A 288358-nucleotide genomic window follows, 5' to 3' on the forward strand; every position below is an offset into this window, starting at 1 on the left:
AATGAGCTTCAAGATCAAGGTGACAGCTAGAAATCTCCCTGACCCTATTTCTGAGCAACTGAATTAACCATTGAGTGGCTTGCTATTGCCCAATTGAAAGACCCTCTCCATATGGATAAGAAATGGTTGTATTTAATCCTCTTTGCATTTATTCTGTTCTTCATAGCCCAAAGCATCTTAAACTGTCTATCTAGATCTCTATCTTAAGCTGTCTATCTATATCTCTTTCTTCTAATAAATTAATTTTTTCTAAACCCCAAATCCTAACATATGTAATATTTCAGACTTCATCAATCCAAAAGTGAATCAGGGACAGATTTCTGCATGAATAAGTTTGTTCTTACCCATTATTTAAATGGTTGTGTAATATTCCATTTACCTTAATCTGTATAATCAATCCCCTAACTTTGAATATGTCACATTATTATTATATTTTTAACTAATATAAACAGCATATAAAACGTAAATTCAGGTTGCTAGCTCTTTGCATGCATACATGCTTATTTACTTTGCATCTGTTTCAAGAAGTAGAAATGCTAAGGCATATAATTATGACCTTAGAGCAATGATTCTTGATTTCCTGTATTCACTGCTTATACTTTACATCCTTTTTATTTCTTGGACCACTGAATTTTGATCTCTGAGTTTACTTCACTGCATCATTTCTAAGACTTAATGATTATGTCCTCATTTTTATCTTACTTGAACTCACTGCAGCATTTGGAATTAAATTGCTGACTGCTATTTTTCTATTTTAAATGTTTTTTTCTTTTTATTTAACTGCAGTCACCATCCTGTCACTACATTCCAAGACTATTTTAAAACTGAAAGTTGGCAACTTTTCCCTCCAACTCCCTTTGCCTCTGATAGCCACCTGCTTGTATCTATGAGTTCATTTTTGCTTCAGTCTTGATTTTTAGATTCCACATGTAAATGAGGTTATGAAGTATTTGTCTTTTTCTGTCTGACATTTCATTTAGCACTCAACGGTCATTCATGTTGTCATCAGCAGGTTTCACTCTTTTTCTGCGGCTGGATCATCTCTGTGTATACGCAAGTATATCTCCCATCTTCATTCTCTCATGTATCTATAGGCACTTGGGTTGCTTCCATATCTTGGCTACTGTGACTACTGCTGCAATGAACATGGGGTTGCATAAATCTTTTAGTGTTTTGTTTTCTCTGGAGAAATGTCCAGAAATGGAATTACTGGATCATATTGTAGTTCTGTTTTTGATGAAACTCCACAGTTTTCCACAGTGGCTGCTGCAGAGACTTCTTTCATTCTGGGCCCCCATCAAACCTAGCAGCCTAAGTGTTATTTGGCAAAAGGGCCAGAGCAGCACACCCAAATGTGGGCTTGGTTCCTCCAACCACAGCAGAGCTGAGTCGCTTTCCAGGGCTTATAATTTCTGCCCCCACCGGCAGTTTATGAGAACCCCCATTCCTCACATCCTTACCCATGCTTTTTAACTGCATTTTAAAAAGCATTTTATTTTATACTGGAGTGCAGGTGATGAATGATGCCGTGATAGTTTCCAGTGGACAGCACATATGCATGTATTCATTTGCCCCTAGACTCTCTCCCACCCAGGCTGCCGCAAAACAGTGAGCAGAGTTCCCCGTGCTCTACAGGAGGATCTTATTGGTTTTCCATTTCAAATGTAACAGTGTGTACGTATCCTGATCCCAAACTCCCTACCTACCCCTTCACTCCCCAGCAGCCATCAACTCCATCTTTTAATCTGTGCGTCTATTTCTGTTTTATAAATAAACTCATTTGTATCTCTTCTTTTTAGGTTCTGCATATGCCACAGGTTTTAGTGTTTACCAGTTTGTTGGGTGCAAAATAAATTTTCACTATGGTGTTTAATAAACTGAAATAAAATAAGCCCAACTCACCTGAAGGCTTATGAGGTACTCTGCATTACTTTGTTTTATGTTGTTAACTCATACGTGCCATGCTAAGTCACTTCAGTCCTATCTAATTCTTTGCAACTCTATGGACTGTATCTCTCCAGGTCCTCTGTCTGTGGAATTTTCCAGGCAAGAATACTGGAGTGGGTTGCCATGCCCTTCTCCAGGGCATCTTCCCAACCCAGGGATCGAACCCAGGTCCCCTGCATTGCAGGCGGATTCTTTATCACATGGTGTTAATGCATTTTACTGGTTACTAATGAAGTTTAGCATCTTTTATGTAGTTATAATTTTTGTTTCCTCTCTTTTGAGACATTTGTTTGTATCACCCATTTTCCTATTGGATTATTTATCTTCTTAAAAGCTTTTTTGATGCCATTTATATATTTTGAGTAGAATCCTCATTTGCTTGCTCTCTTTTGGCTAGAAAGAGGAAAACGGTGAACTTATGGTGAGGAAGATTCTCCTATCAATGGGTCCTCTGGGTATTGCGCTGGCTGATGTCTCACCCTGTCTGTTCACCGCTTGCCTCTTTGCAGACACTAGTGAGCTTTGCCCAGGACTCTCTCCTCTCACTGCTGTCCCACTGGCTCCTGGAGGTGCGGGGTGAGGAACCGGGGGGTGGGGCGGGCGTGAGAGAGCACGTGGCAGACGCATACCGCAGCTCCTAGAACCTTCTGTTTCTCTCTGCCCTGTCACTGTTTCCAACATGGCCTTGAAGCTGTGTTCCCTCCTTTGAGTTACGCTGGTCCTAACACCAGTCTGCTGTTCATTTTGTTAGGTTTGAAGCGGGCAAGGGGCTGGGTTCTGGCTTCGTTCTGCCATTTTACCTTGGGAGTCTCTGGGGCAACTTTTAAAGGCTGCCCTTGATGTTCATTTTATATTTTATTGATGCTTATTGGGCTATAGTTGCTGAGATACGATATCAGTTTCTGCTGCAGCAAAGCGAACCAGGTACACACATACATATATCCCCTCTGTTTTGGATTTCATTCCCACTTGGGTCGCACAGGGCGCTGCGTAGAGCCCCCGTGCTGTGCGGTAGGCGCCCGCTAGCTATCTAGCAGCGTGTGCACGCCGATCCCACCGCCCCGGTTCATTCCACCCTCCCCTTTCCCCCTTTGGTGCCTGAAGTTTGTTCTTTACATCTGCGACTCCCGTTCTGCTTTGCGAATAAGTCCATCCGTACCATTTTTCTAGGTTCTACATGTAAGTGATATTAATGGTTTGTCTTTCTCTTTCTGAGTTATTTCAGTCTAACAATCTGTAGGTCTATGCACATCTCTGCAAATGGCACTGTTTCATTCCCTTTTACAGCTGAGTAATATTCCATTGTGTGTGTGGACCACTTCCTGTTTATCCATTCCTGTGTCGGTGGGCATTTAGGTTGCTTCCACGTCCTAGCTATTGTAAATAGTGCTGCCATGAACACTGAGGTGCATGCATCCTTTCGAATTCCACTTTTCTCAGGATATATACCTGGAGTGGCATTGCTGGGTCATATGGCAGCTCTATTTTCAGCTTTTAAAGGAACCTCTATACTGTTCTCTATACCTCTATGTAGTGGCTGTACCAATTTACGTTTTCACCAATAGTGTAGGAGGGTTCCACTTTCTCCATGCCCTCTCCAGCCTTCATCATTTGTAGATTTTTTGATAATGGCCATTATGAGCAGTGTGAGATGAGGCCTAATTGTGGCTTTTGTCTAATAACTGGTGATGTTGAGCATTCTTTCACGTGTCTGTTGGCTATCTGGCTACTACTTAGTTATTTCTTTTGCTTTCTGTAAACCTCTTTGCCCTTTCACTTTCTATTCTTTGGATCGTTCTCAGATTTCTTCATTGGCTTTCATGCTACTACCCACATTTTACAATGTAGAGAGCACCGCATTTTCATCCTTGGCCTTCCCCGTTTTTTCTCTCTTCATGCTATACTTTGGGATGGACAGGTGTGGGGCTCCTGTGGCCTTTCGGACTTCAAGTCTCCTCCTCGCTTGGGGACGTCCCCATGCCATGAGTGATGAGGGACACCTGGGTAAAGAGGATATCCCTTCATTACACACTGATGGACAGGACATAGGTGAACAACAGACTCTTAGCAAACTTGGTGTTTAACTCTGGTCTATGACTAAGTGGTATAAAGGTGGAGGAATGGTGACAAGTTTTGGAGTCCTTGCTAGAAGCAAAGTCCTTTTCTTATTAAGGTAACTGATTGTTTTTTTGCTTACACTCAAGAACTCTTCCTGGAATAACACACGCTCTTGTGAGTGATCTTTTCTATGTGTGCGTGTGTGGTCAGTCATGTCCAACTGTTTGCAGCTCCATGGACTGCAGCCCACCAGGCTCCTCTGTCCACAGGATAATTTTGGCAAGAATACTGGAGTGGGTTGCCGTTTCCTCCTCCAGGGGATCTTCCTGACTCAGGGATCTAACCCACATTTCCTGCATTGGCAGGCAGATTCTTTAGCCCTGAGCCACCTGGGAAGTCCTGAGCTTATCTATACCCGTGACTTAAACTACTGTGTGTACATCAAGGACTTTTAACTCGTAGCTCCATAAATCTCTACCGAGCTGCATTCCAGATCGGAATACCCACCTGCATACTGAATATTTCTATCTAAATGCCTATGGACACCACAGTTTGATTTAAAAATGAATTGTTTATCTTCTCTTCCAAATCTCTGCTTTTCTATTCTCAGTCTCAGAAAGACAATGGAAACTAAGTATAATATAGAAGAGTAAATGAAATACTGTTGGAAAATTCGGGCTATGAAAAAATAAAGCAGGGACAGGGTGATTGAAAATGTTGGGGGAGGGGACAGTTATTAATACCATTTATAAAGAGCAGTGAATATAGGCCGTCCTGAGGAGTTAACATGTTACTAGAGGCCTGGAGGAGGGAAGGGAGCTAGGCAACCAGGTATTAGAGGAAGGTCCATCCCAGGCAAGGAGAACGGCCAGTGTCAAACCCCCAGGGGTGTTTGGAGTGTGTTAGGAATAGCAAGCAGGCTTGTTTGTGCAGAGTGAGTGCCGAGGGCGGTGTTAGGAGATGGTGTCAGAACTGAGGGACAGCAGTGTGGTACTAAAGAAAGAAAGGGATGGGATCTGACTTGAAGTTTAAGTGAGTTCTCTTTGGCTCTCACCCAGATGGAATTCTTCTGGAAATGGCCTTTGGCTCTTCCTTCTCCCTTAACTGGCTTTTTCCAAACGACCACGCTACCCATCGCAGTTCCGTCTTCACGACTCTGCTCAGCCGTCCTCTGCATATCACTGCCCATCTTGTTAACACCCTGGTTCCTCCGTCCTAGCTCAGCGCAACTGACGAACAGGGCAAGGTATTCTTTCTGTTGTTTCAGCCAGGCCTTTTGATCGAACACATTTTATGATTTGTTTCTGTTTCAATATTACTTTCTAATTTATGCCATTGGAATTATCTTGTACTTTCCAAAACACGAAAAGAAAGAAGGTTATCAACTGCCGCACTTTTATTGGATGTCATCCTTTTCAGAGTGTTGAGGTGATCCATGAACACTTAATGACTGCTGGGAAAAAGAACTCTCCAATTCCTGATCTTTATTGCGCATTAAAACAGACAAAAACAAATAAATATGATCTACTTCCTAGAGGAAAGTCTGTCTCTATGTGCCATGGGTTTTCAAATGATAAAGTAACTAATAATATCAAGTTCTGGTTTATCTCGTAGCACTTCTAAGGGAGGTATTCTAATGGGATTTCTTATTTTCAGGAGTTTGCAAAAGGCAACAGTGGCACAGTCTCAGATTTAAAATTGTGGCATTGGTACTAACCCTATATTGTATGAATAAATTATAAATGTCATTAATTTGTCTTTCCTATTTAATTAGAAGTCTTGGTGTGTTATTTCTTCCCTATCTTCTCAAATTTGTATTTTCTCTTTTTGCAACTGAACTAGTCTGGTTAAAGGCTTTGGGTTTTTAGCAAAACTGTTCACCATTGTCTCAGCAAACCTTAACCAAATCTTGTTTTTGAATCTTCTAACTAGAGAAATCTGTATGCAGATTTCTAACTGAGAAATCTGTATGCAGGTCAAGAAGCGACAGTTAGAACTGCACATGGAACCACAGACTGGTTCTAAGTTGGGGAAGGAGTACATCAAGGCTGTCTATTGTCACACTGCTTATTTAACTTATATGCAGAGTACATCATGAGAAACGCTGGACTGGATGAAGCACAAGCTGGAATCAAGATTGCCGGGAGAAATATCAAGAACCTCAGATATGCAGATGACACCACCCTTATGGCAGAAAGCGAAGAGAAACTAAAAAGCCTCTTGATGAAAGTGAAAGAGGAGAGTGAAAAAGTTGCCTTAAAGCTCAACATTCAGCAAACATTCGTGGCATCTGGTCCCATCACTTCATGGGAAATAGATGGGGAAACAGAAACTTTATTTTTTGGGCTCCAAAATCACTTCAGATAGTGACTGCAGCCATGAAATTAAAAGACACTTGCTCCTTGGAAGAAAAGTTATGACCCTAGACAGCTTATTAGAAAGCAGAGACATTACTTTGCCAACAAAGGTCTGTCTAGTCAAAGCTATGTTTTTTCCAATAGTCATGTATGGATGTGAGAGTTGGACTGTAAAGAAAGCTGAGTGCCGAAGAATTGACGCTTTTGAACTGCAGTATTGGAGAAGACTCTTGAGAGTTCCCTAGACTGCAAGGAGATCCAACCAGTCCATCCTAAAGGAGATCAGTCCTGAATTCATTGGAAGGACTGATGCTGAAGCTGAAACTCCAACACTTTGGCCACCTGATGCAAAGAACTAACTCATTTGAAAAGACCCTGATGCTGGGACAGATTGAAGGCGGGAGGAGAAGGGGATGACAGAGGATGAGATGGTGGGATGGCATCACCGACTCAATGGATATGAGTTTGAATAAACTCTGGGAGTTGGTGATGGACAGGGAGGCCTGGCGTGCTGCAGTCCATGGGATTGCAGAGTCAGACACGACTGAGCAACTGAACTGAACTGGAGTAAGGACAATCTGGGGTAGATAACCCGTCAATGAAGAGCCATTCTTCCAAGGGTTCCACTAGTTAGTGCTTGCGAAGCGTGTTCTCGCGCCCTCTCCTTCTCTGCCTACCGCATGCCCATGTTTCTCTGCCTCTGTCTCGGTGTCTCTCTTCCCTTCCTCCCTCGAGCCCACTCCCTTTGCACTCGTCTTCCATCTTGCAGCTACTTTAGGTGATATTCCTTGTGTGTGGTCTTCTCTTTCCTCAGAATGTCTTAGCTTTTCAAGACCAAGCTATTTATCCTTTAAGAATACAGATCATCAACTTATGATGGGGTTATGTTCCAATAGACCCACTGTAAAACTCTAAATATCATAAGTTGATATTTACGCACTGAATACACCAAGCCCACTGAGCATCATTGCTTAGCCTTGCTTCTCTCAAATGTGCTCGGAACACTTCCATCAGCCTCCAGCCAGGCGAGATCATTGAGCACAAAGCCTGTTTTATAATAAAGCATGGACTGTCTCATGCAGCTTCTTAAACTTCGTACAGAAAGTAAAAATCAGAATGGCTGTGTGAGTGTAGGATGGTTGTAAATGTACCAGCTGCCTACCCTCATGACTGCGTGGCTGGCTAGGAGCTTCACGAGGGAGCCCAGGAAGAGGTCAAAATTTGAAGTAAGACTCCTGGATGCACATTGCTTTCGCGCACCATTGTAAAATCGAAAAATAAGTTGAAATATTGTATGTCCCAGACTGTAAGATTGAACAACAACAACAACAAATTATTCCCCCATGAAGGCTTCCCCGCCTGGCCTACCCACTGCCACGCTTTTGCCACATCCGGGCGTCTTTCTCGGTAAATCCTTAGTCATGCCAAATTCAGATCTGCTTCAGGAGAACCTCTCATTTCTGAAACCTCACTCTGTATCATGGTTCAGTGTCTGTTAGTTAAACAAATGAAGGCTTAGTGAAGAAATTTCACGAATGGTTGATTATCCAAATTTGAGTATTGTCAACAACTAGGACAATTTTTGACTTCCAGAATGTTTTTTTTTCAGCTACTTTCACTTTATTTTAGATGTCTTATCTATTTCTGTGGTGTTGTGGAACAGAGTAATTTCGAATACAGAAACCTAATGTGCTTTACTAGAGGCATACTAAAGGCAAAATTAAGGGATAAACGATGGCCTAGCTTCTAAATCATGGACTCATCTGTCTTCTGTGTGTCCTCTCACAGCTGTGGTCTGGTTTTATTCTCAATAAACGGCAGCTCTGGGACTCCCAATCCAATATCCTAGATGAAGACCAAGCTGATTTGGGTAGATATTTTGCTGTTACCGTTTTTAATTTCTGTTTCACTTAATTGAGAAAAGTCCATTTTTAAGATTAATTGTAGACTTTATTGATTGTTGACTCAGACATTTCTGATTGAAATAAATTGAGAATTTTTTGTCTTTAATTCCTTGGAATTCGGTGGTTTAGATGGAGGCCTGTGTGCCCGTCCTAATGGCCCTGGTTTGTATTCCAGGGTGCCTGTGCGCCAGAGCAGCTTTTTTTTGTGAAGCTCCCATGTCAAGCAGGGAGACAAGGAACAGAGCCCTGAAGATAAAATCCCAGAACTAAGTCTTATAGACAGGGCTGTGACTTGGATCTCCTTATTTAACATTTTTGTTTTCACAACTCAGGCCAGTTTTCAGAAGAACCAAGTGTGTGTTCCTTGCCATATTACAACAAATGTCTATTGCTTTAAAGTACATACTTTGAGTAGCGGAAAAGATTTAAAGCAGCATGTTGTTGTTACAGGTTCTCCAGCAGTTCATCTTGCTTTAAAATTAATTTTTATTGGCGTATAGCTGTTTCTGCTGTGCAGCAAAGTGAATCAGCTCTACATACACGTAGCGCACCTCCTCCTTTTTGGATTTCCTTCCCAGGTAGGTCACCACAGGCGCTGGACAGAGTTCCCCGTGCTACACAGGAGGTTCTGTCAGTCACCCACTTCACACGGCGGATATATGTCAGTGCCAGCCTCCCAGTTCACGCCACCCATCCTTGCCCCCTTGGCATCCATGTATTTGTTTGCCTGTATCTATTTCTCCAGCAGTCCATCTTAATTCCCAAATGAAGTGGCCTTTCATTTAAAACAACAAATCAAATTATTTGGTTTTATAGCCACACATGAACTTTGCCTGGTGGCTAAGACAGTAAAGAATCTGCCTGCAATGTGAGATACCCAGGTTTGATCCCTGGGTTGGGAAGATCCCCTGGAAAAGGGAATGGCTACCCACTCTCTTGCCTGGGGAATTCCATCGACAGAGGAGCCTGGCGGGCTACTGTCCCTAGGGTTACAGAGTCTGACATGACTGGGTGGCTAACACACGAACATTGCCAGTTAGATATCTGGTGGTCTGCGTAGTGTATATGGATTTATTCCTAATCAGTAGCTGCTGCTGCTGCTGCTAAGTCGCATCAGTCGTGTCCGACCCTGTGTGACCCCACAGATGGCAGCCCACCAGGCTCCGCCATCACTGGGATTCTCCAGGCAAGAGCACTGGAGTGGGTTGCCATTTCCTTCTCCAATGCATGAAAGTGGAAAGTGAAGATGAAGTCGCTCAGTCGTGTCTGACTCCTTGCGACCCCATGGACTGCAGCCTACCAGGCTCCTCCATCCATGGGATTTTCCAGGCAAGAATACTGGAGTGGGGTGCCATCGCCTTCTCTGGTAGTGCTGACAGGTAAAATACCAACCTTTAAACTCTTTCAGGTACCTTTTTCCCCCCCCCTCTCAAATCAAGCATATCTCCTAGCTTCGCAGCTTAAAGTCACCATTGAATCATTTATTTTTTTATTTTTTTATTTTTTTTATTATTAAAATTTTAATATCTTTAATTCTTACATGCGTTCCCAAACATGAACCCCCCTCCCACCTCCCTCCCCATAACATCTTTCTGGGTCATCCCCATGCACCAGCCCCAAGCATGCTGCATCCTGCGTCAGACATAGACTGGCGATTCAATTCTTACATGATAGTATACATGTTAGAATGCCATTCTCCCAAATCATCCCACCCTCTCCCTCTCCCTCTGAGTCCAAAGGTCTGTTATACACATCTGTGTCTCTTTCCCTGTCTTGCATACAGGGTCGTCATTGCCATCTTCCTAAATTCCATATATATGTGTTAGTATACTGTATTGGTGTTTTTCTTTCTGGCTTACTTCACTCTGTATAATCGGCTCCAGTTTCATCCATCTCATCAGAACTGATTCAAATGAATTCTTTTTTACGGCTGAGTAATACTCCATTGTGTATATGTACCACAGCTTTCTTATCCATTCATCTGCTGATGGACATCTAGGTTGTTTCCATGTCCTGGCTATTATAAACAGTGCTGCGATGAACATTGGGGTACATGTGTCTCTTTCCATTCTGGTTTCCTCGGTGTGTATGCCCAGCAGTGGGATTGCTGGGTCATAAGGTAGTTCTATTTGCAATTTTTTAAGGAATCTCCACATACTGCTGGGCATACACACCGAGGAAACCAGAAATGAATCATTTCTTGACTGTTGCATGTGGGCTGATCTCCCCCGGTGGTGGTTCTTCTCTAAGTGGTACGTTGTCTGGAACGGGGTCCTCTCAGGGGTGTCCTGGGCTGGAATCCTAAGATGGGTCCCTCACATGACAGCAAGCTGCTCCTCCCGTAGCTTCTCCTTGCGGCACGGTTACATTCCAAAGGATGTTAAGTGGGATGCCACCCATCTGCTTAGGGCTGGGGCTAAGAAGGTCTCTGGAGAAGGCAATGGCACCCCAATCCAGTACTCTTGCCTGGAAAATCCCATGGACGGAGGAGCCTGGTAGGCTGCAGTCCATGGGGTTGCTAGAGTCGGACACGACTGAGCGACTTCACTTTCATGCGTTGGAGAAGGAAATGGCAACCCACTCCAGTGCTCTTGCGGGAAAATCCCATGGACGGAAGAGCCCGGTAGGCTGCAGTCCACGGGGTCGCTAAGAGTCGGATACAACTGAGCGACTTCACTTTCACTTTCATGCATTGGAGAATGAAATGGCAACCCACTCCAGTGTTTTTGCCTGGAGAGTCCCAGGGACGAGGGAGCCTGGGGGGCTTCCATCTATGGGGTCACACAGAGTCGGCCATGACTGAAGCGACTCAGCAGCAGCAGCAGCAGTTTCTGACTTAGTCCACTTGGTATGATAACGTCTGGGTCCATCCCTGTTGCTGCTAAGAGCATATCTCATTCTTTCTTATGGCTGAGTGGTATTCCACTGTATATACGTGCCACATAGTTCTTCATCCACTCCCGCTGATGGACGCTTGCTTTTAAGTCTTGGCTGCTGGGCACACAGGGCTGCACGCGTCTCTCTGAATTTTGCGTTGTTCAGACATGCGCCGGGGTGGGATTGCTGCGTCAGACGCCACTAGATGTGTCATCTGCATGGATCATGTAACTCCATCAGGCCTCAGTTTTTTAAATTTATGGAATGAGCATAGTGATATTTGCTTTCCATAGGGTGCTGTGAGGCTTAACTGCAATGTTACATGTAAAGCTCTTAGCACAGGGCATGGCACAGAGTAAGAATCCCTACATACTTGATTATTGTCATCAATATCATTCTAAATGGGTCAGTGTGCTCCAAAAGGAGCATACCCAGGAACTTGGATTTTCTGAGCTCAAACTCAATATTAAATTAGATCACCAGGAATCAACATCTTTGGACTAAATTACTGACGTCTCTGAAATAATCGAACTATGATAAAGTAGGATGCTTTCAGGTTGAATCAAGTGTTTATATGACAGGTGTATGTTTCAAGCTGACTTGCAGCAGCATTCAACGCAGGTCCAGCATGCGTTGGAGCTGTGTCTGTGGTCCACTGGTTTCCCACTTGCCCTTAAAAATTGCTTCTCTCCCACACGGCCAGTCTCTGTTGCTTGTTCTTTCTTGTCTCCTTGTTTCTCCATTCACTAGGAGTTCCTTCTCTGCTTCTTACATACCTGAATACTCAGCCAGTATACTGGAACTTACTGGGACGTATGCTTAGGATTGCTAACTCTGCCCAGGCCAGTGTATCTGTCAGTTAGGGAAACAGAATCATTACAAAGTTTATAGATTAAGGGACTTCTAGGAGTAGGTGGGGAAACAATGGAAACAGTGAGAAACTTTATTTTGGGGGGCTCCAAAATCACTGCAGATGGTGACTGCAGCTATGAAATTAAAAGATGCTTGCTCCTTGGAAGAAAAGTTATGACCAACCTAGACAGCATATTCAAAAGCAGAGACATTACGTTGTCAACAAAGGTCTGTCTAGTCAAGGCTATGATTTTTCCAGTGGTCATGTATGGATGTGAGAGTTAAACTGTGAAGAAAGCTGAACACAGAAGAATTGATGTTTTTGAACTGTGGTGTTGGAGACATCTCTTGAGAGTCCCTTGGACTGCAGGGAGATCCAACCAGTCCATCCTAAAGGAAATCAGTTCTGAATATTCATTAGAAGGAGTGATGTTGAAGCTGAAACTCCAATACTTTGGCTACCTAATACGAAGAGCTGACTCATAGGAAAAGACCCTGATTCTGGGAAAGATTGAGGGCAGGAGAAGGGGATGACAGAGGATGAGATGGTTGGATGGCATCGCCGACTCAATAGACATGAGTTTGAGTGAACTCTGGGAGTTGGTGATGGACAGGGAAGCCTGGTGTGATGCACTCCTTGGGGTCTCAAAGAGTCAGACATGACTGAGCGACTGAACTGAACTGAATGAGCGGACGTTGGCAACTTGATCTCTGTTTCCTCTGCCTTTTCCGAATCCAACTGGTATATCTGGAAGGTCTATGTATATCTGTCAATGGACATTTAGGTTGCTTCCATGTCTTGGCTTTTGTAAGAAGCGCTGCTGTGAATACTGGCATGACGTATCTTAGAATTCTGTCTAGACGGACGCCCAGGAGTGGGAATGCTGGGTTGTGTGGGCTGCCCAGGTGGCTCAGCGGTAAAGAATTCACCTGCCAGTGCAGGAGATGCAAGAGACACTGGTTTGCTCCCTGGGTGGGGAAGATCCCCTGGAGGAGGAAAGGGCAACCCACTCCAGCATTCTTCCTGGGAAAATTCCGTGGAGAGAGGAGCCAGGTGGGGCAGGGGGCGGGGTGGGTACCTGGGGTCGCAAAGAGTCAGACACGACAGAGCGTGCACGCATGGCAACTCCATGTTTTATGAGGAACCTCCTTGCTGTTTTTCTTAGTGGCTGTACCAACTTACATTCCGACCAACAGTGTAGCTGGGTCCCTGTCCTCCACACCCTCTCCAGCATTTACTATCTGTAGACTTTTTAGTAATGGCCTTTCTGGCTGGTAAAGATGGCAGCTCATTATAGTTTTGATTTGCATTTCTCTAATAATCAGTGATGCTGAGCGTCTTTTCATGTGTCTTTGGGCCATCTTTGGAGAAATGTCTGTTTCAGACTTCTGAACATTTTTGATTGGGATTTTGTTATTGAGTTGTATGGGCTGTTTGTATATATTGGAAATCGTCCTTGTTGGTCACCTCACTGCACATGCTTTCAGGCTGCCTGTTGCCTTTTCATTTGGTTTATGGTTTCCTCTGCTGTGCAAGATCTTATGTCTGATTAGGTCCATTAGGTGTATTTTTGCTTTAATTTTTATTGCCTTGAGAGACTGGCCTAAGACAGCATTGGTAAGACAGCTGCCAGAGAATGTTTTGCTTCTGTTGTGCTCCAGGAGTTTCATGGTGTCATGTCTTATATTTAAGCCTTTGAGCCATCTTGAGTTTATTTTTGTTTATGGCATGAGGGTGTGTTCTATCTTTGTTGATTTACATGCTGCCATCCAGCTTTCCTAGGGGACTTCTTTATGTATGTCAACGGTTCATTGCACAAGAACAACCCTAATTGGTAATTTATGTAGGACAGTCATGAAAACAGTGAACGTGTTAGTCACTCAGTCGTATCCGACTCTTTACAACTCCATGGACTGCAATCCACCAGGCTCCTCTGTCCATGGGATCCTCCAGGCAAGAATATTGGGAGAGCCACAAGATCTCCTGGGGATCTTCCCAACCCAGGGATCAAACCTGAGTACAGTCACAGGTGATACTAAGTGGAGATCTATTGCAGATGTAATTTGAACAACAGACCCTCAAATCAAGGACAGTACGAGCTGAAGATTTCAGTTGAAATAAAAACAGGTGACTTCATGCTCCTTTTCCAAAATATCCTGTCAATTGTATTTGTACTTGGAAGTCAATGTGTACTTTTTCCAGGCAAATTTGCCTTTCTTATGACTTCCCCTGAATGTTTGCTTAATTATAAGCAATAGGCCTTTTATGTGCCACCTATAGCAAACCTTTCCCTTCAATTATTCCTTCTTTATGTTCATTCAATAGAAAGATGGAAGTGATCTTTCTTTAAAAAAACAGAATTTGTAAAGCTGTTACTCAGTGCTCTAAAAGGAAGCACTTTTATTTTTTTTTTTGCATTCATGGCATAAAATCAGAATTCAGTGAGGAAAATCAGATACAATGATCCCAGAGTAGAAGAAGTACCTTCCTTGATGTTCCAAATCCTTAGATTTTTGTTAGCACTCTCATAATTGCTGTTAAAAAAAGCAATGTAGCTCTTCCAAGCACTGTGAGCTAATGCCGTTGTTAGGTGAAAGGCATGGATCTGGAGTCAATGGTAGCTGTAAATTAGTTTAGGCAGGTCTGTACTAGCAATCTGGCCTGTATTCAAGGCTCAGCGCATCTCAGCTGGCCTATTCATTCACAGGGAAGTCAGGTGTCCGAGGCGGCTGTGTGGGCAGCCTAGGAGATACAGCTGACGTGCTCAGGGTTTTCTCTCCTGCGTGTTGACTGAGTGCAAAGTCATAGGCTTGGACCATCAAGATGCTGGTCCTCCCAGCAACCTTTCACATTTTCTGGGTCTTCAGTTCAGTTCAGTTCAGTCACTCAGTCGTGTCCGACTCTTTGCGACCCCATGAATTGCAGCACGCCAGGCCTCCCTGTTCATCACCATCTCCTGGAGTTCACTCAGACTCATGTCCATCGAGTCAGTGATGCCATCCAGCCAGCTCATCCTCTGTCGTCCCCTTCTCCTCCTGCCCCCAATCCCTCCCAGCATCAGAGTCTTTTCCGATGAGCCAACTCTTCACATGAGGTGGCCAAAGCACTGGAGTTTCAGCTTTAGCATCATTCCTTCCAAAGAAATCCCAGGGCTGATCTCCTTCAGAATGGACTGGGTGGATCTCCTTGCAGTCCAAGGGACTCTCAAGAGTCTTCTCCAACACCACAGTTCAAAAGCATCAATTCTTCGGCACTCAGCCTTCTTCACAGTCCAACTCTCACATCCATACATGACCACAGGAAAAACCATAGCCTTGACTAGACAGACCTTAGTCGGCAAAGTAATGTCCCTGCTTTTGAATATGCTATCTAGGTTGGTCATAACTTTTCTTCCAAGGAGTAAGCGTCTTTTAATTTCATGGCTGCAGTCACCATTTTGCAGTGATTTTGGAGCCCCAAAAAATAAAGTCTGACACTGTTTCCACTGTTTCCCTGTCTATTTCCCATGAAGTGATGGGACCAGATGCCATGATCTTAGTTTTCTGAATGTTGAGCTTTAAGCCAACTTTTTCACTCTCCTCTTTCATTTTCATCAAGAGGCTTTTTAGTTCCTCTTCACTTTCTGCCATAAGGGTGGTGTCATCTGCATATCTGAGGTTATTGATATTTCTCCCAGCAATCCTGATTCCAGCTTGTGTTTCTTCCAGCCCAGCGTTTCTCATGATGTACTCTGCATGTAAGTTAAATAAGCAGGGTGACAATATACAGCCTTGACTTAGTCCTTTCCCAATTTGGAACCAGTCTGTTGTTCCATGTCCAGTTCTAACTGTTGCTTCCTGACCTGCATACAGATTTCTGGGTCTAGCTTCCATATAAAGCCTCAAGGTGTGTGAGGAAAATCCTCCTGGGGGAGAGAAGCGTCAGAGGAAGGAGTGATGGAGCTGTCCACCAAGGATTGCTGGAACCCATCGCAGTGAGGAGACCAGCGAGGCTCCTTCTCCAGAGCCGCAGAGAGAACACGGGTTTGCCAGGACCGTGACCTCACATGTCTACCTCCAAGACTGAGAGAGAAGAAGCTTCTGTTGCTTCAAGCTGCACATTTGTGGTAATTTGTTATGGTAGCTGTAGGAAAGGAATACATATGCATTTGAGAACAGTCAAGAGTTTTCTGCATTTTTTTTCCTCTAGCACCTGCTTATTTTTATCACCAGGATTCCTTTTTGGTGGCTCTCACACAACGATCACTTTATATACCATTGATGAGGTCAGGAAGAATCAAAACAGTAGACTTTAAGGAATGATAGTTTCTCTCTGCAGTAGGCAATCATTAAAATCAGGTAGAGAGATGTATTCAATATTTCATGTTATGGTATTGATATATCTTTGAGTGTGAAGGGCAAGTTATCAAAGAGTATATAATGTTTCTTTTAAAATGTACATGTATACAAGTGAAGTGAAAGTTGCTCAGTCGTGTCTGACTCTTTCTGATCCCATGGACTATACAGTCCATGGAATTCTCCAGGCCAGAATACTGAAGTCGGTAGCTATTCCCTTCTCCAGGGGATCATCCTAACCCAGGGACCGAACACAGGTCTCCCACATTGCAAGTGGATTCTTTACCAGCTGAGCCACCAGGGAAGCCCCTATGTATACAAAGATACTTAAAAATAAGTATAGAAAGGAATATGTCAAAAGGCAGATAGCAGTTACCTTTGAGTCACAGGATTATGGATAATTTCTATATTCTTATTTACTAATAATTACTTTTCTATTTCTCCAAAGAACATTTATTGTATGATCCAAAGTTAAATGTTGCTTCACAGAAGATTAATGCAGTTTACACTCAACTTCAGGATTTCCCAGGTGGTGTACTCGTGGAAAAATACCCACCTGCCAACGCAGGAGATGGAAGAGGTTCTGGTTTATCTGTGGGTCAGGAAGGTCCTCTGGGGGAGGGTCTGGCAACCCACTCCAGCATTCTTGTCTGGAGAATCCCATGGATGGAGGAGCCTGGTGGGCTAGCAACAGTCCATAGGGCAGCAAAGAATCAGACACGACTGAAGTGACTCAGCACACACATACACACTCAGCTGCATCTCCTACACGCTGAGCTCTTCTCTTTGGCTTTGTTTTAAACAGAGAGCTGTGCAGTTCATCGGGTCACAAACAGTTGGACACGACTGAGCGACTGAACTGATGCTTTGAATTGGATTATTCTTTACTTGCTTTAGCCAAAAAATCAAGAACGTTTGCTCTACTTGTAAAACAAGATTGTTCCAATGACCAAATGAGAAGTATCTAACAGAAAGGTAAACACGCAGGTCATTTGTTGTTGCTGTTTGAACTCGGAACATTTGAAACACTCACACACAATTACGCTTGGAGACTTCCCACTAAAGCAGATTATGAAGCTCATTCTCTCTCCTTTTCTTGGAAATCACTAGAAAGTGAATTGTTCCTGAGCACAGATCTCATGAAATGAATGTCCTCAAAAACCTGGCCCAAGTCTCATTTCCAAAGTCCTTGATCCGGAATGTGGGTTCTGCTAAGACTGAGTGACTTCACTTTCACTTTTCACTTTCATGCATTGGAGAAGGAGATGGCAACCCACTCCAGTATTCTTGCCTGGAGAATCCCAGGGATGGAGGAGCCTAGTGGGCTGCCGTCTCTGGGGTCGCACAGAGTCGAACACTACTGAATCGACTTAGCAGCAGCTAAGACTTGGGCTCCATCTACCTTCGTTTATTTCTCTGCAGGTGGGACCACCCCCCACCCTCCTCCGCCAGTCCTGGCCAGGCCTGTGGGCTGACTTTCAGTAACACAGCTTTTGCTTTCACCTTGGCACAGCCAGAAGTCTCTCTCCCATGCTTCCCTTCTTACCACAGGTGTTTTCTTCCTCTTTTTAAAACCTGAAGTTTAGTTACTTTCCAAGGCTGTGTTAGTTTCAAGTGTACAGCAAAGTGTTATCTATCTGTCTACTTTTCAGACTCTTTTCCATTATAGCTTATTACAGGATACTGAGCACAGTTCCCTGTGCCATCCAGTAGGTCCTTGTTGCCACCTGTTTCATACATTGTGGTGTGCATATGTTAACTTCAAACTCCTCATCTGCCGCTCCCGTCCGTTACCCGTGGGGCTCCCCTGGGGGCTCAGGTGGTAAAGATCTGCCCGCAGTGCAGGAGACCCGCGTTCTATCACTGGGGCTGGAAGATCCCCTGGAGCAAGGAAGGGCAATCCACTCCAGCATTCTTGCCTGGAGGGTCCCATGGACAGAGGAGCCTGGTGGGCTACAGTCTACGGGGTCACAGGAGTCAGACAGGACTGAGAGACTGTCACTTTCACTTCACTTTCCCACCCCTCTATTTCCTTTCTACCACAGTGATTCTTACCCCCTTCTGAGTCATGGACAGAGTTGAAAATCTGTTGAAGACCTCAGGTTCCTGCCTAGAAAGACGTTGCTGCTGCTGCTGCTGCTAAGTTGTTTCAGTCGTGTCCGACTCTGTGCGACCCCAGAGATGGCAGCCCACCAGGCTCCGCTGTCCCTGGGATTCTCCAGGCAAGAACACTGGAGTGGGTTGCCATCTCCTTCTCCAGTGCCTGAAAGTGAAAAGTGAAGGTAAAGTTGCTCAGTCGTGTCCGACTCTTAGCGACCCCATGGACTGTAGCCCACCAGGCTCCGCCGTCCCTGGGATTCTCCAGGCAAGAGCACTGGAGTGGGTTGCCATCTCCTTCTCCAGTGCAGGAAAGTGAAAAGTTCAGACGCACCAAATACTCATCTACACTCTCAGGGTCTTTCTATGCTCCTTCAAGTTTGCCTGGTCCCCACGGCCACTTGGTTAAGACTCTCTGGATTTGACTTCCATCCACTGTATGACTCAAGTCGCATACAAGTTCCCCTTCTGCTCTATGTCTCAGTCCATTTAGACCATATGAATTCTTCTTCATGCACTTTTGCCACTTTATGTTTGATAGGACTTATTACTAATTTTGCCTTCTCCCATTCATAATAAATCCAGTGTTTGCCTTAATTCTTTCCTTGAATATTGGGACCCATTTTTAAAGTTTTTACGTCGAGGGTGGTTGTCTTACAATGTTGTGCTGGTTCCTGTTGCACAGCAGTGTGAATCAGCTGTGTGTATACCGATATCCCCTCCCTCTCAAGCCTCTGTCCCACCCCCTCATTCCAGCCTCCAGGTCATCACAGATCACCTGCGAGTTGAGGACTCTTACAACTCTTTATATTTCCTACAGGGTCTAGAGAAGATGTCCTTACCCATGATAGGTTCTTTTCAAATACTTGTTAATGCAAAGTTCCCTTCATATTGAATTTTCTATATTTGCAATTTTATTTTTGAGGTTTTAGATGTGATTTTAGAATGAAGCCTAAAGTACTGATAAATGTGTAACAAATATTCATGTAGCAGGGTGATGTAAACACCAAGTTTGGATGCGAACGGATCAGGGTTTAAACCTTAGCTTTGCCACTTACTAGCTTTATGAGCTAAAAGTCTCAATTTCTCTTCCTTTCGATGTGTAGAGATAGTAAAACATGCACTTCGCACAGTGAAGATTAAATGACTATTTAAAGAAATGGCACCGCACCTCATGTGAAGGGGGCTCTGACAGACAATGGCTATTATGATCCTTTACAAAACCCGCTGTTTCATTTTGCATCAGGCCGTTGCTCTTTCTGACTGGTAAGGGAAGGAGAAGTTCATTTTTTGGTTATATTCCCAAGAATGCAAGCTAAATGAATTTTCTTGGCTGTCTGCTATCATTTTGGTTATTAAAAAATCTCCAATTTTCTGGGTATTCATATTTCTTTATTGAAAGGAAATGATTTTCTTCCCATCACCTGGCAAGAACTGAAAGTCATATTCACTTCTTTAATAAGAGACAGTAGGACAAGAGAAAGTAGGAGATGAAAGCAAAAGCTGACATATACACCTAACTGGCTTATCTCTATGCATCATATACTTTCAGTTTTAGCTCTACAATTTTTAATGTGTTTTAGCGGGAGGATAATTACAGTGTTGTTAGTTTTGCTGCACAGCGTGAAACAGCTGTGAGTGTACATGTATCCTCTGCTCTTGAGCCTCCCTCCGGTCTCCCGCTCCATCCCACGCTCGAAGTCATCACACACCACGGGGCTGAGATCCCTGGTTTAGGGCACTTCCCACTAGCGATCTGTGTTACACACGGCGGTGCACGCACGTCCCTGCTGCGCTCCCAGCTCGTCCCACCCTCTCCTCCTCTGCTGTGTCCACAGGTCAATTCTCCACATCTGAGCCTCTCTCTTCCTGCCCTGCAACTCGGCTCATCAGCGCCATCTTTCTATTAAAAAAAAAGCGAAAGATCTACACTGACGTGAACAGGGTATACAAGAAAGTTGAGACGCCGAGAAAGAACCTCAGGGAACCTTGACTGCCGCACTTTGTCGTCGTTGTTTGCTTACCGGAATACATTTTACTTTTCGGAAGCGATCTGTTCCCATTACATAAACTAAACTCGGAAGGATGCACAGAGAAATAGGTTTGCTTATTTGTTGTTGTTTTGGCGCTGATGCTGCTCAGTGTGAGTGCCTTTTGCTTTGCATAAAGAAATTTCCTAGGCAAAGATGCCAGCCTAAGCTGGTCCGACACCACTTGAGCTGGAGTACTTGCCCCCCAGGGCATGAAGTCCGTGCATGAGTCCAAGAACCCTGCGGTGCTGCTGTGGGATTCAAATAAGGGACACCGTCCCGGCAGTCTACTGATGCCCTCATTGCTGCTACCGGATCCAAGCTTTGAAACTTGCAGTGCTTTTTAGTGTTAAAATCAGGAAAGAACTGTATGAAAATTGACAAGCTACAGCATCTCTGTTCTTCAGTACAAAAAACCCCTCGTATTTTGATAAAGCTAACAGGGCCCAGCTTTGATCCTCTAGGTAGGGCCTCTGCTGTCAGATCAGGGTCATTGTGTCAATTTCACTTTGAGCCCTTCTGATTAATTTTTTTCAAAACTGTACTATACTTATTTTCTAATTTTTTAAAATTATAGTTTACACTATCGCATTAGTTTCTGCTCCACAGCAAAGTATCCGTTATACATACACCCACTCTTTATTTTCCCAGGTAGGTCATTAGAGTATGGAGATTTCCATGCGCTGTGAAACGCAGTGGGCCCTTATCAGTTACATGCGGTGGTGTGTGCATGTCGACCCCAGTCTCCAAACTCACCCCTGCGCCCACCCCACTTTCCCCCTGGTAAGCATGATTTTGGTTTCCACATCTGTGACTGTTTCTATCTTGTAAATAAGTTCATTTTACCAGTTTTTAGATTCCATATATATCTAAGTGATATCATATGATGTCTGACTTCACGCATTATGAGAACCTCTGGGTCCGTCCATGTTGCTGCGAATGGCCCTATTCTGTTCTTTCATATGGATAAAACTCCGTGTGTCTATGTGCTCTGTCTTCCTAGGCTGCTCTCAGCGGATAGTAGACTGCTTCCGTGTCCTGTTACAAGTAACGCGGCAGTGAGCACTGAGGCGCAAGCGTCATTTCTCTGGAGATATACATATACATGCCCAGGCGTGGCACTGCAGGGTCATATGGTAGGTCTGTTTTTAATTTTTAAAGAAACGTCTATACTGTTCTCCATAGTGGCTGTACCACTTTACGTTCCCACCACCTGTACAAGAGGGCTCCGTTTTCCCCACATGCTCTCCAGCCTTTATTGTTTGTAGACTTTTGGACAATGGCCATTTTGACTACTGTAAGGTGAAACTCACTGTAGTTTTGATTTGCATTGATCTAATAATTAGTGATGTTGAGCATCGTTTCATGTGTTGTTTGGCCATCTGTATGTCTTCTTCGGAGAAATGTCTGTTTAGCTCTACTTGTTTTTTGATTGGGTTGTTTTTCTGATATTGAACTGCATGAGCTGTTTGTATATTTTGCAGATTAATCCCATGTCAGTTGCTTCTTCTGCAGATATTTCTCCCATTGTCTTTTTTTTTCTTTGCTATGCAAAAGCTTCTAAGTTTAATTAAAATCTCATTTATTTTTGGGTTTTATTATTCTAGGAGGTAGATGGAGAAGGAAATAGCAATCCATTTCAGTATTCTTGCCTGGAGAATCCCATGGACAGAGGAGCCTGGTGGGCTACAGTCCATGGGGTCACAAAGAGTCAGACACAACTGAGTGGCTAACACCCAGGAAGTAGATTAAAAAAGATATTGCTGCATTTGTTTTCCTCTGAGATTTATAGTGTCTGGCCTACATTTAGGCCTGTAGCCCATTTTGAGTTTATTTTTCTGCATGATGTTAGGGAGGGTTCTCGTTTCTTTTACACGTCCGGCTTCCCCAGCACCACTTATTGAAGAGGCTGTCTTTTCTGCATCATATATTCTTGCTTCTTTATCATAGCTTAGGTGACCAGAGGTGCAAGGGGTTTATCTCTGAGCTTGCTTTCTAGTTCTATTGGCCGATATTTCTGGTATTTAATGACTGTAGGTTTGTAGTATAATCTGAGTTGGGGAGCCTGATTCCTCCAGCTCTGCTTTTCTTTCTCATGATTGCTTTGACTCTTCATGGTCTTTTGTATTTCCGAACAGATTATAAAATTTCGTGTTCTAATTCTGTGAAAAATGCCATTGGTAGTTTGAGTGGGGATTGAATTGAATCTGTAGACTGCTTTTGGTAGCATAGTTATTTTAACAACATTTATTTTTCCAATCCAAGAACATGGTATATATCATCTCTCCATCTGTTTGTGTTGTCTTTGATTTCTTTCATCAGTATAATCTTCTGAGTATAGGTCTTTTTGCTTCCTTGTTGAGGACTTTTGTGTCTATGTTCATCAGTGATATTGGACTGTAATTTTCTCTTTGGTTTTGTAATATCTTTGTGTGGTTTTGGTATCAGGGTGTTGATTGGGTCATAGAATGAGCTTGAGAGTTTCGTGTCTTCTGCAATTTTTTGGAAGAGTTTCAGCAGGATAGGTATTAACTCTTCTCTAAATGTTTGATAGAATTTGCCTGTGAAGCTGTCTGGTCCTGGACTTCTGTTTATTGGAAATTTTTAAATCACAGTTTCAATTTTAGAACTTGTGATTGATCTGTTCATATTTTCTGTTTATTTTATTTGGTTCAGTCTTGCAAATTTCTTCTAAGAATTTCTCCATTTACTTCTAGGCTGACTATTTTATTGGTGTAGAGCTGAAGTAGTCTCTTATGATCCTTTGTATTTCTGTGGTGTCTGTTGTAATATTTTTAAATTCTAATTTTATTGAGTCCTATCCCTTGTGATTCAGTTCAGTTCAGCGGCTCAGTCGTGTCCAGCTCTTTGAGACCCCTTGGACTGCAGCACACCAGGCCTCCCTGTCCATCACCAACTCCCAGAATCTACCCAAACTCATGTTCATTGAGTCGGTGATGCCATCCAACCATCTGATCCTCTGTCGTCCCCTTCTTCTCCTGCCTTCAAACTTTCCCAGCATGAAGGTCTTTTCTGATAGGTCAGTTCTTCGCATGAGGTGGCCAAAGTATTGGAGTTTTGGCTTCAGCATCAGTCCTTCTAATGAACACCCAGAGATCTAATGAACACTGATCTCCTTTAGGATGGACTGGTTGGATCTCCTTGCAGTCCAAGAGACTCTCAAGAGTCTTCTCCAACACCAAAGTTCAGTTAAAACATTTTTTACAATCATTTTTATTGAAGTATAGATTGACAGTGCTGTGCTAATTTCTGCTGCACAGCAAACTGATTCAGATGTTACAGAAATATGCATTCTTTTGAATATTCTCTTCCATTACGGCTTCTCACAGGATATTGAATGTAGGTCTGCGCTGTACAGTAGGACCCTGCCGTTTATCCGTTCTCCATGCAGTAGTCTGCACCTGCTCACCCCAAACTTCTACTCCCCTCCACCTTGGCAACCACGTGTCCGTTCTTCACGTCTGTGAGTCCGTTTGGCAGCTGAATTCATTTGTGTCATAGTTTATATTCCATATAAGTGATGTCATATGGCGTTTGTCTTTCTAGAGATTAGTATGGTAATCTCTAGGTCCACCCACATCGCTACAAGTGGCGTCATTTCATCATTTCACAGCTGAGTGGTGTCCATGGTGTAGGTAGGCCCCATGTTTTTTACCCATTCATCTGCTGATGGACACTTAGGCTGTCTCTGTGTCTCTACTCTTGTTGCTATGAACAGCAGATGGTTAATTTTATGTGCTGATTTGACTAGGTCGTGGGATGCCCAGACACTTAATCCAATACAAACACTATGAGGGTGTTTCTAGTGAAGTTAGCATTTGAAAGGGTAGATTGAATGATAGTCAGGTTTCAGCTCTTCACAAACTGAGAATATGTTCTGTCACTGATGAGAAGCCAGGAGAACATTCCTTTCCAAGCTTCCTTACTATGGAGAGTGTTCCGTACCTGTTGGCTCGATTTTTTGAAGTTAATAACACATTAGTGAAGATCATTCAGGTTTCAAACTCATTGTACCATTGTGACTTGAGATCTCTTGATTCTTCTTTCCCTGTCTTTGGACTTGATGCTCCCTTGACCTATTTCACAGTGGTGATAAGAGCCTTTGAGCCTTGTTTTTTTTAAATTTATTTTTTAAAATTATTTATTATTATTTTTTTTTTTTAGCCCCGTTTCTATGTGAGGCCGTATCGCATGGTAATTGGGAGGGCAGGCTTAGCTTGCCTGTGTTTAAATTCCAGTTTTATAATTTACCAGGTGTGTGATTTGGGCAATTTACTTGACTCTTCTGATTCCATTTCCTTATTATTCCTTTCTATCCGAGAAATAAAAGGGATCCACCTTACAAGGTTGATTCTTATAAAGAACTTAAAGCAATGTCTGTCACACTCCATAAAAATGAGCAAGTATCACTCTTCCGGAAAAAGTCTCCTATTTTCTAGACTGGTAATATCCTTCAGACATCTCTTTACCAAGCCAAAATTTGATCACTTCCCCTCCAGCCCCATCATCCCTGCCATGTTGCCACTGAAGCCCTCAAGTGACATTTATTCTATGATGGCCTAATCTTTTTTTAATGATTTTTTATGGCCTAAACTTGATGGGCCGAAAAATAAGGAATATATTTACTATAATGCTAACTCTTATTTATAAGGTAGTCTCTGCTTTTCCGTAATGGGAAACAAGAGAGTCAGGGATCAGGCTTACCACATGCATATAATGAAGAAAATAGAGTCCACGTTTCAGGACCCCTGGGCTGGCACTTTATCTAAATTATTCTGCTTCTCAGAAGCTTTACTAGCGTTTGTTCTTTATTGGCAGACACTGTGCCCTGCTTTTATATTTCCAGACAGGGACGAGAAACACAGGTCTACGCTGTTCTTGCTGAGCATCTGTACAGATGAACAGAACGGTTCTGATGAGAACTCAGAGAAAGCAGTAAAGCTGAGAGAGGTGAGATTCTTTCGGAGGCAAACGTCAGTGGCTCTGACTTCATTTCAAACCTTTAATTACTGTTCTGCTGTCTCATTTATAAGGGAATGCCTGACAAAATTACCCCTGGATAATCCAACGGTAGGCTTTTCCACTCTCTGTATCGGCTCAGGAATGCCCCTCTGACCCTGGAGTCTGTGCCCTTGACCCCCTCGGTAGTCATCCACGTCTTCCATTCTGTGACTACCCCTCTTCCAACTTCCATTCTTCCCGGCTATAGGACCCCAAAATGCTTCTCAACTCTCTTGATCATTTACCCTCCCTAGCTGCTTGTTGTGAATGTAATTGCCTCCCCCTCCCCAAAGTTCTTATGGTGAAGCCATAACCACCAGTACCCCAGAAAGGGACGATCTTTGGAGATAAGACCTTTAACGAGGCGATTAAGTTGAGATGAGGCCATGAGGGTGGGCCCAAGTCCATTCTGATCCGTGTCCTTGTAAGTTGAGGGAATTTAGACATACAGAGAGATGCCAGGGGCCCACGGGCACAGAAGGAAGACTGTGAGAACAGGCAGGAAGAGGTCGTCCATCTGTGAGTCGAGAGACCCCTCAGGGGGAACCAATCCTGACGGTACCTTCATCTCGAACTTCCTGTCTCCTTGATTGCCTCCTTCTATTTGTGAGGAAAATAGATTTCTGTTGTCTTAGCCATTCTGACTGTGGTATTTTTTCCTATAGCAGCCCTGGGGAACTAATTCAGTACCCCATTTAGGAAGCTGCCAGCTCTTGCACCACATTCAACCGACTGTCCAAACCCCACTTCGGTCCCTTCTAGAACTGCTCAGCCTTGACAGTGTCCCTGGCTGAGTCTCCAAGTCTGCATTCTCCTACAGCAAGATACAAATGGCCACATTCTGCCAGACCAAGTCAACCCTCTGGAGTCCACCTCCCACAGTCAACAAACTGAAGAACAGGTGAGAGCCCCGATTTATTTGATTTCCAATCTGGGGGGGTCAGCAATCTAAAATGGCCATATGAATGGGAGCAGACTGTGATTACGCTCTCCTTCAGCTCGAACCCCACCCTTCCCAATTCTGTTTTCACGTCTCTCTTGAATGTCTAAAGACGTCTGCAATGGATCAAGGAGCTTTTAGTTCCAAACTGTCTGAAGAAGGCAAGGGCATCTGTAGTTTTCTAGAGCTGCTGTAACAGAGTGTACCACAAACTGGGTGGCTTAACACAACAGAAATTCTTGTGCAGTTTTCTGGCTGGAAGTTTGAAATCGAGGTGCCAAGAGGGCTGTGCATTCTGAAGGCTCTGGGGAGAACCCGTCTCTGCCTTCTCCTTGCTTCCAGCACCGCTGGCACTCTTTGGCATGCCCTTGGTTGTAGACACACAGCTCTCTCTGCCTCCTCTCCCCTTCTCATAAGAACACCAGTCATATTGCACCAAGGGTCCTCACTACTCTAGCATGGTCTCATCTTAACTAGTTACACTTCAGTAACCTTATTTCCAAATGTTCTGAGATTCCAATGAGAACAAAAACCTAGTACAGTATCTGAAAACAGTGATCCCAGATACTGACAGATGATTGAGAAAATCTGAGACAGTTTTTTTTTTTTTTTTGCAGTATTTGAACAGTTGTAAAATCTTGTATATCTAACTCTAGTTTGGGAAGGGGCCACAAAAAGTTAATCAACACTGTCTGGACAGAGAAGGAGACTGTGTTTATAGTTAAGAAAAGTATTGGTTCAGGAAATGACTGTAGAAAGTTTTCTGCAGTCTCTTTATTAAAAAAATTCTTTACATAATAATTATAAAAGTTAACCCTAGTGTAACTGTTAAAACTAATCATTAAGGTCAATTCTGGGGCATTTACTTGCTAAGTCTTAGGTAAGTGTCAAAGCAAATCTTCAGTGACCTGTGGATGACTGTTCTTCCCCAGTGTAAGACCGCTGGAGCAACTAATTGGAATTTTTTGAACCCTAGGTCTTCCTGTGAGACCTGCTAACTCATGCTTCCCAAACTGAGTTAAATTCAGAAGATGCTACTGGAAGATTTTTTTTCTTTGAGAAAACTTATACACTAGTTCTAACTGGTGCATTTTAATCTTTGCCAAAATCATTCATCATGGACAGTCATTATGCCTGAATGTCTTCTAACTCAGAAACAGCTTTCCTCTGACCTAGCATCTATCTTAAGCAAACAGAGTTGGGGGTTTATAGAAGAGGTCCTTTAAGCATGGGCTTAGAAGTTCTGTAGAGGCCCCTTAAAACACCATGCATCTGTTAGTGAAGTGTTCACTAGAACTTTCCTCATTACACACACAAACAGCTGTCTGCAGTTTCTGTACAGAGAAGCCTTCCCCAGCAAAGTGTTCCCTAGAACTTTCCTCATCACACACACAAACAGCTGTCTCCAGTTTCGGTACAGAGATGCCCTCTCCAGGCCAGCTCATGGAATGCTCCTCAGATTTTCACTGCTTGGTTTCCTGCTTTGTCAGTACCCAGCTCCCTCCCATTCCCTGATGGCTCAGAAGGTAAGGAATCTGCCCACATTCCGGGTGGACCTGAGTTCTATCCCTGGGTCAGGGAAGATCCCCTGGAGAAGGAATGGCTACTCACTCCAGTATGCTTACCTGGAGAATCCCATGGACAGAGGAGCCTGGCTCTAGTCCATGTGGGTCCCAGAGAGCTGGACATGACTGAGGGGCTAACACACACACGCCCCTCCCATTGCATCAGTATCTTTTCAGGCGCTCTCTAATTCATTCTTTTGGACAATGTTTCTATGTAGCAATTACTCTTTTTAATGAAAAGATTGCAGGTGGGAGGAGAAGGGGAGGACAGAGGGTGAGATGGTTGGATGGCATCACTGACTCAATGGACATGGGTTTGGGTAAACTCCAGGAGTTGGTGATGGACAGGGTGGCTTGGCGTGCTGCAGTTCATGGGGTTGCAGAGTCAGACACGATTGAACGGCTGAACTGAACCCTGGCAGAGCTGAACTAACACCCAAGTCTGCCCTCACTGACGGCACCTGGTGCCCCAGCCTTCCTCCTGTGTCACCACGTCCCCTAAACTCTCTGCAGTGTCTGCTTCCTCACCCTATTGCTCTTCAGCGCGCTGATGTTCAACGTCGGCTCCACCTGGGAAACGGAAGCCACTCCCACTGGGCCACTTAATGCTGTTGAAGGTTCTCTTCATTCTTGTCTCCACACCCTTTTCTCCTGACTTGTGAGTTTGTTCCTTGGCTGCCTACTCTCTATTTCTCATGCTCTTAAACAATGGCCCAAAGGTTTGTTCCTTGGCTGCCTACTCTCTATTTCTCATGCTCTTAAACAATGGCCCAAAGTACCCATTAGTTGAACACATATTTATTAAGCACCTACAATGTATCCTGGATATTGGCAACAAGATCATTGTCCAATTCTTGTGGAAATGAGACCTTCTAAGACTCTGAACCCTTCCTAAGTGATTTCCCATAGCTTTAGTTATTTTCTATGAGTTAATAATTCCTAGATTAACATATCAAGTCTTGCACAAACCACTACTGAGAGCTAGACCCATACTTTTATGTGCTTGGAAAACACTCTAATTCAACGGTCTCAAAATTGACATATTTTTACTATCTACTCTAATAGTGCCTACAGTTAATGGCACGACTAATGAAGGGAGCGGTCCCCTACTTTCTGTTCTCACATTCATCCCGACAAACTGACACTCATAGCTGTCAATTCTACCCCCAAAATAATACTCAAGCTTGATTCCTCCCATTAGTATAGTCTATTGCAACTGTTTACTTTTAAGCCTTCATAATCTGCATTTTTTCCAACTGCTTTTTAACTGGTGTCCCATCTCTAGGTTCAGTCTCTCTGTATGGTTCCACATCTAGCATCACAATAAAGGTGAGATGGTAAAAAGGACCTTAGGTTTTAAAACATCACCATGTAGCAGGTGAAACAAGTAAACTACAATGTCAGAAAATGTTTGAGACGCATAAAGAACTGCACATCCACAAGAAAACAGTTACTTCAGAGGAAAACATAGGAAGAATGGGCCAGGGATTTCCGAGAAGACCATCAGTGACCGATAACCGTATGCAAGACATTCAATCTCACGGGCAGTCAGGGAGACAAACCAGAGGTTCCATTTCACGCTTACCATATTAGCAAACAATTTATGTTCATTAGCGTCAAGTACCATGTACAGAAGAAACAACAAAAGTCCTCACTGCTGCTGGTGGGAGTGTAAATGGACTGGTGGGAGTGTAAGCACTTAGAAAAAACATTTCCTAGCAAACTGAAGGTGTGTATAACCTCCCCCTCCAGCCGCTCCACAGATGCTCTATACTCCTGCACAGACGTGAGAAGACCATGCACAGAAGCATTATCCATAAAAGTGGAAATAAGCCAAATGTAATCAACTGTAAAATCGTGAAACTAAGAACAGTATATCCTCACAGGAGAATTCTACTCAGAGTATATCCTTACAAGGGAATTTTAAAAACATTATCAATTAAGGTAAGTCACAAAATACTCCACATAGAATAATTTCATTTATAGAACTTCATAAATGGGCAAAAGCAACACAGTTTAGGGGTATGCACTTGGGAGATGAACACAGTATTTAGCATTCTGGTCAACTCTGGGCTAGAGGAAGGGAAATGCAGTCAGCGGAGCCAGGTAGGGGACTTCAAGGTGTAATGTCCATTCTGATGTAAACTCTGTGCATGTGATTCCATTTAATTTGCTGTAATGCCAATTTTTTATGGGGAAAAAAGTAGATCATCAACTTCTGTTTGCTGTATTTCCTGTCCATTTAACATCATCAGCCATGAGCTGTATGCTGGTTCCATCACTCACACACACCCACACACAGCCACACACGATACCATCGTTTATTCCCTTTAGCATACTTCTTCATTATGCAAAAAACTATTTACTTTCAGCCTGCTCTGATTTTGCAACTGCTTCTTCTGTTTCTTAAAATGTCTCTTTCTCCCCCATTTCCTCACTGTTGGGGAAGTCACTTTAAATGACATCATCCCAATGACTCTTCCCAACCCTGGGAGGCAGGGAGGGTCCCTCCCTCTTTTGACTCCACTGCACTCTTCAGTTCTCTTTCACCGCTTCCCCTGAATCGTATTAAAGCTCTTCGTGTGACTTCATATCATGAGTACAGAGATATTAACTCTTGTCTATCTCTCTATAAAATTCTCATTTTTACTCTGGCACTTGGTAAGTGTGCCTCAAATTATTTTATTTGAAGAAAAATGAAAATTATTGCAACATTTGAGGCATAATATTATCAAGCTTTTTTTTTGTATAGTGATGCAAAATCTGCTATTATTTACAGGAGAAAACTTGCAAGATACACAAGCAGCGAATTTAGAATAATAGAAATAAGATTACAGAAAATCAAATAATGTCAGGGACCAGAGTGTTTGGCCAAAAAAGAGTAGATACATGATCACAATCTTGCCCAGAAGACAGAGGGAAAACTTGAAAAGGTCAGAGATTTGGTACTTTCAAATCCATAATCATCTGTTTAAAATGATGGCGCAAGACAAACTCTTTAAGATAACAAACTAGAACATTGTTCATAAAGACTGGGACTTTAATTTCTGATTGCTGTAAACTAAAAAAGACAAAAAATCATAAAAGAGTAAATTCTTAAGGACGGCAGTGAGTAGTGCTGAGATAGGGATATGAGTCTCCACCATCAGTAGGAATTACAATTTTTCCCAGACCAAGAGAGCAATATTTTTATCACCTGATGCGAAGAGCTGACACATTGGAAAAGACCTGGATGCTGGGAAGGTTGAGGGCAGGAGGAGAAGGGGGCGACAGAGGATGAGATGGTTAGATGGTGTCACCGACTCAACAGACACTAGTTTGAGCAACCCTGGGAGATAGTGAAGGACGAGGAAGCCAGGAGAGCTGCAGTCTATGGGGTCGCAGAGAGTCAGACATGATGTAGCGACTGAACAAGACAGCAAGTGATTCCAAGAAAATAAGAGAAGGGATTCTAGAGGGCATTCTGCACACCTGAGGTGGAAGGGTTGATCCTTAACTCATCATACAAAAAATCCATCAATTCCCTCATGTAGAAAATTGAATAACTTTTACGTAATGCAACACAGTGTCCAGGTAGGACACTGGTTGGTTTCCATGATAAGACAGTATTCCAGCTACCCTGATAGAAGAGTACTCCAGCTCCTAGAGTAATTTAAACTGTTTGATTTCCAATTATTGTATCTACTTAATTCAAAAAGACCTTGTTTCTGGTGACCTAGTAACTTACATTCAAAACCTGAAGATTTGCAACAGATGATGTTTATTTTAGAAACAAGAAAGTCCCCAAGTATTTCTGTAATGGCAGCATCTTCAAGCATTCTTTTCATAGGAAACAATACCAATTTGATACATTTGTTTTGAAGCAGAGTTATTCCTAAAGGAGTACATCTTAACAGATCTTATCCCAAGAAAAAACAATTTGTTACTTACTGTATGGTGGCAGGCTACATACAGTCAATGGGGTTGCAAAGGGTTGGACATGACTGAGTGACTGAGTATGCATCAGTTCAGTTCAGTTCATTTCAGTCACTCAGTCGTGTCCAACTCTTTGCAACCCCATGAATCGTAGCACACTAGGCCTCCCTGTCCATCACCAACTCCTGGAGTTCACCCAAACTCACATCCATCGAGTCAGTGATGCCATCCAGCCATCTCATCCTCTGTCGTCCCCTTCTCCTCCTGCCCCCAATCCCTCCCAGCATCACAGTCTTTTCCAATGAGTCAACTCTTTGCATGAGGTGGCCATAGTACTGGAGTTTCAGCTTTAGCATCATTCCTTCCAAAGAAATCCCAGGGTTGATCTCCTTCAGAATGGACTGATTGGATCTCCTTGCAGTCCAAGGGACTCTCAAGAGTCTTCTCCAACACCACAGTTCAAAAGCATCAATTCTTTGGTGCTCAGCCTTCTTCACAGTCCAACTCTCACATCCATACATGACCACAGGAAAAACCATAGCCTTGACTAGATGGACCTTTGTTGGCAAAGTCATGTCTCTGCTTTTGAATATGCATGCACAGACACAAATGAAACTTATTTTGCAATGATGATCATTTTGCAACATATATTTACATCAAATCATTAAGGTGTACACCTTAAATGAATACAATGTTATATGTCAATTATATCTCAAAAATAACAAAAAAGCCTGAAAAAAGCAATCTGTTTCCTGAAATCATATGACTTTAAAAAGATACTCTGCCAATGATAAAATAGGAGACCTATATAAATGTCTTTTAATTCGTTCCCTTTACCAGCCGACTCTTCTATGACATGAACAATATGCATCAGTATGCTGAACAGTGCTGAAAAGAGAAGCGATAAATATGTTTATATTATTCTCAGCTGGCCTCCTCAATGCGTTTTCAAACGGTATCTTTTTATTCCCCCCAGTACAGATTTGCAGTGAATCTACACCAAGCACAGGTGCCTGTTCATTTGCAGGGACACAGAGCATCAGTGAGAACCCCGTAAAGTGTGTGCTCGCTGTTCCTGGGGGTTTCAGTCGGTGCACATTAAAAAAGTGTCGGTAGTTGCCTGTGCTTTTACAGCCTCTCAGTGGAAGTTAACAGTGGCCAAAGGGACTACCTTTATTTTGCTTTTAGAAGAAGACATGAAAACATCTCTTCTGAAACTCATGGACCTCGTCTATAGAGCTGATGAGGGATGAATTAAAAAAAAAAATTCAACACCTTGTTGACAAGGCTCTGAGGGAATTTACCCAGGAAGGTATTCTCTTTCTTTTTCTTTCACATTCTGAGACTCATAAACAGCAATTCAGTTTGACCAGTGAATTAATTTCTAACATTCTCACTGGAGTACCCAAGAGAGCTGTGGTCATGGGCAGTCTGGGGTAACTACTCATATCATCAACACCTCCCAGGGGCATGCTTGCGTGAGTCCTTAAGACCTGCTCTAGGAAATAGTCTGCTTTAGTTTCAGACAATGATGTTTTGACACTGCACCCAAATGGGAGATTGGGTCATTTAGCACTCTCAGGATTATTCCACAGCTACAGACAGCATCCCAAACCCTGACACACCAATAGAAGGCATAACACAAGACCCCATAAAGGAAGACACAAAGGCTGGATAGAATAGACATGGCAAATGCTTACCTGATAGCGGACAAGTTCCAGCAGAGTTGCAGGCAATTTGTGATTGCTTGGTAAATGTTCAGCAGCTTGTGGTGCCTATGTCTGAATTTAAGATAAAAAGATACTATGATGTGAAATATGCAGGAAGCCTGTCTCGCCCAGTCTTCACTCTAGTTTATAGGGTGTGTTTTGCTCATTCATTTTTATGGAAGTTTTGTCTGGGTTTATTCTTGAGCTATGGTGGAAGGACAAAAGAGGCCTGGTTATTTTCTCCTTTGGTATTACAAAATGTAGGCACCGAAATTTAAATTCACTTTTAGTATAGCTGAGTCAGCCCCACTGATAGATAGACTGTCTCCAAGGTATACTTTATATCCAGCTGGGAAATAAAACATTGAAAGTGTTTTATAAGATGTGATGATAGAATAAGAAAAATTATTCTTGAGATAGTGTCAATTCTCTAGATGAGAAATTTGGGAGATATTTTCTTACCTCTGTCGTATAATGGATGTTTATCACAGGTTAGAAGAACAAGAGTTCTACTAAATTTATTTGAGCGATTTGGTCTGTCTTTCTGGAAATGTGTGCAGCCTCAAAGGTTGAGAAGTGTTTCACGTTAGTTAGAAATCTGAGATGCCAGACTTCTACTTTTGGAAAGATGTAACAGAAGTGCCTTCTCCTATTGTTCCACATAAGGACAACTAGAAACTCTAGACTTTTTGTTTAACAAGCACAAGAAGACTTTGAGAGGTGGAGGGAAGTCAGATCACCTAGGAGTCTTGGGTCCCAAGAAATGACACAATGGTGAGCTTCTTGGCGTTTGGTCTTGTGTAACCTAGATCAACATGAACTGAGAACTTCTGCATGTTCAAGCTGGTTTTAGAAAAGGCAGAGGACCAGAGACAAATTGCCAACATCTGCTGGATCATGGAAAAAGCAAGGGAGTTCCAGAAAAACATCTACTTCTGCTTTATTGACTATGCCAAAGCCTTTGACTGTGTAGATCACAATAAACTGGAAAATTCTGAAAGAGATGAGAATACCAGACCACCTGACCTGCCTCTTGAGAAACCTATATGTAGGTCAGGAAGCAGTAGTTAGAACTGGACATGGAACAACAGACTGGTTCCAAATAGGAAAAGGAGTACGTCAAGGCTATGTATTGTCACCCTGCTTATTTAACTTCTATGCAGAGTACATCATGAGAAATGCTGGGCTGGAGGAAGCACAAGCTAGAATCAAGATTGCTGGGAGAAATATCAATAACCTCAGATGTGCAGATGACATCACCATTATGGCAGAAAGTAAAGAGGAACTAAAAAGCCTCTTGATGAAAGTGAAAGAGGAGAGTGAAAAAGTTGGCTTAAAACTCAACATTCAGAAAACGAAGATCATGGCATCTGGTCCCATCACTTCATGGGAAATAGATGGGGAAACAGTAGAAGCAGTGTCAGACTTTATTTTGCGGGGCTCCAAAATCACTGCAGATGGTGATTGCAGCCATGAAATTAAAAGATGCTTACTCCTTGGAAGGAGAGTTATGACTGACCTAGATAGCGTAATCAAAAGCAGAGACATTACTTTGCCGACTAAGGTCCGTCTAGTCAAGGCTATGGTTTTTCCTGTGGTTATGTATGGATGTGAGAATTGGACTGTGAAGAAAGCTGAGCGTCGAAGAATTGATGCTTTTGAACTGTGGTGTTGGAGAAGACTCTTGAGAGTCCCTTGGACTGCAAGGAGATCCAACCAGTCCATCCTAAAGGAGATCAGCCCTGGGTGTTCATTGCAAGGACTGATGCTGAGGCTAAAACTCCAGTACTTTGGCCACCTCACGCGAAGAGTTGACTCACTGGAAAAGACTGTGATGCTGGGAGGGATTGGGGGCAGGAGGAGAAGGGGACGACAGAGGATGAGATGGCTGGATGGCATCATGGACTCGATGGACATGAGTTTGAGTGAACTCTGGGAGTTGGTGATGGACAGGGAGGCCTGGCGTGCTACAGTCCATGGGGTTTGCAAAGAATCGGATCCGACTGAGCGACCGAACTGAACTGAACATAGATCTGGAGCTGGAGAAGCAACTCAGAAACATGGAGTAGATGAGCTATTTGAAAAGCTCCAACAAAAGCCTGCTCTCTCAAGCCAACACACCACAAAAGGGACAGCCCAGCAAGAGAGAGATCTTGTAAGCAATCACCCTTCCTACCTCCATAGCACCCAGCGGTGATGAGCAACAGAGAGCCCGCCTCCTCCTCACCACTGGATGTGGTCAAGAAAGCCTCATGGAGAAGCAGGAATTTCACCACTGCCCAATGCTAACAAAACCAGGCCCTTTTCACTACGCCACCACCTCAACCCTAGGTTAAAAAAAAAAAAAAAAGAAAGAAAGAAAGAAAGAAAGAAAAACTACTCCTGGCCAGGTATCGGCTGAGGTCTAGTGAGGAGCTGGAACTGCCAGCCCTCTTCCCACCCCACTCCAAACCCCCTTGGGCCGTAGTTCTGGACCTCCACCCTCACTGGTAGTGAACCCTCCCCTTCCTCCTCCAATCCCCTGGTGGAGGGGTATCACAGGAAGCCAGACCAAAGAGAAGATAAAATAAGACTTGGAGTTCCATACTTCACACCCTTACAGAGAATCAGGAAAATCGCAACTTAGATGAGCACGAGATAGTCAGCAAGCAACAATGCCAAGGTGAAGGAGAGCTCAGGGTTCTGTGATGAAATCTGCAAAGCAAATGCTATGAAAGGGTTTCAAAGAGCGATTACAAACACACTGGAAACGTGGGAAAACCAGCAGAGAATTTGGAAACATAAAGAACCCCACGGGATATTTGAGAAGTGGAAAGTATGACTGAAAATTTACAAGCACATTGGATGGGCTCAAGAGTAGAATAAGACAAGAGAAAGAATTAAAGGTCACGAAGGACAGAAGGGTATAGCCCATCCGAAAAACAGAGAGAAAACAGACAGGAAAAGTGAACGAGCGGAACTCTGGGGACTTGATGGACTCTAGGAAACATCTAACATTCACGTCACTGGAGATGCAGAAAGTGGGGAGAAAGATTTGGCTGAAAAATGTTCAAAGAAATGATATCTAAAAACTTCCACAGTTTGGTTCCACAGTGACCTTAAATTTAGGTGCCTACACTTTTTATACCAAAGGAGAAAATAACCAGATGAAAAGAACTCTTCTCTTTTCCCTTACATGACAAATAGCTGATTTAAACAGGTTATTCCAATTGCATTCGTTTCTTTTGAAGTTAGCCTCAGCCTGTTTCAGTCATAACATTTTCTTTTTTATTTTTATTTTTTTTTAAATTTTTATTTTTACTTTATTTTACTTTACAATACTGTATTGGTCTGTATTGGTTTTGCCATACATTGACATGAATCCACCACGGGTGTACGTGCGTTCCCAAACATGAACCCCCCCCTCCCACCTCCCTCCCCATAACATCTCTCTGGGTCATCACCGTCAGTCATAACATTTTCATGGTGTTCTTTCTGCTGCCTAAGCCCCATTAATTCAAGATGAGCTATGCTTATGGGATACATGCAAATAAAGTGTAAGTCTGTTGATAGGCAATACTGTAGAAATTTAAATGGATTTGGAAATATAAGAAGAAAAAAATTTAAACAGAAAACCCAAGGCAGAAGTCACGGTCTGGAAATAAACATGACCTATGGCTCAGAAAAGCAAGCTGAAAATTTAGAAGAGCAACAAAACAAATATGAGATTTTTATTTCTACAGTATCAAATAAATGTCTTTACATACCTTTTACACTTTTGACCAGTTGGTTGGATGTTCTGTATAGCAACTTACTGAAAAAGCTTGCTAAGGAGAAGATAATAAGCACAAATAAATAACAATCATCATCATCTGAGTTTTTCCTATTATTAGGTACTGTTTTAAGTACTTTTATTTACTTAGTCCTTGCAATAACCCTATGACATACTATTATTATCCTCTTTTATGGGTGAATAAAACGAGGCAGAAAAAGGTTAGGAAAGTCAGCCATGATCATAAAGCTGGTAAGTGCCAGAGCTGGTAACCCAGGCAGTCTGACTCCAGAGACCGCAAATATAACTAGTCAGATTATAGTATCTTGAAAGAATCAAGGAATATGGATGCATAAAGATGCACCAAAGAGCATTTTTAGGAACTCCTGAGTTCACTGAGTCATGCAGCAAATTCCCATCGGCTATATAGGAATACAGATCCACTTGCTTAACAGAGACTTATTGGACACTTTCCTAAGAAGATCATGACCTGAATATCTGTGTGTGTGTGTGTGTGTGTGTGTGTGTGTATACATATCTATATACACACATAACTGAATCCCTTGGCTGTATACTTAAAACCAACAACAGTGTAAACCAACTATACCCCAATAAAGTTAAAAAAATCAAATCACCCTTAAAAAAACAAAAGGGAAATTTAAGGTGAAAAAAACTTAAAAAAAAATGACTCTAATGAGTATGATGAATAAAGCTAAGTAATTTTTAAAAAAAGAAACTTTAACCATATGATAATCTCTATGGAAAAAATATATGTATGAAGTACATTGGGAATACAAATGAAAGAGAAATGAATTCTGCTGAATTACAGATTCAGAGAAAATGACAATAAAGCCATGACATCTGATGTGTTGTGATATCTGCTGATTAGATGGAGTTTTTCTAACAGAATAACACATCAAAGGGCACAAAGGCTTTAAAATCCTTGACGTATTTTTAGAATCATAAATGACAGTGTCGTAATAGTAAGACAGAAATACAGGGAGCATCTGAGTCAGGGGAAAAGGTTGGAGACGAGAGTGGGAGTACAGGTTGCAGGCACTTATTCAGTGAAGGGGCCAGTGTCTCTGATGAGCAATTCGATCTTGATTCTTTCAGCAGTGGTTGGAAAGGTCATTTGTGACAGTACAAAATAGAATACCGCAGTCTGCAGGTCCAATCTGGCTCACCACCTGTTTCTCTGCAACCTGTGAGCTAAGAATAGCTTATATGCATTTAAAGGGGTTTTTCAAATGGGAAGAAGAGTAATATTTTATGTCACGTGAGATTTAATTCCAGTGCCTGTAGTGAAAGTCTTACTGGAAAACAGCCATGCCTGTGTGTTCACACACTGTCTGTATCTGTGCTCACGTCACACTGCAGGATTGAGTAGTTATGACAGGGACTGTATAGCCACAAAGCCTAAGAGATTTATCATCTGGCCTTGTGTAAAAGGATAAAGGCTGACACGAGGCAGAGAAGAAACCGAACTCAGGACGAGTGTTGTAAGAAAGTTATTGAGATGCTTATGGTAATTGGAGCTTGTAACAGGGCAAGTGGCAAGGTGGGCTGGGGGAACCATGTACTTGAGAAGCTTCTAAGTAGCACAGTCATCAAGCTCTCTTGATGGATTGATCAAAAAGATGAGGGATAGCGCTGACTCTATGGTGACAAAGGACGCATAGATAGACATCGCACGGATCACAGATGCATATTTCCCTTGTGGCCCGCTGGTAAAGAATCTGCCTGCAGGGCGGGAGACCTGGGTTTAATTGCTGGGTTGGGAAGATCCCCTGGAGGAGGGAAAGGCTACCCACTCCAGTATTCTGGCCTGGAGAATTCCACGGACTGTATAGTCCATGAGGTCGCAAAGAGTCGGACATGACTGAGCAACTTCCACATCACAAACGTATAGATAGACAAAGCCAAATTAAAGACGGCAGGAAGAAGGGCAGATTAAGGAAAAGGAAGAAGATGAATTTAATTCTGTACATGGTAAATGCAGAGTCTTTGGGGAGGCATCTTTCTTTACCTTTTACTCTTTGCATACCAGCTGAATCAGGAATTACTGGCCAAAGGTGCCTATCTTTGTTGTCCCTCTCTCAGTTATAAAATCTTGTCACCTGCAGGCTGGGGTCTGCCAGGGCTTGTCCATTGATAGCTTTTCTTTGTATCAGGAGTCTGTCCATCCCCTGAATCGAGGTGACCAGGTGCACAGAAAGCCGGGGTCTCCACACTGAGCCCTGTCCACTGCGGGCTGGCATCAAGCAACTGGTTTTCAGTCCCCTCTCCATGGAGCTGGGGTGGGTGCAGCCACGAATGAACATGCTGAGTACGGATTCTGACCAAACCTGACTGAGTACCTCACTCACCTCAGGTGCCCCCTCTGGGCTGTGCCACACCTGGGGTTCTGCATCTCCCTGGAACCCCAAGTTTTTGGCCAAATGATACAAAACACCAAGAATGCTCTGTATAATTAGTACCTTAATTTTGATTCAGTTTCAGCATTTTTTTCCCTGCTTTGCTCGGTTATTCATACCAAATAAGTACTTTTCCACTGATTACTATAGGTAGCTACACTTTAGCTTCGACGTGACTGTGCAACTCAGGAGTCAGAGAAGCCTTTCTGGCCCAGCCTCGTCTCCCCAGCCTGGGTGGAAGCCTCCCTGCCCTGTGCTCGTCACTCTCAGTTCTTTATTCGGCCGCACTGTCTGTCTCTCCCATCAGACAGTGCACCGCTTTAGGCGAAAGATGAAACCTTTCCTGCCCTCAACACCCAACAGGTCCTGACAAATAGATGCTTTCCTTTTTTCCCCTGGAATTAGTAGCAACGACAAATCATATCTAAAGTTCTCTTTGGGTTGACTGCAGATCCAGCTCTGAGCTAAGCATGTTGCATGCACCCACTCATTCAGCTCTGAACAAGAACCTTATGATACAGGTATGTTTATTATTTTCAGTTTATCTATGGGGGAAGCGATGTTCCAGTGCTGGCATCCTTAAGCAACATGCCAGAATGTCTCACTTGTTATGCTACTCTAAGAAATGGATGGATGCAAAGGAGGATGGACAGACAGGTCTCCCTGGGAACATAATTGCTGAAACATATAGGATATGTACAAACTTATAAAATATATGATAATGAAAATATATGCTTCATCTTTCTAATGCACTTTCTAATTCCCTGGTGGCTCAGACGGTAAAGCATCTGCCTACAATGCGGAAGGCCAGGGTTCGATTCCTAGGTCGGGAAGATCCCCTGGAGAAGGAAATGGCAAACCACTCCAGTACTGTTGCCTGGAAAATGCCATGGATGGAGGAGCCTGGTAGGCTACAGTCCATGGGGTCGCAAAGAGTCGGACGCGACTGAGTGACTTCACTTTCACTTTCTAATGCACTTGGAGTAGGGAAAGTGAAATGGACACACAGAATCATTACAGAAGTTAGAAAGTGATAAAAATAAATTAGAAAGGTATGTGTAAAATGCTAACAGTCAGATTGAAGCTACTTACAACACTGGCAATTAAGAAAGGCTTGATGCCACTTACTACTTCTTCAATTATTCATCAACAAAAATGTATCCACTACACAGTATCAACTGGGTATATGCTGGAGATACAGTGTAGTGAGTTTCTGAACCCTTGATTGTTAAAAACAAGACAAAATTACTATTTCTAAGTGGCTAGAAAGCAATTTATTTCTTGTGACTTCCAAGGTCGGAAAAGTCAATTTTAAAATAAAGCTGAATGACGAGGGGCGGGGGGGGGGGGGGGGGTGGGGAGCCAATTTCCTCTTTGCTCTCAGGAACCACTTTAGTGAGCGCTTGCAGCTTTGGAGCTATGAGTCCTCTTTTTCTGCAGTTTAAGGCAGCCCTAAACACTGGTAAAATAAGCCACAGCTTCTGATGTGCAGGGTAACCATATTCTGCAAAGGTCCCCTTCCTGGTGTTAATCAGTGGGGGCGGAGATGGCAGACTTCTGGCAGATTATGTCAACTGATTGTCTTTTTCCTGTTGGTTTATTTATCAGTGTGCTCCAAAAAGGACAAAGGGGGAATAACGGACTTGTGCTTTGAGAACCGAGGGGAGGATTGATGGGGATTCCTGATGGGAAAAGAAAAGTGGTCACAGAGAGGAGAAGGGAATACAGACGGGCCCGCAGAGCTCGGGCCGAGCACCTCCCCACAGGCGTGGCGCCGCGCCTCTAGGACACGCTCTCCAACCCGTTTCCGCATTGCTCTTCTGCACTGTTAGGCGTGCCCAGTCGTGTCCGGCTCTTTGCCACACTTTGGACTGTGGCCCGCCAGGCTTCTCTGTCCATGGGATTCTCCAGGCAAGAATACTGGAGTGGGCTGCTATTTCCTCCGCAGGGGGATCTTCCTGACCCAGGGATCCAACCCGCACCTCTTCCGTCTCCTGCACTGGCTGGCGGGTTCTTCACCACAAGCGTGATGCAGTCTTAGAGTCTCTGGCACTTGCTGAGGCTCTGCAGCCTCTTGCTGGATAACTGGGAGCGCTGGGCCAGTGCTGAGGGGAAACTTGCACAGTGATCTGGAGTGGCAGACCAGAGAAGGACAAGCGGCAGCCTGGACCAAGGGCGCTTCCCTGGGATGCTGAGTGACATAGCTTCCCTGACCTCGTGGTCTTGAGGGAGGCAGCGGGGGAGTCTTGCCATTATATTTGCACATTAAAGGAAAGGATGGGCCAGCGCTTCAGTTCCCATAAATGAAGGTGATATATTCTCTCCTCTCAAAGAACTCACAGTTCTGGGGTTTTGATGAATGAGTAGAATTCAAGCTTGTTCAGGCAGATAGGAAAGAACGAGGAAAGGCAAGAAGGTGGAAAATCCCCAAGCATGAAATGTTTCTTCTTTTTTAACTGGAAAAAGAAAAGGTTTTTCTCTGTTCCAAAAAACTTACTTAAAATGTACTTTTGGAAACTAATCCATTTATAAACGGGACTTCGTGAATAGATCAGAAGAACAAAGTACACCAAGGCCTCACAGATGTACGGCAAGAGAGATTTCTGCTTGAGAATGAAAACGGGAACAGTTATTTTCAGTTCCTAGTTAGCAATCATAAAGGAGCTACCACATTTTAATCCCATAAAAATTCATCATTAGTAAGCATCATTTATAGACTGTTTGGGGCTTCCTGGATGCCTCAGGAGTAAAGAATCGGCCTGCAATGCAGGAGGTGCAGGCTTGATTCCTGTGTTGGGAAGATCCTCTAGAGGCTGAAGTAGCAACCACTCCAGTATTCTTGCCCGAAGAATCCCAAGGATGGAGGAGCCTGGTGGGCTACAGTCCAAAGGGTGACAAAGAGTCAGAGATGACAGCATGTACCCAAAGACTGTTTAACTACAAACATCTTGTTTATTTGACTCATGATTATAGCAGATATTGCCTTTTTATTAATCTACAAAATTTTAAAGGCCCTTCTAATGTTAAAAGTAACAAAAACATAAATAGAATGAGAAATGTCTTCAGTTCAGTTGCTCAGTCATGTCCAACTCTTTGTGACCTCATGGACTGCAGCACGCCAGGCCTCCCTGTCCATCACCAACTCTTGGAGCTTGCTCAAACTCATGTCCATTGAATCGGTGATGCCATCCAACCATCTCATCCTCTGTCATCCCCTTCTCCTCCTGCCTTCAATCTTCCCCAGCATCAGGGTCTTTTCCAATGAGTCAGCTCTTTGCATCAGATGGTCCAAGTATTGGAGGTTCAGCTTTAGCATCAACCCTTCCAAGGAACACTCAGGACTGATCTCCTTTAGGATGGATTGGTGGGATCTCCTTGTAGTCCAAGGGACTCTCAAGAGTCTTCTCCAACACCACAGTTCAAAAGCATCAATTCTTTGGTGCTCAGCTTTCTTCACAGTCCAACTCTCACATCTATACATGACTACTGGAAAAACCATAGCCTTGACTAGATGGATCTTTGTTGGCAAAGTAATGTCTCTGTTTTTTAATATGCTATTTAGGTTGGTCTTACAAATATAAGAAATGTCTTACCTTTATAAAATATCACCTTTAACAATTTTAAAAGTATTTGCATAGATACAGTTTTTATGCTGCTTGAAGGCTGACTCCTTGGAAAAGACCCTGCTGCTGGGAAAGACTGATGGCAGGAGGAGAAGGGGATGACAGAGAATGAGATCCCTTGGATGGCATCACCAGCTCAATGGACATGGGCTTGAGCAAGCTCCAGGAGATGGTGAAGGACAGGAAAGCCTGGTGTGCTGCAGTCCATGGGGTTGCAAAGAGTTGGATACAACTTAGTGACTGAACAACAACTCATTATATTATCTCAAGCTCCTTGCAAGATACGCTGGGCAAGTGACAGCTCCATTTTTCAAAAGAGGAAACAAAGTTATAGCGATTAAAAGATTGGCTGGAGACTACAAAACCACTTACTGGTTTTTATCTCCCAATTCCTAATCCAGACCTCTTGCTAGTATCTCAAAATGCCTCTCTTGTGTCTATAATAATCCCCAGGTTTAGAGTCCCCTGCATAAAAGATCATGCCTAATACTTAATCTGATCACTCAGAAATTGGAATTAATTATACTTTTAAAGAAATCAAGTGTTCACCAGTTACTTCTAGCAGTTTGATAATTCTGGGAGGTAAGCTCTGAAAGAATTAATTTGTTAGGGTGAGGTCTAACAAATATATTTTTTTATATTCCATACTCAGTAGGGTTTGACATGATTTATTATTTACACATAGAAGGAGAAACCACACATTTTAAAACACTGCCTTTAGCCAAAGCAAGAATGTTAGCCTCAATTTTTCCAGTTATATTATATTACAGATGAAATCAATATCTCCAGTGGCTGAGAATAAAGAAGGGGAAATGTAAACTGAGATTGACTTAACAAAGGAAATGAATGTAATTATGTTGATAAGATAAACCCCAAATTGGGAATAAACCTGTCAGGTAAATTATCTCATCAACACTCCAGTTTGATGAGTGTTGTGACAACACTCTAAGCAACATGACCTATGCCAATTAGGGCCACTGTTCCACAGCAAAGAAATACTATTGCTATAGTTTTTAAAGAGAGGAAATAATGTTGGATACAGGAAAAAAGTGGATGAAAGGCACAGTCACAGAGGCCGCATGTAAATGAGCAGAGGATACTGCCTGTTTTGGGCTTCCCCAGTGGTGCAGGGTAAAGAATCTGCCGCCGTGCAGGAGACACGGGTTTGATCCCTGGGTTGGGAATATCCTCCTCCAGTATTATTGTCTGGAGAATCCCATGGACAGAGGATCCTGGCAGGCTACAGTCCCTGGGGCCACAAGCAGTCAGACACGACTGAGGCACTAAACAGCAAGGCTGCATATTTAGAAACAGTCACTTTTAAGTCAAGAATATTCTCTTCTAGGAAGTAGTGCTCTTGAGAAAGAGAAAATACGTGCTTTTCGTAAATATATGAGTCTGTTTGACAGGTACACAAGGGTATCAATATCCAACACAGAGGATGAGCTAAGAAGTAAAATACAATAAACTTTCTTATTTACAGATGGCTCACCCCTCCCAGGGCCTCCGAGTGGTGCAGTGGTAAAAAACCCCACCTGCTGGGGTAGGAGACATGAGAGACCCGGGTTCCATCCCTGGGCCAGGAAGGTCCCCTGGAGAAGGAAATGGCAACCCACTCCAGTATTCTTGCCTGGAGAATCCCATGGACAGAGGAGCCTGGCGGGCTACAGTCCATGGGGTTGCAAAGAGTCAGACAGAACTGAGTGACTCACACGCGCACACAGCCCTCCCAGGCAGAGACCATGCCCAGCATCTCTGTATCACAACACCCTCACCTAAGAGTTTGCATTTAGTAGGCACTTGGTAAATAATTCTGAATGCAGGCATCAAGTCTTCTGGTAGACTGAATTTTCTGACTCACAAAGATTTGTATTATGAACCCTATGTGGATTGCTAGTTTTTAAGGAGTTAGGATCCATGAAACTGCATTTAGTCCCTAAGCATTTCTGACCATTTTCTTTTAACACTTGAAATATTCATAAAAATCTTCAGAATCACTCACTGTCTCAGGGTTGCCTTAGGGATAATAAGTGAGTGTACAGCGCTAAGATTTCTTTTTTAATGTTTGTACTATCTACAAGTTTATTAGGCTAGATTATTAAGTTACCTACAAAAATTTATAGGTTTTATCTACAAGCCAATTTAGAGTTGAATAAAGTGTTGGCTAAAGCATTATTTCTGAACAAGGAGTGTTCTACATTTTCATATCTGGGTTTCCTGACTTTTTCTCAGTCATGTGACTCTTTTGATTTCATTTTTTTTTTTTTTTAACATAAGAAGAAACTGCCAGGAGTGACTCATTCACTTACTGGCTAGATTCTTACCGAGCCCACTTTACGTGCTAAAGGTAGCAACAGTGAACAAAAATAGCCCCTACCTCCACTGGGCTAACTTTTGCATTAAAAAAGGTAAATAGTAAATAAATAAATGGCCAGAATATGTAGTTTGCCAGAGGAAAGTAAAGTGAAGCGGGGAAATACGGTCTGTATGATGGAAGGGGGTGCAACTTTAAATAAGACAGCCTGCGAAGACTTCGCTGAGGTGCTCCCTGAGCTCAGACCCCAAGGAGCAAGGCAGCGGGGCCGTGCAAACAGACGGGGGAGGAATGCTGCAGGAAGATGGGTCAGAGGGTGCGGAGGTGCGGAGCTGTGAGCATGCCTGGGGTGTGTTTAAGAAACAGGAGGAGGCCAGTGAAGTGGGGCAGAGAGGCCGAGGAGGAGGATGGGTGTGGAAAACAGGCTTAGGGGACGAATGGATGGAGAAATGTACGCAATGGAATGCGATCCGGCTTTCAAAAAGAAGGGAATCCTGCCGTATGTGACGACCAGGATGAACCGGGAGAGCGTTATGCCAAGTGAAACAAGCCATTCACAGAAAAACATGGCATGGCTCCACTTATATGACGTATCAGAATAATCAAACTCATAGACACAAAGAAGAGGATGGGGGTTGCTGGGGACTGGGGGGAGGAGGGGATGCAGGGTTGTTGTTCGACGGCTGTGGAGGGTCAGTTATGTGAGACAGATAACTCCTCGAGATCTAATGTGTGACACGGTACCTGTGGCCAACAATACTGCATTGGGCGCTTAACAAATTCGTGAGGCGTGCAGAGCTCATGCTGTGTCATCACCACACATGCAACATGGCAGAAGGACACTTTTGGAGGTGATGGAAATGTCTGTCACCTTGATTGTGGTGATAACTTCACGGGTGTATGCACAGGTTAACCTTAAACTGTTTAAGTATTGTAGCTTCTTGTATATAATTAAGCTGCTTTAAAATGTTCAAGGGTATTATTTGCACACTTTAACTCACATATTGCAGTAGAAGGGAGTGAGAGGGTGAAATCAGGTCTAAGTAGGTATGTATATTCAATGTGGAGAATAAAGGAGTTTCTATCCGATGCCTTCTATTTTTTTTTTTTCTGAAAAGTAGAGCTAGATAAAACTGCTAAGAATATGGAGTAGGATGGATTGTGGAATTTGGAATGTTCCAGAGAATAAAGAAAGTTAGAAACAGTCACTTTGGAGAGCGGAGGATACATTAAATAGTACTCCAGTTGGATTGTCAAGAGAGTGAAAAGTCCGTTACAAGCCAGGGGAACCTGAATAGACTGGAAGTAATATTCCTTTTCATGTGACTTTCTCCAGAAGCATTCAGAAAATGACAACTGTGCTCAGGCATGGAAGAAAGTGCTAATTCACCCAGGACTGGATGAGAAGAAGACAGAAAGAAATTAGGATTTCAACAGGAGTGATGCTGCAACTGTAGGTCCTGGCTTCTGATTAGATCAGGTGAGAAATGACGCAAGTCGGTAACAGGAATTGGTAAGAAACAGGTCAGTGGCCTGATGGCTCAGAGAGTGGAGGATGATCACAAGGGAGTTACTGGGGCAAGGAAGCTGGAATGAGCCAGAAAACGAGAGAAGAGATGTGGTCAGGGGGAAAGCTGGCTGAATCAGTGGCTTTGAAAGTGGAGCATTGTTTGTGATGGATTATTTGTGATGGCGAGATCCAAGGCATGGCCATGGGACTGGATTGTCCAAGTGAAGGAGAAGATGGTCGGCGAAGAGGTGAGAGAATCAGGCAACAGAGGGAAAGTAGAGTTCCCCTGCCTTCACGGTTTTATAATGAGAAGCGTGGCAAGATTACATTTCAAAGGAATGGTTCACAGGTGCCTAAGAAAGACATTCCTTGGCAAAAGGTTTTCTTTTTTTAAAAACATTTATTAATTTCAAATGGGTCAGAGAAAGAATTTATGATGTTCATAAGTAAAGAATTTATACATGTTTCCTAAATAAATGCTCTAAGAGAAGAGAGGGCGGGTGCCTATTGTCAAGAAGAAGCTTGGGTAATTTTGTCAAAGGAAGGGAGCACCAAGGCCATGTTGGTCAGCTGATAGCAAAGGGCAATTTAAAAAATACATCTTAGCCAAGGTGTATATGTTTATTTAAAATAAAGCTTTGCTCTTTGTTAAAATCTCCCCCATAAGCCTTACTAAAAAATATAATTCTAAAGTAATACTTACATAGATCACTTTTTAAGGAAAATTAATAATTAACTGTGGATCTTGTAAGGGAAGAAAATCTAAGCACAGCCAAAGGGACGTGATAATCAGTTTTTGTCCCAGTTTTATAAATGATGCCTGGTATTATAAATAAAAATGACTCAGTCTAGAAATATCTATCTAACTGTCCACATAACTCAACAAAAAAAATTATGTGTTTTTGGAGAAAGCACAGGCTTTTATATATAATACATCTCTGAAACTCAGTTATAGCTGCGTATCTGAGTAATATAAGAGATATATAAGCCAAGAAAGGATTCTATTTCAAATGAATTAAAACAGCAGTGCAGACCTCAGTGCCACTCCTCGCCCAGCTCTCTCCTCATTGCAGAAGTATGCGAACTTATGGTTCCTAGGTCAAGTTCATGTACTTGTCGATATTCCAAACACAGAAAAGGGGGAAGGAAAGTGGAGGACTCATAGGGATCACAGGTGACAAACACATCATGCTTCTCCTGGACTCTCCGAAGAAGCTACCTGCTGAATCTCTAATGGCTATCATGCCAGGCAAGGCCTACTCTAGCGACATAGAAAGTCCTGCTAAAGGCAAACTTAGAAAGAGCATGAAAAGGCAGAGACATCACTTTGCTGACAAAGGTCTGTATAGTCAAACTATGGTTTTTCAGGAGTCACGTATGGATGTGAGAGTTGGACCATAAAAGAAGGCTGAGCGCTGAAGAGCTGATGTTTTAGAACTGTGGTGCTGGAGAAGACTCTTGAAAGTCCCCAGAACAGCAAGGAGATCAAGCCAGTCAATCCGAAAGGAAATCAACCTGGACACTCACTGGAAAGACTGATGCCGCAGCTGCAGCTCTAGCTCCTTGGCTGCCTGACGTGAAGAGCTGCCTCATTAGGAAAGACCGGGAAGTTAGCAAGATTGAAGGCGAAAGGAGACGGGGGTGACAGAGGATGAGATGATTGGATGGCATCACCAGATCAATGGACATAAATGTGAGCAAGCTCTGCGAGATAGTGAAGGACAGGGGAGCCTGGCGTGCTTCAGTCCGCAGGGTCACAAAGAGTCGGACACGATTTAGTGTCTAAACAACAAGAGAGGATTCAAATTAAAACCCACATAGCCAGAAATTATTTCTTGTTCAGAAAGCGGGAGGATTTTGATGACACACTTGTTATTAAACATTCCCACTTGAAAATTGTCTATTTCAAGTCCAACTCAAGAAGAGTCATTTACCAAAACATTTCCCCATGCATATCATCTTTAAATAAACTTCGTTTGGGCATGTTCAGTGTATTCCTTCAGTTCAGTTGGAAGAAACTGATTCTGACTCTCCAGTGAGCAAAAGACTTTCAGTGGAGAGACATTTTTATTGTACCCGTTCACAGAGTAGCTGGAAAGCTAAGCCATGGCAAGGACAGAAATCCAAAATGCTCATGACTTTCAGAAAGCAATACAATGGACTTTTCCTCTCAACCTCCCTGCCAAACAAGTCCCCTCCACCTGTTTGTTCTTTCAGTGCAACTCTAAGGACATATTCAAATTCCCAGGAATGGGATCGGCTTGTCCCACCATGGGTCATAACAAGTGTCTGTCATTACAAACATGACTCTCTTAGTTTGCTGGGGCTGGCTAGAAGAAACTGTATCAGACTAGGGAGCTTAGCAGAAATTTATTCTTCCCAGTCTGGAGGCTAGGAGTCCAAGGTTAAAGTGTCAGGAGGACTGGTTCCTTCTGAGGTCTCTCTCTCGGCCTGCGGGTGGGCCCCTCCTCACTGTGTCCTGGCACCGTCTCTGTGAGCTTCCCACCCCTGGTCTTTCCATGTGTCCAGGTTTTCTCTTCTTATAAGGATACCAATCAGCTGGATTAGGGCCCAGGTAATGACCTAATTTTAACTGAGTTACCTCTTCAAATACCTTATGTCCAAATGCAGTCACATTCTGAGTCCCTTGTGGCTAAGCTAGTAAAGAATCCGCCTGCAATGTGGGAGACCTGGGTCCGATCCCTGGGTTGGGAAGATCCCCTGAAAGGGAAAGGCTACCCATTCCAGGATTCTGGCCTGAAGAATTCCATGGACTGTATAGTCCATGGGGTTGCAAAGAGTCGGACACGACTGAGCGACTTTCACTCCACAAATGCACTAACAGGCACGGCCAGAAATCATGTTTATCAGCTGTCTGGGCTTCCCTGAGCCCAGACAAACCAACATAACATCAGGCATCATAAGGACTAATCTGGGGGGAGAAAGCCATTCTGAGAAGAGAAATTGGAAATGACTAATAAAAACAAGTAAAATAGTTTAAAGTCGTTAGTAATCTAAGAGGGCTTCCCTGGTGGCCCAGGTGGTAAAGAATCTACGAAACGCAAATAAAGCCACTAGGTGATCCTACTACACGCCCAAAAGCCATATAAAGTCAGGATGGGAGAGGATGTAGAGCAGAGGGAGCTCTCCTCTGCTGGCCAGCGTAAACTGACGCTGGTGAGCACTTTCGCAACGTCTCATGGAAGTGGGAGAGTCCACGCCCCAGAAATTCCCCTTGCATGGATACAAACACAATTCACCCCTGTGTACCAAGAGAGAAACAAGGTGTGTTCAAGGCAGTCATTTCTGAGATCGAACAAACAAATCCCCAAACAACCTAATTATCCATCAAGTGAATAATGACAAACTTTAATACCAGTGAAAGTAAGTGGACGGGAGATGCACGTGTCAGCACAGACAGATCTCACTAAACTGAGCAGGAAGAGGAGGAGCTTAAGCAGCAGAACACAATATTATTTGCATAAAGTTTAAAAACATGCAAGTCCAAGCTGCATGAATCACTTGGAAACGCAAACCTACGTAGTAAAAATCTACATAAGAACGAACGTGTGCGTGCATGCGAGTGTGCGTGCTACGTCGCTTCAGTCACGCCCAACTCTTTGCGACCCCATGGACTCCTCTGTCCATGGGATTCTCCAGGCAAGAGCACTGGAGTGGGTTGCCATGCCCTCTTCAGGGGATCTGCCTGACCCAGGGATCGAACCCAGTCTCCCGCACTGGCAGGCAGGTTCTTTACCACGAGAGTTACCTGGAAAGCCCAAGAAAGAACATGCGGCGTGATAAACGCCAGATTCTGGATGGTGAAAGGGCCGAGGAGCACGACAGAGTGGGGGGCACCTGGAGCTTTACGTCATCAGCACCGTTTCATTTCTCGAGCTGCATAGTACAAAGTATTCGCTGTAATGTATTTAAAACCTCTGTATGTATCGAATGCATCAGAGTAATTTTAGAAAAGATCCCTAGCTTCACTCATAATTACAAAGGGCAAGTATCGCGGAAGGTTTAATTTCCCAGAAAAAAGAAATATTGATGTGGAACGAGGAATGCCTCCTCTTTTGAGGCATTCCTTTTTCAGGCCGGATGAAGTGACTCAACACGCTGGCACTTCACAAAGCTTCTGACACAAAGAATCTTAATTTGCAGAGACCTAGCATACATGAAGAAAGAACAATTAATTCTAGGCATGAAGGTAATTATTCAAATCCAGTGCGCATCCTAGCCCGAGAGGAGCACAGAGCCTGGATCTGCACAACTTTTTCAGGAAACACCTGAGCATAACGTAGTGTGATGATGCATTTAACTGATTCACTAAAACAACATTTTTGAACTACACTCCGCTTAAAGAGCAGTAAGGCTTTCCCAGATCAGTGATGCAGGGCCTGTGTTGTATAGCCCAGGTGTCTGAGTTCAAAATAACCAGACAGCGGTGACCACGCGCTGTGCTCTGTTCAGCGGCTCGGTCGTGTCTGGCTCTGAGACCCTCTGGACTGCAGCCCACCAGGCTCCTCTGTCCATGGATTCTCCAGGCCAGAAGACTGGGTTGCCATTTCTTTCTCCAGGGGATCTTCTTGACCCAGAGATCGAACCCGGGTCTCTTTTCTGCATTGCAGATGGATTCTTTACCAGCTGAGAAACCTGGGAAGGCCAGAAGTGACCATTTGCTTTTTAAAAAGATAATTCTAATATTAAATAACTTAGGCTAAACAGAGAGAAAAAAGTAGTTTTATTCATGTGAGTAACTCATCTAACATTTAAAGGATGGTAAAAGGAAGGAGGGGTTCCCAGGTGGCTCAGTTGTAAAGAATTCAACTGCCAGTGGAGGAGACAGTGGTGAGATCCCTGGGTAGGAAAGATCCCCTGGGGGAAGGCATGGCAACCCACCCCAGGATTCTTGCCTGGAGAATCCCATGGACAGAGGAGTCTGGTGGGCTACAGTCCATGGGTTGCAAAGTCAGACACGACTTAGCTACTAAGCAACAACAACAACAAAAGGGGAGCTAAACCAACATTGCTGGGTACAGAGTAGGCATAAGAAATAGCTCTTATTCTCCCACATTATAAATAAACTGAGCACTAGGGCAGATAAGTTACGTAATGCCAGACAGCCAGAAAGGAGCCAGATTGGAGTATGAATTCCATTCCTCTTCATTCTAAATTCCATACCCTTCTTCCTGGGAGACAGCTAGCTAATAAGCAGAAAAAGACGTAGACAGCTTCTCTTACAGCATTTTTCAGATGACATTAGAGGAGACATTGCGTGTGTGTATTTAAGATTATGTGATTATAAAACTGATTTTAAAAACAGAGATGATAATCTCCTTCTTAACAAGGTTATTTGTGGGACAGTAAACAAACTCAGAATTTAAAAAAATAAAATAAAAGGGCAACATCAGACACATATTTGGCAAAGCCCTAGCTTAGGCTGTAGAAGACCCCACCATACCGGACCCTGCCACTACCTGTGTGGCTGAGAACAAGACCCATGATCCTCTGTGAGGACAAAACTACTCAAAATAGTTATGGAAACACGGCAAAAGCCAGATCGCTTATATCCGGTTACTCTGTAGGTACAATCACTGCCTAGAGATAAAATTATATTCCTCCATAGGGTATTTTAGACTTTTAACCAAAAATTCTACTATTTTTGATGTCATAAATTTGTTGTTAAATCGCTCAGTTGTGTCCGACTCTTTTGCCCTCCCCATGGACTGTGGCCCCCGGGCTCCCCTGTCCACGGGACTCTCCAGGCAAGAGCACTGGAGTGGGTGGCCATTTCCTTCTCCAGGGGATCTTCCTGACCCAGGGATGGAACCCCCGTCTCTTGCATTGCCGGTGGATTCTTTACGGCTAAGCCACTGGGGAAGCCCTGTAGAAGGTTATTCTCTTTTGAAACTGGGCATCAGATATTTGGGGGTTGTTTGTTTTAGAGCTACATATAGATACTGAGGTCAGAATGCTTAAATTCAGAAGTAATTTATTATTTCTGAATTCCAGTTCCACTTGGTCTTTGACGCTGCTATTCTTCTCCGTTATCTCACAGTGAGGTAGGAAAGGAAGGCTGAGTATGAGATGTCTTAAAGGAGAACCTTTAAGATCTTACACACTGAACAGATGAAGGAATAGGAATGCAAGGGGCGTACCTCGCCGGACCCCCAGGGTGGTTGCCTGGCTGACGGCCTGGACAGCGCTGCCACTGACCAGCGCAGAACCTGTGGGACAGGATCAGATCTCACAAAAACCACGACAAGGCAAGTTCTGGATATGCTGAACTGGAAGAGCCTATGGACGATCGAAGGTGCCTTGGATGTCCGGTTCTCTGGAGCTCAGTAGGAGGTTGCAGGCTGGGCACCAAAGAGCTTTCATTATTCATGACCTATCTGCTTTAATCTGTCAGGCACAGAGCTAGATTCTGGTGACTCCAGGTTGAAGAAAACAGATCCCTACTCTCATAGGTTAGAATATGAGAGATGTAAAGATAAATGGTAACGCACTGATACATGCTCCAGTATGGCAACATTAAAGATACGTGGGTGCTAAAGAGAGGCCCGAATCTTCCTGGAGGCATCGAGGATATTTCACAAAAATAATGGTTATTAACTCTGTCTTGAAATGGGCGTTAGACTTTGAAACTACAGATTTCAAAGTTGTCTTCTTGGACTTGTGACAATACTTGCAGGATTGTCTGAGTTAGCAAATAAAAACATGTAACTCCCAGTTCAATTTGATATTCAGATAAACAGTGAATCATTTTACAGTATAAATATTCTTTTTGTTAATATGAAATTAAATTGACTGGACAACCGTATTTTTTTCTGGCAACCCTAATTATTTATCAGTATCATTTAAAGAGTAGTGTGAGAGAGACGAAATTAGTTAAATATCAAAAGATAGTTATTTAATGTTACCTTGTTTAATGATATGTAACAAAATGAAATATCAAATAGTTACTGTTAGAAACCAGACAAAATTCTAAGACTAGACAATGGGTATCACAAATACTATCTTTTCCAAATGTTTCTTAGAATATATGATAATTTAGTGATGTTTTAAAAAATATCTCTAAAATCTTGGGAGGAAAAATCACATGAACTAGGCCTTTGACATCTGCAGTACCGACACTAGTGAGATAAGACTCTCCTTGGCCTTAATAACATCCAGACAATATTACTGCTACTCTCCCGAATAACTTCAGCATCGTAACCACGGTGACAGCTGGTTCTCTGGCCATGCTGACAACTGCGACTCCTTTGCTAGAAATGTCACTGCTGATTCCACCTGAGTCATGCTGGTGAGCCTGCTTGTGAAGCTATGTTCAGCCCAACAGTATTGCTAATAATGAGCAAAACAGGGTATGGAAATCCTGACTTCCACCATGGTAATTTTAAAAGTTACATTTTAACCGTTAATTCCAACATCTCTCACCTTCAGACATTTCCGAGATGGCAAGTGAGAGAGTTAATCACCCTGGAATTTTATTACCTGAACAATGAAATGTGATGGTTGAAATAAATCATCTCTAAATGCTGAAAATCTGTACTTCCCAGGCACACAGCCCTCCCACCTGAGGCCTTGCTGACCCCAGGGAGAAGGGAGGCCAGGCAATCCTGAGCTGGTGTTCCCCTAATGTGCCTGGGCTACAAGGCAGGAGAATGGGGTTTGATCCCTGGGTCAGAAAGACCTCCTGGAGAAGGAAATGGCAACCCACTCCAGTATGCTTGCCATGAAAATTCCATGGACAGAGGAGCCTGGCTGGCGATAGTCCATAGGGTCGCAAAGAGTCGGACATGACTGCGCGATCAAGCACACATACCATGTACATGCCAGCTCAAAGCTGCTGCTGCTGCTAAGTCACTTCAGTCGTGTCCAACCCTCAGTGACCCCTTGGACTGCAGCCTACCAGGCTCCTCCATCCATGGGATTCTCCAGGCAAGAGTACTGGAGTGGGGTGCCATCGCCTTCTCCAGCTTAAAGCTATTTAGCAACAACAACAACAACAAAAGCAACAAAGAACAGTGCCCAAGACAGGAATGAAACTAAAATTATTTCTACAAAATCTTCTGAGTCCACTTAGTGATCTTTATCACTGAGACACGTCAAACACATGGCTGGAGATAACCCAGCCAGTGGTTTGCTTTGATATCATCACTGTCATCTCATTATTGAAAAATGGATAAAAATGTCTCCCAAATCTTGAAAGCTTTTGTCTAATTTAATAAGTGTAGATTCCATAGAATCAAAGCGAGTGTTATCTAATTTTAACAAAACTCATATAGTAATTACTATGTACCAGGAACTATTCTTAACATTCTATTACTAACACTAACTTACTCTTTATTTAAATAAAGACAGAAATAGTATGGACCTAACTGGCATGCTGTGATTCATGGGGTAGCAAAGAGTCGGACACGACTGAGTGACTGAACTGAACTGAACTGAACAGAAGCAGAAGATATTAAGAAGAGGTGGCAAGAATACACAAAAGAACTATACAAAAGAGATCTTTGTGACCCAGATAACCACGATGGTGAGATCATTCACCATCATAGAGCCAGACATCCTGGAATGTGAAGTCAAGTGGGCCTTAGGAAGCATCACTATGAACAAGCTAGTGGAGGTGATGGAATTCCAGTTGAACTGTTTCAAATTCTGAAATATGATGCTGTGAAAGTGCTGCACTCAATATGTCAGCAAATTTGGAAAACTCACTAGTGGCCACAGGACTGGAAAAGGTCAGTTTTCATTTCAATCTCAAAGAAAGGCAATGCCAAAGAATGCTCAAACTACCGCACAATTGCACTCATCTCACACGCTAGAAAAGTAATGCTTAAAATTCTTCAAGCCAGGCTTTAGCAATACATGAAATGTGAACTTCCAGATATTCAAGCTGGTTTTAGAAAAGGTGTAGGAACCAGAGATCAAATTGCCAACATCTGCTAGATCATTGAAAAAGCAAGAGAGTTCTAGAAAAACATATACTTCTGCTTTATAGACTATGCCAAAGCCTTTGACTGTGTGCATCCCAGTAAACTGTGGAAAATTCTGAAAGAGATGGGAATACCAGACCACCTGATCTACCTTCTCAAAAATCTGTATTTAGGTCAGGAAGCAACAGTTAGAACTGGACATGGAACAACAGACTGGATCCAAATCGGGGAAGGAGTATGTCAAGGCTGTATATCGTCATCTTGCTTATTTAACCTATATGCAGAGTACATCATGAGAAACGCTGGGCTGGAAGAAGCACAAACTGGAATCAAGATTGCCAGGAGAAATATCAATAACCTCAGATATGCAGATGACACCACCCTTATGGCAGAAAGTGATGAAGAAATAAAGAGTCTCTTGTTGAAAGTGAAAGAGGAGAGTGAAAAAGTTGGCTTAAAGCTCAATATTTAGCAAACTAAGATTATGGCATCCGGTCCCATCACTTCATGGCAAATAGATGGGGAAACAATGGAAACAGTTACAGAATTTATTTTTCTGGGCTCCAAGATCACTGCAGATGGTGATTGAAGCCATGAAATTAAAAGATGCTTGTTCCTTGGAAGAAAAGTTATGACCAACCTAGACAGCATATTCAAAAGCAGAGACATTACTTTGCCAACAAAGGTCCATCTAGTCAAAGCTATGGTTTTTCCAGTGGTCATGTATGGATGTGAGAGTTGGACTATAAACAAAGCTGAGCCTCGAAGAACTGATGCTTTGAACTGTGGAGCTGGAGAAGACTCTTGAGAGTCCCTTGGACTGCAAGGAGATCCAACCAGTCCATTCTAAAGGAGATCAGTCCTGAGTGTTCATTGGAAGGACTGATGCTGAAGCTGAAGCTCCAATACTTTGGCCACCTGATGTGAGGAGCTGACTCATTTGAAAAGACCCTGATGCTGGGAAAGACAGAAGGCAGGAGGAGAAGGGGACGACCGAGGATGAGATGGTTGGATGTCATCACTGACTCAACGGACGTGAATTTGAGTAAGCTTCGGGAGTTGGTGACAGACAAGGAAGCCTGGCGTGCTGCCGTCCACGGGGTCACAAAGAGTCGGACACAACTGAGCGACTGAACTGAAGTGACTCTTTACTTAAAATGCCAATGGGAAAGCAGTGGGCCAGAGAGATTCCCCACAATTAAATAAACTAGAGCATGGCAGGACCATAAGTGGAACCCAGGCAGGTGGGTTCCAGAACAGGGCTCTTGAACACAGTGGCAGGCTGGCTCTCCCATACTAAACTGTTGATAACATTAATTTACGACCGTATTCAAATGAACCTAGGCAAGTATTAAGTGCTGACCAGGGACCAGACACTTTACCCAAATGATCTCAGATCTTTAGCACACCACTGAAGGGCAGTTTTTATCATCTTCAGGTCACTGGCAAAACCCAGAGCTTGAGACTTGAAACATGCTAGGCTGGAGGTTTCAGCCGAGGTCTGAATGGCTTTAAAGCCCAGGTACTTTCTGTTCTCCAAGACTGCCTCCTTATGGTGCCTTGGGAATAGTACTGGGGCTCTTCACTTTTCAGAGCTCTTTTTCCCAGGATCCATTTGCATTGAAAAATGCTACAAGAATACTCATAATTGAATAAGGCAGGTAGAACAGAGGCATGCGTGCCCACACCCATGCCAACAAGCACCTGCAGCTTAACCTGTAGAACAGGCTCTTCAGCAAAGACAGTTTCTTGAGAGGAGAACTACAGTCCATTCATCCTGCGTTCTCAGAGTCTGAGACAGTGTTTGGGTAAAGTTGGTGCTCAGTAAAACTCTGAATGAAGTAACTACTGAGGGCATATCCACATTCCTTTAATGTAGGAATCTCTATTTAAGATAAATGTCAGGAAACACAGGAGTACAATTTATTACATAGCCGTTTCCAGGACAAGGGAACCACTGATAACTTGGTTCCTAAAGTCAAGTTCTAGTGAAAACTACAACTCCTAACACCACCTTCTTAAAACCCCCAGATCAAAGTTACATATCCCTCCAAATCTATCAGCAAATGAAATCAACTCTAAACAACAGCAAACTTAAGTTATCATTAGGAGAGAGTCTATATACATTTCACTTACACTTACTCTGAGCCAAACATCCTCTTCAGTTCAGTCGCCCAGGCGTGTCCGACTCTTTGCGACCCCATGAACTGCAGCACACCAGGCCTCCCCATCCATCACCAACCCCCAGAGCTTGCTCAGACTCATGTCCATCAAGTCGGTGATGCCATCCAACCACCTCATCCTCTGTCGTCCCCTTCTCCTCCTGCCCTCAATCTTTCCCAGCATCAGGCTCTTTTCAAATGAGTCAGCTCTTCACTCTTACCAGAACTCTTAGCAGTGCGCGAAAGCAGTATTTCCTTTGTGTTTCTTGTAAAAAATCTTGGAAATCTCAAATAGAGTTAGGAGACCAGCAGGGGGAGCCCTCACACCCGGGGACGTGGCCGAGCCCAGCAGGAAGGAGACTCTTCTCTCCTGACAAGGTCTCAGCGGGTGGAAAGCCATGGGCTCCATTTCCTCAGTCCTGCCCGCTTCCACCTCCCCTCTATGAAAGCGTTCCCCTTTCTTTGCCATCTTGGGACCTGCATGGCATATGGCTTGCCATGGTTACAGACCCCAAGTTACAATTCTCTGCTGATCCTGAGTAAACTCATCTTTGTTGGAGAAACATATGGCAGTCTATCTCAGGTCAACACACTACAGATGAAAGAATATATGTATTTCTTAAAGGAAGTCAGGAAAATGAAGAGGATGAATGGTAAAGTAAAAAAATCAAACTAACAAAGCACCAGTTAAATGTCTTATCTTTGCCCACATGTGAATATAGATGTTTTAGAAATAATACATTTTATTTATAAAAATCAAATACACACGCTTGTATTTCTATGGGATGCAGACTGACCTTACTATGTGATGCCGTGGAGGTGTGTGTTCCTGTGTGCACACACACACTCCTTAGAGGCCGTCGACTTGGAAATGGTTTGTTCTCAAAGTCTGTTTCTAGGTCAGCTTTTGGCGGCTGGATCATACGTCCTCTTTGAAATCAACGTGGTAAGTTGGCGCCGTGGGAATGGAAACATACAGGAGGCACAGCTTCTCCTCTGCAAGGAGACAATGGTATATACTCATCATGTACTAAAAAAGACATATATATATAAATAGTATTAGGAGGAACACAAAGTGGGAAAGAAAGAAAGCTTCTTTATATGTCTGGGGCATGAAACACACAGAACTCAGCTCAACATTGGCCGCTGATCTTATAGTCCAGCGGATCCATCCAAGCCCCATTGCAGCTCTGTGGTCAGTCACAGAGTCCTCTGAGAGACACGGAAGAAGAGGGGAAGTCGCTCTCCAATCTAGCTTAGAGGAGCCGTGCATTAAGATAAGCTCACCAAAATGCTGAATTTGCAACAAACAGCACTGCAGGAAAACACCGCAGTGCTTTGTTCATGCATACGGATGTTACACCAGTTAAATCCTCAGTGGCTTCTCCCATCGTTTTCTTCTGTGATTTTTTTTATTTTCCAAAATTTTAATAGTCATTAAAAAAGCTTAGAAAACAATAAACATTTACGCGGTGAATTCCGCTGAAAAGAATTAGCTAAGGAAACACCATGTAAGCATCTGCTGCTGCTGCTATATAATAAAAGATAAAGGAGTTGAAATGAAGCATTCAAACATGCAAACAATTTTTTAAAACCTGAACAGCAGGAATAAGGTCCTTAAGTCTCTCATCACTTTTAATTTCAGTATTTGAGATGTACCCCTCCCCTCAACAAAACAAAGCCAGAACTGAAATAATTTCTAACCTTTAATAATGAATAATGAAACTGTAATAATGAAACACGTGAAATCTCATTTTACTAAGCACAACACTGAGTATCAAATGGCACAGAATAGAAAGTCCAGAAATAAACCCACGCATTTATGCCAATTAATTGATAACAAAGAAGGCAACATATACAATGGGGCAAAGACAGTCTCTCCAACAAGTGGTGCTGGGAAAACTGGCCAGCTGCATGAGAAAAATGCAAACGGATCGTTCTCTAACACCATATACGAAAATAAGCTCAAAATGGATTGAAGACCTAAAGGTAAGGCTGGATAGCAGAAAACTCTGAGGAAAACATAAGCAGAACACTCTTTGACATAAATTAGAGCAGTGTGTTTTTGGATTCATCTCCTAAACAAAGGAAGTAAAAGCAAAAAATAAACAAATGGGACCAATTAAACTTAGAAGCTTTTGCGCAGAAAAGGAAACCGTCAACAAAGTGAAGAGAACCTTCTAGTGGGAGAAAATACTTGTAAATGCTATGGCAGACAAGGGGCTAATACACTACACATATAAATAGCTCATACAGCTCAACATAAAAACACATCAAAAGAAAAAAAAAACATGGAGAATACAGACAGAACCCAATTAAAAAACTGGCAGAGAAACTGAATAGACATTTTCCCAAAAAGAAAATGCAGATGGCGAGTAGGCACAGGATAAGATGCTCACCACCACCACCATCAGGGAAATGCAAATCAGAGTGACAGAGAGAGGTCCATCAGAATGGCCAGCGTCAAAAAGTACAAATCGAACAAATGCTGGCAAGGACAAGGAGAAAAGGGAGCTCTCATGCACTGCTGCTGGGAATATAAAGGGGTGTGACCACCGTAAAAACAGAACTCCCATGCAGTCCAGAAATTCCATTCCTGGGTATGCATCCCCAAATCCCCCAAACACGAATTATGAAGATAGACACACCCCAGTATTCATAGCAGCGTCAAACACGAATTATAAAGATAGACACACCCCAGTATTCATAGCAGCGTCATTCACAACGGCCAAGACACAGAGGCAACTTGTGTCCATCAACAGATAAGTGGATAAAGGGGTGCCTGCGGCTCCATCTAAGGAATACTAGACAGCCGTAAAAAATGAAATAACGCCATTTGCAGCAATATGGCTGGACTTAGAGTTATCACACTAAGTGAAGCCAGTCAGAAAGAGAAAGACAAAACCATGAGACACCACTTACATGTGGAATCCAAAAAATATAACCAACTAGTGAGCATAACAAAAACGAAGCAGACTCACAGAACAAACTAGCGGGTGTCCGTCGGGACAGGGAAGGCAGGAGGGGCAATATAAAGGCAGGGGATTAAGAGGTACAAACTGTTGTATAAAATAAGCTACAAGGATATACTGCATAACACGGAGAGAACAGACAGCATTTAAAAACAACTGTAAGTGGAATATAACCTTTAAAATTGTGAATCATTATATTATACACCTGTTACTTCCTTAATACATCAACTATACTACAATAAATGAAAAATAGAATGACTATAGAACTGAAAAGACCCTGATGCTGGGAAAGATTGAAGGCAGGAGGAGAAGGGGACGACAGAGGATGGGGTGGCTGGATGGCATCACCGACTCGATGGACATGGGTTTGAGTGAACTCCGGGAGCTGGTGATGGACAGGGAGGCCTGGCGTGCTGCTGTCCATGGGGTCACAAAGAGTCAGACACGACTGAGCGACAGCAAAAAGGGAACTGAAGCACAATTTTAAAGAAATACCTTCTGTTTTCCTTTTAGCTATTCCATTTTTTCCAAAGGAAATAAATATTTAAGAAAATTTAAAAAAATGGACTTGTGACACATGGCTGAGTAGTTTTCAAGTTGACTTCCCAAAAGCTGTATCATACCACCGATTTGAAAGAAGCCTGATGAAAAATACTTTTGTGTGTTTGTGTGAGTGGACATTATGTATGAGTACAAAGCAAGAAGTAATCTTCAAGAAAAAGAAAAGTGGATTCAAAGCTATGTTTTCATAGAGATGATTCATTTTCTGTACCTTTTCATCACACTTGCTGCTCATAGCAGCTGGCAGCAAGAAACCAATTCATGCTGCTTGTAAGTCTAGCTGTAAAGGATTTTCATTTGTATGAAGCATTTAATCTATAATTCAGCAAATCTATATAAACAAGCTCTTCTGTTCATCTGGATCTCTGCCATGATAATATTCAGTGTTGTTAATATTACAGCAGCTGGTCATCAATATCATTAACAGAACCAAAGTGTGTTAAACTGCTTTCAAGCCTGTGGTGTTCTTTTTGAAGTTGAGTAGAAGTGGAAAATACTACTTCAACACATGGGAAAAGCCATCCATGTGCTTTGGGACCAAACACATCCATCATTTGGCTCAGTCAATCAGATAGGTCCTGCGGACATCAGTGCAAACACTTAATGTGACTGATTGGCAGAGACAGAGCCGTGTAAAAAGTCAGCCCATCTAATTCCTCATTCTTTTATGCACTTGGCTTACAAATGTCAGTGCAGCAAATTGCATCGCTTCCTAAAGAGCCTTTTTGCTCCCAAACTCTTTACACACTGACAGTCTTTGGAAAGCAATTTTTCAGCCTCAGATGACATCGTAACTCTCTTTATTATTTCAGCTTCCTGACCTACCTGCCATGCCCATGGGGCCACCCAAGACGGCCGGGTCATGGTGGAGAGGTCTGACAGAACGGGGTCCACTGGAGAAGGGAATGGCAAACCACTTCAGTATTCTTGCCTTGAGAGCCCCATGAACAGTATGAAAAGGCAAAATGATAGGACACTGAAAGAGGAACTCCCAGGTCAGTAGGTGCCCAATATGCTACTGGAGATCAGTGGAGAAATAACTCCAGAAAGAATGAAGGGATGGAGCCAAAGCAAAAACAACACCCAGTTGTGGATGTGACTGGTGATAGAAGCAAGGTCCTGAGACGGCAACAGGCAGGAAGGCCACAGGTCTTCAAACAGAGGAAATAGCCTGCAAGTGTCAGACATTTTTCTCTCTCTTAAGCGGCAGGAGGAAACAAACTACCAATATTTTTTCCTTCTCTATGCAAATTTAAAAGGAGGTTTCTCTTAAAATTCTGTGTTGCCATAGTGACACCTGGTTTCACCTGAAGTTAACCAATGCATTTTTCTTATGGAAATGTTTATCTTAAGCTATGCTAATGTACCATGCATTTACCCCAAACTCTGTCTTCAAGTCCATCCACCTTTTGGCTTAGAAACTACTTGACAAACCAGTATGTTATAGTCAGATATTGTTCCTCTAATCTATGTAAATGAAACTATTCGTATGGTGATTTGCCCTTCTTCAAGATTCAAGTTAATCATTTTATGGCCCAAGAGGAACCATTTGGTGCCAAGATTATCACAAAATGCATCTTATGGGTGAGGGGCCTGGTGCCATTCTGAATTTTAAGACATTCTTTTCTCTCATTAATAGACTGCTAGTGACTATTCTTCAAGAGACGAGAATACTCAGACCACCTGACCTGCCTCTTGAGAAATCTGTATGCAGGTCAGGAAGCAAGTTAGAACTGGACATGGAACAACAGACTGGTTCCAAATAGGAAAAGGAGTACGTCAAGGCTGTATATTGTCACCCTGCTTATTTAACTTATATGCAGAGTACATCATGAGAAACGCTGGACTAGAAGAAACACAGTCCACAAGCTGGAATCAAGATTGCTGGGAGAAATATCAATCACCTCAGATATGCAGATGATACCACCCTTATGGCAGAAAGTGAAGAGGAACTAAAAAGCCTCTTGATGAAAGTGAAAGAGGAGAGTGAAAAAGTTGGCTTAAAGCTCAACATTCAGAAAATGAAGATCATGGCATCTGGTCCCATCACTTCATGGCAAATAGATGGGGAAACAGTGGAAACAGTGTCAGACTTTATTTTTTTGGGCTCCAAAATCACTGCAGATGGTGATTGCAGCCATGAAATTAAAAGACGCTTACTCCTTGGAAGAAAAGTTATGACCAACCTAGATAGCATATTCAAAAGCAGGGACATTACTTTGCTGACTAAGGCCCATCTAGTCAAGGCTATAGTTTTTCCTGTGGTCATGTATGGATGTGAGAGTTGGACTGTGAAGAAAGCTGTGCACCAAAGAATTGATGCTTTTGAAGTGTGGTGTTGGAGAAGACTCTTGAGAGTTCCTTGGACTGCAAGGAGATCCAACCAGTCCATCCTAAAGGAGATCAGTCCTGGATGTTCTTTTGGAAGGAATGATACTAAAGCTGAAGTTCCAGTACTTTGGCCACCTCATGCGAAGAGTTGACTCATTGGAAAAGACCCTGATGCTGGGAGGGATTGGGGGCAGGAGGAGAAGGGGATGACAGAGGATGAGATGGCTGGATGGCATCACCGACTCGATGGACATGGGTTTGAGTGAACTCCGGGAGTTGGTGGTGGACAGGGAGGCCTGGCGTGCTGCGATTCACAGGGTTGCAAAGAGTCGGACACGACTGAGCGACTGACCTGAACTGACCGACCTACTCTCAGGGCTCCATGCTGTTCCTGGTGCCTTGGAAGCTCTTTGCTTTTCTCTGTTTATTTGATTCCTTCTCATCCTTCAGATCTCAGAGCCAGCATTACTTTCTCAGGGAAACGTTGCTGCGGCCCTCTGTCTACGTCTGGCTCCCACAGCAGAGGCGCTGATGTTGACACGAACCTCTTCTTGGTAACAAGTGTCATAAGAACCATGTCAGAGTTCATCCTTTTTCTCTCACAAGGCCATCAACACTAAGAAGGCAGAGATCAAGCCTGGTTTGGATTATCAACTACATTCAACTACTACAGAGGCTTTCAAAAAGTGGATCCTGGGGCTCCATAAGTATTTTTAAATGGAAGAATTTGTGTCCTTAATACTATTATTATAAAAATGAAATACAACAAATTTTATATTATAATCTTATTGTCATTAATATTATTTTTCATTTTTCCTATAAGCTCTTCCTAGAGCTTTGTAATCAACCAAAACATAGCCTTAACATCCTACTTTCAGAGACGATATAAATCCATGAATTACTAAAGCTACAATTTTTACAGATACACTCAATTTTCAATTATGTTACTCAAAAAGTCATCATCTCTAGAGTATTCTTGTGCTTCATTCCTATAGTTAAGATGAAAGAACAGGTATCACTGAACCTGTTTATATAGGTGATCGATTTAAAACTATTTAAAGCTGAGTCAGTTTCAAAAATACTCTTGAAGAATAAAATCTCAGGTTAAACTTAGATCTTTTGTAGAGTGATTTTGACAGAGGTGACAGGAAGAAATATTTCCTTCCGGCATAAAATTAAATACTTCTTGGATTACCAAATCCAATCTATAGCTTTATTATCTATTTCTAATGTCTTAGGTCATGCAGACTAAACTGAAATCTCATCCAGGCCTCCTCCACCCACTCAACATGCTCCTCAGCAGTCGAGCTCAAGTGTGTGGATGTTCTGGGATTTCAGTCGGCAATGCAGGGCAGACATGAATGTCATGTTAATGACGAAAACGTCCGCATTCCTGTTCTTTCAGGCTCTCCTTTCTCTAAAGCTGCTTCTCTTTCATTTTCTTCCCCAGAAGCTGGAGGTGGTAAAGGTCCTTCAGAGAACTCAACTTAGATTATGGGACATTTCTCTCTGCTCAAAACCACTTGAAATTGTTTTGTGAAAATGAGGGGGTGGAGTTACAGTAAACTGGGTAATCTATTTTACCTTGTCTTCCCTCACACCTCAATGTTTTGGTTTCAAGTATAACGTGTATCACGGTATTTAAATTTTCAGGCCATCCATTACCTTAGGGTGCTGATCATCAGTAATTCTGTATGAGATGGGAAGAAAGCCAACACAAAATCATGCCTATACATTGGAATGAGGACACATGTAAACGCCTTACTTCAGGGAAAAATGTTTAGGGAGTGAAAGAAATATCTGTGATCTTATTTTTTTAATGAAGATGTTCACATTCATGTATTAACTTATATTATCCCTAATGTTTTGTGAGGTTCTCAGGCAAGAGCAAAAATGGAGGCTGCATTTTTATGATTAATTTTAAGGTTGTAAACAAAGCCTATGCCTGAGGTGAAAGGACTGATACCAAGTTAGGGGCTGAACGGGCCCCCAGGGAACAGGGGTACACGTGGAGTTCCCCTCATCTCTCTCATTTCCCACTCGGGATTTCTAGGCCACTTAGAGAGTCTCTTATAACTGTGTCACCATAGCAGAAGGGCAGGGCCAGAGAGCCCTGTCACAGTGGGGAGGAACCCGGTTCACCCAGCCACCCCCTTGGGGGCATCCACAGCCAAAGCAGGCTGTGGTGTCCCCCTGACTTCACAGGACGCTCTGCACGCTGCCCCTGGTGAGTCTTCTCCCAGAATCCCCAGTTGCCCAGTTGGTTACTGGGGTTCCAAAACTCTCAAAGGAGACTCGAAAGAAGGAAAAATGTTGACGTGTGGTGTATTAGGGCAGCTGGAACAAGAGACCACAGGGCCTGAGGGCTTCCCTGGTGGCTCGGATAGGTGGTAAGGAAGCAGCCTGCAGTGCGGGAGACCCGGGTTTGATCCCTGGGTGGGGAAGATCCCCTGGAGAAGCAAGTGGTGATCCACTCCAGTATTCTTGCCTGGAGAATTCCAAGAGCAGAGGAACCTGGTGGCCTACAGTCCCTGGAGTCGCAAGAGTCAGACACGACTGAGCAACACACACACAGGGCTTGAACTATGGAAATCCATTTTCTTGAAGGCTAGAAATCTGAGCTGGAGCTGTCCCCAAGGTTATTTTCCCCGAGGCCTCTCTCCTTGGCCTGCGAGTCCCACATTCTCCCTATGTCCTAGCCTGGCTCTCCTCTGCGTACTTCACCCCGATATCTCCTCGTGTGTCCCGTTTCCCTCCTCCTTTAAGGACACCAGCGGCTTCCCAGGTGGCTCAGTGGTAAAGAATCCACCTGCCAATGCGGAGCCTGGGTCGGGAAGACCCCCTCGAGGAGGAAATGGCAGCCCACTCCAGTGCTCTTGCCTGGAGAATCCCATGGACAGAGGAGCCTGGCGGGCTACAGTCCATGGGGTCACGGAGGAGTCGGACATGACTGAGCGCTCTCACACACATAAGGACATTGATAAACTGGATCAGGGCCTACCCTAACAACCTCACTTAACTTGGTCACTTCTTTAAAGACACCATCTTCAAACACAGTAGCATTTTGAAAATGGGGTTGGGGCTTGAATATATAATTCAAAGGGGACATAATTCAGCCTATCACAGCCCTCTTTGGTGCGGGACCTCACTGGGAGTCTCTCCTGCCGAGGTCTATAGGCAACCCCCGTTTTAAAAGCTCACGATCATCCTCATTTTACACATGAAGCTATTGAGGCACAGGGTGGCTAAGCAACCTTGCCAGGACCCCAGAGGAAGCATGCAGTTCACCTCCAGAGCCTGTTCTTTTGGCCACAACCCTCTAAAGTGAAAGTGAAAGTCGCTCAGTCGTGTCTGACTCTTGTGTCGCCATTCTCCAGGCCAGAACACTGGGGTGGGGAGCCTTTCCCTTCTCCAGGGGATCTTCCCAACCCAGAGATCAAACCCCGGTCTTCCACACTGCAGGCGGATTCTTTATCAGCTGAGCCACAAGGGAAGCCCAAGAATACTGGAGCGGGTAGCCTATCCCTTCTCCAGCAGATCTTCCCAACCCAGGAGTTGAACCAGGGTCTCCTGCATTGCAGGCGGGTTCTTTACCAGCTGAACTAACCCTCCAAGACCTCTTTATAATGGAGGGTCACATGACCCCAGCCACACCAAAGAGAATTTCTCTCTACGAGTCTCTGACTCTGAGCTGGGCAAAGACAGTCTTTTCCCTCTCTTATCCCAAAGTTGAAAGCTGATCAGCCTGCTCCTGGACATTTCCACCACCAGCTGGTAAAGCTTGCTTAAAAGAACCAAATCATTATAGGAAGATGCACAGAAAGGAGACCTGGCAAATCAAAATCATGCTAGGGACACTGGTCCCTGTTGGCCCTGCCCTTTTTGAGGCTTGACCAGTTCTCCCCGAGTCTAATTGCCTGCTAGCTCATCTGGTAAAGAACCCGTCTGCAATACAGGAGACCTGGGTTCGATCCCTGGGTTGGAAATACCCCCTGGAGAAGGGAAAGGCTACCCACTCCAGTGTCCTGGTCCAGTATTCATGGACTATATAGCCCACGGAGTTGCAGAGTCGGATACGATTGAGTGACTATCCCTTCACTTCAGTTCTCCCGATATTCAGCACTAACCAGCATCCTTTTGGGAAATTTGTTTGTGCGTTTTTTTTTTTCTTTTAGCCAGAGTCAGCATTTGTTGCCTAGAACTAAAATAACCTTGACTAACACTCAAGGACCCATGATACAAAATTGAATTTGCTTTGGTGATGACCTCTCTTCATTGTTTAGATCCAACAGACATACTTAACCAACATAAGTTGCCTTATTTAAATGAGTTCTTTTACTCCACAAACCCTGTTTTTCTGGTCTCTGTGTCAGGGAGGTCAATTTAACAGGAAGTCTTCCCTTGTAGCTCAGTCGATAAAGAATCTGCCTGCAGTGCAGGAGACCCGGGTTCCATTCCTGGGTTGGGAAGATCCCCTGGAGAAGGAAATGGCAACCCACTCTAGTACCTTTGCCTGGAAAATCTCATGGACAGAGGGCTGCAGTCCATGGGGTCGCAAAGAGTCGGGCATGACTGAGCGAGTAACACTATTCCAGTGACTAGCTTGGAACTGTTTTAGAAACCAACTTTGTTCTCTCCAGCCCTCAAATATTCACTCTTACTATTAGTCTCTTTTATCACTAAAGCGTAATACCCTGAGACTTTAAGAAGGAATCATTAAGCTGTAGTTATATATCATTTGGCAAGAAAGAGTGAAAACCACTCTATGGAATTCATCAGTACTGAAAATGACTTGGGGCATAATCAGCAATGTGGAAAGCAAACTGCAGGTAGTTTATTTTTAAAATCCCCATTATCTGCTGCGGAAAGAGACATGGCAGCAGCAGAAAGTGATATGTAGTTGGTGTATGAGTCGTGGTGACACACCATTCAAATTCTAGAAAATAATTCTAAATTAAAATGCCACCCATTGTGGCTCCCCATTATTAACTGGGATCAGTCAATTTAGGCAGCACTACCAACCTGGCTGGAGTGAGGGCACAGCTTTAATTAAAAACACTTCAATGTGGCTGAAAATTCACTTGCATAGTCAAGCTGAATAAATGATTGGACATTTTAAAAAGCTGGTGAATCAGTTTCTCTTTATCTTTGCTCTTTGTTGGGATGGAGATATTTACGGACGTTCTTTGTATCCCTAACACTGTGCTCGCCATTGGTAGGGAATATATAATCAATCAGTGGAAGACAGCTTTCTCACACTAAAAGAAGGAAGAAAACCATGCGGGCAAAAGGCCAGTGGAGGACAGCTTTGGCAGCTCCCAGCAGAGAGAAGCTTCCAGCCTCCTGAGCGTCCGGGGTAACTGCGACGACATATGGCGTAGTGCTCAGTGGCCAAGTCGTATCTAACTCCTTTGCCACCCCATGGACTGTAGCTCACCAGACTCCTCCGTCTATGGAATCTTCCAGGCAAGAATACTGGAGGGGGTTGCCATTTCCTCCTCTGGGGGATCTTCCGGACCCAGGGATCAAATCCACGTCTCCTGCGTCACCGGCACTGGCCGGTGGATTCTTTACCACTGAGCCACCTGGGAAGAGCCCAATTTGACTGCACAGTGCATGTAAAATTTCAGTATGCTGATCCAAAAAGAGTTTAATGGACAAAATAGAAAGCCCAGAGATAAATCCACGCACCTATGGACACCTTATCTTTGACAAAGGAGGCAAGAATATGCAATGGAGAAAAGACAATCTCTTTAACAAGTGGTGCAGGGAAAACTGGTCAACCACTTGTAAAAGAATGAAACTAGAACACTTTCTAACACCATACACAAAAATAAACTCAAAATGGATTAAAGATCTAAACCTAAGATGAGAAACTATAAAACGCCTAGAGAAGAACATAGGCAAAACATTTTCTGACATAAATCACAGCAGGATCCTCCATGACCCACCTCCCAGAGTAATGGAAATAAAAGCAAAAATAAACAAATGGGACCTAACTAAACTTAAAAGCTTTTGCACAACGAAGAAAACTATAAGCAAGGTGAAAAGACAGCCTTCACAATGGGAGAAAATAATAGCAAATGAAGCAACTAACAAAGAATTAATCTCAAAAATATACAAGCAGCTCCTGCAGCTCAATTCCAGAAAAATAAACGACCCCGTCAAAAGATGGGCCAAAGAGCTAAACAGACTTTTCTCCAAAGAAGACATACAGAGGGCCAACAAACACAGGAAAAGATTGTCAGCATCACTTACTATCAAAGAAATGCAAATCAAAACCACAATGAGGTACCATTTCACACCAGTCAGAATGGCTGGGATCCAAAGGTCTACAAACAGTAAATGCTGGAGAGGGTGTGGAGAAAAGGTAACCCTCTTACACTGTTGGTGGGAATGCAAACTAGTTCAGCCACTATGGAGAACAGTGTGGAGATTCCTTAAAAAACTGGAAATAGAACTGCCATAAGACCCAGCAAATCCCACTGCTGGGCATACACACTGAGAAAACCAGAACTGAAAGACACGTGTATCCCAATGTTCATCGCAGCACTGTTTACAACAGCCAGGACATGGAAGCAACCTAGATGTCCATCAGCAGACGAATGGATAAGAAAGCTGTGGTGCATATACACGATGGAATATTACTCAGCCATTTATTCGAATCAGTTCTAATGAGGTGGGTGAAACTGGAGCCTATTATAGAAAGTGAAGTAAGTTAGAAAGAAAAACACCAATACAGTATACTAACGCATATGTATGGAATTTAGAAAGATGGTAACGGTGACCCTGTATGTGAAACAGCAAAAGAGACACAGATGTATAGAACAGTCTTTTGGACTCTCTGGGAGAAGGCGAGGGTGAGATGATTTGAGAGAACAGCATTGAAACATGCATATTATCATATGTGAAACAGATCGCCAGTCCAGGTTTGATGCATGAGAGAGGGTGCTCAGGGCTGGTGCACTGGGATGACCCTGAGGGATGGGGTGGGGAGGGAGGGGGGAGGGGGTTCAGGATGGGGAACACGTGTACACCCGTGGCTGATTCATGTCAATGTATGGTGAAAACCACCACAATATTGTAAAGTAATTAGTCTCCAATTAACATAAATTAATTAAAAAAAAAAACAAAAAGAGTTTATGAGAGTAGACAGAGGAAACAGCTTAATTTAAAAGACCCAAACATTACTTCATAGGACAATATACAGAACACTGAGAAGCATTATCAGTACAGGAATATATCATCTCTAAGATTATACAGGCTCTGCATGGATTCTCAGTGTCTAACCTAACGTCCCTGACTTACTCCCAAACCTCTTACTGGGACTTGGGACTAGCGGGTGGGGAAGCCACGCCATTTCTTAAAGGCAGATGGGTAACTGTGGGGGTCTGACAACGATCAAGACAACCTAATTTTTGAAATGCATTTTAGAAGAAAATATGTTTACAGTTGTGATTCCCCCCCTCCACCCCCCGCCCCCCGCAGCTAACCCCTAGGGATGGGGGAGCCTGGTGGGCTGTTGTCCATGGTGTCACACAGAGTCAGACACGACTGAAGTGACTTAGCAGCAGCAGCCCCTATAAACCACTTCTTAATGGCACACAGCATGGGCTCGAGTTTCAGTTCTTCCTTGGCTCCGCCGCATAATCTAAGAGCTGCTGCTGCTGAGTCGCTTCAGTCATGTCCGACTGTGCAACCCCATAGATGGCAGCCCACCAGGCTCCCCTGTCCCTGGGATTCTCCAGGCAAGATCGCTGGAGTGGGTTGCCATTTCCTTCTCCAATGCATGAAAGTGAAAAGTGAAAGTGAAGTCGCTCAGTCATGTCCGACTCTTAGCGACCCCATGGACTGCAGCCCACCAGGCTCCTCCATCCATGGGATTTTCCAGGCAAGAGTACTGGAGCGGGGCGCCATAATCTAAGAGCTTGGAGGAGTAAACACATCACTGGCCTGAAACAGCTTCAGAGAGTGAGAATGATGGTGATAATGAAGTAGAGACAAGACTACTCCCTACTGCATGGGCTCCTTAAAGGCCTTAGATGAAATAATCTATTAGTGTCAGAATAATGCTTGACATATGGTGAGAGCTCCAAATACTACACCTTTTAAGAACGGTGCTGTCAACAGTAAGGGCCATGACACAGATCGGGAGTGGCATTGTCACCATCAACAGGAACGGGGCCAGGCTGAGCCTGGAGAGAGATGGATGAGTCCTAGCACGTGGCCTCAACTTCTTTAACAACTGTTCCCAACGCGCCTACCCTGGCTTCCCTGGTGGTTCAGCTGTAAAGAATCCACCTGCCAAGCAGGAGATGAGGGTTCGATCCCTGGGTCGGGAAGATCCCCTGGAGGAGGGCATGGCAACCCTTTCCAGCTCTTGCCTGGGAAGTCCCATGGGCAGAGGAGCCTGGTGGGCTATGGAACATGGGGTCACAAAAGAGTTGGATATGACTTAGCTACTCAACAACAACCCTAGGCTGTAGAAGCATTAAACAAATATGAAATTGCAGAAAAATCCTTACTGACCAAATCTGGAGTGTTAAAATTGCCTCCAAATAGAAAATTGGCCAATTTTTGAGATTCTAAGCCAAAGGTAGATTCCCTAGCAACAGAGGCAGCTGTCCAAGGCTGCCTGTTAGTATCTAGCAGTGACAAAAAGGTGGAGTACCCACAAGTCCTGACTGCCCTCTGCTGTGATCTGATAGACTGAATTCCCAGTTCCTCCCCTCGTACATTATTTGGCTTGATCTCCCTATAGCAAATCCCTGAGTAGCCTGTGTGGCCCTCAACCTCCACAGTTTCCTGCCACCCAGAGTCTCCTGACAAGACAGACAGACAGGAAGGGGCAAAGCTACTTTCACCTTTCTGAAAGCTGTTCCTTTAGCAGAGCAATGTTGCTTTTTTTTCGTTATCTTACTTTTCAGTTTATTTGAAGCATCCGGGAAAGATTTATGTTCCTATTTCTGATGCAGTTTGCCAATTTCCATTGTTTTAAATCATCAAGTCTCTTTCTGAAACAGAGGCAGGCTCCTCACCAACCAGGGGTCCTAACTGCAAGTCTGGAAGCTCTTATAGGCAGGATAGCCCCAGACATAAAGGTTAGTTTCATAAGATCTGTGTTATAGAGGCCTCATGGTCCTGCAACGTATCCTTTCTTCATGGAAAGTGAGAGAGATGCAGATGAAAACCTGCTTCAGAAAAGGACTGAATAACTTCATTCCCTCTAAGCGAGAAGCTGCCAAGGAAGCCCGCTCTGTCATCAGGTCCATGGAGTGGCATATGACTGATGGACGTCAACAGGGGCGTGGACGAATTGTGCATACATATGGGGCAGAAGAGTCGGGGGACTGTCCTCATCTTAATTATAAACATGATAAGTGGTACCTGCACAAATTCATCTTGGGGTTGGAGATGCTAATATTAATCCTAATAATCAGTTAATCTCTAAGGATCACGGGTTTCCCCAGTGGCTCAGCGGGTAAAGAATACACGTGAAACAAAGGAGACACAGAAGATGAGGGTTCGATCCCTGGGTTGGGAAGATCCCTTGGAGGAGGGAATGGCAACCCAGTCCAGTCTTCCTGCCTGGAGAATTCCATGGACAGAGGAGCCTGGCGGGCTCCAGTCCATGGGGTTGCAGAGAGCTGGACATGACTGAAGCGCCTAAGCACACGGGGCTCATGTAGGAAAAAGTCCTTCCCAACCAGGAAGTCAGAACATGCCAGGCCACGGAAACCAGCCGCTCATGACCGGGCTTCTCCCTGCAGCCTGGCCTCTACTGCTTCACATCTCTGCCTCTCTTCCCCTGCCCCTGTCTTTCAACACCTCTTCCTTCATTAGTAATGCATTCCTAGCCTCACTTCACCCCACTTATTTAAAAAAAACACATGGTCTCAGGGCTTCCCTGGTGGTCCAGCGGTTAAGAATCCACCTGCCAATGCGAGGCGTATGGGTTTAATCCCAGATCCGGGAAGATCCCACAGGCCACGAGGCAATACGCCTGTGCAGCACAGCTACGGGAGCCCTCAAGCCCGCACCTGGCAACAGGAGAAGCTGCCACGAGGAGACGCCCGCACACTGTACCTGGAGAAGAGCGCCCCTCCCCGCACCTAGAGAAGCCTGCACACAGCAACAAGACCCGGCGGAGCCAAAACACCAATGAATAAATAAAAACAAAACAACACAATAGTTCTGCAACATAATTTTTTATTATTTTGACAATCAAATCAAGTGTGTTAGTTGCTCAGTCATGTCCGACTCCGTGGCCCCATGGACTGTAGCCCACCCGTCTCCTCTGTCCATGAGATTCTCCAGGCAAGAATCCTGGAGTGGGTTGCCATGCCATTCTCCAGGGGATCTTCCCGACCCAAGGATCAAACCCAGGTCTCTCACGCTGCAGACGGATTCTTTACCATCTGAGCCACCAGGGAATCCAATCCAATCAAACATCTGATGTTATAACATGTATATCACATGCCTTGGCAAACAAAAGGATGCATAGTTTAGGTTCTAAATCTGTGAAAACACTCAAGTCAAATCAGTGGAGCAGGGTGTGGGGGCAAAGCAATAAACATGATACAAAACTTAGCACTAGTTAATCAGATAACCAGGGATGCAAAATCAAAACATACTGATAATTATTAGGAACACAAACAGACAAGCAGAAAAAAACCCCTGTAGAATTTCATTCTTTTCAAAGGTCAGATGCTCAAAAAGAAAAATGATGAGAGATGGCTCTTACCAGAAATGCTTACAAAAAATTTTATAAACAGTAGGTCTGTTTGGTGGACTCATGCATTATGAAGAATCATCAAATTTTATCTGCTGCAGAAAGTGACTGTATGACATTAAGAGTGTGAGGGCCAAATCAGAGGACCTAACAGAATCACTTTGATGCTGCACCAAAGCACTTGCAGTATTCTGAATTGCTGTTTCATGTTTATTGCTGATATATTTCATTTTTTAGAAAAAGACTGGCAAAGTAAACCACAGGATCCTAGACAGAATTCATCAGTATGTTGAAAATTCTTCATCGTGTTTATTACAGCTGAAGGTCTGTGGATGTTTGACCTTAAAAAGATTACGAGCTATTATGGGAGCCATTACGTCTGACCTACTGAGGAAATAATCAGTCCGTCCTACAGGTGGAAACCCAGAAGTTGGGCTTCCACCTCTGAGGCCTTCATAGAGAGGATTTATGCCTTGGGGAGGAGTTAGGTTAGATATATTCTAGGTGTCTCTAAATGAGATTTCATGTACCTTTGGAATCCAACAAGTATAGAGTTTATTGGACTCTATAAATACTTGGGAAAGCCAAAGAAGGAATGGAACTAATGAAGCAGTGGAGAAGCACGCGGCATGCAGGCATAAATGCAGCCAAGCAGTCACGACCTTCTTTCCTTGTCCTCCCTGTATTATTATGGAGCCGTTCACCTGAGCCCTGCTCAGCTATGTGTTCAATGTACTACGCTTATTTTAGCCCAAACTCAGTCAGTCACAAATGTTTAATTGTGCCTCTGTTTAGAAAACAGTTTGCAAACTGAAGATGCTATTTGCACAGAGGCAGCCCAAAGAGCTGTGTTCTTGTGGCGAGCTGATTCACCTGCCATTATGCATGGGGGTCAGGGGCCTCCAAAGTGGCACGCTTGGGTTCACACCAGGATTTGTCAAGACAATCCACTGGGGTGTGGGGAAAACGAATGCTTCATTTGCATATTTATCTAAAGTTAAGAAAGGACGTAGGCTTTACTAATATTTTCCAGTGGACGGACAAATGTCTCTTACTTAAGTGTCAAGGAGAGAAATCAGGGCAGAGTGAGAGTTCTACCAGCAGGAGATAAAGATGCGGGCTCTATCTTACAAGGCGGGCTTCTGGTTAAATGTGTTTATAGGATGTATTATCTCAACTACTTCAACTCAAACACCCTCTACAACATGGACACTTAAAGATGTCCTACAAACGTATCACCAACAAGGGCCTGCTGGAGCGCAGGGGGTCTGCTCAGTGTCGTGTGGCCGCCTGGGTGGGAAAGAGCGGACGCGTGCGTGTGCACAGCTGGGCCCCTACACTGTCCACCTGGAACCGCCACAACCGTGTGTGCTAATCGGCTATATTCCAAGACAAAACAAGAAGTTGAAAAAAATGTGCCCACATGGAAACCATATGTGATCTATAAAGTTTTATAATGAAGGTACATGAGAAGAAGGAGAAAATGCCAGACTGAAACTTTGCCTACTGCTAAAGCAAGCTCTTCTCCCTCCACGTGAGGGTTAAAGTAAGAATAATCAGATGAGTTCACACAAGAGCCCGAAACTAACATCAACAAGACTATGAAGCATGAATGTGCATCTGGTATAACTAATGATAAGCTTCACACTAATGCATATCCTACCTTCAGCTAACATTTTATGGTAGCATGAGGTTGTCATGATGAGCATGATATTTAAAAAGTAAACCACTAGAACACCATTAATAAGATTATAGTGGGAGAAAAATGATTCTATACCAATACCATAAATGAACAAAAAAGAAGTTAGATATTAGGTTTAAAATTTTTTTTCTTATACTTTTAAAATATCAATATTTGTGTATGTTTTAAAAACTGTATTAGGACATGTATGAATTTATAATTGTGGGTATACATATAATACAGAGAAGGCAATGGCACCCCACTCCAGTACTCTTGCCTGGAAAATCCCATGGATGGAGGAGCCTGGTGGGCTGCAGTCCATGGGGTCACGAAGAGTCAGACACGACTGAGCGACTTCACTTTCACTTTTCACTTTCATGCACTGGAGAAGGAAATGGCAACCCCTCCAATGTTCTTGCCTGGAGAATCCCAGGGAAGGCGGAGCCTGGTGGGCTGCCGTCTATGGGGTTGCACAGAGTCGGACACGACTGAAGCGACTTAGCAGCAGCAGCAGCATACATATAATATGTACATGCATATTATATATACATACTAAAATAGATAGCTATGGTAGGGCTTATGACATCAGCTGATAAGGAATATACATATCACATACATATAAAAATATATCTGTGTGTGTCTGCGTGTGTACAATAATCGTTCTATTTAGAAACGTGGTTTACTTACGAATGCTCAGTCGTTTCCGGACTCTGGAAGACTGGTTAGCCTCTGGGGCTAGCCTTTGTGTATTTAGATATACCTTTCAAATAATACCTTTTTGTACAATAGTTTCTACTTACAGATAGTTGAAAAATAAACCAGATAATTTGTATTCTAAACTCTTTATATTTCTATCAGTCAAGTCTCTCAGGTCTGAGACTTTAATTTTATGCCGATGTTATTCCAATGGCTATTTCCACCAGATGAATATCTCTGGGCCAAAGAAACAATCTCGTCTGTGTTCATTATTTTCCTAAATTACGGATATTAAACATACATAACCATGAAGCCACATGGTGATATTTCCATGCAACACTCTCCAACTGACTCAAATAGGTTGTGTTTATACATCTGATTAACGAATCGAAAAAATAAACCAGCACCAGGTACTAAAAAAGAGAGAACACAACCATACTTTTATGTATCATGATTTATCCATATTTCATTGTTAGGCGGGTATAACTAGGCCAAAGCTGAAAATAGGTGTTGTCAGTGTCTTTGACGGTGGTAATCAATGAAACCATTTTTATGTTTGTTAATTTCTGCACAGCTTAAAGTATTTTCAAAATAATTAGCAAACTGAAATTCTTCTATGTTAGATGGGTTTTATGTTTCTGTTTTGAATACTGTATTTTATTTTTTTAGTATATCATGTTCTATGAATATACTCATTCCTTTTAAAAAATATTCTGTTTTAGATCTGTTTTAGGTGCACAACAAAACTGAGCAGAAGGGACAGAATTTCTCACATGCCCCTGACTCGAACACATGCTTTGTCTCCCCATTATCAACATCCCCCATCAGAGTCGGGGGGCGTGTTCAACTGATGAAACCATGTTGACAAATTATGATCAGCCAAAGTCCATAGTTAACATTATGGTTCATTCTTCACTTTGTGTATTTTACAGGTTTGGACAAACTTATCACGGCCTGTGTCTAGCTCTACAGTGTTGTACAGAGCCGTTTCACTACCCTAAACATCCTCTGGGCTCTGCCTTTTCATCCCTCCCTTCCCCCTCGGCATCTACTGATCTTTCTACTGTTACCATAATTTTGCCTTTTCCAGAATGTCATATAGCTGGAATCCTGTAGTATGTGGGCTTTTTGGACTGGCTTCTTTCACTTAAGCAATGTGCATTTAAGATTCCTTCATATTCTCATAGCTTGAGAGCTCATTTGTTTTTAGTGCTAAGAAATATCCCAATGTCTGGATGTACCACAGATTACTTATCCATTCACCTCTTGAAGAATATTTTGGTTGCTTCCAAGTTTTGTCAATCATGAATGAAGATGCAATAAATATTCATATGCAGGTTTTTGTGTGGACATACATTTTCCAGTTCCTGTGGATAAATACCAAGGAGCATGATTAGTGGATCACGTGGTTAACGCTGCATTTACTCTTGCAGAAAACTGCTGTGCTGGCTTCTGAGGTGGCTGCGCCCTTTCACATTCCCACCAGCAACGGTGAGCGCTCCTGTCCCTCCACGTTCTCCCCAGCGTCTGGTGCTGGGTGTTCCAGATTTGGGCCATTCTAATAGGTGTGTAGTGGTATCTCCTGTTTTAATTTGCATGACTCTAGTGATATAGAATGTGGGGCATCTTTTCACATGCTTATAGCCATCTGTCTATTTTCTTTGGTGAGGTTTTATTTTTTAAAGAACATTCTTGAAAATTTTGTTAATTTGTTAATTTTGGGATTAAAATGAAGTGTTTAAGATAAACAGAGAAACAACAGAGGCATGTATCACGGAGCTTTCTGCTCCTAAGCTGCACAGGAAATCCCACTATAAAATTTATTAGCAGATCTTCTAATCAGCTCAGCCTTAATATTCAAACTTCAGTGAACACTCGCCCAAGTTCAGAAGCGGCAACCCCTCTCTCATGTCATAATCAGTTTACTTTCCCACTTCTCCTTAAGTATACTTTCTTTTACCCCAATATTAATTACAATGGCTCAATAAAAAATAGCATGAATTGAATCGTACATAATTAGTTTAATCAAATTCTGATGATAGTGCAGATTTGTCCGTGAAACGGTCTATCTAGTTCCCAGGAGAAAAGGATCAAATTAACTAACACACTCAAAGGGGTAAAATCTCTTATACAATCTAGTATTTAGTCCAAATTTAGAGACTCATTCAAGTGTTGCTCATAGTAAAATGTCCAGTAAAAAGATATTTTGACCTACTAACCAAGTGAGCATTCTTCTTCAGAGAAAAAAACCACAGATTTGAAAAGAGAAGAGGGAGAGAGAAATCTGTTTATAGATTCTGACTTCCCATTTACTTGGTATGTATGTGGCGGGCTATCTAACTGAGATCCCTTTATGCAGAATTTGTGGTAATAGTACAGACTCATATTGCTGAACAGAGAGTGGCAATCCTGCTAAAGATCACATCTGGCTGGTTTTGCTCAGGTCTCCAGTGTCTGGTCACCACCAGTTAGCCTTTTCCTCTCAATAAGTCTTGTCACACCAAGGCCTTTGAACTTCAGGGACACTAACAGACTTCCGAGATATCTTAAACACTTCAGGAAATAGAACCTAAGACAACTCGCTATTAATCAGCAGCCAGTAAAGCACCTTAGGCTTCCTTAGCGGCTCAGCAAGGAGATCCAACCAGTCCATCCTAAAGGAAATCAACCTTGAATATTCATTGGAGGACTGATGCTGAAGCTTCAATACTTTGGCCACCTGATGCAAAGAACGGACTCATTGGAAAAGACCCTGATGCTGGGAAAGACTGAAGGTGGGAGGAGAAGGGGATGACAGAGGATGAGATGGTTGGATGGCATCATTGATTCAATGGACGTGAGTTTGAGCAAGCTCTGGGAGACAGTGAAGGACAGGGAAGCCTGGCATGCTGCAATCCATAGGGTTGCAAAGAGTTGGACACGACTGAGCAATTGAACTGAACTGATACTAAGATGACCAGTGGGGGAATCAAACATCACGTACATTAACAAAACACATGCTCTGGGCAAGCTCATCTTCAGAATCCTTAATCCCCTTTCAGCTACTTTTATCCTCCAGATAAAGGAATGCCCGCTCCTTTTAAGAAAGCCTAGTTTACTTCCCAACTGTTTTCTGTCCTTTAAAAAAAATATTGAGCCTAAATTATTTCTCTCCATAGCTTCATACTATTGGTCCCAACTCAGCTTTCTGAAACAATTCATAAAAATTTGGTGCCCCCACTACATACAGCCTTTTAGAGATAGTCTTGCTCTGTAATAAAACCTTGCTCCAGACTTTTCTCTTTTCGAAGTTGGTCATATTTAGGTACCTTCCGTAAGACATATTTTTAAAACTTTTTCCTGAAAATACACAAATGGAATAGCATGGCAACCCACATTTCAAAGAAAATGAATATACTTAAAATAGCCAAAACCCCAAATTACAAAGCTATGAAAAACAGACAGTGGAATTGATAAAGAAGACTTTTATCACAGGACCAGATTAGCTTCCTTAAAGCACATGAGGCCATTTTCAGGAAGCTTTGCATCACAGCACAATTTCCAATAATGGTAAATATTATAGCTTTCTCCCTATTACTTAAAAATAAGCAACATTAATTGTTCAGATAATGAGTGTCCTAGACATAGTTGGGTAGATAGTTATTGATACAGAGCCTTCTAATGGTGTGGTTACTGGGAGCTAAGACATTGAATCTTCTTTACTACCATACATCCGAGTAGGGCTACACAGTCAGAGCCCTAGACTGTTTGTTTCCATCCACGGGCAGTTTGTACCTTTTTGGATATGCAAATATAATTTGTGATATGCAAATAACATCCTTTCCTGTTGGTGCCATGATATAAACATGTTTGAGGGAAAGTGGTTCACTTCACATGCTATTAAAATAATTAGAAGTTCACTTCCTATGAAAAGGGCAAAAACTGCCACCCAACCTTTACTTATCCCACCAGACATTCCCATTGCGAGGCACTCTTCTGGATTAGGTATGAAGGCTCTTTTGAGATTACATGTATTATCTAGAAGTGCTTACACTCTGAGTAGTTATGCCAGTTTCTTGGGTATATCAAACAGACTTCTATAAATGTGCTGGGAAATTAGAAGATAAAACAATGGCTAAAAGGCAAGACCAGAAGTCCATGATGCTCCAGAGGGCATAGAGAAGGAAGGAACGGGGTGATCTAGCAGGTCAAAGGGCAGCCTGACAGGGTTTCTGGGAGTTTGGAGGAAAAGGTAAGGATAGAACACAGGCTGGGACGAACCCTCCCTGAAGGAAGAAAGGGACAGTCAGCCATGGGTCACAGCAGGCCTTCCGCCCTGAGCGGATGTGGTCCACGGGCCCTGGGAAAGGCGCGCGCGGGAAGACACACTTGAGCCTGCTACCAGCTCTCCCAGACGCTTCTCACAAATGAGGACTAGGTTTACAACACAAGCCACCTTCTGAAGCCCGCTGCCTCTGCCCAAAAGCTGCCAGAGAAGGTTTATATACAAGAGCAGGCTAGACTCTCCATGCCAATAATAGCTTTTGCCAACAGCTGGGGTGAAGACAATGCCCGAGGTTTCTCTGAAGTGTCGTCAGTCACTTGAGGGCATAGAGTGTGGGAAGTTGTTCTGTCGTGTCTGACTCTGTGCGACCCCACGGGCTGTAGCCCACCAGGCTCCTCTCTCCACGGGATTCTCCAGGCAGGAAAACTGGAGTGGGCTGCCATGCCCCGCTCCAGGGGATCTTTCCAACCCAGGGATCGAACCCGCGTCTCTTACGTCTAACCTGCATTGGCAGGAGGGTTCCACTAGTGCCACCTTTTAGGGCATTATCAGCAAGTAAGGGAAGGGGCAGAGGCATCTGATTTTCCAATAGCTTGAGTGCCCAGCATCCAAGGAATTTTGAGGAGAGACGGTCAATCCCTGTCCTCTGCCAGCGTATCACTGGCAAGAGGGGAGGAGGCGGATTAGGATTAGAAATGTCAATCAAAGGGACTTCCCAGGTGGTCCAGTGGCTAAGACTCTGCTCCCAAAGCAGGCGGCCTGGGTTCAATCCCTGGTCAGGGAACTGGATCCTACATGCTGCAACTAAAGATTCTGAGTGCCACGTCTAAGACCCAGCACAGCCAGATATAAAGAAATGCCAGTTAATACCCCACAGGTCTGATTGTGGGGTAGGTCAGGTCTTGAGGTCACAGTGGAGTAGAGTCTTGTCCAGCGCCCAGGGCTCTCTGCTTGAGAATCTGATTCAGTCCATCCCAGGTACTGAGGTTGACTTCAGGGTCTACTGTCTGCCCAGCACCAGGCTCCACCTTGCTGACATGTTCACAGACGAAGTCTGGTGACGACAAACTCGTCCACAAATAAAACTGTGCTATGTAATGCACAAAAAGGCAGATTCTATATACGAACGCAAGAGGCACCACAGAAAAAGCAAGTAACACAGTACGGAGGGTACAGAGCACCTCATGTGAAGGCCAGTGCCCGCACAGGGCTTTAATGACCAGCAGAGATTTTCCGAACAGACAGGAGAGAGACGCGCACTCTGGGAAAAGGAAGAACACGTGCCTGGTGTGTGGGGAGCATTAAAAAGGGTTTGCGAGGGCTCAAACATCGGCATGAGAGAGAGAAGTGGTCTAGAGAGGGGCCGGGTCAGGAAGGCCTCTGACTAGCAGAGAAAGAGCTCTGGCTTCATCTCAAAAGGAGACAGAAGCGCCAGCGACGGCGGCTCTGGCAGCCACGGTCTCCACGAGACGGTCTGGTGCGCCAGCAGCCGCAACGGCGTGCCATGCAGGAAGGTCAGAGGTCACCGAAATGAACGAACCCGAAGAGCAGTTAAGCACCAAGCTGTGCTTACCTAGAGCTTCTCTCTCATACTAAACATCAGGGGCTGGAGAGTTTGTGGGTCGTCATAGTCCAGGTGGTGCTAGTGGTAAAGAACCCACCTGCCAGGGCTGGAGACTCGAGTTTGATCCCTGGGTCGGGCAGATTCCCTGGAGGAGAGCAGGGCAACCCGCTCCAGTGTTCTTGTGGAGAATCCCACGGGTAGAGGAGCCTGGTGGGCCACAGTCCACGGGGCTGCAGAGACTCAGACGTGACTGAGCAGAGCAACACACCGCACAAAGCTGAGCAGACTGTGTGTTAAGAGAAACTCCAGGCTTCCTCCTGGCCCAGGACGAGTGCGGAGAGACCAGAGAGGCACGACAGGGGTCACTGCTGAGGTGGCCAGACAGACAAACATGGGCCTTGCCTGGCACCACTAAGCCTGGCCAACAGCATCTGCAAACTAGTCTGACCACCGCAGTCACAGAATCACCTGGGGATCCTCATCCAGGAGGTCTGCCCCAAACATCTGTATTTTTGCCAATTGATATTGACAACTGGGTATGTGCTGGGAATATTGGTCAAGTCCTAGGATTGTACATCAATAAATTAAAGTATGGGGAACATCCAAACAAAATATATAACACTCTCTTAAGATTAAAATTTTCACTTCGCAAATCAATCAGCAGAACTGAAGGCCTGTGTAACTTCAAACTTATACAATGAGGTCAAAATGTTTTGATTCTGAGCATCAAAGAAGAGTGGAGTACAAATCAGTACCAGCTCAGCAAGCTATTAAACCCACCTTAGCCGCAGGTACCACTTTTGTAACATGGAGATATTCACACACGGTGGTTGGGAAGATAACACAACTTATTTGAAGTTACTAGCAAATGCCCCTGATAGAGCAAAGCTCACTGAATGCGAGTACTCTTGAATTTCCCTTAAAAGCAAAATGCGAAAGGAAACACATGGAGAATGCCTCACATCACTGAAAAATACATAAGGATGTACTAAGTGACAGGTGTTATGAATCAATGAAAAGAATGGATAAGAGTGAGTAAGATACAGAAGTATGACCATTTCAAGCCATGGAACCAACCGTTAAGTACAGTCTGGAACCAAGCGTGTCCTCCACACTCAGCTGTCACGTGTGTTAGCCTATTCCAGGGACTCTTCTGGCTCAGCGTCAGGACAATCAATACATTTTATCTTCTCTGCGATCTATGGCCCAAGGATCTTAATCCTTACCAAGTAAGCTTTATAGTATCTGTATCTACTGCATTTATTTATTCGGGCTTGCTTTTCCTTGATTCTTAACTTGAATACAATCATCTGTTCAATGTACTAAAAGGTGCTTCCTCTTGTTTTACCATCAATTCAAGTTCATGTGACTGGACACATGAAGGAAAACAAAAAAAATGGAACTGGAAGAGAGAGGCATTAGAAGTACCGAAAACTTACAAATCCCACTCTGCACTTTTTGGGTACAGAGGAAAACATCTTGTGGCAGGATAAGTTGCTGACTTATTAATCTGATGATGCATTAATACCTAAATGGGCTCGGGAAGATCGCCTGGAGAAGGGAATGGCTACCCGCTCTAGTATCCTTGCCTGGAGAATCCAGGGACAGAGGAGCCTGGCAGGCTACAGGCCATGGGGTTGCAAAGAGTTGGACATGACTGAGTGACTAACACTAATACCTAAATGGCAATTCATTTCTTGTTAGTGAATTATTTTTCCCTTGCGTCCTCACCCATCTCAGGGTAGCTCAAGTCTTTAATTTCTTATATTCAGGGTTTTGGAATGCACAGGGTTTTTTTTTTAAGCCTAAGTCCTGTAAAGTTCTTTTTAAAATTTTAGTCCTTTGCAGAGAATGGCACCTCTGAAGCAACAGGAGACATCAGGAGAGGCTCCTGGAGGCCCCAGATGAATCAGGTCTGAGGCTCCAGAGGGGGCGGAAGTGACCCAGTGCCGTCTGCCCCTGCACACCCCACGTGCTCACACCTCTGTGCTGGGGGCCCATGGAGCACCTATTTGAGAATCAGCATAAAACCCCTAGGTTCAGAGACATGCCGAAGATGACCACAAAACTCAGAGACCCAACAGGCAAGAAAATGGGGGTGCCTCATCCATGATCAGGAGGGCCTTGAGACCCCTCTTTGAAGTTACGGCCCTTCCCAAGCCCCAGGACCTTAGGGAGACCCTACCAAAAGGAACCTCTGCCAGCGAGGGCCCAGAGGCAGAACAGGGGTCATTCAAAGGAGATTTTTAAAGTATGCTGTTCCAACTGAGGGCGTCCCTGGTGGCTCAGATGGTGAAGAATCGGCTTGCCATGCAGGAGACCTGGGTTCGATTCCTGGGTTGGGAAGATTCCCCTGGAGAAGGGAATGGCAACCCATTCTGGTATTCTGGTTTGGAGAATCCCATGGATGGAGGAGCCTAGTGGGCTACATGGGGTCACAAGGAGTGGGATACAACTGAGTGACTGACACTTCTTCCAGCTGAGCTTTCGGACTGAGACTTGTACTCACTGCAACTCTGTTATTATGGCCTCTGAATAGCTTTTCGTAAGTCTAATTTTATAGTGATGAGTATATTAAAAAAATATATGCTCCCAGCTGAAAGAACTTAGAAGCTGAGGCAGAACTTTAAAGTTAACAAAATAATAGTAACAATGCGGATATGTAAACTTGCCGGTAGAGAGCCAAAGGCTGTCTTTTACATACGATTTCTATTCTCTTTCTTTGCTGAATCATTGATTTTTATGTTAATAACAATGCAGCTTTGATGGATGTCTGAGTTATCTGAAATGAAGAAGGGTTAAGAAATTTAAACCCTGTCGCTTAGAGTAAGACATAAACAAATAGCTGTGAGATGTTCCATCTTGATTAAGGTTGCCACGAACTCAAATAATAATAAACAGTCTATAGCTGCTACATGCACAGTGCCTAGAAAAAGAATTTATTGACTAGGATTATTTATTATGAAAAAATTATTGTAACTACTCAACGGAGAAGTTAATGTCGGGTTGTTTCCCACGATATGTAGATAATAAACACTTGATAGTCATATAATACGAAGAGTATTACATCAATAAATACTAGATTTGTGTGCAAGCCCTCGCAAATACTCTTAATTATACCATTCCTAGATGTCAGATTAGTGGAATTAACATCCGTTAGCAGAAAAATGGACAAAAAAGGAACAGCACCTGCCATTTGAGAATTTATTTTTAATCAACACTTCCACTCAAGACAGTCTATATCACCAAGGAGCTAGGAATTAAAGAGAGGGTAAAATGTGACATCATTTAATCACAGCAGCAAAGTTGTTTGAAAAGGAAAAGCAAGGAATGGAATAGCAACTTGCCAAGTCAAGAGCGATTCTACCCTGATCTTGTCTTAAAGAAGCTTACTACATTCCAGCTTTTCCTTTACTTGTCTTTTGACCATTTTATTTCTTCCTCAGATTTTAGATTGGGGTGCCAGGCCCATGTTCTAATTGACATGTTGCTATGCCAAAGCACACAGAGTTTTGGGCTTGGCTTTCCTCTTGTCCTTAGCAATAGTTAAGTCAGTAAATTGCCTTGGCAATTGGTTATAGTCCTGGCTGTTCCTTATTCATCCCCTCACAAATTAGCCCCTTAGGAAGACACTGCTGTCTGGACTTCAAAATGACAGTGGAAAACTACCCAGGCTCTTAGGCGTAAACTGAGAAAGATATCCCGATGCAGAATCATATCCATTCATTTTAAAATCAGTTCTTTCACATGCAGGGGTGTGGCTTCGCGGCAGACCTTTTGATCTGGCAGACCTTTTGGAGCTGAAGGAAAGCTAGGAGAGCAACATGACAACGAAAACTGATGCTTCCTGTTAAATGGGTTTAAGCAAATTTGCTTTTTGTTTCAGTAATACACTGACACACTTGAATACAAATTGAACACGAATCCAGCATGAAGAAATGCTTCGAGTATGAATGCATGTAAACAGCTAAGCAAATGTGAGCACATGCATACCTGCGTACCTGCAACCCTAGCCACTCACACAGAAGGTCTGTCATGCTGAGACAGGAACGGTGGTTCAGATCAATCATATGCAAACTAGCGCGGAGCCTCGACAGCCTATTAGAGTATGCAGTCAATTCCCAGAACAATAAAAGGAAGAGAGCGAGAGAGGTAACGTCAGACTGAATGATTTTATTGCACTGATTCTAATATCCGGTGCTGAGAACCTGCACAGGTAAAGGCAGAGAGCCCAGGGGACGGACGCAGGCACACAGACACCCTCACACCTGGCTGGGAGCCACAAGAGGGGCAGGTCAGGAAGATTCCCTGGGGTAGGAGATGGCACCCTACTCCAGTATTTTTGCCTGGAGATTCCCATGGGTGGAGGCGCCTGGTGGGCTACAGTCTATGAGGCTGCAGAGAGTCAGACAGGCCTGAGCACACACATACCTGGCCAGTGAATAAAATCCAGAGACACGGGGAAAAAAACAAGCCTCAGAGCATTCAGTGGCTTGCTTAACACAGAATCTTACACCAAAGTTTTGAAATGTAAAAATTAGAAGGTTAGAGTCGGTTCCTGGGGATAATTTGTTAGTGTCTGTAGCGGTCAGTTTTAATAGTCAACTTGGCTCGTTTGTAGTATGCATCGATTCAATCAAGCCTTAATGGAGGTGTTGCTGTGAAGGTATTTTGTACATGTGGCTAACATCTGTAATCAGCTGACTTGTAAGATTATTCTCAGTAATGTGGACAGACCTCATTCACTCAGTCGGAAGGCCTTAAAAGCCAGACTACAGCTTCCCAGAGAAGGAAAACGCTCTGCCTCAATGTTGCAGCAGCAATTTCTATCAGAGTTTCCAGCCTACCCTACACATTTCAAACCTGTCAGCTCCACAATCACATATGACATGAGCCAATTCCCTGAAATAAATAGGAGATACGTGTGTGTGGGTGGAGATGGGAGGGCAATCACGTGTAAGCAACCCCAAAGTCCTTTAAAAGATTAATATGGCTACATTTAATTTTCAAATGTAGCCTAGACACCTACTCAGACCACTACATCATAATCGAGTTGCAACAGTCGGCTTTATATTTAAGGCATACAGGTTTCCATGTACTTAGGGAACAGTCCAAAGACCAAAGCTGGAGAAGGAAGTGGTAACCCACTCCAGAATATTTGCCAGGAAAATCCCGTGGACTGAAAAGTCTGGTGGGCTGCAGTCCATACAGTCACAAAGAATTGGCCATGGCTGAGCATGCACGGACACGCCAGAGACCAAAGGAAAACCATCTTACTGTGGAGTGTTGTTTACTTGACAGCGGCAGCTCCCAAAAGGACACTGCCACAGGAATTCCTACTAAGACAGCACATCAGTGTTCTCCAGGATGTTCTTAATCCAACTAGCTTGCGGTGTGCCAATTTTGGACATCATCTTCACGGATGTTGCTGTAGGTACGGGAGATCCAGGACCGAACCGAGACACGTACATCAATCAGGGCTGATATCTGGGAACAGGTCTTGGAATTATTAACTGGGATGATGATGTTTGAAGCAAAGAAAAAAGGTCTCAGAGGACACTAATATCTCAGTCACTAAGTGCTCATTGCATGTCAGGCCCTGTGCCCAGCATTTAAATATAAAAGATTTGTTTTAAGCCTTACAACTACTTTCTCCTATAAACATTACTGTACCCTTTCCACAGACCAGAAAACTAAGACTGCAGAGGTTAAATAACTAGCCCAAAGTCACACATCCAGGATCCCAACATCAGCCTTTTAGATGTTGGAGCCCGCGGTTTTCACCACGAAGCTACCGCATGGCCTGCCTTATCTCATAAAGGAAGGCACCTAATTTACAGCCAGAGTTAAGGGATGGGGAGAAAGAGAGGAATCAGAAAAGTTGCCAAGGAAAGAGTATTGCCAGAGACAAGAAAAGACATTGGACAAATTTCCAAAAGAAGTAGACAGAAAAGTTAATCCTTAAAGAAGAAGGAAGTGATAAATATTATATATCAAATAAACGTACAGAATAACGGGGGATGGCCTTTTTTCTAAAGTTATTGAAGGCAGGGAGGGCAAGAAAAATAAAGAAGGCAGTGGTTAAGAAATTCAGAGATTTAAAAGATACGAAAGAAATTATGGTGGTGTAGAAGTAAAGAATCTGGAGACGTGGGTTCCATCCCTGGGTCAGGAAGATCCCCTGGAAAAGGACGTGACAACCCACTCCAGCATTCTTGCCTGGGAAATCCCATGGACAGAGGAGCCTGGCGGGCTACAGTGCATGGGGCCACAAAAAAATCGGACGTGACTTAGTGACTAAACGACAAGCAAAAACCAGAAACCTCAATTAAATAGACTTGGGAGACCGTTGGGGGAGCTCTTTCTCCTGCAAAGAAAGCAAGCAGAGATCAATGGAAGAGGACTCTTCCCTCGTAAGAACTCAGCCAATGAAAGCAGAGATTCCATTTCCTCTAACTCTCCCAGCTACCCTTTTCCCTCTGTAAAAACTCTGCCCTTCCCTTGCCCTGCAGGACTTTGCTCTGTATAATTGCAGACCCCAAACTGCAATTTAACGATGATCTCAAATAAATCCATCTTTGTTGGAGAAATATCTGTTTGTTTCAGGTCACAGTCTTTTGTCAGACATTTAAGAAAAGATACATGGAAGCAATCTGCCTGAGGAAGTAGGGGAGAATACTTAGAATACAGGGGAAAGAGAACTCTGGGGAAACACGTCATAGATGATGATGGCTAGGTAGCAATACGGGGTGGGGGGTGGGGAGGGAGAGGGGGGAGGCAGGGAGGCAGGAAAGAGAAAAATGAAAACGCTCATCCTTCGGCGGTCAGTATTTATTTGGCATCTGAAGTTTTCCAGGAGGTCAGCGTTAGAAATATGACTCACAACTTCCTTCAGAAATGACAGTCTGTGTTACAGATGAGTCTGTGACCATCACAAGACCTACCTAACCCATCAAGGGAAAAACAGCTGGGATCCTTGCCTCCTGTGATACTTCTCAAATGAACAAACACGTGACGTTTAATAGAAAATGTTCGGGTTCTTGCTATAGTGCCATACCTAAGACAAACCTGAAGAGGACCGTACGATCAAATGAGTCTCTTAAATTTCAAACGCTACTCAGTTAGAGCAGACAGAGCTGATAGAGATTACTGGTGATGATGCTTCAAGAAAGCTTGCTGCTGCTGCTGCTAAGTCGCTTCAGTCCTGTCCGACTCTGTGCGACCCCATAGACCGCAGCCCACCAGGCTCCTCCGTCCCTGGGATTCTCCAGGCAAGAACACTGGAGTGGGTTGCCATTAGGGCACCTTCAAAGGCTTTGGAGCGTGAGTCAAGTTTTTGTCGTCCAGTTTTATTTCTAAACCAACACGGTTTCCTCGGTTGGTGCCGTTAGTTCCCTGAGACACACAGTGCGGCGGGAAGCGGGGGTGGTTTTGGTGCACGTTTGAGACAAATGGACACTGATTTCCTCCGTTAACTCAGAAAGCTGGAGAGCTTCCTGTGACTTCAGAGCCACAAACGCAGCATGTGAGCCACGCCGCCTCCCCCTCATTGCTGTGTGTGCGTGGTCCCCAAGGGCCGGCTTCTCCTGGTCTCACTGTGATTTTCTTTCAGAAACTTCAGAACAAGAGAGAGAGGTGAGGCTCGACTGCTGTACTGAAGAACCTAAAGCTCTACATTGAATGGAAAACAGACTATCTTAAATAACGACACGGCCAAAGCATTTGTTTTGCTTTTTAACTCAACTACAAGTTAAATACAGCTTTGCTAAATAGGTCAATAACTTTAGTTTTGCCAAAGTTTTACTTTATAGCTCACCAGCTCTGCTGGTGGCCCAGTGGTAAAAGAACCCACCTGCCAATGCTGGAGACCTGGCTTTGATCCTGGGGTTGGGAAGATTCCCTGGAGGAGGAACTGGCAACCCACTCCGGTATTCTTGGCTGGAAAATCCCATGGGCTGAGGAGCCAGGTGGGCTACAGTGCACGGGTCTCAAGAGTCAGACACGACAGAGCAACCAAACAGCAACTCCATTATATCTAGATACCAAATCGAACGCTCTCCATGCGAGGCCCGTGAAGGAGGAAATGCGTCCTTTCTGCTGGTGCGGATCCCTTCTTTGCCCTTGGCCAGAGCACAGCTGTTCCAGAGTCCTGGCGTTCTTTCCCCTGAGATGGATGCAGCTCTCTGTAAGCGTGGTGGGAGCGCTCCTTAGAGACCGCCAGGTCTCCCCAGCAGTGCTGCTCCTCAGAGGCGATGAGGAAGGTCAGGCCAGCATCTGAGAGGAGGTGTTCTATCAACGGCGACCGCCTCCCCCCCAGCATGTCTGAAGGGTCTCAGACCTTTCAGAGCCCCGCCCCCACCCCATCCCATTGCCCCTCCCCATTCTCCCGCGGCTCCCACCCCAGGGAACAGGGCCGCCCGAGCTGCGTCTCCTCCTCGAGGCAGGACTGAGATCTACCTTTGCTTCTGAAAACATGGTCAGAGAAGTGCAGTTCCAATGGCCAGTAGTTGAAACATTTTATCTTAAAGAGAAGCAGAACATTTACAAATCGAAAGTCTTCTTGGAACCAAGACCTGCTGGCCAGCATAGTTTCATTTCTCATTTGTTCATCATTTAAAATAAAGTCTGGTCGATACCTAAACCCACACGATTCATTGCCATATATGACAAACTGTGGAATTTTCCTTGCACAGGTTAACATGCACTTTTGTTTTTCTTATCCCCTAGTTCCAATATGAGAGCGTTACAAGGAGAAATTTAAGGATTTTCCCATGGGCTCAGAACAAGAGAGCACTCAGTAGGTCCTTACTCTAGTCAGCTGGGTTGCCCTTAGTCAAAGAAGGCTAAGCCACCAGCAGCTTGGAGGGGGAGGAGAGGAAAAGAGAGGAGCAGGGAAGGAAGCGGAGACAGAGAGAAAGGTAGGAGGGCTGGATGGTTCCCAGATATGACTTTTTCCCCAAACCAAGCTTCCCATTTCCAAGAAAACAATTTGAAGTCATTCCCCCAGCGACCGTTTAGCTGAGTAACCTGCTTTCCTTCTGAGAAAACGGGCTAGAAATAAGGCAGACCAGAGGAATGAGAATGACTCGGTGACAAATTAGAGATGACTGATTTATATTTATTTATTGATGCGTTTGAACTCTGTCGTGCTGGAGAAGACTCTGGAGAGTCCCTGGGACTGCAAGGAGATCAGACCAGTCAATCCTAAAGGAAACCAACCCTGAAGAGTCATTGGAATGACTGATGCTGAAGCTCCAATATTTTGGCCACCTGATGCGATGAACTGACTCTTTGGAAAAGATCCTGATGCTGGGAAAAACTGAGGGCAAAAGAAGGGGACGACAGTGGATGAGATGGTTGGATGGCGTCACCGACTCAATGGACATGAGTTTGGGTGAACTCTGGGAGATGGTAAAGGACAGGGATGCCTGCTGTGCTGTGGTCCATGGGGTTGCAAAAAGTTGGACACGACTGAAGAACAACATTTATAGTAACAAGGAAGAGAAAGGGAGAGAGCATTTATAAGACAAGATTCAATATTTATTGTGCATTAAAACTATATCTTCTAATTGCTATGCCAGGAGTTCTGTTTGTACATGTCAGAAGTACTAAAGATCACCTTTGCGGCCACTACTCAATGTTCAGACAGCATTTTGTCCTCTACGCTCCATTCCGATCTCACTCCATTGTGTTCATTCTGCCTGTCAGTCACTGCCTAGATTGTAGAAGAGTGAGCATTTGCCTCTCCACTAGACTGTGAACACCTGGAAGCTGGGGCAGTGTAAAAAAAATCTCCAGCACTGAGTAGAGGGTTCAAAATTTGGTGGATTTTTCAACATTTAGATATTAAATTGAAATATACTGAAATTGAACTCTTAGAGATTAACTACACGGAATAGCCAAAATGAAAAAAATTCTGTAGTATAGTGTGGTTGCAAGAGCACTATCAAAATGTCAATGACTGGGGGTTATCCATGTTCTTTTCCATAAATCCATGCCCTGTAGCATATCAAACCAATTTGTCAAGTCTCAGAGTAACACAGCGTATAAATAGCTCGATGACTTGAAGCAGGAAACAGGACCAGCTAATGACCTGAGATTCCATCCAGCTCTAAGAAGCAAGTTTCTGTGAAAGCAGTGTAGTCACAGCCACGATATTGTGCAAAGTAGGCAAAGATATCAACGCGTGCATATTCATAGCCTTCCCTCCTCATCTTCAAAAAAGAGCGCGCATTTGTTGCTTTGGAGACTACTGGGCTTGGCATTTTGGGTACATTTGTCTGGAGAATCAATAGGCAGGAGAATTGGAACAAGCCCAGAAAGGCTAGATTTATCTCCATGAGTAAAGGGAGAAAGGGTCAGGAAAAGAAAATGGCATTCTAAACGGGAGTGTGGAATGGACCCGACCAGCGGGGAAGCAGTCTGGGGAGAACTGGGGTTGAGTTTGATGAGGCAGGGTCGGACATTCTGGAAGAGGCTTCCATGCTTTTAGAGCTACTGAGACAGAAAGAGAGAGAATAAAATAATTTTGAGGGTTTTTTTTTTAACAGTAGAAACTAATAGAATATTGTAAATCAACTATACTCCAATAAAACTTTTTAAAAAAGATGTGGTATCTACACACAACGGAATATTACTCAGCCATAAAAAGAATGAAATAACGCCATCTGTGGTGACAGGAAAGGACCTAGAGGTTCTCACACTGCGGAAAGTAAGTCAGAGACAAATCTGTGAGATCGCTTGTATGTGGGATCTAAACCAGGGGTACAGATGAGCTTACAGAACGGAGACAGTCACAGACGTAGAAAATAGACTTACGGTTACTGAGGGGGAAGGAGAGGAGGGGCAAGCAGAGGCTGGGCTGATCCATGCCCTGCTGCGCTGGGCTCAGCTGCTCAGTTGTGTCCGTCCCTGGCGGCCCCCTCAACTTACCCACCAGCTCCTCTGTCCATGGAATTTTCCAGGCAGGAGTACTGGAGTGGGTTGCCATTGCCTTCTCCAGGGGATCTTCCTGACCCAGGGATGGAAACCACAACTGCTGTGTCTCCTGCATTGGCAGGCGGATTCCTTACTACTGAGCCACCCGGCAAGCCCACATACACACGTTGCTACATGTATCAGTAAAATAGAGAACAGGGGCCTACTGTACACAGCGCGGGAAGCTCTGCTCAACGCTCTGTGATGACCTGTATGGGAAAACGATCTAAAGAGAGTGGATGCGTGTGTGAGTGATTCACTGTGCTCTACACCTGAAACTAACATTGTAAATCAGCGATACGCCAATAAAGATTAAGTAAAAACAAGACTGTAAGCACTTTGAAAGGCAGTGGTATTATCTAACGTGTGTCTTATTTCTCATTGTGGTGAGCACATCAAAATGGTAAAAATTAGTGAATGAGTAAATATGTAGTAAAGACATTAATGTTATCACTTATAGCTACCTATTATTACTCAGACAACAAAATTACAGGGAATTAAAACTCTACATAGCATTTTCTTCATTTCTGGAGTCTTTGTAACTAACGCCCTATAGCTATGAGCTACCATGATTTTAATTTAAAAACAGCTGCTGAAGTCACCCATTGAACTGATCCTTACTGAGACAACCTTGCAGAGATGATTATGTTACACTCCTAGCATGCAGAAAAGCAATCAAGGAAAAGCCACGCTTAAGTAACTCCTAATGAACAGAAGAGATGCTCCCTAAAGGAAAAATCTGTGACAGCCTCCAAAGTGTACATCAACAAAATGAGTTTAAAACACAAATACAACAAAATTCACCAGTGTTTTTGTGAGTATGATTCAAACATCAGAATTACAAATTAACGTAGAACTTCTGGTAAATAACATAAATGGCTAAATCGAACCTAACTTGATTATTTTATCACAAAAATAAAATTTTAGGGATGAATGTCATGCATCAGCTAAGTTTTTTTTTTTTCTTATTGAACAACTCAATTAAAACCAAACCTGTGGAAAATCACAGAACAGCTTAAGGTCAAAAGGTAAAATATCTGCTTTAACTTAGTCTGTTTCATTAACAACCCTCAAAAAGACAAAAGTTCCTCATATAAAGGCTGTGGCCTACCAGGCTCCTCCATCCATGGGATTTTCCAGGCAAGAGTACTGGAGCGGGTGCCATTTCCTTCTCCAGGGAATCTTCCCAACCCAGGAATTGAGCCTGGGTCTCCCGCATTGCAGGCAGATGCTTTACCATCTGAGCCACCAGGGAAGCCCCATATTAAGGGTAAAACCTACAGAATGGACACAAATTGGACAACAATAATTTGCTACCCACAGTTTAATAATCCCAGAGCCATACTTCTAATTTTCTATAATAGATTGATATTGCCTCTGGTAATCATTACTTTGAAATGATTTTTCCTTCAACTAAAATTGAGCTTTTAGTACTCTATAACTTGCAATAAATAGGAGAAAACATCTAGTGCTACTGAAATTAATAAAAAAAGATCAGAAGTCATCCTCTACATACTATTAGAAATTAGATTCCTCTTATCTGGTTCCCGTGAGGTAGCTGGTCACTCCAAAGCATTTGAAGTCAACCTGGGGGTATTACATGTCATTCACTTAAGCAGCCACTTTTTGCACCTGGCAGGTGACATCTTCATCTTCAACCAAACGTCTGTTGGTATCTATTCAGCTTCATCTGGAAGCTGCTGGAGTGATGGTTTGAGGGAACAGCGTGAAAACACTCTTTAACCTAGCCTCATCTGTTCTATCTGGCCTCGTCAAGTCCCTGGCCAACTCCAAAAGATGGGTATCTTATTCAGTGAAACCTCCTCAGAAGCAGGGTCTGCCTCCCCTGCCAGTCCTGTTTGTGTTCAGCAGAAAAATGAAACAGCAAATTTGGAAGAGAGGAATTAGGGAGCAACACGGACCTGCACCCACGTCATCCAGAGCGCTCAGCAGAGCTGCCTCTACTTACGGGGTTGAGGTGAGGCACTGGATGACCCAAAACTGCACGGGACAAAAAAAAGGACTTCCCTGGTGGTACTGTGGATAAGAATCTGTCTGCTGAAACGGGACCCGGGTTCGACCCTGGTCGGGGAAGATCCCAGGCACCACGGGGCAACAGTCACCGTGACACCAGTACTGAGAGCCACGTGCACTGAGCTTGTGGTCCCTGACAAGAGGAGCTAGTACACCGCAGCAAAGGGCGACCTCCACTCACCGCAGCACATGCCGCACCAAGGACGTGAATGAAATAGGAAATAATTAGGGAAAAACCCCCAGGCGACGCTGTCCAGATACAGGTGGGCTTTGTGGGCTCAAACAAAAAACAGATCTAGCTACGGATTTTCGATGTTTCCTAATTTCAAAAGACTGCTCCTGACAATTTTTGAGCCTTCAGGAAACTGGTGAAGGATGAACCATAATTGCCAGAAAACCCCAAGTGGCAGGAGTTCAAAACACATGAAGTCGTAACGATAAGATGTCAATTGTGCTAAGCGATGCTTTAGAAGCCCTCGGTAGTTTTTGCAACAATGGAGAAATACACCTGCAGGACTATCCCCAGTCACTGCAGTCCTGCTTGTCTAAAATAACCCAGAGTAATCGCGAGTAATTCTGTAATAGCTCTGGACTTCTTTCCTGGCAAGTCCATGGACACATACACGCCCTTGTTTCTTTACCAAAGTATGAGAGTGCTTCCTATGCCTTTAGGCAGGTGACTATTTTAAGATAACGTTTAATGGATATCATCTCAAGCCAAGGTTAAAAAGAAATTACGATTTGGAAAGTACCTTCTGTCCGTTTCTGGTTTTCGTTTTCCTGTGAGTCATGGGCAGCCTTCTGCTCTGTGCCAAAGTGTCCTCTTTATTTCTTCCGTCGCATTTGTGTACACTCTGTCGCTTCAGTCGTGTCTGAGCCCGCCTGGCCCGTCTGTCCATGGGATTCTCAAAAATACTGGAGTGGGTTGCCATTTCCTTCTCCAGGGGACCTTCCTGACCCAGGAGTTGAACCCATGTCTCCTGTGTCTCCTGCATTGGCAGGCAGATTCTTTACCACTGAACTACCTGTATTATTTTTTGTTAATTACAAATGGCCAGCACAATGAATAAAATACAATTTTCCCTTATTCTTCCTTAAAGAGCCAAACAAAAGATATTTGAAGAAAAACTGTTATTCTTGGTAGAATGAATTGAGCTTCATTAGGACCTTCTCTATTCATCTTTTCCTGTAACAGCCAAACCATAATTGCTCTTGGCAAGACCCTTCCTGACACTGCAAATCAGAGACTTGGAATTTACGTCGGAGCCTGCTGTATCACTGTTATGGCCTCCCTGCTGAGAAGGGCTCTGGTCATCAGTTTTCTTATGTCCTCTAATAAAGTTTAAAACATGGCTATTTTGACCTTATAAGCAACAAACAAATCTCTAACGACATCTACTCACTGGGAAGGGAAAACTAAAAATGTAAATTTGGTTGCACAACTTCCATTTCACTTCCTTCAAATCAAATTCCTACATGTTCTATAGATGCTTTTCATCCTCACTACTTGTACTCTGATAAATCTCTCTTTAAATCCCAAAGTCAAATGGATGTTTGTAAAAGATGTGAAATCAAAACAATTTCTCTTCATTTTTAATTGGAAATTCTTCATAAAAGAAATAGTAGTGAAAAGAATAAATATACTTTCCCGGATAAATATTGTTAAAAGACCCCTTTTTTCTCCTGCAATGTATATATATATATATATATACACATATATATATATATATATTTTCAAAACATAAAAATCTAAGTGACAAATTTAGAACAGTTAAAAAAAATTATTTTTTAACCCAGAGAAAAGTTATTATCAGCAAAATATATTTCAAGTAAATTCAAACCACTTTTGAAATTAAATCTTAACTAAAAAAACTCAAATCTGTTGACCTGAAAGATACTAGATGGTATCACACAACCGAGACACTGAATTTTGAAAACATAAACAGTTGATACGTATATAGTAAATGAGTACATACCATTTGAAAAGAAGGGAAAGTTGTTTCTAAGTGTTTATTGATGCATGATCTTTATAATAAAAATGAAAGTATTTTCATTACTAAACAATTCATTTAGTTGTGACTTTCTTCTGCATTCTCCATAACGAGGCCAGAATTTCTATACCATTACAATCTGAATAAATATTCATTTAGTGACTGGAAAAAAACAACCAAATAAACAAATGACCTTATAAATAAAAATCATGATACAATGGTAATTAAGGCCAGCAAGTCAAGCCCGTCAATCAATTTAGTGAAGTGGGTTCTAAATATGTTTAAATATAATTGAGAAACCATTCAAAACAATTTAATTTGAATTAGTGAGGTTCGCTGATTTCATTAAAAAAACTGACTTTAAAAGTGAATATGGTGCTCCTGGCCTTGAAGGAGGAACAGCATATTTCCCATCCTAAACCACGAGAAAACAGGAAGAATACATGTGGTAATTGATTTCTAAAATTAGACAACAGACAACATGGGGCCATGGTCCCTGGAATAAGGAAAGTAAGCAAGATGAAGCCTAAGGTAGTCTCAGTTTTCTGCACTGAGATAATTCCTAAGGCATGAAGGAGAAACCCAACAAGCGCCCCGCAAGGTCTTGATGAGCTGAACTGATAACTAAAGCCACTTGGACAACTCCAGAATAAGGAGTTCAAGGAAGCCTAGGTGGCCAGACTATGTGGGTCAGAGCTCTAGAGAAGCAGCAATCATGACATGCAGGAGTCCCAGAAATCTATACAGGGGCCCCCGAGTGCTCAGCTAAATACCAATCTGAGTGCGTATAGAGTAAAACCTCACAAGACTGGGGATGTACAACTCCCAAGAAACAGCAATTACTGGAGGGAGACCTGTAGGCAGGAAAAAGGATTGCGGACAGGCTGAGCTTTCAAGAGCCAGAGTGGGGAGTGATGGAGGGAGTGAGAGTCGCTCTGTCATGTCCGACTCTGCAGCCCGGTGGACTATACACAGTCCATGGGATTCTCCAGGCCAGAACACTGGAGTGGGTAGCCGTTCCCTTCTCCAGGGTATTTTCCCAACCCAGGGATCGAACCCAGGTCTCCCACATTGCAGGCAGATTCTTTACCAGCTGAGCCACAAGGGAAGCCCAAGAATACTGGAGTGGGTAGCCCATCCCTTCTCCAGCGGATCTTCCCAACCCAGGGATTGAACCCAAGTCTCCTGCCTTGCAGGCGAATGCTTTACCAGCTGAGCCACGAGGGTTAAAGGCAAAGAAATTCATATCCTTGAATACATTACAAGTTCAATAGAGCATTTGAGAGGGTCACACTTTAGTAGCAGGGCTAAACTATCCCTGAAGTAAAGTATCCTTTATATCTGCCCTGTCTGTCTAGTCAGAGCTATGGTTTTTCCTGTAGTCATGTATGGATGTGAGAGTTGGACCATAAAGAAACCTGAGTGCCAAAGAATTGGTGTTTTTGAACTGTGGTGTTGGAAGAGACTCTTGAGAGTCCCTTGGACAGCAAGGAGATACAACCAGTCCATCCTAAAGCAGATCAGTCCTGAATATTCATTGGAAGGACTGATGCTGAAGCTGAACTCCAATACTTTGGCCACCTGATGTGGAGAACTGACTCATTTGAAAAGACCTTGATGCTGGGAAAGATTGAAGGCAGGAGGAGAAGGAGATGACTGAGGATGAGATGGTTGGATGGCATCACTGACTCAATGGACATGAATTTGAGCAACTCCAGGAACTGGTGATGGACAGGGAGGCCTGGTGTGCTACAGTCTATGGGTTTGCAGAGTCGGACATGATGGAGTGACTGAACTGATAAAAAACTTCAAGTCCTAATAAAAGCACTGGAGAATCAACCTATAAGTAAGTTAACTGCCTACAAAATAAAAACCCAACATTCCTTAAAGGAAGGCAGCAAAACACAGAAACTAAAGCATAAATTCATTATCTAGGATCCAATTAAAATTTATTAGCTATGTAAAAAGAAAGAAAGAAAGTGAAGTCATTCAGTCGTGTCTGACTCTTTGCAACCCCATGGACTGTAGCCTACCAGGCTCTGCCGTCCATAGGATTCTCCAGGCAAGAGTACTGGAGTGGGTTGCCATTTCCTTCTGCAGGGGATCTTCCTGATCCAGGGATCAAACCCAGGTCTCTCTTTAGAGATAGAAATCATAACATTTAATTCAAAGTATCAGTTGATTAAGAGCAGAGTAGATATGGCACAGGAAAAGATCTGTAAACTTGAAGACATAATATAAATTATCCAAAGTGAAACTTGGAGAAGATTGACAAAAATAAATGAAGGGAATTTAAGTGATAGTGACAACATGTAATTGAAGTCTCAAAAGGAGGGGAGATGAAAGGGATACAGAAAATACTTGGAGAAAACAATGGCCCTCAAATTTATAAATCTGAAAACTATAAATTCATGGGTTCAAAAAACTTCAAATAACCCCAAACAGAACGAATCTAATGAAAACCATGCCAAACTAAATCAAATTGCTGAGAACTTCTGAGAAAAAGAAAGTCTTCCAAGAGGCAGCCCAAGAAAAGAGGTTACGTTACCCAGAAGAAGAAAGCTAAGCATTATCAGAAACATCTTCAGAGACAATTCCAGCCAGAAGACAACGGAGTGACATCTGAAAGAAAATGCTCGTGGCAATTGTATACCAAAATAGAAAAGAAACTTCCAAATCAAAGGTAAAATACACCATTTGCAGCAAAATGAGCTCTGAGAGCATTTGTTGCCAGTTCCCTGCACAAACTGAAAGAAGTTCTCGAGGCAAAAAGAGATCCAGACCAAGCCTGGAGTTCAGTTAGTAATAATGTCCAAGGCTGGCTTCCCAGTTTGACAACCACATCATGATAGTGGATGTTAAAGCAAGAGAAGCTGCGCGAGGACTATGCAGGAACTTCCTGCATTAGCCTTTGCAACTGTTTCTGTAAATCTGAACCTATTCTAAAATTAAAAATTTACTGAAAAAAAAAGAAACATTTGACCTTTGAATGATATTATTAAGGGAATAAAAATACAAGTCAAAGAATGGAATAATTATTTGTAAAACATATATCATAAAGGGCTTATATCTAAAATTTAAGTAGCTCACAAGTCAATAATAGGAAGAGCAACTCAATAAAAATGGACAAGGGAATTCCCTGGTGGTCCAGTGTTTCCAGGGTTAGGAATGTGCTTTCACCACCACGAGCCCTTTTCACGCCACGTGTGCTTTTCACCCCACGATTCAATTCCTGGTCAGGGAGCTATTGATAGCATCCCACAAGCTTCTTGGCTGGGCAAAAAAAAAAAAAAAATTAAAAAAGACAAGATATTTTAACAAAAAAGAGATACAGATGACATAGCACTAAAAACCAGTACTCATATCAACAGTTATTGGGAAAATGCAAATTAAAACCACAATGAGATGGCACTATGCACCTAGCAGAAGAGCTGAAACTTTAAAATCTGACAGGTGAGGATCTGGAATGACTGGGACTTTCACAGAGTGCTCAAAGGAATGCAAAATGGTACAACTACTTTGGAAAACAAGGTGGCAATTTCTTTCAAAGTTAAACATACAATGATCATACAAGTCACAATCTCATCCCTCAGTATGGGAATAAGACAAATGAAACTATATCTCCAGAGACCTGTACGCAAGATTTCATGGTATCTTTGCTTCCCTGGTGTCTCAGACAGTAAAGAATCTGCTGCCATGTGGGAAACCTGGGTTTGGTCGCTGGATTGGGAAGATCCCCTGGAGAAGGGAAAGGCCACCCACTCCAGTATTCTTGCCTGGAAAATCCCATGGACAGAGGAGCCTGGCAGGCTACAGTCCATGGGGTCACAAAGTGGGACATGACTGAGCGACTTTCACTTCACTTATTCATCACAGCTAAAAAAGGAAACAATTCAAGTGTTAACGAAGAATGACCACGTATGAAATTACATAGTGGGGCACTATCAGCAATCAGCATGAGTAAACTGCTGACAAATGCAACAATGATGAATCTTAAAATAATTTATGCTGATGGAAAAATCTAATGCAAAAAGCTACAGTTTCATTTATATGACATTTACCAAAAGGCAGTGCTACAGGGACAGAGGTCAGGGCAGTGGTTCCCAAGGGCTGCAGGTGAAGACAGGGTATCATCTGCAATGGATACAAAGGAAATTGTTGGGATGATGGAAACATTCTGTATCTTGATTGTGGTTATGAGTCACAGCTATATACATTTATCAAACCTAACATAACTATACAACTTGAAAGAGTAATTTGTCCTGTATATAAATTACACCTCAATAAATCTGGCTGAAAGAAAACCAGGGTTTCCCAACTGGTGCAGTGGTAAAGAATCAGCCTGCCAATGCAGGAGGTGCAAGAGACTCAGGTTCAGTCCCTGGATGGGAAGATCTCCTGGAGCAGGAAATGGGTCTCAGAACCCATCTGAGACTCTTGCCTGGAAAATCCCATGGACAGAGGAGCCTGGCAGGATACAGTCCGTAGGGTTTGCAAAGAGGGGCACACAGCTGAGCCGGAGGAGCCTGGCTGCTGCGAAGAGCTGGACACGACTGTGCGACTGAGAACGCAAAGAAAACCGAATGGGCATCCTCGGCAGCGGAAGGGAAATTTTGCATAAATGTTTAAGCTTTAAAATAAAATTTCAAAGGATCGCTTGCTGTTACCGCTGCCTTAGGGTCTGCTGCCGCTTATCCTGGGGAAAATTAATCACTGTCCTCTGCCCTCGGGAATATTCCAGGAGGAAAAAAAAAAGTAAGGGAAACTGACACTCTGTGACTTTCCATGCCTTGAAAATTTCTTTAGTACAGTTTTAGCAACTTTTTTCTTTTTGGGTAGAAACCTTTCCTTTTCTAGTCATAAAATACCTGAGTAACATATCAATACTAAGTGGTGATTACTCTGAATTGCAGTAAAAGACCCTGCATTTGTGGTATACTGAATAAAGGAAAAATAACACAGTTGCTTTCAAACATTAACAATGTAAGGTAAAGGCCACTGAAAGTGTATCACTTTGAAGGAAGTGGTTCATCTATCAAGAATTGAGCTAGGGTAAGAAGGTCTTTTTAAGCTTGAAGTAAAAGGCAAAAACAATAAAAGTAAAAACGGATAAAATGAATATCAATATTTAAAACTATTTGGGTAACAGACTATGAAAAATAAGTCAAATGAGAAACAGAAAGCTATTGGCAAACCATAAAACTGACCACAAGTTAACATGTTAAAGGGCTTCTATAAAATTATAAGACAGAATAACGTAGTACAAATGGAAGCAAAGAGATTAAGCCCTGCCGACTCAGAGAAGAATAAACCAAACATTCAAAAACCTACAAAAGTGTACTCATTTTGATTAGTGATAAAAGGAATAAACATTTTAATCTATCAAATTTGCTACAGCTTTTAAACAAATGTCCATATGATGCAAGAAAATAGACTAAAACGTTGGTTGAAAAGCAAATTAATGGAATATTCTGGAAAAACCATTTGGCGATATGTATTAAAACATTGTGCAAAATACGTACATTTTGTTTAAACAAAAAGATAACCTACAGAATGGCAAAAAGTGTTTGTGCAAACTATGTGACTGATCAAGAGATGAATTTCCAAAATATCCAAATGACTTACATAGCTCAACATAAAAAAAAAAAAAAAACAATACCCCACAAGCAACCCAATGGAAAAACAGGCAGAAGACCTAAACAGACATATCTCTGAAGAAGACATACAGATGGTCACCAACAGGAACATGGAAAGGTGCTCAATAGCGCTAAATACTAGAGAAAAGCAGATCAGAACTATAGTGACGTATCCCTTGACACCAATCAGAACGGCCATCAAAAAATCTACAGATAATACGTGCTGGAGAGGGTGTGGAGAGAAAGGAACCTCCTCCATTGTTGGGAATGTGAGTTGGTACAGCTACTAAGGAAAACAGTATAAAGGTTCCTTCAAACCCTAAACTAAGAGTCGTCAAATGGCCCAACAATCACGCTTCTTAGCGGATATCTGGAAAAGATGAAAAAGAATTAGAAATTCGCACCTCCACGATCATAGCAGCATTCTCTACAACAGCCAAGACGTGGAAGCACACACACGTCCCCTGACGGATGAAGACGATGTAGGGTACACACACACACACACACACACACACACACACACACACACACGATGAAACGTTACTCAGCCATAAAGCACGGAATAATGCCGTTTGCAGCATCTTTCTTGTCCTTGGAACACTTGGTTTATTCCCTTCTGAGCTGACAGTGCAGAATCCTTGTTTCCATTTGTGTTTGGTGATGGAGACATAGGTTTATTAAACCATTTTCTGCTTTTTACTATGTCTTGTTCTTTATTATAAATGACAGATTGACTGCTTCAGTTTCCTACTATTCAACGTAAAATGCTCCTTTACTGTGAAGCTGCACTGCCACAGAGCCTATTTGCCTCTTTGCGGTAGAGACTACTATGCATCCCTTAATATTCATTCTCTTCTTAGTTATAAAACTTTCAGCTTAGAGTTCTCCTAGCTTCTCTTGCATCTGGCCACATGACAAGATTTTGTTACTAAAAATGTAGGCAGAAGTGACCTGTGCAACTTCTGGGTTGGACCTAGCCCTTCCCATCCTCCTGAAGGAGGGATGGGATGCCGACGTTGTGGTGAGCCAGTAAGGACCATGTGGACAGAGGGGGCACGAGGAGTGTCTTTTCCCGCTGAAATCGCTCATTGCTAAGAGCATTTCCCTGGTGTTTGAAACAGCAGCTCCTTCAGTTATTGCCTCTCTGTACTTCTGACAATTTTTAAGTTGAAATACACACTACAGAAGTCTCCTGTCTCTACAGGGTATATGGGAGGCTTACCTGCTTGCCTCTGACTCAGCAGCTTTCTCCTTTGTGGAAAAATAATGTGAATTCTCCCTCACAGATCATGGTCAAAGGAGCAGCAGAAGGGGTATAGTATTTCTCCTTTGTTTCTTTTCAAACTTGTTATTCAGGGACAACACAAGTATGACGTGACCAGAATATGGATTAGATATAGCTTTATAAACTTGAATATACTTTATTAACTCCATTATAGATATGTTAGGTAGTTTAGTAGATTAGGCATCTAAGTAGGGCCCTAAATTATTACCCAGATCATAAGGAAAATCATCCTGCCAGGAACTGATCATGTTAAGAGAGACGATGGTGGTTAGCAGTAATGAATAGAAAGTCACTGAGGTAGAAAATCCAGTGCTCCAGTGGAAAAACTGGCCTTAGAGAGAACAAATGCACATTTGAATATTGACATAAAAATATAAAATATCAATAAAATATATCCTGAAACCCATTAAAGGAAAATTAAGCTAAAAAAAAAAAATGTCTGTAGACTCTGAAGCTCAGATGCCTGCACTGAAGTCCCAGCTGTTACTTCCTCTCTGCATCAGACTGGGCAGGTAGCTGAAGCTCTCTGTCTCAGCTGTCTCATACAGCTACTGGAGAGCGCAATAGTGCCTGCCTTGTAGGGCTGGGTGACTGCTGCTGTGAGTTGCGTCCCCACCCAGAGTCACATGTCGAGGCCCTAACCCTTAGAACCTCAGAACGTACCTTATTTGGAAATAGGGTTGCTGCAAATGCAGTTAATTCAGATGCCCTGCCCTGCTCCAGTACGGTTGGTGTGGTTATAAAAGGAGAAGTTGGCAGACAGATACACAGAAAGGGAACATCATGCAGAGATGAAGGCAGAGATCAGGAGGACGCTTCTGCAAGCCAGGGAGTGGCAAAGATGGCCAGCAAATCGCCGGAGGCTGGGAGAGGCATGGGACAGATTCTTCCTCAATGCCCTCAGAAGGCACCTACCCTGGTCTTGGACTTCCAGCCTCCAGGACCGGGAGACAATGAACTTCTGTTGTTTCAGTCACCCAGCTTACGGTGCTTTGTTACACAGAAGTCCTAGCAGGTAATTCAAGTATGGAAGAGTCAGGACCTGGAAAGCATTGTGAGCTGTACCTTGCACATGCCAAGTATTCAGTAAAAGAAGTTAACAACTGTTCTGTAAAATTAGAAGCCTTTCATTTGTGTTCTTATTTGCATAATTCCATGCAGCACTTACCCACTCCAGTCTTCTTGCATAGAGAATCCTGAGGCCAGAGGAGCCTGGTGGGCTGCTGTCCATAGGGTCGCACAGAGTCGGACACGACTGAGCGACTTAGCAGCATGCAGCACTTGCTTGGAAAATTCCATGGACAGAGGAGCCTGGCTGGCTACAGTCCCTGGGGTTGCAAAGAGTTGGACACGACTAAGTGCCCACGGACACACACACACAGCACCAGGAACTACAATAAATGGGAAAATTAAACTAATTAGGAAGTTGGCACATTCTACCAAGACTAAGTGATTTCTACATTTAAGAAACTGTCATGGAATTATACCAATGGCTATAAAACACGTCATCAAATTATCATTTAGTTATAAATTATACCATTTTCTTACATATATTTTTAAATGAAAGCATGATAAACTAAAATGCATTCAGTTACAAGATGATTAATGTGAAAACCAACAAAAGAGCCTCAAGACAACTCTTAAGAGCTCATTTATGGAAATTAACTTATGCCCTGAAGCATTGCAAACTCTTGTATACTAATATACATCACTTTATTATGTTTATCTGAGGCATTCTATTTATTTTTTACAAATGTAATTCTGATTCTTTTCCCCTGTACCTGCAAATAAAGCCACGGTGTGTTGAGTTTTATGAGGAATTGTGGTTATCCTTGACTTTAGAGCATTATTTCTTTACAGAAAAATGGCTTAGGGTTTTGTTACTTTTTTATTTCACAGGTTTTGGCTAATATTTCAAACAGTAAAATTAAATACTTGGATCAAGGTATTAGTATTCTAGAAGATCATGCCATTTATAATGAAACTTTCAAAAATTAAAAAATGATTATTTGTTTAGTACAGAATAATGTTTACTTGAGGGATGAAAGCTTTAAAAAAATGTGTTTGAATCATATGCATTTTGAAAAAGGCTTCTAACGCTGTTTTAAAAAACCTGACTGAAAGGTTTAAAAATATTTCTGTTCTTCTCTTCTTGCTGCTGCTGTCTTGCTCAGTCTCCGTGAATATGTAAGACGCCTAGAGCGACATGCCGCCAAAACCCATCATTTAAGATCAAAGGCAGCTGGTCAGCGACTTCCCTGGAGGTCCGGTGGTTAAGACTCTGTCTTCCCAGTGCAGGGGGCCTGGGCTCGATCCCTGGGGAGGGAACTAGATCCCACATGCTGCAACTGAGACCCAGTGCAGCCAAATGAACAAATAAATTTTAACAACAGCAAAAGTCCGTTGGTTAGCAAGTACCATCGAAACGAAAGAATTTGTCAACTGACTGCTTATTTTGACTTCACATAGACAGAGCTTGAGTCTCAAGCCAGAATCGCATAATCTTTATGCAAAGACTATATAATCAACATGAGTTAGAGGAAACAGCTGTCATAAATTGACACTAAATTATTCAGAAACTCAAATGGCTAGTCTGAGAACAATAGGTACCCAAAATGTCAGATAACTTCACCAGGATAGCTCAGTGTTATTCATCTTGGACAATTTGGAGGCAGAAGTTACATCTGAAATCAATTCAAGTGAGCTCAAATTTAAACAAATAATCAAATACAATGCTGCCCTCCCCTCCTTTTTTGGTGAGGCAAGCCAATAAAATCAGGTATGTGACAATCTGTAAAAGTATGTAATAAATGGTTTTCAAGTTCATAAGAGCGCTACATAATATACACTATTAACGTAAAAGGTGACTTATTTGCTCAGATGTGCACTGAAATCTCTGGGGATTCCCAACAACCTGAGGAGGAGAACTGACCCATTGAGAGCCAGTGCGGGGAGAAAGAATGTCTTCTATAGGACGGTTTCTGGAACGTTTGTATTTCTATAATGTGCCCTGTTAAACTAATCAAAGGTTAAATGAAGTATGATAATTTTCAAATTATGTTCAGGACAACAAGGTCATCTTGATAAGTCAAACAACATGGGAAATAGTCTCATTCTTCCTAGTTTTTTATCTACAAATAGTTAGGCAAAGTTTCAGGTTCCTTACCTAGACCTAGGAAAACTCTTCTAAACAAACAAAATGAAATTCTAAGCATCTGAAATTCTTCTCCTGAAATTCACAAGAAAATTCATGCAGTGGACTACCAAAGGGGACAGGGAAGCAGGGAGGGGCAAATTAAGGGTATGGGATTAATAGATTAACAGAAAATATCAATAACCTCAGATATGGAGATGACACCACCCTTATGGCAGAAAGCGAAGAAGAACTAAAGAGCCTCTTGATGAAAGTGAAAAGAGGAGAGTGAAAAAGCTGGCTTAAAACTCAACAGTCAAAAAAGGAAGATTACGGCATCCGGTCCCATCACTTCATGGCAAATAGATGGGGAAACAATGGAAACAGTGAGAGACTATTTTGGAGGGGGCTCCAAAATCACTGCAGATGGTGACTGCAGCCATAAAATTAAAAGACGCTTGCTCCTTGGAAGAAAAGCTATGACCAACCTAGACAGCATATTAAAAAGCAGAGACATTACTTTGTCCACACAGTTTTTCCAGTAGTCAAGTATGGATGTGAGAGTTGGACCATAAAGAAAGCTGGTGCCGAAGAATTGATGCTTTTGACCTGTAGTGTTGGAGAAGACTCTTGAGAGTCCCTTGGACTGCAAGGAGATCCAACCAGTTCATCCTAAAGGAAATCAGTCCTGAATATTCATTGGAAGGGCTGATGCTGAAGTTGAAGCTCCCATACTTTGGCCACCTGATGCAAAGAGCTGACTCATTTGAAAAGACCCTGATGCTGGGAAAGATTGAAGGCGGGAGGAGAAGGGGACGACCGAGGATGAGGTGGTTGGATGGCATCACTGACTCGATGGACATGAGTTTGAGCAAGCTCTGGAGTCAGTGATGGACAGGGAGGCCTGGCGTGCTGCAGTCCATGGGGTCCCAAAGAGTCGGACACGACTGTGCGACTGAACTGAACTACATGTAAAATAGATAGGCAACTAGGATACACAGCACAGGGGAACGACACCCATCATCTGACAGCAACCCACAATGCAAAGCAATCTGCAAAAGGGCTGAACCCGCATGCTGCTTAATACTGTAAATCAACAATACTTTAATTAAAAAAAAGTTGTAGAAAATGCAGCTGAGATCCTGACTATTTATAATCCAGCAAGAGGGTATTTTTACATAGTGGAACATCGTATCTGAACCTCCTGGGTGCAATTAAAAGACTTAGTTCCTTCTTCATATACAGCCAATGGATCTCAGATCCTTTTTAATTGCTTAAAATCTGAACCAAAAAAGTCAAATAAGCAAAAACTGGATAAATGAGATTTATGTGCAAATTTTGCACAAAAGATTAGAGATTTTTTTTAAAAGCTGCAACTCAAATTTCAGAGTTTTAACTTGGTCGTTAAAAAAATGTATTAAACTTTATTATTTAGAACAGTTATTCCCTTACTTTTAAAATTTTATTTATTTTTTATTCACATAACATAAAATTCACCACTTTAACCCTCTTAAAGTACCAAATTGTACTGTGTTTAGTACATTTTCAATCTTGTACTACTATCTAGTTCCAGAACCGTTTTGCCACCCCAAAAGAAAAGTCATTAAACAACCATTCCCCATTCCATCTTTCCCCCACCCGACCCCTTGATACCAAGCAACGTGTACTTTATCTCTATGTATTTGCCTATTGTGTATATTTGATAAATCATTTTAAACTATATAATTTAGTGGTTTTTAGCATATTTCAAAATGTTATGTGCAATCACCACTAATTTCTAGAATATTTTCAAAATGTTCTCAAAAACAATTACACCCATTAGTAGTCAACACTAATCCCCCCTTCCTCCAACCCCTGTTAGCTGCCATGTGCTTTGTATATCTGTGGGTTTACCTTCCATGGATATTGTATATACACAGACTCACACAGCGTGTGGTCTCTTGTGCCTGGCTTCTTTCACTTAGCATAATGTTTCTAAGGCTCATCCATGTTGTAAAATATATCAGTATTTCATTCCTCTTATGGCTGAATGATATTCCATTGCCACTAGGTTCATGTACAATGTTTTGTTTGAACGCCTGCTTTCAATCCTTTGGGGGGTATATATTACCTAGAGGCGGGATTGCTGGGTCTTATGTAATTCTACGTTTAGCTTTCTGAAGAACTACCGAACCATTTTCCATAGCGACTGAGCTATTTTATATTCCCGCCATTAATGCCCAGAGATGCGAATTTCTCCATATCCTCGTCAACACGTCTTTCTCCTTTTTGGGTCACAGCTATCCTACTGGTGTGCAGTGGTATCTCACTGCGGTTTTGATTTGTCTAATGATGAATGATGGTGAGTGTCTTTTCCTGGACTTGTTGGCCACTTGAATATGTTCTTTGGGGAAGTGTCTACTCAAGCTCGTGGTCCAGTTTTGAATCAGGCTGTTTCTGTTGAGTTGTGCAGGCTCTTTATATAGTCTAGATACCAGATCTTTATCAGAGACACGATTTGAAAATACTTTCTCCCAGTCTGTGAATTATTTTCCATTTCTTGATAGTGTCTTTGGACACAGGTTTAAAGTTTTGATGGAGTCCGTCTCTGTCTCCGTTTCCTGTGCTTCTGAACCATTGCCACATCCAAGGCTGTACAGATGCACTCCTACATATTTTCTTCTAAGAGCTTTGTATAGTTTCAGCTCTAATATCAGGTCCCTGATCCACCGAGTTAACTTTTACATATGGTATGAGGTAAGGATGCAATTCATTATCCCGGCCAGTTGAAATACGGGCTGATAAAGGCAGCACATATCAGCGTGCGCTATGTCCTATGCACATTATATTTGTTGTAAGGCATCTCTCAGGAGTTAATTGGAAGTATGAGACAAGTTGGATATCCAGGGAATGAAATATGTAAATTAAGTCCACGCTGGGCCTCCACAATTTTCACAATATGAGTAAGTGCAAGGAAAATTTGTAAGCAAATATGTGACTCTTACTTCCATTTGCCACACTGAAATTCACATAGGACAGTCACACTGAGTCATACACAGATGTGACTTAGACAATTCATGGGCATCTAGTTTAATGGAATAATAATAAATTTTATTTTTTTTTTTATTTTTTATTTTTTTTTTAGTTTTTTATTTTTTACATTTTAAAATCTTTAATTCTTACATGCATTCCCCAACATGAACCCCCCTCCCACCTCCCTCCCCATAACATCTTTCTGGGTCATCCCCATGCACCAGCCCCAAGCATGCTGCATCCTGCGTCAGACATAGACTGGCGATTCAATTCACATGATAGTATACATGTTAGAATGTCATTCTCCCAAATCATCCCACCCTCTCCCTCTGAGTCCAAAAGTCCGTTATACACATCTGTGTCTCTTTCCCTGTCTTGCATAATAATAAATTTTAGCTGTGAAACACTTCTGTGTAAAAGAAGTCACAGCGACCTTGTTTATCTGCTCTGTGAAGAATTTTTTTTAACACAAATTAGATTTTTAGAATGGGGATAACATGCTTCTTTGGTGAAGATATTAATTTTCTTTTCAGAGTTCATACCACACTGGTGATTCATTTGTCGATCCCAAAACTACCTGCCACATATCTTTTTGAACAAAAGTGATAATATTAGATATAGAATTTTGAGCAGAACATTCACTATTATTTAAGAATTTCTTCCCAGTTACCATGACAATGTGATCACACAGCTGAAAGGGCTTGGAGATATTCAAAAAAATCTCTCCGGCAAGGAAGATACTGTTGTTATTTTCTAGTCACATATTACACTAGTCAAACAATTATCAAAGGGAAAAGTCGTGGTGGAAACGCTAGAGCCGGGTCAACGACCACATGCATTTGTCTTATTATAATATACTCTAACTGACAATAATACAGCTTTTATCAGGCTGCTCCCTACATATTCTGAAATCCCTTCCCTCCAGTAGAAAGCGAATCGTGTCCATGGGCAAAGCTAGATCTTAAATGGGGCAAACACGCTTGAGAGGTTCAAGCACGTGCTCGAACAAGAGCAGGTATGTCAAAACTTCACTGACCCCTCTGTCCCTGTGAGAAATTAGCTCAAGCTTAGGCTTTAAGCTATAGAACGGAATGACTGTTTCCTGAGCTAAGAGCCCTTACTCCTGGCAATGATCTCATGAAGAACACTGTTTCATGCAACAATTTTGTGGAAATTATCCCTTTTCTGGAAATTATCACTAAAGGTAATATCTAATGTTGTGACAAACAGCCATTCAGTGCATTTTAAAGAGCTTGTGCCATGCCATGGAAGTGAAAAGTCACAGTGACAGGGAAAAGGCCCCCCACACCCTAGGTATCCCCACCCCTAAGCAGCCCCACAGGCCCCGCCCATCCCAATCTTGTTGCACGTTTATCCCACCAACAGGGTAGACATGAAGGTAGGGACTGAGAGAAGCACCCTGCCTGCGCTAGAAGAAACTCTTTACTGACCATTGCATTGCCCATTAAGCTCCCAGCATCCATGCGCGGCACTGCAGGGTGTGACTGTGGAGATTCACTGAGTGCAATATTTAGAGACCATGGGTAACCAGGAATCCTCCTCAGACCATTTGCTGGGACAAACTACCACTGCATTACATACAACGTCGATTCCTATTTTCATTCATGAAGAAATGGATCCTCTTTCCCTAAAAGAAGAAAAAAAAAATCTTCACCTAACTTATTTGCATTGCTTTAATTGTGCCAATTTTAAAAATTGAGATCAAAATATAGTGTTGATGATTCCATCTCCTGTATACCTTATCTTCCCTTTTATTGCTTCTGGGACCATTTGATTCTTTCCGATTTTTTCTTAACATAAGCTGGTCCCTACTTTTCTCAACCCATTTGTCATTACACATGTTCTAAAACAAACTGGGTTCTCAGGCAGGTATTTTAAATGTTTCTTTTTTTCCCCCTTGCCACGTTGTAATCCTATTTGGAGGGCCTGATGTTCTATTGAACACTTAGAGAAATGTTCTTCTCTTGGGTTGCAGACAGTTTTATGAGCTTTGATCTGATTTTCTCCATTGACTCACCCATGAGAAGAATGTAATTTAGCCAGGCTTAGTGTCGGGGTAACAGCAAGAGTTCACAAATTAGCCTGCTCACAGAGAAGTGCACTTTGCTGCTCCATGCCCAGCATATTCTGTAACTTAGAATGCCCTGCACCTTCCCCACCAAAATAGAAGACCTTAGGAAACTTATTTTCTCTGAGGTACGCGGTTCCACAGCCACACTCCAGGTAGGAAAAGATTCCCACGAAGTCCCATAGGGTGAAAAATATCTTGTCCAATTGGCGTCCAATTCGGAGGACAAAGGCCTTATGTCAGAGCCTCATGATTTATCAGTGCTGTGTCCACTCAAGCCCTGATCAGACGCTACATCGAAAGGATTACACTAGGCCTCCTCTCTGCCTTTCAGAGGCTGGCCAGGCACTATCATCCCTAGTCATTTGGAGCAACTGACCATGCTTGACATCTAATCAGAAAAGGACAAAGGATCTTAAACCTGCGTGCATACTGGAGACTCCTGCAGAGCTTTAAAAAACATAAGACTGGCACCTTGGTCCCAGCCGGCCAGCCCAGAGACTCTGAGACTGCTGTTTTTCAGTGTTCCTCAGGGGAGGCAAACAGCCAAGGCTGAGAACATTGACCTTGGGTTGCTCCCGAATTTTGTTTAATTTCAACTCAGCTGCCATAGAGGAGAAGAGCCCTGTAATGCAGTAAAATTTAGTTCCCAAACCCATAGCACAAGCATTTTGGGGGGAACTTGTTTGAAGTTGATTTTGAGACCTCACTGCAAGACATCAGAAACACAGGGAGTAGGACTCAAACATATGTCTTAAATGCCTTCTATTTGCAATGAGCAGACACAAATTACTATATATAAAAGATAAAAGAGGCCCTACCCTTTAGCACAGGGAACTATATTATCTTGTAATACACCATATGATAATAATATGAAAAAGAATACCTATACACATATATCTGAATAAATTTGCTATACACCAGAAACTAACACAACATTTAAATCAACTATGCTTCAATAAAAAATAAATAAAAATTACAAATGCCCTCCAGGTGATTCAGACGCATGCCAAGGGTTAAGGTATGAAAGGTATTAAGGATTTTCCAGACTTTTAAAGTCCTACAGCAGAGAGTCACACAGAGCATCAAAGCTTGCCACGTCCCTCCAGGGACCAGAGCTTCAGGAAACTGGCTGATGCCATCTCTTATTTCCCTGTTTTCTGTGCTGCTGTTCATAAAAGTCCTATCTGAACCCCACATTTGCTCAGTTCTTTAGAAGTTTCTGATACCCTTGTGAAATTATTTTTCCCCACTCAGATATTTCGATGGACCACACTGCTGCTGCTAAGTCGTTTCAGTCGTGTCCGACTCTGTGTGACCCCATAGATGGCAGCCCACCAGGCTCCCCCATCCCTGGGATTCTCCAGGCAAGAACACTGGAGTGGGTTGCCATTTCCTTCCCCAATGCGTGAAAGTGAAGTCGCTCAGTCGTGTCCGACCCTTAGCGACCCCATGGACTGCAGCCTTCCAGGTTCCTCCATCCATGGGATTTTCCAGGCAAGAGTACTGGAGTAGGAAGTTAAGTCAAGGGGTCTGGACCCTCAAACTCAGGTACCTTCTGGCCCCAGAACTGTTAAGGCAGATTCTTCATATGAAATCAAACAAGTATGAACGGCTCAACATGGAGCAGTTCTTTCTCTAAAAGTCTGAAACTCAGATTGTCAGCTCAGACACGACTTGGCAGTTGGAAACTCAATAAAACAGCATTAGGGCAGGCTACCTGTGAATCAATCATTTCTGTGTTTAAGAAAAAAAAAAGGAAGAAAAAGAAAAAAAAAAAGGAGAAAAAGAAGCTGCTGGATAGCTCTTCTCTTAAATGCCTGCTTGACCTGCTGCTTAATTTTTCTCCCCCTCCTCTGGATCTTTCCTCCCTCAAGGGAATATCATGATGACAGAGAGGCCTCTTTAAAGGGTCAGTGGGAGAGATAGGTGGTTGATGGATGGTCTCCATTTCTTCTAAATGGCAATCAATAATAATAAAAGAAAAAGCTGGTCTACAAAATAACTTGAAACGTTTCTGGAATCAAGAGAAACAGTCAGTAGATGCCCTGGACTGACCTGTGTGTCTCCCTGCCTACATCCACCTGCTGAAGCCCCAACCCCTGGGGGGACTGTTACCTGGAGGTAATTAGGAAGTCATTACGGTTTGTTGTTGTTCAGTTCCTCAGACAAGTCCGACTCTTTTGCGAGCCCATGGATTGGAGCCTGCCAGGCTTCTCTGTCCATGGGATTCTCCAGGCAAGAATGCTGGAGTGGGCTGCCATTCCCTTCTCCAGGGCATCTTCCTGACCCAGGGATCAAACCCAGGTCTCCCTCATTGCAAGCAGATTCTTTACTGGAGGAGCATTTAATTTAGGCTAAAATTTTAATTCAAAGATGATATTCCTAAAAGGAAGGCAGTAAAAATTCACTCCAAGTAAACCTTATTAACAGGCATGGATACATTCTGCATGTTAAATGTTTTCTGATCTATGACCAGTGGAGCATCTTCCTGAAATTCTAATTTGCCTTATCAAGCTTAAGAGTTGATGGGTTGATGAATGCCTCATCCCTTCTACGTGAGACCACACGTCATGGTCCATTCTCCAGTCATGAGGCCACGTCAAGTCCACTCAGTAAGCCATTCCCGGGCAGAGAACAGCCTGGGAGCACCTCTCTGAGCAGGGAACGCTGCTGGGGAAATTAACACCCAGAAGAGTGGGGAAGAGAGGTCAGTTCATGGGCATGACCCATCAAATATTGTTGCTGATCTCTGATCTCTGAAAGGATCGTGTCCAGAACTCAGGCCACCTTAAACCAAGAAATTTTCCAAAATTACATCAAAAATGTAATTTTCATTAAACTATTAAGTAAGCTAATATCTTAAAGATAAGAAAATATCATAAACACAATGCCCATTTCCTTACATTAACATAATTCAAAGTGTATCTCATGAAAAACATGTGCTGTACTACAGGCTAATGGGAATTTCTTAAAAAATTAATGCAATTATTTATAAATATTAAACACATATTTTATATTTGTAATTGCATGTGAATGTATATGTAAAAAATACTAAACAAATTATGCCACTCCTGTATTCAATGGTTCTTTTTTTTTAAATGACAAACTGCCTTCTGGAAATGGTATGGCATGTAACCAAATGCCTGAAAATTTAGCTTAAGATGTTTGCTCTGAATGTTAATTCATAAACAACACTACTAACCAAGAATCCATTAATGAGCAAGACATCTGCATGATTATTTGTGGTAAATGTGGTTTTTCTTTCAAATGACAATGTCTAGTTATAATATTACGTGCTGTTTCTTGCCCTTAACCTCATTGCAAGCATGCATGGTAGCTCCGTAGCTACTATTGGTGTCTTCTTGACTTGTTATAACTTACAAAAGCAGGACTCCCCTGGAGGCTCAGTGATACAGAATCTGCCTACCAATGCAGGAGACCGGAGTTCGATCCCCACCCGGGAGGATTCCGCATGCCGCGGAGCAGCTAGGCCTGTATCCCACAACTATCCAGCCTGTGCTGCGGAGCCCCGGAGCTGCGACTACTGAGCGCAGGCACCCTGGAGCCCACGCTACCTCCAGCACCCCCCTTCCTCCTCATTAAGGGCGAAGCAATCAAGGCAGCAGCGGGTGAGTGAGTATGCAAAACCGCTACATCTGCCATCCCCTGAGCCACAAGTCAGCTCGGGTGGAAAGCAGGGAAGCATAATGGTGCCTTAAGGGAGGGCAGAACTGATGAGAAGGGGGATGCAACCTGCATACACATGTAAGCAAGTTAAAAATTCAAGTGCTTACAAAGAAATGGAGTCCACCGAGGAACTGCAGAAACCTGTGATGTAGGTTAGTAAGACGCCGCGTGCGCGCCCAGTCTTGTCTGGCTCTCCGGGACCCCGTGCACTGTAATCCACCAGGCTCCTCGGTCCATGGGATTCCCCAGGAGTACTGGAGTCGGCTGCCACTTCCTTCTCCAGGGGATTTTTCTGACCCAGGGTTCAAACCCGCATCTCTTGCACTGGTAGGTGGATTCTTTACCTCTGAGTCACCTGCAAAGTCTAAGACCATGACATTACAGAGCAAAACAAACCCATATCCTTATGGAACAGGTTACTTATGCTAGACCTCAGAGCTAGGAGGGGAATTTGAAGAAATTCTGTCTTGAAAGTAGAATGTAGTTGTTTTCAGAGAAAGAACTAAGTTTACCTTTGAGACAGATATTCTCAGAATTAAGAACTGTAACCCAATACAGGGGAACAAAGTAAGTATTCACACCCTCCAGGGGGAAACTGTGAGGTCATCATTAACCAAAAAGCAGATGATTCAAGTGAACACGTGTCATTTTTTTTAACATATTAATGATCATTATTTATTGACTCAAGTATTGATGCTACATTTTTCCCAAAGATAATATATTTAGTTTACGAGTTTGTCTGTTTTTCAAATGCATTTTTATTGGAGTGGAGTTGCTTTAGGATGTTGTGTTAGCTTCTACTGTTCAGCAGGGTGAATCGGCTATAAATATGTCCTCTTTTTGGATTTCCTTCCCATTTAGGTCACCACAGCTGGCTCGGATGGTAAAGAATCTGCCTGCAGTGCAGGAGAGCTAGGTGGGATGCCTGGGTCGGGAAGATCCCCTGGAGAAGGGCATGGCAACCCACTCCAGAACTCTTGCCTGGAGAATCCCATGCGTGGAGGAGCCTGGCGGGCTGCAGTCCACGGGGTCGCACAGACAGCCCTGAGCAGAGTTCCCTGAGCAGAGTAGGTTCCTATTAGTCATCTAATTCACACACAGTGCGGACAGTGTATGGCTGTCAATCCCAGTCTTCTGATTCACACCCTCTCCCCTCAACAAAGCGGGAGGAGGGGGAGCATGAATCCCTTCACTCGTTCAGTAGTTCCGCTTCGCTACGCTGTAAGCCCTACACAGGTGAGCGCTAAGGTGTCTGACTCAATGTTCCCTTCAGCCCACACAGGCCAGCACAGGGACCAGCACACAATAGGCCTTCATGCACGGCGGCTGGATAAATACAGGAATCAAGCATCAACCACTGGTGCTACGGACATAGCTTCTAAAATGGGAAGACAGAACTGGCCCATCAACAGTGCTTGCCACGGGATTATCAACTCCAATTAGAGGCACATTTTCACTACAAAGGATTTTCATGTATGTTAAAATATGAAACGTTAAAAATAGATCTGGTACAGAATGTATCTAAGAGGTTAAACTTCACGCTATGTTTATCTCTCACTGTTTAAGTTCAGGAATAATGACTCATTCTGTTGTACAGTAGCATCTGTTAAAGGTCGCTGCTGTTGTTGCCTCACAATAAACCCTTTTATTAGACTCAGAAAACTGTATGAGCTGGTTGCTGAGTGAAAGGGCACTTTGTAATTAAATTCTGACACGTACATTTTTTGTCATACTGAAGGTTTCATGAATCAGGGCAGGTGACGACAGAAGAAATACATGTGGATACAAGCACATACCTTCTCTTACCATGATTTCTGAAAACATCTCACAGCAGAAGTCATTGTATGATCACATGGATGATTTTATTTCTCAAAATAAGAGTTTCAGAGGCTGAAACTGGGTTGCTTTCTTGTGCAAATCCCGCAGAGTTCCAATAACAGTTCCAATAACAATTCCATGGAATTCTCCAAGCCGGAATACTGGAGTGGGTAGCCTAGCCCTTCTCCAGGGGATCTTCCCGACCCAGGGAATGAACGCAGGTCTCCCGCATTGTGGGCAGATTCTTTACCAGCTGAGCCACAAGGGAAGCCAAATATACTAGGAGAGTGGGTCAGATTCTAGCCTGGCCATTTTGTAAACTGCAGCATGTCATTGAACCATTAAACCTCAGTTTTCGCATCTGTCAAATGCAGGTTAAAAACAAAGCTACTTTTTAAAGAGTTATTTGGGGATTAAATAATACAATGCACATACAACAGGTGCTGGCATCTTGAATGTGTCCAGTGAGCTTTAGCTGATCCTGAAAACAATGGCCACCTCCAGCCACTGGCACTGTGCCAGGGACAGATCTACACACTCAACAAGCTTGCCTCATTGACTCCTCATATCACTCCTTTCAGGTAAATATCTGTGTTATCCCCCATCTACATAGAAGAAACTGGGGCACAGAAAGACTGTGTAACTTGCCCAGACTCAGCTAATAAATTGCAAAACTGGAATCTGGATCTAGGCAATCAAGCTCAAGCATGCAAGCTCTGTATAATTTCACATTAGCCATTCATGTGGCATTGTTAAAATCAGATCACTCTCTCATATGCAGAAGAAATAAACCTGTACTATTAGCTTAAATCAATATGCATGGTAAGATTCTAAGGAAATTAGAACTGTTACTTGTACAAGGGAAATAAAAGGACTCAGTTTTAGAAAAGGTCTCTGCATCTGCCTTTTTCTTGTGAATATCTATCCAGTCATTTTTTATTCTGTCATATTCGGTACACACATATTTCCATGTAATTATTTAAAGACAGCAGACTTAAGATCTTTACATTTGTATCTGCTATTTGATTGTTTACAAAGGATGTTCTCTGAATGTAATTCAGATTCCTTTCATTTAAGTATCTAGCTCAGCTTGACACTGAATGTTAAGAAAATTTCTTAGTGCTTTTCCTGATAGCTTAACATGATTTAAACCATGGATTTGCTTTCACAAAGTGAAATGTATAATCAATGACTGCATTACTACTGGAGACAATATATAACCTACAGTGCTTTCACACTTCAATATCTTAACAACAACAACAAAAAAAGAATTGGGATGGAGGCAAACTTGCTCCCTTTTATTCAGCATTATCAAGAAAGAACTGGAAGTGGAGTGATCTGGGTACTTAGTATATGCTAATGTCTTATAATTATTATTCAGTTTTGGAAACTTTGGGTACTGAGGTCAGGAGGCAATCCCATCAGAGGAATACTTTATTTATTTTTAAAAATTTTTTATTTTTTTTAATTTTGAAATCTTTAATTCTTACATGCGTTCCCAAACATGAACCCCCCTCCCACCTCCCTCCCCATAAAGGAATACTTTAACTGAAAGGGAAATGAGATTCTGAGAACCCCACTGTATGGTGATAATGGGGTACCACTGAAGTACGGATACAGATATGGTCTCTAAAGTAACCCATATATTAAGATCACATACTATATTGGCCCAAAACACAGACATAGGAAGAAGAAAGACATTAATAATAATTCAGCAAACACTTTTTAAATGATTATTATGTATCAGACATATTATGTACTGCAGCTGCAGAGGATTAGACCATATTTTCAACGTTCTTATAAAAAATATATTAAAAAGAGGCCCGGGCACAGAAAATCAGCATACATTAGAGGTACAAGCCAGCAGAAAGTTTCCACAGCTCTCCTCAGAGACTTAAGGGGGTTCTGGAACCAGAAAAAGGTAACCCCCCTGAAGGTCTCCTGCTAACCTGCTAAGAGTTTGGATTTTTATCTTGAAGGTTATGGGATGCTGTGTGAGAATTTTAAAGATGGGAAACCTCTTAATCGGATATGAGTTTCAGTCCAGTTCGTTTGCCTTTGGGCTACAGTGAGGAAGAATGTGGGTAGGGAGGGAGGATGTTGGCAGCTTGAAGTCTTTTAAGAAGGATCTGCAATGAACAGTCAAGACAGACCGTGAGGAACGGCAGTGTCAGAGGAATGGGTGTTTACAGAAATATCCGGGAGGCACAATGAGGGCGTGGGGGGCGGGTTAGACATGGAAGATGAAAAAGAAGCCCTGCACAAATGGGGAGGTTCGAGGTGCAGAAGTAAAGGCGATGAGGGGCTGCCCTGGTGGTCCCGAGGGCAAGAGTCTGCCTGCCAGTGCAGGAACTCAGGTAAGATCCCTGGTCTGGGAGGAGCCCATGTGCCCGGGGAACACAGCTACTGAGCCTGTGCCCTAGAGCCCGTGAGCCTCAAGTACTCAGCACGCATGCTCCAGCTATTGAAACCCTGCCTGCCTAGAGCCTGTGCTCCGCAGCAAGAGAAGCCACGCATAAGAAGGAAGCCTGCACGCTCTGAGCAAGAGCAGCCCCAGCTCCTCACAACTAGAGCAAGCCTGCATGCTGCAACGCAGTCCTGCTGCCAAGTCACTTCAGTCGTGTCCGACTCTGTGTGACCCCATAGACGGCAGCCCACCAGGCTCCCCCGTCCCTGGGATTCTCCAGGCAAGAACACTGGAGTGGGTTAGCCATTTCCTTCTCCAGTGCATGAAAGTGAAAAGTGAAAGTGAAGTTGCTCAGTTGTGTCTGACTCTTAGCGACCCCATGGACTGCAGCCCACCAGGCTCCTCCGCCCATGGGATTTTCCAGGCAAGAGTACTGGAGTGGGGTGCCACTGCCTTCTCGCGCAACAGAGTCCTAGCACAGCCAAAAACAAATAAATAAGAAGACTAAAAAGAAGCAAAGGAAACGAAGCCAACTAGGGGAAGGTTGGTGTGAGGAGGAGAAAAGATTAGTTCCGTCTGTGAACATCTGAGTTTGAAGAATCTACCAGACCACCAATAAAAATGCTCAGCCAGAGCTGAATCCTGGGAGGTGGCTTTGTAGGGGCAGTGAGTCCACCATCGACCCCTGTTCACTGGCATTTGATTAAAAGCAACTTTGCTTTCTAACATCGAGAACAACAAAGCCCAGCCGGTATATAACTGGATATACGGATCTGGAGCTCAGTAGAGGAGTGCAGACTTGACAGCAAGATTTGGAACTCATCGATTCACTGAGGCTATGCCTGCAGCCAAGAGACCAGATGAGATTGCACAGGGCAGATGAGCAGCGTGAGAAGTTATGTCACAGGACAAAGAAGCCCACAGGCCAGTTGTATTTAAAGGACAGACAGGAAAGAAGAGGCTGAGAAACTTTAATGAACAAACAGGACAAGAAATCAGAAGGAAACCCATCGGGTATGTTGCCAAGAAGCTGTTTCCCGCTTGACTTCCCGGAACAAAGGGGGTAATCAATCCACAATGGTGAATCCCATGGCATTTTCAGAGATACAAAGAATTAAATGGTCTTCTCGAAGAGGACTGGAGACACAGAGAATATGAGTCTTGTGTGGATGGTCTTGCTCTTCGTAAACAGAGTAGCTCTAAAGAATGCCCTTCTTTCCTCCAGACGGTGGACCGCAGCCTGGGTCTCACTGAGCAAAAGACCACGCGGAGGAGGACGCGCCATCAGTGAGAGATGGGCTGCCGGGAGCCAGAGCAGGGCGCCGCCCAGCGCCAGGGTCAGAACCAGAGAAAGGGGAGGATACCTGCCCTTGTCTTCAGCAAGCGATAGACGATGATCAATGATGGTCAACGAAACATACGGGACGTGATGAGAGGGGGCTTTCCCAAGAGACTTCCCTCTGTGCCGAGGAGAAGGCACGCGTCTGCCTCCCTCCTTGATGCGACTTCCCACTCTGGCCTTTGAACCCTGTCCTTTAGCCTGACTTACAGGGGATAATAGAGTCTCCAGATGGAAGGAAACCGGGTCCTAGATGACGTTACTGAATGCCTGAAACAGATGAAAAAAGAGCCTAAAACAGACCAGACCCAAAAAAGAGTCAGACACAGGTTGGCCACCGAACAATAAAAAACACTGAAAAAGACTAAACATCACTCACCTCTGGACTTGTTACGTGAGAAAATCATCAACCCACACAGTGTAAGTCAGTGCAGTCAGACATTCTGTGAATTATAGCCGAGAGCATCCTGATATACCCTATATACTCAAGGGCTTAGATGATGTTATTTATACATAAATGGAATAAATCTCCTTTCTCTGAACAGGAACCGATGTAAAGCTACATTTGAAAAAAATTATTACTGTGTAAAAAACTGTCCAACAAGTATGATCTTTTAATATATTTTCCGACCACAATGGAAATGCCTGTTTCGACAAAGGCGGCTGAAGCACACAGCCTGGAGCACCCATCACGCCTGTAGAAACTTAGGATGAACGTTTCCAGGGAAATCTGGGAAAGAGCTGAGATGCAGGTCAACAAATAAATAAGCTCTACGCCGTATCTGTGGTTGAGTTTCAACACAGGAGGAGGCCATCGTGTCAGGAGAACGGATTAAGATGTGTAAATAAACCGCTCACCGCGCACACACCCCTCCGGCGTCCCAGCCGAGGTCGGAAGCCAGGTTTTTGTGTTTTTGAAATGTCCAGACGCAGTGCCTTGCGCTGATTGGCAGTATATGCGCCTCTCTGTACGAATGCCCTTGCGCACCGCAGCAAATGGAACCACTGGGTCAGGATTAAAGCGACTGCAGAAAGAACTCCAGCAGAGGCACGTTATTAGAGCGGAAGCCCTTCTCAGGCAGGAGTCCTCCAGGTAAACAGTGCCTGGAACAGGCTTCTCGCCACACTGTTAGGACTCTGCCGGAGGAATGGGAGGAGTCTGCCGTTTGCAAGGGTGCCTAGGGATGTTGCTTTTCATTCCCCCAAATTCCCTTTATTCCTCTGATCTACAAGATTAGCAGAGTGACCTGTGGGTGCACAAAGAGTTGGTAGATATTAGTGATACTTATCTCAGCAAATGAGTGATACTGATCTTTATCTCAGTAAACAAGAACGTTCTCATGGAAGCTTGAGCTTTTTTTCCATATCAAAGATACAGACTTAACCCGAATACATTCTTGTGATGACTGATGTGAATTTTCTAAAGCAGTGAGGATGCTCCCCTATAGACATGGTGTAGGACAGAGTCCCCTGAGTGTTCTAAGTCACAGAGAACCTTCCCTTGCTCTCCTTTGACCCCAACATAATCCAGCTCTCAAAGTCCCTAGGTAAATATATTGTCTCCTTAAAATCTCCCCAGTGACCTAAGCCAAGTCATCAAGTTCTTCCTGAGTGTCTCAGATAATGTATTGATTATACGGAAATTTTCCTTTTGTTTGGGAGTTATCTGTTTCCATTTGGTTCCTGGGATTCATAAAGTACAACAGTAATCACAGGTCTCCCGGGACAAGGACGAGGCTCTGCACAGGAGACAGCAGTGTGATTACGGTGCGTGGCCACACAGGGACACAGACAGACCCTCTGGATGCTGGCAAGTAACAGCCGCTGTGTTCTTCTTCCAAATAAGACGTTCCTGTTGGCTTTGATTTTAAGAAATATGCTGTGTGTGTCTCCAATCACAGGTATTGTTACCTGCTTAGCCAAAGTGTTTGTAAATTGAACAAAAAGATTCCTCTGTGGTGAACGTGTTTCTGGATTCTGAGGGAAAAGGGAGCCCTTTTGACAAATGTGGGACTTCATAACTCTAAGCTTAATACAATACTTTTCCAAGGGCAAAGATGACAATTCTGCATCAGTCCACAGGCAGAGTTGAAAGCTGATGATTATTAATTTTTAACAAAGCCCTAATCAGAGAATTAGTAGTGTTGGGACTTAGGGCAGGTTGCCCCCAAATACACCAAGGTAGCATATTGTTTATTTTTAATTAAAACTCCTGAAGTAACAGCCGCACAGGAAGGACACACTGACTGTTCTTTGTCTCCCTGAAAGCAAGAAGCAAATCTCCCACGGGAAAGGCACCCTCCCTGTATCAAGAGGGTAGAAGGCATCCTTGACACAGACGCAGAAAACCTAGTGTCCCAAAGACTGTATAAACAGATCTTGGTGCTTCTTCACTGATTTATTACCCCAAGCCCTGACGGCCTGTCCGTTCTTCACAAATATAAATATATATGTGTATATATATATAGTCTAAAAGGTAAAAGCTGCCTGCTTTGGTCGCTTCTCCAAGCCCCATCACTTTGGGCTTCCCAAACACACAAAATAAAAATTTGATTTTCTCCTGTTAAACTGGCTTGTGTCAGTTTAAAAATTGTTAGATCAGCCAGAAACAGCTAAGATGGAGAGAGAAAATTTTTTCTCCCCAGCAGTAGTACTGGTATACAATTTCAAGGAAACCAGGACACTACCATTTCAAAGGCGATCTCTGCGAATCAGTAGCAAGAACAACAAAGGTTCAAAGCATCCTTTGATGTCAGATGCCAGAAAATTCCAAGATCCTCCATTTCAATGAAAACCAATTCTTAGTCCGATGGGAGCAACTTTTCAAGTTCCCCTCATCCAGGTCACCGGGTCAAGAAAAGTCTTCCTTCACGTGGCTTTGAAACTTTATGTTTAAATCTTCGGATTCAACTATCTTGACAACATCTTTGACTAGAATTTCTTGAGACTGAATTAGAATAACCGAGGTGCTGTCTGCTTTTCATTAAGGACCAATTAACTGGAGATATTCTGTTTGTAATTCCTCTTTTGAATGTGGGCATACTGACTTGCTGGCAGTCAACCCCTGTTAGGCAGCCTCTGACAGAATGGAGAAGGAAATGGCAGCCCACTCCAGTGCTCTTGCCTGGAGAATCCCAGGGACGGGTAAGCCTGGTGGGCTGCCACCTACGGGGTCGCACAGAGTCAGACACGACTGAAGCGACTTAGCAGCAGTAGCAGCAGCAGCAGAATGACACAGATGGTGCGGCATTGGAAGTCTTTATGTCTTTCACTCAGGTGCTGCTAAAATCACCACCTGTATCAATATTTACCTTACTTAACTTGGAATAAAGTAACGTTTGCAGAAGATTCCTTTTTAAATACAAATATATGATCTTAGGCTGCAGTGTTTTGACCCACTAGTTGTCACTAAAACCTTGCTCATTCCATGAGCAGAAAGAAGAGTCCTGAGAAGGATGACAGGCATGTCTGGAGGCAGGATGAAGGCCAAAGAGGTGAACTGGAGCGTGAGCAGGGTGTACTGACGGATGGTCAGGCCTGAATCATGTTCCACAAAATTCCTTTGTTGAAGCCCTACTCCTCCTGTGACTGTGTTTGGAGATGGGGCATTTTGGGGATAATTAAGATTAAATACAGAGTACATCATGCAAAACGCTGGGCTGGAAGAAGGACAAGCTGGAATCAAGACTGTTGGGAGAAACATCAATAACCTCAGATACGCAGATGAGACCACCCTTATGGCAGAAAGTGAAGAGAAGCTAAAGAGCCTCTTGATGAAAGTGAAGGAGGAGAATGAAAAAGTTGGCTTAAAGCTCAACATTCAGAAAACTTAAGATCATGGCATCTGGTCCCATCACTTCATGGCAAATAGATGGGAAACAGAGAATTTATTTTGGGGGGCTCCAAAATCACTGCAGATGGTGATTGCAGCCATGAAATTAAAAGACCCTTTTATGACCAACCTAGAAAGCATATTAAAAAGCAGAGACATTACTTTGCCAACAAAGGTCCATCTAGTCAAACCTATGGTTTTTCCAGGAGTCATGTATGGATGTGAGAGTTGGACTATAAAGAAAGTTGAGCACTGAAGAATTGATGCTTTTGAACTGTGGTGTTGGAGAAGACTCTTGAGAGTCCCTTGGCCTGCAAGAAGATACAACCAGTCCATCCTAAAGGAAATCAGTCCTGAATATTTAATAGAAGGACTGATGTTGAAGCTGAAACTCCAATACTTTAGCCACCTGATGCAAAGAACTGACTCATTGGAAAAGACCCTCATGCTGGGAAAGATTGAAGGTGGGAGAAGGGGATGACAGAAGATGAGATGGTTGGATGGCATCACCGACTTGATGGATGTGAGTTTGAGCAAGCTCTGCGAGTTGGTGATGGACAGGGAGGCCTGGCGTGCTGCAGTCCATGGGGTCACAAAGAGTGGGACACGACTGAGCGACTGAACTGAAGATTAACTGAGGTCCTACCGGTGAGGCCCTAATACAATAGGACTGGCTCTTATGAGAAGAGGAAAAGATGCCAGAGTGCTTGCTCCCTTACTTGCTGGCATGTGCTCTCTTTCTCTCCCGGGAAGGGGAGACCTGAGGAAAGGCCGCGTGAGAACAGGGAGAATGTGGCCATCTGCAAGCCAGGAAGAGTTCCCACTGGAAAGCAGCCTGCAGCCCCTGGATCCCGGACCAGCAGCATCCAGAACCGTGAGAAAAGGAGCAGCGGCTGTCCAAAGCAGTCGGCCTGTGGCATCTTGCTAAGGCAAGCAGACTAATCCAATGGGAAACCCCGGGAACCCAGAAAACACAAACATGCCTCTAGCTTCCGAGAACAGGAAATGGAAGAGATAGAGAAAGGCCAAGACATGGGGTGACCAATCGAGAAACAGGCAAAGTTTCCCAATGTTAGACCTCGGCTTTAGTGACAGACGAACGTTCTCTTCTTGGGTTGAAAGGTATTCTATGTAAATCATAGATATTTACAACCTTTCAAGTTTCAGGTCGATATACTATTTCAAAATGAATTTAACAGTATCTACATAATAAGAAAAAATTCCAAAGGGATTTTAGTCCAAATATTTGGACAAAATTCTAGAAGTAGGGGCACCAAGTTCTAGATAAAATTAATTACCAGTGGCACTTAAAACTAATTTTATCCAACGGGGAAGATACAAAAATTGTTTCTATTCTGCAGTGCCACAAATTCATAGCTTATCAGAGCTTGAGGAAAACTGAGACTGGCTCAACCCTCTCATTTACTATGTTTATACACTTGTTAGATTTTAACTTGCTAAAAATAATGCTTTAAGATCATTGTAAGATAATTCTTGTTTACTTAAGTATTAATATTATATTAGAGTACCCATAGAAGGGTAAACCTTATTGTTTGAAATAGTTGACTTTTTCTGGAATAGATGAAAAGTCTAATCTGAAAGGATCCAGGCAGCCTGATTTGCATAGCAGCACTGTTTATAGTAACCTGAGTGACCGCTGACAGAGGGGTGGGTAAAGACGTGGGGTGTGTGTGTGTGTGTGTGTGTGTGTACACGCACACAAAATGGAATAGTACTTGGCCATAGAAGAAGGAAATAATGCCATCTTCAGCAACATGGATGGACCTAGAGTCTATCATACTAAGTCAGACAAAGACAAATATCATGGTATTGCTCATATGTGGAATCTATGAAAATGACAAAATTTATGAAACAGAGATAGATTCACAAACATTGAAAACAAGCTAATCATTACCAAAGAGGGAAGAGGGAAGGAAGGGCTAAATTAGGAGCTAGGGATTAACAGATCCTCACCACTGCATATAAAATAAACAATAAGGACCTACTTACAGCATAAAACGAGTAACTACATTCAATATCTTGCAATAGCTAAGAATGAAAAACATCTAAATGACATATATATGTGTATATATGCACCTATAACAGAATCACTTTGCCAAATGCCTGAAATTAACAGAACATTGTAAATCAACTATACTTCAGTTAAAAATGTAAAAAAAAAGATTTCTAATCTATTAATTTATCTTCAAAGTGATTATCTAATTTCAAGGTAAATTGTAAAATGTTTAACATATCTGCCTAGTGAATAATACAGATAAACAGACATAAACACAGACAGATATAGATATTTCCAGGCAAAACATTCTGCAAGGTCCTTTAAGTAGGTTTCAGTGTCCAAACTGAGGAGCAGCTTTTCTTCACTTCTTGAGTCCCTCCCTGTACTAACCACTCCAGATGCTGAGAACACCCTGAGGGTTTTCTGATTTCAAGCTGCTCTGAGATGAACCCGTGGTGCATATGCTGCGGTTAGACCACAGTTACATCTGTTTCCTCTTAAAGTGAACCTCTACGTGCAAAAATATAATAGCTCATTACCAAGATTTTTCTTTTCTGGGGAAATAATGACAATTCTTGTCCCACAATTGTTCTGTTTGGTTTTGTTGATTTTAATGGTAAGATTAGTGGTATTCATTTTCAGTACCAGTGAACTAATAGTTTTCTGAGTCTATTAACCTATATCTAACTTATTTATATCAGCAGAACTGAAGTCGCAACAGCTTGAAGGGTTTGTAATAAGTGTGCACTTTCGATTTGTCAGTTACTCTTTCTCATGCGCCAAGCCTTGTTACGAAAGCCTGCATGTGTTTAATCTGTCTTTGCAAACAGGTATACATGCTACAGGAAAAATATTTTTGAAATGTTATCAAGGTTTCTTTCCCCCTAGCCAGCGAGGGTTACTCATAGCCTCAAGGAGAACTGGAATCCTTTGAACAAGAATGCACGCAGCTCGAGTCAGCTATAGATTTTGACTTACAACATAGCATCCGGAGGCAAAGTTATGCTGCTGTCTTGATAAAATAGACTTTTTGGAAAGGAAAAAGGGAGTTTCTAAATGACAAAGCTTCCTTTTAATAAATCAATAATAGAGATTAATCAGTGAGCCAGAAACTTCTCCCTGGATCTTCAGGTGAGACTCTCACCGCTGCCCTGTGCCAACCCAGGGAAGCCACTCATGGTGGATCGGAAATGATGCTGTGGCATCTTCAGGCAAGGAGGGGGCTGGAGGCAGTTCCTCCAACCGTGCTGGTGTAGAAAGGGCAACCAACATTCCCTGTGTCCCCTCCCAGGTTAAATTCAGAAGAAAGTTGAAGGTCCTGGCTGTGTGTCTGCCAAGGCGTCTCTTCCATGAGGGGTGTGCTCAGAACTCAGAAGGTGCCGAGATTCTTCCTTACTTGGGAGCCAGTAAGTGCGATGCCCACTGCTTCCTAGACACCAGAATACCCCGGACTCCTGGGACGGGGCTGAAGGAGAGTTTCTGAGTCCCGGCCACAGCAGTAACGCAGTTTTAGTATTTCTCATTCTCCAAGCTCCGGTCCCACAGGGCAACACAGAGCAAAGCTAACAACTACACACAACGCAAGGAAGCCGGCCCTTTCCTAACAGGAGGCCGGCGGCTGCTCTTTGCTCCGAGGGGGAGAGCAGCTCCGCTGGCGACTGAGGCAGGTCAGTTCACAGACGCTCTGGAAATGCCCTTGCAGCCCCAGAGCGTCCGCGCCGTGCTCCAAGACGCAAAGAAATGCCCGTGCAGAATGATCTCCCCGCAGGGTGAAGGGAGCCCCCAGCCCGGTGAGGAGGTGATGGTCAAGCCAGCAGTCCTCTGGGAGTCTCCCACAGCCCGAGCGGCTCTGCACTGTTGCTGAGAGCCGAGGTGGGGCCTGGTTTGAATCCCCAGAACAACAGTCACGCTCCTCTCTGCTCTGAGAGCAGGGCCCGGGACCAGCCACCTCCGGCGGTGAGGTCCGAGGCCTGAGCAGAGACAAGCAGGACAAGACCGCTCCCCTGGAGAAGCGCCCTCCTTCCCAGCAGTGCCGCGAGGAGACGCACGACCTCCCTGGGAAGGAAGAAGAGAGGGAAGAAACTGACCTGAACGAGAATCTGAATGACCTGTTTATTCAAGCAGCACTGAATTAATGTGCAAGAGTGGACAAGGAAATGCTAGCCCACTCCAGTACTCCTGCCTGGAAGGTCCCACGGACAGAGAAGCCTGCTGGGCTGCAGTTCATGAGGATGGATGCAAAGAGTCGGACGTGACCGAACATGCACCCAGCGCGCTCTGAAAGAGACCTCGAGTGGAAGAACTGAGCTACCTTCACTCACGAGTTTATCTCCCCTGCTGGACACGCCCATTCCTGCTTCCATATAAATGAAAACTCCTAAGCAGGAATGAGATCAGACAGAAGTACCTGTTTCCTGCCCGACTATACTGTGTAAATTTGACCCAACACGTATGAATTAAGTTGGCACTAAGTAATCACAATGACAGGATATTTTCATCCCAACACTAAATTTTTAAGGAGTATTTTTAGGAGCCATATTATATGAAGCAATATTTTTATACAGTTGTGAAACCTAAAGATATTGCAGACAAAAAAAAGACAAAAGCAGGTCCTTTGAGAGTTTAGTTGAATTAATGGGTGGTTTCACAAATGAAACAAGGGGAGCTATAATATTTTTCAGCTACAATCATAACCTTTCTGAGTTAATGCCATGGTACAAAGGTGCCTTGCAGCCGCTGTCAGAAGCCTAATCATAGCTTAGCCACTTATTAATCTGATCACATCTTCTGGTTTCTACGGGTTCCAATATCCAGTGGGTTAATAGTTGTCTGGTTTTTCTCTGACCTTTCTGTAAAATTTCCCATTGCCCTACTTAAAGCCAATACTTCAGACTTTATAACAAGTCTACAATTTCCAATTATTACCTTGGAGTTTCTACACACAGCCTCCCTACTACTGTATATCAGTGTCAATTGGTGTGATGTTATGAAGCAAAAGACCCGAGACGAAAGTCCGGTTCCTTTACTCGGTGGCCTTGTGATTTTGCACAAATGACAACTTCCGTGTCCCTAAATTTTCTCATCTTTAAAACTGGGAAGATTTTTATCACCCAAACAGGCCTCACATTGGTCAGGATTGCTGAAACTCAAGACTGATTAATGTAAAATTATTCACTTTGAATGAATGTAAATTTCTACTCTAAATTTTCTGTGGACGAGAGCTAAACTGTCACTCAGAGCTGAAACCAGCTGGAGAAGTTAGGGATGCTACTTACCTCTAAGATGATGGCTCTTTACTTAAATGAAACCATGAATGATTTTTCAAGTTTGAAAAAGAAAGGTAACAATGAGCCATCTAGAAGGGAAACAAATGAACACAAGGAAAACTGATGGACTATAATGAGCTTCTTCCAGGAGCTTCAGAGGAAGATATGAAGGGAGGGAGGGAAGGGGGAGAAAAAAAGGAAGAACCTAGCAAGACGGGCAGAAACCGGAGCCCTGCCTACCGAGACGATCTGGGAGGATGGCCAAATGACTTCCCTAGCTGTGCATCTCCTATCCGATGGTGACTTGCTTGTTGCATAAAGTTCTGTGTCTACATCACCCACCTCAGCCCTAAATGTTATTAAAAACCACGACAGAGTTCAGTGTGCGTTCTCTTTCAGACGATGGGAGAATCTGGGTGATGGGTGGGACTAAAGAGGAAACTTCTACAATACACAAGCCCTCAGGCAAAGAGAAAGCACGGCCAAGGCAATGAGGAAAAAAAGGTGGAGCTTGGGTTTAACAGATACACACTACTATACTCGGTCGTCCCCTTCTCCTCCTGCCCCCAATCCCTCCCAGCATCAGAGTCTTTTCCAGTGAGTCAACTCTTCACATGAGGTGGCCACAGTACTGGAGCTTCAGCTTTAGCATCATTCCTTTCAAAGAAATCCTAGGGTTGATCTCCTTCAGAATGGACTGGTTGGATCTCCTTGCAGTCCAAGGGACTCTCAAGAGTCTTCTCCAACACCACAGTTCAAAAGCATCAATTCCTCAGTGCTCAGCCTTCTTCACAGTCCAACTCTCACATCCATACATGACCTCAGGAAAAACCATAGCCTTGACTAGACGGACCTTAGTCTGCAAAGTAATGTCTCTGCTTTTGAATATACTATCTAGGTTGGTCATAACTTTTCTTCCAAGGAGTAAGCGGATGGCATCACGGACTCGATGGACGTGAGTCTGAGTGAACTCCGGGAGTTGGTGATGGACAGGGAGGCCTGGCGTGCTGCGATTCATGGGGCTGCAAAGAGTCGAACATGACTGAGCGACTGAACTGAACTGAACACTACCATATATACGCAGATAAACAGCACAGACTACGTAGCACAGAACTATGCTCCTCGTCTTGTAATAATAACCGAAAATGGAAAAGAGTCTGAAAAAGAATACATCCATGTTTCTGTCGTGACTTTGAGTGAACTCTGGGAGTTGGTGATGGACAGGGAGGCCTGGCGTGCTGCGATTCATGGGGTTGCAAAGAGTTGGACACGACTGAGCGACTGAACTGAACTATACGTGAATCACTTTGCTGTGCCAGAAACTTACACAACATTGTAGATCAAATATATTTCAATTAAAAAAGGAGAAAGAAGAAAAAAAACAAAAGGTAACAGTTCCAAAATATCCAAGACTTCTGAAAGAGACTTTGGTTTCTGGTTTTTTGGTAAAATGTGAGCTCAGTCATTTTCACTTAAGTCAAAAGGACGTGACTGGCACAGCCTGGTGGTTAACACCTGACTTGCCTGTATTACAAAATAGTATGAAATACCGAAGAAAAGGTAGAAAAAAAAATAACAACAATCATGTATTTGCCAGCATTTCTAATCTACAGCCCAGCCCCCAAGTCCAGATTTACAAATTTCAATTTTTATAGGTGTCCAAGTTTACATAATTATTAAGTAATTTCCCAAGATGGTTCATTTCACCAAAATCTGAAGCTGCTAACTTCGGAAGCATTGGAACACTGTATCATAAACTGCTAATTTTTTTCCACGGAAAATGCTGATGTCAAGAAAAATAAGACATTGATTTCTTTTCATTCTTTGCTTTTCATTTCATTGGGCAGAGGACTTACCTGCTGAGTGGCAGTAACGAAGCTGCGCTGCTGGGGCTTGAGATTCACTGGAGGCCTTGGGAGGAGAGGCAGAGGGCAGAGTTCTGATGATCCTGCTTGGCGAACCTTGCATTGGTTTTTTTCCTGACTGTTGTTATAGTAAGTAAAGAAGATGAAATCAGTTATAAAATTTGGATGCTTCTTCGCAAAGCATTTCTCAAACTTTCAAACTACAAAAATTTGTCTCAGAAGTTAAGAAATCCTTTCTTTCAGTCTGGAGATTTAATGATTCCTGCTTTCTTCACAATTTTATAAATGTGCCATCTAAAACAGGGAAAAATGCTCACATGATCCTAAAAGTCTCAAGAAAGGAAGAAGGAAGTCATGACCATATAGAAAAAGAAAAATAGAAAAATTGATAGACTCCAGATGTGTAATTCTGTTTAGAGCCCAAATGAGAAAACTGTTTTATGAATCAAAGCATTAGTATACCTCACTCTGTGAACTACAAGATGAAATCCATTATAGACAGTAACAGCGCATAATTTCCCAAACACGAAGCACTTTTAAAGAATTTTGACCACGCTGTGTTCAGTGCAGTCACTATGCTGATTTGCTGACCTCCAAAAATACCACCTCAGTTTTTTCCTCACATCCCCTGGATAATAACAACAGTAATACTTTAACATAAGTTAAATAAGCAGGGTGACAATATACAGCCTTGACGTACTCCTTTTCCTATTTGGAACCAGTCTGTTGTTCCATGCCCAGTTCTAACTGTTGCTTCCTGACATGCATATAGGTTTCTCAAGAGGCAGGTTAGGTGGTCTGCTATGCCCATCTCTTTCAGAATTTTCCACAGTTTATTGTGATCCACACAGTCAAAGGCTTTGGTATACTCAATAAAGCAGAAATAGATGTTTTTCTGGAACTCTCTTGCTTTTTCGATGATCCAGTGGATGTTGGCAATTTTATCTCAGTGGATGTTGGCAATTTTATCTCAGGTTCCTCTGCCTTTTCTAAATCCAGCTTGAACATCTGGAAGTTCATGGTTCATGTATTGCTGAAGCCTGGCTTGGAAAATTTTGAGCATTACTTTACTAGCATGTGAGATGAGAGCAATTGTGTGGTAGTTTGAGCATTCTTTGGCATTACCTTTCTTTGGGATTGGAATGGAAACTGACCTTTTCCAGTCCTGTGGTCACTGCTGAGTTTTCCAAACTTGCTGGCATATTGAGTGCAGCACTTTCACAGCATCATCTTTTAGGTTTTGAAATAGCTTAACTGGAATTCCATCACCTCCACTAGCTTTGTTCATAGTGATGCTTTCTAAAGCCCACTTGACTTCTCATTCCAGGATGTCTGGCTCTAGATGAGTGATCACATCATCGTGATTATCTGGGTCATGGAGATCTTTTTTGTACAGTTCTTCTGTGTATTGCCACCTCTTCTTAATATCTTCTGCTTCTGTTAGGTCCATACAATTTCTGTCCTTTATTGAGCCCGTCTTTGCATGAAATTTCCCCTTAGTAGCTCTAATTTTCTTGAAGAGATCTCTAGTCTTTCCCATTCTATTGTTTTCCTCTATTTCTTTGCACTGATCACTGAGGAAGGCTTTCTTATCTCTCCTTGCTATTCTTTGGAACTCTGCATTCAGATGCTTATATCTTTCCTTTTCTCCTTTGTTTTTCGCCTCTCTTCTTTTCACAGCTATTTGTAAGGCCTCCCCAGACAGCCATTTTGCTTTATTTGCATTTCTTTTTCTTGGGAATGGTCTTGATCCCTGTCTCCTGTACAATGTCATGAACCTCATTCCATAGTTCATCAGGCACTCTATCTATCAGATCTAGGCCCTTAAATCTATTTCTCACTTCCACTGTATAATCATAAGGGATTTGATTTAGGTCATACCTGAATGGTCTAGTGGTTTTCCCTACTTTCTTCAATTTATGTCTGAATTTGGCAATAAGGAGTTCATGATCTGAGCCACAGTAAGCTCCCAGTTTTGTTTTTGCTGACTGTGTAGAGCTTCTCCATCTTTGGCTGCAGAGAATATAATCAATCTGATTTCGGTGCTGACCATTTGTTGATGTCCATGTGTAGACCCTTATGGCAGAAAGTGAAGAACTAAAGAGCCTCTTGATGAAAGTGAGAGTGAAAAAATTGGCTTAAAGCTCAACATTCAGAAAACTTAAGATCATGGCATCTGGTCCCATCACTTCATGGGAAATAGATGGAGAAACAGTGGAAGCAGCGGCTGACTATTTTTGGGGGCTCCAAAATCACTGCAGATGGTGACTGCAGCCATGAAATTAAAAGATGCTTACTCCTTGGAAGGAAGGTTATGACCAATCTAGACAGCATATTAAAAAGCAGAGACATTACTTTGCCAACAAAGGTCCATCTAGTCAAGGCTATGGTTTTTCCAGTAGTCATGTATGGATGTGAGAGTTGAACAATAAAAAAAGCTGAGCACTGAAGAATTGATGCTTTTGAACTGTGGTGTTGGAGAAGACTCTTGAGAGTCCCTTGGACTGCAAGGAGATCCAACCAGTCCATCCTAAAGGAGATCAGTCCTGGGTGATCATTGGAAGGACTGATGTTGAAGCTGAAACTCCAGTACTTTGGCCACCTGATGCAGAGAGCTGACTCATTTGAAAATTCCCTGATGCTGGGAAAGATTGAGGGCAGGAGAAGAGGATGACAGAGGATGAGATGGTTGGATAACATCATCGACACAATGGACATGGGTTGGGTGCACTCTGGGAGTTGGTGATGGACAGGGAGTCCTGGCGTGCTATGGTTCATGGGGTTTCAAAGAGTCAGACACGACTGAGTGACTGACCTGAACTGATTACTTTAATAGGACTCAGTCTAAGTGATTTACATATATTGGCTCATTTAGTCCTTGTAACAATTAGGAATGAATTCTAGAAGATGAAATAACTGTATATAAAGCTGGAAATTAGATTTTTGACTTGGAAGATAAATTTGAGGTGAGCAAGACCAACCTCTCAAGTAATATTTTATAATCTTTTTTTTTTTTTTCAGGAAGGCAGGAAATTCAGTTCTTCCTCGACTTGATTCACACACAACTGGCATTTTAGCTCTTGAATTAGGCTAAGAATCCAAGGAAAAACTTGAGAGAGGATTAGAAGAAGAGGCTCCATTATGGCATTATTTTATGCTTTTATGCTGTATCTTAAAAACCCTACTTAGGAATCATCAGCTTCAGCTAATGTCTTGCCTTGCAAAGTATAATTTTGAACTCAAGAGGAGTAAATGGAATAATCTCACCTTTAGTAAGTGAGAAGTACAAATTTTGTACTAGTTTAGCTGGTGAGCAGTAGCTGGCTTTATCCATACACTGCGTTTTATGTGTGCATACTTGATTAGCAGAGTGCAGAAAGGGGGCATTTTGGCCTGAGATAGCAGGGGATCGGTGAGACTGACTGAGATTGTTGTAGCAGCTCCATCTCCATGCCCCTTTCTGCGCTCTGCTAATCAGGTACGCACACGTAAAGCGCAGAGTATAGATAAACCCAGGCTACCACTCACCAGCTATACTAGTACCCCTCTCACTTACTAAAGGTGAGATTATTCCGTTCAAAAGTGAGTTCAAAAGTATACCAGGGCAAGACATCCATTTCCGTGTCTTTGAATGGATGAGTCACTATCCAGGGACCACAGGCTTGATCCCTGACGGACAGCGTTCTTCCCCAGCCTTGGAGAGAGGACCGCAGCTTGCTCGGGGCTTGACTTCTCTGGGACTCTGTGTCGCGCTATCCCTTCGGAGGTTGGTCTTGCTCACCTCAAATTCATCTTCCATTTAAAAATCCAATTGCTAGCCTGATACCCAGGTATTTCATTTTCTAGATTTGCACTTGATTATTACAAGGACTAAAGTGAGTTAATGTATGTAAATCACTTAGAATGAATATTGATGCGTACTGAGTCCTGTGAGAGTATCAGCTGCTGTTCCTCCTTCCTGGGGAAACGCGTGTGACAGATACTGACAGCTCTGCCAGAGGACGTGCCCTCGGCGAGTGGGTAAGCACAGGTTTCCCCTGTGACAAGCCTTCCCTGGTTCGGCCTGGATGGCGGAATGTCCTGGGCACTGAGCCATGCTTCTCCCTCCCCTCTGTGTGCCGCCCAGGAAGCGGCAAAAAGGATCTGGTGCTGGGGTGGGGCTTCCTTTCCTTAAGGAAAGGGACCTACAAGCAGAGGCCTGTGCGTGGCCTCACCCTGTCCTCAGAGAGCTTGTGCACAGAGCCAGGGGTTTCTTTTCTGAGACACTAGAAAATTTATAAGCCCATTACCCTTATAACTACTGATGCAAAATATTTACAAACCAAATTTAACAATATACAGAAAACACAGTTGCAGAGGGTAGGATTTATCTTAAAAATAAGATTTTAATGACTGTTAGTTTAATTTACCACATTAACAGAATAAATTTGCAAAACCCAGATGATTTTTCAATAGATGAAGAAAACTGTGATAAAATTAAATAATCATTTATGACTCAGTATCCTAGAAAACTGGGAATTGAAATAAACTTCTAAAGCCAGACTGTTGTTAAAGCATTAGAAACAATTGCCTTAAAAGAAGAAAAAAAAAACAACAGGAAAAAAATGCCTACTTCTACCCTATCTATTCGACATTATATCTGCAGTTTTAGCCAATATATATGATTCAAGAAACAGCAGGAAGAAATATTAAGTATTGTTTAAATAGTGGTAAAATAGTTATTTACAGATGATATAGTTGCCTATAACTTTTCCTGTTTTAGCATTTTATAACTTACCGATCAAAACATTCACTGAGAGGAACATATTGATCATAACTAAACTAAGATTCAGGAAGAGGCTATATTAGACTGTAAAATGAAAAACTAAAGTCCATTGTGGCAATTATGTAATTTTAGCTTTTCAATGTTTCTTCATTTTTCTTTCTTTAAGAAAGTCTTGTGAGTTACTATACAGAATTTTTATACCCTCCTCTAACTTATGTATGTATAGACAATAGACCACGGAACTTAGATGCCCATGAATTAGGCTCTTAATAAAATTCTGATTTTTTATATTTTCCTTTCTGAAGTTTTATCAGATCTACTATTAATAATAATCATATGTCTGAGAATAATGACCTAGGAATGCAAATGAACCTGGCCACTCTTACTTTATGCTTCTTTGATATGACCATGCCTATTAAATTACAGAACCCTACACAATAGGCTTTTGACCTTGAAGAGTTCTATAAGTTGCTACTTGCTGAGCTTAGGAAACCTATATTATAGGTATGATGAAGTCTTTCCATTTAAGTATCCAGATACATTTCTCAAAAAAAAAAAATCTTACCAAAAAAAATCTATATATTCATTACCTATGTCCCAGTTGTTCACTGACCTGAAAATCCTCAGTGATGGAGAATTCTATGGTCATTGGTCTAAGAATTAGAAAAATCAAGGATTTAAAAGGAACTGAGGTGGTTTTTTGTCAAGAAGAAAAACTGGAAAATGTTTGGAATATACTGTTTTTATTAAAATTGACAGTGTAAAATGAAAAATATGGATTCACTTTTCTGTAAAGCGGAAATGAACACAACAGTGTGAATTAACTCTACATTCCAATAAAAGTTAATAAAAAAATACAGGTCTCGAAAAACACTTGTGACGAGGCATTTGTATTACTAATACACACTCATCGTCTTATCATGCACAGTCAGTGACATTTGGTTCAAATCTGCATACCTGATGAAAAAGTCACTTAGGTAATGAATATTCATGTGATGTGTATCGTAGGGCAAGTGTTGCACTGGTGTGGTGGGGTCTGCAAAAGTGTGTCACACAAACAGCCCTCAAAGAAACCTGTGAGGAGAAACCACAGGACCAAGAGGTATCACTAGAGTGAGGCAAACACAGGAAGAGGAAGGGGGCAGGAGCCACGTCTGGGATGAAAGAACAAAGGCCCGAAGACAGACCTGATCCAAAGGCCCTGAGTACCTGCTGAGCGTTGTAAGGCCCCTGAGTGTCCTGCAGGACAGCAGGCAAGGTCACAATCAAATGCTCTTTCAGGCATTTCTCAGTCTCTTCTGACTTTTGGAAATGCACACTCCATTATCCCCTGTACACTACTCTCCCTAATTAAACAGCAGGACAAATACAAGTCTTCTTTTTTGCTGTCGGTGTTCTAGGCTACTTATTAGCCAGACAGTTTTCTGGCTCCATATGCAAGGTGCTGTTCTTTTGTTCTCTCCACTTAATCAAACCACAAGGAAAAACTTATTCTCCCTCAGCCTCTGAATCACAATCAAAGGACGAACAGTTTACTAACCATTTCTACTTCAGCTGGGCAGGTGTTTGTACAATTTCTACCCGAGACTCTTTAGAACATCTGTATTCTCTTTAATTTTCATTTTACCATATAATTAATGCTTGTTACCTAGCTGGCTAATTATTATTGATCCTATAAATATATAGACTATAATAAAATTTCTGTTCTTTAAGAAAAAAAACCTGTAAATATTTTGGCATGCTTGTTTTACTCCCAACTTTTTCCTATGCAAACATTAATAGAGACATCTTTGAAAGCTATGTAGGCTGTTTTTTAAATGATGGAAATACAAAACACATCCTCTTGCTAATATTTTTATCACTAGTATTTTTCATGTTAGAACATTTATTTATTTAACAGGTATTTATTAAGTACCTTCACTGTCTAGACAGGGAGGCTACCGTATACACAAGGCAAATCTCTGCCTTCATGGAGATTATGTTTTGACCAACCCAGACTTGATTAAAAGAAAAAAAAGTAAACTAATGCAATGGCAACCCACTCCGGTATTCTTGCCTGGAGAGTCCCAGGGACGGAGGTGCCTGGTGGGTTGCCGTCTATGGGGTCGCACAGAGTCGGGGTGACTTAGCAGCAGCAATGAGTGAGCGTGATTAGGAAACCAGTAGGCGCCATAAGGTAATTAAACAGGTACAGCCCAGAAAACGACACAACAGATGGGACTGTGACCGCTTTACACAGGGGATCAAGGCAGGCGGCCCTGAGCAAGTGATGCTGGAACTGAAATATGGAAATGGCAGCGCACTCTAGTACTCCTGCCTGCCAAGTCTCACGACAGCGGAGCCTGTCAGACAAGAGAGTCAGACATGACTTAGCGACCAAACAGTGGCGGCAGTGCGCTGCGAGGAGGAGCCGCTCAGCGGAGATCTGAGGGCGAGCATTCCAGGAACTGAGGACCGCAAGGGTGAAAGGCCGAGGGCCTCCGAGCCGGGAGAAAACCTGCTCCGGCCGCCAAGCATGCCGGCGTGGAGGGGAGCCGGCGGCCTGCTGCGCCTCGACGACGTGGGCCCCCAGCCGGCTGCGCGGAGAACCGCGTCTCCTCGGGACTCTCCCGCTCTTCTCTTCTCTGTACCTTGGTCTTTCAGGTACCACTTTTTTTTTTTTACCTGTATGCTGGTTCTGTGATCATATCCTAATTTGTCACATTATATCCTAGGCTCTACTTTGCAAACTGAGTTTAATGACAATCCCCAGTCACAGCATTTTAATCTGCAACATGGATAGACGGCACTAAGACTTTTTTTTCAACTATGAATTCAGATGCAGAGCATGCAATAAAATTTACAGTTTTGAATTCTGAATTTTTAGAATAGAAATTCACTGGTAGAGACTACCCTGGACAGAATACTTTAAGTATCTCTGAATTTGCACAGTTCATGTTGTAATCTTGCTTCTGTTTTTTCAGATTACTGAGCCCTGAAGAACTTGGGAGAACATTAGAAATGACACACAACCTTCACAGCACAACAGGCTGAAAATCCAGTCTACATCGTGGTGTCTGAAGATTATGTTATTACTGAATCTTAGACTTCTAATCAGGATTTAAACACACCGTTTCAATGCAAAGCAAGCTGGTGGTTAATAAGTATTGTGTAGTCTACTATCTCAGTCTCAGAATTCTTATGTCAATAACTTTGGTTCAGACAGTAAGAGAATAAAAATTAAGTTAAACTTTTATCCGTTAATTTAAGACCCTGTACGTCTGCCCATCAGTTCAGTTCAGTCGCTCAGCTGTGTCCGACTCTTTGCGACCCCATGGACTGCAGCACACCAGGCCTCCCTGTCCATCACCAACTCTCAGAGCTTGCTCAAACTCACATCCATTGAGTCCAGTGATGCCATCCAACCATCTCATCCTCTGTCATCCCCTTCTCCTCCCGCCTTCAGTCTTTCCCAGCATGAGGGTCTTTTCCAGTGAGTCAGTTCTTCACATCAGGTGGTCAAAGTATTGGAGTTTCAGCTTCAACATCAGTCCTTCCAATGAATATTCAGGACTGATCTCCTTTAGGATGGACTGGTTGGATCTCCTTGCAGTCCAAGCCACACCTCTTATCAAGAAGGTGGAGAAGGAAGTGTCTACTGCAAACACAACCAGAGTGAAGCCAAGTAGGAAAACAAACAAAAACGAACCCAAAACTTGTGCTGTACCACCACCTACTGGAAAACAGAAGGCAGGCCGCTGACGTCCAGCCTATCGAGGCTTCTGCACCCACCGATGGGACATGCCAACAAGAACCCTGAAGAACCGCAGTAACACTCCTGCAGAAGACCACAACAAGTCTCCAGAAACCAAACCCAAAGTCATGGAATATGGTGACCTAACTGACAGAGAACGCAAAAATAGCCATCATGAAGAAATTCAGTGAGCTACAAGAAAACTCAGGAGGGCAGCTCAATAAGCTCGGGAGTAAAACTGATGAATAAAAGGAATCCCTCACCAAAGAGAAGTTCTAAGAAAGAGGCGAACAGAAATTCCGGAGCTGAAAAACTCAGTAAATGAGATGAGAAATGCCTCAGGAAGCACTGGAAACGGAGTGGTCCATAAGGGTAACGGGTATTCCAAAAGAAGAGCGAGAGAAGAAGCAGAGAGCTTAAAGAAATCATAGCTGAGAATTCCCCGAACCTGGGGAAGAAACTGAACATGTAAGTCCGCGGAGCTAAAAGAACAGCTAATTACCTCCATTCAAGAAGACCTTCTGCAACACACATATTAAAATGCCCAAAAGTCAATGACAAAGAAATCTGAAAGGCATCCTGGGAAAAGGCCAGTCATCTACAAAGGAAGCCCATTAGGCTCTCAGCAGATTTCCCACCTGAAACTCTACAGGCCAGGAGGATGTGCAATGCCATTCTGAAAATACTGAAAGATAAGCACTGTCACCCAGGAATACCCTATCCAGCAAAGTTGTCACTCAGATACAAAGGAGAATCAGACTTTCCCAGATGAGCAAAAGCTGAGCCATCACATGAACACCAGGCCTGCCTCACAAGGGAGGCAGAGGAGCTCTTCTATCCTAAACAGAAGGGCACAAGCAGCCAAAACTTCGAGATAAAGAAGATACACACCACACACACACACACACACACAAATATGACTTAGTCATTAAGATGATTAAATCTCGCCATTTGCAACAACATGGGCAGAACTAGGTGTTACGCTGTAAGTCAGAGACAGACAAACACCATATGATTTTACTCATATGTAGAATATAGGAAAGAAACAATAAACCAAAATAAGTGGACAAACCAAACCAGACAAATACAGAGAGAACAGAGTAGGGGTTACCAGAGGAGAAAGGGCAAAGGGGTCAACTGCATGGTGACGGAGACCAGGGCTGGGGGGTGAGCAGCCTTCTACACCACAGACGCAGAAATAAAACGCTGTGCACATGGAACTTATGCAATGTTACAAATCAATATTACCTCAATAAAAAAAGGGGAAAGACAAGATGCACAGTAAACTCAGTGCTCTCTAAAGGCTGCTGAATCAACACTGTTCAAATCCATGACTGAGATAAGTGCCAAAAAGAATCATTTCATGAGGAGCTAGAATTTAAAATGTAACTTGAATAGTAAGATGAGACATCATTTTATACCTGACAAGTCTGTATTAGAGTAACCGCCCTGAAAATAAAATGACAACATTAAGATGCTGTGTGCAGACGTACCCCTAGCTGTTTTCCTCCAGCTCTGTCTATGAGCTTTCCTCCATAAAATTTCTTTCCCTGTTGGCAGGTTTTTTTCTTGTGAAATCTGCTGCTATGCCATGATATCATGTATCAATTTGCTCCTAGTTTGCAAATGATCTGTATTCTTGGCCAGGAGAGCTGTCTTAAATAGCTACACATACCAAAGATATGCAGGACAGCCGATGTCTTTAGATGGGTAGGACGATGGAAGGCCGGCAGTGCCGTTCACAGTACCTATGAAGCTTTATGTGTTGCTACTGAAGGAGAGAAGACAGTGTGCTGTAATTCCACATAAATTCAAACGGTACGTTTTTGATATTTCAACAACTCATAGAAATGAAACGACTAGAAAATGGAAGATTTTAAAATGATGCTCATGACTTTCTAAAATCTTTAATGAGACTCGGGATAATTTTTCAGAATCTTTACTAGTTCTCAACTACATTTCACTCTCCTTAATGTATTTTCATGCTTCTCAATAACTAGTACATAGAAAATACAGGACAGATGTTATTTGAAGAGAGAAAGAAAGGAGAAAATAACAGATCTGATTTCTATACTTTCCCATCTATTCATACAAAAGTATTGTCATACCGAGTGAAGTCGGACAGAGGAGAAATATCTTAGGGTAATCCCTTATAAGAATCTAAAAAGACATGACGCAGATGAATTTATTTACAAAACACAAACAGACTCACAGACTTAGAGAAAAACGCATGGTTCCCAGGAGGGAAGAATAGGGGAAAGGATAGTTAGGGAGTTTGGGAGGAACCTGTACACACTGCGATATTTAAAATGGATAAGCAATAAGATCTCACTGTATGGCACAGGGAACTCAGTGTTATGTGGCAGCCTGGATGGGAGGGGGTTTGGGGGAGAATGGGCACGTGTACACGCATGGCTGAGCCCCTTTGCCGTCCACCTGAAGTGATCACAGCATTGTTAGTCAGCTATACTCCAGTAGAAAATAAAGAAGTTTAAAAGAGTAAGACATTAATAGTAAATGAGTGGACTCTGTAGTTTTTAATTCAAATTACAGTCTCTGCAATAGATAAGATTTTTAAAAGGATATCCTGAATCCAAAATCAACTTTAAGTGGCATTTATAAAAGGAATTTTAACTAATACTCTACCTTTCAATTTTGTTAATTGGTCCCTGGCCTCTATGGCTGCTTGTTTATGCTTATTCAACCACCCGTCCATTCAACGGTAAGCTTCAGGCACAGCCCAGCTCCAGTTGTTATCTTTAGGAGACTGTCTGGTAGCAAGAAGCACATTTCCATGCTCGTAGGAAAGCAATGGGCTATGTAGTCAGAACACAGACTGGAATTCCAGCTCAGTCACATACTCTCTGCAGATCCTGGACTCTCACCTGGGGCCTGTATTCACCCCTCCAGGGAGCATTTGAGGAAAAAAAAAAAAAAAACTTAAACGTGGTTTTGATTAAACTCGGACACTTACTGCCTAGGGACCAGAGCTTCTAACCAGCTGCAATATCCTCAAAATGAAGACTCCTTCTGCCTAAAATGTCAATCATTTCCCTCAAGAGAATAAGAAACATACTATCTTCATCAAAACAGGATAATAAAAACAATACCTACTTCATGGTAGGGACTGTTCGGAGAAATAAAAGATAATGTTATTGGATACATGAATGAATTTGAAAATAGTACCAAATTAGAACATTTAGATAATAAATTTATTTAGGTGATATAACTTATTATTATTCAGTACTAAGTACACTGGATTCCAAGGGAACAATTCCCACTTGGCTGGCCCTGATCACGGTAGGGTAGAGCAAGACACGCTCCCCTGGTGGCTCAGTGGTAAAGAATTCGTCTGTCAATGCAGGAGAGACAGGAGTTCGATCCCTGGGTCAGGAAGATGCCCTGGAGAAGGAACTGGCAACCCACTCCAGTACTCTTGCCTGGAGAATCCTGTGCATGAAGGACCCTGGCAGGCTGTAGTCCGTGGGGTCGCAAAAGACTAGGACATGACTTAGCAGCTGAACAACGACAAGAGCAAGGCATGTGTACAGGTGGTTGGGAAGGGGAGTGAGACAAGGGGATCATATTTCATTACGCATAATAGATGATTATATAGTACATGGACACCATGACAGTAAGGAGCCCGGCCCTACGGGATCGAGTAATGGGGCTCGTTTCACAGGCAGCGGGACTGGATGGCTGTGCGGGCCTGGCCCCTAGACCATCCTTCGGGCTCCACCGTCAGTATGCCTCTGCCCCTCTCCCTGCCCATCCCCCCTTTCCCTCTCCAGCGACTCCTTCATCTTTTTCACGTTTGCTTTAGCGTGTGCTACAGAATCCTCGTCCAGAGAGATATACCGACACACAGACACGATGGGACTATTTTAAAACACGCGAAGGCGCCTCACAGGAAAACCACACATCTGTTTAGCTCAGCATCGTTCAAGCGTACTTAGCCAGCAAGTACCTTTTCTGACCAAGATTTACTAACACCTGGCAAAATGAACGTAGGAAATCAGCTCTGGGAAATGTTCTCTTGTCTCATGGCTTTTCCTTACTAGGGCTTTATCTCATTTATCATTTGAAAGTAAGAACTCAATAAATGCTTGGTAAGTGTTGCACCAAGTGTTGCGGACATGCAGTTACTCCAAAGCTCACCTTCATTTGGCTATTTTATTTGTAATCACTTTTTTAAAATAACACATTGTACAAATTAAATGTATGTCCCATGTTCAGAAACTATCCATTTTCTAGTATGTTTCAAGCGGTCAGATCAGTTCTATTCAAGTTCAAAAGAATTTTTTAGGATCATTCAAAATAAGCCAGATATTAAGCATACTTTTAAAAAAAATGACTTGAAACTATAGGTGATCATGAATAAATTAACCCCAGGTATTAGGATTAATGGGAATAATTACTTTAAATTATTACTATTATTACTAATATTAATAATTACTTAATAATATTAAAAGTAGATGTGAGATAAATAGTTTCAGAGAAATTATTTTGAAAGTCAAATACTTATTTTATTTGTAAGTACTTTGGTCATCTTACTTGACCAAAAGTTCCTTGCCTATCTCTTTAATATAACCAATCTAATTACAAAACCAAATTCTAACCATTGAGCAGGGAGGGAAAAGGCAAGGATTGGGTTTCTGCATCCCTACGAGTCCAAAGTCAGGTGCAGACATAAGGAATCAGCAAGTGTTGGTTGTTAAACATTTGAACAGAAAAGTATCGGAGAAGCCAATAACCAGGAAACACTCCAAGTTCTGGCTGAAACCTCGATCTGGCTCTGACACTCCCAGCTCATGCTGGCCTGTGAAGTTCTGCTCCCCACCTCCCGAGAGTGCAGTTCTGATAAAGCGGTTTTAAATCTCCTCCAAGTGAAGTCCGATGACTCTGTGAATCTGAGTGGTCCCGACTGTTTCCACTGGTACCAGGGTCAGGTCTGGTTCCACCCACGCAGTCTCCTGTGATGGGTGAGGGCATGCTAGGTTGCTTTAATCTGATGGTGAACCTCTCCAGACGCAGGACGAACTCAGCTTGCTCTCACTTTAAGTTTTATTCTGCACATCACTCCTAAATCATTTTAGAAAGCTCAAAGAGCTTTCCCATTTGTCAAACACCCCAGATCAAGCAGAGCGCTCAGTGGGTACTGAGTAAACATTTGGTGAATGGACCATTCTACTCCACATGTAACAAATGAGAGAAATCTATAATTTAGACACTATGCACAATATCTTCTGTGGTTGGAAGGACTTGATTAGAAAAGAAGAAACTAATCCTAATTGCCAGTCCATGAAGTGATGATTTAGCTGAAAAACTCAATTCAAATGAAAATGCTTTGTGGGAGAGGGAAAAAAATGTAATTGATTGGGTACACACTTGAAATCAATCACTTGCATGACACTATTCTCCTGCTTTACACTTTAATACCCTCTAAAATAAAAAAAAAAAAAGGTTGTTTTCAAAATTCTATGCTCTCCGATTGCAGGGCCTTTGGAGAACAATGTTTTAAGGCCTTAGGAATCAGAATTTGCCTTTCCTGTAGGATAAAAGGAAAGTGGAAAACTAGTACTTTATGCCAAAGGTAAGATGATCCTCAAGAAGCTCCAAGACTGAAAACTTTGGGATTGAGAGTCTCATGGGAACTAGGAGAATTGCTGTTGTTCAGTCGCTAAGTCATGTCTGACTCTCCGCTACCCCATGGACTGCAGCATGCCAGGCTTCCCTGTCCATCACCAACTCCCGGAGTTTGCTCAAGCTCACATCCACCGAGTCGGTGATGCTGTCTAACCTTCTCTTCCTTTGCTGCCTCCTTCTCCTTTTGCCTTCAATCTTTCCTGGCATCAGGGCCATCTCCAATGAGCCTGCTCTAGGAGAACGCATACTTCAAAAGCAGAGGCAAAGTCCCTCTGCAAAGGTACATGCTTAAGAACTTCACTTCGATTAAAATGGAGCAGAAGGTACTGTTTTCCACAGGACTGGGTTCAAAGTTAAGGGTTTCAGCCTAAGCTCCTGTGACTTTTAGAGGAAGAACAGTCCCTGAAAACCAAATCGCAGGGGACAGAATTGATTACGCCCTGGAAGCATCCCAAACACAGGCAGCACCATGGTGGGAGCTGTAAGCGGATGCTGTGGGGTCAGAAGCAGGTTCCTAGGGAGGAAGTCCTTCCGTCCATGGTTCAAGCCAACACAGAGAAAGAGACCTGGAGAAGTCTGAAGGCTAAGCCTAGTCTCAGTGTCTGCAAAGGGCAGAAACGGCATTCCAGACACACACTTCACCAAACCATTAGAGGGGGATGAGATGGAGTTCTTGGAGGTCACCTGAGCAGTGGGTGATCACAGAAAGAAAGTATGGTACAAAGAACCACAGGGAGGACTCTTCATCCCCCGAAAAGCAAGGAAAGAAGAAAACGAAAGAAGAGGCAATATCCACTCCAAACAATGTCTTGAAATAAAGATGTGAGAACAGTTTTTTCCCTACCATTCTGGCCAACATGACTTAGCTTTTGTTGGCTCAGGCTGGTGGGGATTGAAGAATACTTACTAAAACCAAAGACTTGCCAGTGGCAGGGAGGAAATTAAAGAAGACACCCCGTGATTGGACTCGGCATCCCATCTGCTCAGACGCTGAGAAGTTACCTCCTTCCGGGCCATCCTGCTCACCTGACTCCAGCATTTTGCAAATTGTACTCTGTTTCAGTATAGGAGTTTGATCTTCCACCTAGAGTTTTTGCTTAAAGTCCAGAGTTCTCTTTAAGATACAGAAGCATACACAAAAGGCAGTGTTCCCCCGCCCTTTCAAGATGAGGAAATAACATAGCACCAACAAAAGGAACCCAAAGGAACCCACAAGTATTAAAAAGAAAATCACAAACATTTTTATTCATCTATCCCCTGCTCTGGAGTTTAATTTCTGGGCTCCAGTCTTGGCACTGAGAGTATGAACTTTCTAAGCTTCCATGTCTTCACCTATAAATAAAATGATACATTTATAGAAAACATTTTCTAAAAGTTTTAAAACTGCATAACTGCTGTTAAGACAACTAAGTGAGATAAATAAAAGCAACTAGTTGAGCTTCTGTTAAACTTTAGGAGTTTTTTCTTTATTTCCAGATAGGGCTGTCAGATAAAAACACAAGATGTCCAGTTAAATTTGAATTTCAGTTAAACAAGTTATTTCCCAGTATAAGTAAATCTCAAATGTTGCATATATTTTTATTTGCTAAATCTGGCAAACTTACCCTTATGATAGAAATAAAACCAGCCCAATATTTGAGACACTCTAACCCAAGAAGAGATAAGAAAGCCTTCTTCAGTGATCAATGCAAAGTAATAGAAGAAAACAACAGAATGGGAAAGACTAGATCTCTTCAAGAAAATTAGAGATACCAAGGGAGCATTTCATGCCAAGATGGGCTCAATAAAGGACAGAAATGGTATGGACCTAACAGAAGCAGAAGATATTAAGAAGACATGGCAAGAATACACGGAAGAACTGTACAAAAAGGATCTTCACAACCCAGATAGTCATAATGGTGTGATCACTCATCTAGAGCCAGACATCCTGGAATGTGAAGTCAAGTGGGCCTTAGAAAGCATCACTACGAACAAAGCTAGTGGAGGTGATGGAATTCCAGTGGAGCTATTTCAAATCCTGAAAGACGATGTTGTGAAAGTGCATGGACAGGGAAGGCTGGCGTGCTGCGATTCATGGGGTCACAAAGAGTCGGACACAACTGAGCAACTGAACTGAACTGAACTGAACCCAAGCTGCTCCACACACTGTGGACAGCTTGCAAAAAGTTTTTAGCTTCAGTACATCTTTGAAACCTGTGTGCCGAAATGATGATTATTAAAAATCTCCTTCAAGACCAAAATAACATACCTATGACAACCACTGAATATTAAGAAACCCCTTCATTTCCTAGAATCATGAAAATAAATATTTGGATGCGTGTATGCATGCCAAGTTGCTTCAGTCATGTCTGACTCTTGCAACCCCATGGACTATTGCCCTCCAGGCTCCTCTGTCCATGGGATTCTCCAGACGAGAATCTTGGGCTGGGTTGGCATGCCCTCCTCCGGAGAAGCTTCCCGACCCAGGGGTTGAACCCGTGTCCCTTGCATTCCCTGCAATGGCACGCAGCTTCCTTAGCACAAGTGCAACCTGGGAGCTCCAAGGATTGGGATATGCAGCATGAAAGCATATCTCACGACATCCTTTGCTGCAATAGGGCGCCAGAACAGAAGACCACCACACAGGGAGACCAAAATATGAGTTAGGACACAGCCAAACAAAGGCTGGAAGAAAAGTAAGTAGTGAAAGTGTTAGTTGCTCAGTTGTGTTTGACTCTTTGTGATCCCGTGGACTGTAGCCCGCAAGGCTCCTCTGTCCATGGGATTCTTCAGGCAAGAACACTGGAGTGGGTTGCCATTCCTTTCTCCAGGGGATCTTCTTGATCCAGAGATCGAACCTGGGTCTCTTTGAGGAATTCGGAATGAGAAAATTCTGGAGAAGCGTATTTAATTGTAGCATATACACAAGTTTGTGTTTCACCATGTAGTAACTTCGGAGCTAATGATAGAGCTGCCACCATCTTTTCAGGGTGTGAAGATTTTAATGCAGTCCTGAACACCATGGGGCGGGTTGAGGGCTGGAACTTTGTAAAGGACCTGCCTGGGGGAGGAACAAGTGGAAATAAACGATCTGCAAGAGCATAAAAGAAGAGAGGGTCTAGAGACTGGCCAGAAAATGTCCTCATGGAACAGAGCCAGAACAGGATTCGCTACATGTCTTGAAATCACTGGGTGAGGAAAGCATGAGCTTCAGAAAAAAGTGCAGGGCACATAGCTAAATGCAAAGAATCAGCCTTGTAAGGAAAGGGGAGAAAGGAGCCTTTGCCTTGGTACCACGTGGTCAGAGTCACGGCAGAGCAAAACCGTCCTTTAATAAGACCGTAACCCATGATCATCAGTTTCTAGTCATTTTGAAGTGAAATGTAATTTCCACTAATACCATGTTTCCATCCATAAAACTCAAGCGAACATCTACAAAGATGTTTGGATCTGTCCCCAGTGGGCATACTTCAGGTAAGGAAGACACGCCTAGCATGTGATGGCCTTAGGGTGAGATGAAGGGACAGAGTGCCATGAATGATTTCCTAAGACCTGATTAAAGATTATCACAGACCAGAACATGTGAGCAAGACTTCACAGAAGGGAAGTAGAAGGCTCCCACATGGGCAGCGGCATTCTAAAAGAAGGGAGTGGAGAGCCAAGAAAACCCGACACGGAAGGTGAGTGTCAGGAGTAGAGAAGCTCGGGAAAAGGGCTGGGGGCAGCGAGGGAAGGGTAACTGGGAGACGACCACGAGGGTCTTTGTACAGATCTTATCCCGTTGGAAATAAGGAGCCATTAATCCAAGACTGAGAGTAACTGTCGAAAAATATATAAACAGATAACAGTACTTAGGAAAACGTGTCAAGCCAGATTCTGAGATTATTCTTGCCCTCTCTGTCAAAACAGAATGAGGAGATAAAACAGGAAGCAGAGCACCCCTGCTCAGGTATAACCCTTTCCAAAGAAGAACAGGAGTTCTTTGAGGAAAATACATGTTCATTGTAAAAAAAAAAAAAAAATTGCACAAAATACACATAGAAGTTCAAGTCCTATTCATGTGTCCTAATGAGCCTTGGTCCCTTGAGTCTTATTTGTCGGTTAGTTGGGTTTTGTTATTTACAAACACTATAGAAGAGACAGTCTCATGTGCATGCATGTTCTGATAACCATTACACTTCTTACACATAACAAGCTAAGATTCTGGATCAAACTGCATACATGCTAAAAACTTTGATGACTAAAGCAAAATCACTTTTCAGAAAGGAGGCAGTAAGTTATCACCAACATCCTAGGAGCGTGCATGGCCCTCCATATCTTTTCCAACACTAATATCAACTTACTTTTTAATTCGCAAAGACAAGCTCTTATTCTCTTATAAATGAGGCTAACCACTCAGGCCAGAACCTTATTCAATAAACATCTATTGAGTAATTGATACTTTTAAGTACCAAGAATGTTCAGTGTATATAGAGATGAATACATTATGTTCTCACCCTGGAAAACTCCCAAACTAGAAAGAGCAAATGTGGACCAGAAAACATCTCCAATATCTGGAGAAATAAAGGAGCCTGATAATGTGTATGCTATTATTCTAGCCAAGGTACTCAGTTAAGCTCAGTCAGTCAGTCGTGTCCGACTCTTTGTGACCCCATGGACTGCAGCACACCAGGCTTCCCTGTCCATTCACCAGCTCCTGGAGCTTACTCAAACTCATGTCCATTGAGTTGGTGATACCATCCAACCATTTCATCCTCTGTCATCCCCTTCTCCTCCCGCCTTCAATCTTTCCCAGCATCAGGGTCTTTTCCAATGAGTTAGCTCTTCGCATCAGGTGGTCAAAGTATTGGAGTTTCAGCTTCAGCATCAGTCCTTCCAATGAATATTCAGGACTGATCTCCTTCAGGATGGACTGGTTGGATCTCCTTGCAGTCCAAGGGACTCTCAAGAGTCTTCTCCAACACCACAGTTCAAAAGCATCAATTTGTCGGCACTCAGCATTCTTTATAGTCCAACTCTCACATCCATACATGACCACTGGAAAAACCATAGCCTTGACTAGATGGACCTTTGTTGGCAAAGTAATGTCTCTGCTTTTTAATATGCTTTCTAGGTTGGTCATAACTTTCCTTCCAAGGAGCAAGCATCTTTTAATTTCATGGCTGCAATCACCATCTGCAGTGATTTTGGAGCCCCCAAAATAAAGTCTGACACTGTTTCCACTGTTTCCCCATCTATTTGCCATGAAGTGAGGGGACTGGATGCCATGATCTTAGTTTTCTGAATGTTGAGTTTTAAGCCAGCTTTTTCACTCTCCTCTTTCACTCTCCTTAAGAGACTCTTTAGTTCCTCTTCACTTTCTGCCATATGGGTGGTGTCATCTGCATATCTGAGGTGATTGATATTTCTCCCAGCAATCTTGATTCCAGCTTGTGCTTCTTCCAGCCCAGCGTTTCTCATGATGTACTCTGCATAGAAGTTAAATAAGCAGGGTGACAATATACAGCCTTGACGTACTCCTTTCCCAATTTGGAACCAGTCTGTTGTTCCATGTCCAGTTCTAACTGTTGCTTCCCGACCTGCATACAGATTTTTCAGGAGTCAGGTTAGGTGGTCTGGTATTCCCATCTCTTGAAGAATTTTCCAGTTTGTTGTGATCCACACAGTCAAAGGCTTTGGCATAGTCAATAAAGCAGAAATAGATGTTTTTCTGGAACTCTCTTGCTTTTTCGATGATCCAACGGATGTTGGCAATTTGATCTCTGGTTCCTCTGCCTTCTCTGAATCCAGCTTGAATATCTGGAAGTTCATAGTTCATGTACTGTTGAACCCTGGCCTGGAGAATTCTGAGCATTATTTGGTCGAGTACTTTCATGGTACTCAAGGAAGACTTTGTGAAAAAAGCAGCCTTTAATCCCTTTAGTAAAAGTGGGCCTGGATTTTTAACCAACTGAGTGTTCAGAATCTCCCAGGCATAGCGAAGATCATAAACTGTGGGAAAGGCAAGCACAGTGTGTGTGCAACGGCAAGCCCGGAACTGGGATGTGTTAAAGACTGATCTGAGGCTTCCCGTTAACAAGAAAGCTCTGAAGGTCAACCTGAGAGTCTGACTCCCTTTGTGTGGCCCTTTCCCACTCATCCCACATCAGTCATTTCTTCTGCTTCACTGAAATGCATACACACTTTAAAATTATAGGTAGGGCATCTATACCCTACCATGTGTAAACTAGATGGCCAGTAGGAACCTGCTATACAGCACAGGGGGCTCAGCTCAGGGCTCTCTTGATGACCTAGGTGACAGGGGGTGGGGGGAGGGAGATCCGAGGAGCAGGAAATATATATTTACAAAAGGTGGAAGCAGTGACAGATTCCCTCTTCTTGGGTTCTAAAATCACTATGGACGGTGACTGCAGCCATGAAATCAGAAGACGATTGCTTCTTGGCAGGAAAGCAAAGACAAACCTAGACAGTGAGCTGAGAAGCAGAGACATTACTCTGCCAACAAAGGTCCTTATGGTTAAGGCTATGGTCTTCCCTGTGGTCCCGTACATAGCGAGAGCTGGACCGTCAAGAAGGCAGAACACCAAAGAACTGATACCTTTGAACTGTGGTGCTGGAAAAGACTCTCAAAAGTCCCTTAGACAGCAAGGAGATCAAACCAGTCAATCTTGAGAGAGATCAACCCTGAATATTCGCTGGAAGGACTGATGCTGAGGCTCCAGTACTTTGGTCATCTGATGTGAACAGACAGCTCATTGGAAAAGTCCCCAGTGCTGGGAAAGATTGAGGGCAGAAGGAGAAGAGGGCACCAGAGGATCAGATGGCTGGATGGCATCACTGATGGAATGAAAACGAACTTGGGCAAACTCTGGGAGATGGTGAGGGACAGGGAGGCCAGGCGCGCTGCAGTCCATGGGGTCGCAAAGAGTCAGACACGACTGGGCAACCGAACAACAGTGGATACACTTCATTGTGCAGCTGAAACTAACACAACATTGTAAGCAATTGTATCCTTTTTTTTTTTTAAAAAGAATAGCCCAGTTTTTAAAGAGAAGAACAGAGCTGAAGGCCTTAAACTACTTGACGTTAAGACTTATTATAAAGTTACCGTAAACAACATGGTGTACTATTTCTGTCAAGATGGACAAATAGATCAAGGGAATGGAGCATAGTCTGGAAATACACCAAAATAAGTAAATAAATTTCCTACTGTTCTTGTAAGGACCAATTTTCTCTTTACGCAACCATGACATAATTTGTATCTACACAGCATTAGTGGAAAGAGTACCTGGTGCATTAGTTATGGGGAAATGAAGCCATATTTATGACTTTAGTCTAAGCATATTCAACATATTATTCAATACACAGTCATGTTTTAAGTACTTATTGACCCAACAGAAGAGTCCATTGATTGGCTGAGTCGCATGTCAATTTTGATACCATATGTCAACTCTGTTACCTGAGTAACTTAGGATCTTCTTTCTCCAGCCCTTGCCTACCCACCTACTCTAGCCTGCATATTTGCTGGGTTACAAAAAGACACAGCCAGAGAAAGAACTTGTGGACCCAGCAGGGGAAGGAGAGTGAGGGACAAACAGAGAGGAGCCTTGACATCTATATGCCACCACAGTGAACCAGACAGCTAGTGGGAACCCGCTGTACAGCAGAGAGCTCAGCTCCGTGCTCTGTGATGACTGTGGGGTGGGATGGGGGTGGTGCGAGGCAGGTTGAAGAGGGAAGGGGTATACGTTCACTTATAGTCGATTCATGGTGCCATACAGCAGAAACCGACACAACATTGTAAAGCAATTATCCTCCAATTAAAAATAAATCTAAGAAAGGAGACTCCTTTCCAAAAAGAATGTTTGTTTTCTTCTTGAAGCATAACCCAAGCCAAAGAATTCTTTTTGGAGAAAGTTTGGTGAAACTGCTAAGTATCATTGCAGTGACCCACACTGTTATCATAATTGTATTGGTTTTATTTTTATTGATTTTATTTATAAAATCCACTGTTTCTAGTGAATTGCTTCCTCTTCTGACCTTTCCCCTACTTAGTTCTTGATAGTTGGGTTTGCTAAAGAAAACTTAATCCTGGACAAAGTATTAATTCTGGAAGAAATCACGTCTCTTCTAATGTACTTGGGCAATTATTTCCCATTAGCTTAACAAATGATTGTCTCAGCTAAGAAAATAGAATAGCTTGAGAAATCACAGCCTAGAGCTATGCTGGCTTTATTTAATTTGCCATGCAGAAGAATTAAACCTGGGGCTTTAAATCAAGCTTTTGAAAAAGAGTTAAGCTTCACACTCTAGTTAACAATAGCTTCATTATTAACTCAAGTAATTTCAAACAAAGCAAGTGAATTGCTCCTTCACCTAGCTCCTCTCAATTATAGAAAGGTATGTTTTTCTCTGGTTCACCTGGGTGTGCCTTTCACATCAATCCTCCAGTAAATAAACACACAAATACCCAACAATTTGACAAAAGCTAGAATCCTGTAGTCCACTCCTATTCATCTCATCTCCCAATTTTGCAAGGCAATGGCACCCTACTCCAGCACTCCTGCCTGGGAAATCCCATGGACAGAGGAGCCTGGTAGGCTGCAGTCCATGGGGTCCCTAAGAGTCAAACACGACTGAGCGACTTCCCTTTCACTTTTCACTTTCATGCATTGGAGAAGGAAATGGCAACCCACTCCAGTGTTCTTGCCTCGAGAATCCCATGGACGGGGGAGCCTGGTGGGCTGCCGTCTATGGGATCGCACAGAATTGGCGATGACTGAAGCGACTTAGCAGCAGCAGCAACTCTGACTGACTAGTGTTTTCTTTTTTTAGTTATTAAGACACAGATCATTTTTTTCTCCCAAGGGACAACAATGCAAAAAGTGACACCATCATAAGAAATCTGAAGGAATCCAGGAACAAGTAAGGAAATCACCCATCGATCAACACAGCCTGGACCATGATCAGGCTTCCCACATCCCTAAATCTCACACTTCACATCAGAGCAGGGCCTTTGCCTTACTTCCTGCAGGAATCTCACTTCCAAGAAAAGGAGTAAGAAGCAGAGAGTCACATGCCATTTAGGAATCTTCTGTTCCTAAATTCATCCATCAAATAATGAGGGGGTTGAAAAGAAGCCAGCAGGGATATCAGATCAGTTCAGTTGCTCAGTGGTGTCCGACTCTGCGACCCCATGAATCGCAGCACGCCAGGCCTCCCTGTCCATCACCAACTCCCGGAGTTCACTCAGACTCAACGTGTATCGAGTCAGTGATGCCATCCAGCCATCTCATCCTCTGTCATCCCCTTCTCCTCCTGCCCCCAATCCCTCCCAGCATCAGTCTTTTCCAATGAGTCAACTCTTCGCATGAGGTGGCCAAAGTACTGGAGCTTCAGATTTAGCATCATTCCTTCCAAAGAAATCCCAGAGTTGATCTCCTTGCAGTCAAAGGGACTCTCAAGAGTCTTCTCCAACACCACAGTTCAAAAGCATCAATTCTTCAGCGCTCAGCCTTCTTCACAGTCCAACTCTCACATCCATACATGACCACAGGAAAAACCACAGCCTTGACTAGACGGACCTTAGTCGGCAAAGTAATGTCTCTGCTTTTGAATATACTATCTAGGTTGGTCATAACTTTTCTTCCAAGGAATAGGCCTCTTTTAATTTCATGGCTGCAGTCACCATCTGCAGTGATTTTGGAGCCCAAAAAAATAAAGTCTGACACTGTTTCTACTGTTTCCCCATCTATTTGCCATGAAGTGATGGGACCGGATGCCATGATCTTCGTTTTCTGAATGTTGAGCTTTAAGCCAACTTTCTTGCTCTCCTCTTTCACTTTCATCAAGAGGCTTTTCAGTTCCTCTTCACTTTCTGCCATAAGGGTGGTGTCATCTGCATATCTGAGGTGATTGATATTTCTCCTGGAAAACTTGATTCCAGCTTGTGTTTCTTCCAGTCCAGTGTTTCTCATGATGTAGTCTGCACAGAAGTTAAATAAGCAGGGTGACAATATACAGCCTTGACGTACTCCTTTTCCTATTTGGAAGCAGTCTGTTGTTCCATGTCCAGTTCTAACTGTTGCTTCCTGATCTGCATACAGATTTCTCAAGAGACAGGTTAAGTGGTCTGGTATGCCCATCTCTTTCAGAATTTTCCACAGTTGATTGTGATCCACACAGTCAAAGGCTTTGGCATAGTCAATAAAGCAGAAGTAGATGTTTTTCTGGAACTCTTGCTTTTTTGATGATCCAGCGGATGTTGGCAATTTGATCTCTGGTTCCTCTACCTTTTCTAAAACCAGCTTGAACATCAGGTAGTTCACGGTTCACGTATTGTTGAAGTCTGGCTTGGAGAATTTTGAGCATTACTTTACTAGCATGTGAGATGAGTGCAATTGTGCAGTAGTTTGAGCAGTCTTTGGCATTGCCTTTCTTTGGGATTGGAATGAAAACTGACCTTTTCCAGTCCTGTGGCCACTGCTGAGTTTTCCAAATGTGCTGGCATATTGAGTGCAGCACTTTCACAGCATCATTTTTCAGGATTTGAAACAGCTCAACTGGAATTCCATCACCTCCACTAGTTTTGTTCATAGTGATGCTTTCTAAGGCCCGCTTGACTTCACATTCCAAGATGTCTGGCTCGAGATTAGTGATGACATCATCATGATTATCTGGGTTGTGAAGATCTTTTTTGTACAATTCTTCCATGTATTCTTGCCACCTCTTCTTAATATCTTCTGCTTCTGTTAGGTCCATACCATTTCTGTCCTTTATTGAGCCCATCTTTGCATGAAATATTCCCTTGGTATCTCTAATTTTCTTGAAGAGATCTCTAGTCTTTCCCATTCTGTTCTTTTCCTCTATTTCTTTGCATTGATTGCTGAAGAAGGCTTTCTTATCTCTCCTTGCTGTTCTTTGGAACTCTGCTTTCAGATGCTTATATCTTTCCTTTTTGCCTTTGCTTTTTGCCTCTTTTCTTTTCACAGCTATTTGTAAGGCCTTCCCAGACAGCCATTTTAATTTTTTTGCATTTCTTTTCCATGGGGATGGTCTTGACCCCTGTCTCCTGTACAATGTCATGAACCTCATTCCATAGTTCATCAGGCACTCTATCAGATCTAGGCCCTTAAATCTATTTCTCACTTCCACTGTATAATCATAAGGGATTTGATTTAGGTCATACCTGAATGGTGTAGTGGTTTTCCCTACTTTCTTCAATTTGAGTCTGAATTTGGTAATAAGGAGTTCATGATCTGAGCCACAGTCAGCTCCCGGTTTTGTTTTTGCTGACTGTATAGAGCTTCTCCATCTTTGGCTGCAAAGAATATAATCAGTCTGATTTCGGTGTTGACCATCTGGTGATGTCCATGTGCAGAGTCTTCTCTTGTGTTGTTGGAAGAGGGTGTTTGCTATGACCAGTGCGTTTTCTTGGCAAAACTCTATTAGTCTTTGCCCTGCTTCATTCCGCATTCCAAGGCCAAATTTGCCTGTTACTCCAGGTGTTTCTTGACTTCCTACTTTTGCATTCCAGTCCCCTATAATGAAAAGGACATCTTTTTTGGGTGTTAGTTCTAAAAGGTCTTGTAGGTCTTCATAGAACCATTCAACTTCAGCTTCTTCAGCGTTACTAGTTGGGGCATAGACTTGGATAACTGTGATATTGAATGGTTTGCCTTGGAGACAAACAGATCATTCTGTCATTTTTGAGATTGCATCCAAGTACTGCATTTCAGACTCTTTTGTTGACCATGATGGCTACTCCATTTCTTCTGAGGGATTCCTGCCCGCAGTAGTAGATATAATGGTCATCTGAGTTAAATTCACCCATTCCAGTCCATTTTAGTTTGCTGATTCCTAGAATGTCGACGTTCACCCTTGCCATCTCTTGTTTGACCACTTTCAATTTGCCTTGATTTATGGACCTGACATTCCAGGTTCCTATGCAATATTGCTCTTTACAGCATCGGATCTTGCTTCTATCACCAGTCACATCCACAACTGGGTATTGTTTTTGCTTTGGCTCCATCCCTTCATTGTTTCTGGAGTTATTTCTCCATTGATCTCCAGTAGCATATGGGCACCTAATGACCTGGGGAGTTCCTCTTTCGATATCCTATCATTTTGCCTTTTCATACTGTTCATGGGGTTCTCAAGGCAAGAATGCTGAAGTGGCTTGCCATTCCTTTCTCCAGTGGACCAGGTTCTGTCAGACCTCTCCACCATGACCCGCCCATCTTGGGTTGCCCGCGGGCATGGCTTGGTTTCACTGAGTTAGACAAGGCTGTGGTCCCAGTGTGATTAGACTGACTAGTTTTCTGTGAGTATGGTTTCAGTGTGTCTGCCCTCTGGTGCCCTCTTGCAACACCTACCATCTTACTTGGGTTTCTCTTACCTTGGGCATGGGGTATCTCTTCACCGCTGCTCAAGCAAAGCACAGCCACTGCTCCTTACCTTGGAGGAGGGGTATATCCTTACCGCCGCTGTTTCTGACCTTCAACATGGGATAGCTCCTCTAGGCCCTCCTGTGCCTGCTCAGCCACCGCTCCTCAGGTTTCAGGGGTATAGTAACTGATATCCCTTAACTTGGAAAAATACATCTGGGAATAGAGGGGGAAACATCCTACACTCTCTGATATTTTTCTGCATATGTTATTATATATTTTCCTTTTTAAAGAAAATTATCAAGATAAAATTTACATAATATTTAATTAACCACTTTAACGTGCACACATCAGTGACACCTGGAAAACTCAGTGTCGTACAACCACCACCTCTATTTAGCGTCAGAGCTTTTTCAGGACCCAGAAGATAACCCTAAACCCATTAATCACTCCTCATTATTCAACCTGGAGAAGGGCATGGCAACCACTCCAGTATTCTTGCCTGGAGAATCCCATGGACAGAGGAGCCTGGCAGACTATAGTCCATGGGGTTGCAAAGAGTCAGACACAACTGAGTCACACACACACACACACACTTAGACGGAGCACAACAGACTTGAAACAACAGGCATCTTGGTGGCTAGAACTGGCGGAATAATGGTGAGTGACTAATGGGGATTTGGCGATGAAGGAGCTTCGACACTAGACAGGCGGTGGCTGCACAGCATTTTGAGTGTACCAGGTGCCATTGACACGTACACTTTAAAGTGGTTAATCGTGTAAATTTCACCTCAATTTTTTTTTTTAATTTAAAATAACTGATGGACATCTGTCTCTGTAAGGATGCTGCCTTTGTCACCAATCACTGCTAACAAATTTCAGCATATTTTTTTTTTAATCTCTGAAATACAGAAAAGGACAGTATGATTGAGCTAGTTAGGGTCATATACCTACACTCTTGGCACCATGAATGACAATTCTGCTGGGTTATGTCCAGTTAGGGCAACAGCAGTTCCCATAAGGAAATACCAGGGTGCGGCTTAGACAAGGAAAAGCAGATGCTGAGCAAAAGGCAAAAAAAAAAAAAATTGATTCCAACAGTTCTTATCCACCAGGGTGTATTTCCTTCTTATTTCCCAGGAATTGTGCTACCACCAGAAATCAGGAGCAAATAAAATGCAATCACTATACATATATATATTCTCAGGGATAACGACAGATCCTGAAGCAAAATGACCCTATACAAAGGACAAAGCCATTGAGTAAGGTTGAAGCTGGATGACAAGCATTGAAATTAAATGTAAGAGTAGGTATAATTTCCTTGTTGCTAGTGAATGAATGGCTTTAATCAAAATGATTAACTATTTGGTAAATAATTTCTTTTAGAATTCAAAAATAAAGTTCTAGAACTTTCCTAAGTGGAAGGAAATGAAATGAGCAAAGGAGCAGAAATGGCAGCATCTCAGTCAGGAAACCATGAATGAGTTTGAAAGCAGCCTTTCAAACTCCTCCTCCAGCAGAGGAGGCCACATGCTTGAAAACGGCAAGTGAACGTACTGTCCAAGCATGAGGCTGACCTCAGAGAGGGGTCAAAGGAGGGTGTAACAGCAGGATCCCATCAAAGGGTTTCACTGCCAGCTGCTAAGAATCAGAGACTCAATCTGATTCAATCTAAGTGCTAACTCCGTCTAGTCAAGGCTATGGTTTTTCCTGTGGTCATGTATGGATGTGAGAGTTGGACTGTGAAGAAGGCTGAGCACCAAAGAATTGATGCTTTTGAACTGTGGTGTTGGAGAAGACTCTTGAGAGTCCCTTGGACTGCAAGGGGATCCAACCAGTCCATTCTGAAGGAGATCAGCCCTGGGATTTCTTTGGAAGGAATGATGCTAAAGCTGAAGCTCCAGTACTGTGGCCACCTCATGCGAAGACTTGACTCATTGGAAAAGACTCTGATGCTGGGAGGGATTGAGGGCAGGAGGAGAAGGAGACGACAGAGGATGAGATGGCCGGATGGCATCACGGACTCGATGGATGTGAGTCTGAGTGAACTCCGGGAGTTGGTTATGGACAGGGAGGCCTGGCGTGCTGCGATTCATGGGGTCGCAAAGAGTCGGACATGACTGAGCAACTGAACTGAGCTTGAACTGAAGTGCTAACTCTGAGCCAGAATTCACATAGTTGGAATCAGCCCTAACAACTGATGAGAAACACTTCCATTGGTCCAGACAGAGATTCGTGGGTTTCATACTGTGGGTGTTCTTTGCCCTGCAATTAGAGCAAAGGAGGAATTCTGGAAACCAGAGATTCAATTTGTTTATTGACATAAATGGAAGGCGCCTTCTCCATAACTAAGACATTTCTGCTATGATAAACCATAATGCAAAAGAATATATATTAAAAGAATAGATGTACAATTGAATTACTTTGCTGTACCGCAGAAAGTAACACAGCCTTATAAATCAACTATACTTCAATAAAATTTTAAAAATTAAAAAAGTTAATACATTTCTGCAACCATGTAATGATCCAAGCATAGGAAGGCACTCTAATATCTCAGAAATACTTTAATTCTGTAGTAACAAAATTAAATTGCTCTTCAATGGTCCATACACTAATTTTAAATTTGCTAGTGGGACATTTAAAGAAATGTATAATAACATGTGGTGTTATATGGTTGCTTTTTTGTGATATTATTTAAAGTTTGATCAAACAAATAATTCAATAAGCAATGTAATCATTAAATACCAAAGTAAAACTTTATCCTTCATAAGTGTTTATACTTCTAAATTTAAATTGATTATTTAATTACACATGGTTATACTTAAATAAGTTATTTCAATGTTACAAGTACACCAACCAAACATTCTCCTGAAAATTGTCAAATGAGTCTTAGACTTTACCTACTAATACAGAATTTCCCTGGGTGGCTCAGACGGTAAAGCGACTGCCTACAATGCAGGAAACCTGGGTTCAATTCCTGGGTTGGGAAGATCCCCTGGAGAAGGAAATGACAACCCACTCCAGTACTCTTGCCTGGAGAATCCCATGGATGGAGGAGCCTGGTAGGCTACAGTCCATGGGGTTGCAAAGAGTCAGACACGACTGAGCAACTTCACATTACTATAAACTTATTTCCTTTTTATCTTGCCCAGCAGACGGAAGAAAATGATAGCTTTTGAGAAAAGCACAAATGGAATTAGAGATTCTGGGCAGAACCATGGAACTTTATGTTGGTTTTTTAAAAATGAGATTTCAGATAATTTTCTTAGCACTTTCTAATTGACATGCCAGAAGCCGCCTAAACCTCCCAAGGGACTCTCACGTCCCTTTCTTCCAAGGTCTGGCTTTCTTCCTGCTCCTTTCCCACGTGTACTTGCCTCATGGCCCGTTCTCTCTAAGTGACTGAATAATGAGATCAACTAATTTGGTCCTGAGGTTGAAGGTAATTCAAGCCAAGGTGTTGCAGCTGGTGACAGCTTAGTGTTTCTCATCTCTCCTGGAATGTTATCCTGACATTAGACCTCAGGGGAATGAATGTAACGAATGAGTGATGTCAAGAACAAAATATGCTTGAAAAGACAGTGCTGATGTTTTGGTAAAATGGCTTTTGGCATCACTTTAGTCAGAAACTGGACGCAGACCGCTTGCCCTGTCTCTGAATAAGGTCACTGGCTCAAGAGCACAGGCCTGCTCATCTACGCAGGGCTCTAATCTTCAGTCAGCTGTGCACTGGGCCTACTTGCTAGAAGCCAGTTTTAATCAAGCTGCGTTTTGTGACTTCTTAATGGATCTTGTTAATCACAGCCTCTTTATTGTCCTCAGGTGGCTTTCCCAGCCTGGGTCAGTCAGGAAAAGCCAAGACCAGATGGTGGAGAAGAGACCCATAAAAATACCGATAAAAACAACCCAGAACAGTCTGTGTGTGGGTCAGTCGCTCAGTCGTGTCTGCCTTGCTTATCTGCCTCGTGGACTGTGGCCCACCAGGCTCCTCTGTCCATGGGTTCTCCGGGCAAGAATACTGGAGTGGGTTGCCATTCCCGTCCCCAGGGGATCTTCCTGACCCAGCGATTGAACCCAGGCCTCCTGCATGGTGGGCAGATTCTTTACTGCCTGAGCCCCCAGGGAAGCCCTAGAACAGTCTAGTCTGTTTTGTTTTTATAATGGAAATAATTACGCTTTTCGTACATCAATGTTGCTGTTATCGAGGGAAAATAACGAAATATTTTTCAATTCAAAATGCCAAAGAACACATGCAAGAATTTATTTTAAATTATATTTGCTATTAAAACTGATTACAAGCAAAATATATGGATCAAATCCTGAGTTTAAACTTAGCTTTAAAGAATTACTCCCGCTTTAGAGCCATTCTAGTGGAAAATAATTAGCCCCTCTTTTGGATTTAGGCTTCTTTGAGATTGTTTTGGCTTCATTTTTACACATTCAGGCTCTTGGCAAACTGAAAATCTGCTCCGTTTTTCCTTTAGAGAAGATTTTTTGTAAGACGCAAAATCCCTGAATTTCTCATATGATGGTTCATTAGGTTTATTCTATTATATCCAACTTTCTGAAACCAAGTCTATGTTTTTATATTCCACTTATGGTCCCAAATAGTTGCACATTTACACTAAGCATATCTTCCACAGACGCCTAGAATTACAGCCTTTTGGATAGTTTCTGAGGATAACATTCAGTCACTTGTTCACTACCACCTCTTAGACACTATTAAAAACACCATGCCACCCAATAAGAATAATATAGTTCAAACATTAAAATATTACTTTATCTATGTATACACTTACTTTTAGTGATCTAAACACAATAATCCTATAAGGGTAAATAGCCAATCTTTATCCTGAAATATCTGGCAGTAAAATGTGGCTAAGATACCAGAAAAAAAAAAAAAAGTTCTCTTTAAGACCCTGCATTGATGCAATATAGCCTTTTACTATTTTTAGTAAGTCCTTTACACTGCTGCCAGTACTGACTAGAGTCCAGTAGAGAAACATTCCATTTTTCTTTCAGCATGGAAAGAGGAACGAACATGCGATATTCACTATGCTAAAGAGATGGTGGACGGTGTATCAGAACAGGAAGTTAACTCTCATTCGTATAAACCGGAAGTTCTAGAGCTAGTGTGTTAGAAACTCACATGGGAACCTCACAGATTCTGTATGACTGACAATTGCTATAAGGTCTTCTCAAAATTTGTTTGCTTGTCTAATTGGCCTCCTACAGACTGACAGCCTCCAAACTCTGCCAAGGCCTTCTGCCCTCATCTGCTCTCCTGACACAATTCCCTTGGATTCTTCTCTCCACAGATTCTCTCCAGACCCTGTACTCCTTACTCCACAAGATCTCTGTTAGGTCAGGACTTGCTGCAGCATTTGGCGTGAGATTGGCTGGGAGCACCCGCAATCTAGTCTTGCTGAGGACAGTCGGGAACGCTTAGCTTCTCCAATGGTCAGGTGTGAGAGCAGGGCTTTATCTGGGAGCAGGCTTGGCAAAAACTGAACTATCAGGGCAAGAGAAGCAGAACCACTGGGTGTAGGCAGAAAGGCCAAGGAGGCTCCCGAACAAGCAAAATGAGGAGGTTCAATGGACACGAGCCCGCACCTAAGTCAGGGCTGCATGGCGGGCGGGGTCCCGGAAAAAAGGCGAGAGGGCCATGGAGAGACAGCGGCAGGAGGTCCCGCAGACCCGACCCCGGACTCGAGGCCCAGCGTCTCCTGAGCGTGGCTCAGGTTCCCATTCGAGAAGAAACAGGGTACTGAGAACAAACCCCAGGCAAGGTCATCCTGGGAGGACTGAGATAGGACCCTCCTGGGGGCAGAAGGGGGCTCTGTCGCAAGCTCCGCTTGCCAACTAAGAAAACGCAACCAGAAAAAGCCACTGAAGAGACCTGGCCTTCACAACGGCCTCTCAGAGGTCCTTGCAGACAAGCATTCATCAAACTGAACTGACACTCGGGGTTTCTCCAGGGGCCAGAGCAAGGATCTGTGACCCAGACTGTGTGTACGGAAAACTACACCCATTCTTACACGGAGTGGGCGAGTTTGTGACCCTGGGCTCTCTCTCGCCTCTCTCAGCTACACTACCGTTTCTCAGCGGTCTTACCCCTGGAGCTTGGGAGGAGTCATAGACATTCTCCGAGCCTGGACTCTAGCAATCCACTGCCCATAGGTTGGCGCAGGCCCCACGTGAAATTCCTGTTCCCACACAGGACTCCTTACCTGCAAATGTTGCCGGAAAACGCACACCAGGACTCCCAGGTGCGTTTCTCAAAGACTTTCTCAATTGCCTGTTACTGCTGGGTGACGGCATACTGGTTATCAGCCTGGTTCTACTTATTAGTGCAACTTGATTCCTAATTATTGTTGCCTAATTCTAGGATCAGGCCTTCCCAGATAGCTCAGTGGTAAAGAATCTGTGGGCAATGTGGGAGGCCCAGGTTCGATTCCTGGGTTGAGAAGATCCCCTGGAGGAGGGCATGGCAACCCACTCCAGTGCTCTTGCCTGGGGAATTCCATGGACAGAGGAGCCCGGTGGGCTACAGTCCCTGGGGTTGCCCAGAGTTGGACACGACTGAGTGACTAAGCACAGCACGTCCAATCCTGGGATCACCTCTTTAAGGAAATGCCTTCAGCATCCTTAACCTTCTCTGTGGACACCGTGAGTCAAAGTTCACAAAGCCCTCTCCCTTTTATCAGGTGGGCAGGCATTTTGAGTTGAATGTTCTCCCATAAAGCTGTTAATATGAAGTCCTAACCCCATATACCTCAAAATATGGCCTTCTTAGGAAATGTTTTCATAGAGTCAAAGTTACTAGGGTGACCTGTAATTCAATAAGACCAGTGTCTTCCCCAAAAAGGGGAAATTTGGACACAGGCATACACACACGAGGAAGATGCAAAAATCGGGGTGGTGCACCCACAGGCCTTGGAAAGCAGACAACGGCCGGCAAACACGCAGAAGCCAGGAGACGAACATGGAGCAGATTTTTTTCTCAAGCCCTAAGAAGCAAACAACCCTGCCAGCACCCTGACCTTAAACCTCCAGTCTCCAGAACTCTGAGATAATAAATTTGCTATTTGAAGTCACCCGGTTTGTAGTACTTCATTACAGCAGTTCGAGGAAGCCACTCCCGGGGGGGGGCCAAAGTTTGCGAGCAGGCCTGGTGGGAACTAACACTGAATCTGACTTTCCCCAAAGCCCAGAGAAACATTTCCTTTCCAGCAACGTCACCAAGGGTAAGGCATCCAGAGATGGTCACTTACCTGGCATGATGGCAAAGATGATTTCAAATGTCTTAATGCTGTTCCTGTAGACAGAACTGCTCCAGGAAACGCTTACGTCCCGTCCAACATTAAACTGAACTGAGCTTTACAAGCTCAGCAGCTTCCTGCTAAGCATCATTGGCATCACCGGGGGGCTTGTTAAGCGCTAGCCCGAGGCCCCGCCCTCAATTAAGCGCTAGCCCGAGGCCCCGCCCTCAATTAAGCGCTAGCCCGAGGCCCCGCCCTTCAGTTAAGCTCCAGCCGGAGGCCCGGCCCCCAGGCTAATGACTCAGCAAGGTCTGGGGTTGCGGCGTGTCTGCAACCCCTTGTCGGATCCAGAGGACATGCCTGGTCCTGGGAATACGTTTAGGCAATCTCAGTCCCTAATTACTGAAACCACTGTGAGAGCCACGATCTTTTCCAGGTGAAGTGCTCTCCCTGGGATGTTTTCATCGCATGATGAAGGCAGAAGAGGACCTTTAAGGGGAGCAGCTTTTCATTTCTGTTTCTGCTTGGAAATCGCTCGCCCTCATTCATTATGAAGTGAGAGAGACAGTACAACTGAGCGGTCATCTGGGCTGTCGCTGACCTCTGTCCTGTGTTTGTGTGAATATAAGACAGGCGCGTGCTCTCTCTTGAGCGGTTTGGTCAAGGGCAGACAGGACAGTCATTAACAGACGCTATCATTCTGTAGCATTCCGAGTGAAGTGGTAAGAAGGGAAGCAGAGAGTCCAGCATCCAAAATGACACAGATTAGCCAGGCTAAGAGTTTGAACCCACAGGTCGGGGTTAACAATCAGAGTCCAAGACCAAGTAGACTCACCAGCTGGAGGCAATTACATCCTGGCGGCTTGGTGTCTTAGTTGCTAAGCCATGTCCAACTCATTGTGACGCCATGGGCCTGTGTCCGCCTGGAGTTGGTTGCCACTTCCTTCTCCAGGGAATCCTCCTGACCCAGGGACGGAACCCAGGTCCCTGCATTTCAGGCACATTTCTTACCCACTGAGCCATCAGGGGAGCCCTTAATTACCTAGCCTAGTGGAGAAGGATTCTGGAGTCGGACAAGCCTGAACTTGAATCCAGTGCGTGACCTCTGTTAACTAAGCCCACAAGACATGGTTTCTTTATTGTTAAAATGTGGACAATATTATCCATATTAAGAAGACATGATGAGTTCAGTTCTATAATGTACGTTGTGGGCCAGACTTTCCACACTCCCTCCCTGGCCCAGCTCCCATTACCTCCCTCTCCCCTGTGCCTCCTCACTCACTTCAGGCACAGCCCAGAACCACAGCTAGGATACCAGCTTGCAACATGGCAAACCCCCAAGGTGACTCTTCTAACAGAATATCCTCTCCCGCAAGAAGGGTCCCGACCTGCTGTAACAGCTCAGTGGACTGATGCCAGCCTGTAGCTACCATCAGAATTTCAAAATACTAACTGCAGATGAACTAGGAAACCCCAGCATACCTAGGGTAGGAAAAAAGCAATGACTAGTGAGAGAGAACAGCTGAAAAGGAGGTTTAAGGATGATTCAAAAGACTTGAAGGGCTTCCCAGGTGGCGCAGTGGTAAAGAATCTGCCTGCCAGTGCAGGAGATGCAAGAGACACAGGTTAGATCCCTGGGTTGGGACGATCCCCTGGAGGAGGAAATGGCAACCCACTCCGGTTTTCTTGTCTGCAAAGTTCCGTGGACAGAGGAGCCTGGTGGGCTACAGTCCATGGGGTCACAAAGAGTCAAACGCAGCTGAGTGTGCACGCGCGCACACACACACAAAAGACCTAGGTTTGTTTGTTTGTGTTCATATTCTGGCTTTTAATTAAGCATTTTCTTTTACAGCCTTTATCCTGACTAACAGCAAGAGCAGATGAGGTAGGCAAGGACTTAGAAAGAGGCAGGTAGTGAGGAGAAGAGCATGAAAAGGCAGGTGATGCCTTAAATGATTATTCTCAGCTCTTTCTCCAAAGAACTGGAAAAGTACATGGTAACCCACATTTTAGAGTAAATGAAGATGATGGGCTAGGGGGAAAATCACTCGGCATCAACATGGTTTTGCAAAAACATCAACATGGTTTTGCTAAGAATGTGTAATTTCGGTGATAGTAATAGTTTGAAAATCAAGAAGAATTTTAAGCATTGGACTTAAATAATCTATGCAGACAACATCTCTGCCTAATTCTGGAAATACTGCCAATCTAAAGCAGCTGATTCTGGATAAACGGTCATTTATTACAGAGTGTTTTGAGTAATCATTTTTTAAAATATCATTGATGCTGTCATTACTAATATCACTCTTCTGGTGCCAGCTTAGCACTCTGCTGTAGGCACTTTGCGGTGGGTTTGTGATGATCGTTTCTCCCTGTTGGCCCTCTAACACGCAGCGCTGAACTGCTCTGTACTCTTCACTTTAGTTTAATGGAAAGAATTTCGCATTTGGATACAAAGGGGCAAGGTCTGAATTCCAGTTCTGTTATTTACTAACTCGGGCAAATTTCTTAACTTTCTTGAAAGACTGTATTAAAAATAACTGACTATCTTTAATCATCACTTAAGAATTAGTGAGGATCAAATGAGATAATGTATATAAAATCGTAAAAGTCGCTCAGTTGTGTCCAACTCTGTAGAGTGCATGAAATTCTCCAGGCCAGAATACTGGAGTGGATAGCCTTTTCCTTCTCCAGTGGAATCTTCCCAACCCAGGGATCGAACCCAGGTCTCCCGCATTGTAGGTGGACTCTTTACCAGCTGAGGCACAAGGGAAGCCCAAGAATACAGGAGTGGGTAGCCTATCCCTTCTCCAGGGGATCTTCCCAACCCAGGAATCAACTGGGGTCCCCTGCATTTCAGGCAGATTCTTTACTAACTTTTGAGTTGTATTTCAATGTCTTTCTTAAGTTCCAAAATTTTAATAAACATTACTGCACTATGTCAGTCCATATTTATCTCACAGTCTTGTCTTACGTGATGAAATCTGTTAATCATGGTGGTTGTACTTTCTTATTTTTCCTCTGATCCTTTCTTATAAGCATGTAGTATTCTAGACTACCCAGGAAAATGGTACCTAGACTCCCTTTATAATGACAGAAATCCTAGGCAAAGAATAGACATTCAAATACTCATGAAACAGCAATGGAACATGAAATTCTACTTTTGACTTTAATGATAATAAAACAGAGATGCTGAAAATTGAAACAGAGAGAAGCTGAGATAGATAAAGGAACAATATAATATCATTTTCCAGACTGGTCTTGATGTTCCGTCTGCTCTTTGTTGAAGTAATAAAGAAGTGGCAAAGAGACTTGAACAAATATGTACGAAACTGCTGGCACTTTGAAATAACTTTGAAATCGTTCAAACAGAAAACATAAATGTCATCAGTGGCGCAATGATATGATTTTTGTCATAAGTATTGACCTGGTAAAAGTAGGTAAAATATGTTTTAAATTAAACTATTTTTTTCTACTAAAATGGGGGAATTTTATGGGAAGAGGAATTCTTTCTGAAGCAGCTCCAGGATCCTCTTAAGAGCTTCATCTAGAATGGAACAGATTCTTCTGGGGCTTTCAATAGCTATGATTATAAGAAAGTATTTCTCTCTGTAGCCTGGAGCCTCAGCCCAGGTGGAATAATGGGTCCTGTTTTTATGGACTGCGTGGTTCCCTCTTAAAATCACTCATGCCATAGCTCAGGGGAAATGCGGCTTCCTAGAGGGCTTCATGTCAGGAACCTCTTCTCTCCTGGCTCCGCCCTCCTCTTGGACTCCTAGGAAATTAGCCATTACCTCCATTTGTTCCTTTACAGTGATCAACCTTCTGAGGACAGCTTTAATGAGCTCCCCAACCTAAAATATTCGACATGGTCATGCTCCACTAGCATTTCTAACAGCCAGACCGCAAGAGGTACAGTGCTACAGGGAGAAATAATACAGCCCAAAAAGGAAAAATAACTCTATGCGCTGAGAAAAATAAGTCCTGTGCTGAGAAAAATGAGTGAAACCGTGGTGAGATAATGTTTCAATAAATTTGGCACTACATTTTCTACCCAGACAAAAAATGGTTACATGAATTTAAAAAATCAATTAAAAAACTCTGAATAAAATTGGAATGCTATATCCAATCACTGTTTAGTTTTTCATTAGTTTCTTTGGCCTTATATTACTTTTTTAAAAAAAGTTAGTCTATTGTGTAAGAGTCCTAGATTTTAATGTTTTAAAATGGCATTGGCACCTCCTAAACAATGAAAATAAAACAAAAATAAACAAATGAGATCTAATTAAACTTAAAAGCTTATGTGCAGCAATGAAAGCCATCAACAAAACAAAAAGACAACCCACAGGATGGGGAAAAATGTCTGTGAATGATGCAACTGACAGGTGATTCATCTTCCAAATATACAAACAGTTCATGCAGTTCTATGTCAAAAAAATGACCCAATCAAAAAATGGGCAGAAGATCTAAGTGGACGGTTCTCCAAGAAGACATACAGATGACCCAAAAGCACATGAAAAGACGCTTAACATCACTAATTATCAGAGAAATGCAAATCAAAACTATAATGAGGTATAATCTCACAGGGGTCAGAATAAGTGTAAAGTCGCTCAGTCATGTCGGATTTTTTGTGACCCCATGGACTGTAGCCCTCCAGGCTCCTCTGTCTATGGAATTCTCCAGACAACAATACTGGAGTGGGTAGCCATTCTCTTTGTGTGCTAAGTCGGTTCAGTCGTGTCCAACTCTTCGTGACGCCATGGACTGTAGCCCTCCAGGCTCCTCTGTCCATGGTGATTCTCCAGACAGGAACACTGGAGTGGGCTGCCATCCCTTCCTCCAGGGGGTCTTCCTGAGCCAGGGAAGATCATCAGAAAGTCTACAGACAATCAATGCTGGAGAGGATCTGAGGAAAAGGGAACCTTCCTACACTGTTGGTGGGAATGTAAATTGGTGAAACCACTGTGGAGCACAGCATGGAGGTTCCTTAAAAACCTTAAATACAGTTACCATGTGATTCAGAAAGGATACATGCAGCCCAACGTTCACTGCAGCACTGTTTACAATAGTTAAGACGTTGAAGCGACCTGAGTGCCTATCAACAGAGAAATGGGTAAAGACGATGGTACATACGTATGATGGAGGATTACTCCATTGGAAAAAAGCCACAAAAAGGGATGAAATAGTGCCATGTGTAGCAACATGAACGAACCCAGAGATTTTCCTACTAAAGTGGAGTAAGTCAGACAGAGATAAATATCATATGATATCACTCATATGTGGAATCTAGTTTAAAAATATGCAAATCAACTTATTTATAAAATCGAAACAGACGTACAGATAGCAAAAACAAACATTATTACTGGAGGGGAAATGTGGAAGGGAAGGATAAATCAGGAGTTTGGGGTGAACACATGTGTCCCACCCTATATAAAATAGATAGGTAACAAAGACCTACTGTATAGTACAGGGCACTCTACCTAATATTCCTTGATAACCTATATGAGAAAAGAATGTAGAAAACAGTGAATATACGTATATGTACAAGTGAATCAGCTTTTCTGTACACCTGAAACTAATACAACGCTGTAAGTCAATTATACTCCAAAAAATTATTTTAAAAATTAAAAAATAAAGCATTGACATTTGGCATTCTCAGAATCAACAGTGCTTTTTCTGTCTGCTCTTTAACAATAGATCTTTGTCATTTCTTACTGTTCTGGAATACCTAGGTTCCAAAATCCTGATTTTCACCTCAAAGAATATAATAATCTAATCTAATGATTGATTTATTTTATTATTCTCAACCGAAAATATATAATTATAAAATATGATTACTTTTCAAAGGCCTTTTATTTATTCAACAAATATTTATTAATTACATAGCTATTACATATCAAGCAATGTTCTAGGCCCTAGAGATACAGTAATGAACACATGCCATCTTTGGCCGCGTGGAGCATATATTCTAGTGAGGTCATCAGTAAAGTAGGTGTGTGCTGTGCTGGTGCTTAGTCACTCAGTCGTGTCTGACTCTGTGCGACCCCATGGACTGTAGCCCACCAGGCTCCTCTGTCCATGGGGATTCTCCAGGCAAGAGTACTGGAGTGGGTTTCCATGCCCTCCTCCGGGCGATCTTCCCAACCCAGGAATGGAACTCAGCTCTCCTGCATTGCAAGTGGATTCTTTACCAGCTGAGCCACCAGGAAAGCCCAAGAATTCTGGAGTGGGGAGCCTACCCCTTCTCCAGGGATTGAACTGGGTCCCCTGTATTACAGGTGGATTCTTTACCAGCTGAGCTACCTGGGAAGCCCCAGACATGTATATATGCGCCTGGATACACATGGGAAGCCCAAAATATGTATATGTAAATATATATATGTATGTATTGATTCTGTCAATTTGACTAGATCACAGGGTGCCAAGATACTGGGCAAATATTATTATGTGTCTGGGAGTGTTTCCAAATGAAGTTAGCACTTGATTGACAGACTCAGGAAAGTGCTTTACCCTCCACAACGTGTATGAACATCACCCAGTGCATTGAATGCCTGAATAGAATGCAGCCCTTCCTCCATGATTGCTTCAGCTGAGAGGTCAGTCTTCTGCCCTTGGAACTCCTGGTTCTCAGGCCTTTGGACTCAGGCTGAGTTTCACCGTAGGTTTCAGCTTGCAGATGTCGGATCACGGGAGAGAATAGGTAGAAAGGAGGACAGGTTTGTGGTGTCTGTTTGCCTGCATATGTGCCCAGTCGCTCACCTGTGTCCAGCTTTCATCAAGCCTGTGGACTGTGGTCTGCTCTGTCCAGAGGGTTTCCCAGGCAAAAATACAGGAGTGGGTTGCCACTTCTTCTCCAGGGGACCTTCCGGACCCAGGGGCCAAACCTGCGTCTCCTGCGCTGGCAGATGGATTTGTAACTGCTGAGCCGTCAGGGAAGCCCATAGCTGGGTTTACTGGTTCTGTTTCTGTAGAGACTAATACTGACTAATACCGCGTATATATTGACATGAAAAACTAAGTCTGCGTAAGAAAATAGAGACTAAAGAGAAAGCTTTACTAGATAAAGTGTTCAGGATAGAGTCTCTGAGAAGCTGAGATGTGAGGAAGGACCCGACTCCACTGAGATAAGAATTATATACAGATCCCAGAGCCTTTTCCCCCAAAAGGAAGAGTAAGGAGGAACAGCAAAACAAAGCGGCTTGACACGGGAAATGACTGGCTTGTTCGAGGCCCAGCAGGCAGGCTGACACGGTTGGAACGAGGTGAGCAAAAGAGAGAGTGGTAGGAGATGAGGTCTAAGAGATGGCCGAGGCCAGGGCACCGGAGGGCCTTCGGGGTTCCTCTTGGTGTGATGGGGAACCGCTGGGCCACCACAGCAGGAGCACGATGCTGTGGACACGATGCTCATTTGGGGAGGAACGTGGTGGCCCCCGTCGAGGAGGCTGCTGGTGAGCCCAGGAGGCTCGGGTTGTAACGTGCTGACACAGATGGCGCCCTGGACACAGAGTGTGGACGTGAGGAGGGGAAGCAGGGGCCTTATCTGGACTCTTTGTGAGGGAAGTGTGTGCCTGGACGGGTGACGCATTAGGCGTGGGGTGTGAGATGAAGAGAGGAACCAAAGGTGGGTCACTGAGGATTTTGACCCGAGCAGTTAGGTAAATGACGGGACCGTTTACCTCATTTCTCTCATTCTATCTTTTCAGCCCATTGTTGAGAAAAAGAATTGGTCAGTCAACTGAACAGATTAGGAATGAATCTCAGCTAAGAGACTTAGAAATGTGAAAATTCTTTCTACTTGGCCCCTTTCACCCTAACCGTTTCTTCCATATGACTCCTGTTATTTTTCTTTCTTTTTTTTCCCCCTGAAAGTCTGCGATCTGTCATCTAGGGCTTACTTGGGGTCAACTTGTTTTGTTGCTGCGAACCCACTGATGAGACTTGACAGACTGTTAGTCATACGTATCCTGGTATGAACTGACCTAGCCAAGTGGTTTGCCTTCTCACATCAACCTGTGAGTCGATGTTGAAGGAGGTGGTGATGCCCAGGTGATAGACTAAAAAGAAACATTTGAGATCCTGTGTTTCTTAGGTGATAAGCAGCTTGATGTGGAAAAATGAAATGTGAGCTTTGAAAGTCTAGAGGGCAGGATGAGGTCACTGCGATTCTAGAAGGTCAGGGAAGACACAGAGCCGCAAGAAAACAAACATGGAGTCAGAACGTTCACATGTTGCCATGGGCACGCGCTGTTACCACACCAATGCGGAAATACTGCTCCAGAAGGGCAAACGTTAGCAAAAGTTCAGTGCGTGTTAGTTGCTCAGGTGCGTCCGACTCTTTGCCACGCCATGGACTATAGCCCGCCAGGCTCCTCTGTCCATGGGATTCTCCAGGCAAGAGTACCGGAGTGGGTTGCCGTTTCCTTCTCCAGGGGATCTTCCCGAACCCAGGTCTCCTGCATTGCAGAGAGTCTCTACCATCTGAGCCACCAGGAAAGTAAGTTCAGTACATTTTACAAGTATTTATTTTTTATATTTGTTAATAAACCCTTAACGTTTTTTCATTATATATGCTTCATTGGAAAGCCTTTAACAATTTTAGATTACGAAGGCAAGAGAAGGGGACAACAGAGGATGAGACAGTGGGATGGCATCGCCGACTCAGTAAACATGAATCTGAGCAAACCCCAGGAGACAGTGAAGGACAGGGAAGCCTCGTGTGCTGCAGTCCATGGGGTCGCAAAAAGTCAGACATGACTTAGTGACTGAACAACAAGGAAGCTAAAAATTTGCAGAGATGCAATAAAACGAACCCAATCAGAAAGCCAGATTTGCGGGGACTGTACTTGCAATAAAAAGAACCCAATTGGAAAGCCAGATTGGCAGGGACTGTACTTTCCAAATCAAAAGTAGACAAATAAAATCTGATAGGTGTGTAACTAAGAACAGTGGAGGAATACAGCTCTTGTCTTAAGCCTGTTTGATATTTCAGGGCAGACTGCAAGCCTTTACCAAGGCTTTATCTGGCAAATCTCCCCACTCTTCCCTGACAACTAGGCTGATCCATCTGACTCTTCACTGGTTTTCAGGGAAATGGAACAAGGGCGCTGATGCTGTCTCTGGTTTAGCCTCTTGCTTATACTATTGCAGTAAGTGATCAAAGTCTTGACTGTTATTAATAATATCATTTTGGCTTCTTTTCTAAATCACTACTCCATCACCTAGGAGATTGTTTTGCTCCAGCTCAGCTGAGCTCCTGACGGCGAGAGAAAATCTGAGTTCACAACTGCCCATGAAAATCTAAGCCTTTTTTGTTGCCCTGCCTAGTGAAGGACAGGGAAGGCCGGCATGCTGCAGTGCATGGGATCACAAAGAGTCAGACATGACTGAGCAACTGACCAACAACAAGCTTTGCAGGTGGTTCATTGGTAAAATAAACCTGTCCGTGCAGGAGACGCAGGAGACACCAGTTCAATCCCTGGGTTGGGAAGATCTCCTCAAGGAGGAAATGGCAACCCACTCCAGTATTCTTGTCTAGAGAATAGCAAGGACAGACGAGCCTGGTGGGCTACAGTCCACGGGGCTGCAAAGAGTCGGACACAACTGAGCAACTGAGCACACACACAAGCCTTCAGTTTAGTTCAGTCGCTCAGTCGTGTCTGACTCTTTGCAACCCCATGAATTGCAGCACGCCAAGCCTCCCTGTCCATCACCAACCCCCGGAGTTCACTCAGACTCACATCCATCGAGTCCATGATGCCATCCAGCCATCTCATCCTCTGTCATCTCCTTCTCCTCCTGCCCCCAATCCCTCCCAGCGTCAGAGTCTTTTCCAATGAGTCAACTCTTCGCATGAGGTGGCCAAAGTACTGGAGTTTCAGCTTTAGCATCATTCCTTCCAAAGAACACCCAGGGCTGATCTTCAGAATGGACTGGTTGGATCTCCTTGCAGTCCAAGGGACTCTCAAGAGTCTTCCCCAACACCACAGTTCAAAAGCATCAGTTCTTCAGTGCTCAGCCTTCTTCACATGAGCCTTACAACACAATAAAAATGCATGTCTGACTTGAGAGTGCTCACTAACCTTCCTCCAAAGTTACTTTTTTCTCAATAAATCAGCTATTTCACAAACAGAAGCACATTTTTACCCTTCTGTTACTAAATGGAACTTTCATTCATTTTCTTCTCTGACCCAACAATAAATAGGTTCTCATAGATTTTAGCTGGGAGTATATTTCAGCAGTAAGTCAGGGCCTGTATGGAATGAAGGTTTTGTCTACTGTGGGCCTGGTGCAAAACTAAGAAGAGTTAAGACCCTAAAACTCAGAGGACTTAACTCTGAGCTGATTTGGTAATTAAGAGTAAGGTGATTAGGAAGACAGTGGGGCATGCCGTCTTGGTGGTTTATTTATTAATTTCATGCAATTTCCACCAAACGCCCTCCTACTACTACTCCAAACCTGCCTCCTCCAACCCCACACAAACTTTTCTTGTTGAACTCTAGGAATTCTGATTTCACCAGCTTCCTTCTTCCTGGAATGTACTTCCTATACAAACATTATATGGACTGATTGAGCATAGGGGTAGTAATGGCGTGTGACTTTCAAGGTAAGGTCATGAGTACAATGGAGCTTCCACCTTATTCCAGTCAATCTGGGCATGTAACTGCTGCATCACATGGATGCTCGAGCATCCCTGGGTTGGGTCCATGAGGCAGAGGACTGAGGCCTCCTGCAACTAGTCAGCAAGCAACTGGGCAGAGTCCTGGGAGTGAGCTGTCTTGGAAATCCCCCAGGCCTAGCCAAAGCTTCAGATGACTGCCTGTTGCCTGAAACGTGAAACTTTTCAAGACAGAACCACCCAATTAATCGATAACCAGCTTCCTGACCCACATGTGTGAGATAATAAATATATATCATTGTTTACAGTTGCTAAATGTTGGGGATAATCTGTTATTCTCTATATTGCTATATACTCCTGTATATAAAATAGCATGTTTCTTGTAGTCTGAATCCTGAACTCTGATGATTACTCTTCTTTTCAATAAGCCATTTAACTCATTCCCAGCGGTATCCTTATGAGCTACTTCATTTACAGGGGATTAGCTTATTGCAGAAGACTACTGTGGTCTGAACAAAGTCAGAAGTCATTTTATCATACCATGCCTTTAATTTTTCTAAAGTTTTGCTTTTATGTCTTGTATTTTTATAGCTTTCTTGAAAAATTATAACTAACAATTTGCAACTTTCAAGAGAAATGTTCATTTCATCTAGAATTTCACACCTTTAAATATTGACCTCTATTTGCATTTTTCATGATATAATTAATGTGTTGTCACTGTATTCTTGTAAATTTTTTATAAAGTTGGCATTTCTCAAACAAGTAGCTATTAGCAAAATGAATTTTTTCTTACACTATTTTTTTTAACAATTTGTTTTTACTTTGGGGAACACAGAAGTAAACAAGTTGACCTTATGCTTTAAATAAAGTCTTGGTCCCATAAGATCTTTCTGATATTTCTAACATCAATTCTACTTTCTTGTAACACTATGTGATTTTTTTTCAAATTCTAGTATGCAACTCAAGTTTGATGTTTGCCAAAAGCTATCAAGAGCAACAAGAGTAATAACTAACATTTTTTTGGCCAGCCAGGCACTGTGCTCTGTGATGTTTATCTTTCGTTTCATTTACTGTTCATAACAATCCTGTGAGAAAGGTGCTGGTCATTAGTGCTCCCTTTTAGAAGCCACAAGAAGAGTGTTCCAAGAAGGGAACGGTCAGGAGCTCTCTCTCCTGGGGAACCAGGAGTTAGGCTCAGTGGGCTTCCCTGGTAGCTCTGCTGGTAAAGAATCCACCTGCAGTGCAGAAGACCTCGGTTTGAACCCTGGGTCAGGAAAAATCACCTGGAGAAAGAAATGGCAACCCACATTAGTATTCTTGCTTGGGAAATTCCATGGGCAGAGGACAGAGGAGCCTGGTGGGCTACAGTTCATGGGGTCACAAGAGCTGAACACAATTTAGTGACTAAACCACCACTAGGGCACTGGTTCCTGACACACCAATCCCAGGGCAAGTCTTGATTTCAGTGTGGGCATCGGTATGTTATGGACTAAATTGTGTTCCCCCTGAAATTAGTGTGGTGAAGGCTTAACCCCTCCCATGACTCTTTTTGGAGATAGCCCTTTAGGGAGGTAATTAAGTTTAAATGAGATTGTAAAGATGGGGCCTTCATCCAACAGGACTGGTGTCCTTATGAAAAGAGGAGAAGGGACTTCCCTGGCGGCCCAGTGGTTAAGACTCTGCTTCCACCACAGGGTGCATGGGTTCAGTTCCCGGTTGGGGATCTAAGATCCCGCAGGCTAGGCAGCCAAAAAAAAAAAAAAAAAGGAGGAGAGTTCAGAGCTCTCTCCCTCCCTGCGCAGAGAGATGAGGCCGCGTCAACAGCCTCCAGACCGTGAGAAAATAACTGTCTGTTGTTTAAGCCACCCAGCCTATGGTATTTTGTTACAACAGCCCAAGCAGACTAATAAACAGGATTTGCTTTCTCACTGTATCTTTCAGACACTCTTGGACGAACCTTGACTAGTAAACCACACCCTATTAATGCAGCTACATATCTTGCGTAAAACTGATTATAATTAATTGCCTAGGCAGTGTCCTTTCAGGCTTCTTTATTCTTCAGTGCATTAAAATTCACTACTCTCTCACACTAATATTATGTGTAGCACTGTAATTACCTAGCACATATTAGCGCTATTAATCATGTCATCCGTATCATTAAAACCAAAATGTTGTCATACAGTCTGCCTTCTTAGCTGTAGAAAATGAACAGCTAAACACAATATCAAGCTTTACAGCATTGAAATATTAATGTCCCTAATGCTTAAGTTAAAAAAGTTATTTGTTTTGCTGCATTGGGTCTCAGTTGCGGCATGCGGGCTGAGTCGCTGTGGCACACACGCCCAGCTGCCCTGCAGCAAGTGGGATCCCAGTCCCCTGACCAAGGACCACACTGCATCCCCTAGACTAGACGCTGGACTCCTAACCGCTGGACCATCAGAGAAGTGCCCTTAAGGCTTAATTTTGAAATGAATTGTTTACACCTCAGAGAAACCATCTAAGTATCCAGAGGCCTGTTTCTTGGAGTTCTGACTACTTGTGTGATTTGGGCTTGTTCCTGCTGGATCCTGACCTTACAGGATTCTCATCATTGTCTACCTCACAAGGTCTTGGCTAGAATCCTGTATCCTAAACTGTTCAATATCCTTCTGGCCTCAAAATACCTATCCTGATTTGCCTTCTGTCTGTCAAGCTTTTTCTCACAGCCAGGACAGCACAATCAGAAAATGATGATGGCCCTGGGTTTTAGTGTCAGCCAACCTGAATTTTAGTGATTTCTCCACCATTTAATAGAGCCAGTGAAGTCTGGCCAGGTTGCTTATATTCATGCGTCTCAGCTCCTCATATGTGTAATGTGCTGGCAACTCTTCAATTTTTATGAGGAATAAATGAAATGAAATCCACTTAGCTAGGTGCCTGAAACATAATAAATATTCAATCACCCATAGTTATCATTATTAGCTGCTGATTAATCTGTTTCATGAGGCTTCCCTGATGGCTCAGTGGGTAAAGAATCCACCAGCAACGCAGGAGATGCAGGAAGCTTGGGTCTAATCCCAGGGTTAGGAAGATCCTCTGAAGAAGAAAATAGCAACCCACTCCAGTATTCTCTCTTGGGAAATCCCATGGACAGAGGAGCCTGGTGGGGTATGATCCTTGGGAACACAAAGAGTCAGACATGACTTAGCAACTGAGCATGCATGCAATTTGCTTTAGTCTTTGTAAATGGATGCTACTGGCTCTAATGCTGGGGTTGTAGGTTACTCATTGCAAAAGAGAACCTCTGGCTGAAATGATTGAAAGTAAAGAAATGATCAAGATTGAGAACTTTAGGGGCTGGATAAGCCTGAAGTGGGATAAATGTGTGGAAGCAAGTAGCCTTTTTTTTCCCCAGCTCAAATTACACCAAAAGACAAACATCTATGTCACCTAAACAGAACAGGATGTATCTCTTCAAGACAGTGATTTCATTTCCTTTGCATATATAACTAGAAGTGGGATTTCTGGATTCCATAGTAGCTCTATTTCATTTTTTGAGGAACCTCCATACTATTTTTCTTAGTGACTGCACCAATTTATAATCCCACCAATAGTGCAAAAGTATTCCCTTTTCTCCACATCCTTGCCAGTATGTGTTATCTCTCATCTTTTTGATAATTCTGTCTAGTGTGAGGTGATATCCCTGTGGTTTTGATTTATATCTCCCTGATGATTAGTGATATTCAACACCAGTTTATAGATCTGTTGGTCATTCGTAGAGCCTCTTTATAAAAATGTCTATTCGGTTCTTTTGCTCAGTTTTAAAAAATTTTAAAATTTGTCTTTATGTATTAGGGTATAGGGTGTAACTAGCAAACAATATTGTGGTAGTTTCACGTGAACAGGGAAGAGACTCAGCCATACATACACATGTATCCATTCTCCCCCAAACTCCCCTCCCACCCAGGCTGCTACACCACATTGAGCAGAGTTCCAGGCGCTGCAGTACGTCCTTGATCCATTTTGAATATAGCCATGTGCACGTGTCCATCCCAAACTCCCTGATTACTCCTCCCTGTATCCTTTCTCCCAACCACCATAGACTTTTTCTTGGAGTCTGTGAGTCTGTTTCTGTTTTGTGAGTTCATCTGTATCATTTCTTTTTAGATTGCGTATATAAGGGATGTCATACAACATTTCTTCTTCTCTGTCCAACTAACCTCACTCTGTATGACACTCTTTGGGTCCATCCAAGTTGCTTTGCCTATTTTTAATTAGATTATTTGTTTTTGTTTTGTTTTGCTTCTGATACTGAATTATATGCATTCCTCATATATTTGGGATATCAACCCTATACAGTTAAGTCATCTGTAAATGTTTTCTCCTTCTCCTTAGGTTGCTTCTTCATTTCAATGACTATTGCCAAGATCTATTTCAAAAAGTTTTTTCTGTTTTCTTTCAGGAGTTTTATGGTTTCAGATCTTGCATTTAAGTCTTTAATCCATTTTGAGTTAATTTTGGTGAGTGATGTCTTCAAAATTCTCCATCATTTTTACCAGTCTTTTGGTAAACACTGAATGTTTAGTTTGAAAAAGACTATGTGTATAATTGGACCAAAATTGGACCAAATTAAATATGGGGGAGCAGAATTAATGCTGTACTTAGTTTCTCAGTCATGTCTGACTCTTTGTGATCCAATGGACTATAGCCCATCAGGCTCCTCTTACCATGGGGATTCTGTAGGCAATACTGGAGTGGGTTGCCATGCCCTCCTCCAGGGGAATCTTCCCAACTTCAGGGATCAAACCCAGGTCTCCCACATTGCAGGCAGATTCTTTAACATCTGAGCCATCAGGGAAGCCCATAAATATTGGAGTGGGTAGCCTATCCCTTCTTCAGGGGACTTTCTCGACCCTAGAATTGAACCAGGGTCTCCTGCATTGCAGGTGGATTCTTTATCAGCCAAGCTATCGGAGAAGCCCAGCAGAATTGGTATCTGTCAGTAAAAACGACAGAAAAGCAGATTAAATTAAATATGAGACTTTAAGTAGGAGAAAGTTTTATAAACTCATTATCAAATAAAAATATAAATTGGAAAACTGCAGTCTTTGAGAGGTCATCTATTTACCAAGGTTTGAGGAACAGAGTGAATCCGTTCTATGCAGAGGTGCCTTATACCAAAAGATTTGAAAGTCCTTCCAGAGGTGTTTATTGGGGACTACAGCGTGGATAGAACAACAGATACTCTCCTCCAGTCTGACTTTCTAATTCTTAATCAATAGCACACTGAAGGGTGCAGTTACTGAGTCCATAAAATACAGAAGGCCTGATTGCTGCCCACAGAAACCCAATACAGGATGGGCAACAGAGAAAGAAAGCCATTTAGGTACAGTGCCTCTAGGGAACCATAGAATCTGCAACACTACTTCTCAGAAGCGTTTCCCCAAATCTGTGATCTCCATGCACAAGAAAAAATATCTAAATACACATTTCCTTTAGAGAAAAAAGGACTTGTAATAATTTATGCTTGTAAAACTAGAAAATATTTGCTAATTAGTGAAGCCAATTCCGACTCTAGTTAATCACAAAGAAAAATTATTAACCTCAGAAGATCTTGATAATTTATTTGAAATTGACTTTTTTCTTTTATAAACAAGACAAATTTTAAGTATTTATCTTGAACACTTAAAATGCTAAAATTAATCGGCAGTGGTTACCAATTCCTATATCAACCAGCTGTTAATAACAGTCACAAATCATGTCATTTGTGTGCTAAACTTGTATCAAACATCACCAAACATTATTTTTAATTCATTGAGAAATTTGTAATTATTAGCTCCCTATTTGTAAGTGAGGAGCCAAAAGTTCAGGATTACTGTACGACTTGCGAGCAGCCATGCAGAAAATGTGTGTGTGTGTGCTCAGTCCTGTTGACTTTTTGCGACCCCATGGACTGTAGCCCACCAGTCTCCTCTGTCCGTGGAATTTTCCAGGCAAGAAAACTGGAGTGGGTTATCATTTCCTTCTCCAGGGGATCTTCCCCACCAGGGATCAAACCCTTCTTTCCTATGTCTCCTGCAAAATAACCAGCACTCATTAATTAGTATTGTTACTTACATTAAAAGCATGAATATGTACCTTAATAGCTGGCATCAATGCAATAAAGCCCTAACATTTTAGTTTAATAAAAAATGATTCATGTGGCCACAGAAACAAAAGCAATTACTCGTTTTATCTGCTACTTTCCTTTTTGCAACGTCAACTTCTATCCTAATGAATCAACATACGTCTGTTAAAGTCCTGTTTTATGACAGTTTCACTGGTAAGAGCAACTGTGAATTCTGCTGAAAACAATACCTGTACATTTGAATATAATGCTAACATATCTGCACCTCATTTGATAGAAAAGAAAGTTATTTCAAATGTGGTGTTATGTAATGCAGATAGGGAAGTTAAAATTGATTGGTTCTAAAATGAAATTTTATTGTTTTATTTGCTCTGCAAGATGAAAATCAATTTCTGTCAACTGTAGTTCAAGCTTTTATTTTAGGAAAATAGGAAATTACAGAAGTGAGATTTTTACCAGCAAGATTTTTTGGCTTTGTTATTTTAAAAAACCTGTTCTCCCCACGTTAGAGAAGCTCTTTGAGTGCATGTGTGCCAAGTCCCTTCAGTTGTGTTCAACTCTGTGTGACCCTACGGACTGCAGCCCGTCGGGCTCCTCTGTCCATGGAGTTCTCCAGGCAAGAACACTGGAGTGGGTTGCCATGCCCTCCTCCAGGGAATCTTCCCGACCCAGGGATGAAACTTGCTTCTCCGGCCTTGGCGTGCAGGTTCTTTACCACTAGCACCACGTGGGGAGCCCCAGAGCAACTCCTTAAAACAGCAAATCACCTCAGGTCTCCCCTCCCATCCAGTCACTGGCTTGCCTTCTTACTCAGAGTCAAATCCAAAGCCCTAACAAGTGGCCCTAAATCATCTCCCCATGCTGTCCCCACGGACGCCTCTCCGTCCATTGCCACGCCCTCCAGTGTGTCCTGGAGGCCTTCTTGCTGTTTCTCCAGTACGCCAGACACAGGCACAACTGAGGACCTTTCCACTTGCAATGTGTTTGCCTTGGAAATGTCTCCGCACAGACATCTGTATGGCTGCTCTCTCAGTTCCCGTAAGAAGCTGTCACTTTAAGAGTAAGGCCTCCCTGGCTGCCCCGTGCACAGTAGCAGCCTCTGCCACAGTTATCATCCGTCCTACCTGTCTGGATTTACTCACTGCTGCCTAGCATATCTCTGCATTCTTCCTTTATTATCTGCCTCCTCAACTGCTGAACAGTGTAAAATTACGGGAGAGGGGCTTTTGCCATACCCCCAGCCCTTGTTAAAAGAAGGGACATGTGGACATAGACATTGCTATCGTTTGAATGTTTGTGTCCCCCTAAAATTCATCTGTTGACATCTTAGCCTCTAAGGTGATGGGGGTAGCAGGGGGTCCCTGGGAGGTGGTGAGGCGTGCAGAGCCCCCATGGGTGGGATTATGGCCTTAATAAAAGCAGCCCCACGGAACTCCCGCCCCCCTCCCACCATGGGGGAACACAGCAAGAAGTCGGCAATGTGTAACTAGACCCTGACCAGCCTGGCACCGTGGTCTTGGACTTGCAGCCTCCAAAACTGAAAAATACATTCCTGCTGTTTACAGGCTGCCCTGTCTGTGGCGTCTTGTTGCAGCGGTTCAAACAGACTGAGACAGACATGTCTGCAGGGAGAATGCCGTGTGCAGATGAAGACAGACGCCAGTGAAGCTGCTGTGTGCTGAGCAGCTCTAGCACTGCCAGCAGCCACCAGGCGCCACGGGGGAGGCACGAGATAGATTCTGTTCTGCAAGAGCCCTCGGAAGAATGAGTCCTGCCAACATTGTGGTCTTGGGTTTTTAGCCTTCAGAATGTATTGTGAATCAATACATTTCTATTGTTTGAGGCACTAAATTGATGGTACTTTGTTACAACAACCCTAACGAACTCATATATGCTGTTGACTAGTTTAAGAAGAATTACTCATCTTCAGTTTCTTTGTCATAAGGACATGTCAGTGTGAAACCAAAAGTCCTCAAACCCTTGGGGTTTATTTTTTCAATTTAAAATGATTTTTTAAAACATTTAATGTTTATGTGCTCACTCAGTCGTGTCTGACTCTTTGTGACCCCAAGGACTGTAAGCCCACCAGGCTCCTCTGTCCATGGGATTTCCCAGGAAAGAATACTGGAGTGGGTTGCCGTTACCTTCTCCAGGTTTAATGTTTATAAAAACCAGTAATAAAGGATGCTAAATTATATATCATAGAAAGTTAAAGAGGGAAGATTCATAAATGTGAGACCTATAAAATAAAAGAGAGGACAGAGAAATTGAAGAACATAAAACTGATTGGGAAAGGTAAGCATATCAAAGACAAAAGACAAACCCAGATACGTCAAACCAGATACACAAAATGGGAAAGCAAGACACGCCCCCCAAAACACAGTCCTGTTTAAAGATGTAATAGAGACTTAAATATCCACTAGGTATAAAACAAGTTACAGCATATAATGTGTAGCACAGGGAACATAGTCAATTTTTTATAATAACTTTGTATAGAGTATATCCTATAAAAATATCTAATTGCCATATTATATACCTAAAACTAATATAGTAACTCAACTATACCAAATTAAAAATAAAAGACTTGAATATAAATCATATAGAGGAACAGAATTCCATTTTTGTAGCATTTCCGTTTTTTTCATTGTTTGAACATCATGAAGATTTTATACTGCAGTGCATTTTTGCAACTAAAATGAAAAGCCAGGTCGTTCCTCTTAAGTGGTCAGTGGTCTCAACTTCTCTGCACATTAGAATAGCCTGAGGATATTTATAAGATCCCAAAGTCCAGGCCACAGCCTAGACCAACTAAATCACAATGCCTGAGGACAGAGCAATGCCTTCAGTAGTTTTTAAACCCTCCAGATGATTCTGAAGTACAGACGAGTTTAGGAACCACTGCTGGATGAAAACACCGCATTGGTGAAATAATGGAGGACCAGGTGTTCTTGGTCAAAACTTAAACTTCCTACTTCAGTGACTATAATCATCCTCAAGCCCTACATTTCAGAAAATGCCTCCATACGACCAAGTTTTAATCAACTAGGTAATGCAAGTCCAGACAGGGCAGGAGGCCTAAGAAGAAGCATAAAGTGTGTGTGTAGTTGCTTTCTCGTGCCCAACTCATCGTGACCCCGTGGACTGTGGTCTGCCAGGCTCCTTTGTCCATGGAATTCTCCAGGCTAGAATTCTGGAGTGAGTTGCCATTTTCTTCCCTAGGAGATCTGCTCAACCCAGGGACTGAACCCAGGTCTTCTGCATTGCAAGCAGGTTCTTTACGGTGTGAACCACCAGGGAAGCCCAAGAAGAAGCATGGTCTGAAATCATTATTATTATTATTTAGAGACATCAGGGGTTTATTGGGTAGGGGGTCTTGCAGTTCTGCAGCAAAATGTCCTGTCTGGGAGCAACACTCCAGCTTGTCTAGCTGACGGCAGCAGGCAGGGCTTGTTGGCAATCTTCACTCCTCAGGGAAGGAGGTTACCACTCATAGGAGGGACTGACATTAGTTTGGCTCATCAGGTATCCAGGAAAATAGGTATTAAGAAATAGAGTTGGCAGGAGGGATTATAGAGCAAGCAATTCCAGAAGCTGGAATGAGGTCTATGCACAGGGACTGGAGGAAGAACACAGAAACCACACAAAGCGGAACGAGGCTCAGCAGCAGGGGGTGATCGAAGGCAACGGACAGTCCCCAGGCTTTGCTGGATGTTGGAATCAGCGGGCTCCTATGCCCCCAAGCATTCCGATCTCATTGGTACGTGGTGATCCCAAGGGCCTCCAGAGTTTTTAAGTCCCCCTGGCGATTCTAATGTGCCGTAAAATTTCAAAACCGCAGCTCTGGCTGTTTCAGGAATCCACTGGCCCTGCAGGCTGTTCAGTGTCCTCTGCGGTCAGGCAGCCTGGAACAGGTTGTCCAAGTGGCTGGGTGACCATCTTGGATGGGACAGTCGTGCTGCAGCTGAGCTTCCAGTGCGGCCCCCATGTCAGCTTGAAGGACAGGTTCACAGTCCTTTGATTACTAAGGCTTAAATGCCATAAGCAGCAGCTGTGAATTTACAACTCCAGAGTCCAAGAAATTTATGAGAATAAAAAATGTCTCATTACTTTCAGTTCAGCTCAGTTCAGTTTGGGACCCCACAGACTGCAGCATGCCACGCTTCCTTGTCCATCACCAACTCCCAGAGTTTACTCAAACTCATGTCCATCGAGTCAGTGATGCCATCCCACCATCCCATCCTCTGTTGTCCCCTTCTCCTCCTGCCTTCTACCTTTCCCAGCATCAGGGTCTTTTCCAATGAGTCAGTCCTTCTCATGAGCTGGCCAAACTATTGGAGTTTCAGCTTCAACATCAGTCCTTCCAAGGAATATTCAGGACTCATTTCCTTGAGGATTGACTGGTTGGATCTCCTTGCAGTTCAAGGGACTCTCAAGAGCCTCCTCCAATACCGCAATTCAAAGGCATCAGTTCTTCGGTGCTCAGCGTTCTTTAAAGTTCAACTCTCACGTAAATACATGACTACCGGAAAAACCATAGCTTTGACTAGATGGACCTTTGTTGGCAAAGTAATGTCTCTGCTTTTTAATATACTGTCTAGGTTGGTCATAGCTTTTCTTCCAAGAGGCAAGCGTCTTTCAATTTTATGGCTGCAGTCACCATTCTCAGTGATTTTGGAGCCCCCCAAAATAAAGTCTGTCACTGTTTCCATTGTTTCCCCATCTATTTCCCATGAAGTGATGGAACTGGATGCCATGATCTTAGTTTTCTGAATGTTGAGTTTTAAGCCAGCTTTTTCACTCTTCTCTTTCAGTTTCATCAAGAGGCTCTTTAGTTCTTTGCTTTCTGCCATAAGGGTGGTGTCACTTGCATATTTGAGGTTATTGATATTTCTCCCGGCAATTTGATTCCAGCTTGTGCTTCCTCCAGCCCAGCATTTCTCATAACATACACTGCATATAAATCAAATAAGCAGGGCGACAATATACAGCCGTAACGTACTGCTTTCCTGATTCGGAACCAGTCTGCTGTTCCATGTCCAGTTCTAACTGTTGCTTCTTGACCTGCATACAAATTTCTCAGGAGGCAGGTCAGGTGGTCTGGTATTTCCATCTCTTGAAGAATTTTCCATGGTTTGTTGTGATCCACACAGTCCAAGGCTTTGGCATAGTCAGTAAAGCAGAAGTACATGTTTTTCTGGAACTCTCTTGCTTTTTCAATGATCCAGCGAATGTTGGCAATTTGATGTCTGGTTCCTCTGCCTTTTCTAAATCCAGCTTGAACATCTGGAAGTTCAAGGTTCACTTCCTGTTGAAGCATGGCTTGGAGCGTTTTGAGCATTACTTTGCTAGCATGTGAGATAGGCACAATTATTTGAGCATTCTTTGGCATTGCCTTTCTTTGGGATTGGAATGAAAACTGACCTTTTCCAGTCCTGTGGCCACTGCTGAGTTTTCCGTATTTTCTGGCATATTGAGTGCAGCACTTTCACAGCATCATCTTTTAGTACTGAAATACCTCAACTGGGATTCCATCACCTCCACTAGCTTTGTTCGTAGTGATGCTTCCTAAGGCCCGCTTGACTTCACATTCCAGGTTGTCTGGCTCTAGGTGAGTGATCACACCATCATGATTATCTGGGTCATGAAGATCTTTTTTGTGTAGTTCTTCTGTACATTCCCATTTCTGTCCTTTATCGAGCCCCTCTTGGCATGAAATGTTCCCTTGGTATCTCGAATTTTCTTGAAGAGATCTCTAGTCTTTCCCATTCTGTTCTTTTCCTCTATTTCTTTGCCTTGATCACCAAGGAAGGCTTTCTTATCTCTCCTTACTATTCTTTGGAACTCTGCTTTCAAATGGGTATATCTTTCCTTTTCTCCGTTACCTTTAGTTTCTCTTCTTTTCTCAGCTTTTTGTAAGGGCTCCTCAGACAACCATTTTGCATTTTTGCATTTCTTTTTCTTGGGGATGGTCTTGATCACTGCCTCCTGTACAATGTCATGAACCTCTGTCCATAGTTCTTCAGGCACTCTGTCTATCAGATCTAGTCCCTTAAATCTATTTCTCACTTCCACTGTATAATCATAAAGGATTTGATTTAGGTCATACTTGAATGGTCTAGTGGTTTTCCCCACTTTCTTCAATTTAAGTCTGAATTTGGCAATAAGGAGTTCATGATCTGAGCCACAGTCAGCTCCTGGTCTTGTTTTTGCTGACTGTGTAGAGCTTCTTTATCTTTGGCTGCAAGGAATATAATCAATCTGATTTTGGTGTTGACCGTCTGGTGATGTCCACGTGTAGAGTCTTCTCCTGCGTTGTTGGAAGAGGGTATTTGCTGTGACCAGTGCCTTCTCTTGGAAAAACTGTCAGATTTGACCTGCTTTGTTTTGTACTCCAAGGCCAAATTTGCCTGTTACTCCAGGTATTTCTTGCCTTCCTACTTTTGCATTCCAGTCCCCTAGAATGAAAAGAATATCTTTTGGGGGTGTTAGTTCTAGAAGGTCTTCATAGAACCGTTCAACTTCAGCTTCTTCAGCATTACTGGTCGGGGCATAGGCTTGGATTACTGTGATACTGAATGGTTTGCCTTGGAAACGAACAGAGATCATTCTGTTGTTTTTGAGACTGCATCCAAGTACTACATTTCAGACTCTTTTGTTGACTATGATGACTATTCCTCTTCTTCTAAGATATTCCTGCCCACAGTAGTAGATATAATGGTCATCTGAGTTAAATTCACCCATCCCAGTGCATTTTAGTTCCCTGACTCCTAAAATTTCGACATTCACTCTTGCCATCTCCTGTTTACCACTTCCAATTTGCCTTGATTTATGGACCTAACATTCCAGGTTGCTCTGCAATGTTGCTCTTTACAGCATCGGACTTTACTTTCATCACCAGTCACATCCACAACCGGGTGTTGTTTTTGCTTTGGCTCCTTCCCTTCATTCTTTCTGGAGTAATTTCTCCACTGATCTCCAGTAGCATATTGGGCACCTACTGACCTGGGGAGTTCATCTTTCAGTGCCCTATCTTTTTGCCTTTTCATGCTGTTCATGGGGTTCTCAAAGTAAGAATACTAAAGTGGTTTGCCATTCTCTTCTCCAGTGGACCACTTATAACTTTAGTTTCTTTAAAAAAAAATTAGGATTCTCTTCAGTGCTTCAACTTCTTTAGGTAGAGAAACATCATTTCAGTCTTTCAAGGGATCCTTTCCCTAGACCCCAACATCACATAGCCCATGGACAGAGGAGTCTGGCAGGCTACAGTCCATGGAGTCCTAAAGGACTGGATATGATTGAGTAGCTAACACGATGCACAACATTTCCCAAATTTCCAAGGATTCCTTCAAAAAGCAAACTAGCCTGAGAGGCTATCCTTCGTCTTTTCATTGATGACGTCAGATAACCCCAATGCGCATTCTCCAAGTCCACACTTTTTCAAAAAAGAATGTGGAAATCATCTCATCCCAAAATTTTTTACAAATAGGTTATTACTGATTAAGAAATAAACATCTAATGAATCAATGAATTGCTTATTTGTTAAATTCATCAGGAATCAGGTTTGTTTGATCCCTCAGTTGGTCTTTGTGAACATTTATGACACATAAGAAATTTTCTAGAAATATCTTGCACTGCCAAAGGATGACTTACACATGGAATTCTATTTTTAGCAATTTACAATCTAATTATTTTAACAGGAAGGAATAAAGTTGCCATTAGAAAGTAGTGATCAAAAAAAAAAAAAAAACCAAGGAACTCAGGGGTCAGAAAAGCGAGAGCATACAAGGGGGACAGGAAAAGGAAACGAAGGGATCAGAAAGGCTTTATTGTGGAAAATGGCAGCTGAGCTAAACTTTCAAGAATGCCTATTCAATTTCACACTCTTTGTTCCATTTAGTTTCTGTAAAAGCCTAGTGTGATATTTGGAGCAAGAATTATTGCATCATCATCATCACAGTTTTCCAAGAGAAAACAAATAAGGACCTGAAGTGATCAGTTTACATGGATGTTAACTGAGTGCTTCCCGGGTGGCAGCACCCAGTGCAGGAGACATTCGATCCTGACATGCACCCAGGAAATGGCAGCCCACTCCAGCATTCTTTCCAAGAGAACCCCATGGACAGAGGAGCGTGGTGGGCTACAATCCATAGAGTCACAGAGTTGGACAGGACTGAGGGTCTGAGCAGTGGAAGCACGGACGATTCGGTCATTTTGCCGTAGAGCAGAAATTAACACGTCAATTGACTATACCTCAATTAAAAAACACACAGAAAAACAAATTACCCAGTGTCAGAAGGCTTATCAGTGATAGACTTTGAACCTGAAATTCCATCCAGAGCTGAACTCTTTCCATCCAGCCATTCCAAGGACAGGACAGGGTGAAGCACCTTCAATGGCCCGAGTTCTGCTTGAGAGGCAGTCGGTGGTCACATTCTCTTGACTACCTTCTCCAACAAACAGATGGTGTAAATTCTAGCCTGGAAGCCAAAAGACTCCAAACCCAAGAAGGGCTGATGTTTCAACTCAAGTTCAAAGGCAGCAAAAGCTGATGCCACCGGCTCAGGCAAGAAGAGCTCCCCTTTACTTGTCACTTTTGTGGCTGTTGCTGCTGCTGTTCTACAACTGATTGGATTGATTGAGGCCCACACATAGTAGGGTTGCCAACCGGCTTTGATGGCATATGGGGATGTCTGTTGGAGTGTGAGGGGATGTGAGAAGCGAAGATTCAATTCCCTGCGGAGATATCCAGCTTTCAGGGTCTTTCAAGTCCTGACGGTAGTCCTTTGGGTCTGCCAGGGCTTCTGATGAGCAAATAAGATGCCAAAGTTGAAACAATGCACCCAGACCATGTGGAGAATTAAACCTTCTCACCACGTGGCCGAGCTCCCAGTCACAGCCTGGGACAAGGCCACTGGGTCCTGACAGAGTCTAGCTTCCACTTAAAGCAGTCGATAGATTGCTTCATCAGTAGCTGACTTGGGGCTGTCTAAAGTATCCTAGCGGAGAAGGCAATGGCACCCCACTCCAGTACTCTTGCCTGGAAAATCCCATGGATGGAGGAGCCTGGTGGGCTGCAGTCCATGGGGTCGCTGGGAGTTGGACACGACTGAGAGACTTCACTTTCACTTTTCACTTTCATGCATTGGAGAAGGAAATGGCAGCCCACTCCAGTGTTCTTGCCTGGAGAATCCCAGGGACGGGGGAGCCTGGTGGGCTGCCGTCTCTGGGGTCGCACAGAGTCGGACACGACTGAAGCGACTCAGCAGCAGCAGCAGCAGCAGCAGCAGCAGCAGCAGCAGCAGCAGCAGCAGCAGCAGCAGCAGCAGCACACTACCCTAGATTATTAACTCCTAGGTCCAGAGTTTTTTGGCTGCTGATTTCCGAGCTTGTCCTGTGACACCTTCTGCTCAGGCAAGGCTTACCCTCTCTCCCCGATAACCTGGCTTTGACTGCATTTATTATCTGCATCTCAGCTCACAGGTATGTTGTCAGGCTCTGTTTGTAAAAAGGCCATACTCCAGTCACTCAAGCAACTTGCTGCACAACTAACTCTGACTGTGGGTGCTCTCAAGCCCAGCACAGAGCAACACACCAGGGCCATGACAACAAACAGCCAACTGTTGTGGGAACTTTTATCTTTATTATAGCCCTTTAGGTAGTTTACTGGGCTTCCCTGGTGGCTCAGACAGTAAAGAATCTGCCTGCAAGATGGGGGAGACCCAGGTTCAATCCCTGTGTCGGGAAGATCCCTTGGAGAAAGGAATGGCTACCCACTCCAGTATTCTTGCCTGGAGAGTCCCATGGACAGAGGAGCCTGGCGGGCTACAGTCCATGGGTCACAAAGATCCTATGTGGACACAACTGAGAGACTACTGCTACTACTACTCAGGCAGTTTATGGTTAATTAGCTCACTGTAGAAGAATGTGCTCAGTACTATGGTAATAAATATGAAAAATCACCTCGTGGGGCTTCAATTATGACCCATTATGTGATTACTTTTTAATCGACAATTTATCAAGTTGAGTGAAGAAGTGGGGCATCATAGCTCCCAAATGATAAAGCACAGTTAATTTTCAAAGGAAAATCTATTTAATTTTGTTTGTTTAATCATGCAAAGTTGGATTCTAATTCCTGCTGGAATATTTCTTATAGGAAATATTTTCCTCTTGAAGGTCAGTTTCATTTGTAATTTTGTGATTCTTTTTGGTGTTGAAAATCAAGTTTGATTTTTCTGCCTACTTTTCCAGAAACAAAGTTCCTTTTGAAGGTTGTGCTTTATCCTGGTCAGTATCTTGTTCCTTGGGGTATAGGAAAAACACTTTTTAAATCTTTCTTTTATTTTATTGTACCTTCTACGTGGAAAAATCAATGAAGCGCTTCCTTGCTTTCAGTTTGAAATACAGTATTTTGCCCTTATTTCTTAATAGGATGCCTTATGCTGCTGCTGCTAAGTTGCTTCAGTCGTGTCCAACTCTGTGCGACTCCATGGACTGTAGCCCACCAGGCTCCTCCACCCCTGGGATTTTCCAGGCAAGAGTACTGGAGTGGGGTGCCATTGCCTTTTCTGAATAGGATGCTTTATAGTTGCCCTTTAATCTTTTCCTACTAAAATTGAAGACATTCAGCAAATATTTATGGAGTGACTAATATGTGCAAGGGACTTTGCCATGTACTTCAAGCCTTAAAGAAAGAGAGGGACATTTTTATGTTTTCCAACTTCCAAGCCTTAGCATTCACCAAGTGTTACATAAAACCTATTAGATGTGCTATCAATGTTGGCCAGTTAATATTTATTGGAAGTATTTGAAGAAGGAAAGTTTTTGATTATTAATACTTAGGAAATACAGAAAAGGACATGAATATTCCCCCTATTTTCAAAATCTTTTACTGCTGTATCTGTATGTATTTTTATCTACAGCAAATCTGAATTAGGTTGGTGCTTATATCCCCACTTACAAACCAACCAAAAAACCCAGAAAAGATGAACTGCTCGAATGAATGGCCCAGTCCCGGAGCAAGTGTGTTTTATGCTTTCTGGATGGAGGAAGGATTCTTAGTTTTTCAAAATCAAGTTTGATTTTTCTACCTGCCTTTCCAGAAACAAAGTTCTTTTTGAAGGTTGTGCTTCACCCTGGTCGGTATCAATCATGCCAGATTGCTTGCATCTTATTCAGCTGATGCACTTGGCATTTCCCCTGCGTCTGCTGCTTCTGTCTCCTCGCCATCTATGGATACCCCCAGCTGAAGGGACAGGGACGCCGAAATCTGACGGTTTCAGAGCCTCCTCGTTGCTCTCCCACTGGCCTCCCATGACACACTGTTTGGGATGCGGTTCCTTTTGCTCAATAGGATCATTCCAGCATCCTCTTTCCTTCCCTGCTCTTTCTCTACACACAAGTGGTTTTCAGAAATTTCCAACTGCATTTCATTAGCAATGTCTTTTTAGGTAGAATCTGCACATAATTGGAATAAGAGGTTTTCTATCATGCTAACCAATCAGTAACACTTGAGATTGCTTCAGTCTCCAGAATAATTTGAAAACCATTTAATACCACACTTTTATAATAACAAAATAAAATTAAGATAAGCCGTGGCCAAGAACGGCTCTGAGATAGAGTGACTTGAAGTTACAATGTCTAATTCTTCTCACCTTTCTGATGTGATGGTTTAGACTGCCCTTATCATTAGCCAGTATTTGCGATTGTTTTAAATGGTGTCATTTGGAGCTAAATTATTTGTCTGCCACATCATCTCAATCAATGGAAGATAAAGTTTTGAAAAGAAAAAAATTCAAATGCCCCAAAGAATTACTAAAGGAAACCATTCTAATCCATTTAAAATCATCTCCAACTTGTGAAAATTAATTTTTCACCATATACATCCCTGGGAAAGGCATGCGGCACTTTTATCTGTTGATGGGCATTTTAATTAAAAACGTCATTGACTCCACCATTGGTCTTTTACCCAAAATATTAAGCTTATTAAAATAAAACATGTTATTAACATACAACATAAGGTCATAATACCATAGTTGGAATGTATGAGTTTAATTTGTATTTATCATTATCAGCAATTAGACTAAAGGGATAGTTAAAATCTGATTTGTTAGAGTATCTGCAACAAAAAAAAGGCAAACCATTATCTCCTCTTCATTTTGGCAAAGCCATAAAATCTAGCCACAAATTAGCTTATATTAGGTATTACTCATTGTCACAAAGAAATTTATCAGGCAATTGCACGTAAATATTTCACATTTTACTTCAAATTGGAGCATATTCCAATTTATTGTCATACTTTAAAGGCGCTGTTGAAGACAGACTCGCAGTGAAAGAAAGTGAAAGTGAAAGTCGCTCAGTCCTGTTCTGTCCACGGGATTCTCCAGGCCAGGACACTGGAGTGGGTAGCCTCTCCCTTCTCCAGGGGATCTTCCCAACCCAGGGACTGAACCCAGGTCTCCTGCATTGCAGGCAGATTCTTTGCCAGCTGAGCCGCAACGGAAGCTCAAGATCACTGGAGTGGGCAGCCTCTCCCTTCTCCAGGGGATCTTCCCAACCCAGGGATTGAACCCAGGTCTCCTGCATTGCAGGCAGATTCTTCGCCAGCTGAGCCGCAACGGAAGCTCAAGATCACTGGAGTGGGCAGCCTCTCCCTTCTCCAGGGGATCTTCATGATCCAGGAATTGAATCAGGGTCTCCCACATTAGAAGCAAAAGGAAAATTTCAAAATACCAATATTTTCACCTGGAGTTTTTAACACTTGTTAATTCTTAAAAGTCTATTAAACTCTCTGCAGTCTCTTTTGCCAGAAAAATATATTTGGCCACAAGAACTGGTGAACATACACAAATATGTATCTATTTTATATCTATGAATCCTCAGATTAATAAGAATGCCTACTCTACAGAATATAAAGTTTTATCTGGGATAGTTGCTAAACAAGAATTATGCTCAAAAAGTTAACCAAAGTTTTGAAAAATGTCCAAACAGAGATACAAATAGAAATCAAGAATTTATTCAAAGCAAAGTTGATAACTTTTTATTTCTTAAAACATCACTTTACTTTTCTGTTGAGAAAGCGTTCTTTTTTTTTAAGCTTATTTAAAGATATGTAAGTTTTCTTAGGTTTAACTAAATTTTAAAGCATTGAAAATAAAATTTACTTTGATTAAAGAAAGATGTTGTTTTTAAGAGAATAGTTACTGGTTTACAATTCCTTATATATTACATTGTAAGATGGGGGTTAGTTGTGGAATTTTAAAGCATTAGAAAATGAGATAGATCACTGACAAATATGGTTTTTGCCTCATAATTCTTGTTGTATTTCTGTTGTCAGCACAGATATTTACAGAGTAGGTCCACAAAGTTATTTGCACACTATATTATATTATGAATGAAAGTCTGATGGGTATCCACACACTAGTATAACTAAACAGACTTTCTAGGGTTCTTACTAATGCACTGACATGCTTTGTTATAGGTTTCAATCATTTGCGACAGAGAGTTCTTGTTCTTTTACGAAGAGGTGAGCTCTTCATGAACGTCTCATCTGCCCCTTGCTAAATCTTTGGCCTTTGTAACACTAAAATGTAGTTTATGTGAGGTCCTTCTTTTGTGGCAGGCTGGGTTGACTGTGTGGATGAGCTGGTTGGCCCCTAGTTAGCTGGTTTGCAGACTCTGCCTTGTGTGGAGGCTGCTGTTTAGCAGGACCTGGTCACAAGGTGGCTGGCTGCAGAATCCTAGGGGACCCAGGGACTAGCGCTGGCTCACAGGTGGGCAGAGTTACTGTCTTGAAGACTCTGTTGCCCACTCACTGGCAGGTGAAACCAGATCCTGGAATTAGTGCTGGGCTACTGGCAGGCAGGGTGCTTCCCAGGTGGCTTGGTGGTAGAGAATTCCCCTGCAATGTGGTAAAGAATTCCCCCTCGTTGGAAGAATTCCCCTGACCCAGGTTCGATCCCTGGGTCAGGAAGATCTCCTGGAGGAGGAAATGGCTACTCACTCCAGTACTCTTGCCTGGCATATCCCATGGACAGAGGAGCCTGGCGGGCTACAGTCCATGGGGTCGCACAGAGTCAGACACGGCTGAAGAGACTTAGCAGCAGCAGCAGCAGCAAGCAACTAAAAAGCGACAACAAAACTGGCAGGCAGAGCCGGGTCCTGGGGGCTGATGCGCAGGGTCCAGGGATCCCAGAACCTGCTTCAGATTGCTGATGGTGGGCGCTGGCTCCTGACACTCTTGGGTATGGGGTCAGGTGTGTCCTGACATTGGGCTGCTAGTGGGCAGGGACAGGGCCCTGTTGGTTCCATGACTCGGGTGGTGCCTCCTGGTGTGTGAGGCTCTGCTAGAGGCTGGTGCAGTCCTGGCGGGAGGGGCCTGTGCCCGTCCACTAGTAGGTGGAGCGGGGTCTTGGCCCCAGGCCTTGTCTAGGGGCATGTCCAGGGGTGGCTGCCAGGCTCCCTAGTCTATAGACAGCCTGTGTCCTGATGGGTTGGGCTGTGTCCCCTCCCAGTTAGGCGTTTGTCCTGAGGCGTCCCAGCAGGCTTCCCAGGTGGCTCAGTGGTGAAGAACCTACCTGCCAGTGCAGGAGACACAGGTTCAATCCCTGGGTTGGGAAGATCCCCTGGAGGAGGGCATGGCAGCCTACTCCAGTAGTCTTGCCTGGAGAATCCCATGGACAGAGGAGCCTGCTGGGGTTCGGTCAGTCCACGGGGTTGCAGAGTTGGACAGGACCTAGCAAGTGAGCAAGCTCGCCCACCTTCCTGTGCCCGAGCTCGCAGGCTGTTGGTGGAGCGGGATCTTGATGCTAACGAAGCAATCGCTCAGCGGCCAGGAGGGTTTACAGTGAATCTTCCTCAGTGTGTCTGCTCCCGCGTCTCCCGCGTCCAGGGTGAGCAGCAGCAGCATGCATTCCCCCTCACCCCTCCGCCATTCCCACCTTCCCAGGAGATGCCCCAAGACCAGCAGGCAGGTCTTGCCCAGGCTTGGATCAAATCACTGCTCTTGCCTTTGGTCTCGGGCATGCCTGAGATTCTGAGGGCTCCCTTTAAGAGTTCAGTTCAGTTCAGTCGCTCAGTCGTGTCTGACTCTTTGCGACCCCATGAATCGCAGCACGCCAGGCCTCCCTGTCCATCACCAACTCCCTGAGTTCACTCAGACTCGCGTCCATCGAGTCAGTGATGCCATCCAGCCATCCCATCCTCGGTCGTCCCCTTCTCCTCCTGCCCCCAATCCCTCCCAGCATCAGAGTCTTTTCCAATGAGTCAACTCTCTGCATGAGGTGGCCAAAGTACTGGAACTTCAGCTTTAGCATCATTCCTTCCAAAGAAATCCCAGGGGTGATCTCCTTTAGAATGGACTGGTTGGATCACCTTGCAGTTCAAGGGACTCTCAAGAGTCTTCTCCAAGACCACAGTTCAAAAGCATCAATTCTTTGGCGCTCAGCCTTCTTCATGGTCCAACTCTTACATCCATACGTGACTACTAGAAAAACCATAGCCTTGACTAGACGGACCTTAGTCGGCAAAGTAATGCCTCTGCTTTTGAATATGCTATCTAGGTTGGTCATAACTTTTCTTACAAGGAGTAAGCGTCTTTTAATTTCATGGCTGCAATCACCATCTGCAGTGATTTTGGAGCCCCCCAAAATAAAGTCTGACACTGTTCCCACTGTTTCCCCATCTATTTCCCATGAAGTGATGGGACCGGATGCCATGATCTTCGTTTTCTGAATGTTGAGCTTTAAGCCAACTTTTTCACTCTCCTCTTTCACTTTCATCAAGAGGCTTTTGAGTTCCTCTTCACTTTCTGCCATAAGGGTGGTGTCATCTGCATTTCTGAGGTGATTGATATTTCTCCGGGCAATCTTGATTCCAGCTTGTGTTTCTTCCAGTCCAACGTTTCTCATGCTGTACTCTGCATAGAAGTTAAATAAGCAGGGTGACAATATACAGCCTTGACGCACTCCTTTTCCTATTTGGAACCAGTCTATTGTTCCATGTCCAGTTCTAACTGTTGCTTCCTTACCTGCATACAGATTTCTCAAGAGGCAGGTTAGGTGGTCTGGTATTCCCATCTCTTTCAGAATTGTCCACAGTTTCTTGTGATCCACATAGTCAAAGGCTTTGGCATAGTCAGTAAAGCAGAAATAGATGTTTTTCTGGAACTCTCTTGCTTTTTCCATGATCCAGCGGATGTTGGCAATTTGATCTCTGGTTCCTCTGCCTTTTCTAAAACCAGCTTGAACATCAGGGAGTTCATGGTTCACGTATTGCTGAAGCCTGGCTTGGAAAATTTTGAGCATTACTTTACTAGCATGTGAGATGAGTGCAATTGTGCGGTAGTTTGAGCATTCTTTGGCATTGACTTTCTTTGAGATTGGAATAAAAACTGACCTTTTCCAGTCCTGTGGCCACTGCTGAGTTTTCCAAATGTGCTGGCACATTGAGTGCAGCACTTTCACAGCATCATCTTTCAGGATTTGAAATAGCTCAACTGGAATTCCATCACCTCCACTAGCTTTGTTCGCAGTGATGCTTTCTAAGGCCCACTTGACTTCACATTCCAGGATGTCTGGCTCTAGATGAGTGATCACACCATCGTGATTCTCCAGGTCGTGAAGATCCTTTTTGTACAGTTCTTCTGTGTATTTTTGCCATCTCTTCTTAATATCTTCTGCTTCTGTTAGGTCCATACCATTTCTGTCCTTTATCAAGCCCATCTTTGCATGAAATGTTCCCTTGGTATCTCTAATTTTCTTGAGGAGATCTTTAGTCTTTCCCTTTCTGTTGTTTTCCTCTATTTCTTTGCATTGATCACTGAAGAAGGCCTTCTTATCTCTTCTTGCTATTCTTTGGAACTCTGCATTCAGATGCTTATATCCTTCCTTTTCTCCTTTGCTTTTCACTTCACTTCTTTTCACAGCTGTTTGTAAGGCCTCCCCAGACAGCCATTTTGCTTTTTTGCACTTCTTTTCCATGGGGATGGTCTTGATCCCTGTCTCCTCTACAATATCACGAACCTCTGTCCATAGTTCATCAGGCGCTCTATCAGATCTAGACCCTTAAATCTATTTCTCACTTCCACTGTATAATCATAAGGGATTTGATTAGGTCATATCTGAATGGTCTAGCCGTTTTCCCTACTTTCTTCAATTTGAGTCTGAATTTGGTAATAAGGAGTTCATGATCTGAGCCACAGTCACCTCCTGGTCTTGTTTTTGTTGACTGTATAGAGCTTCTCCATCTTTGGCTGCAAAGAAAAATCAATCTGATTTCGGTGTTGCCCATCTGGTGATGTCCATGTGTAGAGTCTTCTCTTGTGTTGTTGGAAGAGGGTGTTTGCTATGACCAGTGCATTTTCTTGGCAAAACTCTATTAGTCTTTGCCCTGCTTCATTCCACATTCCAAGGCCAAATTTGCCTGTTACTCCAGGTGTTTCTTGCCTTCCTACTTTTGCATTCCAGTCCCCTATAATGAAAAGGACATCTTTTTTGGGTGTTAGTTCTAAAAGGTCTTGTAGGTCTTCATAGAACCATTCAACTTCAGCTTCTTCAGCATTACTTGTTGGGGCATAGACTTGGATTACTGTGATACTGAATGGTTTGCTTTGGAAATGAACAGAGATCATTCTGTCATTTTTGAGATTGAATCCAAGTACTGCATTTCAGACTCTTCTGTTGACCATGATGGCTAGTCCATAGATGGCAAGAGTGAACGTCGACATTCTAGGAATCAGTGAGCTAAGATGGACTGGAATGGGTGAATTTAACTCAGATGACCTTTTAAGAGTGAAGCCCCTATTTCCCCTGTCCCATGGGCTCCTGCAGAAAGGCACCACTGGCCTTCAAAACGAAAGGGTCAGAGGGCTTGTCTTCCTGGTGCTGGACCCCCTGGCTGGGAAACCTGACTTGGGGCTCTGGACTCCCACTTCTACAGGAGAAACTTTGGGCTATAATTATTCTCCAGTGTGTGGGCCGCCCACCCTGGTGTTATGGGATTTGATTTTATGGAGAGTGAGGGCATAGCAACCCACCCCAGCCTTCTTGCCTGAAGAATCCCATGGACAGAGGAGCCTGGCGGGCTACAGTCCATGGGGTCACAAAGAGTTGGACACAACTAAGCGACTTGGCAGGAAAACACATGCGCCCCTCCTCCCCACCTCCTGGTTCTTTCTCTATGTCTTTAGTTGTACAAGATCTTTTCTGGTGGGTGTCAGGTTTTATTTTTTTTTTCCTTCCACGGTTGTTCTGCAGGTAGTTGTGATTTTGGTGTGGTCATGCTGGGAGGTGAGCTCAGGCCATTTTACTCTGCCCTCAGCTGATCTGAGGAATTCTGGATCTCAATGAAGAGTGTTGAAGTTCTCAAGTTAGTTTGAGGTGGATTCCACTGGAGCATGAATGCAGATGGAGGTTTTACAGTTTCTCTTTGAAGCTTTGCCAGATTTCTAATGCCAAGTGTTGCATCTTCTCAATAGGATTTACAGAATTTGATAGCTTTGGACTGCTTATCGTAACTTTACATCTCTCACCCCAGTGTTGCAGAGTGAAAGTACCTACTTTTCCTTGGTATTGAGCTTGACTTTTGGCTTCAGACAGATTTGTGTGCATTTCTATCACAAAACCTCAGTTAACTCAAAGGAACTGTTAACTTACAAGGTTGGCAAGTGGCAAATCAAATACTTGAAGAGAATAAATGTTGAAGGTTACACTTTTGTTGACGTTTTTGCTCCAGTACGTTTATTGATCTTTTCCAATAACTGATAATATTTACAAATATTTGGAGAAAACTAGTCTCTTAAACCTCAAATTTAGCCTCTTAAAACTGAAATAGAATGTGCATAAAATCTTCTTTAAGAAAAGTTCCTTAAGGAGACTTTTATGCTCTACCTTGTTCCTGAAGCATTTAAAATATTTAAAAAATGTTTCAATGCTCATTCTCATGGAAATGAGTGTCACATTAATTACACGGGATTCAGGTGATTAGAATGAGCACTGAGTGTGGAGTCAGAAGGACTGGTTTTACGTCTTGGTTTCATAACTTAATTTTCTGAGACTTTGGGAGATAAATGGAAACCCTATGACCCTTAGTCTCATTATCTGTAAAACAAAATAGTAATAGTACCCTGCCTACTTTACCACAATATCAATGGATCAAATTAAATAACTTGTATGAAAGCAAGTAAACTTATAATCAATTATACACTATTGAAACTTCCAAGAAAAGAAAAACCTTTACTTCTGAATTCTTAATTGTTTATGGTGTGCTTGCTGAAAAAAAGATATGATATTCACTATTGTGATATTGTCATTTATAAGAAATATGTATTTGGTTTTTGCCCCCATTTCTGGCGAAGAGCTACAGAAACCTTTAGAATTTCAGAAGAGAGCACCATAGTTTGTTATGTTAATGAGGTCACTTTTTGATCCTACCTGAGGAAGGGATTGGTTACCTTGAGAACTAATCTCCTAATTAGACTGGAACTTTTAGACTCACCCCATGACTTCCCAGGAGGGGAGAGGCTGAGGTTGCAGCAACTGCAGATGGCCAGTGATGTAATCAATTATGCCTCCATTAAGGCCCAAAAGGACGGAGCTTGGTCAGCCTCTGGACTGGTGTTCACACAGAAGTCCTGGGAAAGTGGTGTAGGAAGGAGCTCCTACGTGCAGAGAAGCTCCATGCCCCATTCCCCATAGTTTGGTCCACGCATCTTTTCTATCTGGCTGTTCTTGAGTCACATCAGTTGTTCAGTCCAGTCACTCAGTCGTGTCAGACTCTTTGCAACCCCAGGGACTGCAGCATGCCAGGCTTCCCTGTCCATCACCAAAGTTATCACTTGAGTTATATACCTTTATAATAAACCAGGGATGTAGTTAGCAAAATTTAATGTTTCTCTGAGTTCTGTGAGAAACTTAACCCCAAGAAGAGCTCAAGGGAGCCCCTGGTTTATAGGCAGCTGACCAGAAGTACGGGTAACCTGAATTTGGCGACTTGTGTCTGAAGAACGGGAACAGGTAGCAGGAACCTCTGGTGAGCAGTTGGTCAGAAGCACAGGCAGTAATCTAGGCTTGCAGCTGGCACCTGAGTGAGGGATGCAGCCTTGTCGGGTTAAACCCTTAAATCGTGAGATCTGATCTTCTCTCTGGGTAGACAGTGTCAGGAAGAGTTGAGCTGAACTGTAGGACATCGAGTTGTAGGAGACCTACAGACTAGATTACGCAGCATTGCTTGCTGTTGCTGGTGGAAACCCTTCCTCTTCACACAATTTGAATCCAGGAACTATATTTCATGCAAATAAGTAAGATAAAAAATGATGAATAAATTTAGTGAATGAATACAGACACCATTTGAGGTATTAACATTATTATTAAAAAAACTTTTTGAAAGGCTATGTCTTTGATTTCAATTGTGATTAAAGTCCTTACTTTCTGAACACGTAGAAAGAACAGGGAGGGCTCCCCAAGTGGTGCAGAGGCAAAGACCTTGCCTGCCAATGCAGAAGACGCAAGAGACGCAGGTTCAATCCCTAGACTGGGAAGATCCCCTGGAGAAGGAAATGGCAGCCTCCTCCAGTATTCTTGCCTGGGGAATTCCAAGGATAGAGGTCCCTGGTGGGTTACCGTCCATAGGGCTGCAAAGAGGTGAACCCGACTGATGCACGTGAGTGCAGAAAGTACAGGAAGGAAAGCCCAGCGCTCTCCATTAGCAGTGACTTGGAAGAGTCATCTTCCTCTTTGCTCCTCAATTTCTTTGTTTGTAAGAAGAGGGCTGTTTATAGTATATGCATACTATATTATAACATCTGATAAATGGGAGCAATTCAATTCTCTGTAATCACAAGCAAATGCAGTTCTAGCCCCCCCTTTTTCGTACTCTGCTAATCCCTTTCTGTAGAGTACTTTCTTTCCACTCATACAGTAAAGGTTCAGTTACCCTCAGACTCAATGGCATAGACAGGGCAAAGAATATAAAGAACTGACAGAGATGGGAATAAAAGCAAATGTGTCCTAAGTAGGATTCATAGAATTTTCTAACACTCTTCACTTCCACAGCAAAATCTTGCAGTGTGCTTCCCTGATATTGCATCACATTTGGAAGATTTTCAGTTACAGAATTGGATTAAAATAGGACTTTTTGAGTAACTACTAAGCTAGATGGCATCACTGACTCGATGGATGTGAGTCTGAGTGAACTCCGGGAGTTGGTGATGGACAGGGAGGCCTGGCGTGCTGCGACTCATGGGGTCGCAAAGAGTCGGACACGACTGAGTGACTGAACTGAACTGAACTGAACTAAGTTATTTGGAAAATGTAATCAATACCAATGGACTTCCCAGGTGGTGCTAGTGGTAAAGAACCCCCCTGCCATTGCAGGAGACATAAGAGACATGGGTTCGATCCCTGGGTTGGGAAGATCCCCTGGAGGAGCTCATGGCAACTCACTCCAGTATTCTCGCCTGGAGAATCCCATGGACAGAGGAGCCTGGCGGGCCACAGTCCATGGGGTCACAAAGAGTCAGACATAACTCTAAGCCTGCTCGCACAATCAATACCAGTGTCTTATCTCTCAAACATTAAGGTTAATTTCTCTTTTACTGAGTTACTGAAATTAAATTCTAAGTGTCTATGCCTTTGGGGTTGGGAAGATAAGATATTTTGCAGGATGAGCCCATTGGTTTGGCTTAACTGCAAAGAATCTGACCTCTCTTAATGTGTTTGAATGGCTTGCATGCTGGGAAGATGGGTAGGAAATGAATCGTCAATAATTATGTACATGTTTGCATTTGTATTTGCTGACTGCATGTTGGCTGTGGGAATAAAAATTTTTCTAAGAGCTCTAAAATAAAGTAAAATTTTACTTTGAAGTTTTCCTTGAAGCATATTTTATAAAATTTTCCTTTAAGTATATTTTATAAAAAAAAAAAAACAAAGAAATCACAATAGTTTATTTAGACTCCATCCTCCAAGGTACTTCATAAAACAAGATGCTGCAGAGCTCTAATTACTTTCTAGAGCAACAGATAACATTCCCAACAGCAATCTCTATTGATTTAAAATTCTGATTTATAACCCTTGTGCTACCACTTTATTTTAGTTTTAATCTAAGACCTTTCAAATATTTCATAAAGTTTTAGCAACGCTTTGAATTCTCTGCAAGACACAACTTGCCAGATAGATTTTCTAGTATTTCCTTTCCTTCCTCTCTCCCTTTCTTGCAATCCATGAAGTTTTTCGGTAAGTTCTGAGTCATAAAGAATACACCAGAGGGATGCCTCTTCTTTCCTTCTTGAGGGTCATTGCCTTCCTCCTTTTCTCCTTTCCTATCTTAAGAGTCTCCACCTACCTTCTTCATTTAATCCCTCCTACTTCCTTATTTATTCAGGTCGCCCGGGGCTTGTTGTTGCTGCACCTGGCATTTAGTTTCCTGACCAGGGATCAGACCCATCCGTTCCTTGGGAGTGCAGAGTCTTGGCCACTGGGCCACCAGGGAGGTCCCAAATCCTTTCTACTTTCTCCCTTTTTTCTTTCTTCTATTTTCCCAAGTCCTTTTAGCACTCGTAGGAGAGGAGTGGAGAGTGGCATACAAAGATTCAGCAAGGGGACTGATACAATTGGAAAAGCTCTGCTGTTTAAGAGACAGCTATGGAGCTCTTTGTGATTGCCTTTTCTCTTTGCGAATTCCCGGGTTAAGGTTTTTATTTTAATAACATTTTAGTTACTGAGATATTATCTAAATTAAATCGCTGAGTGAATTTCCCTACAGACAAAAAGATGATGGGAGTCTTCAGGTCATGCCTGACTTTCCTTGTACTTTGCAATGTGGACATGATCACATGGAGATTATCTCATGGGATTATTACGTTTTCCTCCCTCTCTCCTCCCTTTACCCCTTCCTCCCTTCCTTCCCATTCCCTTTCCCTTCTTCCCTTCCATCCTTCTTTTCCTTTGTTTTTTTTTGGATAGACTGTAGCCTAATGGATCCTTCTTCAAAGACGACATGTAAATTACAAACCCTACAATTAAAAACAATTTTTTTTCTTTTGGGTCCAGTGTTTTGTTCACTCACATTAACTTTTAAAATGTTGTGGTAAATAGGCTTACTAAAATGGTAACAGAAAAATGATACAAAGCAATTACTAAATCAAATGTATTCCTTGCAACGTATTTTAATAGTTTTAAGAAAGATCACATTTGACTGATTAATAGAGTGAATATCCTGTTATAGCTATGAAACTTGCCATTTTCAAGGACAGCTTGATTAATGGTTTTATTTGTAGATGTAGCTTTCCACAGCCTGAAAATATCAGCTATAATATTACATACATTACATCATCTAAGATTTTTCACCTTAAAATTTTCATGAATCAATTAACCTGCCTACCTACATCAAATAAAACATCATAAGTTTGTGATTATTAGCAAAAATAAAGTTGTCATTTTGAGTTCAAGCATCATCATAAAAGTCTGGGGGTACAATCAGTATCATTTTTAAAATAATGCTATTCTACTTTATAAGTAAATGTAATCAAATGTTTTTATAGCTGTTACTCTAAAGTTATTACCATTTTTATTTTTATGTGTTATAACTGACAAGCTACTTCTAAAGACTTTTTTTTAGAGAAGTTTTAGATTCCCAGTAAAACTGAGAGGAAGCACAGAGGTTTCTTGTTTGCTTCCTGTCCCTCGCCCCGACCCTCGCACGGCCTCGTCCATCAGCCTCCCCTAACACAGCGGCACCTTGGTTACAAGTGATGAGCCTGCACTGACGCATATAAGCCACGCAAAGCCCTTACTTCACCTTAGAGTCATTCTCAGGGTTGTGCACTCTATGCTGCTGCTGAGTCGCTTCAGTCGTGTCTGACTCTGCGACCCCATAGATGGCAGCCCACCAGGCTCCCTGTCCCTGGGATTCTCTAGGCAAAAACACTGGAGTGGGCTGCCATTTCCTTCTCCAATGCATGAGAGTGAAAAGACAAAGTAAAGTCGCTCAGTCGTGTCCAACTCTTCACGACCCCATGGACTGCAGCTCACCAGGCTCCTCCGTCCATGGGATTGTCCAGGCAAGAGTACTGGAGTGGGGTGCCATTGCCTTCTCCATGGGTTTGAACAAATGCATAACGCCGTATACTCATCACAGAGTCACGCAGAGTGTCTTCACTATCCTAAGAGTCCTCTGTGCTCGGCCTGTTCATCCTTTCCTGCTCCCATCCTCACCTCCTGCCTGACCACCGATTTCCTTCTTTCTTTCTTTTTTTTTTTTTTTACTATCTCTGTAGTTTTGCTTTATCCAGAATGTCATATAATGGTGATCACACAGCATAAAGCCTTTTCAGATCGGCTTCTTTCATTTAGAAACATGCGTTTAAGTTTCCTCTGTGTCTTTTATGGTTCGGTAGCTCTTTTTCAGTGCTGAATAATGTTCATCTGGAAAAGGTCAATCCTCATCCCAATTCCCAAGAAGTATAGCACTACAGAATGTGCTAACCATTGGACAACTGCACTCATCTCCCACGTTAGCAAGGTCCTGATTAAAATCTGGCATGCTAGGCTTCAGCAGCATGTGAAACAAGAACTTTCAAATGTCCAAGCTGGGTTTAGAAAAGGCAGAGGAACCAGAGATCAAATTGCTGACATTTGCTGGGTTGTAGAGAAAGCAAGGGAATTCCAGAAAAACATCTACCTCTGTTTCATTGACTACGCTAAAGACTTTGATGGTGTGGATCATAACAAACTGTGGAAAGCTGTTAAAGAGATGGGAATACCAGACCATCTTACCTGTCTCCTGAAAGAGCTGTATGTCGGTCAAGAAGAAACAGTTAGAACCCTGAACAACTGACTGGTTCACGATTGAGAAAGGAGTGTGACAGGGCTGTCTGCTGGCACTCTGTTTGTTTAACCTCTATGCTGAGCACATTATGAGAAATGCTGAGCTGGATGAGTTACAGACTGGAATCAAGATAGGTGCGAAAAACGTCAGCAACCTCAGATATGCAGATGACACCACTCTTATGGCAGAAAGCAGAGAACTAAAGAGCCTCTTGATGAAAGTGAAAGAGGAGAGAGAAGAAGCTGGCTTAAAACTCAACATTCAAAAAATGAAGATCATGGTATCTGGTCCCATCACTTCATGGCAAATAGATGGGGAAGCAATGGAAACAGTGACAGATTTCATTTTCTTGGGCTCTAAAATTACTGCAGATAGTGACTGCAGCCATGAAATTAAAAGATGATTGCTCCTTGGAAGAAAAGCTATGACCAACCTAGAAAGCATATTGAAGAACAGAGACATTACTTTGCCAATGAAAGTCCATCTAGTCAAAGGTATGGTTTTTCCAGTATTCTTGTATGGATGTGAGAGTTGGACTATAAAGAAAGCTGAGCACCGAAGAATTGACACTTTTGAACTGTGGTGTTGGAGAAGACTCTTGAGAGTCCCTTGGAATGCAAGGGGATCCAACCAGTCCATCCTAAAGGAAATCAGTCCTGAATATTCATTGGAAAGACTGATGCTGACGCTGAAACGCCAATACTTTGGCCACCTGATGAGCCAACTCATTAGAAAAGACCCTGATGCTGGGAAAGATTGAGGGCAGGAGGAGAAGGGGACAACAGAGGACGAGATGGTTGGATGGCATCACCCACTCTATGGACATGAGCCTGAGCAATCTCCGGGAGATGGTGATGGACAAGGAAGACGGGTGAGCTGCAGTCCATGGGGTCCTAAAGAGTTGGACACGGCTGAGCGACTGAACACAACAACCCGATGACATCGTGACTGCTTCCAACTTTTGACGTTTGTGAATAAAGCTGCTGTAAATATCCACGTGGGCTTCCTAAGTGGCTCAGTGGTAAGGAGTCTGTGTGCTAATGCAGGAGGTTTAGGACGTGGGTTTGATCCCTGAGTCAGGATGATCCCCTATAGAAGGAAATGGCAACCCACTCCAGTATTCTTGCCTAGAGAATCCCATGGACAGAGGAGTGATGGGCTGTAGTCCATGGGGTCACAGAAGAGCTGGACACACCTGAGCACTCAGGAATATCCATGTGTCAGGTTTTGCGTTGACACAAGTTTTTGTCTTCTTGGATAAATACCAAGAAGCAAGATTGCAGGGCTGTATGTTAAGAGTATGTTCAGTTTTATAATAAACTGTCTTCCAAAGTGGCTGTACCATTTTGTACCCCACCAGCAAGGCACAGACGGAGCAATAGATGGAGAATTCCATGTGTTTCTTAGAATAAGTAAGCATCAATTAGAATATGATTTTACAAACTGGAAGCTAATAATACTTCCAGTTCTTGAAGTCAACTTGAAGAGCACAGGCCTAAGAATTTGATATCTTTATTCTCTTGGGAACTCCTGGGAAAAGTGAGGATTTCTTGTGAAGTAAATGTTATAAGTCAGTTTTCCAGGAAACAAGCTCATTGTCAGCACATTTTATTCTGCCTCTTTTATTTCGACTGTTGCTGTTTAGTCACTAAGCATGTCTGACTCTTGAAACCCCATGGGCTATAACTGGCCTGGCTCTTCTGTCCATGGGATTCTCTAGGCAAGAATACTGGGCTGCCACTTCCCACTCCAGAGGATCTTCCAGACCCAGGGATCTATCCTGCAACTCCAGAATAGGCAGGCAAATTCTTTACCACATAAATAATTCAATCTTATGTTTTCTTGAGACCATACATGAAAAGAAAATTGGGGTAATACCATGCTTTTGAAGATCCACTCTATCAGGAGAGTAGATGTAAATAAACTGCAGATTTTTCAACGCCACCATGTCAAAAGTATTTTTCCCCAGTTATAAATTTTATCTATACATAAAGAGGGTTACCATGGTTGATATAAGAGGCAAAATTCACCAGAATTTTGAAAGGGGCAATTTCTTGCACTGAGGAACTGGACATAAAGGAACCGCAGCAAAGCAGGAAGGGAGGGAAAACCTTAAAACGGTGCGGTATTAGACACTTTAAGCTCTAACCCAGGCCCGGCCAGCTCAGCCGATAGAGCAGGAGATTTGAGACACTAACCAGGTGGTGCAAGAATTTTCCTGCCAATGCAGGAGACAGGAGAGGCGTGTGCTCGATCCCGGGGTCGGGAAGATCCCCTAGAACAGAGAATGACAACCCGCTCCAGTATTCTTGCCTGAAAATCGCGGGGACGAGGAGCCGGCGGGCTGCAGTCCATGGGGTCGCAAAGCGCCAGACGTGACGGAAGCGACTTAGTGCACAAGCACTAGTGAAGACCGACGTGGACTTGCCTCATTTCACAGCCACGTTTATAAGCAACGACTGTCCTGCTGCTTTTCCTTCTCTTGCCTTCTCTGACCCTACAGGTAGCCGACGATGCAACAGCAAATAGAGGGGAGAGAAAAATGACCCGGGGAAACAGACAAGAGAGACCGAGCCCGTCTACCAGGGGAAAGGGACAAGAGAAACCGAGCCCATTCTCCTTATTTACGGCAGGCGGGCGGGAATCAGAGGGAAGATGCTGTCACTCAAATGAATTTGGAATATTTTGATTCTTGCACTATACTGGATGCAAAAATTATTGAACTGATCTCTTTTCTGAGTAGAAGCAAATGTATCACTTTTCTTAAAAGTAATGAATTCATGGACCCTGTGTTAAATTTCATTGAGATAGCATGAAAAATCTACCTGCATAAAATTAATCTTAAGAGACAATGAGAGATGAAAAGAAAGTTTCATTGTCGCTTATTCCATGATCATGCTTACTCAATCAAATTATTGCACACATCCTAGATGGCAATTATAGAATGTAAATATACCCTCCTTGGCTGTCAGCTAAGAATACCTGAGTTTACATGAAATGGAAAATAATTATATAAATCTTTACATATTTCAGGAAACAAAGGTGTTTTACTTACTGATTTTATTTTAAAGAAAAATGACAAGGTAAACAGCTTACTAGTTTCTTTAAAAATGGTTAAGAGTTTTGCTAATATTAATATATTGCCCTTTTATATACTGATAATTCTATCTTGTTTTACAGATAGAATGATTGCTAAGTCATTTATCAAAAGAATTTTCAGGACAGCATCTTTAGAAAATGAAGTAAATGTTGATACAATAGCTCATTTGTGTAAAGATCCATCACTGATATGTGTTTGCTTTTGATGACTTTTTCTTTCCAATTTCCATTTCTGACTGTATATCTGAAATATGTTCTACTTGGGAGTGAGGTTTGTAGCACACACTTTATAAGAATATTAAATTTTTAAATGTGGCTGGAAGACCCATTTATTATTTTTAGTACTGAATAGCTCATGAATCAGGCTGCTGTTGACATTAGCAGCTAGCTATATGCAATCGGTCAGATCACATCACCCTCATGTGTCACCCCTGAAAGCAAAGCCTTCTTCATAATATAATGGTGTAATTAAAAAATTCTTTTAAAAAGCCTTTAAATTTTTTTTTATTTTTTGAAGTATAGTTGATTTACAATGCTATATTAATTTATGCTGTATAGCAAAGTGATTCATACACACACATATGTGTATATATATATATATATATATATCAGGAGAAGACTCTTGAGAGTCCCTTGGACTGCAAGGAGATCAAATGAGTCAATCCTAAAGGAAATCAACCCTGAATATTTATTGGAAGGACTGATGCTGAAGCTAAAGCTCCAATAATTTGGCCACCTGATCCAAAGAGCCAGCTTGTTGGAAAAGACTTTGGTGCTGGCAAAGATTGCTGGCAGGAGGAGAAGGGATGACAGAAGCTGAGATGGTTGGATGGCATCACTGACTCATGGACATGCGTTTGAGCAAGCAGCGGGAGACGATGAAGGACAGGGAAGCCTGGCGTGCTGCAGGTCATGGCGTCACAGAGTCAGACACAACTTAGCAGCTGAACAACAACAACAACACACACACACACACACACACACACACACACTCTTTCTCTCTTTTTCGTGTTCTCTTCCGTTACGGTTTATCGCAGGGCATTGCATGTAGCTCCCTGTGCTGGGCAGGAGGACCTTGCTGTTTACCTGCTCCTTACACAGCAGCTTGCCTCTCCCAAGCCCCGAATCCATCCTCCCCCAACCCCCGCGCCCTTGGCAACGACAGTTCTGCTCCCTGTGTCTGAGTCTGCTTCTGTTCTGTAGCTAAGCTCAGTCGCGTCATATTGTAGATTCCACATATAAGTGACATCACACGGTGTTTGCTGCTTTCGTGACTTATCTTCACCTGCGTGTGCTTAGTCACGTCTGACTCTTTGTGACCCGTGGACTGTAGCCCCCGCCAGACTCCTCTGTCCATGCAGTTTTCCAGGAAAGAATACTGGAGCGGGTTGTGGTTTCCTACCCCAGGGACTCTCGCTGGCCCAGGGGTCGAGCCCTCCCGCGTCTCTTGTGTCCTCTGCAATGGCGGGTGGAGTCTTTACCACTAGTGCACCTGGGAAGCCCCAACTTGACTTATATAATCATCTCCAGGTCCATCCATGTTGCTGCGAATGGCGTCGTTTCATTTTTTTTAAAGGCTGAGTAATACTTCATTGTGTATATGGACCACTTCTTTAATCACTCCCCAACTGATGGACATTTAGGCTGTTTCTGTGTCTTGGCTATTGTCAATAAAGCACCTATGAGCACAGTGGTAAATGTATCTTTTTGAATCACAGTTTCGCTGCATCTATGCCCAAGAGTGGGACTGCTGAAGCATACGGCAACTCTATATTTAGTTTGGAAAAAAAAATTTAGTTATAAGTCTATTGCTTGGATTATTCTGGATTGACTCCCAATCTGGGCTTTCATGCCAGTTTAAATTCTGTTAGTGAAAGATCAAAAAATTTCAAAACTTTATTTCATAGTATTTTCTCTAATTGTGAAATCAAGATGAATTATTGAACCCTTTCTCTGCATGCCCACAGCTACATTTACTTTCCATCATCTTCAGCAGGTAGTGTTTAGAAAACAGTCTCCCCAAGAAGGAAGATTTTTTTCCTCATACAGGGTTGATATTTGTACCTAAAAGAGTAATGCATGTTTTGTTCCTCTTCCAAGTTTGTCAGTACAAGTAGGACATGCATTAGCGTGGAGCATTTCGTACTAAATTTTGTAGGTCACAATGCCCTCGTAATTTTTAAATACAGATTTTATTTTATTTCAGATCTGTCTTCTCGTATCATGTTTCAAATATATGTGCATTCTTTTACATTTGTTGAATTGTCTATTTTAAGGAAATCAAGTTCCAAATATTTTTTCTCTTTTTCCTTTCTTCCTTTGGGAGTCAGTCTTGCATATCATTCAGTTTTCTTCTAGTTATTTTATTTTTAAAAATCTCTTGTTTTTTTCTTATTGTTTTGGTATGTTTTTGTAATTGTCATGCCACTTTTTTTCATTTTATTTATATTTTAGGAGCTCGACTGATGCTCTCTTCTGAATTTTTAAAAACTTTGGATACCAGAATTCACACTTTTGGGTATGAAGTGTGCCCCGTCTCTATGATAGATATACCACGCATACAGCATAGATGACCTAAGCTGTTGTTTCCTTCAGAGAAACTCACCTCAGTTTTTACTTTCTGACATTCTCACTTTCCTCTCTCACCACCATTTATACTTTTCCCCAGGCTGAAGGGGAAAAATAGATAGAGAAAGCATACAATTGTCTTTTCTCCTGATTTGGGGATAGAATTGGGTGTTTTCAGGATTGCCATCACTTCAGAATACCTTATGGACTAGGAGCAGCAGCAAGGAGCAGAAAGCTCTTGTTTGTGCCTATTAAACAGTTCAGCAAATAGTAACTCTAAAATGGGCCAGGTCATTGATGAACACAATTATACAAAGAATGACGATTACGTTTTAAACTTGATGTACTGCGTGAAAAACTTAGGCCAACTGTTACATATATTTTATGCAATTTTTTGGGCTGTTTTTCAAGTTTAATTAACACCTAAGTTGAATTTGAATCAACTCTCTAACAGCTCAACTTAATATATTTTAAATAAATTAAAAATTTTGATTGATTAATAACTCAAGACTTAGTTCCCTCTATTGAAGAAGAAAATGCAAACTGAAAATAGAACAATCATGCTTGAAATAAAGAGCAAAGAAAGAAAGAAATCAGTGTTGATTAATGGTCATCTTTGTTATATAAGAGGTACTAAAACACAGGATAATTCACAGCAATTTCCCCTGAAGGTCTGCAAGCAGAAAAATCAATTTTCTTAGATCTGTCAAAGAGAAAAAGAGCTTTCATACCTAAATTGAAGTAGACAAGGATTATTTTTTACTTGAAAATTGCTGTAAATTTTTTTACAGTGGTAGAAAATATATTAATAATTAATATATATTAATTTCACCTGCTCTTTATATAAAAATCTTAAATGAGTACAACTTTGGTTATTTGCAATTCTTCATTTAATTACAGATCTATTTTATTTATGCACAATTTCTTACCTTAACTACTAATTTACTTTTATTTAAAAATCATTAAAGTTGTGTGTTGTGACTGTTTAGATAAGAGTATGGTGATTGGAGAAGGGACGGTGAGTGACAGACAGGGAGAGAGAGAAGGCAAAATGGGAGAGGCAGAAAACAGCAAAGAAGCAAAGGGAAAGAGCAGAGATCAGAAGGAAAAAGACGGGACCTTTCCCCGTAAGGAAAAGCTAGAGTAAAGAGCCATCAAGTGCCAAACCTGTGTCGTTTCCTCCATTCACGCTGTTTCAGCTGACACACATTTCTTGGGACCAGTTTGTTGACCTTAGAGGTTACAGCCACGTTTCTCTGTTAAACTCCCTTGGAATTGCTCCTGCCTAACCTGGCACCTTCAAGGTGATAATGCACAACACTTTCTCAGTGTGAAAACTTTCAAGCTTTCTAAACGCTGGACTTCAGGTCTAATCCCATTGTTTCTTGGGCGGTTTCTCCAGCCTGATTCTGGGAACAGTCACTCTCTGTCTCTGCTACTCTTGTGGCCTCCTTTGGAAAGGGAAAATTTAGTAAATCAGTAACTGGTGCCTTTTTTCTTAGCAGCGTTTTTTTTTTTTTTTTTCCTTCAAGGGCTATTAGTTTTGCTTCCCAACCCCGCCACCTTAGGGACTGGATTCTTAAGAGCTGCTTAGTATACAACTGGAGAAGGCAATGGCACCCCACTCCAGTACTCTTGCCTGGAAAATCCCATGGACGGAGGAGCCTGGTGGGCTGCAGTCCATGGGGTTGGTGAGGGTTGGACACGACTGAGCGACTTCACTTTCACTTTTCACTTTCATGCATTGGAGAAGGAAATGGCAACCCACTCCAGTGTTCTTGCCTGGAGAATCCCAGGGACGGGGGAGCCTCGTGGGCTGCCGTCTATGGGGTCGCGTAGAGTCGGACATGACTGAAGTGACTTAGCAGCAGCAGCAACAAACAGAGTTAAGGGATTAGATCTGATAGATGGAGTGCCTGAAGAACTATGGACGGAGGTTTGTGACATTGTATAAGAGGCAGGGATCAAGACCATCCCCATGGAAAAGAAATGCAAAAAGGCAAAATGGTTGTCTGAGGAGGCCTTGAAAATAGCTGTGAAAAGAAGAGAAGTGAAAAGAAAAGGAGAAAAGAAAAGATATACCCATTTGAATGCAGAGTTCCAAAGAACAGGAGAGATAAGAAAGCCTTCCTCAGGGATCAATGCGAAGAAATAGAGGAAAACAACAGAATGGGAATGACTAGAGATCACTTCAAGAAAATTAGAAATACCAAGGGAACATTTCATGCAAAGATGGGCTCAATAAAGGACAGAAATGGTATGGACCTAACAGAAGCAGAAGATATTAAGAAGAGGTGGCAAGAATACACAGAAGAACTGTATAAAAAAGATCTTTATGAGCCAGATAACCACGATGGTGTGATCAGTCACCTAGAACCAGACATCCTGGAATACGAAGTCAAGTGGGCTTTAGGAAACATCACTATGAGCAAAGCTAGTGGAAGTGATCGAATTCCACTTGAGCTCTTTCAAATCCTGACAGATGATGCTGTGAAAGTGCTGCACTCAATATGCCAGCAAGTTTGGAAAACTCAGCAGTGGCCACAGGACTGGAAAAGGTCAGTTTTCATCCCAATCCCAAAGAAAGGCAATGCCAAAGAATGCTCAAACTACCGCACAATTGCACTCATCTCACATGCTAGTAAAGTAATGCTCAAAATTCTCCAAGCCAGGCTTCAGCAATACGTGAACTGTGAACTTCCAGATGTTCAAGCTGGATTTAGAAAAGTTTGAGGAACTTGAGATAAAATTGCCAACATCCGCTGGATCATGGAAAAAGCGAGAGTTACAGAAAAACATCTACATCTGCTTTATTGACTATGCCAAAGTCTTTGTGTGGATCACAATAAACTGTGGAAAATTCTGAAAGAGATGGGAATACCAGTCCACCTGACCTGCCTCCTGAGAAATCTGTATAGTGGTCAGCAAACAACACTTAGAACTGGACATGGAATAGCAGACTGGTTCCAAATTTTGAAAAGAGTACATCAGGGCTGTATGTTTTTACCCTGCTTATTTAACTTCTATGCAGAGTACATCATGAGAAACGCTGGTCTGGATGAAGTGCAAGCTGGAATCAAGATTGCTGAGAGAAATATCAGTAACCTCAGATATGCAGATGATACCACTCTATAGCAGAAAGCAAAGAAGAACTCAAGAGCCTCTTGATGAAAGTGAAAGAGGAGAGTGAAAAAATTGGCTTCAAACTCAGCATTCATAAGACTAAGATTATGGCATCTGGTCCCATCACTTCATAGCAAATAGATGGGGAAACAATGGAAACAGTGACAGACTTTATTTTTTCGGCTCCAAAATCACTGCAGATGGTGACTGCAGCCATGAAATTAAAAGACGCTTGCTCCTTGGAAGAAAAGTTATGACCAACCTAGACAGCATATTAAAAAGCAGAGAAATTACTTTGCCAATTAAAGTCTGTCTAGTCAAAGCTTTAGTTTTTCCAGTAGTCATGTATGGATGTGAGATTTGGACTGTAAAGAAAGCTGAGCACCGAAGAATTGATGCTTTTGAACTGTGGTGTTGCAGAAGGCTCTTGATAGTCCCTTGAACTGCAAGAAGATCCAACCAGTCCATCCTAAAGGAAATCAGTCCTGAATATTCATTGGAAGGACTGATGCTGAAGCTGAAACTCCAATACTTTGACCACCCGATGCGAAGAGCTGACTCATTGGAAAAGACCCTGATGCTGGGAAAGATTGAAGGTGGAAGGAGAAGGGGATGACAGAGGATGAGATGGTTGGATGGCATCACCGACTCAATGGACATGAGTTTGGGTAAACTCTGGGAGTTGGTGATGGACAGGGAAGCCTGGTATGCTGCAATCCATGGGGTCACAAACAGTCAGACACGACTGAGCGACTGAACTGACCTGAACTGAACTGGAGAGGGAAAGTCCACTGTGATTTCTGCTGACTCACTTAACTTTTGTTTGAGTACCTTTGCTAGATTCATGGAACCCAGGGTGCCTATGGCATAGCTCACGGCACTAGGCAGTTCACAGAAAAATGGAGAGTGGGAATGAGTATATCATCGTATCAAATTTTCATGCTGTCTTCCAAAACAAAGCATAAAATATCAAAATCATATTTGTTATATTCTTATCCATCTGTACTGTCTCAGATCACTTAATACGTAGACCATTCAGTTATCAAACATTCAGGAAATAAGCTTGCTTTTGTCTAGGTCCTGGTATTCAAAATCATATAAGGCAGGATTCCTTTGCTGGAAATATTCCAAAGGAAAAAAGAAAGTAGAATATTGCCCTAGTCTATCTGGGCTGCTATGAAAACTATCGTAGACTGAATAATTCATAAATAACAGAAATTGAATTCTCACAGTTCTTGAGGCTGGAAGTCCAAGGTAAATACACTGGCAGGTTAGGTGTCTCTTGGAAGCCTGCTTCCCGGCTGATGGATATATGTCTCTTCTTTGCGTCCTCACGTGGAAGAAAGGGAGAGAGCGCTGTATGGGGACATTTTTAAAGACATTCATCCCATTCACGAGGGCTATGCCTTCATGACCTAGTCACCTCCCAAGGACACCTCCTTTAAGTACCATCACACTGGGGTTTCAACATATGAACTCTAGGGAGACACAAACATTCAGTTCACAGCAAACACAGACTACAGAACAGAGTGTCTATGGCATTATCTAACCTCAGGCATTTTTTTTTTTCCATCTGTAAGCTGCAAATATCTTAATAGCTTTCCATGGGAAATGAGTAGATTTATGAGTGAAAAAGTTGGCTTAAAGCTCAACATTCAGAAAACGAAGATCATGGCATCCGGTCCCATCACTTCATGGGAAATAGATGGAGAAACAGTGGAAACAGTGTCAGACTTTATTTTGGGGGGCTCCAAAATCACTGCAGATGGTGACTGCAGTCATGAAATTAAAAGACGCTTACTCCTTGGAAGAAAAGTTATGACCAACCTAGATAGCATATTCAAAAGCAGAGATGTTACTTTGCTGACTAAGGTCCATCTAGTCAAGGCTATGGTTTTTCCAGTGGTCATGTATGGATGTGAGAGCTGGACTGTGAAGAAGGCTGAGCACTGAAGAATTGATGCTTTTGAAGTGTGGTGTTGGGGAAGACTCTTGAGAGTCCCTTGGACTGCAAGGAGATCCAACCAGTCCATTTATGTTAATCAATGTAAATGGGATATGGAAAAAGATATATTGTAGCTTTGATGTTAGCAACACTAGACTTTTGAGTTAATTACTTCTTTTGTTATATATCACTGCACTCCTCTTGTGTCCTTACTACGTAAGAATGTAACTTTATTTAGTGCTTTCTGAGAGCGGCACCAGACTTTGGGAAGATCAACACAAATAAGTCTTCTGGTTGACAAACCCTTATCAGAAAAAAGGCTGTAAAATGTTAATTGGCCCTTTTGGCCAGAAGATGATGTAAATTACCTAAGACTTGTGTATACAATTAGGTATGCAGAGAGAAAAGCCTGGTTTTAATAAGAGTCTGGGCTGCTAACACTGCATAATTTTGTATTGCCCGTTGATCTCTATGTACAAAAAAAGATATAAAAGGCCTTTGTAGACAATAGGGGAGGGAGCCAGTCGCTGGACTGGTTTCACCCGTGTCTCCTCTTTACTCTAATTTCAGGCTGAATTCCCATCTGGAGCGGGGCGGCTCACCATGTCTACTTACTTGTCCCAGCTTTTAAGATCCACGCGAGAGGGAGCCCAAGGCGGGGCACCCCCCCGATATTCAAGTGGGCGCCGGTGGCCCAATGTAGATGGTGCAAGCTCCTTGTCTGGAACTTTATTGGTCTTCCCCCGTAAGCCAAGTTATTCAGCCTTCTTTCTCCACTTAATTTTCCTACTACACTATTTCTTCCTAATCTAATCTTATATTAATAAATAACTAAGTTTTTTCCTCGCCGATTCCATCCACCCTTCGAATTCCCTGGATCCACTGGGGCTGGACTCCAGCAACTGAGCGACTGAAGTGAACTGAACTGAAGCCACCAAGTTTGTGATAATGTGTTCAAGTAACCATAGAAAATTAACACACATCTCATTTGCCAGAGGTGCATCAGATACCCATGCCTAGAGTACTCACTGTTGGGGGAAATAGGATTTTCTAAACAGGGTTAAGCCATCAAGAAGCATCTGGTCCCCTGATCTCTGAAAAAAATCTTGAAAGTGGGAAGAGAGGCTGTTGAAATGATACTAAACTTTGTCAGTTGAGGTAAAGATGGGAAAGTATTAGATTTGACAACCAGGAGGCCAGTAACAATCTAGAGAAGAAATTCGGTGGGCAGTAGGAAATTGGCAGGTGGATTATTTGCCACTGTGCCACCTAGAAAGCCCCCCCTCTACCTACCTACCTACCTCTCTATCCATCTACATAGAAGTCAAATTTTTAGAAGTCAAACATTTTTGCTTGTTGGTTTTACTTTAATACAGGTCATAATTGAACTGCCTTTGTGTGTGTGTTCTTTATAGAAAGGAACACAGCCAGATGAGAACAAGAACAAGAGGCATGAAAGACGCAAGAGAAGGGCTGCTGGAGGCTAAAAATCCCCTCAAGAGGTTGCATTAGATCCAATCTGCTCACATTTTTACTAAAAGAATATGCTCCTGGGGGAGACCTGTAAAAGGGCAAGCTTTCATTTCAGAGGATAAGTAATGATCTTCTAAGTCATTTGTTTTACAAATTCAGATTTTTTTCGATAGTAGTTTTTCCTGAGACATAGATAGTTATATTCCATGATTCATTTATTTATAATTCCACTTGTACATAGCATCATTTTGGTGAAAGACATAGTTGAGAAGTTTGAAATTATACTGTCTACTAGAATTGGTGTTGATTTACTAAGTAAAGACTCTTAACTTTATGAAGAAACTCTCATGAGATTTTTTGTTGTTGTTGTTGTTGCCATGGGACATTTATACTGAACTCTCCTTTGGTAAGATATTTTGGTCTTTCAGAAATTCAGCCTCTTGGATGCACTTTATGAGGCACCTTATATTGATGGCCATCTCTTTGAGATGGCAATGGCAGGACAATTGAGTTGGCCAAGCTCCACGGTCCCTTGCTGCAACTGTAATTCTGTGAACGCTAGCAACATTATCAACCCGTTTCTTAAACTTAAATTTCCTTTCAGATTTCATGAGGCAGATTTGCCTTGGAGTGTTGTTTCATGTTCATTGATTAAAATAATCTTGGGGTGAGGGATGGGGAACACATGCCCAACAAACAAGCTGAGAACACTTGCTGTGACCCACAAAACTCCCCATTCTTTCTGAGATGAGGAGGAAGTGAATAACCGGGGAGCAGAAGGTTTATCACCAATCACCCAGCAACTCTACTGCGTTTCTCTTACCAACAGCTCTTTTCCCTAATCTCCAGAGCTCCTTTTCAAAACAATCTTCACTACTTGAGGGGCAGTCAAGCTATCTCTCAGCTGCTGACTTGCTTTCCAACTTTCTAGAGATTATAGAGCCCCATACATTGAGCTACTCAGATTTCCTTCTAGACATTAGAACTTGATTCTTCCCACTTTCTCTTTTCCTCTTTCCCATGTTATAATTTAAGACTGTAGTAATTGCATTTAAAATTTTCTGTATATTATGGTATTTTCAGTCCAGTTCAGTCTCTCAGTTGTGTCCGACTCTTTGTGACCCCATGGACTGCAGCACACCAGGCTTCCCTGTCCTTCATCAACTCCCGGAGCTTAATCAAACTCATGTCCATTGAGTCGGTGATGTGATCCAACCATCTCAGCCTCTGCCATCTCCTTCTCCTCCTGCCCTCAATCTTTCCCAGCATCAAGGTCTTTTCTAATGAGTCAGTTCTTTGCATCAGGTGGCCAAAGTATTGCAGTTTCAGCTTCAGCATCAGTCCTTCCAATGAATATTCAGGACAGATTTCCTTTCGGATGGACTGGTTGGATCTCCTTGCAAAGGGACTCTCAAGAGTCTTCTCCAAAAAGAATCAGTTCTTCGGTGCTCAGCTTTCTTTATGGTCCAACTCTCACATCCATATAGGACTACTGGAAAAACCATAGCTTGACTAGATGGACCTTTGTTGGCAAAGTGCTGTCTCTGCTTTTTAATATGCTGTCTAGGTTGGTCATAGCTTTTCTTCCAAGGAGCAAGTGTCTTTTAATTTCATGGCTACAGTCACCATCTACAGTGATTTTTGGAACTCCCCAAAAATAAAGAAATAAAAAAATTATTTTTAATTTAAAAACAGTGTTTTAACAGCCTCAAAAATGTTTCTGGATGGGGCAGACTGCCCCTGGTAGAGCTAGCCAATTCTTAGACTAGGCAAATGACTCTGCTGTGAGCATGCTTTTGATCTGCAAGTGAACCAGGGCAGGGCTGTGTGTCCTCTGCCTGGCTGGTACACCCCAGAGACAGATATCCTGCCTCACTCACCCAGGGCCAGGTACCAAGCAACTTGACACCACCCCCAGGGCCCAGAGCCCACTGAAATTATTCCATCCAGCCAGTCCTAAACCATTACTCCACTCTCCCTTGCTTTTTTTTCAGCAACCTCAGTAAAGGTCCTGACCAAAGTTCTACCCACGCTCCTGTCTTTGGCCTCCTGACCGAAAGCTGATGTTCTTCCTGTGGCCTGGCGTGGAAAGTTGTGCCTCTGTTCCTAGGGGAATTGAAACATTAATCTTTCATTTCAATAGTGTTGACCTCTCAGAGTCATCCCTAGGTCACCGCTATCAGTCAAGCCCCAAGTGCAAACCAGAGGCATTTTGTTCTACTCCAAGAGTCGACCCCTTCACGTTTGATCTGGGTCTCAGGCTCCCGCGCCTACTCAGGATATTTTGAGTGCTGCCTCTCCAACTGCATCCCAGGTGGCTCAGTGGTAAAGAATCCGCCTGCCACGCAGAAGACGTGGGTTCGATCCTTGGGTTGGAAGATCCCCTGGAGAAGGAACTGGGAACCCACTCCAGTATTCTCACTTGGGAAATCCCATGGACAGAGGAGCCTGTCAGGGTGTATGGTGCAAACCTGTGAGGTCACAAAGAGTCAGACACAACTGAGCAAGCACGCATGCCCACCATTCGTGATTGTTTGGCCATCTAACTGACTTTCCTCACTTGAGTTCCTGGCAGGTTCCTGTAGGTACCTCACTTTGGATGACTGCTGCTGGGGGCGTTTCTTAGGAGGAGTGACTGGGGGTTGGGCCTCAACAAAGGCAACACCGAGGAATAGGAGTCAGTGAGAGTTCTATTGAGTTGACTCTTCAATCCTGCTGAGTTGACATTCAACCTTGTTGACTAGACAAAGGGTGTGGAAAAAAATGAGGAAAGGAAGGTTTGCTTTTCAGATAGCAATGAGCAGTTTTACGGGAACTGATTTCATTTTAAACAGTTACTCTACTGACATTTACTAACCATTGAGTGGAGTGTTGGTTTTCTCAAGAGAGACTGTATTCCTTTCACTTGCATATCGCAATAGTGGTTAAAAGCTCTGTATTACAGACAGTTGTTCAGTAAGGTTTGGGAACCCTACAATATTCTTATTCATGCCTCGTACTGAAGCATAACACCATGTAGAGAGTTTCGCTTGAATTAAAGAACTTTTTGGTCCACTCAAAGTAAAGCCTTGGGCAATTCAGTACCTTTTGATAACCAAATGTGCTTGATAGCTTTTCCATGTGCCATTATTTCAGAGTTTGTTTTACTTCTTTTCTATGAAAACTTTACCAGTAGCACTGCCTAATACTCAGATCTGAAACACATTCCTAGGTAGACTTTTTTGGTTATCAGCCACACCTCTTATCTTTCCTACTGCAGTGAAATAAATTTCGTTATGCCTAGGAATCCACTTTGTTTAGAAGCAAATATATCCACTGTTAAATTCAGGATTAAAGAAAACTATTTTGGTAACTTTTCAGGGCAATTTTCTAAGTCTGTTAAGTCAAGTCTGACTCTTTGCAACCCCAGGGACTATAGTCCACCAGGTTCCTCTGTCCTTGGAATTTCCCAAGTAAGAATACTGGAGTGGATTGCCATTCCCTTCTCTAGGGGATCTTCCCAAACCAGGGTTCGAGCCTGTGTCTCCTGCATTGGCAGGCAGATTCTTCACCACTGAGCCTCCTGGGAAGCCATCTAAGTCTGAACTGATATGTATTTGCCCTTAAACAAAAAGACTGCTTACAAAGCTGATATTTTGAAGTTGAGCAAACTTTTTTCTGTCATTCACAGACAAAAATATTAATAATAGATTTTGATTTATATAGTACCTCAGTTATTCTTGTATGGATATCTGTGTGGTGGTAGTTTAGTCAGTAAGTCATGTCTGACTCTTGCAACCCCATGGACTGTACCCTGCCAGGCTCTTCTGCCCATGGGATTCTCCAGGAAAGAATACTGGAATGGGTTGCCATTTCCTTCTCCAGGGGATCTTCCTAACCCAGGAATCGAGCCCAGGTCTCCTGCATTGCAGGCAGACTCTGTAACTGAGCTATGAGGGAAACCCTTTGAATCCTATAAAGCTGGTATAATTACAATTCTTTGCTTTTGTTCCTAAAGGAACACAAAGTTTGAGTAAAATACTTATCCACGATTGCTTTCATAAAAAGCTACACTAGAGATCTAGAGCCTGCATCTTGGTGTCTCTTAGCCACTGCCTCTTCCACTACATTCTTAGATGCAAAAGCACCATTTAAATTCCAAATACACTGAAATGCTTGGGGCTGTGTGTATGTGTCTTTCCTTACCATATTTCTTATGATACATTTCTCCCACCATATACATACAACTAGAGCATTTAAGGCCAGACTATACCCACTTTCTCAGAACTAAAGGTTTATAAAATGAATATAGCATAAGATAATAAAGAAATTAATTATGTTCTATATGGATGTCTATCAGTTCAGTTCATTCGCTCAGTCATGTCCGACTCTTTGTGACCCCATGAATCACAGCACGCCAGGCCTCCCTGTCAATCACCAACTCCCGGAGTTCACTCAAACTTATATCCATCGAGTCAGTGATGCCATCCAGCCATCTCATCCTCGGTCGTCCCCTTTTCCTCCTGCCCCCAATCCCTCCCAGCATCAGAGTTTTTTCCACTGAGTCAACTCTTCACATGAGGTGGCCAAGTACTGGAGTTTCAGCTTTAGCATCATTCCTTCCAAAGAAATCCCAGGGCTGATCTCCATTAGAATGGACTGGTTGGATTTCCTTGCAGTCCAAGGGACTCTCAAGAGTCTTCTCCAACACCACAGTTCAAAAGCATCAATTCTTCAGCTTTCTTCACAGTCCAACTCTCACATCCATACATGACCACTGGAAAAACCATAGCCTTGACTAGTTGCTAGACGGACTTTTGTTGGCAAAGTAATGTGTCTGCTTTTGAATATGCTATCTAGGTTGATCATAACTTTCCTTCCAAGGAGTAAGCATCTTTTAATTTCATGGCTGCAATCACCATCTGAAGTGATTATGGAGCCCCCCAAAATAAAGTCTGACACTGTTTCCACTGCTCCCCCATCTACTTCCCATGAAGTGATGGGACCAGATGCCATGATCTTCATTTTCTGAATGTTGGGCTTTAGGCCAACTTTTTCACTCTCCTCTTTCACTTTCATCAAGAGGCTTTTTAGCTCCTCTTCACTTTCTGCCATAAGGGTGTTGTTATCTGCATATCTGAGGTTATTGATATTTCTCCTGGCAATCTTGATTCCAGCTTGTGTTTCTTCCAGCCCAGCATTTCTCATGATGTACTCGGCATAGAAGTTAAAGAAGCAGAGTGACAATATACAGCCTTGATGTATTCCTTTCCCTTTTTGGAACCAGTCTGTTGTTCCATGTCCAGTTCTAACTGCTGCTTCCTGACATGCATATAGGTTTCTCAAGAGGCAGGTCAGGTGGTCTGGTATTCCCATCTCTTTCAGAATTTTCCACAGTTTATTGTGATCCACAGAGTCAAAGGCTTTGGCATAGTCAATAAAGCAGAAATAGATGTTTTTCTGGAACTCTCTTGCTTCTTCGATGATCCAGCAGATGTTGGCAATTTGATCTCTGGCTCCTCTGCCTTTTCTAAATCCGGCTTGAACATCTGGAGGTTCACCGTTCACGTATTGCTGAAGGCTGGCTTGGAGAATTTTGAGCATGACTTTACTAGCATGTGAGATGAGTGCAACTGTATGGTAGTTTGAGCATTCTTTGGCATTGCCTTTCTTTGGGATTGGAATGAAAACTGACCTTTTCCAGTCCTGTGGCCACTGCTGAGTTTTCCAAATGTGCTGCCATATTGAGTGCAGCACTTTCACAGCATTGTCTTTCAGGATTTGTAATAGCTCCACTGGAATTCCATCACCTCCACTAGCTTTTTTCATAGTTATGCTTTCTAAGGCCCACTTGACTTCACATTCCAGGATGTCTGGCTCTAGATGAGTGATCATACCATTGTGATTATCTGGGTTGTGAAGATCTTTTTTGTACAGTTCTTTTGTGTATTCTTGCCACCTCTTCTTAATATCTTCTGCTTCTGTTAGGTCCAGACAATTTCTGTCCTTTATCGAGCCCATCTTTGCATGAAATATTCCCTTGGTATCTCTAATTTTCTTGAAGAGATCTCTAGTCTTTACCATTCTGTTCTTTTCCTCTATTTCTTTGCATTGATTGCTGAGGAAGGCTTATCTCTTCTTGCTATTCTTTGGAACTCTGCATTCAGATGCTTATATCTTTCCTTTTCTCCTTTGCTTTTCACTTCACTTCTTTTCACAGCTATTTGTAAGGCCTCCTCAGACAGCCATTTTGCTTGTTTGCATTTCTTTTCCATGGGGATGGTCTTGATCCCTGTCTCCTGTACAATGTCACGAACCTCATTCCATAGTTCATCAGGCACTCTATCTATCAGATCTAGTCCCTTAAATCTATTTCTCACTTCCACTGTATAATCATAAGGGATTTGATTTAGGTCATACCTGAATGGTCTAGTAGTTTTCCCTACTTTCTTCAGTGTAAGTGTGAATTTGGCAATAAGGAGTTCATGATCTGAGCCACAGTCAGCTCCCGGTCTTGTTTTTGCTGACTGTATAGAGCTTCTCCATCTTTGGCTGCAAAGAATATAATCAATCTGATTTCGGTGTTGACCGTCTGGTGATGTCCATGTGTAGAGTCTTTTCTTGTGTTGTTGGAAGAGGTGTTTGGTATGACCAGTCCATTCTCTTGGCAAAACTCTATTAGCTTTTGCCCTGCTTCATTCTGTATTCCAAGGCCAAATTTGCCTGTTACTCCAGGTGTTTCTTGACTTCCTACTTTTGCATTCCAGTCCCCTATAATGAAAGAAGCAAGATTTGATGCTGTAAAGAGCAATATTGCATAAGAACCTGGAATGTTAGGTCCATGAATCAAGGCAAATTGGAAGTAATCAAACAGGAGATGGCAAGAGTGAATGTCCACATTCTAGGAATCAGTGAACAAAAATGGACTGGAATGTGTGAATTTAACTCAGATGACCATTATATCTACTACTGCGGGCAGGAATCCCTTAGAAGAAATGGAGTAACCATCATGGTCAACAAAAGAGTCTGAAATGCAGTACTTGGATGCAGTCTCAAAAACGACAGAATGATCTCTGTTCGTTTCCAAGGCAAACCATTCAGTATCACAGTAGTCCAAGTCTATGCCCCAACCAGTAAAGCTGAAGAAGCTGAAGTTGAATGGTTCTATGAAGACCTTCAAGACCTTTTAGAACTAACACCCCCCACCCCTGCCCAAAAAAAGATGGATATCTATAAAAAATGTTAAATCAGCAATTTATATCTTTTCCCAAGACAGATGCTTTTTAGTGCTTTTCTTTATTCAAATTTTGTGTATTGGGATATGTAAACCAAACCAGATTGAAAACTGAAACTCCATAGTTGGCAAGGTAAGTCTGCAAATATGGTCTCTTCATGTTAAAATGAAGTAGAAACCCATTTCTGATTTGAACACCTTCTGGGTTATTTTTTCTAAGTTATTTACTTGGCTGCTCTAGGTCTCGGCTGTGGCACGTGGGATCTTTAGTTATGGCATGTGAGTGCTTAGGTGTGGTGTGTGACATCTGGTTTCCTGGCCGGAGATCGAGCCTGGCCCCCTTGCCTTGGGAGCATGGTATCTTAGCTACTGGACTACCAGGGAAGTTCCTTGCAGTGATCTATATCAGTGTTTGCCTTCCTTAGGATGCAAATTCAGTATTAGTATTGGAAATCGATTGTAAGCTATAGTACACTTACTCAAGTCAGAATAAAGTTAAGCACTGTGGACTGAAGTCGGCTAAGCTGCAGATAATTACAAAGCTAACAGTAGCACACAGTGAACAGCAGTCATTTTAGTAAAAGAGGGAAAGGAAGAGCTATTTTGAGTTTAGGCGTAAGGCTCTAAAGAAGTAGCCCACAGGTGGTACAGAACCTGGGAGACCTCTGGAATATTCTTTTGGTTTCCTAGGTTTTCTTTGATGTTGATTCTCTTCAGCTCTTCAACTGATCATAATAGACCAAGCTTCTGGTTTATACGAGGTGAAGCAGCCATTTCTGCTTTCATCCCTTAGATATCTTTGGCCATTTACTTGGCTTCAGAGAATTTAGACGGCTCAACTCTAGGCTTCAATACTGCCATTTCTTGGTTCTGAGTGCTTTGGAAGTGGTCAGTTCAGACACTCTTTCACAGAAGCTCTTTCTTGTAACAGTTTGCATGGTCAGTATGCATAACACAGTGAGGAGAAATTCTTACATTACTATGAATTCAAATAAAAACGTAGGGCCGTGGAACAGAAAACAGTAGCAACATCTGTATCAAATGATTTTATCCACTCTAAAATGTCTTTTAGATATTTTCTATAAAAATTTTAAGATCCTCTTGGAAGAACTGAGTTATCTAATTTCTCTTCAGCAAGTGGCAGGATGAAATAATTGATATTTTCTAGGGCAATTTATTCCTAGTTTTCATAAGCTGTTTACACACTGTTACTCTTAAAAGACTGCCTAATTCAGTGGTCCTTTAGGAAACTGCAAAGCCTGCGATGCTTAACATATGTCCATATGACACCCTCACACAGCAAGTGGAACCAAATTCCCCTCTCTTAAGCGTCACTAGAATCAATGACTTGCCTGAAGTGAAACAGTGAAGTGAAAAGTCTCCCAGTTGTGTCCGACTCTTTTCGACCCCATGGACTGTAGCCCGCCGGGCTCCTCTGTCCATGGAGTTCTCCAGGCAAGAATACTGGAGTGGGCTGCTATGCCCTCCTCCAGGGAATCTTCCCGACCCAGGGATCGAACCCTGGTCTCTTTCATTGCAGGCAGATTCTCCACCATCTGAGCCACCAGGGAAGCCCATTGACTTGCCTATAACAAGTAAACTAAAGCAGAAGTGATGGTGTGTGAATTCTGAGACTAGGTCATCAAAGGCACTGGGCTTTGTCCTGGCCTCTTTTCATATCACTTGCTTTGGGAGAAGCCAGGTGCTGTGTCTCGGGTGGCCTTACGAAGGCTCATGCGGTGAGAAGCTGAAACCTTTAGCCAACATCCAGCAAGAAGCTGAGGCCTCCTGCCGATAGCCGTGTGACTGAGCCATAGCAAGTGGACCCTTCAACTCCAGTCCAGTCTCCAGAAGATTCCTAATTTGATTTATGTTCTGACGGTGACCTCAGTAGATACTGAGCCACTCAGCTAAAGTGCTCCCAAACTCCCCATCAGCAAACACTTTGAGGTGATAAATGATTGTTGTTTTGAAGCTACTACTCCTTGGGTAATTTGTTACGTAACAATAGCTAGCTAATACAAGTGCGGAGACTACTCGGTAATGGCAAAAGTGTGTCTCTTCCAGCTAGAGTTTCATCTGAAAGAAAAATTTTGTACTTTAATAGGTGGTAATTTGATAGGTTGAAAACACTCTTGGTTTTTGTGCTTTGTAAAGGAAAAGGCGCCCTGGTCCCTGACACTTCCTCCTACACTGGCATGGATGCGGTTATACTCTTGTCCTCAGTCCTTAAATATCTGTGTGTTGCTAAGAAAGTTGCCTTTTATCAGAAACAGGATTTGAGTTGCGCATATTTGAGAAGTTTTGTGAAGAAATGAGAGCAAAATATGAAATTTGTTTACATTTGTGGTACGAATGTTCTAGCTTTCCCAGAAAAAGAAGTGCCAAGTTTCTGTCAGAAGGGACTTCTTTTTTTGTAATTTTTTAAAGAGAAAATTAGAACCTGCTTAGAACCATTTTCAGGTGAGATTTTTAAAATGATTTGGCCGAATGCCATATGTTTGTAGGAAAAAAACAATAGCAATAGTTCAAGGTCCTACATTCTCCTTTATAAATTCTGTTGAAGAGCTACTATTTTAGCTAAGGTGCCATTGTTCTTGAGGAGATTGGCAAGCAAGTATGTATAAGAACTTTTCAACATAATGAAGCTTTTTGAGTATTAAAACTTTAGTTTCACTGCAGGGATAAAAGTCTGAAAGTATTTAAAACATTTATTTGAAGGTCCTATTGCTCAGTTAAGCTGTATATCTCTTTCCTTCGTTTCTTTCTTCCTTTCCCTCTCTTTCTTTCACATTAATGATAAAGATCTTAGAGATGACTGGATTGCCACGAAGACAAGTGATGTGATGTATTTTTTACTGGAAATATTTTAAGTCACATGGGGCTTCCTTATGTGCCATGCATTCTTGCCTGGAGAATCCCATGGACAGAGGAGGCTGGCAGGCTGTAGGGTCCCAAAGAGTCGAACACGACTGAAGTCACTTAGCATAGCATACGCACCATGTTAACAAAACAAGCTGCTATCAATTATTTTTTTCTTTAAGATGTCATATATGTGCCACATTACAGTAACCTTTGTGGTTTTGAGTTTTCACTCAAGCCAAAGGCATAGCAACCTTCATTTAGAACTTGACCTTTCAGAATTAAAGTTTTGTTCTAATTTGGATTTTTTTCTCTTTCTGTCACAAAGAAATGGCTTGTTTTATTATGAAAGCTGAGAGAAGCATTAGTTTGGCAAATACTGTCTCCCTGGCATCTGTGGGATGCATGTCTGACAGAAACAGTTGTTATTCGTGTGTGCGTCGAGATGAAGCGCTCCATTGCTTTCCTCAGTCTCTCAAAGTGGCCTTCAGTAAGGCTTTTGACCCATTTTGTTTCCTCCCTTTTGCTTCTTTGGGGATGACTTTCAGAAGTCACTGAAATTTGACTCAGTCTGTTCCGCTCGCTTTTACATGAATCACTGATTACCTCAGAGTAGTCAGTGGGTAAATTTTCCCAAGAGCTATTTGCTTTTCTGGTAAACATTCATGACGCGGATGAGCCAGGTCTAACAGCCTCAAACCCGCCAACTGAGGACTTTGAAACTGTGCCACTAAATACATTAATTTTTGAAAAACAAATGTAACATGGTCTTTAAGAAAATATTATGTCTCTTTCTTTGAGATTAAGGATGAACCCCAGCTACCTCTGTCAGAGATGCTGTAATAATGTCCCAATTTGCCCTCAGATGACTGAGCTGCATATTCCACAGTTTATTATCTTTCCTTCTACGAGTTATCCTCAGAAACCTCACATAGCAAAATATTGGGAGGAATGTATTTTAAAAGGAGAACAAATGAAGACACTATGAAACAGTTCATATTGAATGCATAAAATAAACACTGTAAAAAAAAAGGCCTAGAGCAAGTTATTGGCAGCAATATTTTAATGATGCATTTATTTAATAGAAATATCCATCATGATAGCTGATGCTTATGTTAGGTTATGATGTTTATGTTAAATTAAATTAGAATGGCATGAAACATATTTGCTTATTTCCTTTATTTACAGAAAGTAATTGGAGAAGATGCCCTCAGAGTCTTCTTGTTGCTCCACAAGAGAAATTCTTGGCAACTTAGCAGGGAGCAGGGTTATTCTTCCTTAGCAAACAGCTCTCCTGTAAATTGGATGTTATCAAACAGCTCATCAGTGGTTGTAAAGTAATTAACCTCCAATTAAAATAAATTTATATTAAAAAAAGGAATGCATTTTCTTAAAAAAAAAGTCTAGGCTACTAGTAAGCAACCTTATTTAAACGTGTTTTAATCCAACATTTAAATGAGCTATTCAACTTTAACTATCATTGATAAATAATGGAAATATTTACGTATGGAAGTTGACATTTTAGCATTCATAGATCACTATTTTATAGAAAGGAATACTATGAATAATATTTTAAATAATTCTTCCATCCCTGTATTCCTTTGCCCTCAAAAGTTCCTAGAAATTGGGATTTTGCTGGTGGTCCCACGGCTGGGGCTCTGCGCCCCCAGTGAAGGGGCTCGGGTTCAACCCCTGATCAGGGAGCTGGGTCCTGGATGCCACAGCAAGGGTCCCCTGGGCTGCAAGGACCCAGCACAGTCAAGTAAGGAAATAAACGTTTAAACAAAGTTCCTAGGACTCAATCTTTAGCTCTAATAGCCAGTCTGTAACACCTTTGGCCGGCTATCCTTCTGTGGTCTTTCCATATGTCGCCATTTCAAACCTTTATAAAAATCTATGTCGAAACTGGTCGTCTTACTTTGGCAACAAATTGCAGAGTGTCTCCCTAATTCTTTTACGCTCTGGGGAGTAGCTTGTCCATAAAAGCTTGAATTCATTTAAGGTACTAAATTCATTTAAGGTAACTTGTTGCTCCACAAGAGAAATTCTTGGCAACTTAACAGGGAGCAGGGTTATTCTTCCTTAGGGTTATTCTTTCTTATCAGAGTACATTAGTTTTTTTAAAAATATGAAAATAGACATACTTCTTTATAGAAACACAAATCAGGAAACTAAAAATTGTCGATGGTCATACGGTCCAGAGATGATCATTTCTCACTTGTTTTGCCCTTTTATTTGCAATCCTTTCTTAAAGGTACCTATATAATTTATTATTAGAGAAAAATAAGATTCTTTTAAACCATTGAATTCAAGACATGGTCAAATACTAGATACACTTTTTCATGTGCTACAGAGAAAGAAAACATTACCATTAAACTATTTTACAGTGCTTTTAAAATCACTTAAATGTTTTATTTTATACCTTTATTGAAAGAGCTTATTAGTTGGACACAATTAGTAGATATCATTTTATGATTTAACCTTTTTGTGCTTTTACACTAGGGAAAATATAAGAGAAATAAATTTGGTAAAACAGTTTTAAAACGTCTTCAAATGCCTAGTCCCACGTTTAAAATAGCTTTATTTTTTTCATATAATGCATTCTTTGTGCAGTTGAGGACATTGGTGATGAAACATATTTCCAAGACTTTGACTTTTGATAGGCCTGCGCAAGCAATAACAACTGTGTCATTGAAAGTGAAGTTGCTCAGTCGTATTTGACTCTTTGCGACCCCATGGACTGTAGCCTACCAGGCTCCTCCATCCATGGGATTTTCCAGTCTAGAATACTGGAGTGGGTTGCCATTTCCTTCTCCAGATCTTTCCGACCCAGGGATTGAACCCGGGTCTTCCACATTGTAGGCAGACAATATAAACATATATATACACATACATACATACGGGGCAGATCCTGGCTGGTGGTGATTATAAACTGTCTCTGGATTTCAGTTATACTAAATTATGAAAAGACGTGTATCTCAGAGTTGACTAAATATGATAACCACTGTAAATATTTGAAGAAATATACATAATCAAAATATTGGCAAGATTAGTAATTATTAATATTCATGGTATATATATAAATTTATGTAGCCTACTTTCTCTATTATTAAATGCTGAGGAACTTTTCAATCTTTCCTTCCAGAAATGATTCAGCAATGAGAATGCTTCTATATGCATGCCTTCAAATTGCTTCTAGAAAAGTGGCTCCAATTTACCGTTTTAGGAAAAACACTCATCCTCCATCAGGGACAATGAACATCTTCTAATCCTTGTCTTACTACTTTATATTTCTTTTAGAGTATCCCTTTGTACTGACGCTTGGTGCCATCCTTCCTAGTATGAAAAACTGATCTCTTTATGGAAAGTACAAAAGCCAACCAATTAATTTGTAGCTAATAGAAATGTTCAGTTGTTCCTCTTCACACTCAAGGGTATGAACCTTTTTCTTCCTTCCTTTTTCTTGTCTTTTTCTTTGCATTGTTTTTCTTTTTTACTTCTAGCTTTCCTGTACATTCTTTTCATCCCATAGAATCAGACATTAATGTATATTTAAGAAGCAGGTATTATTACAAGATTTTTTTCCCCACAAATATTTAAGAAAAGTGGTGAAAATTTTTTAAATGGAGTTAATTTTTATCAATACTATTATGCTTAAGACATGGCAAATAATTTTTTGGTAATTCTGAAATAAGTAAGAAAGTAGCCATTGTCTAGGGCTGTTCAGTTGCCATGGAATTCTTCAGTTTCAGATGAAAGTGAAAGTCTTAGTCACTCAGTTGTGTTTGACTCTTCGCGACCCCCATGGACCACAGCCTGCCAGACTCCTCTGCCCATGGGATTCTCCAGGCAAGAATAATGGAGTGGGTTGCCGTGCCTTCCTCTAGAGGATCTTCCCCACCCAGGGATCGAACCTAGGTGCCCTGCATTGCAGGTGATCAAGGAGATCAAATCAGTCCATCCCAAAGGAAATCAGTCCTGAATATTCATTGGAAGGACTGATGCTGAAGCTGAAAGTCCAATACTTTGGCCACCTGATGTGAAGGACTGACTTATTTGAAAAGACCTTGATGCTGGGAAAGATTGAGGGCGGGAGGAGAAGGGGTTGACAGAGGATGAGATGGTTGGATGGCACCACTGACTCAATGGACATGGGTTTGAACAAGCTCCGGGAGTTGGTGATGGACAGGGAGGCCTGTCATGCTTCAGTCCATGGGGTCACAAAGAGTCGAACCCAACTGAGTGACTGAACTGAAGGTAAGACTGTCTCTACAAATTGTCTCTATATTAATTGCAAATGGCAGGAAAACAATACACTTAGTGTACTGTACACAAACACACAGACACATCTCCCCCCACTCCAATACTTGGCTCTGTTTTCGGAATCAGGGAAGGTGATAACTCAGCAACCTGGGAGTATCAGATACATTCCAAGTGGTAAAATGAATCCCTAGAGGCGTGTATACGTGGAGTGCAACATATTATAATCTGAAATAAATCACTGCGTAAACTCTGGCAAGTAAAGAATCGGGCACAATCTTTAGCGTGTGGGCTGTCACCTCAGTTGCGTCTGACTCGCTGTGACCCTGTGGACTGTAGCCTGCGAGGCTCCCCTGTCCCTGAGATTCTCCAGACAAGAAAACTCTAACCATGTTGCTCACAGTGAGAACTCTGGAGATGGGTCTGCATTCAGATACAGGGTCAACCCTCAGTGACCCTGGGCGTGACATTTGATCTGTTAAGGCCTCAGGCTTTTCACGCATGCAGAGACCAGGCCAGCATCCCAACAGGGTAACTGGAAAGGTTGATTCTAATGTTTCATACACAGCACTCATTTCAGTGGCCTGTACATAAGAAATGTTCAACCGCTGTGTCTGAACAGAGTGATGGTTATATCATATTAATAATGGAAACACGGGGAGAGTGGAATGGGTGTCCCTTCTTGTTTTCTGAGGAAGGAAGCTTGTGTTACGTGTGGTGCTGATATATTTACAGGAACTCTGCAGACCATGAGTGGTCCCACAAATGTGTACTTTGGAAATTCACAGAACCCCATTTCTGCTTTAGTTAGACATTCTGGCAGTATTCCAGACTTGTTTGCTTGGGGAAATGCTCACCTGATAACAAATGTAGTTGATCAAATAACCTATTCCTTACATAAAAGACATGCACACGAGAACCTGGCTAGAAAATTGCTTAAATTAAAAAAAAAAAGAAAAAACCAAAACCTTAAATTGCTTGCAGCAAAGCTATCAAAAAAAAAAAATAGTTGAAAGAAATGAAGTTATTGTTAACTGGTGGGAAAGTTGAGAAGGGATAGGTTGGGAGTTTGGGATTGACAGGTACTCATTGGTGTGTTTAAAATAGGTAACCAACAAAGACCTACTGTATAGCAGAGGGACCTGTCCTCAATGTTTCACAATAATCTAAATGGGAAAAGCATTTAAAAAAGAATAAATAATTAAAAACAGGGCCAAGCTCTCGTTAGCGGTGCCTGCGGGCCCAGTCCTGTCCGACTCTTTGCCACCCCGTGGACTGTAGCCCGCCAGGCTCCTCTGTCCATGGCATTCTCCAGGCAAGAATACTGGAGTGGGTTGCCATTTCTCCTCCAGAGAACCTTCCTGACCCAGGAATTGAATCCGGTCTCCTGCGTCTTCTGCACTGGCAGGCAGATTCTTTACCACTGAGCCACTTGGGAGGCCCAGGCTCTTATTAGGAGACTATGGCCTAACTCAGGTTTACCAGTCAGCCATTGTTTTACCTCCTTCTGACCAATTTCAACCGCTCTAACAGAAGTTATAGCTACAAATGAGGTGGATACTTAAAATTATATTATATTCTAAAAAAATAAACAGTTGAAGGAAGTTACATGTAAGGAGACTTGGATGAAGGAACTATAGTTCATTCATTCTTGTAGGTTTGAGATTTACTAGGTCTGTGCGAGCATGCTACGTTGCTTTAGTCATGCCTGGTTCTTTGTGGCCCTATGGACTGTAGCCCACAAGGCTCCTCTGTCCATGGGATTTCCCAGCAAGAATACTGGAGTGGGTTGCCATGCCCTTATCCAGGGGATCTTTCTGACCCAGGGATCAGCCTCTTGTCTCCTGTGGCTCCTGCATTGTAGGTGGATTCTCTACCACTGAGGCAGGTCTGTGGATATCAACAAATTGTCCTGATAAACCATGAAGATTCTCCATGGATGGAGGATTTTTTTGTTTTTTGTTTTTTTCCATCACTTGTAGCTCTTTTGCCATTAGGTCCAAATTTATTGCCTCAAGAAAGGAACAGCACAGACTGTCTAGGACATGGAAATAACTGCTCAGTGTTGAGTTTAAAAGCAATTTCGTAAAGTCTACAGTAGGGCAATCACCTTGACAGCCTAGATTACAAGCGAGGAAAAAGATTTTTCTTAATTGATTTTCATATGTCAATTCTAAGTGTAAATGAGTCAGCATAGAGAAAACTATGGAGTAGATAAGACGAGGATGTTACATGAGAGAAGTGTTTGCTACACTGGAAAAGAAAGTATTTCCTGTCCTGGGAGGACTAGCCTGAAAGATAGATTGAACAAACCAGGGGTCCTAAATCACCTAAGGGTATCCTAATTCTTACTCAAGAATCAAAATTTCTAGGGGAGAAGTGAAAAAGAAATATCCAGATCGGTTATGAGAAATACACAGTATTGCTGTTGGTGAACAATTTCTCTGGGTGTGGCTTCCTAGAGAAGTCCCGTGTTTCATATGGCCCCATGCTCATTATGGTGTCCCGTGTTGCCTGGAAATGGGAGACCAGCTGGAGCAGGACCTGGAATCACGCACTTGAGCATCACATATGTTCCCACTCACTCAGCCTGGTTCAGAGAATGAAGTGAGGAGTCTCTAGCTTCCCGTGAGTGTGTGAATTCTAGAAGAAGCAGGGACGGAGTCAGCCCAGGGATCTGAGAAGAGGGGACTGCTGTGTGTACGTGTGTGTGTCGGAGAGGGAGGGCATCTGCTGGTTTAGGGGTGCAGAACCAGAAATTGTGAGCCTGTGGTTGGCCGTGAACAAGACAGCCTGGGCAGACACACAAGGAGGGCGTGGAGAATGAGAAGAGAAAAGTCCGATCCAGGACCCTGGAGGACACAAATGTGGAAGGGCTGCGAAGCCACACACAGGCGCTACAGTTGTACAGGATTTAGACTTAATAGAAAGGGAGTGATAAAGAGTGACATGTCTTTCAATTAAGGGAGTTTCTTCATCGTCTCACAAAAGTTGAGCTTTTGTATTTTACTCCTAAACATGCATTAAAGAATCCTACAAGAAACAGCGTCACAAAACCTGCTGATGGATTTACTCTGGGGGGACTGCTGAAGCTATTGACCATTCTCTTTGTGAAAGACAATTCGAGAAAGCATTTTAGAGTAAGTGCACAAAAGCATTATTATCTTGCCACCAGGAACCGACACATTTTCTCCCGACTCAAGAGGCATGCTTGAGAGATTTTATTTTTCAGGTTCTTGTCATCTGATTTTATTAACTCATCTATTTTCTGTAATGGCAAAGTAAGGATACTGTTCATGTGATTCTCAAGGCAAGAATATCTGAGGTGGTTTGCCATTCCCTTCTCCAGTGGACCACGTTTTGTCAGAACTCTCCACCATGACCCGTCCGTCTTGGGTGGCCCCACACTCCGTGGCTTGCGGCTTCATTGAGTTTCACAAGGCGACCTGAGATGGTGGGATGGCATCACTGACTCAATGGACATGAGTTTGGGAGATAGTGAGACAAACTCTGAGAGATAGTGAAGGACAGGGAAGCCTGGTGTGCTGCAGTTCATGGGATCACCAAGAGTCAGACCCGACTTAGCGACCGAACAATGACAAATTAGGGATAGTAGAAAGCTCATCCATTCTAATGTTATTGGAAGTGTGACTTGAGACAGTTCATGTAAAGCACTAAGCGTAGTAATAGACACATTGCAAGTATTCAATTAATATTAACTACCGTATGCCTGTGTACAAAGTTATTTCATTCTGGTATTGGTTCAGAAATGCTCAGTAGATCATGGAAGGGAGTGAAAAAAATCGTTATTACTGATAGAGGGGTTTTGATCTCTATAGGTAAGATATAGAGAGGTCGACCCTACATAATAATCCCATCCCATGTTATTTTCATTGTTAAATCGACTGCTCTAAATGCAGGATGAAGCTCTGTTGCGTCCATGATTTTATAAATGCTAGGTTTAAATTTATAGCAAAGCCTTGGCTGGGAGCTTCACCGGGGATATGAAATGGTTGCCAAATATTTCTGATTACGTCATGAACTCTAAATAGCTTCTCCATCATAAATGACACCGTTTGCCTTGATGCATCCCTCCTCTCACCTCGCCTACCTTGTGAGCAATGGCATGAGATTACGCAGCAGAGAGGTGTGTGATTTGTGGCTGTTTTTCTCTGTGAAATGTTAACAGGGCCATTAAATGATAGTGGCCTCATTTAATTCACAGACAACAAGAATAAATTTGTCCTGGCTCCTCACACATATTTTTTCCCTGGGATTAGACTTTCACACAAGTGATTCACCTTATGTGACAATTTATCTGACAAAGAAGGACTGGTTTCCGGGAGGCTTGAGTCATGAGTTCCTTTGCTGGCTGAAGTGAACTTTCTGGCTTGGAGTTTGTTTCTATAATCCAGCTTTCTTTGCATTTCGCTTTGGTGGTTCTATCCTCCCATGTACTTTTCTGCTGGAAATAAATATGAGGGGAAAAGAACCAGTCATTGTAGCTGGAGGAAGACAAAAGGGATGAAACTGGTGTCTGAACAGCGGATTTCCTTGAATCTTGATCTCTTAACCTCTTCACTTTAATTAGATTTGATTGCTCCCTAGAGTCACTGGTCCCTTTTCAGACAAATCAAGTTGATGATCTTTTTCTTTTTTTCGCCACATCACACAGCATATGGGATCTTAGTTTCTTGACCAGGGATCAGACCTGCATCCTCGGCACAGGAAGCATGGACTCTTAATCACTCAACTGCCGGGGAGGTCCTGATCATCCTTCTCTTCTAGTTTGTGTTCTTTGGGTCCAGAACCTGGTGGATGGCCTTTTCTCTCGCTTCACCTCCCACCATCCATCATCACCTCCAGGTCATTGCTACTTAAACCTACTTCACAAACCCTTGCTCATCCATTCACGGGCCATGCCTTCCCCACGCATCCCCGTGCCCACCGTCTCACTTTGTCAACCTGTGACCCTTTGGACATCTCCATTCATTCCCTGAAGACTTCGGCTGCAGGTTCTGTCTGCACCTCCAGCCTATTTCCTGTCGACATCCGTGATGAGGCCAGTCTTACATTTTCGTTCGTCCAGTTTGTTGGCCTCAGCTCCAGGGAATTTCTGTGCAGGTTATATCACCCACCCTTTCTCATGGCCATGCACTTGGCTTTTTCTTTTTAATAAAAAATTTACACCTCTCAAATCTCAAATGCAAGCTTTCTTTTTCTCTTTGACTCCAAATTCTCACATTTCCAGCCCATGTACACAATCACAAACTCAGACTTCAACCTGACCTACAATTCTTTGATTCTTCAGACTTTCTCACTCTCAATTTTTATAGCCCTTTACCTTTGAAGGTTTTTGTTGTTGTTGTTTGTTTTGTATTTCTGTTTTGGGTACCACTCACTATGTTGATCCATCACTATAATCCTTCCCTTGAGAAAACTCACAACTCACCCCTCTGGAGTTCTGATGGTCATATTTGCCTTGCAACACCCCCCCTTAGATGAACTCAGTCACATGGTCTTTTTATGCCCACGCTTGTTCAGTGGCATTCAGTGGCTTAATTTCAAGTGTTAGATGTGAAGGATTAGTTGGACTCTCAGCCCTTCCAGATAATCCAATATTCTGTCCCTTATAAGCTAAGTTTTCTCACATCCCAAGCCAAGTAATGCAAACATTCTCCTCTCTCCTTAACCTCCTATTGCCATCTATTGGGATACTGCCATACTCAAACTTATGGTTTACTCATATACTAATGAAAAGGTGATTCATCATTACATGAAATCTCCTCCATTTTCCTACTTATCTTCAAAATTATTTGTATTTACAACTATGTTCCTTCTTTATCTTCTGATACAATTGAGGAATTGACCCTCTTGTTTCAAAGGCCAGTCTTTAAATGTATGTTCTGAAACTCACCTCCCCTCATCTTCTCAAGGCCTTTTACCCCTATACTCTCCCCTTTTTCTTCTGCAGGACCAGGGTTACATGCTGGACTCAGCGTGCAAATACTCTCTAAAATCTCTCCTGCTTAAACAAAGAAAATATCTACAAGCATACCTGCCTTTGCTCCAGATCTGCTTGCAGACATGGCTGCTAGTGGTAAAGAACCTGCCTATCAATGCAGGAGACATGAGACACAGGTTCGATCCCTGGGTTGGGAAGATCCCCTGGAGGAGGGCATGGCAACCCACTGCGGTACTCTTGCCTGGAGAATCCCATGGACAGAGGAGTCTGGCAGGCTGCAGTCCATAGGGTTGCAAAGAGTCAGATGTAACTGAAGTGACTTAGCACTTACACACAGCAAGATCTCTCAGTGAGTTGTTTACATGTGTGAACTACACTTCCCCACCCATGCTAGTTTGGGCCCTGCTCAATGACTCCACAATTTTTATAGGTGCCCTTTATCCAACTGAGGAACTTTGGTTCTATCACTAGTTTGTTGAATGCTTACAAGAGTTGTTGGATTTTGTGAAATGCGTTTTCTGCATTAGTTGCGATGCCCGTGTTTTTCGTCTTCATTCTGTTAGTACACCATATTCTTTTATTTTTATTTTTATTTTTTTATTTTTTAAATTTTAAAACCTTTGACCCCTACTTCCTCCTGGGGACCTTCTGTTTCATTTATGACCCATATCACCACGAATCATTGGCTTGTGGGCAGAAGTGGACAAGAAGGCTCCATCGTGGCTGGGAGATGTCTGCTCACTCAGGTGAGCCAGGATGTCTAGGAGCCTAAGGCCCATGGCTTCAGCCCCCAGCTGCCTGCCCACCTGTCTTTCAATTTTATTTATGCTTGGGGTGTGTTTGGGGAGCCCTCTTCCAAGCTCCACACTTAAGCTTGCTCCTTCTTATTTTAGAACTCTGATCTTCTTTACGGTACAGGACAGTCTCTCTGAGGATGTGACATTTGAGCGGAGAGCTGAATGACGAGAAAGAACCACCATGGGAAGCTGAGGGAACAGATTCCCAGCTACAGCCACTTGGAGCTTTGTTCTAAGCTGAGCTTGGAGACGTTTCTTCTTGGGCACTCCCTCATACGCTCTGTGCTCTTCAAGCTTGGTTTGAGGGACCTTCTTGAATCAGTCCATTCAGAAAATGAAAATCTTTTTTGCCACCAGTGAAATGAAACTGCTGGTAGTTCTTTATTGTTTTTTAATCTCTAAGTCATATCCAACTCTTGGTGACCCTATGGACTGCGGCACATCAGGCTTCCTATCTCCCGGAGTCTATTTAAACTCATGTTCATCAAGTCGGTGATGCCATCCAACCACCTCATCCTCTGTCACCCTCATCTCCTCCTGCCCTCAATCTTTCCCAGCATCAGGGTCTTTTCCAATGAGTCAGCTCTTCACATCAGGTGGCCAAACTATTGGAGCTTCAGCATCAGTCCTCCCAGTGAATATTCAGGGTTGATCTCCTTTAGGATGGACTGGTTGGATCTCCTTGCAGCCCAGGGACCCTCAGGACTCTCCTCCAGCGTCACGATTCGGAAGCATCAGCCCTTTGACTGTCAGCCTTCTTTATGGTCCATAGGCTACTGGAAAAAACATTGTTTTGACTATTCGGAAATTTCTCAGCAAAGTGATGTAGTTCTTAGGCTTAAACATAAAAAAGGAGCATAGAGAGGGCAAAAGAGTAAGGAAATAATGTTAATTAAAGGAAATAATAAAAGGAGAATAATAAAAGGTGGAGGAGGGAGAGCAAGAGAGAGAGACCACACTGCGGAGAAGTGGCCACTGGCCAAGATGTCATATTGCAGGTGACGGTCGAGGCCGGCTGGAAAGCTCCTCTTCTTCCTAAATAAACGTGAGAATTTTTTTTAAAAAGGAATTTTTTTTCCCCCCCGCCGGTTGAGTCTTTTACAGATATGGAAAGAAATAAGTTCATTTATAATTTCTAAGCCAACGTTGTGGCATTCTTTCCAATTGAAAAAAGCAGTAAAAAAAAGTCATTGTTGCTGTGTGATTGTAAAATTTTCCAGCTTGCTGAGATTATTCTCGTGTCAGTTTCCCTTTCTGACGAAAGCAATATCTTGAATCTAAGTTGTTCTCAGTCTGCTCAGCAGCTGATAAACAAAGAATAAAAAGGAAACAGTTGAAAGACTAATTAATTAGAGTTAAATAACCAAAATTTGAACAAAGTTTATCAAAACCTCTGCCTGTATAAAGAGAGAACTGAGGAAGAAAATCGACTGGAACTCTTGTGGCTTTTCAACCATTAATTTTCATGATTGTGTATTGCCTTTAACTTTCAAAAGTCTAAAATTTCTTATATCCAAAATCAGTGAAATAATTAAGTAAGCTAAAAGCAAACTCAGGACAATAGACTGAGCAAAACAAAACAAACACAAACCCCCCTACTTTCTGATATTTGCAGAATCTTTAGATTTTAAGGTTGGAAGCACCTTGACTGTTTACTAATTTTTCCTTCAGGAAGTTTATGCTGTTTCTGAGATTGACGCAATTATCTTCACACACTGTAACAAAATGCCTGTGGTCAATCTGCTCTCTTCCTAACTCTCCTCCCCATTTTGATCACGAATTCTATTGACCTAGAGAATGTTTGCGGAGAAGGCGATGGCACCCTACTCCAGTACTCTTGCCTGGAAAATCCCATGGACGGAGGAGCCTGATGGGCTGCAGTCCGTGGGGTCGCGAAGAGTCGGACACGACTGAAGCGACTTAGCAGCAGCAGCAGCAGCTGAGAACGTTCGCAGTACTCATTTCAGACACTGAACTCGCTTAAATTCTCTGCTGCTGCTGCTGCTGCTAAGTTGCTTTAGTCGTGTCCGACTCTGTGCGACCCCATAGACGGCAGCCCACCAGGCTCCCCGTCCCTGAGATTCTCCAGGCAATAACACTGGAGTGGGTTGCCATTTCCTTCTCCAGTGCCTGAAAGTGAAAAGTGAAAGTGAAGTTGCTCAGTCGTGTCCGACCCTTTGCCACCCCATGGACTGTAGCCCACCAGGCTCCTCCATCCATGGGATTCTCCAGGCAAGAGTACTGGAGTGGGGTGCCATTCCCTTCTCTCAGGGATCTTACTGACCCAGGGATCGAACCCACATCTCCTAGATTGCAGACATTGGCAGTTGGATTCTTTACCACTCGGCCAAATTACTAATGACAATGAGGATGGCGAATAATGATGAGTGATGAGCTACACTTCAAATAATGTATTAATCAGTCTTTGTAGGTCATGTATTAAGAACAGGACGTGATTGACCACAATTTCAGATTTTTCAGAATGGAAAAATCATGAGATCGTAAGCAAGAACACTAAACTGTTCTGATTTGGGGGAACTAGTTTCTTGGGATTGGTGTCACTGCTAAATATCTGGAAGTTAGCATCTAGGGACATATTTTGAAACTCATGAAAAGCTCTATACACATAAACATTAAACATCAGTAGATAATATATGTGAACTGATAGCTTCTTTCATATATTAAAGGGACGAGGCATTTGTTAAAGCATGAGTGGATCTGTAGTAAATGCTGCAAATTTCCCTATTTTGTAAAGATATCCTGTTAGGAAAGTAAATGTAGTCAGTCACACATTTCCTGAATGAGATTTTCCCTTCAAATCAATATTATCTTTCATTAGGAGGATTTTCTTTTTATCACTATATGCATTTTCTTTCAGACACATATTTGAAATGATACTAAGAATCAATGGCAACACATGCTTTTATTTTATATGTATGATTTATAAAAGAAGACCAGGCTTTTCTTTAGTTGGAGATCACTCTTCATGTCTGATATCTATATCTGTCAAGCCTATTTTAGAAGTATAGCATCCCATTATTTCCATTATTTCATTGCCTATTTCATTTTTCTCTAACTTGACTCATAAATTTTGGCCTGACGTTAATTATACAGCTTCTCATACTCCCTGCTGCTGCTGCTGCTGCTGCTGCTAAGTCACTTCAGTCGTGTCCGACTCTGTGTGACCCCAGAGATGGCAGCCCACCAGGCTCCCCCGTCCATGGGATTTTCCAGGCAAGAGTGCTGGAGTGGGGTGCCATTTCCTTCTCCAGTGTGTGAAAGTGAAAAGTGAAAGGGAAGTCTCTCAGTCGTGTCCGACTCTTCGCGACCCCATGGACTGCAGCCCACCAGGCTCCCCCGTCCATGGGATTTTCCAGGCAAGAGTGCTGGAGTGGGGTGCCATTGCCTTCTCTGCTCACACTCCCTACATAAAAGGAAAAACGTCCTTCCGTTGTGTCTCACTTGCTGGAGGCTTACAGGACCCAACTCTTGATTTTAGAGGAGCTGCTGTGGCTGCTGTGTTTATTCTTCTCTCACAGGACTCTGCTGCCACAGATCCCGCCTTTAAATGTGAATTTTATCACAGGTAAGCGTTTAACCTCAGGATTGCCTTCTGTAAGCTCATTCACTAGGAAAGTTACACAGTGCCACCTTCCATCAAAGCAAACGAGCTAAAACTTCGTGCATTCAAAGTGTCTGCTTAGACCTTCTGTTTGTGGAAGCTAGCAGAGAACTTGAGCAGGTTCAGTATCTGAAATGAGTTCTGCGAACGTTCTTTGCTGCTGCTACCGCTAAGTCACTTCAGTCGTGTCCGACTCTGTGCGACCCCATAGACGGCAGCCCACCAGTAGCTAGCAGAATTCCCTGTTTAATCTGCAGAACATTCTCTGCTCTTACTTCGTAGCTATAATAAGCAAGAATATGTGGGACCAACTCATTTCTAGTTAGAAACCTAGAACACGTGTTCCCTATTCATCTGGCAATATGAATATCATCACTTCTTTTAAGTGTCTGAGGAAAAAAGAAAAAAAAAGAGAGAGAAGACTTCAAATAGTCAAGATGATTTAGAAGCTAAGAAACGAAGAATGTAAACTGGAGGGAAACTTGCCAAGATTGAGAAGGGGGCCAGGTGAACTTCTAAAGGGAAGGCGGGGTTATCAGTTGTACATCCTGGAATCCAGGTAGATATGCACATGGTGTGGCTTTAACATGTTCCTGATGCAGATTCTAGTGACTTGAAAAATCAGAGACTGAAATAGTGGGCGCAGATGGGAGGGTATGTGCTTGGCATTTAATGGTGTTGTTGACTTACTCTAACCTGATATTTGAGGCACGTAGTCAGTTCTTGGTTGTTTTTGCCCATAGAGGGAAGCAATGGTGTGGATAATCCAAAATATAATTATTTTTGGCTTTTAATGGGCATTTTTGTGTATAGTATTAAAATAACTCAACATTTTCTGGAATTTGTGACTGTTCAAGTAAAATATTTTATTCACCTCTTTTGGCAAAAATAAATTTTTTTTTTGAAGAAAGATTGATCCTCTCAGCTTTAATCCTGTTTTCCACCTCAAACATTGGAAATGCTAGGTTTGGAGTGAGTGAATGAGTGAGTGAGGCTGCTCAGTTGTGTCCGACTCTTTGCTAGGTTTGGAGAATACTGCATTTCACCCACTTTGATTCGAGCTATGAGGATATGAGAGCTTAAAATAGTACACTTCACATGAGATCTCAAGAGCTAAGAGGAACGTTTCTCATTCAGACACCATAGTATATAAACCCCACCACCACCCACCCTGAGATTTGCCTCCCATTTCCAACAGAGCAGCTACTTCCCTAAATGTCTCTAAGGGAAATTGTTACTCAGCCCGACTCTCTGCTTCCTTCATCTTGGAAAATCTCTTGGGCTTATAAACTTGGCCTTGGTGTGGGATCACTTATCCTCTACAGTATGTTTCACAAAGACAGAGTGTTTCATTCTCGACCAAAGCAGGGGTGGGAAAGCTCCCAAATTCAACCCATTTTAAGATTACCCAGCCTCGTTAGTTGAGATTATGATACTCTCTGGTCATTGAGAAAGCAAAATTTGGAACTTCCTTGGCGTCCAGCAGTTAAGGGGGTGCAAGGCCTTCCCTGGTATCCAGAGGTTAAGGGGGTGCAGGTTTGATCCCTGGTTGGGGAGCTATGATCCCACCTGCCTCGTGGCCAAAAAACCAAAACATAAAACAGAAGCAATATTGTAACACAGTCAATAAAGACTTTAAGACTGGTACACCTTAAAAAAAAAATCTTTAAAACAAAATGAACTTTTAGCCAGATCTTTCCCAGTAATAGAACCAGTAGTATTTAAATCCATGTAAAATTAAAAAAACAAAACAAAACAAAACAAAAAAAACACCCTTGGACTGCAAGGAGATCCAACTGGTCCGTCCTAAAGGAAATCCACCCTGAATATCCACTAGAAGGACTGATGCTGAAGCTGAAGCTCCAGTACCTTGGCCACCTGATGCGAAGAGCTGACTCATTTGAAAAGACCCTGATGCTGGGAAAGATTGAAGGCAGGAGGAGAAGGGGACGGCAGAGGATGAGATGGTTGGATGGCATTACTGACTCAATGGACATGGATTTGGGTGGACCCCGGAGTTGGTGATGGACAGGGAGGCCTGGCCTGCTTCGGTTCCTAGGGTTGCAAAGAGTCGGACACGACTGAGTGACTGAACTGAACTAAATCTACATAGACTTCTGTATAAATTACCATATTATAATTTTTAGCGATAGCAGTAATTATAGTGATTTGTTTGTTGTAACTGAAACTACTAGGGTTCTTGTGGCTCCGACCTTAAAGACTCTGCCTGCAATGCAGGAGACCCAGGTTTGATCCCTGGGCTGGGAAGCTCCTCTGGAGAAGGAAATGGTAATCCACTCCAGTATTCTTGCCTGGAGTATCTCATGGATGGAGGAGCCTGGTGGGCAACAGTCTCTGGGGTCACAAAAATTTGGACACAACTGAGTGACTAACACACACAACTCAAACTACTAAGTAATTTTTATTTGTTTGTTTCCTTTGTAATAAGGAGCCTCGGTTCCAATCATACCTGCTGAGTTTCCTGGGCTCCCCTTCTTTGATTTCATTTTCATTTTGCATTGAGTGGGCTTTACAATGTCTATCTGGAGGGGAAAGAAAAAAACGGCTTAAGTAGAATTTTACTTTGCCTTTTTTGGTTTCAATTTAGCTTCCATAATATTTCAATAATATCATACCCAAGATGAGTGGAAAAGTAATTATATTTGAGGGTACATATTATTTGCCAAAAACTTTTTAATTTTTTATATGAATTGTATAATTGTATAATTATTATAATATAATTGTACAATTATACAATTGAATAATTGTATAGTTGAATTGTATAATTGAACAATTGAATTGTATAAATGTAAACCAATGACTAAAGTTTATTATTTCCCCTTTATAGATAAGGAAACTGAGGCTTTAAGAGCTAAAGTAACTTACTTAGGGCCACAGAGCTTGTGAGCAAAAAGAGTGAGGATTTTTTCTAAGAGAGCCTGAGTCAGTTAGATATGATTTGATGACTGCATTGGGACAGTACAGATGGTAGAGGCCAGAACCCAGAATCCTGTCACTGAGAGGCTGGGGCCACTTGCTGGTGTCAACACACAGAGGGATAGGGCCAGAAAGAGGTGTGATCCAGCAGGCAGAAGAACACCAAAATGGGAGGCCAGTTTGAGTCAGGCCCAGGGTGTGGACCACGTCGCTCAGCAGGTGAGCGGCAGAGCCAGCCCGACAGCAGGGTGTAAGGACCTTCCCTTCCTCAGCGGTGAGCATGGAGTCGGGGCTGCTCACACTGCCATGCAGTTTCTCTGAGACAGGGAGGAATTTCAGGGCGGTCTGTGAGGAGGCAGCATGCCATACCATCGGATGACTGTTGGACTGTTGCCCTAAATCCTGAAGGCTAGCTCACATGGCAGATAAAAAGGGCAGGAGGCAAGCCAGAAATTGAGTTATCAGTGCTGAGAACTGGGATGTAAAGAAAGAGTCCATCATCAACAACAGTGATTTGACAGAGGGTTTCAGAATCGCTTTCTGAAGCCCTCTTGCCTGAGCTGAGGCTTGTCCTCAAACCTGGGATGCAGCTGGTCCTACATGTGGGCTATACAAGTGTGTGAAAGAGATGACAGAAGCAGGGAGCTACAGGAATCAGGACACTGGACTCTGACGCGTGAGTGAAGAGAAAGTCAGCACTGAAGAGAAATAGCTTTTAATCACTGCCTTGCAACTCAGTTAGTTATCTGTTCAGACAATGTGGAGGGGCCAACACTGAAATTTGGCCTGCACTGTTTCCAAGGAAAATTCAGCATCTACTCAGACACCTCGCTATGTGCTTTTCAGTTCAGTTCAGTCGCTCAGTTGTGTCCGACTCTTTGCGACCCCACGAATCGCAGCACACCAGGCCTTCCTGTCCATCACCAACTCCTGCAGTTTACACAGACTCACGTCCATCAAGTTGGTGATGCCATCCAGCCATCTCATCCTCTGTCATCCCCTTCTCCTCCTGCCCCTAATCCCTCCCAGCATCAGGGTCTTTTCCAATGAGTCAACTCTTCGCATGACGTGGCCAAAGTACTGGAGTTTCAGCTTTAGCATCATTCCTTCCAAAGAAATCCCAGGGCTGATCTCCTTCAGAATGGACTGGTTGGATCTCCTTGCAGTCCAAGGGACTCTCAAGAGTCTTCTCCAACACCATAGTTCAAAAGCATCAATTCTTCGGCGCTCAGCCTTCTTCACAGTCCAACTCTCACATCCATACATGACTATTGGAAAAACCATAGCCTTGACTAGATGGACCTTTGTTGGCAAAGTAATGTGTCTGCTTTTGAATATGCTCTCTAGGTTGGTCATAACTTTCCCAAGCAAAAGATCAGAAGTAAGATTCTTGACTCCCCTTCCCAAGGGAATTGTGGCAATGCATCTAACTTGTTTCATGAATATGTAGGGAAACTAAACCTAATCACGTACATGCTTGATGGTGGATTTGAGCATTAGAGAAGAGATAGATTAAACAATATGGATGGTTAAATTTGTACAAAAAGACTGAAACCAAGAGCACTGCAGGCTGTGGTTGTCCGCACCTGTTTGCAATTCAGAAAGAGCATCAAGGGGGTAGACAGGGAAATTTTATGCTGAAATCACAGCTTGGTAAAAGTTAGACAGCCTGAACACTACAGATATAATTAAAACCCACATGCCGTGGATGTTTAAAACCTATCCAGTAAGTACCAAAACATTTTTATACCATTGTTACACCATCCACTTACACCAAACTGAATCATCACTTTCTTGTTTTCCTGCTAACAGTATGTTCTATGCTTAATGAGTCATGTCTGGCCTTGCTTTGTTCAGCTGAACAGAATAAAACATTACGAATTTTTAACATTTTCATGTTAATTACTTTCTCAATTGTATACCCCAATATGCTTGTAAAGAACTTTAGCACCTCAAATAGCCTTTGAATGCTCCTTATTTAATTATAATTTAAACATTACACAGACAGGATAATGGGTTGCTTATGATGAATATTTCATGGCAAACCAGGCAGAGGGATTAACAATTGTATTTATGATGCCTAAGGAAAGACTGGGGCTTCTCTGGTGGCTCAGTGGTAAAGAATCCTCCCGCAGTGCAGGAGACATGGGTTTGACCCCTGGGTTGGGAAGATCCCCTAGAGGAGGGCATGGCAACCCACTCCAGTATTCTTGCCTGGAGAATCCCATGGACAGAGGAGCCTGGTGGGTTACAGCTTATAGGGTTGCAAAGTGTCAGACACGACTGAAGTGACTTAGCAGGCACACAAGGAAAGATCTCCTAGAACTCCAGGAAGAGATATAATTACCGACCTCAACTAAGGAAGGCATATTTCCTGGAAGGCAGAAGTGTTGGGGTGAGTTAACCCATTTTGCTCTTTGGAAAGAAAGAAAACGCCAATTCTGCCACCAGGAATTTCTTTGTTTTTTGGAGGCCACCATGCAAACTGAGAAACTTATAAATTTGATTATGGAAATAATCTGGGGTTTCTAACATCACTTTTGTTGAGGCAAGATATTTTAGAGATTTTCATACTGTTGGGCTCTATCTACCTTTCTCCAGCTATGTAAACTGGGCTATCCACACTCCTTATTGCCAATGTTCATCTTTTGGAAAATGTTTGGAGAAAATATCTATCTCAGGGAAATTATGAAGATTCTATTAGCTCAATCACTGAGTGCTTTATGCTGTCTTAAAGTCACCAGAAGTGCTCAGCAGATTTTTGGCATTTTCAAAATTATTACTGTAATCATCATTAAAGTCGTGCGTACAATCAGGCCATCTTATCCCCTGGTTTCCACATCTGCATATTCAACCAATTGCAAATGAATTGTACTCTGCCATTTTATATGAGGGACTTGAGCACCAGTGGACTTTGGTATTGACAGCGCAGTTGGTAAAGAATCTGCCTGCAATACAGGGGACCCCAGTTCAATTCATGGGTTGGGAAGATCCCCTGGAGAAGGGAAAGGCTACCCACTCCAGTATTCTGGCCTAGAGAATTCCATGGACTGTGTAGTCCGTGGGGTTGCAAAGAGTCGGATACAACTGAGCAACTTTCGCTTGGGTACTGGAACCAGTTCCCCGTGGAAACCAAGTGATGATGGTGTGTTCTATGACTGCATTCAAGTACCTCTTCCATTCTAGGCTCTCATTTTCTGGGATGTAACATTTATGACTTTGTCATTTCTTTGGAACTTTTAGCTCTCCAAAGGAAAGCAAAACGATTAAAAATTTAAAAAGGTATTAACTGTGTATGGAAGTAGGGCATAAGCTTCATGAAGGCATGTTCTTTGGATCTCTCGATGCTAAACATTATATATCACACTCTCAGGGGATGCCGCTGATGACGACAATGCTGTTGCTCCTCTGGGTCGTATCCTGTGACGTCTTTGATTACTTCACATTTATTTGTTTTCCTTGACTTGGAAGAACCAAAATACGATTCTGTTACAGAATAGCAGTGGAATCAATTATCGTATAAATTCAGTGTCTGAGTCTTATAATCATAATTACCATTGAAAACAAATATTTGAGCTGTCCTGTCTTGTGTGTAAGAGCCTTTGTTTTTTACTAAGTAGCAACTTTTAAATTTCAGTAAGTTAACTCAAAATGTAAAATATTGCTCAAAAGGTATTTTGACCTTAAAATATGTATGCAAGCTAAGAGGGCTTAATTTTTTTCTCCAGCAGAGGGGGCATATAAGACAATGTCTGTGAAGAAAAAGCACCATAACAAGAGTTTTCAAAGGGCATGCACATTTGAACCACCAGTTTAATCAAATGAATGCATAATCAGTAAGCAATGTGCTGACATAAATAGGGAGGCACAAAATAGCCTTAGGGCAGTAGCCAAGAGTCGAATTCTCCGTGCTCCTACAAGGTTAAAGTATCAGATTCAGCATACTAACTTTCCCTAAACTGACTGAATTGTGGAGTGAATGTTTGTGAGGAATAGATTATTGCTGTTCATAAATTACATAGCTTTTGGTGTTTTGTTATAACATCCTGAGCTGACTAAGGCAGACTTCATAAATTTGGTAACCACTGGCAACGGAGGAACCGATTTTTAAGTCTCCAAAGTTTTTGTTGGTAGGATGGACTCTCCAACACATAAAATATAATAACATCTTTGTGTTATTTGTGGGACTCTAGGTAAACTCAAATTTGTCCTGCCAAGGCTTATCCCATACCTGATAGAAGGATTCTGGATTTATAGGTAGAAAATTGCCTTTGAGTGCTTCATATAACCAAAGGTAGAGTGAGCAAACACTGACTTTTATTTAACTAGGGTCTCAGAGCATTTGCATCACTATACCTTACTCAACGAAACTATGGACATAATATTCTCTTCTAAAATAACACATTGAGAAGACCCTCAATACTTACACATGCAAATTTAGGTAAATTCAACAAGTATTAATTATATAAAAGCCAAGAAAAGTCAAAATTAAATAATAGGACCTGGGGAGTTCAAGGGCTTTTACAGAATTTTAGTTCACTGATTTTTATTTTCCTTTTTATCAATTTCAACTTCAGAACTCTCTGAGTACAAAACTTCTTTTCCTTCACTTTTATCTCATCACTGCTTTTCCAAGTTCATCTTAAGCCAAAGATTCTAGTTTGGCCTCTTGGGCTTGGCCTTTGGAGGTGCTAGGAGGAAAGAGCAATTTTGAAAGTTTAAAGAGCTTAAAACCCAGTACTGAGAATTTTCAAGAAAAAGTCAGTCATCGCTACAGACCTTGGGTTGTTTGACTACCACACAGGATGGATTTTCCAGGGTAGTTCCAATTTCGAGACTGTACTTTGTAGCTTAAAACGTCTTTCCTATGTTTCCCCGTTTCCTTTGTTAGTACTATGCTGTCAAAGCCTGATAAAGGTATTAAAACAATTTTAGTGGTTAACCCTGATAACATTTCTGATGACAAGAGTTTTGCTAGAACCCAGAGCATAAGAACTTTTCAGCAATTTGTTTTCTTTCAGATGCCAGAGCATTCCAGTTTGACACATTGAGGCTTGAATGAAAGTTCAGTTGGTTACAGTTATAGAATTCATTTTTTCTTTGACTTCCTAAAGCTTAGATTTCTAAATATGCCCCTAATCTCTTGGAAGAAAAAAATGAGAAAGTCCAGTATTATAGACTTGATAAAAAGAAAGTAGATAAATGATTTGTCATTGTATTTAAAGCTGGAAAAGATCTTAGGAATTCCAGTTCAAACTCATAAAGTGAATTTGTTTTCTCACTTATAAGTAGTTTATCATAAATAGAATAAAAAATGAATGAAATAACTACTTTTTAGGGGTATGTAGTGCTCTGACCGACACAGTTTATTTTAGTAATCAAAAATGGAATGCATACTTCTAAAACATGACCTCAGCTGGGTTGAGAGAAAATGTGAAGCGAAAAGCAAACACCGTATTTTAAAGATCATTTCGTTGTTTGTGAAAGCAGCATCAGGAAACAGCGTACGCAAAAAGCAGGGTATGGCTTTCAACTAGAGTACACATATTTGAGTGGCTTTTCTCTCTCTGACTGGATCAGAACTTTTAAAGCTTCTGTCATCTGTGCTTAAAATATTTAAAAGAATTGTAAACATAAAATGTTAACTCTCTTCTCATTCTATTTAGGATATCATAGAATGAGAAGAGACCCATCTAGGAATGCTGAGTCAGAACACAGTTCCAGTATATTTGCCTCTGCAGTGTTAGCAGCAACTCTTAGGCACTGATTCTTACTTCTGTCCTATTTACGACTGTGCAAAATCCATTTTTCACTTATGCCACCTGCATACTTTTTATTTTTTCATTCTCCTTTGTCCCAGGAGTCTGTCATCCTTAACCTGGAATGCCTTTTGGTTGGACAGGTCATCTCTTAAAATGCTCTTATTCAAAACAGCATCTCACTTTCCTTTCAAAGCAGTGTCTTCTTGCCTTCCTTCCTTCCCTCCCTCTCCCCCTCTTTTTCTCCTTTTCCCTCTTTCTTTCTGAGCTGTGAGTAAGCTAGATATTAGAAAATTGTTCTTATTAAATTAATGTTAAAATGAAATGTGAATGACACATCATTTACCTAGCTGTTCTCTCTTCAAAAGGTTTTTCTCTAATGAAATATAATCATAAACAGAATTTTGGGTAGAGGGAAATCTTGGGATGGAAGCTTTTAAGTGACACCGCTTAGTTTTCAGCTAATATTTGGCGTTGACGCTGAGAGCGCCAGGTCAGGTTGGCAATCTTCAGAAAGTGCTGTCCTTCCTCCCCCATCTCCTCAAGGCTGCCTTAGCCTTTCTCAGATGCTAATTAAAGCGGAAGAGCCTATGTAAGAGCTGTCCAGAGGAAAATAAGTATGACTTGGAACTTTATCTCTTTTTCAGCCTTGTTTACTTGGGAATAAACATACGGTACAGGTAAGACACTCTCTGCTGTAACCAACAGGACGTTCTTTGGTTAAACGAAAGTCCCAACTACTAAAAAGTCCTGACTACTAACGCTTATTAAGTGATGAACATACTATGTCACACTGAAGAGTTGATGAGTGCCAGAGAACTGATGCTTTTGAACTGTGGTGTTGGAAACGACTCTTGAGAGTCCCTTGGACAGCAAGGAGATCCAACCAGTCCATCCTAAAGGATATCAGTCCTGAATTTTCATTGGAAGGACTGATGCTAAAGCTGAAGCTCCAATACTTTGGCCACCTCATGCAAAGAGCAGACTCATTTGAAAAGACCCTGATGCTGGGAAAGATTGAAGGCAGGAGGAGAAGGGGTTGGATGGCATCACTGACTCAGTGCACATGACTTTGACCAGCTCCAGGAGATGGTGAAGGGCAGGGAAGCCTGCTGTGCTGCAGTCCGTGGGCTTACAAAGAGTACGACATGACTGAGTGACTGAACAAGGGAACAGCAACATTATCTCACAGAATTGTTGTTATATAATTAGGGTGAGAGTAATAGGTATTCTTTATAGAGTTCGTGTTGTATGTCAGATATTATTCTAAATACGTATTCTGACTCATTCTTGATAAGATCAAGGCAAACATTATAATTTTCTCCATATTACAAGGAAAGCACTGGGTTGTTCAGCCTCCAGACAGGTTAGTTCTGTGGTCCATGGGTGTCACCGAGGACCAGTTTCTTTCCATCTCTCGGATCTGTCATCTTTAAGGTATCAGTGGTTTCTCACATTGACTAACCTAGTTATTGCAAAATGAGTCTAACTATTCAAGGCATTATGTTCAGACAAAAATACATCAACGGTAAAATGAAGGGCCCTTGTGACTTTGCGCCTATCAGTTTAATAGGGAGGAGATTCCTGTTCGTCAGGACAGGATCACTTGTCTCTATTAGTCTTGGATGAGAGAACACAATTTCTGTAACTTGCTTAGGCTGATTGTTTGGAATAAAATGGATGTTGGGGAATGAATTACTATGATAACCGTGCGATCTTCCATTGTAAGCTCTCAGAATAAGATTTCCAAATAGTGGGAAATCACTGTGGGAAAGGCAGAAATCTACAACCTCTTGGGTATAAATTCAGAATATTTAGAGAATTTCAAGGCTACTTTCAGCAAATTTTGATTTCATTTTACCTTGAGGCTCTTACTCAACTTAGTTTTGTTTGGTAACAGTTGCATGTATAAGGGTTTATTTGAACTGCATTCTGTTAATGGTGTAGTTGGCATGCAACATAAATATTGTGTGTTATAAAAACTTAGATCACATTGTGCTGAGATGAAGTATATGTTGCCCTGCACTAAACCCAGCTAACAGTCTGATGCTCCAGTAGTTCAGTCATCTTCTTGTAGCAAACTAATTTAGGAGTGCTGTGATGAGGAATCTTCATTTTGGCGTATGGCAGTTAGTGGATCATTAGAGATTTCAGGGTGTGTGATTCATAAAGATGAATAAAGATGCAACTTGCACCAAATTCAATATATGGACATTTTTACAACACAGTTCAAACTCAGAAAACCTGAATTCTGTAATATTAGCTTTTTCCTTGGAGTTAGAACATTCACATCTATGTGTGGTAGAAAAGAAAATTAGACTGACTACGGTTGAATTCCAACTGTCTTTAAATTAAACCAATGACCTCATTTGAAACTTCATGGGAAAAATTATAGAACTTTCTTGGACTTCCTACAATGAAGAGAAGTCTGGGCAGGTACTGTGCCTGTGAAACACTGAGGCATACAACCTGTTCTCTACAGGAGCCGCAGCCCAATGGGGCCATCACACTTCGATTTCCCCAAGATGCTGACCATATTTTATTATTATCTTCAAGTGTTTCCTCTCCTATAGTTTCTATTCCTCCAGGCAAAATACATTTTGTAAGTTGGTTCCCAGTGTTCTCTCTTCAGTTCCTAAAAGCTCCTGTATTAAAAAAAAAAGATTGTTTTTGAGAGTGGTAATGAATAGGGAAAGAATTTGGCCAACTGAATAAAAATTTGGATTTATTAAGACCATTGGTCACAAGTTCAAAGGAAGAGATAAATAATTGGCTCCAAGGAGACAGGAAAGTATAGACGTCTGCCCCAGGGCCGTTATTAAGGTGATTAGGCTTCATGACTTGTGGTCCTGTATGGCCATGTTAGTTTTCAGGTTCGGAGAAGGCAATGGCACCCCACTCCAGTACTCTTGCCTGGAGAATCCCATGGATGGAGGAGCCTGGTGGGCTGCAGTCCATGGGGCCGCTAGGAGTCGGACACGACTGAGCGACTTCACTTTCCCTTTTCACTTTCATGCATTGGAGAAGGAAGTGCCAACCCACTCCAGTGTTCTTGCCTGGAGAATCCCAGGGACGGGGGAGCCTGGTGGGCTGCCGTCTATGGGGTCACACAGAGTCGGACACGACTGAAGCAAATTAGCAGCAGCAGCATTTTCAGTTTCCAGGAGAGAAAACCTAATGTGCCTGACTTACAGCAGCCATGCCCATCTCCAGGCTTAACAGGGGTAGCCAGTAGCATTACTAAATGGTTGTTAAGGAAATCTAATGTGTGACATTTTATCATCAACCACCCCGGGACACCACTTTTTGTTACAGCGTCTTCTTTCTTTTTCATCTTCTCTCCTTTTCCTCTTTGCTTTTCTTCTTTCTTCTTTCACTTTTGGTAATTCCTCACTTCCTTCTTTCTTATGTTGGCTTTCATGCTGATATCCCTCTCTACATTTTCAAACTATTAGAGCATGTGATGGCATCAACTTTTAATTAGCTTGGAAATAGCTTCAAATATCCCAGGTATGGTCCCAGGACCCAGAGTTATGGTCCTAGCTGGTTTTAGCTCAGTGAGACCCTGAGCACAGAATTGAGCCACATTGTGCCCTGACCTCCAGAATGGTGTGATAGGAAATGAGTGTGGGTTGTTTTATTGTTGTGGGAGGATAATTGCTTTACAATGTTGTGTTAGTTTCCGCTGTTCAGCAACACCAATACAACAATGTGCACACAGGTACACGTATTCCCCTCCCTCTTGAACCTCCCTTCCCCCCATCCCACCCCTCTAGTCATCACTGCAGAAGGAAGTGGCAACAGGCTCCAGTCTTCCTTTTCTGTACAGCAGCTTCCCACTCGCTGTCTGCTTTACACGTGGCAGTGGGTACGTCAGCGTGCCCCACCCCCTCCTCTCCTCACCTCCGCCCACAAGCCTGTTGTCCACCTTTGCGTCCCTGTGCCCTGCAAATACGTTTATTGGTACCATTTTTCTGGATTCTGTGTATATGTGTTAATATATGATATTTGCTTTTCTCTTTCTGAATGCTTGTGGTTTTAAGTCACTAAAATTTTGGAAATGCATTTGCAGCGATAAAAAACCAAACACATGCCCTTGAACTCTCTGGTTTGTTTTTCCTCTAAAGGGGGATTTGTTGATTTTCTTGTTTGCGCCTTTGTTTACTGTTTCCTTGGTTACTGCCCTTATTTTTATTTTACTCTTCTATCTACTTATTTTGGGCTAGATATGCTTCTCTTTCCCTAGCTTCTCAAGATGGAGACTTAGATTAAAGCTTTTCTTCCCATCTATTATCAAGACTCTTTTATTTGGTTTTCGATTACTTGGAATTCAAGGCATCCTAGGGTTTCCCTGGTGGCTCAGATGGTAAAGAATCTGCCTGAAATATAGGAGATGTGGGTTCAATCCCTGTGTTGGGAAGATTTCTTGGAGAAGGGAACGGCAACCCACTGCAGTATTCTTGCCTGGAGAATCCCATGGAGAGAGGAGCCTGGTGGGCTACAGTCCACGGGGTTGCAAAGAGGCGGGCACGACTGAGTCTCTAACACTTTCTTTTCAAAGGTGCACTAATGGATAGACGCCAGCTGCCCAGCTTCCCAGTTTCCAGTGTGCATGCGATTCACGTGGATGCCTCGTTAAAACGCAGGTTCTGACTCAGTTTGGCATGGGACCTAAGATTCTGTTTTCAACAAGCTCTCAGGAGATTCTGGTAATGTTGACTTGAGGACTAAGCTTTGAAAGTCAAGGGTCTCACAGCAGAAAAATCTATCAACAGCAAAAGGCAGAATTGCTTGTGTCAGAAGATAATTAGCTATACATAATTATATGAATCATCTTTTGATTTTTATTTTTCATGACATAATTATTTTCTAGCTATTTCTATTTGGTTTTTAAAACTAGAATTTTAATGCATTAACTTAGCTTTACGTTCAAAATATATTTTGAAAATTCACTGGACTGACTTTTGTAACTGTGTTCTGGGTGGCCAGGAGCCCTAGAGCTCAGTTTCTTTCTCTCTTATCATGTTCAGCTCAGAAGACTAAAAAGGAAACCCCAGGGCCCATGGGCCCTACTGCTAAGAATAAAATGTTGTGTGGGGTAGAAATGTACAGTTGTCTATTCTCTTCTTTGGTTATGGTAAGAGCATTTAACATGAAATTTACCCTCCTAACAAATTTTTAAGTGCATAGAACATTATTGTTAACTAGAGACCCAACAATGTATAGCTATTATTAATGAATACCATAAGTTATAATCCTTATTTAGTGGCCAAAAATCACTAATGAGCGTGAATAAGTGCTTGGACAGGTGGAGAAGTAGGACCTCAGAGGGTCGTTCCTTAATCTTATTAGCGGGTGATTAAAAGCATGAGAGCTGATGTTCAGTGTTTGCTGCAATGCTGCACCCGTGAGGGAAAACTGAAATTTAAAGGAATTGAGCAAAGGAGGTTGAAATGCATAAAACTCCATTTATTCACTCTTGAGAGTACTTGTGTATGCAGGAGATGTTATAGTGAATGTGCAAATATTCCGTAAATGTTCCCCAAGCTGCCATTTCCCCGATTCTCACTAATACTGCTCTAATATCTCTTGGGGGAATTCACCCACTTATCGTGGATTGGTGCTGCTTGGTGGAAGCCAGTGGACGCATCCCATGAGCCTGGCTGCACTGAGTCATTTAGAGATGATTCCAGAGGATGAATCCTACTACCTGGGCAGGCGACGCCTCTTCTTTCTCCCACAATACGGTGTGAGAAGGAGGACTCTGAAACAATGGCAGCCAGATTTGGGGTTATGAATGGAGACCTTAGAGCCTCTTGAAGACCACTGTAGCAGAGACCGTGGATGGAGCTCACTGTGTAGAAAGGAGATGAGAGAAATGGAGAGAAATTGAGTCCCAAATATATTACTTGAATTTCTGGAAAAAGTCTCACCAGAAACCATTCCTGTTTGTAAAATTTTAAAATAAGTGAGCAATAAATTGTCTTCATTTTAAAACAGTTTAAGGTTGTAATTCCCGTTTATCATCCTTGTCATTCATTCAGTCGTGTCCGCCTCTTTGTAACCCCATGGACGGCAACAAGCCAGGCCTCCCTGTCTACGGGATTTTCCAGGCAAGAATACTGGGGTCAGTTGCCATTTCCTTCTCCAGGGGATCTTGCTGATCCAGAGATTGAACCTGAGTTTCCTGCATTGCAGGCAGATTCTTTACCGGATGAGCCACTAGGGAATCCCATCGTAGTCGTAAATGATAAGAATTGTTACAATAGGTAAACTATAAGAGGAGATAATGCATCTAACTCTGTATTGTGAAATTTTTGCATTTTTTCATGGAATAAATTAGATGAAAAAATATCAAGAAGAATCTAATGATAACAGAATTTCCCAGAGAATGTTACAGGTGGCCTGGGTTAACAGGAAGGAGACTGGCTAGAAAAGATCTGAACTTTATAAGAGAAGAATGACTCGGGATAAAGGATGTGAAGGGATGAAGGCATCCAAGGGTGAGACGTCTGCAGCAGAAGGCACCTCGTGGCAGGAACAGCATCGGCCAGCACGCTGGCCCGTCATTCTCTGTAACCTGAGGCTCTTTAAATCTTCAGGATGCTGAATTTGCCTATTTATCACTTTAAAACATTAAAGAAATAAAATTTGCCAGGCATGGAGTTGGTACCAACTTATTGGAGCGTCCTGGATGAAGATTTTCTCTGGTTACTGGATGAAGGCAAGATCCTACAGAATTACAACACACTCAGAAAATAATCCAGGTGCTTCAAGGCAAAGATCTTTCAAATACTGTTTCACAACATGATGTGACTTACTTTCAGAAAGTGCTATGAAAGTTTGGCCTCCTAGGGAAGGCCTGGGATATTGAGAGAATCATCTCTTGGGGCAGAGAATCGTCTCCTGCTGCTATAAAAATGATCCCCCCGTTTTCATGATGTACTGGGAACTGTGAGTATAGAACGCTCTTCAAAAAGTAAAGTTTCACAGGCATCTAGCTGTGCTTTCCTGTGTGATAAATATTTTACCTGAAAACAATGGGAAAGGAATGTTGTTGGCAAGTACCCTAGTGTTTCTAAATAAGCAGCCCTTGCTTCAGTCAGTTCAGTTCAGTTGCTCAGTCGAGTCTGACTCTTTTCGACCCCATGGACTGCAGCACGCCAGGCCTCCCTGTCCATCACCAACTCTCGGAATTTGCCCAAATTCATGTCCATCAAGTCAGTGATGCCATCCAACCACCTCTGTCACCCTCTTCTCCTCCCGCCTTCCATCTTTCCCAGCATCAGGGTCTTTTCCAATGAGCCCTTGTTTAGAAAGGACCATTTTTCTCGTCTATGTTTCTATGAAAAACCAAGAAACAAACAAACAAAATGAGAGGAGAAACATGTCCCAGTGAGTTTATACCATCTTTGCAAAGGAAACGGAAAAAGGAATGAAAAGCCTGGTACAGTGATGGTCAGGAATAGCCTGCAGAAACCCTTCTGTAGGTTAAGGGAACCCTGCACTGATCTACCTTGCTCTCTGAAGGCACAAATGCCGACTCTGAAGCCCAGAATAACTGGGTAATTGGAGAATGTGGCCATTAGAGCAAGACCAGAGCTGGTCATTGACATCATCTCTGTAACATACAATAAGCAACCCTCGTGTGCCATATTCTGTCTTTTGTTGCTCTAAAGTTTCCATCCCCTTGTGGTTAGAATCATCAAATTAAGATCTGGCATCCCCCATTTCCTCCATCCTTAGGTTAAATTAATCCAGATAGCCTTGATTCATAAAGTTCCTTGACATTTTCAATTAATTTTCCCACTATGGTGCTTCCTGCCAAGTGATATGTGCCCTTCTATTCAATTTCTGACCACTCACTGATATTTGTGACTTGTTTCAAAAACTGACAGAGTGCTGTGAAGAGTCTATATTGAAGTTTTTCTGGCTAATTGATCATTCTTCCTCTTAATGAGTCACTTTTTTAAAAATGGAAGCTGCCTGGTTTATAAATCCCCAGTTGACGCTTTCTCCCAGACCTGCGATATCAATGGACCACCTCTGCTAACTAGGCTTCTTAGGAACTTACCTCCTTGCAACCTGTTTACTCTTGTTTTGAAGGTAATGACAAAACATTTCAGTGTATCCATGAATAGCAGGATAAGTGTAATGGCTAACAACCCCATTTTGGGAAACTGCTGACTTAAATGACATAAACTCGGCTCAGCTGGCCCATTTTCCATCCCTCTGGACACCAGTTTGTGTTTGTGTATTTAGTGGCATAGGGATTTCCTTGGTGCCCCAGCTGTAAAGAATCTGCTTTGCCAGTGCAGCAAATGCGGGTTCCATCCCAGGTTGAGAAGATCCTCTGGAGAAGGAAATGGCAACTCACTCCAGTTATCTTGCCATGGACAGAGGAGCCTGGCAGGCTACAGTCCATGGGGTCACAAAAGAGTCAGACACGACTCAGGGAATAAACAGCAACAGCATTTAATGGTGGACTTTAGAATTTTCTGTCACATTCTTTCATATTTTCCTTTAAAGATGAAGCCTTCCTTAATATTCAGTGTTTAACTTTAGCCTGAATATGATTAACTTCCTTTTATCTAAGGTAATTACATGAAGGTGAGATCGTATTTTCAAATGTTTACAATAAAATGCATTATGCATTTAGCAAGATATCTAAATACAAAATGTAGCAATATAATGCAGGACCAATTACCAAAGTGTCAAAATAAATAAATCAAGCAAAAAGCAGCAGCCTGATGATGTGAGCTGAGGCCGTCTCTGTGCTAATAGAGGAAGAGATGGGAAGTGATGATGCCCACCAGTGTTTGCTGGGTGTGGTTATGTGTTGAGCCTTCTGCTTTCATTCTGGGGGAGAATTTTAGTAAAAGGGCAGTTAAGCTGGGATCTTATCTAAGTGCTATCTTCTGTCATGCTTGGCCACGTGTGTGTGTGTGTGTGTGTGTGTGTGTGTGTGTCTGTGCGTGCATGCTGACATACACTTTTTTGTCACATGCATTTCTTGCAGTCGCGTTGGTTCTCACCAATGCCTGAGAAGGCTGATCCTCCCTTTTCTGCTGCAGAAAATACAGAGCAGCAGGTGATTTCTGCAGCCTCTGTAGGGTCCTGAAATTTACCGTCCCTGGCAGCTGGGCTCAGCTCTCGGGTTTGATATGTAGGCTGGCCGTCCTGAGTCAGAGAGATGTTCACTCCTGCCAGGAATGATGGACTTGTCCTCAGGGATGTTAGCTCTACACAGAAAAGGGTGAGTCTGCCCAGATCTTACTAAGATCGCTGACCCCAGATGGGTGCTCAGCTGGTCACTTTCCCTCTGAGGTAAGGGAGGTGTTGGCATTTCAAATTCACCTCCTGAAGATTGGGAATGTACAGCTCTGAAGTAGAGCTCTTCACAGTTACTTCTTGGTGTAACTAGGAAAAAAAATGACTCAGAAGAAAAGGCAACCATTTACGGAAAATCATGAAAAAATGATTTAGCTGTACTACTGCGAGTTTTCGGGAAATATTTGGTGTTTTCAGCCTGTTAGTCTGTTTTGGTTCTTTGCCCCTGCGTAGGATCTTCCTTGACTGAAGCGAGTCCATTTTGAGGAAATTGTCTCTTGGTTCCATGTGCCCTGTTCTCTTCCCTACAGCTTGCTAGCAGAAGAGTCTGTGCTGTTTCTGTATCCCTTGCTCTCTCGTTCTACTTCTGTGTCTCCATGTGAGAAGAAAAACATCTGGTATCTGCTTCAGTATTTTCACTGGAAATTCGCTCTTCCCCTAGTGTCTTCTATTTTTTCATCTTGTCGTCAAAAGCTTCGTCATCTTTGCAATTCTTTTCTCAAATTGAAATATACTAGATTTCTAGTTGAACACATTTCTGAACAGCGTTTCATGTCTTCCTTTACTGAAATGATGGACAAATTGTCCCTTAAACTCCCTCCTCCGTTGACTTCAGTTGTATCCCCTTTTGTAGTTTTTCTTTTACCCCTGTGATTACGACTTCGTGACCTATTCCTTGTTAACTAGCCCCTTAAGTGGGCTTCCCTGGTGGCTCAGATGGTAAAGAACCTGCCTGCAAAACAGAAGACCCAGGTTGTGTCCCTGGGTTGGGAAGATCCTCTGGAGAATGAAAGGGCAACCCACTCCAGTATTCTTGCCTGGGAAATCCCACAGATACAGAGGAGCCTAGCGGGCTGCAGTCCACGGGGTCACAGAGGGTTGGAAACAGCTAAGCACAAACACAAAGCACGGAACCCCTTAAATACTCTTAGGATAATAACAGGGGGTCCAGGCTTAGCTTTTTTCCTACTATTTTTATATATTCCTTCATTTCTTCACCAAATATATACTGAGCTCTTTTTATAGATGTGCTCCAGGATATGTACTAGGGAGAAGCTACTGGATACATTTTAATGATAAGGCCAATAATATATCCTGCTGGATCCAAAAGGGGCTGTAAGACAAAAAGAAATTTATTAGTGGTGACTCCAGAGGTTTTGGTCGGATCAAGTGGAGGGACCACGTTGTCATCATCTGATGTTGGTGAAGCAGTGAAATTAGATGTCTTAGGCAGGCAAACTAACGGTTCCAAATAGACCTGTAAGTTTAGGATCCACTGTGGTTTGCGTTGTGCTTCCCAGGTGGCTCAGAGAGACAGAATCTGCCTGCCAGTGCAGCAGATGGGGGTTCTATCCCAGCATCGGGAAGAGCCCCTGGAGGAGGAAATGGCAACCCTCTCCAGTATTCTTGTCTTCGAAATCCCATGGACAGAGGAACCTGGTGGGCTACAGCCCATGGAGGTCTCAGAGAGTCAGACCTGACCATCTACAGAGCAGGCATGCCTGCAAAATCCACATGGTGGAGTCCTGTGGAGGCATTTAGAGAGGGAAGCTTTGGGAGGTAAATAAGTGGGGAAAGCAGAGCTTCCACAATGGGATTAGTGTCCTTATAAAGAGAGAAGAGGGCTAGTTCTTTCTCTCTGTTCCATGTGATGATACAGGTAGGAAGAAGCCATCGGCAACCAAGAAGGATGCTCTCAGCAGGAGCTGAACTGGCTGGCACTGTTATTTTGGGCTTCTCAGCCTCCAGAAGCATGAAAAATGAATGTCTGTTGTTCAAGTTATGGTAGTTTTTTAGAACAGCCTCAACTGAGACAGAATTTGTTGTAGAAAGCCAGGCATAGATGTTCAAAAAATAGTTGAAGTGATCTAAATCGAAGATATATGGTTGGGGGCCTTCAGAATAGTCTATCACTATTCAATGTTTTGAGACTGGTTGAAATGACCAAAGAGAGCAGTACTAAATACTAAGTTATGGAGCGTTCTGCTTTTAGGGGCTTGGGGGAAAAAAGTAGAAATCTGCAAAAGAGACTGAGAAAATACTTTTGAGGTAGGAGGAAAACCAAGGGTTTTGCTGACCTGTGAGCCAAATACTGTAGGGAAGAGGAAGTCATCTACAAGTTAAAGTTTGTGCTGGTCTAAATAAAATCAGGAAAAAAAAACACCCTGATAATTGGATTTAATCATTAGCAGCATCTTGGTTATGTTATAGTAGGAACAGTTTCAGTACAAATGTTGTGGATGAAGGCTCCGCCAGAATGAGGTTAGGAGACAATGGGGGGAAGGGATTGCAGGACTGCAAGACATATTGAGGAATCACTCACATCCTTATCTTCCACTATCTCTATACCTGCTCATGATTATCACATTTATATGCATATCCTTCAGTGGAATATTACCCAGCCATAAAAAAGAATGAGATAATGCCATTTGCAGTAACATGTATGGACCTAGAGATTAGCATACTAAGCGAAATAACTGAGAGACAGACAAATATCATATTGTATCACTTACAGGTGGAATCTAAAAAAGTGATAAACTTATTCCGTAGCCTGCCAGGCTCCTCTGTGTATGGGGATTCTCCAGGTGAGAATAACTGGCCTGGGTTGCCATGCCCTCCTCCAGAGAACGTTCCCAACCCAGGGGTTGAACCCAGGTCTCCCGCATTGCAGGTGGATTCTTTACCATCTGAGCCACCAGGGAAGCCCATTTGAGAAAACAGAGCTGGACCTATAGACAGAGAAAGTAGATTTGTGATTACCAAAGCAGAAAAACTTAGGGGAGGGAGGAATAAGTCAGGAGTTTGGAGTAACAGGTACACACTGCTGTATATAAACTAGATAAGCAACAAAGACCTACTGTACGGCACAGGGAACAATATTCCCTATCTCGTAATAACCTATAATGGAAAAGAAATCTGTTTTACTGAATCACTTTGTTGTCCACCTGAAACTAGTTCAACATTATAAATCAACTATACTTCAACTTAAAAAAATTTATATGTATTTTCCAGACTTCTCTGAGCCTGGTTTTTAAGTAGGTTTCTCAAAAAAAGCCCACCAAATCCAAATAAATCAGTCATGTCTTCGTCTTCCTGTTTTGTTCAGCAAGAACTGTAAATCCATGAGTCAGCTTTCTTTCCATTTCGCTCCTTTGTACAAACAGGCAGGCCATTCCTCTGTGTCAGGCTTCACGTACCTGGAGTTTTTTCAAAATCTCACTTGTTTCATTTAATCTTGGAAGTAAAAGCACAATGTGACTGAACTTTTGAGTTTCTGTTCCCATGAGAGTGATGAATGATGAAAAGGTACAGAGAGTGAAAAAGTTAGATCTGTGTTGGTGAACAATTTGTTTCAGCCACATTGAGTTTCAGGCGAAAATACACTGATGTAGGACGCTGCAGTGTGACGGCTTAGAGGGGGAGATGAGAGGTCGGGCAGAGGCGGAAAATGCAGAGGTTTTCTTTCTGATATTGACAGTAATTAGCTAACAGCTGTGGCTGGTAGGCGGGCTTCCTGGTGGCTCAGGGTTAAGGAATCCACCTGCAGTGGAGGGGATGCAGATTTGATCTCTGGGTCAGGAAGATCTCCCGGAGTAGGAGAGGGCAACCGATATTCTTGCCTGCACAATTCCATGGACAGAAGAGCCTGGTGGGCTCTAGTCCATGGGGGTGGCAAACGAGTCAGACATGACTTAGTGACTAAACAACAACGGCAGCGTAGCTGGTAGGTACAAATCATGACCAGAGCATAATTTTCGATATACGTAAACAAAAATCACAAACAGAATTACTCTCAAGCCTTCTTGTTTTCTTCCTGGTAGAATGAAATCCCCAGGGTGCTATGAGATTCATAGAAAACCCACATGTGTTGTTTTTTAATGGGGTCATTTTGAAACTTCAACATTACAAATAAAATATATTTTAAATTGAGGAGTTAAACTTTTCACAGATAAAATTTTAGCCTAAGTGTTTTCTTTTCCCTCAAGTGGAATTATGACCAAATTTATTGTTTTATTTTCCCTTTTAAATTTCATTCAATGTTGGTTTAAATTTAAAAGTGAAATTTGTAACTCCGTTTAGAATGTTAGGTTTAGAAATCAGATCATAACAGTGTCATTAGCAGCTGAGCCCCATATAAAACCTCACTGAATAGTTCACTGATTGAGTTGCTGAAATCTTCCATTTGGCTCTATTTGAGGGGCTTCCAGGTGTCTCTTGTCAGTGAAAACACAGTTAATAACAGTACATTCTGATTACTAACTTCATTAACCCAGGACCCAATTCATCCATGACGATCACAGATCAAAGCTCTTCTCTTTTTCTCCTCCCTGAAGTGGCAGCATTCAATTGTGCTAGAAATCCTTTATGTGAATTATACAAATATAGTTTTATATGTTCCCTCTCAGTAGGCACATCACAAAGTAAATGCATTGTATTCATTTAATTTTCTTAAAATATTGAAAATTTAGAAAATATTATGTGTCATTTATTTCTAAGTTTGAAGCATGTGGGGAACCCTTATAAAGTATACATTAAACCATTATTCAACATAAGAATTAGAATAGTACTGAAGCCATCGAAAAAACATGCGTCTTTCTGCCCAAATTCACCCACTAGCTGCCTTGAATTATTTTAGAGTGTTCAAAATTTCTTTATACCTAAAATAATAAACATAGAGATGTATTTTTATTTGCTTCACTTGAGAAATAAATAAATGAAATGGTGAAAGCAGATTTGAATGGATTGTTGCCTCTCCATGCTGGGGCAACTAGGCTAGCCAAGTGAATATCATAATTTCGTTTCTAGGGTTTAAGCTCCGATAACCTTTTAAGCGCAGTTTGAGTAACAGATGCCTATAGTGACAAGCTCTTTAGTACCAGATCATTTCAATAGATTATGTACTTGTCATTAACTATGAGATGGGGCTTCCCAGGGGACGCTAGTGGTAAAGAACCCCCCTGCCAGTACAGGAGACGTGAGAGATGGCAGAGACACAGGTTTGATCCCTGGGTCTCTGGATTCCCTGGAGGAGGGCATGGCAGCCCACTCCAGTATTCTCTCTTGGAGAATCCCATGGACAGAGGAGCCTGGCAGGCTACAGTCCATAGGGTCGCAAAGAGTTGGAAACGACTGAAGTGTCTTAGCACCCACACATATGATGAGACGATGGGTATTATCTTCATTTCACTGTTTGGACTATAGATGCTCAGGAAACTTGCTCAAAGTTCTGGAGCTGGTAAATGAAATTTGAACCCAGTGTTCCCCTAGTCCAGATGCTGTGTGCTCGTTTTATTTGCAAGCATACGCTTGGATCAATGCATGATAAACTGATAACTGAGCGTCAAGATGTGACTATACTTAAAAAAAAGATGTGACTATAACTTAATCACTTATGATTCTTTTTAAAGGGTTTACATTTAACATCAACAATATCAGTTTAGATAATGTTATTCTACTAACACAGATTGATGGCATAAAGTTTAACCAATTAATCTTTGAAGAAATGGGCTGATTGGTTATTTCATGTTTAGAATATTATCTTTCTATTTAGCCTTTTCCAGTATTGAATGTGGCCCTGCAAATTTTAAAACAATTAGTACTATTAAGGATAAAAAATTAGCTTTTAAAAATACAGGTATGCCTGTGTATTCTCTATGTTTAAATATACCCATTTATACCCCCCCAAATTCTGTCAAATTCAAGAAAACTATAAAATTTAAAATAAATTAAAAAAAATTATTTGGCTGCATTGGGTCTTAGTTTCAGCATGTGGGATCCAGTTCCCTGACTAGGAATCGAACCTGGGCTCCCTGCATTAGGTGCCTGGAATTCAACCCCTGTACCACCAGGGAAGTTCCTCAAAGATAGTTTAAGAAAACATATGATTAAGCCCAAGGCATATGTGTATTTTCTAATAATGCTGAGAGAGAGCAAAACCGACAGGTCTTCATTCATCCATGAATTTGTTCGTATACTTGGTATTCCTAAAAGTACTAATAATCACTGTTTTTGAGTGCCTATATTTATTGGGCACTGTTGTGTTGAGCTTTAATCTTTGATCTGATAATTGTCTTTTCTCCTTTGAAAAGACAGGTATTATTTTGCACATTAACAATGAGAAAGCTAACCCAACACAATCTCACAGCTAAAAAGTGATGTAACCATAATTCAGCCATAGGTTATGTGATTGAGGAAACTGTACTGTCTACAAAAGGAGGCTCGTACAATTTGATGCAGGAAAATCCAGAGTCGGGAACTGGCTCTTAAGTTTTGATGCTGCCAGTGATTTCACAGGCGAGGTCAGACAGTCTCTCTGAGTCTTAGAGGGTTAGGTGAGATGGTATCTAATATCTGTTCTGGCTCAAAACTAACTTCTCTTCTATCTACTCTCGCTCCACAAATCACTGGTAATTTGGCGATTACACTGTCATCAGCACCTTTTTGTTGGAATGCTTATGTGTACTTCTAAAAAACTAATAATCAAAATATGTTCATTGTAGCAAATTTACACAATAGAAACACCCTCTGTAAAGAAAGTAAACAAGCTCCTTCATATTATTGCCCAAGAATAATGACTACTGATTGCTCATGAGTTACTGGAAGTAATATACAGGAGGTATGTATGTATATTGGTGGAACTTTAGATAGTTGGTATCATAGTAAATATTCTTTTTTGTGTATTCCTCGGAGGAGCCTGGTAGGCTGCAGTCCATGGGGTCGCCAAGAGTCAGACATGACTGAGCGACTTCCCTTTCCCTTGTAACACAAAACAGAAGTCGGTACTTATTTACATGTTATTAAATAATTTTTCAGAAATGTTTTAGTAATTTCAAAATATTTAGTTTGGGCCAGAAAGAGTTTTTTTTCTGAAGTAGGTAATGACTATTCGTAGCCCAGAGTCATGGTTGGTACCTGCCAGGTGAACAAAAGTGCAAGATAAAAACCTTGTTCATGCAAGTTACGGCAATTGTTATTTGACTTTTTAAATCAATGTCTTGAAAATCACTTCTATCACTAATGAAAAATTATTTCTAATAGGATTTATACTTCATTGAATTTTCTGGTGAAAATCTCAATAAAGGTATCTGACGCTGCTCACTATTTACATTTGGAGTATATACTCCTGACCAGCATTGGTAAATGCTAACTAACCCCCCTTAGCAAAATATTAAAGGATCAACACATATATCACAGTATTTATACTGAAGCTTTTTAAAGGTTCATTCCTGCTCCTTGGTGTAAAATAAAGACTTATGTCCACACACAAGTGTTTGTAGCAGCTTTATTCACAATTGCCAAAATCTGGAAGCAACCAAGATGTTCTTCAGTAGGCAAACAGATAAACTATATGACAGTCATACAACTAAATACTATTCAATACCAAAAAGAAATCAGCTACCAAACCATAAACATATCTGAAGGACTCTTAAATGCGTATTATCAAGTGAAAGAAGCCAGTCTGAAGGTTATATAGTGTATGGTCACAACTATAGGACATTCTGGAAAAGGCAAAACTATTGCAACAGTAAAAAGGTCACAGGTAGCCAGCGGGTAGGAGGAAAAGAGGGGGGAACAGGTGGAACACAGAGGATTCTTCAGGCAGTGAAACAATTGCCACTGACATTGTCTGCCAAAGCACATGGAATAGACAACACTTGAGAATGAACCCTAATGTAATCTATGGACTTTGAGTGATAATGATGTATCCCTTTGGGAGAATCTTGGTTTTACTGGAGAAAGAAGAAGAAACGTCACAGAGGAATGTTTGGAGAACAGGAAAAAATGAGAAAGGCATGGTCTTAGCACTTAAAGAAACAGAAGCCTGATACTGGGCCCTGGGCGTGTAGGGGAGGGGGACTGGGCACACGGCTCTTGACTAAGACTCCCCCCATCCCTGTAAACTGCTCCAGGAGGAAGTGCTGGAGGCAAGATACAGGAGGCTGATTTCCTGTCAGTGGCAGAAGTGGGCTGGTCCTCAGTGGACCGGGCAGCGTCTGAAATGACCCCTGCTGGAGAAGCAGAGGGGACTGGAAGGACAGCCCCCGCAGAAGGTGGGGTGCCTCTAGCTCTCCCCCATGTCTCCAGTTTCCGGGGTTCCTCGCAATCACGTGAAAGAATGGACAGGAAGAGTAGCAAAGACAGAAACACCTACCGTGTCCTGCCACAACGTGGGGTCTCTTTAAATATAATTTAAAGCCTCGCACATTTTTATGTCAAAATAGAGGCATGGCAGTGAATCAGGCTTCAGTATCAGCTTTCATGTGTAAGCTTTAATCTTACTGTTACATTTTAAAGTAGTGTTTCCTCATCAGTACTGACAGTGCTTCTCAGGACTTGCTGTCAATATGCAAAACATTTAGAAATTTGAATTAAGCAGTACCTTGTCATGTTTTCTCTTCTCATGAGCATCTGAGGAGACTCTAAAGTAAATCAAAAGATAATTCACTGGTACATTTCTCAAAATACATGCAAATTGGAAAGTACAGATTTTATTGTTCAGTAGACAAATCTGTGGCATTATTTTGGAGCAAAGCAAGTATTTCTCTCTAAAATATAGTTGTGGAAGGCTAGTTTATGTCATGATGTCCTCTGGGGTTCAGGTCAGGCTTTTTTCCGTATTTATAACATTCTAGCACCAAGAGTTCCCTTCTTTTAGATTTTTACAAATATTGCCTAAAATCCTTATGCTATAGATTTAGTCTTCAAAGCTAAAATCCTTGCTAATGAGTACGTAAAGTCCAGTTCAAAAAATAAGTAATAGGGAAATAGTAAGTCACTTGCATGTGGAAAGTGAAAGAACTCAGCATGAATTGTGTAGTTCTTTAGGGAGCAGAAGCCGGATCTCAGTGGGGCATCACCTGTTCTAGACATTTCAGCAGGCTCTGGGGCCCTGGTTAAAGGGGCAGGAAGACCTTGTTCTCTGTCTTTATTAGGGACAGTTGTACACAGTTTGATATCAGGAAGCTTAGCTTGCCTTGTTAAGTTAGATTTCCCAGAACACTTGGATCCTCATAGCTGCTATTTTTTTTTTTAATCCCAAACTGAATTGCCTGTGAGAAATATCAGTCTCTTTGCTTGAGCAAATTAATCTCTCTGTCTCTGAGAAACACACAGAGTTTTCTGACTCAAAATATCCCCCCTCCTTTTTTTTTTTTGTTTTAAAGTCACCGTTTTTGTCCCAGTAGAAGTTTCATTTCAACTTCGGCACAGGAAGAATGAATGAGCAAGTCTTATTAAATTACCTGAAATTTCAGCTTGGTTTTTTTTTTATGATTAAGCAATATGTTCTCAATATTTCTCCCCTAAATACTAGAATCAAATTTTATACTCCAGTGTTGTAAAGTATAACATTAAATCCACTCATGAGAATATACTTAAGGAAGCTGTGATTTCCATGTTACAAAAACAAGCAAACTGTCACACCCTTGTAAATCACAAGAAGGAAACACTGTTAAACTCCTCATAAGGACTTTGTTTCTTTTTTTTTTTTTTTATAAATCCATAGTGCCTATAACCTGTGATGAGGATTCACATTTTACAGCCAGAAAGTAGCATGATATTAAAAATACAGCAAGACTGGGCACTGCTTCACATCAGAAAAAAATCACAAACTTCAACTGATACAATAGAATTTTTCACTCCATGCCCTACACAGAAGAAAAAGCTGTGGCTGATACAGACTGTTCAGATTGTACATATGAGAAGGAGAAGGTCTCTTAAGCTTGTGTTTGGCATCGCAGTTTGTCCCCATTTAATATCTGCTAGACAAATCACAGAGGCCACCTAGAGGAGAGCAGCAAATGATCTCTTTGAAGGTTTTCCTCAGTTCCTGGCTCCGCAGGGCGTAGATCAGAGGGTCGATGACAGAATTACACATGATCAGGATGAGATACAGGTTAAAGTGAGACATGAAGCACACGCAGTAGGGGTTCTGGGGGCAGGAGATGTAGAATATCAGGTGCAGGAAGAAGGGGGCCCAGCAGACAACAAAGACCCCGATCAGGATGGTCAGCGTGATCGCCCCCTTCATGTTGGCGCCCTGGCGGATGGCGCCGGTGCCTGGCAGGACTGCGATCCTCTTAATGTGGAGCCTGGCCATGAGGAACATGTGAACGTAGAGAGACGCCATGAGAGCCAGCATGGTGAAGAACACGGTGATGAGGCAGATGATGACAGCGCTGCTGTCTGAGTAAATGATGAACAAGACGCCCGACACCGTGCAGGCCGCCCAGATGGCACTGATGGTGATCGCCACCCGCCGCACCGTCATGATGCTATGGTACTGGAGCGCATAGAAGATGGTGAAGTACCTGTCCACCGCGATCGACAGCAAGCTGCAGATGGAGGCGAGCAAGGAGCTGCAGATCACCGAGTCGATGACGTTGTCAATATTCACCGTGAAGCTCTGCGCGTCCGTGTCTGTGCTGTTCAGCAGGGTGATGACAATGGTTTCGGACCCGTTGGAAACGCTCACCAACATGTCAGCCACAGCCAGGCTGCAGATGAAAAAGTACATGGGTGAGTGCAGATTCTTATTCTTGGCGATGGCCACAATCACCAGAATATTCTCCAACAAGCTGATGACCCCCAGAGTCACAAACACCTCGGGAGAGACAAAGAGCTGCTCATAGCACCCCCCGTCCGAGTAGCCTTTTGCTGGGGACTCACTGACATTGGTGGGCAGCCCGTGGCCGCTGCGGTTCCAGGAGTGGAGAGAGGTGTGCATTCCATGGGGCTGCGCAGAGTTCATCTTGGATTCAGGTCCCCTCTGGACTGACTGAACCTCCCGGGTCCGGCAGCCTCAGCGCCTTTCTCCAGTCTTGACTTGCCCCAAACGAAAGTTAGGTGGCCGAGAGTGGCATGCCTGCTCTGAATAAACGTCCCGAGCTCCGGAGCTGGAGAGGAAGTTTTCAGTCTCTTTCAGGTGCGGCTCTGGTCGGCATCACTTGGAAATCTTAGGCTGCAAGATACTCCTTCTCCGTCGAGCCTGCCGCTGGCTTTTTTGTTCTCCCTTCCACTTCAACTTGAGTCGGAGGCATGCAGGTCTTTGCAGAATGATTTGCCTGGTGGCTGCGCTACGGCTGGGAGCCGGCTCTGTGTGCGCATGCTCTCATCAGCTGCCTCGCAGAGGTGCCGGTTCCGAACCTGAAGCTTTGCTTTGAGTGCCAGAAGCTGCTGCTGATTTTTATGGTGTGTGAAGGGAAAAAAAAAAAAATGCTCAGAGTGACTCCTCCTCTGCTTCCTTCTGACCAATCCGAGTCCAGTGGGGTCTGTGAGACACCCGCGATGGTCCAGAGACACAAACTGCAGGCAACCCCAATTCAGAGGCAGAAGCCTGTGGAGTCAGGCAGCCAGCAGGATGTGAGAGGCTAAATTTCCCCTGCAAGTTCTCAAGGAAAGCAACTTGGTTCCCAGAGGACATTCTCTGAGATCACAACAAGCCTTCCTGAGGCACCCAGATTTATCCTGCTTAAAGGAGGGGTGTGTGTGTGTTCCTGAGTTAGATGCACTGCCTTTCCCCACCCCCCCACAGGGAACGCTCCCTAATGCTCTATGGTAACCAAAATGGGAAGGAAATACGAAAAAGAGGGGGTATATGTATACATGTCTGATTTGCTTTGCTGCACAGCAAAAAAAAAAAAAAAAAAAAGAAACACCAAAAAAACCCAACATTGTTAAAAAAAAAAAAAAAACCTGACTCCAATAAAAATGAAAAAAGAGAAGAGATACACTGCTTTTTTGACCAGGACATTGAATTTATTTACCTTCTCAATTTATCTGAATTGAGAAGAAAGGCAGTCACGCTTCAGTTTGAGACAGCTGACACACAGAATGTTTAATAATGCAGGAGACTATGCTGTGGGTGCAAGGACTAGACAGGCAGTCACAGTTTATACCAGGGCTCAGAAGGAGTTAATTTCTTATGCACTAAGATCAGCTATTTCTCCATTGCAGAATTTCTTTGTATCATAGCTGGAAAAGTTTTGTTTTCATTTATGACATTTAAAAACCATATAGTATTAATGTAAACAATGATTACTTTGAACTCAGAAAGAAAAAGATCAATAGCTAGGCAACACTCAGGTTTTTAAAGCATTATTAAGGTGTAATTGAAATACAAAACTTACACATATTTAAGGCATACATTTTAATGAGTTTGGACTCATTAAAATGAGCATGTATCTCCATGATACATCACAGCCAAGGTACTCAGCATATTCATCACCTCCAAAAATTTCCTTGTATTCTTTTGTGTTTTCTTTTTAGGTGTGTGATAACACGTAATGTGAGCTCTACATAATATATTTTAAAGTGCACAATTTATACTATTAACTATAAGCATTGTGTTATACAGCAGATCTCTAAAACTTCTTCATCCTGCATAACTGAAAGTTTATACCCTTTAGGCAGCAGTTCCTTGGCAGCGGTCTTGGCAATGATTTCTTGTAATTGACAGCCAAATTATAGGTAACAAAACCAAAAAGAGACAAGCGAGATTACATCAAACTGAAAAGTTCCTGAACAGCAAAGGAAATAATCAACAGCGCAAAAAGACAACCTATAAAATGGGAAATATTTGCAAACCATCTATCTGATTTGGGGTTAATACACAAAATATGTAACTGAATAGCAAAAAAGCTAAATAACCTGATTAAAAAATAGGCAAAGGGCTCGAACAGACATTTCTCCCAAGAAGACCTAGAAATCGCTATCAGATATAAGAAAAGGTGCTCAGCAACACTCATCATAAGGCAAACGCAGATCAAAACGGCGATGAAGTATCACCTCACACCTGTCAGGATGCTGCCGTTGCTGCTGCTAAGTCGCTTCAGTCGTGTCCGACTCTTAGCAACCCCATGGATTGCAGCCCACCAGGCTCCTCTGTCCATGGGGTTTTCCAGGCAAGAGTACTGGAGTGGGGTGCCATTACCTTCTCCACCTGTCAGGATGGCTGTTATCCAAAAAAGAAAAGATAACAAGTGTTGGCTAAGATGTGGAGAATTTGGAATTCGGGTTTTTTTTTTTTTTTTGAAAACAATCTATCTACTTCATTGGAGTGTCCCAGGTGGCTCAGTGGTAAAGAATCTGCCTGCCAGTGCAGGAGACACAGGTTCGATCCCTGCATCAGGAAGATCCCCTGGAGAAGGAAATGGCACCCCACTCCAGTATCCTTGCCTGGGACATCCCGTGGACAGGGGAGCCTGGTGCACGGAGGAGCCCATGGGGTTGCAAAGAGTCAGATGCAGCTAAACAACAACAACTCTGCATCCAGGACATAACAGCAAGCATGCACCTGGACAGGACAGGTGGCACGTCTCTTCTGATATTTGCCTTGTCTGCTATGCCATCCCTTTGTTCTCACGGACAATCGATCCTAACTACAAGAGTGATAACAAGAACTCAGCATTATTTTTGGTGTGGAGTTTAGACAATAGCTGTAGGTCCAATCTTGATAAAACAGAGGAAGAGGCAGCCTTTGGCTTTCTCTGTGTCCCACTTTGGGGCTCCCCAAGTGGCTCAGATGGTAAGGAATCTGCCTGCCAAGGCAGGAGACATGGGTTCGATCCCCGGGTAGGGAAGATCCCCTGGAGGAGGAAATGGCAACTCGCTCCAGTATTCTTGCCTGGGAAAGCACGTGGACAGAGGAGCCTGGTGGGCTCCAACACATGGGGTTGCAAAAGAGTTAGGCGCAACTTAGTGACTAAACAACAAACCTGCTTCATTAATTGAAGGCTTCTAAATACAACTCACGCATTCCTTGGTAACTTTATTCAAGCCAAGATGAGTGAATGCTAGTTATACATCAGAATTTCTGAATGTTTTGAAAGATTGTGAGGAAGTTACTTTTCAAATTTAAACTCCACGTTATGAAATTTTATATAGTACATTTTCTTGCCATGACTACCTTTGGTTTTATCTCTGTAGAGTTTGTGTCTATTGATAATAAGGGACAATAAAAAAATACTTATTTCAAAGTTGAAGTCTTCAGTTACTTGGGTAAGGGCTTTATCTTCTTTCCCTTTGGTGACAGAGGCAACGGTAAGTATGATTCCTGAGCACTGAGTGAAATTAACATCTTTCATCTATCACTGAGATTGCGTGGGGCCGAATCCTAACTAATGGAATGTGGGTAGAAGTGAGAGTGGTGTTGTCTCTTTTGTAAGATTCTACACGTTTTCCCTCTGATCTCCTCATGGATGACTCTAGAATGTCTCTGAAGCTTCATGTTATAGATGTTAGAACCATATCGTGAAGGACCCTGGTCTCTGAATGACTGCACAGAACACAGCTCACATCTCCAGCTCCCTCCATGCCCTGGCCCGCCAACTGCACTGAACCTTGATACAAGCAAGCAATAATTATTACTGTATTAAGCTGCCAAAATATTGGTGTTACCTATCACAGCAGCTAGCATTAATTGCCTTGATTTTGAAACTTATTTTGGGCTTCCCTGGTGGCTCAGACAGTAAAGAATCTGCCTGTAAGGTAGGACATGCAGGTTCGATTCCCGGATGGGGAAGATCCCCTGGACAAAGGAATGGCAACCCACACCAGTATTCTTGCCTGGAGAATCCCCATGGACAGAGGAGCCTGGCAGGCTACAGTCCGTGAGATTGCAAAGAGTTGGACACGGTGGAGTGATGAAGCACACACACATGCACATATTTACAAGCAGCATATCCGAATTACCTAAAAATTCTTTCCTTCTCCCATTTTGGATTTGTGTGAGTGGTGAAATACCTAATAAGCAAGCAATAGGGAAAACATCTCTTGAAACGTTTAAGCATAAATATCCAACTCTATATACACTTCCTGAGTCAGCCCTTGACTTTACGCTCCCTACTTCTCCTGGTGACATGGTTGTTCCATTTCCTAAGGCTGAAAATTCAGAATATCTTTGACTTGTCCATCTTTCTCAAAAATCCCTACATGAAATCACTTGTAAAATACCTTCATTTCTGTCAGTGTGTCTAACTCTTCTTTTTCTCCTTAAAAAACTCACTTGTCACTATTCTCCTTCATGGAAACCTCATTGCAGTCAAGAGTCAATGTCATGAGTCTACTCAATTCTCCCTGCTTATAATGCACTTTGCCCATATTTGTGACTGCAGAGTCATCATTATGTTGTAAAATTATTAACAGGCATATTATATATATAATTATATAATAGATAAAATTAGTATTGAAGATAAAACTCTGTTTATTTTGGCTTTTCACCAAAAAAAAAAAGATTTAATTTATAGGCATTTTAATCACATTGAAATCCCAGAAAACCATATACAGTTAAAATCTCAAATTCAGTTACTTGATGTAGATTTTATAAAACCTTGATTATATGGTTAATCATGCTGGAAAGATTTTTGTCATCTCAAGGAGGAATTTTAATTGTGTGACAGAGTTTAGTTTTGTAGAAGCCAAAAGAAATACTAGAGCCATTAGTGGTATTTTTGAAAATTTATTGCAGATGTCTTTTTTCTAAGTACACACTAAATTGAGTTAATCATAATATATTTCTCCTCTGAGCATAGTCCTTGTTTTACATTTTGTAACAATAAATATGAAACATTGCTAAAGAGAAGTATTTATCAAACTGTGCTACATAGACCACTATTTTTAGATGTTACTGTTATTCCTACCACAGGAAAAAAAAAGTCATAGAATTTTGGAAAGAACTAAGAACTCATTGCCTTCTTGAAATTGCAGAGTTTACATTAGTACGTAAACTTTCTGAAATTTTTGACTAGAAAAAAATTCAGTGTTGCTTACTCCACTTACTTCCTGAATACAGAAAACTACTATTGTGTGTGTGTGTGTGCTAAGTTGCTTCAGTCATGTCCGACTCTTTGCCACCCTATGGACCATAGCCTGCCAGGCTCCTCTGTCCATGGGATTCTCCAGGCAAGAATACTGGAGTGGGCTGCCATGCACTCCTCCAAGGGATCGTCCCCACCCAGGGATTGAACCCGCGTCTCTTAAGTCTCTTGCACTGACAGGCAGGTTCTTTACCACTAACGCCACGTGGGAATCCCAAGATACTATGGCAGCAGCCCACAGAAGAGTCTGTGAAGGCCTGAGGTCAGCCAGTACTTGCTTTGCTGCAGGCGAGACTACTAATCAGTCATGAACAGAATGAGGAAGAGAAAGCAATCTTCCATACCTCCACTTTTTGCCTTCAGGGAATGGGTAGATGTTGGTGCCGTTTATCTGGTACACACATGGATTGGCTCTCTCAGTCTCCATTTAAACATCCACCAATTCAGACTTCAGCAAGCTGAAGTCTATGTGGCTCAGATTTCCTTGCAGCCTGCATTCTGTATGTGAATTAGTTTTTCCTAGTTAGATATATTCTCAAGAGATTTGGAAAGCATAAGGTGAGACAGAAGTCACCTTCCTGTGGCCATAGCAGCTGCCCGACAGGATCTATAGGCTGCCAACTCTGGCACCAGCGACTGAAGCGACTCCAGCTTTAGGCATCAGGTCACCCTCTCTGTGAATCAGAGATAACAGAACCAGCAGTGTCTCCTCGTCTGTGGACTGCAGCTCGGGTGGTGTAAAACTGGAATGAAATAAATTAGTTGAAGGTCCACGGCCACTCCAAAATTTTGCAAGCGCCTGTTTCCTGTATTAAGTCCCTTTCTGCCTGGCAGGCCGACAGTGTATCTGTCTCTCACACTGAACTATGATTGTTACACCTGATTAAGGAGTCCTTTTAAGAGACAAGACACATTTGGTTTTCAACAATTTTGAAATTTGTGTTTTTGAGACATCTACATGGAAGCTGAAGCTCTGATACTTCGACCAAATGATGCAAAGAGCCAACTCATTGGAAAAGAGTTCCCTGACTCTGGGAAAGATAGAAGGCAGGAGGAGAAGGGGATGACAGAGGATGAGATGGTTGGATGGCATCACCGACTCAATGGATATGAGTTTGAGCAAGCTCTGGGAGGTAGTGAAGGACAGGGAAGCCTGGCGGGCTGCAGTCTATGGAGCCGGATGGAAATATCTATTTAGCAAAGATGAATATACAGCCCAAAGGAACACTCTGGTAAAAAGACACATATTTTGGTTGTGATAGATACAAGCTGTACTGAAAGCTGTAGGTTTCTACTAAGATGGAAGGAAAAGGGAAATTGTGAACAGAATCGTGAGGAACACAACGTATTTGAGCGGCAAATGCAAGGGAAAAAATAGGCAAATAAATAAATAATGTTGGTGTTAGTCTAGGGCTTCTGGAAGGAAGATACCAAGTTAGGATTGTGTGTATGACTTTACTGAGGAGAAGTCTATGAGGGAAAAAAAAAGTGGGGGAGGAATTGAGCCAGGAAAAGCTGAAAGAGGTGTCAAATCACAATCTGAGCCTGACCTTGAGTGAGGGAAGAAAGGCTGAAGGGGAGGGTCCTTGACCTGAGGTGACGTCATTCCTGCTGCGCACGGTGATTGGCTGGGGAAGCCTGGTCCTGGAGCAAGTGTGGCAATGAATTTCGGAGAGCAATTAGCGGAGGTCTGTGGAGGAGCCTGGTGGGCTGCAGTCCATGGGGTCGCTAAGAGTCGGACACGACTGAGCGACTTCACTTTCACTTTTCACTTGCATGCATTGGAGAAGGAAATGGCAACCCACTCCAGTGTTCTTGCCTGGAGAATCCCAGGGACGGGGGAGCCTGGTGGGCTGCAGTCTATGGGGTCGCACAGAGTCGGACACGACTGAAGCGACTTAGCAGCAGCAGCAGCAGTGGTCAGTTAGCTCCCTGAAGCTGGAGGTTTGCTGGCACATTTTCACAGCCGTCACAGTCTGAGAAATGGTCAGTGCGGTAGCAAGAGCCAGGAGCGGGTCATTGGACGGTCAAAGAATAAACAGAATAACGAGAATGCAGCAGATAAAATGGGCAGAGCTGGTCAGTGAAATCGGAATTGGTTCTTTATTTTTTACTGAAGTCAGTGTGACCCTTTATGGAGCATATTTTGTTCATAGTATCTTTACTGGTCAAAATGTGACTTAAAAATATAAATACATGGTTCTTATCAGATCAGTAAATTCTTAGTACCCCCAATTACACTTAGAAATAAAGTAGCGTACTGCTAGATATATTGTAATAATTTCATATTTGTGTGTATGGGTGAACATTTTAATGCATAAGCATCAATTTCTTCTTTTATATTATGATAATAACAATAATAACTACAAAGCTTACTTAAGAATTAAATGCTTTAATATGTATTAAACACTTTGACTAGTGCCTTGAACAGAGTAAATACTATATAAACGTTAGTTGTATTTATTTTAATATTTTTGTAACCTAAGCCTTTTTTAAAGCTCTGTAATCTTCCTGGGGATTGTATACCCTATAGAAGTCACCAATTTTTCACACTCTGATCATGGGAGTAGTTCTTAAAGATACTTCGAAATTTGATTTCTTATTGTGTAGGCACTGAAAACAACTCTGTGTGTACGAACACCCTGTGATACTTCATGTGTCATTGAACTCGTATTTTCAGCACAGCAATGCTTCAGAGCGGCACGATTTAGTCACATCGTGCCCAGTAACATGTAGGTTACAGTTCTAAATGTGCTCATTTGCTTATTTATCAGAGGAGAGCTGGAGTAAAATCTTTGTAGATAAATTTTCCTTTTCAGTGAACTTGATGTAGTCTTTATCCCAATGAGTCATTTGAGAAAACCTAGATTTTGCTTTTTAATGGGTTTTTCTTAAATCTGGGGTGTGGGAAAAGAGGATACTTAACATCTTTCTTGCCTTTGTAGGGAGACTGAGAATACCTTGCTTCATTAAGCCACCAATAAATATTGTAAACATCTAGTATGTATTTAGAGTTACAGTTCTCTGCTATGAATAGAGCATATAGTCTTAGAAAATTTCTTATAAATTTAATCTTTGAATTACATTGTTTCTGAAATGTAATTGCTTTTAAATTGAAAAATACTTCTGCCATTTCCTGCTCCCAATTTTCTGTCAATCAATAATCTGTTTGGATATTATAGTTTGTGTTGTGCTGTGCTTAGTTGCTCAGTCATGTCTGACTGTTTGGACCCCACGGACTGTGGCTCATCAGGCTCCTCTGTGCTTGGGATTCTCCGGGCCAGAATACTGGAATGGGTTGCCATGCCCTCCTCCAGGGGATCTTCCCGACCCAGGGAATGAACCAGGTCTCCCGCATTGCAAGTGGATTCTTTACCATCTGAGCCACCAGGGAAGCCCATGAATACTGGAGTGGGGAGCCTGCACCTCCTCCAAGGGATCTTCTTAACCCAGGAATCAAACAGGGGTCTCCTGCATTACAGGCAGATTCTTTACCAGCTGAGCTACCAGGGAAGCCCCACTTTATAGTTTAACTCCTACTTCAATAAAATTATGATAAACAAATTTGCATTAAAACTTGGCATTCCTCCTTTTCTGATTCTACAAACTTAGACTTTCTTATGTAACATGCCTCTGAAGGTATTTGTGCTATTTCCCTGCTTTTGATTTCATCTGGTGTTAGAGAGTTGACAGTTTCATGCCATATCACACATCAGGATTTCAGTTTTTCCAATAACTTGCAAAATAAGGGGCTTCCTTCATAACTCAGTTGGTAAAGAATCTGCCTGGAATCCAGGAGACCCCTGTTTGATTCCTGGATTGGGAAGATCCTCTGGAGAAGGGATAGGCTCCCCACTCCAGTATTTTGGGGCTTCCCTTGTGGCTCAGCTGGTAAAGAATCCGCCTGTAATGAGGGAGACCTGGGTTTGATCCTTGGGCTGGGAAGATCCCCTGGAGAAGGGAAAGGCTACCCACTCCAGTATTCTGGCCTGGAGAATTCCATGGACTGCATAGTTAGTCCATGGTTGCAAAGATTTGGATGTAAAATAAGAGACTGCAAAATAACTAAGTTCTGCTTACCTTAGTTTATCCAATATTATAAAGAAGAGAAGCAGAGAAAGTATCTCACAGTTACTGTGATTTAAAAAAAAAATGTCTGTAAATGCTCGTGGAATGTTTTATAAAATCAGTGCTTGTAAGTGTTGAGTTTTGTCATTTAGTTTATCTGAGAGATTTTAGATTCCCTGAGCAGAGAAGGCAATGGCACCCCGCTCCAGTACTCTTGCCTGGAAAATCCCATGGACGGAGGAGCCTGGTAGGCTACAGTCCATGGGGTCGCTAAGAGTCGGACATGACTGAGCGACTTCACTTTCACTTTTCACTTTCATGCACTGGAGAAGGAAATGGCAACCCACTCCAGTATTCTTGCCTGGAGAATCCCAGGGACGGGGGAGCCTGGTGGGCTGCCGTCTCTGGGGTCGCACAGAGTCGGACACGATTGAAGCGACTTAGCAGCAGCAGCAGATTCCCTGAGATGTTTTATAATATCTAATAAACAGGTCTTAAAAATCCTTTCATGAATTATTTTTTATTTAAGTTGCTTTTGCTTTTGGCCAGAAGTCTTCACTTCATTAAACTTTCAGGAGAAACTTTAAGGAGATATGAACTGCTTCTCTGATTTGAGCTTGGTATGTGTTTAACTGTACCCCTTAGCAGATTCAGGAGGTAGTATTGCTTCTGCACAACTTCAGCTAGAGTTTTTCATGGATGAAAGGGAAAAAAATCGTGACAGAGCTTGGTTTTTTAGCGAGGTGTGTTGTGTCAGGAAAGACCATTTCCGTGCTCCTGTGTGTGAGGCAACGGGAGGCCGGGCTAAGCTGGTTACTGCCACTCTCCTTCTTTTCAAGCGGGCTGCTGGGTGAAAGTGAAAGTGAAGTCGCTCAGTTGTGTCCGACTCTTTGCGACCCGTGGACTGTAGCCCACCAAGCTCCTCCGTCCATGGGATTCTCCAGGCAAGAACAATGGAGTGAGTTGCCATTTCCTTCTCCAGGGAAGGAAATGTTGGGTAGCCAGGAGGAAAATACTAGCCAAATGACCTCAAGTCAGGGGCTTTAACTGTGAGGCTGTATCTTTAACTGAAACGCCTGTTCAGCTGTTACCCCTTTGGTTTGTTCCAACCTCTTTGTAGCGTCTTCCTTTATGTCCTCCTTTTTCTTCTCTATTTATGTTTTCCTGTTTTCTTTTCTGCCCGCATTTCTGATCCTGCACCTCTGTCTTCTATATGACCGAACATGAGCCTGCCTTGGGCTCTGTCGGAATCCAGCACTACCTGATGGAGTTGGCACGGTCAGCACCCACTGGTAACTGTCCAGGCCTTTCCACGCCTCAGTTCAGCTCCCTGAGGAGGTATTGGATGCCCCAGCGTGTCACAGGCCACAAGCTGGCACACGCAGGCGCCATCTCCAGGTCCATGTAGCTGTGATGAGCACAGGGTCCACATGATACGAGGTGGGCTTCCGTTCACATAAGGGTGGTGGCCTGGACAGCCTCACTTAAAGGGATGGTTGTGGGTGATGTACTAAACAGCTGGTGCCCGGTACAGATGTCCTGGCTACAGCCTCTGCTCTGCCCTTTTTCGGTAGCTGTTCAGGTTGTCAAAGAGCCAAGGAAAGGGAGTTTTGATCTTTCAGGGTTATAGTTTTCAATGATAAATAGCCTAATTCCGGGAGTTCTCTTTGCAGTAACAATGGTAACCTGAGTGCAAGAAACACAAGGTGAGTTGAATCTCAGCAAATTATTGTCCATAAGTGAGTTTACCTTGCCTTATATGCTGTTCCTCTTTCTCGGGGAATTTGCTTTCCGACTATTAAAAATAGAAAATAGACAGGTGGGCACGGTGGGGGGAGGTGGGGGGTGGGGAGAACTGGGAGGTTAGGATGGACATACACACACCACCATCTGAAAGACAGACAGCCGTGGGAAGCTGCGGTGCGGCAAAAGGAGCTCAGCTCCGGGCTCTGTGAGGACCTGGGGGGTGGGGCGGGGGTGGGGATCTATGTGTATTTATAACCGATTCACGTTGTTGTACAGCAGAGGCTAACACAGCTCTGCAAACCAATTATATTCCAATAAAAATAGTTTCTGCAACATCTGCAAAAAAAAGTAAAAGTCTATACCTACGGAGTAGATTACTACTAATATACCTGTCACATTTTACACTCTTAATAATCTACTCCGTAAGTATTTAGAAGAGTGAGCCCAAGTGTGGCAGCAGATAATATGTGAACTTTTTAAGCATCAGCTTATTAAGAGATAAAATAAGATTTTGAATAGCAGTCTATCTTAAAATAGCTGTTATATCATAGCAAACTTAATCAAAATGAGAATTTAAAAAAATGATGTGACGTTATAGTAATGTAATATTCACTGTCTTCTTTAACTTCAGAAAGCCATATATTTTTGAACAGCTATTCTAGGTTGCTGCTGCTAAGACACTTCAGTCGTGTCCGACTCTGTGCGACCCCATAGACAGCAGCCCACCAGGCTCCCCTGTCCCTGGGATTCTCTAGGCAAGAACACTGGAGTGGGTTGCCATTTCCTTCTCCAATGCATGAAAGTGAAAAGTGAAAGTGAAGTCGCTCAGTCGTGTTTGACTCTTGGTGACCCCATGGACTGCAGCCCACCAGGCTCCTCCATCCATGGGATTTTCCAGGCAAGAGTACTAGAGTGGGGTGCCATTGCCTTCTCCGATTCTAGGTTAGTGTCTTCTAAAACTCTTTCCAAATGTGTGTTAAACTTTTAGGAGGCTATGTTTTTGGCTTAAAATGTGCATAGCAAGTTTTATAGAAGGAGTGTTTTCTCTGTAGATGCAATGAGATTATCTTTTATTGGTACGGTATTTGTTTGGAAAGATAGAAAATATGGCTAATTACTGTCTGGAAAGATGAACTAGGGCCCAAGACCTGTGGGTGGCCTAGGATTCTGAGGGTACAGGCTGCAAGTCTACTGGAAACATTTCAGATCTGGAGTAAACTTTCCTTTAACCCCTAACTAGGCTAACTACCCCCAAACATTTGTAAGATTTTTAACAGACATCTTTCTGTTTAATTTATGTATAGCTCTGAAACTGACTTGATTATTGAAAAAAAAAATCTTGTACAGTTGAAGAGAACTTCCAAAGACATAATGTCCCAACATTTTAGCATGGTTTTAAACTATAACACTGGAAACAGAACTGCAACAAGCATACAAAAAATCATTTGAAAGATTAATTATTTATTTTCTTTATTTTGGTGAATTTTGAATGACAACATTTATGTGAATGTTTCTCAGTGAATTCTATCTTTAAAGAGAAGGACTAAAATAAAAAAGAAACACAATTAAAAAGTATTTGTTTCCTCAAAAAATAGATAAAGTGGTCAGTCTTATCTTTGTTTACCAACTAATGAGCATGTCTGCTTGTAGAAAACTAATGAGACTCAAGTTAATTAGAATTAATTAAAAAAAAAAACGTGAAAGTGTTAGTCCCTCCATCATGTCTGACTCTTTGCAACCCCATGGATTGTAGCCCACCAGGCTCCTCTGTCCATGGGATTCTCCAGGCAAGAATACTGGAGTGGGTTGCCATGCCCTCCTCCAGGGGATCTTCCTGACCCAGGGATGGAACCCAGGTCTCCTGCATTGCAGGCAGATTCTTTGCCGTCTGAGCCACCAAAGACAACCTAGAATGAACATTTAGCCCTAATCTATTAGAAGTTTTTCAGGTTACCAATTGTTTTAATAATCTTCATCGGTTGACGGTTAATACATAATCATACAGTATGTCCTGGTATTTCACTTAGATGTAGGTAGGCCCAAATGTGTGAGTTTAGGCAAAGATCCATATAACTTAGAGAAAGAAATTAGTTTCTTGTTGGAAATCAAGGAGAGTGAATATGGTCTCATCCATAACAATTGTGTCTCTTTTCTTAAACCATTCATTCATTCATCATCTGCCATTTCTGATAGGCAAGGCATCGTGTTAATAGCTTCAGGAGAAGCTTAAGTAAATAAGTTACAGTCCCTTCTTTCAAACTGTTCTTATATGAATGAAGAACAGCTGCCTGAGGATGTTTAGCATTATTCTGTAAAGATATGGTTTAAGATGAAGTTGTTGGATGCTAGGTAGCTTAATAGAACTAGGTAGTAGGATTAGAGCTAAGAGGACACTTTGCATAAATATTAACATAATTATATCTGCGTCTCTATTCCTGCCCTGCAAATAAGTTCATCCACTTTTCCTAGATTCCATATATATGTGTTGATACACGATATTTGTTTTTCTCTTTCTGACTTACTTCACTCTGTATAATAGGATCTAGGTTTATCCACCTCTCTAGAATCGACTCAAATGTGCTCCACTTTATGGCCGAGAGTTATTCCATTGTTTATGTGTACCACGACTTTGGACACAGCACGGTAATGAGAGGTTGGGACAAATGGAAAGAATACCACGTGTAAACTGATAGGTAATAGGAAGTTGCTGTATAACACAGGGAGCCCCCCCACCAAGTGCTCCATGACAACCTAGACAGGTGGGATGGGGTGGGGAGTGGGAAGGAGGTTCAACAGGGAGGAAACACATGGATACTTATGGCTGATTCATGCTGTTGTATGGCAGAAGCCAACACAGTATTGTAAAGAGATTATCCTTCAATTAAAAATAGATTAAAAAGGATTATAACCATAAGCATATTCATATAATTAAATTTGCAA

The 288358-nt window shown here is 42.6% G+C and overlaps 1 protein-coding gene and 2 long non-coding RNA genes across 4 annotated transcripts in view; 1 reads left to right on the plus strand and 2 right to left on the minus strand.

Annotated features, from left to right (window-relative positions):
• Window positions 1-31723: 31723 nt before the first annotated feature.
• Window positions 31724-167862, minus strand: LOC138428402 (uncharacterized). Of its 2 annotated transcripts, XR_011252431.1 has the most exons (8): window positions 167306-167862; window positions 133514-133640; window positions 112651-112847; window positions 106223-106445; window positions 59128-59326; window positions 37355-37414; window positions 33600-33680; window positions 31724-32787 (listed from the first exon to the last, which is right to left on the minus strand). It is a non-coding gene; the product is annotated as an uncharacterized lncRNA (long non-coding RNA). The 2 variants fall into 2 exon arrangements; XR_011252430.1 differs by lacking the exon at window positions 112651-112847 and having other exon boundaries at window positions 31726-32787.
• Window positions 167863-271063: 103201 nt separating this feature from the next.
• MC4R (melanocortin 4 receptor) lies at window positions 271064-274920 on the minus strand. Its single transcript, XM_069568930.1, has one exon. It carries the CDS (start codon window positions 274537-274539, stop codon window positions 273541-273543), a length of 999 nt encoding a protein of 332 aa, XP_069425031.1. The 5' UTR covers window positions 274540-274920; the 3' UTR covers window positions 271064-273540.
• A 9592-nt stretch (window positions 274921-284512) lies between these two features.
• LOC138428403 (uncharacterized) overlaps window positions 284513-288358 on the plus strand; it is a 19254-nt gene continuing 15408 nt past the window's right edge. The window contains exons 1-3 of the long non-coding RNA XR_011252432.1: window positions 284513-284630; window positions 285346-285378; window positions 286072-286360. This is a non-coding gene — a long non-coding RNA (uncharacterized lncRNA). The remainder of the gene's footprint in view (window positions 284631-285345; window positions 285379-286071; window positions 286361-288358) is intronic.

The sequence above is a fragment of the Ovis canadensis genome, chromosome 23 (assembly GCF_042477335.2).
Source record: "Ovis canadensis isolate MfBH-ARS-UI-01 breed Bighorn chromosome 23, ARS-UI_OviCan_v2, whole genome shotgun sequence".
In the NCBI taxonomy this organism is placed as follows: Eukaryota; Metazoa; Chordata; class Mammalia; order Artiodactyla; family Bovidae; genus Ovis; species Ovis canadensis.

Coding starts and splice junctions, on each gene's coding strand:
- MC4R (XM_069568930.1), bottom strand. CDS start 274,539: ATGAACTCTGCGCAGCCCCATGGAATGCACACCTCTCTCCACTCCTGG.